General features: G+C 42.8%; 1 protein-coding gene across 1 annotated transcript; it reads right to left on the bottom strand.

Annotated features, from left to right (window-relative positions):
* Positions 1-54,150: 54,150 nt before the first annotated feature.
* LOC132395957 (cytosolic arginine sensor for mTORC1 subunit 2) lies at positions 54,151-241,411 on the bottom strand. Its single transcript, XM_059973194.1, has 10 exons — positions 241,141-241,411; positions 167,233-167,303; positions 91,712-91,905; positions 87,020-87,152; positions 84,270-84,393; positions 83,508-83,618; positions 82,419-82,501; positions 77,926-78,020; positions 74,565-74,667; positions 54,151-71,661 (listed from the first exon to the last, which is right to left on the bottom strand). The coding sequence occupies exons 1-9, from the start codon at positions 241,251-241,253 to the stop codon at positions 74,602-74,604; spliced, it is 990 nt and encodes a 329-aa protein (XP_059829177.1). The 5' UTR covers positions 241,254-241,411; the 3' UTR covers positions 54,151-71,661; positions 74,565-74,601.
* Positions 241,412-288,358: the final 46,947 nt, after the last annotated feature.

The following is a 288,358-nucleotide window of genomic DNA, read 5'->3' as shown; positions in this document are numbered from 1 at the left end:
TGGATCAGCCAATGATTGAATGGTGAGGCAGACTCGATCGGCCAAATGGCCTACTTCTACTCATATGTCTTATGGTAATTCACTTTCAGTTGACACTGTTACAGGAGATGTGGTATGCAAATGGTGGATGGATCTCCAATCAAGTTGTAGTTGTCTCACCAGACAATGCTCCCCTTCCTATTTCTAATAAATACAAGCAAAATGTGGCCTGTAGGCAGTTGTATTTCACTGTTATGAATGTCATTCCCATGGGAGTTACCTTTTCACCAGTATAATTTCTTAGTTGGTAATCTGCAGGCTTCAGCTCAGTATCTTTGAAATCCCACTCAAACTCATCTTGTGGAATGACTGAAACAGTTGAGCTAGTGTCCGATTCCATTTGCCATTCTCTTCTGGTGTAAGTCATATTGCTTGTCTCTTGTTAGTTTTCACAATATAAATCAAAAGGCTGCTCAGTCCTGTGTCACTCTGTTGATCCTTCATCAACAGAACTAGGTTAGGAAATTCACTACGCAACTCGTAATTAATCAATGCTAACACTTTATTGTCTCTGCACAAACAACAATGCAACTTATGTTGACCCTGGGCCAACAATTTAAACATGAATTTTACTGTTCCCTCTGTACCAGTACTCACTCAGACAACTTATCTAATTTATAACACTGAAATAGGGGATCTCCGTTGGCCAGACAACTGATCCTTCCTTCTGCCAGCCCCTGGCATGGGGGTTCTTCCTCGTGATGCTGATTCCCCAGTGTTATCACTGATAATGCAATCGAAGTGACCACTTTTATATTCATTTCTTATCAATTGAAATGTCATGTGCTGGCTGTAAGTCATGCATCTGACCTTTATCACCTTTTTATTGGCTCTGCTCCAGGCCAGCATCCATGAATGCCCCCTTCCCAGCAAGAGACAATCGGTAATTCATGGCTCTTTGTTCTTAATGAGCAACACGCTTGGTTCATGCAAAACAGAAACTGACTCCAACAGTCAAAAACCTGCACGTTATATTCAACAAAGAAAACCTCACAAATAACTTCTTAACTAGAAATTATCTCCAGTCCAGCAGATTATCTGAAGCATCATTGTGTCTTCTTTAAAAAAAACTGCAAAGCAACTTTATCTCACAAAATGGAGGACATAAACCAGTTCCACAAAATAGCAGCCTTCATCTCCAAGCACATGGCAGGAACAAAGACAGTTGCTTCCACTGTCGTTGACTCATTCAAGTTTGATGTTTTTTCCCATATTTTAAATCTGCCATGGCCAACAGCTCTCATCATTATCCGATTTTTCATCATCATGAAGACTAGTGTCTTTTTGAAACTGCAACTTGAGTTTTTTTTATCTTTACTTCTTTGTGGATTCCATTTATTTTTCTCTGCCCAACATGCTCTTTGTAAATGTCCTACTTTGGTGCATTTTCTGCAAGTTTCACCTTTAAAACTGCATTAGTCTGGTTTATGTGAGCCTCTGCCATTAAGTTAACACAATTAGTATGGCCTGGCAGGATTTTGTTTAGACATTGTAATTTTGTTCACGCTCTCTTTTATTCCTGACTGCAATGCAATTGCATCTCTGGCTGATGTTTCTATTGATACAGCTACTTCAACTGCTTTTTAAATGTGAGTTGTACTTCAGGTAGGAGCTGTTTTTTTTGAATGCTTGCTTGCAAGCTTCCACAAACTAAATGATCTGTCGGTGCATCACTGAACTGACAACGTTCAGACAATTTCTCCAGTTGAGTCATGTATGCTGAAATGGACTGCCCTTCCTTTTAATTATGCTTATGGAACCTAAAGCATTCTGCAAACAACAATGTTTTTGGTTTTAAATGTTCCTGCATTAGTTTCACAATATCAACAAAGCTCTTTTCAGTTGGTTTGGTTAGAACAGTTAAACTTCGAAGCAAACAGTACGCCTGGTACATCAGACAGTACATCAGACTCAGTAACACTGGCACTTGCTTTGCATTGGCTATATTATTTGCTTCAATATTCTGCTCAATTTGTAATGTATACAATATCCAGTCATCCGTGGTGCAATCAAAATCATCTTTCTTTCTGATGCAGCCAGCCATTTTCCCCTTCGTAAAAATTATTTTTATCTCCCAGTACTCACCGTTTATGAATCCATGAATTTTGTCAGTTTTCTACTTTTTTAACTCAACCATCTCTCCACTTCTGAAGAACATATGCTGCGCCTTTTTTTTTTAGCTTGAAAACTTGCTGCACTTTTTAAAAACTTGAATGTCTCTCTTCCCTTTTGAAGAAAACTTGCTGCACCTCAACAGGTAGGTAGTTGTCTTGGGTTCATTTTAAAGCTACCTCATTGCCACTGCTGTGTTTTGTAACTCCCCAAAACATAAACCTGTTTGAAGGAAAAACATGGTGCTGGGGATAAGTCATGTACCTTTAGTTTTACTTTGGTGCGGCACGCACTTTGACGTGGTAGCAAAATGACGTATGCCATTCCTGTACTTCTTAACCCATAATGAATTATGTGAACAAAGAATACTGAATCAAACAGCATATTTACAATATTTCTCAAATAATACTGAAATATTAAATACACAACAGAGAGGTTACTTGTATCCTCTACAGTGAAGACTCATCTAAAACATCAGTTAAATTTATCTATTGTTTCTTATTTTCCATATTATTTCTACCAGTTCACTTTCTAAGTGTTTAAAACTGACTTAGAACATAGAAATCTACAGCACTTTACAGGCCCTTTGGCCCACAATGTTGTGCCGACCATGTAACTTAGAAACTGCCTAGAATTACCCTACCACATGGCCCTCTATTTTTCTAAGCTCCATGTACCTATCTAAGAGTCTCTTAAAAGACCCTATTGTATCTGCCTCCACCACCATCACCAGCAGTGCATTCCACACATCCACCACTCTGTGAAAAACTTAGTCCTAATATCCCTTCTGTATCTACTTTCAAGCACCTTAAAACATAGACCCCTCATGTTAGCATTTTCTAGATACTTTTTTTGATGACTTTTATTTTCTGTTCAATCTTCTGACCTGTCACATGTCTACAAAATTTTATGCCTTTTCTTAAGTTTCCCAGTCTGATGTGTCAGTCCATAGTCTCCTCTACTGCCACAATGAGGCCACTCTCAGGGTGGAGGAGCAACACCTCAGATTCCACCTGGGTAGTCTCCAACCTGACGGCATGAACATTGATTTCTCTAACTTCTGGTAACTTTTGCTCTCTCCTCCTTCTCCCTTTCTTTGTTCCCCTGTATGGCTCTCCTCTACTCCTTCTGTTCTCCTCATCTGCCTATCCCCCCCCCCCCCCGGTGCACTTCCTTCTTCCATTTCTCCCACGGTCCACTCTCCTGTCAGATTCCTTCTTCTACAGCCCTTAAACTTTCCACGTATCACCTCTCAGCTTCTCACATCATCCCCACCCATCTACTTTCCCCTGCGCCTGGCTTCACCTATCACCTTCCAGCTTTTTCTCCTTCCCCTCCCCTACCTTCTTATTCTAGGCTTCCCCCCACCCTTCATTTTCAGTACAGCACTCGGCCTGAAAAACCAACCATTTATTCCTCTCCATAGATGCTGCCTGACCTGCTGAGATCCAATCATAATTTTGTATGTGTTTAAGTTTGATAACAATTTACATTTCTTTTAGTCAACCGCCAGTAACAGGTCTTTCACTTGATGGAAGAAGGGATGCTATGGTACTTCAAGAGGGTTCAGTGGGCTCTGGACCAGCTGCTGAAAAATAATGCCTGTTGGAAGCATAGTCATTATGTGAAATGGAGTGGGTACTAGAGGTCCCAGAAACGCACCTGTGTTGCCTTTATGGCATTTATTTAGTTTATAATATTTTCGCTGTAGTAAGTCGTTTGTTAGCATATTTTAGTTAAAGTTTAAAGTAAATTCGTTGTCTGTGATATATCACGGCATGCGATGATGTCACATCCGGTTTCGCCGCGTCTTGTGGGAAAATACTGGTTTGGAGAAATGGGAAAGGGGGCTCACATGTGCAGGATCAGCGCGAGAAAAGTTTTCTTTCTACTCACTAGAAACATAGTGAAGCAACGCCGTAAGTTCATGAGATAAACGATATGTTGAATTAAAATGTTAACGCTGATTCTGTTAAAAGTAATGACGGTTGATAAGGTTTTTGTTTTCGTTAGTTAAAGAGTTGTGGATAGTTTGCGTTGAAGTGTATTTAAAGCAGTCAATGGCGTAGGTAGATTCTGACTGTATGCTGCACTTTAATGTAATGTGGTTGTTGTAGTTTTACTTTGCAAGTATTTACGATGTGAATGTGATATCAAGAAGGAAACAAATGCTGTACAAATTTTGTATTGTTTTATCAACAGTTTTCACCATACGTTCATGAAGAAGAGTGAACAGTAAACGGTTAATCTTACTGCGATCCTGTTTTCACTGACTACAGTTTTCCTCGGTGTTTAGTTTAGCGTGCTCTTACACCTGAGCGAGAACACTACAGTGAAAAGGCGGCATTATCAGGTGTTTCAAGTGCTGCAATGACAACTCAATCCAGCATCAGGTTGTTGCCATCCAGCAACAGGGGCAGTAGGGCATCATCAAGTAAAGCTGCCCATGCCCTAAGGCAGAAGCCGTGAAGGTGCGAGCATTCTACGCCAAACAAGAAGCAAAACTGAAGAAGGAAGCGGCTGCCAGAGAAGCAGAAAACCAGAAGGAAGCGGCTGCCAGAGAAGCCAAAAACCAGAAGGAAGCGGCTGCCAGAGAAGCTGAAAACCAGAAGGAAGCGGCTACCAGAGAAATGGAAAAGGCTGCCAGAGAAGCCCAAAACCAGTTGGAAAGGGCAAGGATAGCAGCAGAGTTAGAAGTGCTGATGCTGGAACGAGAAGCAGAAGCTGCCAGGGTGGAAGCAGAGTTCATAGAAGATGCTGAAGAAATGCATGATCTGGTTGACGTAAAATCTACTTCAGAAAAGATCAGATTGGAACGCACAAGCGACTATGTCCGATCTCAAACAGACTGGAAGATTCGTTCTTCCTCTCCATACTTATTTGATAATGCTCCACTTCATGAGGAGTCTCAGAGAGGCCCAATTGCATAACATCCATCTGAGGAAGACAATTTACCCTTGCAACTCCGTGATGAATTCAAGAACGAAAGGGCTGATGACAAATACTTCTCGACACCAAACTTACCAGATTTGGCGAGAAGAGAGGCAAAGGCCGAATTCAGAACAGCAAATTCCAGAAAAGATGTACGCCCTCAGTCATATACCCACCGACATATTCCCACAGCCCGCATGCCACTTGCAGTTGAACCCATGACATAGTATTTAGCAGGACGACATCTTGTCACTTCAGGACTATACCAGTTCGATGATAAACCTGAAAATTACCATGCATGGTACTCCACATTCACCAACGCTATTGATGGAATCCAGCTCAGAGAAACCCAAGAGTTGGATCTTATGGCGAAATGGCTGGGAAAAGAATCATGCGAACAGGTGAGACGCATACGTTCAGTATACATCAACAACCCCAAGCTAGCCTTAAGCAAAGCATGGGAGAGACTTCGGGAGGGCTATGCAGCCCCCAAAATTATTGAAGTGGAGCTATACCGACGTCTGGGAAATTTTCCTAAGGTGTCAGCCAAGGACCACACTAAGTTAAGAGAGCTCGGAGATTTACTCATGGAGATTCAAGGCGCCAAAGAAGATGGCTACTCAACTGGTCTAGTATACCTAGATACTCCATACGGGATTAGACAAATTGTGGACAAACTTCCATTTGGGCTGCAGGAAAGGTGGGTGTCTGTTGCCTCAGAGTACAAGGAAGAGAACAATGGTCGATTTCCTCCCTTCGAGTATTTCACTAGGTTTGTGTGCAAGGAGGCGAAGAAGCGAAACGACATCATGGGTCCAGGAAGCAGTACAATTTACACCAAGCCAGATAAATCCTCTTCGAATAATTTCAACATTAATAAACCTGTCTGAGTGCTTAAGACTGAAGCCTTTACAACTAACAACGACCCTAGCAAGAATTGTCCATTGCATAACAAACCCCACCCCCTCAAAAATGCAGAACATTTAGGGAAAAACCCCTTGAAGAGAGGTTGGCCCTTCTCAAGGAGAAAAGAATATGTTTTAAATGCTGTTCCTCTACCTCTCACTTTGCTAGAGAGTGTACGATCACTGTGAAGTGTCAGGAATGTGATAGCACTAATCACGATGGGGCCATGCATCCCGGCCCGTTACCGCAAACTGACGAAGCTCCTTCACCCCCACAACAGGGCGGCGGGGAGGGAGAGGTTCACTCCAGGACAACCGTTGTCAGCTCGAGCTGTACAGAAGTTTGCAGTCAAGCTCAGTCAAGCCGTTCTTGTTCAAGGATCTGCCTCACTAAGGTGTACCCTAAGGGAGCCAAAGACAAGGCTATCAAAGCCAATGTAATTCTGGACGATCGGAGCAATCGCTCACTAGTCAGTCCAGAGTTCTTTGATTTGTTCAACATTGAGAGTAATCAGTTCCCATACTACCTTAGAACTTGCTCAGGCAACGTGGAAACTTATGGAAGCAAGGCAGAAGGCTTACAGCTCGAGTCCCTGGATGGTAAAGTCGTCATCTGTCTCCCTCCACTCTTAGAGTGCAATGAAATTTTGAAGAACCGCACTGAGATCCCGACGCCAAGTGCAGTGCTACACCATCCACATCTCCACCACATTGCCAAGCACATCCCAGAACTGGATCCAAACTGGATCCAACTGTGCAGAAATACTCCTGCTATTAGGAAGAGATGTTCTCCAGGTGCACAAGGTTAGGCAGCAGGTCAATGGACCACACGACGCCCCCTTTGCGCAACGCCTGGATCTGGGCTGAGTGGTGATAGGAGAGGTGTGCCCTGGCAATGTACACAAACCGACGGTTAACGCATTCAAGACCAATGTGCTAGAGAGTGGCCGCCATTCGATTTTTCAACCCCACACAAGTGTCATGTGTATTAAGGAAGCACGACAAGGCTTTAACAAGTGTAAATTAACTGATGAGAAGCTGGGTCAGTCAGTCTTCGCTCAAACTGAGCATGATAATAAACTTGCTCCATCAGCTCAAGACGCCATTTTCTTAAAGACAAAGGACACCAAGGTCTTCAAAGATGAAGCAAATAATTGGGTCACTCCACTGCCTTTCAGAGAACCACGCCAGTGCTTGCCAAACAACAAAGAGCAGGCAGTCAAGCGGTTCACGTCCCTGCAAAAACCTGAGATGCAGCAACGCACCCGATTGACCCATGAGGTACTGTGCACACTAATGGCAGAGGTCACAGCCATTATAAATGCACAACCACTCCTACCCGTATCTTCTGACCCGGAAAACCCCTTTATACTCTCGCCATCAATGCTCCTTACGCAGAAGGCAGGAGCACCCCCCCCCCCTCCACCAGGGGACTTCTCTGATAAGGATTTGTACACAAAGCAATGGAGACAGGTTCAGGCCCTGGCAAATCGGTTCTGGTCTTGTTGGAGACAGGAATGTCTACTTTTGTTGCAACACAGACAAAAGTGGACAGAACCCTGCAGGAATCTTCAAGTTGGAGATTTAGTCCTGCTCAGGGACAAGCAAATCGCCCGCAACAGCTGGCCAATGGCCAGAATCACTGCCACATTCCCTAGTAGGGATGGACATGTCAGGAAGGTTGAGTTGAAAACTACCAACCAAGGTGATGTGAAAATTTACCAAAGGCCAGTTACAAAAGTCATTCTACTTCTACCTAACGACTGATTTAGAGACTGAAGTTTGTATTATGTTCATGACCTTACGAAGGTCAAGTGGGGAGTGTGTTGCCTTTATGGCATTTATTTAGTTTATAATATTTTCACTTTAGTAAGTCGTTTGTTAGCATTTTCTAGTTAAAGTTAAGATTGTTTAAAGTAAATTCGTTGTCTGTGATATATTGCGGCATGCGATGATGTCACATCCGGTTTCGCCGCGTCTTGTGGGAAAATACCGGTTTGGAGAAATGGGAAAGAGGGGGCTCACATGTGCAGGATCAGCGCGAGAAAAGTTTTCTTTCTACGCACTAGAAACATAGTGAAGCAACGCCGTAAGTTCATGAGATAATCGATATGTTGAATTAAAATGTTAACGCTGATTCTGTTAAAAGTAATGACGGTTGATAAGGTTTATGTTTTCGTTAGTTAAAGAGTTGCGGATAGTTTGTGTTGAAGTGTATTTAAAGCAGTCAATGGCGTAGGTAGATTCTGACTGTATGCTGCACTTTAATGTAATGTAGTTGTTGTAGTTTTACTTTGCAAGTATTTACGACGTGAATGTGATATCAAGAAGGAAACAAATACTGTACAAATTTTGTATTGTTTTATCAACAGTTTTCACCATACGTTAATGAGGAAGAGTGAACAGTAAACGGTTAATCTTACTGCGATCCTGTTTTCATTGACTGCGGTTTACCTTGGTGTTTAGTTCAGCGTTCTCTTACACCTGAGCGAGAACACTACAGCACCCCTGGTAGAAATCAAAGAGCCACAAACAGCAAATCCAAAATATAACAGATTAATTTAAATATTTAACAAACTAAGCCGCAGATTTGAGAAAAAAGCAATCTTCCATCAGATCTGATGGTCATTGGCTCAAAACATTAACTTTGTTTTTCTCTCTATAGACATTGTCTGATCGGCTGAGTATGCACAACATTCTGTACTTCTGGCAGAATATGGCCAGGTCAGTCTCTGATAGGATAAGAACAGTCCTCAACTGTGCACACTTTCGAGGATGCATGCAGTGAAATCAAATGCCCAAGACTGCACTATTTGCTCCTAAGGGCTGAAGATAAAAATGTTTATGTCTTCTCATCTTTGACGAAAGGGTTTGGGTGATCTCCCCCATGCAAAATTGAGCAGCAAACTGAAATACTACAGAAATCAGAATGAGGAAAAAAAACATCAAGACTAGGAAACTGAGAGGAATCCAGGTAGGTTATATTTCAAGTTACGGGTGAGGACAAATAATACAGTTTGAGGGTTAGTCCATTAAATAGATCGGCTTCATTGTTCATAAAAGCTGTGGCTCACTAAGAACAGGCCACTGAAGATGAACGTCTCACAGCAGGTCTATTTTCCATCTGGTGGCATGAATCTGCCAACTGCTATAGTGATGCAGGCATCCTCTTGTCAGGTAGGGCACTTCCCTGTGTCTTCTTCCCCCCACCCCCACACAACTGACCAAGTCAAAGCCACTGGGGATAGGTGTGGGGTTGTGGAACAAGGCGTTGATAAGATTCACTCGTTCACTCACTGAGTCAGTGAGGCACCTGGCTGCTGCCCTTTCCGTGTTGGTTCAATCTCCCATCATAACTTTTTCTGTAGTCCTCTCCCACACACAGTTTGAGTTTATTTCCAACTTGCAAACAATTCTCTGAAACAAAAACCTGTCGGAACTTGGGGACTGCCTGTGCACTAAATTACTGAAAAAGCAGAACTAAAGTATTATTGCAACATTTATCCCCTCCTCCTCTATTCTTTCAATGCAATGCAAAATTTGGTGTGAAGTAGCTGAACAAATGACATACTCTTAACTAATGTCTGTCATCTAATCAGCCTCCTCCATGTGGCACATGCCATTAACCCAGGAATGAGTCAGCCACTGGGCTGTTTCTTTTTCAGAAAAGCACTTCAGTTTAGCATCTCCCCCGAAAGCAATACCGCAGGAATGTACGGAACTAAGCAGAAGAACGGTTTAATCGTGAGTCTGAAGTAAGTTTGTATTTCTGCCAGAAAATTTGTCAGGACACAGGAACTACCCTTGGCCAAACTCCCACACATCAGCCTCCCATATTCAAATGGATACATTTCAGAAACTCAGCATTACTGGAAGCACAGGATTCAAAGTTCAAAGTAAATTTCTTATCAAAGTACATGTATGTCACCATATACAACATAAGATTAATTTTCTTAAAGACCACACACAAGACGGACAAACGATCAGTGTGCAAGAGACAACAAACTGAGCAAATACCGAAAGAAAATAATAATAATAATAAAAATAATTAATAAATATCAGGAACATGAGATACAGAGTCTTTGAAAGTGAGTCCACGGTGGGTGGAACAGTCCAGTATTAAAGTGTGAAGTTGAGTGAAGTTATCCCTGCTGGTTCCAGAGCCTGATGAGTGAGGGGTAATAACTATTTTTCTAAACCTGATGGTGTGTGTCCTGAGGCTCCTGTATCTTCTTCCTCATGTCAGCACCGAAAAGAGAGCATGATCTGCATGGACTGGGTCCTTGATGATGGATGCTAACTTCCTATGACAACACTATGTATATGTGCTCAGTGGTGGGATGGGTTTTACCTGTGATGGACCGGGCTGTATCCACTACTGTTCGAAGGCTTTTTCATTCAAGGTTATTGGTGTTTCTGTACCAGGCTGTGATGCAACCAGTCAATATACTGTCCACCACACAACTATAGAGATTTGTCAAAGTTGACATGCTGAATCTAGACAAACTTCTAAGAAAGTGAAGGCACTGCTGTACTTTCTTTGTAATGGCACTTACGTTCTGGACCCAGGCCAGATCCTCTGAAATGATAAAACCAAGGAATTTAAAGGGCTGACCCTCTCCACCTCTGATCCTCTGATGAGCACTGACTCACGGACCTCTGGTTTCCCTCCTGAAATCAATAATCAGCTCCTTGGTCTTGCTGACATTGAGTGAGAGATTGATGTTGTGGCACCACTCAGCCAGATTTTCAAACCCCCTCCTCTATGCTGATTCATCACCACCTTTGATTTGGCCAATGTCAATGGTGTTGTAAGCAAGCTTCGATATGCCATTGGAGCTGTGCTTGGCCTCACAGTTCTACGTATAATACAAGTGGAATGGGGACTAAGCCCACAGCCATGTGGTGCACCTGTGCTGATGCTAATCAGAACCAACTGGGGTCTGCAAGTGAGGAAACCAAAGATCCAGTTGCACAAGGAGGTATTGAGGCCTAGGTCTTGGAGCTTATTGATGAGTTTTGAAGCGATGACAGTATTGAATGCTGAGCTGTAGTCAATGACGAGTATCCCGATGTATGTATCTTTGCTGTCCAGTTGTTTCATAGTTGAGTGAAGAGCCAGTTGATCAGCACAAGTCTTTAGTACCCCATCTGAACCTGAAGGATGCTCTCACTTTGTCCTCAGAGACTGAAATCAGGGGATCGTTTGGGGCTGTAGCAGTTCATGAAGGTGCCTCCTAGTTTTGATGGTCAAAGTGAGCATAAAAGTCTCACTTTTAACTGAGAGCAAAACCTTGTCATCACCTATGTCGTTTGGTTTCACTTTGTCGGGGGTGATAGCATTCTGGCCTTGCCATAGATATCAAGCATCCTTCAGCAATTCAAGTTTGGTCCAGAATTGCCACTTGGCATGTGAATTAATTTAATCATCTACTGTGAAGGCAAGCAATCCTGCCTTCAGTATTTACTTAGGTTCTTTTTAAAGAAATTAATCAAAATAAATTAATTTTTGAGAGGAGCCTATTGTATATATCTGTTACTCAGTGAAAAGTAATTTGTTGAGCTTGTAGTCAGAGATGATGTTTTGCCAAGTATTTCTGAATTCAGAATAACCTAAATAAATTGCTTAGATACAAGTTATTAATTTCCTTCAATACCTATAAAAATGTCTCGTGAGCCAACTAAGGCTTCTTTCTAACGAAGAACTTCTTTCCAGTTTAGTGTTTGTGAATTTAAAACAAAAAAAATGTGGAAACATGCAGCATGTCAGAGCATCTGTAAGAAGAGGAAGTCTGTGAACGTTGGTTGTTACTAACTGCACTTCCTCAAGTGCTTTTCGATGGAACATGGCTATGCTTTTGCATTTCTTGCCTAGGAGAAGTACCTGCAATGCCTTGGACATTTCAGTTGTCCATTTGTTTATGCTGTGAAGACATTTGATAGTGCAGAAGTGGGTAATGACAATTTGGGTAGCTGAGGAGCTCCACCGCAGGGACCAGGGCTTAGGCAACTGCTCTTTGAAGCACAGGTATCAGATTCCATTTTTGCCTTATGATTTAGCAAACTATTATAAAAATTCAAGTGAGAATATTGGACTTCAATAAAACAATTCACAGCTGTCCTGGCAGAGTTACATTAAGGGTGACTGGGGAGGAACTAAAAAACTTATTGGGCCTATGACAATGTTTGTGTTTTTATACACATTTTACCTATTGTTTATTATTTATCCTTAAAAACAAAAAAAAAGCCTGATTAATTAATTTGATTCAATTAATTCCATCAATGAATAGATTCAGTAAATCATTAGCGATCGTATTACAATGTTTATTTCGTTTAATATTAAGTTATGATAAACTTCACCAAATTACACCAGCATTCTCGCACAGGTTCAAGCCTACAATATTATGGGGTTTGCTTGTCCCATTTAGGCACACAACTGACTTTCCTTATTCCCCTGATTTTATCTTGGTGCCTTGAGTTTTGTCAACTGAAACATGATCCGTTAAGAAAGTTTCCTTTACCAAGTGAAACACACCTTTCATACACAGGAGTGGCATACAGCCCCAGCAGCTGGGCAGCCACACCCACACCTTCCCTGTGATTACCCAACTTTTGTCCCCACCTGGTATTTAAACTAATCTTTACTCCGCTCTATGAGTCAAGCGCTCCAGCACCAGCACCTTCCAAGTCCGGCCTGTTCTGAAAACGCCCGGAATGTGTTCAGGGACTTTGTTTCATCAAAGAAAATACAAATCTCAGCTTTCAAATTAATTATTTGGCTCTAGCAGCTTGTTATTTTTTGTAACAGCTGTCTCGGTTACAGTGCTTAGGGTATTTGTCAGGCTTAATGGATTATGTGCACTAGAAATCATTTGTGGTTGCACGGGTTTCAATTATACATAGGATTAGAATTAGGCCACTTGATCAATTGAGTCTGCGCCATCATTTCATGATGGCCGGTCCATTTCCCTCTCAACCCCATTCTCCTGCCTTCTCCTTGTGACCCTTCACTCCCTGTTTAGTCAAGAACTTGTCAGCCTCCGCCTTAAATAGACCCAATGACTCAGCCTCCATGCCTGCCTGTGGCAATGAATTCCACATATTCACCACCCTCGGGCTAAAGAAATTCCTCCTCATCTCTTTTCTAGATGGATGTCCCTCTATTCTAAGGCTGCCACCTCTGGTCCTAGACTCCTTCATTATAGGAGTCAACTTCTCCACATCCACTCTATCCAGGCCTTTCTATATTTGATAAATTTCAATGAGATACCCCCCCCCCCCATTCTTCTGAATTCCAGTGAGTAAAGCCCAGAGCTAACAATTGTGCATTATATGATAAGCACATTCTGAGAAACATTCTCGCGAACCTCCTCTGAACCTTCTCCAATGTCAGCACAGCCTTTCTTAAACAAGGGGCCCAAAACTGCTCACAATACTCCAAGTGAGGCCTCAGAAGAGCCTTATAAAACCTCAGCATTGCATCCTTGTTTTTATATTCTAACATTGCATTTGCTTTCCTCACTACCAACTCAATCTGCAAATTAACCTTTAGAGAATCCTGCATGAGGACTCGCAAGTCCCTTTGCACCTCTGATTTTTGAATTTTCTCCCTGCTTAGAAAATACACTATGCTTTTATTCCTTCTACCAAAATGCATGACCAAACATTTCTTGACACTGTATTCCATCTGCCAGTTACTTGCCTATTCTCCTGATCTAAGTCCCTCTGAATCCTCCGTGCTTCCTCAACACAACGTGCCTCTCCACCTATCTTCGTATCATCAGTAAACTTGGCCACAAAGCCATCAATTCCATCATCCAAATCATTGACATGCAATGTCAAAATAAACAGTCCCAACACTGACATCTGCAGATCATCGCTGACAGCCAATCAGAAAAAGCTCCCTTTATTTTCACTCTTTGTCTCCTGCCAATCAGCCAATGTTCTACCCATGTTAATATATTTCCTGTAATACCTTCTTGCCTTTCACTTTCCTCAGCACCTCCTTCCTAGTCATAGCAACTGCGCTCACTTCTGCCCCCTTACACTCTCAAATGTCCGGCTTCACAGTCTTCCACTGTGAAGACTGATGCAAAATACTTACTCAGTTCATCTGCCATTTCCTTGACCCCCATTACTACCTCCCCAGCATCATTTTCCAGCAGTCCAAAATCTACTTTCATCTTGCTTTTATTTTCCATATATCTGAAAAAAATGTTGGTATCCTCTTTGATATTATGGATTAGCTAACCTTCATATTTCTTCTTTTCCTCCTTTATAGCTGTTTAGTTGTCTTCTATTCATTTTTAAAAGTTTCCCAATCCTCTAGCATCCCACTAATTTTTGCTCTGTTCTATGCACTTCCTTTCGCTTTTATGTTCGCTTTGACTTCCTTTGTCAGTCACGGTTGTGTCATCCTGCCTTTACAATGCTTATTCTCCTTTGGGATGTATCTACCCTGTGCCTTTTGAATTGCTCCCAGAAACTCCAGCTATCGCTACTCTGTCGTCATCCATGATAGTGTCCCCTTTCAGACAACATTGGCCAGCTCTTCGCTCATGCCTCTGTAACTCCCTTTACTCCACTGTATTACTGATACATCTGACTTTAGCTTCTCCCTCTCAAACTGAAGAGTGAATTCTATTATATTATGATCAACCTTTACCTTAAGCTCCCTAATCAAAACTGATTCATTACACAACACCCAGCACTCAGGATAGAGGAGCATCATTCAAAACAGAGAAGGGTTGAGGAATTTGTTGCCACGTGCAGCTCAGGAGGCCAGGTTGTTGGGTGTACTTAAGGCAGAGATTGAAAGGTTCTTGATTGGCATCAAAGGTTACAGGGAGAAGGCTGGGAAATGGGGTTGTGGAGGAGAAAAAAATGGATCAGCCATGATTGAATGGCTGAGCAGACTTGATGGGCCAAATGGCCTAATTCTGCTCCTATGTCTTACGCTTTTGGGGCTGAGAGGGAAATGGATCAGCCATGATAAAATGCTGGACTGGACTCGATAGGTCAAATGGCCTAAATTTGCTCCTATATCTTATGGTTTTATCCTGTTGGGTCCTGGGGACTTAACTGTTTAAATGTTTTTCAAAAGTTCCAGGACATCCTCTTTCTTAACATTGACATTTTCCGGTATATTAGCCTATTCTAAGCTGTCCTCACATTCATCCAGGCCCCTCACTTTGGTGAATACTGAAGCCAAGTATTTATTAAGGAACTCCCCTACCTCCTCTGATTCGAGGCACATATGTTTCCTATTTTATTCCTGATCGGTCCCACCTTCACTCCAGTCACCTTCCTGTTCCTCACAATATGAGAACTTCTGCCAGGCTCTGATTAAAATCACACAAGGAATCAAAGGCTTGTATCAATAAGGTGACCTTCTGAGTCTCTTGATGACCCAAAACCTTTTAAAGCCAATGAAGGCAGCCCAGGATCTTATTTCTTCCTGTAATAATTTTATTTGAATTTCTACAATTTAAGGTGAAGAATAGTCTTTTCATAAAATGGTGATGATTGTATTTTATCTGTAATCTGTACTAATTATTCAGAGATAACTCTAATCTTAAATTTATATCTAGGATTATCATACAGCAGCTCCCTCTAGAGGAACTGAAAAGCTTTCAGTACTACCAAGGCAGGATTTTCAACTAACATGAGTTCACAAATGATTATGAGAGGGAGATACTCTAAATGCAGATCAATGGAAGGTTCTTGTTATATTGGATGTTCCCACCACCACTGCTACCACTCCACCCCACCCCCACCTAAATAAGTAATAAAAATATCTGACAATTTTCCATCTCGCTTCAAACCCTGGTGTGCTCACCCATCAGTGAGTGTGCCTGTTCAAACAAGGTGATAATAAAGTGCGATAGTTTCTATCAGCATCACTGCCCGGTCTGTGCATGACAGTTGCCCAGTAGTGTAACCTGCGATATAATGCAAGACGATCAATCAACACTTCAACGGTGGCAGATTTTCATCTTGATTAGAGACACCAAGATCTATTTCATACTTGGACGAAGCTCAACCCCTCAATCTGCAGCAACGTTCCCGGCAACCTGCAGAGAATGCAATTCTGACCTTAGATCATGCGCCAGAGCTCTTCCGAATGATTATTCGGGCCAACTAAGCACATTATGTCTTTATTAAATGTGGAGGCAGTCTCAGTAAATGTCTAGAGTGCAAGTTCACTCTATCCTTAAAACCATCGCACAAGTGAGGAATGTAACACCAAGCAAAATTTTAAATTGATCTCATGGCACCAAAGTAATTGTTCTGTGTAGTGTAGTTTGGAAGAAATAAAGGATGTTTGGAACATACATTTCATTTTTAGTATGTGTTAATTTAAAAAGGATAATCAAAATATAGTTATCAGAGGAAAGCACTGGCTTTCAACAAAAAGCAGTAATGTGGTCTGATTATTAGATTAAAAAGTATTTCCACAGCCTACTAGGGTTGAGGCAATATAAAAGAAATGGACTTTTTATTGCCTATAACTGTGGTGGTGGTGTTTGGTTCATGTCTTGAACTGTTGCAGACTGTGTGACAAACAGTTCAAATCATTACAAGTCTTCCATTGTTATTCTGGACTGGAATCAGATATAGATTAGCCTGGTGAAGAACAGAATGCTGCTTTCCTCAAGGGTATTGGTGAATCGGTTCTTTTGTCCGATGAAAAGACATTTGTATCGAAAACTGAACATTTTACTCGTGTTTCCACCTTTTGTAGACTTGAACTGAAAACATTGTGCAATGACTGTATCCACTCAAAAAACACACATTTGAGATTGCTAGGATGCCCAAAGCAATTTACAATCAATGAGGTAATTTTGGAATGAAGCTGCTGTTGCATTAGAGTCAGGTTTATTATTACTGACCTAGACTCAGTGGCCACTTTATTAAGTATAGGAGGTACCTAATAAAGTGGCAGCTGTGTGTATTACTGTATGCTCATCGTCTTCAGCTGCTGTAGTCCATCCACCTTTTGGTTCTAAATTCCACTCTCTGAATGCTTTTTGATTTTTGCACCATTCTCTGTAAAACTCTTGAGACTTTGGTGGGCAAATCCAGAAGATCAGCGGTCTTTGAGACACTCAAACCAACCTGTCCGTAATCAATAATCATTCCAGAGTCATTATCACTTAGATGACATTTCTCCCCCAATCTGATGGTTGGTCTGAACAACAACTGAATCTCTCGACCATGTCTGCATGCTTTTATGCATTGAGTTGTTGCCACGTGATTGGCTGATTAGATATCATCAGCTGTTAGGCCTGGGGATTCAGCTGGGCCATTGGGCTGCAGCAGAAGCCAGACTGGACTCAGAAGAGTAGATCTGCATGCAGACTACACTGCTGCATGATACTTAGAGGCACCAGAGTTGGTGCCCTCAAGTTGGCACAAAGGCTGCGTGCAGTGAAACTGAGTGACTGTCTTGGATGTTTATTTTACAATCACAAGACACTGTTGGACATTGATTGCTGCAGGCCTGCTTCCCCTGTTTGGTGGGAAGACGAGCATTGAGGCAGCAGTGTCACCTCAGTTGTAGCTTCAGTCCTTGGGCTTGTGATGTAGCATGCTCGGTTGTGGGTAGCTGCTCCTGTTTGGCGCTGCCCTCCAATGTTGGATTGGCACAATTACAGGCTGGACTGCTGCAAACCATCAATTAGCAGGACATTCAGGGTCTTGGACTAAAAATTTGTTTTCTTACGTGACTATGTTCTTTGTTTTCTTTCTTGAATGCACGTGTATATTTTTGCACCTTGGCCCCAGAGGAATGCTGTCTCGTTCAGCCGTATCCTTGTATGATTTGAATGACAACCAGACTTGACTTGATTTGATTTTGATTTGACCTGCATTAATGAACAGGTGAATTAATACAGTGGCTATTGAGTACATGTCATGAAATTTGTTGTGTAGTGGCACCAGGAGAGTGTAATGCATTAACAAACTGCAGTATTAGGAAATGTTTAAAACAAGTAAATACGTCAAAGAGAGTACAAAATAGTGAGGTGGTGTTTAGAAATCTAATAGCGGAGGAAAAAAAGGTATTCCTTAAACGATGTGTGGGAGTCTTCAGACTCCTTATCTCCTCCCTGATGGTAGTCATGAGAAGACGGCACGTCCTGGATGGTGAGAGTCTTTAATAATGGATGCCCCCTTCTTGAGACACCACCTTTTCAAGATGTCCTCAATGGTGGGGAGGCTAGTGCCCCCGATGAACCAGAAAGTCTACAACTTTCTGCAGTTTTCTTGATCCTGTGAAATTGAGCAGCTATGCAACCAGTCAGAATGTTCTCCATCTGTAGAAATTTGCTGGAGTCTTTGGTGACATACAAAATATCCCCAGCCGCCTAATGAAATACAGCCACCAGCATGCCTTCCTCAATAATGTATCAGTATGTTTGGCCCAGTATAGATCCTCTGAGATGTTGATGCCCAGGTACTTGAAGCTGCTCACTCTTTCCACAGCTGACCCCCCCAGTGAGGACTAATATGTGTTCTCCCAACTTAGCTTTCCTGAAGTCCACACTCAATTCTTTGGTCTTATGACATTAAGTGCAAGGTTGCTGTTGCAACACCTCTCAGTTAGCTAATTTATCTAACTCCTGTATGCCTCTTTGTCACCATCTGAAATTCTGCCAATGATAGTTGTGCCATCGACAGATTTAAAGATGGCATTTGGCCTGTGCCTAGTCACACAGACATGAGTGTAGAGAGAGTAGAGGAATTGGCTAAGCAAACAGCCTTGAGGTGCGTCTATGTTGATTGTCAGCAAGAAGGAGATGTTACTTCCAATCCCCACTGACTATATTTTCCCAATGAGTAAGTCAGGTGGCAGAAGGAGGTACAGAGGCCCAGGTTTTGAAGCTTGTTGCTTAGTGATGAGGGGATGATGGCATTGAACACTGCGCTGTAATCAATAAACAACAGCATGACATAGATATTGCTGTTATCAAGGTGGTTCAAGGTCGAGTGAGATTGCATCAGCTGTAGATGTTGTGGCCGTAGGCAATTTGCAGCGGGTCCAGGTCCTTGCTCAAGCAGGAACTAAATCTAACCATGACCAACCTCTCAAAGCACTTCACCACAGTAGATGTAAGTACTACTGGCCAATAGTTGTTGAAGCAGCTCACAATAATTGACAATAATCAGCAGGCCCTTTGGCCCAATGTATCCACATTATAACATGATGTTAGCACATGGTCCATATTGCTATTGTATCTCCCTTTATCACTCCCCCCAGATATACATTCCAGGCACATACTATCTGCGTATCAAAAGCCTGCCTCACACATTTTGAAAACTCACGCCCTCTCACATTAAAGCTATGCTCTCTAGTATTTGCCATTTCTCTCCTGGGATAAAGACGATTTCTTTTTGGGCCCTTAGCTCCCAGTGGAGCATTGTCCACCGATGACTTCCCGTCTCCAACATCCTCTGCCCTAAGCCAGTTTCTTGAGGGTGGACCCATCATCTAATGTCGGCCTCGACGTCTCTTCTCCATGTGTTCTCTTTCCTCTTTCCTTGGGGATTCCATTTTAATGCCTGCCTGGTGATGTTGTTGGCTGGCTTCCTCAAGGTGTGGCCAGTCTACCGCTATTTCCACTTGTGTATTTGTGTCTCTGCGGATTCCTGGTTGGTGTTTTCCCACGGCGTCTGGGTTGGTTACTGTGTCAGTCCACCTGATGTTTAGGATCCTGCTCAGGCGTTGTTTGATGAAAGCCTGCAGTTTTTGTAGTGACTGACTTATGAAAAAAAGTGCCCAGAAAAACACTATCTGTGCTCAAGAAGACAATCTTGGCTTTGTTATTAGAAGTCTGCCTACGAGAGAGTTAGTAATCTGATTCCATGTCCAATAATGATGTCACAGATCACTTCACCTCCTTCCCACTTGCTTTATTGATTTATGATAATCATTCTCTGATGGCTGCATGGTACTGTTATAGTTAGAATAGAACAGAAACATGTAAATATGAGTGCAGTAATGTGTGAAATCTATTCACATATATCCTTTTCATTTACGATTGCTTCTTTGAACATTATCTGCCCTGTTCCCCCACAAAAACAAGGATTTCTTTTTGCTTTTATTTCATATTCTCTGCTTTTTGCTTGTGGTATGTTAATGATTTCCTTAACGAAATGCAAATGATGTTTCAAAAAGACAGATCAATGTTACATTTATCTCATAAAACAGCTTGGAATTGGTTTGTTACTGTCACACGTACCGAGGTACAGTGTAACACTTGTTTTGTGTACTGTCCGCACAAATCACAGTACATCGAGGTAGAACAAGGTAAAAAAAAATAACGGAATGCAGAATAAAGTATAACAGCTACAGAGATAGTGCAGGGCAGGTAAACAATATGTCACAAGATCAAAATGAGGTAGATTGTGAGGTCAAGAGTCCATTTTATTGTACTAGGAAACCATTACACAGCTGTCCCTGAGCCTGGTATGTGCCTTTAGGCTAATCTAGACCATTTGGTTTTGTTTTAACAAGTTCCAAGGATTGTGCAAAATATAAAGTCTGTAAATTAAGTTTAGTTGAGTGCATAGCATGACACTGACCTGGGAGTACGTTCAAGAAAATAAACAATTTTAGTAAAAAATAGATCTCTGCACAAAGACCTTCTATTTTACTTAGAACTGTAGAATAATAGAGCACTACAGCACAGAAACCAACCCTTTAGTCTGCTGAATTCTGTACCAACCAGTTAATTATACACTTTAGTGTCTTACATGAGCAAAGCATAGCACTATATACCATTGATATAACTTACTCTGCACACCCTTAGCAATGAATCAGAGTGTCACATTAGATTTCTTCACAAGTCCCTGGAGTAAGACCAGAGCCAACAATTTCTGACAAGCATGATGAGATGTCATAAAACACGAGGGACAGAAGTGGGTTTTGTTTTACGTGAGTACGAGGTGTTACAAAATTCCACCCAACATAAGTTCAATGTGTGCAATCCAGCAGTCGCATCAACATACCCAGACACTTTCCCGGCAGACAGGCCTTCTCTCTAACCACAAGGGGGACCCTGCACACTATGTACCTCATGGTGACTTCAAAAAGTAAAGCAAAGAAACACTGGAGATGCTCAGTAGGTCAAACAGCATCAGTGGAGAGAGAAACGGGAGTAAACATCTCAGTTCGATGTGCTTTCCTCAGAGCTGGGAAAATGAGAGCAGAAGTATATTGTAAATTAAACCTAGAGATACAACGCTGTAACACGCCCTTCTGGCCCAACAAGCCCGTGGCGCCCAATTGCATACTTGTGGCTAATTAACATATTAACCTGGGTCCCGATGAAAGGTCTTGGCACGAAGTATCGACTGTTTGCTCATTTCCCGGCCTGCAGAGTTCCTTCAGCATACTATATACAAACTTGAGATTTGTCTCCACTGAAGTCACCTGAACAAGTTCAGAAGCTGAGTGCAACCAGTACGCTCACATACAATTTGCGCCGGCAGCTGAAGGCTTAAGTAGTTACCAGAGTTTGACAAGGATGAAATCGTTCAGGAAATGCCCTGGTTTAAGCTTATATCTCACCTGTGTGCTGATCTCCAAAGCAGGCACGATTTCTTTACTGTCGTCATCCTGAGCCACGTATCTTCTCTCCATTAACTTGAGGGAAACTGTCACATGAAGCCAAAAGGTTTGTCCAGTCAAGTTCTCCGAAGCTTAAGTCTTCATCCAAAATTAGGCTAAATTCGCTGGCTGGACTAGATGTTGGTATTCGAGGCAGAACCTGACAACCTGACTCCCAGACCCAACTGTATAGGTCCTGGTGTTGGATCTTAATAAAGAAACACGTCAAGACCAAGTCGGATGATACATGATAAGGCTGAGTGCACACAAATAGCTAGCAAGTGCTTGTAGTACAAGATGCTGGATGGATACAGTCATGGAATTTAAAAATAAATGCCAATGGATTCTCATAAAGATCTCTCTGGTTCACTGCTATCCTTCCTGAAGCTTGCTATCCTTAATCTACATCTGACGCCAGACCCACCAATGTGGTCAACTCCTAAACATCCTGACAAGATGTCCATCTGAAGACATTTAGGGATGGACAATAAATTCAGGCAAGTGGATCCTGAGAATTGAATTTAGCATAGTGGTTCTTTTTCTCACTGTAGGCTTCACTGCAGAGCCTATCCATACCCAATAGGGTTGGGGTCATCCTAATGATGTGACCTACTGAGCAAAACCTAATTGCCCATTCAAATCCAGAACCTGTTTCTCTTCACACAACAATATTAACCCCAGGACCATGCACACCAGCTGCTTTTTCTTTTCTCAACAATACCTAGGTGGAATGCAAGGTGCCTCTAGTTTGCATTTAGCTTCATCCTGACAGTGGAGGAAACCGAGGACTGATAGGTCAGGCAACACACACAAAATGCTGGTGGAACGCAGCAGGCCAGGCAGCATCTAAAGGGAGAAGCAATGTCAACATTTCGGACTGAGACCCTTCGTCAGGACTTTATTGCTATTTGCCAAAATTGGCAAGGACTCTCCTACCCCCACCGATGACCCCTTCTCCCCTCTTCAACCCTCCTCCTCTTCATGGATACCCCGCTCTGGTCTTCTGCCTGCTCTGGATCTCTTTATTGCCAATTGCCGAAATTCCTATAGATGCTGCCTGGCCTGCTGCGTTCCACCAGCATTTCGTGTGTGTTGCTTGAATTCCCAGCATCTGCAGATTTCCTCGTGTTTGACTTATAGGTCAGTGTGGGAATGAGGAGGGGAATTAAAATGGCTGACCATCGGACCCTCCCATTGGCCAGAGCGGACAGAGCACTAGTACTCCACAAAGCAGTCCCATTGTCCTCTGGTCTCATTGATGAAGAGACCACATGGGGAGCACTGAATGAGAGAAACAACTTGAAAACTTTAATTACCTCATACCCAATAAAATTAAGCTTAGTAGTTAAAACAATTACAGTCACAATCAGGTTCAAGCAGAGTATGCCCAAAGGCAAAGAGTTGAATGAGAAGTTATATATAATAAACAATGTCTATATTATTGTGCCCTCGAATTCCACCTCAAAGAATCTATTAGACACTGCATGATATCTATTTGTCCTCAACCACTGGATTATGAAGTAATGGAAATGAATAAAGCTTCTGATGGAATGGCTCTGTATGATGATAATAACCTACTGTGTGTAATTTGCTGTGTGTACAATATTTCCTTGATTTCAGGAGTTTAAATCTCATTTCATTAGCAGAGTTCTCAATGGCTGCTTTTTTTTTAAACAGCATAGTTATTTTAAATTGGTACTTGGCTGAACTCTGGAAAATGTGCGAGGCTAAGGTCAGCTGTGATATAATTTTATCCTGACAGTGATTATCTTTGTTAGTTAATGTAAGCCTGCAAGTAATGAACTGGTATTATGCTATTGCAGTTCATGAGTTTGTTAAATAGGTAGAGGGCAAAAAGGACAGAATTACTTTTAATGTTCATCTGCTTGAAAATGCAAACATTGAGGGTTTTTATATGAAGGATTAAAAACTAAATGGTTCGACTGTGTTTACTGACATCGGTGTTTACTGATGGCGGCTGAGTTCAAAACAATTGCACTGGCCGTTTCACTATTCCATTACTTCACAGATTATATTACGTTTTACTAAAATAAAGACTCAGATCCAGGCTATAAAATGTGGAGTGTGCCCTTCAGAGCAGCTTGAAGGGACTATTAAGGTGTCACCAGCAGACAAAAGGCTTTACACCTCAGTAGCTGGAACATGCGATATGCCGCCTCCAACAGACATTCAAGTCATGCACAGTCAGAATTTATTTTATAACACTATGCTAAGCTGAAACTCTGCTAGGTTAGAAAAAATATTTGCAATACTTAATCCCTTTTGCATCCTCTCTAATTAACTGCTTTGTTCCTCCCACATTCTGGGCTTCCGCCCTTGCTCGTTGAAAGCCGTTCTTCATTGTATTCACCATATGCACAATGTAGTAGCAAAGAAGTCCACTTCTGAAATTCACCCACTAATATTAAATGAAATACAATTTCAGCAGCGCTTAAGTTCATACAGGATTAGTCTCAAATATCGCAAGTATTTTCTCCAGATATGAGAGCAAGCCATCACAAAACTCTATTTGTTGCACGTGTGATTCCAGTTCTTTCTGTTCCAGGCTTGCCTGCGTTCTCACGGGGACCAACCTTACACCCACAGTTGGGAAGACAGTGCATGCTGTCAGGAAATAAAACCTTATGTCTTTGGAGCAAAATGGTGCATAATTCCTTCAGTTTTCCATTGCTTTACCGTTCCTCATGTAAATTACCCAGTCCGTTATTCCACTTCATCAGACAGGGCAGCTGAATTCTCACCGGGCTTTCAGACGTATGCACTCACTCGGACAGAAAGTCCAGGCTGACCTTCATCTTTTCCGAGCTCAAGATGACAACAAAGCTGGCAAGTGTTGAATCTAAACCCAGCCTGGTCCGCGGCCTCTCCCGGGCGGAGTGTCAGCTGCGGCTCAGCTGGTAGCGCTCCCTCCTCGCGTCAGATGTTGCACGTCTGACTCCCATCCCGGGGTCTCGAGTACAGAAAACTCGGCTGATCTTCCAGTCAAGTGCCGAGGTTGTGTAGCACTGTCAGAGGTGCTGTTTTTCAGATGAGGCATCCAACCGAGGCTCCATCTGTTATCTCACATGGATGTAAAAGATCCCAAGTAACTACTTCAAGGAACAGCAGGGGGGTGATTCCTACAGTCCCGGCCCTCCAAGGCATATTCCTCAACCTGCGTCACTCACTTTGGCGGTGCTTTTATCTAAGTTATAATAGTGACTACATTTTCTTTTCTGTGAGGCATTTTGGAATACCCTGAAAGGGATATTAAAAATGTGGCATTGAACACTAATTCTTCCCTCCCTCCCACAGCACTGTTTTAAGGTAGAGGATGGCTATTGGAATTTTTTTTTTGCCAAATCTGTTTATCTTCACTAACTCAAATATCTTTTGCCTATCACTGATGCAAGTGACGCAATAACCTGCTGCAACTTTCTGCAAGTTACTTGCTGATGTTTCGTTTGGTTTCCTCGAGCCCAGCTGTTGGGCTGGGCGATATCCTGGAAATGACTGCCCAGCGCATAGAAACCCTGAAACATCAGATGAGTTCTTTCAAACCAAGTAAAAGGGATGTGACTACTGGAGGCATATTAAATGGGAATTAGGGACAGTATACTGGAGGAAAAAATAGCAGGCAAAAAAAAAATAGATGGATATCAAAAGAGAGTGCAGATATAAAACGCCAATTATGTGGCTGGTTTTTGTTATCACGTACAAGGTCCAGATTCAATGCCATAGAGATCTTCCAGAATTTAGGAACATTTTATTATCCTAAGCAACGTTAGATCTTCCCATCACGTCCAGAAATGGGTATATTTGCTGATTATTGCAGAAGATAAAACTCTATTTGCAACTGCACAGAAAATGAAGCAATCTACACACGCATGCAACTCGGGTTATTTTTCCTGGAGCATGGTTGGCAGAGGAAAGGCCTAGCAGAAGGAAATGCAACTATGAGAAGCATAGATTGGGTAGGCAGTCAGATTCCTCTGTCCAGGGTGGTAATGTCAAATAATAGCGGAAATGCATTTAAGGCGAGAGAGATAAAGCTTATAGGAGGAGATGTGTGGGGGGCAAGTTGTTTTACACAGGAAGTGGTGGGAGCCTGGAATGGGCATCGTGGTCTGTGGTGCGTACTTCATATTCCAATAATATTTGAGTAATCTTGTAAATATGTTGTTTGATGTAAGCATTCTTGTTCATGTCAATAATTCATTGGGGGTTATATGTCTAAGTACATGAAATGCACATGGCAACAAGCTACCATGTCATACATGCTCACCTCACTTCAAGTAAACACAAAGTTTGACTCACATTTTGGGCTCCTATGTCTTTCTTTGAATTAGTTTAAAGTTTGGAAGTTACAAAACATAGCAGGGCCTGTTCCTGTGCTGTACGTTTCTATGTTGCATGCATCAAGCACCCCCCCCACCACCACCTCGGCACATTTGGGCATGAGCTGATAAGTGGGGAGTAACAATTTTGCTGCAGAAGTGCCAGACAATGGCTGGCGCCAACGAGGCAATCCTTCCCGCTGTGTCATCCAGGTCAGTCGTGCAGCCAGCAGGCTTCACTTCCTGCATTCATGCTCCCACTCCCATTGAGGCGGAGCCAGGAGGGAGGTGGGTAAGGGAGCCTGCAATCTATTTGGTATTAGTTACCCAGTGACAGTCAACTGAGGCTCAAAATTGACAGCTGCCAAGAAGGTCAGGCTGACATAAATCATTGGTTGTTTGTCATTCTTTGTCTATGAATAGATTTTTCATAAAATTCTATTGTATTTCTTTTTACCCCCTGCAAATACTTGCATGAAAATGAATCTCAGGGTAGTACTTTGATAATAAATTTACTTTGAACTTTGAAAACCATTGTTAACCATCTTCGGTGCAGGAAATTTCATTGGCCTTGACGTTATTACCGCACCATTTACAAAATAATTTCCCATTGGTCTTGTGGAACAGATACAGACTCAATCATTACTAAGTCTTAAAGGCCTGAGGCTGATTTAATATATGAACATATAGATAGAGGGAGTCTTCCTCCCACGGCGGAAACGCCAAATAGATGAGAGGGAGAAAGTTTAAAAGACAGGGCAAGTTTGTTTTTGATATACAGAGAGTGGCAGGTGCCTGCTAGGGTGATGGAAGCAGAGATGACAGTGATGCTTAAGGAGATTTAGACAGACACATGAACAAGCAGGGAATGGAGGGAGATGGAACTTCTTCAGGCAGACAGTTTAATTTGGCGTTGTGATGGGCACAAACATAATGGGCCTATTCCTGTGCTGTACTATTCTACAGACAACATAAAAGGGCTAGGCCTTCTTATCAACTGTACCTAGTCAGGTACACAATTATAAACTGGCTATTATATATCTCTGTCTTCATCTAACTAGTATTGTTTCACATCTCTATATAGACAAAACTACTGTTCAGGTTGTGGAAATCCACTCTGAAAGAACTCACAAATCATTGCCCAAAAATTGACATTTGGGATAAAATTCACTCTTATGAATCTTAAGTGAGAAAAAATATAAGCCATAGACCATAGGAGCAGAATTAGGCCAATCAGCCCATTGGGTCTGCTCCACCATTTCATCATGGCTGATCCATTTCCTTCTCATCCCCATTCTCCTGTCTTCTCCCCACAACTTTTCATGCCCTGACTGATCAAGAACCTATCAAACCCTGCCTTAATTACCCCCAATGACTCGGCCTTCACAGCCGCCTGTGGCAACGAATTCCACAGATTCACCACTCTCTGGCTGAAGAAATTTCACCTCATCCCTGTCCTAAAGCGACACCCCTCTATTCTGAGGCTGCGCCCTCTTGTCCTAGTCTCCCCCACCGAAGGAAACATCTCTCTACACCCACTCTATTGAGGCCGAGTGCTTGGTTTCCCTTCTGATACCTTTCAATGAGATCCCTCCTTATTCTTCTAAATTCCAGTGAGTAAAGACCCAGAGCCATCTCCTCTTGCAATAAGCTTCTCATGCTGTATTTTTCTACAGCTCAAGCAATAACAAATGTTGTCAGTTTTTATTTTTATTCACTCAGTACTGTGGGCAATATGATGTCACTGCATTGACTGGGTTTGCAATCACAGATGAACCCTTTCTTTGCCATGTCACTTTCAACTCAGAGGCATGTGAGCTATGTCTCAGAGCAGTAGGGACAGAAAATTGCATATGAACAGTTTTGTAGAAATGTGGTCTTCCTTAACACATGTTTTGTGCATGCTAGCTTTTCTCTATAATTTTCATTGAAAGCAACAGGCAATTAGAGTACTCATTTTCTCAAAGAAGCTAAAAAAAACTATAGTGAAATGTTCAAGAAGAATTTTATCTCAAATATAGTCATGAGTGTTACCAGCAATAATAAACTCATTAGCATAATTACCGCTGATTCACACTGTCAAGGTGTGACTTGGCTTGGTTTAAATAGTCATCTAAAATGCCACTCAATGCAATTATTGCATAAATGACTTCTTCTTTATAAAATAATTTCAACATTATATTGGAATATTTTGTCAAGATTACGTCAGAATAACACTTCCATCAAATTCAATTCCCTTAATATTTAATATCAGTTCAAAGTTGATTTAATATCGATTTACTAGGATGTTACCTGGGTTTCAGCACTTAAGCGATTTACTAGGATGCTACCTGGGTTTCAGCACTTAAGTTACAGAGAAAGGTTGAACAAGTTAGGTCTCTATTCATTGGAGCGTAGAAGGTTGAGGGGGGATTTGATCGAGGTATTTAAAATTTTGAGAGGGATAGATAGAGTTGACGTGAATAGGCTGTTTCCATTGAGAGTAGGGGAGATTCAAACGAGAGAACATGATTTGAGAGTTGGGGGCAGAAGTTTAAGGGAAACACGAGGGGGTATTTCTTTACTCAGAGAGTGAAAGCTGTGTGGAATGAGCTTCCTGTAGAAGTAGTAGAGGCCAGTTCAGTTGTGTCATTTAAGGTAAAATTGGATAGGTATATGGATAGGAAAGGAGTGGAGGGTTATGGGCTGAGTGCGGGTAGGTGGGACTAGGTGAGATTAAGAGTTCGGCACGGACTAGGAGGGCCGAGATGGCCTGTTTCCGTGCTGTGATTGTTATATGGTTATAAAGTGTTTACATTGGTTGGTAATGCAATGCAACAGATTGGAAAGAAAAGAAATGCTATTGTAAAAATACTTTGGCTTCTTTTAAGGATGCAGAAGAGGGAGAGTATTTATAATCGATTGCTAACATTTAGCTTGAATGACTATCAGCTACTAACTGTTTTTAATCTTCCAACATACGATTCCATTGATTTCAGTTGACATATTGCAAAAAAATAAAAGAATAGTCTATCAGACCTTCTCCACCATTCCATAAGGTCATGGCTGATCCTGTGCCAATCCTATTTTCTGGCTAATCCTCATGACTTCTCATTCTCTTGTCCAAATAATAATCTCAACCTGAGATGTAAGGGTTAATGTATGAGGAGCATTTGAAAGCTCTGGGTCTATATTCACTAGAGTTTAGAAGAAGGAAGGGAGAGATCTCATTGAAATGAGTTGAATATTGAAAGGCTTAGACAGAGTGGACATGGAGAGGATGATTCCTATAGTCTAGGTCCAAAAGGCATAGCCTCAGAATAGAAGCACTCCCCTTTAGTACAGAGATGAGAAATTTCTTTAGTTGTGAATCTGTGGAATTCTCTGCTGCAGATGGCTTGGCTATATTTAAAGTGGAAGTCGATAGGTCTTTGGTTAATAAATTGTCAAAGGTTGTGGGAAGAAGAGATTGAGGTTGAGGGAGATAATAAATCAGCCATAATGAAATGATGGAGCAGACTCGATGAGCTGAATAGCCTAATTCTGCTCCTATATCTTATATGCCCATTGGCTAGTTGTACAGAATATTCCAAAGGCTTACAATAACACATAAAGAAATTCATCTTCAAACACTGTTAAGTGTTGACTTCTTTTCTAAGACAATGTTCCCTAGTTCCCCACCCAGTTTGAGGAGACTAGCACTTCTTCTGAATTATGTATGCTCCAACGATACTAAAATCCATTCCCATAAACTTGAGCAAGTACAGGTCAGTCTTTGACAATTTTCTTTCAAAGGACAATTCCCTTGTCTCAGAAGGTCAATTTTGCAAATCTTCCTATCTGATTTGCAGGTAAGTATATCCTCTATTGAATGCGAAGGACAAAGCTGCCTGCAATACAAGGGAGGTTCCGTACAATCCCCGGATGACAGATTTACTTATGTTTTCCGATCAGCTTTCAATGAAGGCCAACACACTATTATTATTCTAACTTTGTTCTGCAACTAGGTGTTTATCTGCTGGCAACAGATCAGGATCTCCTTATCTCTGATGCACCATCAATAACTCTGAGACGTGGGTTAAGGTAGGCTTTCATTGGCTGGAAGAAAGCACAAGCAGCAAGTGACCATCACAAAACATCCTGGAGACTGAGGAAGGGTCTGTGCCTCCAATTGCCTTTATACTGGGGTCTGTGGGAGGAGCCACAGGAGCAGTCAGCAGTGGGTGGGGGGGGGGGGGGGGGTTCCAGACAGGTATATGTAGTTCACCACAATCTCCCTGTTTAAAAAGTTTTTTGCTTTCCTATTCTTGGTACTGAAGTCACATTTTCTCCACATTATGTTCCATTTGCCACCTCTCTGACCCCATAAACTTAACTTGTTTATATCCTTGGCAAACTGGGATACATTTCACACAGGATCTCTATAAAGTTGGACATATAATCCTCAACCCTAACAACCTTCAACTATGACCAAAGAATTGATGAGCAAAGATTCTGAAATGTCACCCTTAAAGAAGCTTGGATTCAAATCAAGCCTTTCTATTTTTACACCATTAAGTAAAAGCCCATGTTCTCTGTAAAACAAAATTATTTAACTCTCATAAATCAATGCATATCCTTAAAGAATTAGGCTGCTTGGAAGATTGGAGAGAGAAAAAACAGACTTTTATTTTAATGATTTTTTATTCATCTTTTAGGTAGCAGACCCAAGTTATGATATAATAACAGCTTTAGAAATATACTACAAAACTCCAAAATTATCTTGTAAAGCTATACATCAGAGATCTACGCCCAACTGCGATAAGCTTCTTTCAAGGAGATGAGGTGAAATTACCCCACTACCAGGAAACTCTGCTTACTGTTAGTATATGGAGAAGAAATAATTTTTCCACATTGATTAAAAATCTGAGACCACTCCAGTTTTTTAGTGTATTTTTAGAAAGCCAGCTCCATATAATAGGTGTTTGATCAGCCATTTTGTGAAGTCTTTTGTAATGTCTGCTGCGGTAGTAACGGTAATGATAGTAACTGTAGGCAATTTTTGATGTAATCCAATGCACAATCATCATACTTAGAGAACTGGCAGAGCATTCCTGGCTGTTTACTTAGATATGTACTCTGCAGTCTCAGTGCTCCTGAACTGCTGGTTATTTCAGACATCTCTGCTGGCAATCAGAATTGAGGCACTGGTGTCAGCTGGAGCGGAAAACTACTGAAGGTTGAGCTTCTGCATTCATTTCTAATGGGCTGTGGGTGACAGGTGCGAATGCTGTGCCCTAGGAACTAGTTACAGGCCCTTGTAGTACATAGCCTTCCATTTAGCTGCCTTAAATGGTAAATATTTAAATAACCTGTGCAATACTCACCAATCATGTACAATAATGTGGACAATCAATAGAAAAATAAATTAGATTGGAAAAAAAAGTGTACACAGTTCTGTCTGTTCCATTCTGCAGATAACAGATCTGATGTGGTCTTTGTGTTGAGAAGGTTTACCATTAAAAATAGGTGATATGTTCTTACAGAAGTGTTCTTTTATTCAATTAGGATTATTTACCGGTTTCCTAATGCTATCAGGCATGATTCATGTTGCTTATTTAACAATGATAACTTTCAAAAGGGGATTGCAGCAAATACTTGAAGAGGAGAACATGGCAGCTTTGCTGATGGTGACGGAGAATGCAGCCAACTGGATATCACCTTCAAAGAGTTGGCACAGACATGACGGTTTGAAAACCTTTTTGCTATGATGGATGGCTTTACGAAAAATACCCCCCTGATTTTCTTCTGAAGTTGCCTTTAATAGCCCAGCCTCTGTTTATTGACTTCATGATAGGATGTTTGTATACAAGAAACGTTAGTTACTCGGGCTTTAAAGATAGAACAGTAACTATATTTTTTAAAAAAACAACAATTCAGCATACTGTCAGGTGGGAAGTAGGTACGGGGAAATAGGACAGATTTAGTGTTTTTTGGCTATGGTGAAATATTCCACTTGATGCAAGTTCAGATTGTTCTTGTTGATTAAACATTTCACTATATTTCTTTGTTAGAACATATGACAGAACAAAGAACATAGAAAATCTACAGCACATTACAAGCCCTTTTGGCCCACAATGTTGTGCCAACTATGTAATTTATTCTAGAAGCTGCCTAGAGTTTCCCTACTGTATAGCCCCCTATTTTTCTAAGCTCCACATACCTATCTAAGAGTCTTTTAAAAGATCCTATTGTATCCACCTCTACCAACTTAGTTGGCTGTGGATTCCACGCACCCACCACTCTCTGTGTGAAAAAACTTACCTCTGAAATCCCCCTTGTACCTACTTCCAAGCACCTTAAGATTATCCCCGACCCCCCCATGTTAGCCATTTCAGCTCTGGGAAAAAGCCTCTGGCTATCCACACAATCAATGGCTCTCATCATCTTATACACCTCTATCAAGTCACCTCTCATCCTCTGTCTCTCCAAGGAGAAAAGGCCAAGTTCACTCTACCTATTCTCATAAGGCATTCTCTTCAATCCAGACAACATCCTTGTAAATCTCCTCTGCACTCCCTCTATGGAATCCATATCCTTCTTGTAGCGAGGTGACCAGAAATGAACATAGTACTCCAAGTGGGGGCCTAATTAACATTACCTCACGGCTCTTGAACTCAATCCCATAGTGATGAAGGCCAACACAACATGTGCCTTCTTAACAACATTGTCAACGTGTGCAGGAGCTTTGAATGTCCTATGGACATGGACCCTAAGACCTCGCTGATCCTCCACACTTCCAAGAGTTTTACTATTAATATCTTTAAATTTGACCCAACAAAATGAAGCACTTCACTTTTATCTGGGTTGAACTCCATTTGCCACTTCTCAGCCCAGTTCTGCATTCTATTGATGTCCCACTGTAACCTCTGACAACCCTCCAGACTATCAACTTATCAATCCTCCCAATTCTTGTATCATCATCAAACTTACTAACCCACCCTTCTACTTCCTCATCCAGGTCATTTATAAAAATCACAAAGAGGAGGAGTCCCAGAACAGTTTCCTGCGGAACACCACCGGTCACCATCCTCCATGTAGAATACGAACCACCCACCACCACAAAGCACGGTCTCCTTGGATCCCATGCCTCATCACTTTCTGGATGAGTCTCACATGGGGAACCTTATTCTTCTGCAATTTTATTTTACTGACTAAACACAGTAAGAGCGAGGAAAGCAATGAAGGGAGATGAGAAGTTATTGTGGGTTGTCGAGATTACAGAGTCGACTTTGCGATCCGATAAGCACAATTTTATTAAATAGTGGAACAGTCTTGAGGGCGAAGTTGCCTCTTCCTTTTTCGGATTCGTAGGTTGATAAGGTGCCGAAGTTGAGAAATTCTTGATTTTATAACTAATTTCTATCATGAACAAACTAGAACATGCTTCTATTTTCTTTTGGCTTTGTTCTCTTTCGATTCATTGAAACCTATTGAATATTGAAAGGCCTAGATAGAGCGGACGTGAAAATGGTGTTTCCTATAATGGGGGAGTCTAGGACCAGAGGGCACAGCCCCAGAATAGAAGGATGTCCCTTTAGAACAGAGATGAGGAGGAATTTCTTTAGTCAAGGGTTGTGAATCTGTGGAATTTCAGACGGCTGTGCAGGCAAGTCATTGAGTATGGTTAAAGTGAAGGTTGATACGCTCTTGATTAGTCAGAGCCTCAAAGGTTGTGGGGAGTCCATGATGGAATGGTGGAGCAGATTCAATGGGCTCCTATGTCTTATGATCTTAATATAAATCTGTACACAAATATGTTTACCTTAAATGACTTTTGACTCAATCAGAATGGGATCCTTAGGCTCCTCTGCCCCAGAATCACAGTAAACAGAACACTTGGTGTGAAGTATTGTCAGAACTGACTCACAACTGAATCACTTCCTCTTTAAAAAGCAGGCAGGTCAGTCAAGCACTGTCCTTCAGCCTGAAACTGGCTCAAAGCAAAAGAAATGCTTGCTTTGCTCCATAAATGTTGCCCAGTAATCACTTATTACTGAACTTTGCAAGTCGCATGTCATTGTTCAGAAGCAAGGAGGCTGATTTCAGAATCCTGGACTTTCTCTGAAAGCCCACATCCGAACGTCGTTCTTAATTCAGTTGATTTTGCAGTGGAAGAACACTTCACCCAGAAAGGACCTTTCAGAGTGGTGGAACAGGGTGTGAACCGAGCGGCCACTGCTGCCAAGTCCTTGCACCAGCACGGTGGTGCTTCAGCACCCTGTGACACAACAGTGAAACACATTTTCTTTCGATCCTGATGCAAGCGATTCCACTGCGATCTCCTACAAAATTGGTCACATCTAAGAGACTGGCGAGCCACCCAAGGTAGTGGGGGAGTTCTGACAAGACTCACCAGTACTATCACAGTGCGTGGCAGGAAGATGTCCAAGCTTGCAGGATGCTTTGTTACAGTGTGTTACTGGAAAACTGTACAAGTTGTATGGTGCAACAGTTTAATGGGTACGTAGTTCCATTATTATCAAGGTTTCCAGGCACACTTTGTTCTACTACAAATATGTGCTGACAAGTACTTTAATTGATTAGATTTGCAGTTATTCTTGAGTGGTACATCATAAAAAATAGTTAACTTACTCAAGAATCTGTTCCACAAAACCTCTTATACTTGCTAAATGTTTTAAAGAAAGTTACAAGACTAAGCAGGATTAAATGCAGTACATCTGGCAGTCAAGAGGCATTATTACTGGAATTTATCATACCTATTTGAACAGACTTCTTCAATTATTTCCAATTTTTGGGCTTGCTCGGGTATTTTAGCGTAGATATTGTGGGTTTTATGATGGGTATAGATCTTGGGACTCAAGTGTTCATGGACGGAAGCTGGCTGCAAAGTGGAAGCTGGCCAGCATGCAGGCAAAAACAGAAAATTCAAAACTTTGTTTAAAGGTTCACTTAATATCAGAGAATGTATATAGCATACAACCTGAAATTCGTAATCTTCACAGGCATCCACGAAACATGAAACTCTGCAGAATGAATGGCAGAAGCATCGAAGCCCCAAAGCCCTCTCTCCCCCTCCCTTTGCACAAGTAGCAGCAAAGGCATTGAACCCCCCCTCCTCCGCAGCAGCAGAGGCTCCGACCTCCCTCTCCCCCCAAAACGCAAGCAGCAACAGCAGCTATATAACCATTATAACAATTACAGCTAGGAAACAGGCCATCTCAGCCCTTCTAGTCTGTGCCGACGCTTACTCTCACCTAGCCCCACTGACCCGCACTCAGCCCATAACCCTCCATTCCTTTCCTATCCATATAACTATCCAATTTTACATTAAATGACAATACCGAACCTGCCTCTACCACTTCTACTGGAAGCTCGTTCCACACAGCCACCAATCTCTGAGTGAAGAAACTCCCCCTCATGTTACCCTTAAACTTTTGCCCCCTAACTCTCAACTCATGTCCTCTTGTTTGAATCTCCCCTACTCTCAATGGAAAAGGCCTATCCACGTCAATTCGATCTATCCCCCTCATTATTTTAAATACCTCTATCAAGTCCCCCCTCAACCTTCTCCAAAGAATAAAGACCTAACTTGTTCAGCTTTTACCTGTAACTTAGGTGCTGAAACCCAGGTAACATTCTAGTAAATCTTCTCTGTACTCTCTCTATTTTGTTGACATCTTTCCTATAATTCGGTGACCAGAACTGTACACAATAAGAAAACTTAATCTCCTGATTGAGTGTTATGCTTTTGTGAAATTTAGAAACAGAACGTGGAACAGGCCCCATAGGCCCAAGTGAGCTGCCCCATCCAGCAACCCTAGTCGAATCACAGAACAGTTTTCAATGACCTACCAACCGGTACATCTTTGGAATTCGGGAGGAAACTGGAGCACTCGGAGAAAATCCACACATTCATTCATAGGGAGGAGGTACAAACTCCTTACAGACAGCATCGGAATTGAACCCTGGACTCCGACGCCCTGCACTGTAATAGCGCCCCTCTAACCACCGTGTTAGATTATTGATAGGTGTTAACTTACAAGGTGAAGTGGTAGGTTTGCTTGATCCCTGATGTGGTGAGAAAACTAATCTCAGCATGGCCTTCATAACTGGTAGCCCAGCTTAGGGGTCAAAGTCAATGCCAATTAATTATCAGTGTAAGTACATGTCATCATGTACGACTTGAAATTCATTTTCTTTCAGGCATTCACGGGAAACTAAAGAAATGCAATAAGAGCTATACATAAGCAAAGATGACAAACAACCAATGCTTAGAAATCATTAATTGTGCAAATAAAAAGAATAATACTGAGAACATGAGTCATCGAGTCCTTGAAAGTGAGTCTGTAGGTTGTGGTGACTGAAGTTATCCACATCAGTTCAGGAGTCTCGTAGTTAAAATGTAAGAACTGTTCCAGAACCTGGTGGTGTGGGGCCTTAGGCTCCTGTACCTCCTGCCCGATGGTAGTAGTGAGAAGAGAGTGTGGCTGGATGGTGTGGGTTCTTGATGATGGACGCTGCTTTCTTGTGATCGCACTCCGTGTCAATGTGCGCAATGGGTAGGGAGAAATCATCCATCGATCCTCCTCTGGTCGTTAACCAAGGAGCATGGATTCACTTCTGGTGCTGGGGCTAAATGGTGCGAGTTTTCAGAATTCTCTTTGGGAGTAAATCTTCATGGACTGAAACGAACCAGAATTATCAGCGGCGGGGTACAGACTGGGGAGTGAAGCACAACAAGCACTGAAGCCCAGCACCAAATCCAAAGGGTTATGTACACGCCGTGTGTGGAGGCCGGCTGGAAACAGGCTCCACCATCACATGACACCTAATACATTCCGTAGTGTGGATTACCGTGACAAAAAGACTAAAGCAAAGATATCTGATAGAAAATTAGATTATTTAACTTGCAAAATAAAGGCAGTCAATGCTGAAACAAGCAGACAAACAACCACAACCATCTTGATATTGCACCTAATCTATAGGAACCTAGTGGAAGGATTTTCAAATGGTTCCCATTTGCAAACAGTGGTCTTGTTTTATTGCCGCTGATGAGTTTGGGATATTTGATTGGAGTAAGTGTTGGGGAAAAGGTAGCTAGAATGGAGATAGGTCTCCCTATAGTAATCACTATAAATCTTAATGCTTATTGCCAGTGTTTAGCATCATCCTCGAAATGTTGTCAAATTTAAATCCCACTGAATTGCTTAATCTCCAGGCAGACTGCACTCCAAAATAGTGACATTCTGATTTCTCCAAGAACCTTGCGCTGACTGTGTGATCTTCAGTCGATCTCATTCATGCAGGGGTGTTCAGTAAGATGGTAAATTCAGAAGTAAAGGTCTTATGTTTTTTAAAAATCCATGATCTTAAAAAAATCATTCATTTTACCTTTGGTAGATGATCACTTTCTACACCAATTAAATATTAGTATTGCATGCAAACTACCAGGAGGCAACACACATTTCTTTGTCCTCCCCACTGAGGTTCAAAAGCTGTACAGTGAATGGACCACACCAAGTACCAACGACTCCCAATCACTCACTACTGCTTCACCTTGTGCTCATTTCCAGGTGGGCTTGGATCCAGGTGGCCATGAGACAAGAGGGAGGAACATAAAGAATAGGGGTAAAGAAAGATTAGTGACTCAAGGAAGCAAAGAGCATACATTCAGAAAGTTATAAGAGTTTGTTTAATGACCAGGCGAGTGGGAAGATTTAGCTTCCTGGGGGATGAGGTTGGTAAGAATTCTCAGGAATATTTATACTAGACTCATTTGAAAAATTAAAGATTAAGGTGCTACCATCATAATTAACATAAAAAAACAAAATGACATTGATTTTCCCATTAAGATGTGATAACTGGACAGTGGGAGGAAGACAATGAACTCATTAGAAAAAGAAAACTCTCAACCTTAACCCTATTTCTCTCTCCACAGATGCAGCCTGACCTACTGAGTATTTCCAGCACCTTTTGTTTTTATTTCACTTGAAAAGTATTCTGATGAAGGTTAATCAAGATTCCGTGGACAATCACGAGAGAAGTCATTTAATCCTGTGTCACACAAAGCCTGTGCATTTCCTTAAGGCCATGATGTATAGTACCTTTAAACTACTGATATAAACATATAGGCATAATCATGACTGGTTGAAGTAGAATAAGTGAGGGAAGTTTTTGCCAATAGTCAATTCTTCAAAGACTAAGCAATGCTGATTTTAAAATTTGGGCATAAGATACAAGAATGGGAGAAACAAAATATCTTTGATTTGGAACCCACTTTCTGCAGGATGTTGGAAACATAGTCAGTCAGAACCTCCAAAAGTAAAGTGGGGAGCCCATAAGATTATGAGAGATAGGATCATAATTGGGCCATTTATCCCATTGAGTCTGCTCTGCATTCCAGCATGGCTGATTTATTATCCCTCTCAACTCCATTCTCCTGCCTTCTCCACATAACTTTTGACACCCTCACTAATCAATCCATGATTAAATACATCCATGACTTGGCCTCAACAGTGGCAAGGGATTTCACAGATTCACCAGCCTTGACTAAAGAAATTCTTTCTCATCGGTTCTAAAAGACCCTCGAGAGAGAATCATCTACAGAGCAGGGAGAATGGGAGTAATGGGATTGCCCTAAATGGTACTAACCTGGACTCAGTCTCTCAAATGGCTTCCTTCTGTGCTGTACCAGTTCTAATGACATTTGCAAATCTTGGAATGAGGAAGACCGCTGTGCTTCATAAAGTAGAAATTAAAAGAGTAAGACAACAGGTAGAATGTGTGGATGGGATCAAAGAGCCACTAGCATTCTCGAAGGTGGCTTGTGGTTATCGATGGATTGCCATAGAGGAAGCTGGTCCATTGGATCACCAAGGTTCTGACAAATGAATGAGAGACCAGTGTCATTTAGATCCTGATGCAATTTTTGCCCTCTTTGGCCTGCCAGATTCCACTCGCAGTTGCTGCCCATGTTTCAAAGTCAAGAGGCTGCTCTTTCTCTGTTAATTTAAATGATGCCTCAGCTAATGATGCATTTGCAAGTAGTTCCTTGCAGTATTTCTGGGACTTTCCCATTCATTATCTAGAATCTGAGTTTCCAGTTGCATAACTGTAAAATGCTCATGGATATTGCAGTTTTGCGATCTCTACTTGTGACCAGAAAGAGCATAATAACATAAGAAATAGGTGCAGGATTCGGCCTTTTGGCCCGCCAAGCCTGCTCCACCATTCAGTAAAATCTTGGCTGATCTGACCATGAATTTAGCTCCACCCACCTTCCTTTTCCCTGAAACCCCTTATTCCCCTACTTTACACGAATCTAATTGCTTAAATATATTTAATGAGATAGGCTCTACTACTTCCCTAGGCAAAGAATTCCACAGATTCACTGCTGTCTGAGGAAAATAAGGGTTCCTCCTCATTTCAGACCTACATCTACTTCCTTGAACTTTGAGGCCATATCTCATCGTTCAAGTCTCATCTAGAATGGAAACAACTTTCCTGCCTCTATTTATGCATTCCTTTCATAATTTTATATTTTTCCATAAGATCCTCTCTTATTCTTCTGAATTCCAGTGAGTATAGTCAAGAGAACTTGACCTCTCCTCATTGGCCAACACCTTCATCACCAGAATCAACCATATGTACCTCCTTTTGAACTGTTCCCAAGCTCAGTATAACTGTCCTCAAGAAAGAAGACCAGATGTATATGCAGTACTCCAGGTGTGACCTCACCTGTATTCATCTGCTAAACCAAACACTCTTGCAAATTTCTACAGAGGTACTGTAGAGAGTATCCTGACTGGTTGCATCCAGCCTGGCATGGAGCCTTAAATGCACAAGATCACAAGAGCTGCAGAAGTTTGTAGACTTAGCCATTTCAATCACTGGCACAACTCTCCCTACCATTAAGGATATCTTCAGGTGGTGGTGCCTCAGGAATGCGATATCCATCAGTAAGGAACCTCGCTATCCAGGGCATGTCCTATTTGCGTTACTATCATCAGGGAGGAGGTATAAGAACCCGAAGACCCACACTCAATCTCTGAATAACAGCTTCTTCTCCGCCATCAGATTCCTGAGTGGTCCATGAACCCATAAACACCACCTTGTTTCATGTGTTTTGTATCATTCCTTTATTTTTGCATCTCATAGTAATGTCTGTGTTTTGCACTGCTACAAAACAGCCATGACGTCAGTGATAATAAACCTGTTGCTAATTCTGTACAATTGCAGCATAATCTCCCTGCTGTTAAATTCAATCTTTCAAGCAATGAAGGCCAATGTTCAATTTGCTTTATTAGTAACATGTTGGAGACCAACTTTATGTGGGTCATGCAGAAGCACTCCCAGGTTCCTCTGGACAACAGCATGATGCAACCTTTCACCATTTAAATAATAATCTGATCTTCTGTTGCTGCTTCCAAAGTGGATGACCTTGCATTTACCAACATCATACTCCATCTGGCAGTCCCTTGCACTCACTTAACCTATCTATAACTCTCTGTAGATCATCGCATCTCTCCAATTTGCCTTTCCACCCAATTTAGTGTCATCAGCAAACTTAGATATGCTCCACTTGGTTTCCTCTTGCAAACTGTTAATGTATATTGTGAACAGATGCAGGCCCAGCAGTGACCACTATGGCACTCTGTTCAGCACTCTCTGCCAACCTGAAAAACATCCCTTTATCTCAATCCTCTGTCTTCTATTGGTGGACGAATCTTCTAGCTTAGAGAAGGGCTCAACTCCATGCATCCTTAGCTAATGGAAATGTCTTTTATCCAGTACCTTTTTAAACACTTCCTGGAAATCCAAGAATACAACATCAAACTCTATCCATTGTGCTCATTATATCCTTAAAGAGCGCCAGTAAATTTGTCAAACAGGATCTGCCTTTCCTGAATCCATGCCATGGCTGCCTGTGCTAGTTTACTTTTATTATCCATCTTCCCTTATTGCTTTCTTAATGGTTCATTGTTGCTCTTAAAGTTTCCCCCAATCTTCCCATTTCCCATTACTCTTCATTGCATTAGCTTTTAATTCCTTTTTTTCAATAGTTATCCAGGGTTGGCCCTCCCCATCCTCACTGCCCTTTGATTTTAACTGGAATATGTTTGGGAGGGTTTGAACTAATTTGACAGGGGGATGGGAATTGAAGTGACGGTGCTGAGGGTGGGGTGAAGAAGAAGAAGAAGAAAGCCCTTAACTCCAAGTGGACTCATCGGGATGCTGTCGTGACGGCGTTTTTAAAGCAGGCTTTCCTATTTTTACAAGGCCGAGTTGCTAGCTCGACGCTCAACCCAGCACGGCTGGATTTGAACTCGGGAGCCTTCGCTCCGAAGTCCGGCGCTGATGCCACTACGCCACCAGCCGGCATGAGGATGTGGTAGTTGGCTTACAAACAGAGGCAATGTGTAGTGAGACTGCGAGCAAGGAGAGGCTGATGACTGAGCAAAATTGCAGTCAAAGGGATGAGCTGCAAAGTAAAAGGGGGCCAAAATCGAGAAGCGTGATGAACACATGACTGAGGGTGTTATATTTGAATGCACACAGTATACAGAATAAGGTCGATCAACTTGTAGCACAGTTACAGATTGGCATGTGTGATGTCATGGGCATCTCTGAATCATGGCTGAAAGAAGATTATAGTTGGGAGCTTCATGTTCAAGGATACACATTGTATTGAAAGGACAGGCAGGTAGGCAGAAGGGTAGCTCTGTTCGTAAAAAAATGAAATCAAATCCTTAGAAAGAGGTGACATTTGATCAGAAGGTGCAGAATCCTTGTGGATAGAGTTAAGAAACTGCAAGGGTAAAGAGACCCTCGTGGGAGTTATATACAGCCTCCAAAAAGTATCCAGGATGTAGGCTATAAATTGCAACGTGAGATAGAAAAGACCTGACAAAATTGTAATGTTACAGTAGTCATGGGGGATTTCAATATGCAGGTAGATTGGGGAAATCAGGTTGGTGCTGGATCCCAAGAGAGAGAACTTGTAGAATGCCTATGAGATGGCTTTTTAGAGCAGCTTGAGGTTGTGTAATGAATCAGTTTTGATTAGGGAGCTTAAGGTAAAGGAACCCTTAGGAGACGGTGATCATAATATGATCAATTTGAGAGGGAGAAGCTATCAGTATTACAGTGGAGTAAAAACTAGGGAGAAGGTGCTAGGTAAACTGAAAGGTCTAAAGTAGTTAGGTCACCTGTTCTACACCTCAGGTTTCTGAAAGAGGTGGCTGATAAGAGGCATGAAAGAGTTGGCCAATGTTGTTTAAAAGGGGATACAATCAGGGATGACGGCAGAACAGCAATGGTTGGAGTTCCTGAGAGCAATTCAGATGGCCCAGGATTATACATCCCAAAGAAGAAGTATCCTAAAAGAAGGATGATACAGCTGTAGCTGACAAGAGAAGTCAAAGCCACATAAAAGCCAAAGAGAGGGTATATAATGGAGCAAAAATTAGTGGGAAGTTAGAGGATTGGGAATCTTATAAAAACTAACAGAAGACAATCAAAAAAGTCATTAAGAAGGAAAAGGTGCAATACAAAGGTAAGCTAGCCATTATTATTAAAGATACCAAAAGTTTCTTCAGATATATTAAAAGTAAAAGAGAGGCGACAGTAGGTATCAGACTGCTGGAAAATGATGCTGGAGAGGTAGTAATGGGGGACAAGGAAATTGCAGATGAACTGAATGAGTATTTTGCATAAATCTTCACTGTGGAAGAGACTAACAGTACATTGGGTTTGAGAGTGTCAGGGGTCATGAAGTGCGTGAAGTTGCCATTACTAGGGAGAAGGTGCTTGTCAAACTGAAAGGTTTAAAGGTATTTAGGTCACCTGGACCAGATGTTCTACACCCCAGGTTTCTGAAAGTGATGGCTGAAGAGATTGTAGAGACATTAACAATGATCTTTCAAGAATCAACAGATTCTGGAAAACTAGAAAATTGGAATTGTCACTCACTCCACTCTTCGAGAAGGGACAAAGGCAGAAAAAAATAAATTATAGGCCAGGCAGAGTGGTTGGGAAGATGTTGGAGTTGATAGTTAAGTTTGTGGTTTTGTGGTACTTGGAGGCATATGATAAAAATAGGCCAAAGTCAGCATGGTTTCCTTAAGGGAAAACGGTGAATGACAAATCTGTTGGAATACTTCGAAGAAATAACAGAGGATAGACTAAGGAGAATAGTTTTAGATCAAACTATTGCTCCCTCCTTTTGTATGAGAGTATGAAGAATGAATGAATAGAAATGAAACAGAGGAGGACAAGTAGGAGAAAATGTGTTTGAAGGGATGAATTCCCTAACAACAGTGCATAATAGGTTCACAATCTACCTATGGATTCCGGTAGAAAAGTTTACAAGGCGTCACCATTGTAAACGATGAGAATGATCCACTTACCATAAATCTTGTGACCAACTAATAATACAGTAATTGATGGCACAGAAGGAGGCGAAATAACCCATTTGTGTCCAGTCTGAGCAAGAAATGAATATTTAGGTCAGGGGTTCCCAACCTGTAGTCCATGGACCCCTTGGTTAATGGTACGAGTCTATTGCATAAAAAAGGTTGAAAACCTCTCACTTGGACCACAGCACTGCAGGATGTGGCCCCAAGGGTACATCCATTTGCTAATCGGTGGCAATAGTTTCTTCCTCCACCGGCTTCTTTTTGTCTCCTTCCCAGTTCTGACAGACTTCACCTTGAAGCACAAGCTCGCTTCTCTACCCACAGCTACAAACCAATTTACATTCTAGATTTCCGGCATCTACAATTTAAAAAAATTTACCTAATGGTTTTTCCCATTTCTTCTGAAATGAAATCATCAGATGAAATGTGCTTCCTGACTAGGGTAGTAAACAAACAGAAATCAAGTCATGAAAGATTTATGTATGTTTGTTTATTTGTTTACTAATTGAGATACAGTGCAGAACAGGTCCTTCCAGCCCTTTGACCCACACCACCCAGCAATCACCCAATTTAACCCCAGCCTAATCATGGGGCAACTTACAATGACCAATTAACCTACCAACTGGTAAATCTTTGGACTGTGGGAGGAAACTGGAGCACCTGGAGGAAACCCCCCAGTCACAGGGGGAATGTAGAATCCCCTTACAAGTAGCATCAGGAATTGAAGCTGCGTTGCCTGAAACTGTAAATCATTGTGCTGACCACTATGTTACTGTGCCACCAAAAAAAAAACCCTTTTGCAGATGTTGTAAGCCATTCCTTCCTGGATCCTGAGATTTTCTTCCCTCCACCTTACTGGTCCAAATCCTGACCCACTCTTCTTGTTTGCTGTCTGGCAGGTAAAGTTTCAGCGTCATTCAAAAGCTGTCTGAGAATTTATCTGACTCCCCAGAGACATAAAGCCTCCCCTCCTACATCATCTGCCAAGCTACCTATTGAGATGAGTAATCTTATTCTTGCCAACCAGCCTGGTGTGTGATATTGGGAAAAATCTTCAGATTGCTTCTTTCCTTGACTCTGTTACGTACCCCGTAACTAGGTCACTTACCAGCAAAGATAGAGAGGTCCGTTGAAGTCTGATGGTACTATTTTTTAAAGTCTTTATTTATAAAGGGGCACAAAAATAAGATTAATACAAACATTCAGATAATATACGTCGTCACTACTCAATCTAAAAGCACGGGTCTAATAATAACCATCAATAAGAAACGGCTCGATTGTTTGTCTAGGGGATAATATATTGTCCGATGGAAATATAAAAGTCACTCAGTTCCTGCAGGCTTCAGCCTTTGGGGACCGCTGGGTTTTCACTTGTTGGAGAGAGAGAGATTTGTGAGAAAAGAAACTTGCCCGGGTCTTTTATGAAGCAAATCCGTTGAATCGGGAAAGTTGGTTCCCCGTTGTTAGTTCAAGAACATCGGTTCTGTGGTACCTGCCACCAGCTCCCAAGCAAAAGGGGAACCGAACGCACGTGGCTTCCTTCAAATGGCTTCCCGCTACTACGGGATCGTTAACGTTTCTTCTGGTGCGTCTGAAGGGGTTGTTCCCCCAGACCCTCTTTTATACTTCCTCACGGGGTCTCAGATGTCAATCAGGTTGGGATGATGCAATCTCTCTCTCAATCAGCCCACTTTGCCCAAGGGCTCGCACATAGCATAGTCCCCAATTCACAAATGTGGTCTTCAGGAGACAAAGGTCAATGTCGCGTTATTTTGCATCACCGGGGAACGAGGCATCTGGCACGTCTCTCTCCCATTTCCTGGGTCTACTGACCCCCCTTCCCAACTAGTGCTCTTGCGATTCTCACAAAGGAGGGGGCTGCGGACATAACACCTCCCCTCTTAACAGCGTTTTTTACCAGCGGTTAAAAACGGAGTCATACAGAGTCTTACAGGATTTTAGAATCTAACACAATACACAAGCTTTTCTTTTCACTACAGAGCAATACAGGTATACATTTAATTCAGCATCCAAACGGTTAACAATTACAGTGACATTTCCTTTAATATTGTAACATCTTGTACCTTACTAAAGTCTTGTAGCATCAGACTTCAACTTAATAACCACCTTTTTTTTTTCAGCAACAAAAGTAAGGAGTTGTGATCTTCGCTTATGTGCATCTACAAAAGTTTATGCGAATACTAATCGTTTCGGTTGATTCACTTAACAGGCAGGTTTCCAAGGGGGCTGTCTTTATTATTCACAGGCTTTGGCGCAAACCCGTACAACCTGCTTTGCTGTTTAAAATAGCATCCCCATTAACCGTCGCCTCTTTTCCGGTGAGTTCCCCCGTGGGGGACTTGAGTAATTTAGCGAGGTAAACTCCCACCCGCCTCTTTCATAGGGGTTACTTTATCAACACCGTGTCCCAAACTTAGACCATTTCCACCCAATTCTTTAATTTTACACAGGTGGCTAGCCCTCTCGTCAGGACCCTTCAGGCTATTGGTTTTTAATTCGAACTCTTTGTTCAAGTAGCATTTCAAATTCGGCCTCTTCGCACCACATCCTGGCATAACAATAGAGTGGGGGGCCCCCGCTATCTCCCGGCTTACTCTGTAAGTGATCTGCCGGGTTTAAAACTTCTTCATTCGACTTGGGAACTACAGACTTTCCGTTTCCTTCAATAATAATTCTCATCTCCCCATTCTTAAATTCTGCCTTAACTTTGAACACACCTTCAAGCACAAACACCTGGGAACTCTCACTTCCCACGGTTACCAAGGTTAACCCTTTTTCCACTGAACCAAGTCTATCTGACCCACAAGGACGGCCGCCCCGTTTCACTGAATCAAATACCTCAGACTTCTTCTGAGCTCTGTTACTAGGTTCAGTAACATATGCATCCCCATCTTGGACACACTCAAACGGGACATTGGCCTCTTCCAGGCTTTCAATACCCGTACCCTTTTCAAATTCTATGTTCCCCCGTTTCTCCCAGCTACTCTCTGGGCAAATCCCTTCCGGAGTAAACTCAACCCCGCGGGCTGAAACAACCTCATCTGCCAACCCAGCAGACTTCTTCGAGGTAAGGGCACCCTTTTCATCTAGGGCTGCCCTCATTTCATTATCGGGAACACCTTTAGAATTTTCAACTTCCTCAAACAGTTCTGCCAAACCAGACAGATCATCCATGTCCAACTCTGGACCTCTTAACCGCTCTATCGGTTCCTCATCTTTATTTTCTGCCTCTAGGACTTTTCTCCTGGCTAAGGGCAGGTTTACCTCCGCTCCCTTACCCTCTTTCACTTTACTACTCTTCGTTTTACCACCCTCTAAACCCTCCTGGTACAGGGTTGGTAGAAACGACTCGGCCAAATCAAAACTGGCCAGATTTAAACTGCTCTTGTTCTCAGCTGCCTTTCTTGACAGTCTGCAAGTGACCATGCATGCGAGATAGATCTGGGACTCTAGGGGTGGGGCCACCACACTCACCGGTCAGCTGGTCGGCATCATGGCTGCCCAAACCTTACCACCTGCTAAATCGTTACCGAAAAGGACGTCAGCGTCAGTTCTCGGGAACTCTGATGGCACCCCTATTTCAACGGGTCCAGAAACCAGCTCACAATCCATCATGACCTCATGTAAAGGCACCATTTCTATTCTTTTGCTGATCCCCTCTACCGCTACCATGCCCGTTTTTTGACCAAATTCTAGTACCTTACTGCTGATCAACGACAGCTCAGCCCCCGTGTCTCTGCAGATTCGTATGGGAATTGCTGGTTCCCCCTTCCTCAAAGACACGGTTTCGTGTGTCAGACAAGTCTCAGACCCTTCTCGTACTCTGTCTACCCGGGGCTCTCTGGTCGACCTACTGATTACCACAGCACACCCGATAGGGACCGCTGCTTTCCCTTTTCCTACCTCTTTCCTCGGAGCAAAGCATCAAGATACAATATGCCCTCCCTTTCCACAATTAAAACAGGTCAAGCCCGGAAACCTCTGGCCGTCTTGCCTTTGCCCCTCAACCTTACCGCTAGCTCCCGGTGGGACCTCTGCCTCACTTGTCGGACTTTCTCGATCGTTCCCACGGTCTCTCTGGGAACTTTTATTCGAGGAAAACTTTGTCTTGTGGGTTAGGGCATATTCATCTGCGAACCTAGCAAATTCTGAAATGGACTTATTTGGCTTCTCATTCAAATACATCCGGATGTCCTCTGAAACTCAACCTTTAAATTCCTCAATCAAAAGTAACTCCCTGAGATGCCCATAATCCTCGTCCACTTTTTCCGTGGTGCACCAATGGTCCAAGAGCACACCCTTCTCATAGGCAAACTCGGTATATGTCTTATTCCACCCTTTTCGTAAATTTCTGAACTTTTGTCTATATGCTTCAGCTACTAGCTCGTAACCCCGGAGAATGGCCGCCTTGACTTGGTCATATTTCTCTTCCCCTTCCCCCTCCGTGGACAACGCCATATATGCCGGCTGGGCCTCCCCTCTTAACACACTTTGTAACAATGCCACCCACTGCTCTCTAGGCCACTTCTGATTCCCTGCCACCTTTTCAAAAAGCAAGAAATAACTATCAACATCCTTCTCCTCGAACGGGGGTACTAACCTCAACGCCTGACTGACATCAAACCACTCCTCTCGGTCCGACCCCTGACTTCGTTGCTCTTGCTTTAACTTCTCCATCTCCAAGTCATGTTTCCTCTGTCTCTCTGCCTCCTTCTCCTTCTCGGCCCTTTCCTTCTCCTTCTCAGCTGCTTCCAGCTCTTTTAGCTGAAGTTCATGCTCTCTTTCTTTCTCGGCTCTCTCTCTCTCTCTCTCTCAGCCCTTTCCTTCTCTATTTCCAGCTGTTTTAACTTAATTTCATGTTCCCACCTTAATTTCTCCAACTCTAACTGAGCCGCCCCACTAGCTGGTACCTTTTCAGGGATATTTTCCAATACCTCAGCTGCAGACACCTACTTCTCGATGTAATACTGAGTTATTGCCCTTCGCACCTCCCGCTTTTTCATTGATGACCTCACCTCTGCGAGGTTTAACCCCTTCGCCAAATGTACCAAGTCCGATTTGGTGGCTGCCTCTAGCACCCCCAGAGTTGAGTTCCCTATAAAGTTATCCACATCCATCTTTGCTGGTTTCCCGTCTGGCTACCCGCGTACCAGATCCAAGTTTGGACTTACAATCCCGATTCACTGGCCCTCTAATTTGGTATCAAATCACGAGACGAGATCCCCAAGTTGTTACGTACCCCATAACTAGGTTACTTACCAGCAAAGATAGAGAGGTCCGTTGAAGTCTGATGGTACTATTTTTTAGTCTTTATTTATAAAGGGGCACAAAAATAAGATTAATACAAACATTCAGATAATATACGTCGTCACTATTCAATCTAAAAGCGCGGGTCTAATAATAACCATCAATAAGAAACGGCTCGATTGTTTGTCTAGGGGATAATATATTGTCCGATGGAAATATAAAAGTCACTCAGTTCCTGCAGGCTTCAGCCTTTGGGGACCGCTGGGTTTTCACTTGTTGGAGAGAGAGAGATTTGTGAGAAAAGAAACTTGCCCGGGTCTTTTATGAAGCAAATCCATTGAATCGGGAAAGTTGGTTCCCCGTTGTTAGTTCAAGAACATTGGTTCTGTGGTACCTGCCACCGGCTCCCAAGCAAAAGGGGAACCGAACGCACGTGGCTTCCTTCAAATGGCTTCCCGCTACTATGGGATCGTTAGCGTTTCTTCTGGTGCGTCTGAAGGGGTTGTTCCCCCAGACCCTCTTTTATATTTCCTCATGGGGTCTCAGATGTCAATCAGGTTGGGATGATGCAATTTCTCTCAACCAGCCCACTTTGCTCGATGGCTCGCACGTGGCATAGTCCCCAATCCACAAACGTGGTCTCCAGGAGACAATGGTCAATATCGTGTTATTTTGCATCCGGCGGGGAACGAGGCATCCGGCACGTCTCTCTCCCATTTCCTGGGTCTACTGACCCCCCTTCCCAACTAGTGCTCTTGCGATTCTCACAAAGGAGGGGGCTGCGGGCATAACAATGCCAAATTTCAATCTGAGCCACTTTCTGGAATGGTTTTTTTCCCTCCACAGTGAAGGAAGCAAGAAAGCAGGAACAGAGTCGGCCACCTGACCCTTGAGACTGACCAGCCATGATTTGTTCCAGGCTTCAAAGGTAGAGATCCAGAGGCTAGCAGAACTAGAGGACTGAGGTGTTTGGTAAGAGGGAAGAAATACAGAGTTCGTTCTATACCCAGTGAGAAGCAACTACCTGAAGTGCATTGCCTGATGGGGTGGTTGAAGCTGGGTCGCTGACAGCATTCAAGAACACTTAAATATTCAACTGGACACTTATTGACTAGTGTCAGTGACTATTGTCACGGCTATTGACCAGCTACTAGGAGGTGGGGTTAATACAGAAGGTGTCCACTGCCAGACAAGGCAAATTGGACTGAATGTCCTGTTTCCAAACTGTATGAGTATTTAGTTATTTAGAAATACAATGCGGAGTGGGCTCTTCGAGCTGCACCACACCGTCCCAGCAACCGTGATTTAACCATAGCCAATAACCAGACAATTTACAATGGCCAGTCAACCTACCCGGTACATATTTGGATTGTGGGAGGTAACCGGAGCACCCGATGAAAACCCACAGAGTCAGGAAAGAAAGACACTCCTCACAGAGGACGCCGAAACTTAACTCCAAACTCTGATGCCCCAAGCTGCAATAGCATCACCCCAACTGCTACAATACTCTGGCACCCGGTTCCCCATGGTCTTTCCTCAAAAAATTATTCACTTCCTCTTTAAGCATCTCCAGTAAGCTAGCCTTCAAAGACCTCCAGGATTGAGAATTCCAGAGATTCTCCACCCTCTGCATTCACCTCTATTCTAAAAAACTGTCCCCTTATCTTGTAACTTTGACTATTGTGCTGCTGCGATGAATACCTGATCACCTTTGAAGTGTGGCACTAAGCATGTACCAGGATTTCCTTCCGAAAAGTGTACTGAAGCGATGGGACAATAAAGGAGTGGCAATATGCTTCCAAAGTCAGAGCAGTGTGTGAGAGAGAGGAAGTTGGGCAGCACGATACCGCGGCGGTCAGTGCAGCTCTGTCCACTGCTGCTGATTACCAATCACCATTTATTGCCTACTGCGGTCTTCGAGCATTCTCCCCGATATCGCGAGGGTTTCCTCCCACATTGCAAAGATGCATGGGTCAAGGTTGGGGTTGGTGAGTTGTGCTCGCTAAGTTACCGCTGGAAGCCTGGCAGTGCTTGCGGCCTGCCCCCGATGCAATCAAGGGTACATTTAATGTCAGAGAAATGTATACCATATACCTCCTGGAATGTTTTTTCTTCGGATTTCCATTGGACTGTGTTGGTCATTGACGCAAATGACCCATTTCACTGTGTGTTTCGATGTACTGTACGTGTGACGCATAAACATACCCCTAAGACTCCAAGATTTAGGAGCAGAATATGTTCCACTTAAACATCTGACCTTTCACCCTTAACCCTTAACGAGGGATTTCTTTGGCCAGAGAGTGGTGAATCTGTGGAATTCTTGGCCACAGGCAGCTGTGGAGGCCAAGTCTTTATGTACATTTAAGTCAAAGTTGATAAATTCTTGATTGGTCAGGCCATGAAGGGATATGGATGGAAGGCAGGAGCTTGAAGCTGAGAAGAAAATTGGATCAGCCATGAGGAAATTACAGCCAAATAACCTTAATTTTAACTGTAAATGCCTGCTCTCTGTGCTCCTGGTCACACCTTTGGAAGTGGGTGTCAAACACAGTAACAGCATTGCGTTTTATAAACAGTACATTCTGGTGTTGGGGCGCGATGAGTATAAAACAGGTCAGGTGAGGGTCACTGGGGCTCCACTCCTCACTGAGTGGACAGTAACGCTGCTGGCTCGTGCCTTGTAAGAAAGGCGAAAAGGGTTTGGCTGTCCATGAGGTTAATCAATTCCATTGGCCACTCGGTTGCATTTATGGGGCTGGTTCAGTTTACTTTAGCACCAATGGTGGTGGTTGGTTGGTGGTAGTGAACCATTGAACCAAGGGTATGTGCCTTGATCCTCTCTTATTGCAGATGGTCACTGCTTGGCACATGCATGGTTTGACTGCCGTTTGCCATTTGCCGGCCAGTGCTCGAATGTTGTCTGGGCCTCAGTGCAGTGCAGACATGGGCTGCGTGTTACAAATAAAACTGAATTACTGTGCCATACACCTCTGTCTGGGTGAACTAAGTCACTGGGCATTAGATATGACCTGTGAGGATACACTGGGGCTCGTTTACACTGCGGCTGAAAATAGTTGAACTAACTTTGATACTGCTGAAGATGCATCTCGTGATAATTGACCATCTTCTTTTGTACAAGGCATGACTACAACCATTGTCAGCTAACCAGAGCTCCCTTATGTTACAATCAGTTAATTGCTGCTTGGAAGAGTAGTGGCATTCATTTCAGCCAACTTGCTACTTCCATTTATAAGTTATGAATTACTAAAGTCATTGTGTACTACAGCACAGAAACAGGCCCTTCAGCCCATCTAGTCCATGCTGAACTATTCTTCTGCCTAGCCCACCAAACTGAGACTATTCTATTAACCGTGCAACCCCCAGTATTTGAGAAACCAGACCTCACACATTCTGCTCAAAGTACAATTCCTTCCCTTTTCTGTGCTCCTTACTCATTATGTCTTTTGCTTTTCATTCTCACTGCACCTTCCCAGATTATCGTTGCACCCAACTGCTGCCACAGGGCTTCCTACCCGGCTGTTAACAAGTCTTAGTCTCTATGCCATGGAGTAGAGTGCAAGACATTAACACTTCAGAGCAGCCGGTCAGAAAATCACAAGCTTTTCCTGATGCCTTTCTTTTAAAAGGCTCCCTGCAAGGCAGGAGGTTTCATTGGCAACATTCCATCTGGAAAGTTGGGAAATGGCTGGTTATGATATTAGCTGTGAAGGGATAAATATTATTGCAACAAGCAAGTCATCAGACATGACTTGGTGAGGATATGCTGGGGCTTTGTTTACACTGCAGCAAACTTGGAGCATGGGTTACCTCAGAGAAGATGACAATTGCTGCAGCCACTTCTACCAACAGGAAATTGGGCTTCTTCAGCCTTTAGACTTTCAGGATGAGTTAAATGGCTGAAACTGCCTGACTGAAACCTCCTCATATTCTCTTCCAAAAGAAAATTTCTTGTACATTGATCTGACTAGGCTTCTTAAAAAAGGCAGAATATATTTCCAAGTGCCAAGACAATCTGAGATTAGTTGTGACTGACATCCTGTGATTATGGATGGGTCTGGCCAAGTCCAGAAGCATTTACAGCAACGGCAGCCGCCACTTAAAACATGGGCCGATGTTAGTACACACAGGAAGGATATATCTCTGGAAAACAGAAGATTATTTATAAAAGCCTTTTCCTGTTGCGCAGTCCCATAGTTTGCAAACCTATCTTCAAACAATCTCACATAACAGAGATGTACCTTGCAGTACACTTCAGATTGTGTGACATTCCATTTTGTACACTGCTCTCACCATACATCCTTTCTTGTACATATCATGATCATAACAAAAGGATAGGCATCACACTATGCACAACGTGCACACAAGAATAAACTACATGACTATAGAAACTCACTGCATCCATGACACAGCATCTCCTAGATAATTTTCCTATTATATCACTCTTGCTTGAATAAACACTTCCTTACTTTTGATTCAAACATTTTTTGTCACTTTTATCGATATCCTTTGGAAAGGGAATCCGTGCAATCCTGTTGGGCTACTATGATGAGGCAACATGGCCATGGTTCTCCTCATAACCAGTCTGCTCAGTTCATCCGAACTTGGAAGATGGTGCGAGTCCCAGAGTAAGGGCCCTCTTCTAGGCTGCAGACCTTCTCAATCTCAGAGGCTCATTGAAGTGTGTTTGAACAGACTCTCAGCTAAATCTAACTCATCAGCAGTCAGTTCTATGGAAGAGGCTGTGAACAGCTAATCTACGAGCTCCCACAAACAAAATGCTGGAGGAACCCAGCAGGCCTGGCAGCATCTAAGGAAAAGAGTACAGTTGATGTTTCGGGCAGAGACCCTTCAGCAGGACGGCATCCCTGGAAGTCAGTTTTACCAGCTCAGTTCACTGGAGTAGGCGTCTAGAGGATGGAGGTAAAACAACCTTTAGGGATTGACAAGGTGGAAGAATGTGGATCATAGGAGGCAAAAAGGCTTTGGTTTAAAGCTTGCAGAGGAAGTATGGGGCAGAGGGTATGGTGAAGGATTCTTACTGCTCTTAGCCAGCAAGGGGTGTTCTTATTGGGATCACTTTCAACTTCTCGTTATCTTTTGCGAAGGTTCGATTACAGACTTCAGATGGTGCACACCTTCTTGTTGGCAAGTTTATGTCGTCTTTGGGCTGAAAATTTAAACCAAGCCCCCAGAAGTAGATAAGGTCATCTGTCCTGTCACCCGAGATTCTTCAATAAGAATCATGGCTGATTAGGCCATGGACTCAGCTCTACCTATTTGCCATTACCCCATAACTCAGCTGCCTATAGTAGGGCCTTTTTGCGTCTTGGAGTATGCAAACAACCTCAGGTCATGTAGAGGACTTGGCCTACTCTTAACTCCTCCCATCACCACTTTGGCTGGTTAGGGTTAAATTTTAGAATGATATGTGATGTTGGAGGAGGAGAGATAGTAAAGCATTTCATTGTCTGGTGTGATTTTGTTGATAAAAGAATAAAAGAAACAATTAATACATAGAACATTGCTTGAAGGACCTTAGCAAATTATTTATTTTAGCCTATAGTCACAAAAGCAGCAAAATAACACACTGTTCCAAGTACAAAAGCACACTTATTGGCCTTTTGAAATTTTTTTTCTATTTTTAATTAACACGTTACAAAGTACAAAATATACTGTCTTTTGTTTGAAACATGAATTAATTTTACTTACAGTACATAAATCTTCAGTTTCAGCTTAAGACTAGCGAACAAAAGCATGTGCACTTTCTGACATTCACAGACAGACAGCACTGGTTTCAACCGAGCTCTTCTGTTCCTTAGAAAGCTTTTGCTTGTCATTTTTAATGTTCATTATAATTAAGGAAACAGAAGTCTAGCTTTAAAGTATACTCTTGGACTAGATCAGTGACTGAATCAAAGCAAACCCTCATTAAAGAAATAACTAATTGCCACATTTGTTTTGAGGCAAAAAAATATTGTAGTCATTTACTTGTGAGCAATATTCAACTTCTGGTACAGGCTTCCATTTCACAATGACTTGCCACTGTTCTGTTTAAGATTTTTTGGGAAGAAAAAGTTCACTCTAACCTTGTAGTTCCAAACTTTTATCAACATGTGGCATTCATGTCTCCCAGCAGCGTATGACAAGTTTAAAATTTAGTGAGTACCTTACCATTGTCAGGCAGAATCTGAGCCTCCTGTCCAGGCATTAAGTGCCGCTATCAAATTAGTAACACAATAAATAAACTCTTGTGTGTTACTTTTTCCACATCCTCCCCATTCACAAAGCAAAACACTTAATGGTACTTCTTAGAAGATAGTGAGAATCTGCAGGAATCAGCAGGACTATTTGAACTAATATTTTGGGATGCCTGATATGCTGCCGTGTTTATTGTGTAGGTGATCATCCGGAAATTTAGAAATTATATTAAAAGGTCATTGAAGAATAAATCGCTGCAATTCTTTTTATATTAAGCAGATATAATCTCGGGTGTCCAGTGCTTACGTACATCACAAGTAATCCAATATTAAAGTTCTCCAGATGGAGGACAATTCTAACTATAAAGTACCTGCTCTTTTATCAGCAATCAAGCACTGCTCTAACCACACACCACTTAAAACAGAGTGCTATTTAAGAAGATGCTGACAAGAAGTGTTAGATCTCATTAGAAGCATACATATTTTTCACAGTGTGGTTCCTCATACAATTTTCGGCGCAAAGTGTGCACTTGGAATTGACCTCCCCATTCCAAAAAGCGCACGTAGTGAAATTTGAAGCTTTGTCTCCTGTCACTTGCCCTCCGTGAGCTCTGAAAGAGTGGCCTTTGTGCTACCACAGACGCACCCTGGGACGCTGCCCATGCCACAGCAGCTATAAGGCTGGCTGGCTTCACGAGGTGCTCCCCAGCTGGACTGCCAGTTCACAGAACTCCCCACAGTTCAAAAGGTAAACACCTTTGATCTTTTTAAACAGATGTGTCAATGATAAGTGATACAAAGGCACTTAAAATGAATTATAAGCAGTAAACAAAAAGCACTAAATTAAAAATCAGTGTTTTACACTATTAAGCTATCACATTTCTGTTCTGAGGGGCATGTTTTAAAACATTTCCTTAGAAATGTTTTTGGCATCATAACAATTTCTTTTAGAAATAATTGTTAAAGCCTCGGTATCAGTGAAAATCTAGTGATGGAGTACAGGTAAAGAAAAGCACCAATTAAAATCCCATTGCAATTATAATTATATTCATTCAGATACAAGTGTTTCTTCTGGATAATCATCCATTATAATTCTTGCAGCCTTTGATAGTTAAACATTCAATGAACAACACCAATGCACAACTTTTTTTGCTCAAAGATGTCATGTACCTGCTTAGTTTTAGGTCAAAGGTCACCAGTATTCTGATTTCCTTCTTCATTTCTAGCCCAAGAGTATATTGTATCATCACAAGTAGTGACTGCTTTCTTTAACTGACACCAATTATAAGCTTCTCCAGCAAAAGAATGAAACATTTTGATGTAAAGGATTCTGTATGATAGCTTGCTGTGTCACAATACTATAGATAACACCAGGAATGTAATAACACCTGCATTTTAATAGTTCAATCACAGAATAAAAATACTTTTGCTTTTCTTCAATGCTGTGTTTCTCACCACCATCAGTCTGTAATAACAAACGTTAGCTGCTCTCCTTATGACTGGAATAGTGTTCAGAAAACTATTATATAACATTACTCAAAGTTAGCAGTTCTTCTGAATGGAATAGTTCTCGGAAAAGTAACATATTATAAATCTTCACCTTACAATGCAACACCTATAATTTGTATTTAAAATATTCCACTTCCGTGGACTATTAACAACTGCATAGTGCAGTTGAGCCAAGTGGCCCAGTTGAATTGCATCCAATCAACTGTCCAGTTTCATACTGATTTGGTTATCAATTTAACTTGGCATCATTTACGTTTGTGGTCTTAAAGATGGCTCTAGCTCACTCCAGCACCGTAGGGCCTACATCCTGTTCATTTTGGCTAAGGATAAACAGATCACAATTAAAAGAGCCCACGGGGAGGCCACTTGCAAAAGAATTAGCAAGTAAGAAATACAAATTCACCCCAGTTCCATTCAATTGGAACCTTCTCAAGATGTAACACAAATAATCTGCATACCAATTGATCGGTTATTTCTGAAAGAGTGAAATCTTGTTAGAAATAACAATGTGTATAATTTAGAGTTAACAGGAATATTCTATTTTCCATACCAAAACTTGCTAATTCCTTTGCAAGTAGTTTCCCATGTGGTCTCTCTTTGTTACAATCAGTTTATCCCTCACCAACATGGACGTCTGGATGAGATTTGTACAGAGCACCTTTTCTTGATTTGAACCGCACCAAATTAAACTGGGGACTGAAGGCGGATGGAATATTAATAGCGACACCATAGGCTCGCATTTCTTTGGTTGTTAATTGGGAACCAACTGAGATTCAACTCAGCTTATGTTTAATAATAACTGCCAGACAGGCATCCTTATCTCAGTCTTAATAGAATGGGTGCTGACCACCTGCAAGGTGTTAACTATTGAAAGGCATTATTCGGACATTATTTCCCCTGGGAGAACAGATTATTTGAGTTAGTTTGCAAGATTTATAAATATGAGACTCATCCTCCATGAATGAACAAAACTGCAAACTATACCAAGCTCCTGAGTCTTGACATCATCAACAGAACAAGTAAAATCTCCAGTCAGCTAGTTTCTAAATGCACTTTAACTGGATTTCGGCTTCACGTCCACTCTATGGTTATTTATATTGGTCATGTGCAAATATCTGCGGTTCCACTTTGCTGAAGCGGATGAGCATCGTGGTGATGAAGGAGCTCTTTGCCCATTCCTTGTCAACAACCGTCAGTTGGCTTAGGTTTTAGTCAATTAGCTGAGAGTTGGTAGCTGTTAGCCAGAGGATGTCCAATCAATAGAACTGAGTGGTGAGCAAAACAGTGACTGGCTGTCAAATTTTAGCAGGGTTACCAACCTTCCTGTCTGCTCCTGTATCCCATTGATCCATCTGTGGTCAAAGCAGTCACTATTTGTGCAATACTGTGCAAACAACATACAACCTAATCATGACACAGAACAATTTCTGTAAACACACGCACGCAAGAACATCTGTCATTAAGATGTTTTATGAATACTGATCAAGTGGATTCTCCACTGCTTACATTACAGCACCACAGTAAGATTAAAGCATTTTACTGTCAAAACATTCAAAATCTTATTAAATTTTATTCCAAGAGACTACTTTTTTACCTATATATTGCTGCAAGTTAACATATAACTGCAAAGAGTTGTTCTGCACACTTGTGGCTTCTAACGCATCATATAAGTTTTGAATAATCACAGAACAACCTCACTAAAATGAACAGAAATTAACTACGTTAACTTGCAAGTTTAAAAAATCTAAATTGGATACAATCTGAACACTACCTAATTCCAGTTTATGCTGGTGTGCTTTGCTCCTTTCAAATAATTCACAACTATTAATTCCAAATTCTTTCAGGAAAAAAAAATTAAAAATCACTAAGTTCATTAAAAACACTTAATTGCAGCAGAAGGCAATTCGAACACGATCGGCAAATGGGAATTTGTGAGCCAGAGGGCGACAGTGATGTGACCCTGTCACGGAAATTGCCCACAACCACTCTTCCCCCCACCCCACAGGTTTGTTCAGCAAGAAGCACTCGAGCACTGTGGGTGGCACTCAAATCAAAATACAGTATTCCAAAATCTACTGAGAAATCCATATTTAAAAATTACTCTCCTTCCTCACTTGCCCTTTAGTGTCGCTGAAATGCTGCATTGCCTTTTTGAAAAATACTTGCTACTGTATCTAGTTATGATGACGTGCAGGACAATGGGAATGGATTAATGGATGGAAGTCAATTGATAGCTTCAATTAGGATTCCAGCAAGCTGGAAATCCTCTTTTCAATACTGAGTGAAAATGAAAAACTAGCTGTAGTGTAGGACCATATTTGCTAAACGAACCAATGTTTTAAATGGCATGCACCTATCAGTGAGCCCTGGTGTCGGAGGAACGCACTGAAACATCGGGGTAGGTGTGCAAGCCAGCTTCGGGTCATTTGAACAAGTGGGTGAACATTCATTCCGATTAGCCCCTACTGAGAGGTACTTCTACCAGCTGGAGCTTCCTACCAAGGACACAGCATCAAACGATAAAGCTAGTTTTAGTATGGCAATTTATAGTCAAGATCATGTAACCTAATATACAAGAGCAAAATATGGAAGGACTGTAAACCTGAAAGGGGAACAGAAAATGCTGCAACTGTTCTGAAGGGAGGTGAATGACCTGGAATTAACCTTCTTCCCTTCTAGGCTGTGTTCCCTGCTTTATTCAGTATTTTCTGCACAGTTTGTGTGTGTGTGTATGGGTACAAATCGACGGAGGCCAACTCCTTCCAAGATGCGAATGCAGGTTTTCATCATGGCAACAGCAGCCTATCATCAGCATTAAATCCAGCTGCAATCTGGTGGGTTATTAGAACATCACAAATAACCGGTCAGGCACAAACACCAGAGTGAAGCTGCCCGTGTGAAACTGGACATATCAATAGCTAGCTTTACACTACATCCAATTTCCTATTGCTTTTAAAGTCAAGAGGAATACTCCGGCCCAGTTTAAAACTGTCGGTTAATGATCTACTACCCATTCCCAATTGATGGGGAAGTTCCAAGTTCACTCTTACACTTTAAAAGGAAGAAAATAATTATAAGGTTGGACCGAGGAATGAGATCTTTTAAAAAGGGTCAAGTATTCTTAATATTGACTGAGGAAACATCAAGGAGTAAGGACAGTACAGAGAGTCCGACTATAATAACAATAAACACAAGAACGTCTGCAGATGCTGGAAATCCAAACAACAATACTGGGGGAGTTCAGCAGCTCAGGCCATACCTATGGAAATGAATAAGCAGTCGACGTTTTGGGCTGAGACCCTGCGTCAGGACTGGAAAGGAAGGGGGGAAGATAGCAGAACAAAAAGATGGGAGTGGGGGACGGAGGCTAGCTAGGGGATAGGTGAAGCCAGGTGGGTGGGAAAGGCTGGAGAGGAAGGAATCTGATAGGAGAGGTGGTGAGTGGACCGTAGGAGAAAGGGAGGTGGGGGGGGGGGGGGAGATGGGCAGGTGTGAAGAGGTAAGGTGCCAGATTGGGAAATAGAAGAGGGGAGGGGGAAGGGAAAAATACTGGAAGGAGAAATAGATTTGCATGCCATCAGGTTGGAGGCTACCCAGACGGAATATACAGTTACTCTGCTGCAAATTCTCCCCATTCTCAGGCAGAATGTCAGATGATTCATATACCACAGTATCACTCAGCCCAAGTTAGAAATTTAGACATAAAAATTCAATGAAGTAGCTAAAAAACAGACAAGCATAGATATGACCAAGTCACACCACCATCCCAATATCAATCGTTCACACCTTTCCATTGCCAACTAGTGATACTCTTCCAAATCAAGCAGTACTAAAAGCAGCTCGTCAGTAACAACTGGACAGCCCTGGGCCTAAATGTTCCTTTGCATTTAGTGGGCTCACTTTGAATTTCACTCAGCACTTTCCTAGAGCCTCAGTTCCCTCCTCCAACACATTCACTCATATTTTCTGAAAATGACAGCACACCCATACAACTTGAAAATAACGTCACGGTCGTGGTTACATCAGCAAGCACCAAATGCTTTCTAAATAAGCAACATTTAGTACTCCACAGAACTTCTCCACAAAACAACTAGCCTTCCCTAAGCTACATTGACTTTCTTCCAATACTTATTTACCTTGTGTGACTCAGAGGGTTAGGATTAGAACGTTTCCATGTGTTTTTGTTATAACTGAAATTGAGAATAACAGCGAAGTTCTGACTGTGCCCGCCTTGATAAACTGGGGAGAAGGTTTCAAAGTATCAGACGGTTCAAACTTTACTTTCAAACTTCTCATTTGTGGAAACAACCATATCACATTTTCCCTGATGCAATAGTCAATGGAATCAACTGGAAATCGTTTCAATTCTGGAGATTGGCTGGGGAAAAAAATCAAATCATAAGTGATCTGAACCGGTTTTTAATTCAAAACATATGCTACGGTTGGTCTGCAAGTGAGGCTATTAACAAGCTAGAAATCAGGACTTAGGAAGAACTGCAGAGTAAAAGCACCACATCCAGAAATCAGACATATTTTGAAAGTTAATTTTCATGTTAGGATTCTTAAATTACATACGATTTTCTATTTGTAATGCTAATACCACACAGTTCCTTGTTTCTAGGTTAGATTGCATGCGTAACATTCCTACACACTGCAAAGTTGGTATTCAAGTTACATCTTTGTGTAGTAATTTCCAAATATTTATCCTCTTTTTGACTTGGTTCCTTCAAAAGCAGTGTAACCTATTTGAGATCTGCACTGTGTTATCAGTGAACACCAACTGTGAAGGATTTCACAACGCCCATCGTGATTAGGACAAGCCCTGAGCTGTGTACTATTCTTTGAAGGCTGTGTGTTAGTGTGAAATTTCTCATCATGTTTTTTTATACTGTTTAATAAAAAGGCTGAAGAACAGAGTGAGAGCCTTCAAACTTATCAGGGATGATTTAGCTATTAATGTAAAGGATCTAGGTTTATCTCTTGGCCTGAGAAACTTTGGAAGTCCTGCCCATAATTTCCTATTCATTAAAATGAACAAGTTCTCTGCCATAATGCCTGTAAGTTTACTTGTAAAATCAGTCAGCTCCATCATGGGTACTAGCCTCTGTAGTATCAAAGACATCTTCAAGGAGCGGTGCCTTAAGAAGGTGGCTTTCATCATTAAGGACCCCCACCACCCAAGTTATGCCCTCTTCTCATTGTTACTGTTGGGAAGGAGGTGCAGAAGCCTGAGGGCATACACCAAACAATTCAGGAGCAGCTTCTTCCACTCTGCCATCCAATTTGTAAACAGACATTGAACCCATGAACACCAGCTCACTACCTTTTTATTTTGTTTTTTTTGGCACTGCTGATTTTAACTTAACTATTTAAGGTTGTTATAGCTGGGGGTGGCAATGGGGACAAGCCCCCACTACCTATTAAATGCTCCCAATGGCTTGCGCCTCAAATAGGCTCTGACAACCAAGTCCAGCTCTGGCCGTCACGTGCGTCTTAGCTGGTAAGCCTGGCAGACCTGTTTCTACTGACAGGAGAAGAGGCAAAGGCTGGTTACTGGTGCCTTAAAACCAGTCGCTTCGGGCAAAAGGGGCTTGTCAGCCGTGGTTGGCAGCTCATCGAGAAGGAAAACTCTGATCTCAAACCTCCACTGCCTTGCAGCTATACCCACTCATGGGGAAGGCTTTGGGAGTAAACCCCGAGGGAAAAATCTGCAGCTGGAGTCCCTAAGGCAGTTCTACATTGAGTTCAACACTGACTGGCAACTCTTGTGACGCTGCTGGTTCCAAACTGTATTGGTCTCTGCTGTTCCTTTGGGTTCATCAGTTGCATGGAGAGAGGCAGCTTGCTACATGGGTAACAGCTTGCTCTCCACATTGTACTGCCCAAGCTTGTGTATCTAGACAGCCAGGATGCAACATCCATGGTCAACTCTGACCAAAGGAGCCCATATATTTAGAAAACGTATATGCACTTGCTGTAATTCAGTATCTTTTCTCTATATTTATCTATCATGTATTTTGTTGTGCTGCTGCCGTAAAGTTAACAAATTTCAGGACATATGCTGGTGACATTAAACCTGATTGGGATGTGAGAGGCTGGTGAGTCACACACATCAACCATTTTGATACCTGTGTCCTAGAGTGTAATTTCACACCTACAGCGTTCTTCATTTGTATTCACCTTGTTTGCTTGATGAAGTAAAATGCATAAATAGAAACTAGCAATTAAATAGTTCTATACATCATGAGCTTTAATGTGAAGACACAGCCGACACATATTATTCTGTATGGGAATAAAAGATTTCACAAGCTTTCCATTTTAGGGCTAAAACAAAACCCTGTTATAATCAAATTAAAATTCATTTGATTACTATTTAATGTCCAGCATCTTCTCAATATGGATTTAGAAGTGCTTTAATGAACCCTGTTCTAACATTATGTGGGATAATCCTCAAAGTTTCTGACTGTTCTGGGGTTTGTGCAGGGAGTATGAGAACAATGTTCCATTCCCAAGTGTTTTCAGGACACAAAACAGCTCCTTTGGAGTCAACAACGTTGATTGTTTGCTGCCTTTGACGATTTAGGACGGCCTCCCCTGTTTCACTAGCATACCGAAGTTAATAGTCTGATCAGGTTTGGAGCCAACCTAACTACAATTTCCATAGCTAACGAAAATTACTGCGATCGGCCCCAACATGGGTGCGGCTGTTGGCATAGAGAGCCACCAACATAATGTTTATGAAGCTTGAGGATTTCATCTCAGACCTATATTTTATAAGGAAAAGCCAATGTTTTATTGTTCTCCCCCAATGGCGCCCACAGAACAAATACCATCTTTAGAAGAGCCTATTGTGTAAGTGGTATTACCTCCAATCTAAGCAAATCTTAACTATTTAGAAGAAAAGGGGTTACTCAACAGAACCTTCTTTGTTTTGCATACATGCTGGGGGAAAAGTTTGAGTCTTCTCAAAGAAGCACAAACTTTCACAGCTGGAGAGGAAGCGGAGGAGATTCATGAGAATGATTCCGGGAATGAAGGGGGTTTCGTATGAGGCGTGATCGATGGCTCTGGGCCTGTACTCGCTTGAATTCTGAAGAATGGAAGGGGGGGGGGAATCGCATTGAAACCTATCAAATGTTGTAAGGCCAGGATAGAGTGGATGTAGAGAGGATGTTTCCTATGGTGGGTGAGTCTAGGACCAGAAGATACAGTCTTAGAATAGAGGGATGCCCATTCAGAACAGAGCTGAGAAAGTATCTCTTTAGCCAGAGAGTGGTGAATCTGTGGAATTCGTTGCCACAGGCGGCTGTGGAGGCCAGGCCACTGGGCGTATATAAGATGGAGGTTGATAGGTTCTCCATTTGCCAGGGCATGAAAAGTTATGGGAAGAAGGCAGCAGAATGGGGTTGAGAGCAAAATGGATCAGCCTTGATGAAACAGCAGAGCAGGCTCGATGGACCAAATGCCCTAATTCTGCTCCTATGTCTTATGGTCTTGTGTCTACATCTTCACCAGACTCATTTCACAGAATTGATAATTTTGGTGGTGGTGTAGATCAGCTGCTTTTTGCATGGATTATTCAACACACTGCATCCCAGCTGAAGTAGAAATCTACACCCATGGTCTCCTAGTCTTTCTACCACAGTTTGCACAATATGTGGATTGAGACTATATGTAGTGTACATGAGGTGATTGCCTATTTCTAAATTATTGCAATAATAGTAAACACCTGCTATTTCCCTAGGAGTAATTATCCACTATTTCCAGTATTAACCCCGCTATGTTATTCTCCTTCAAGAGGGTTACATACAAACAATTTCATGCAAGAATGAGCTTGTTAAAAACATGTAATGTTCTTCGACTTACAGCAAAGCAATCAGATGTATAATCAAAACTAAATGAGATCACATTGTTAGCATCATAAATTAAAAGCACCACATTATTCTGATCTAGTTGGTGCAAAGGGGGAAAATTAATGAGATGTCACTAAAATCACCCTGCCTGAACAATACAATCTGATTAGATGTTCAGTATTGAGCATGGTTGAAGCTCCACTTAAAAGTCTCACCAGTCTTTATTATAAGGTATTGCTCATTTAAACCACAGACAGTTTGAAGTAATTTTTCAATGAAAATTACTACTGCAATGAATAACTAGAAAGATCATAGTTGATGATACACCAAGAAAAAATTTACATTGAGAAGCTCAATTTTATTCCGACCAGTAATCCTTGACTATAACGTACAGTGGGTTCCAATCCAGTTGTAGAAGGTTTATTGGAATGTGGTTCCATCGCCTCAAGATGCAGCTGAACCCTGATTGTCAGCCTGCCTGGAACTTATGGCAGGATCTACTTTCCAGATGGGTAACATAATTATACATTTTGTAAATATTTCCTTCCCAGGCTAATAAGTTAGTTGTAGTGTGACTGGTCATAAATTAGGATAACTGATTCAACAAGAACACAGATCTCTTTGACCTTGCTGCTTATTATTATCAATCATTCAATAAAACAATGCTAACTTCACATTATCGGGAGGCTAGCCAAACAGAGAGAAATTCATACTGTATGGTATCCGTTCAAAAATTCTGGTTACTAACATTACTGCAAGGGCAAAAATGAACTGATAGGAAATAAGCCACAGGAGTTAAAAATCCCACAAAATAAATAAGGAACAGAAGTTTCTCCTTTCACAAATATGGGCTTTTTCTGAAGTTTATATAAGCCTAAAATGCAAATGTAGAGAGCACCAGTAACATTAATTAATGTGACAAAACTCCGGGAATATCATAGGAGATTACATTATTGAAGCACCGTTTCCTTTGAAACAGTTACATTCAACCAGCATGGCTTTTGGCAGAGTTTACAAATGAAAAGGTTTTGCTGCCTTTGAAACTGAAACAAGCCGAGGGGATTTAAAAAAGATTTAAACAATGCTATTGGACCCAGTCTTCGGTGTTTAATCAAGATGATGTTCCAAACTGCGTTGGGACAAAAATTTGGCAATAAGCAATGATCAACCTATTCTGAGGTCATGAAGCATCAAGACTTTACCAGTTAAATACCTGGCACTTTGATTCTTTTTGTAAGAAATCAGTACAGATAAAAAGCTGGTCTTCTACAAAAATATCAAAGCAAAGCCAACCATGGGATTATGGAAGGCAACACAAGTGTTTGAAGCACTGAGTTCAAATCCTATGGAAGGATTAAAGGATTAACATTGTTTGATTCTCCAAGACTCTTTCACAGATCAATGGATGACTACAAATAATTCCCAGCAACAGATGGATGAAAGTTAGACAGGTCTATATACCTTGTGACCAAATTGGGGTTAAATCTGTTTTCTACACTTTTGATGAAGGTCTGCAGTCGCAGATGACATTTTTCTCAAGGATGATTTGGAATCCTAGTTCACCTCACATCACAATTCCGTGCTTTGCAGGTGAAAAGGCTGTTAAAAGCAAACTCTGAATACCCTTTTCCTTCATCTTTGATATTAGTCTAGAGAAGGTGAAAGTCCTGTCAACGAACACAAACTGGAATTTAGTTATGCCAAGAGGAACTACACGACTTTTCTATGGGATGTTGGCAGAGCAATAGCTCTCATGCTAAGGTGAAGCCCCTTAGTAATGAAGAGACCTCCAGACAAAAGAAACCACTTCCTTTGTCACATAAGAGGAGCGTGAGTGTTCCCGGGAGTTCTCCAGTGTAGAAAATCACAAAATCTGCTGCCTTGAAGTCTCCAAGAATTCGGCTCTCTCCCTCAGCATCTGCCACGCCTTAACTGGAATCGAGTGACCTATTCAAGATTGTGTGCTTCTTCTTTGCCAAACACTTGATTGGTTAAGTCAATGTTGCCTTTACATAAGCCCAGGAAATAAGCCCCTGAAGGGAATCCATTGCGACACTGGAATAGGAAACTGATCAGTGATGTAAGCAGCTTTGGTGATGAATGCCTTCCCCACAGTGAAAGGGCTCACAATGAAACGGGGAAGTGTACTGGGTCATCTTATTGTGTTCCACAATCAAATAGTGACTGCTCACGTGAAGTGCTGAGAACTTTAGATGCTAATATCTGAGGACTCATTCCCAGCTATGCTCATAGCAGAGTGGGAAAGCAGATTGTAGGAATTAAAGGCTTACTCAATCAAGGAAGGACTCCTGAGTTCTGAGGTAGAAACTAATCTAACTTTCAAATGAAAAGTGCTTTATTTCAATTTTTTTTGCTCTGTTTCTGAATGATTTCTATGCTTCTCTAAATGTGAATTTATCAGAGACGGTGTGCAAATACAGCTCCTGGCACTTTACAGGAAATGCTGACAACTCAAGACTGTCAACAGGAAGGTACAGACAAGTTCAATAATATTTGCAATGTGAAGCCCATTGTGCAGCGGACTCCAATATTGGAAATACAGTTGCATGATGAATTGGGTCAGAAGACTGGCTACAGTGTAAACAGCAGTTGAATTAGACAATAGAGAACTGTTGTACTCTGGGGTGAATTATCAACCTTTAGAAATAACTTCGTTAAAAGAATAATCATTTCAGTGATCTACTAACCACAACTATGCGAATGCAATAAATGGAAAAATTACAAGCCTGTGAATGACAACTGACCCAACTGTTAAGTAACGTTACTGAGACACAATCAAAGGAAAAGTGAACAATACAGGAGCAGGAGTAGCCCACTCAGGCCGTCAAGACTACCCCACCATTCAATCTGATCATGGCTGATCAGTCCCAGGCCTCAACCCCCATCATAGAAGATGAAGGGTTAACCCTGGAGTGAGCATAAATTCACAAGTAAAGTGCATTAGATAATATTTCACATTCGTTACTCTTAGTCTTGGGTGATACCTATCATTGAATCAGACCTCTGTTTACCTGAAAATCAAAGACAGCTCATTAAAATACAACCGCAAAGCTACTGACCAAAGAAGTATAATTACGTAGGTTTAAATAAACAAGTCGCAAGAGTGATAAAATGGTGGAGGCAACGCCACTTGCGGCTGAGCGTGAGTCAACAACTGTTCATCACTGTGGAGAAGGGTTAACACCTACGATGTATCAGGGCACAGAGCCACGCCTAAGAAACCGCGAGACGGGTCCTCTGCAGAATTATGCGACTGCGCAAAGCATCTCAAGAAAATGCGTGTGTTTTAAGGGGAAATGAGACAGCGGGTGAGGTAGAAAGAATGCAATCGATCAAGAGGGGTCAGATCAAAAGGCAGGTCCGTAGGCTCAGCCTGGGTCCTCTTGCCGTGTGTAATGTCCAATACGCCTTTCCTGACTGGAAGTTGCAGTTAAAAGGTAATGTGATGTGGGAAAAATGAAAACTGTGGATAGAAATTATGATTCTTATCATTCTTAGATGCTATTTTCTGGCATAATAATTAGTAATGTGCCCAATCATGCTGGAATCATTCCAGGCACAGATTTGAGTTTGACTTCATGCAGTAAATACCTCCCGCATCAGCTGGAACAAGTGCTAAACCAGGACATCATCCTGGAGCTATCAAGCTTACCCAGCAATATGCCCTGCTAATCTTAGGAAGAGGAGATCAAAGTTTATTACAGCCTCACAGCAGGGCTGCAGCTACCTGCATAGTTGGTGTTCTCACCCTGGTAACATAGCCAGTGAGATAATATGGGCCATTCCCTCTGTCCTCTGGAGAGGTTTTACAAGGCCTGCTTTAGGTCAGACCAAATCTGTCATACACTGTACAGTGGACACAGAACTAATAACCCGGCTGTTCAGGCTGTGACACACACGGAAGCTTTGGAGCAGCACTTGTTGAAATTATTTTCTGATCATGTTTTCTCCCAATAGCACGCCTTGTGCAACACAGGAATGCCACTGAATTGGAGCAAGAGGGCTTGGGGTTATAAGGAGAGGCTGGATAGGTGAGGGCTCCTCCCTGGAGTGTCGCAGGCTGAGGGGTGACCTTAAGAAGCTTTATCAAATCATGAGGGGCAGAGATGAGGTGAATACGTGAAGTCTTTCCCCCAGGGTAGGGGAATCCAGACCTTGAGGGCATAAGTGGAAAATGAGAGTGGAGGATTTAAAAGAGACCCCAGGGGCAATTTTTTTTTCACATGGTGGGGGGTGCTTACATGGAACCAGTTACCCGAAGAAGTGGTAGAGTGGTACAATTATGACATTTTAAAAGGCATTTGGACTGTCATGCGGATAAGAAAGGTTTAAAGGGCAAACACGAGGAAATCTGCAGATGCTGGAAATTCAAGCAACACACACAAAATGCTGGTGGAACGCAGCAGGCCAGGCAGCATCTATAGGAAGAAGCACTGTTGACGTTTCAGGCTGAGACCCTTCGTCAGGACTGCTTAAAGGTTTAAACAAGGTTAAGGTTTAAAGGGATTGGGTCAAATACAGGCAAATAGGGACAAACTCAGTCAGGCAACTTGGTCACCAGTACAAATTAGGCTGCAAGCTAATTTTCCATGCAGTACCGCTCCATCTGTACCACCTTCAACAAATTAAAGCAACCTAAAACTGCAACCGTTTTTGTTGGTTTAATTCCACAGAACCAAAGGCTTGAGTAATTCAGTGCTTACAGTTCAACAGCTGCAGACATTAGGTATCTGCAATAAAACCGGAAAATGATGGAAACCGTCTTCAGGTCAGACAGCAACTGTGAAAACAGAAACCGCGTTAACGCTTCAACTTGAAGTCCCTTCATCAGATCTGGGCAAGAGAAAAAAACAAGCTGGTTTAAGTTACTGACAAAGTGGAGGAGGGATAGATAATTCACAGGCAATTTCCCTGATGAAATGATGCTGAGGTTGCCATGGGGATAAGCTATAAAGGTGGTTGATGGGGGCTGTTACAGAGAGACAAAACGTGAACCAAGGAACATAAAATTTGAGAAGTGTGGTTCTGTGGGATGCATGCAGCAGGTCGCACTGTAAGAGAAGAACAATCTTTGTCAGTGATAGGCCAGCCAGTTTTGGTACAGAGAAAGCAAGTTAACTGATGTTGTGGAACGCGGCCTGGAAGACTAGCGCACCTTCAGGGTGCCGGATTTTCATGGCTCTGGAGGCTGGCAGATTCAAGGCTGGTGCCGCCGCCTGGTGCATCGTGGGAGATGGAAGATCAAAAGCAGCGAGCTGGCTGTGTGCCCAGAGACCCGAGATCTTTGGGCACAGAGCTCGGAAGTAGCAACACAACAGACTTATAACATCGCAAGTCAGCGAGTTGTTTCCTATTTGTCCTCTCTCGCTGTGAAACCAGGACACCTCTTTTTCCCTTATTAGGGAGAGAGAGAGAGAGAGAGAACCTGTGATGTGTCAAATTACCGGGTAAATGAGTAGTCTGGGGCACTACAAGTCTGCGTTTTTTTTTGATGTTTTGCTGCACGCTTGAGTGCTCGGTGGGCGCTGATGCTTTTTTGTTGGGGGGGACCTTGCTTTGCTGCTGCTTTTGAACGGGGAAGAGGGGAGTTTGGGGTTCTAACATTTAACTGTCATTCATTCTTTAGGGCACACCTCTGTTTTTGTGGATTTTGCGAAGAAAAAGAACTTCAGCGTGTATATTGTATACATTTCTTTACATTAAGTGTACCATTGAATTCGATATTGAATCTGGAAGGCTACAACAAGCACAGTGGGAAGGCAAAGCACCGATTCTCAGGTTACAAGACACATGAGCAGAATTAGGCCATTTGGCCATTCCATCATGGCTGATTATGTTGGGCTTTGTTGTAACAGCACAGAAGGCCAACGGCACATAGGTCATCGCTGGAGTGGCCAATTAATGTGGCTCAGGATCACTCACAAAGAATCGCCCACTTATGTTTGGTTTCTCCAGTGTAGAGGAGACCATGTGGGGAATGCCGAAGGCAGTTCACTGGAGTGGAGGAAGTGCAAGTGAATCACCTGATCTTTTGGTGGGAGGGGAAGCGATTACAGGTATTGCATTTCTCTGGTTCCTATACAACAGAATGGGATTGGTTGGTGGACAGTGGAAGAGCAGACCAGGGAGTTATGAAGGGAACACTTCATTCAAAACACTGCAAAGAAAGGAAAACCCTGCTCACGGCTTTTCTGTCCCTTTGTTCATGTTCTCCCTCTCTGTTGGCCCCATTAACCCATTAACTAGATGATTTTGATTATGGCGTGTCCCCATGACAACGCTGGCCTCAGATATTTAAAGGTAGTTTCTATCCTAACCTTACACCACTTCATCTTTAACTTAAAATCAACATACCTTCTCTCTCCCAGTTCTGATAACGGGTATTTGAACTGAAACATTAACTGCTTCTTCTTCCACAGATGCTGCCTGACCTGTAGTCGTTTCCAACACTTTCTGTTTATCTATCTCTATTGCTGACTCACTTTTCTCCAAAATGATAGTTTTAAGATGAACTGTTCAGACGTTTTTGCCATGTTATTCAGAAAGTCATTCCAAATTCCTTCAGATTTAAACGACAGGAAACATGCAATGAAATTTGGTGCCTGCTGGAGCACTGAAAACTATATTGTTTTGTCTCATGGACCAGTAAGAGATTGCGAGAACGATTGCGAATTTGATTCCAACTAAGAGCATCACAGTTTCCCTCGGTTGCTTAAATTTATTTGCCTCAGCTGGATGAGTTCTATCAGTGGTCCATGTGGTAAAGCACCACCACTTTCATTTCTGCAGGAGGCTGGTTAGAATACATTTCCCATTGGGGTACAGTCAAACACCATTATTTGGCCTATTCTCTTGGTTAGCAGAAATTGGTGAGTATTGGAAGTCCCAAACAGCTACAGTAATTTTACAGAAATGAACAGAGATGAAAACCAAGAAGGAAACTGATGCAGGTTTGATGAGATATTGTGAGTCAGACTTCTGGAAAACAGTTAAGACTATTGAAAAACCAAAGGCATGGCTTTGCTTGAAGAGCAAACTGGGAATTCGCAATCCCACACCAATCTGTTGTTTCTGTTTTAATCGTCCGCAGACTGTGGCAAAGTTCATGCAGTCAAGTCCATGTTTAGGTAACAATTCCAACAAAATAAGTTATTTGGAGATTTGACACGGAAGTTGCAAAATTGTTATATCTGCCACGACTTCAGCCAACCAGGTTCGTGTACCAGCACCATTAGATTGGTGGCTATTTTAAACTGCCAGTTGGCACCTCAGTGGGGTTCATTTTGTCCAGTGGGGTCATTTTGAGATCAGTAAATGAGTAGGCAATTATTTGTGATGGAGCACTTTTCATGTTAAAGATACAGGAGCCAATGGAAAATATAATGCTGCACGTCACATCAGGAGAGTAGAGTGTTTTTGCTGGTGCTGAGCTGAGTAAATCTGTCATTAATGCGATCTGCAATGGAGAATTTTTTTTAATGTCTTGGGCGCAGAAATCAGTTGAGCATCATTGGGATGAACAACCTCTGCTTTCTGTGGTCCTGCAGCATCAATAATAATCAGTCATCACTTTCATACTGATCTTTTTGCTCATCTACTCTTATTCCAATTGGCCATCCTTCCCTGCCTTGCTTATTCAAGTGTCCATCATCTAAATTTTAAGAGGGAGACTACACCATTGGTAAGGTTTTCATTGGAATGAGCAGGAGGAAGGGCGCATGGATCTCAACTCAAAACATGAGGAAGCAAGGGTCCATTTCAAGGGGCTTAGAAAGAGAATATCAATTAGATCCAGATGCCAGATGGGCAACATTGTTGGTATTAATGTTTTGGAATACATTTAGGAATTGGCACCAGTGAAGAGAGGTTGATCAGAACAAAGAGATCCTTACAGCCATTCAGATCTGGTTGGCAACTTACGCATTTCTAAATGAACGCACTACACTCACCATATACCACACAGTGCTTCACCAACAACAAGTACAATAACCACTAGACAGAGTAAGAAAAGGAACTAACTAAATATTTGATTGCAAAATTGAGATCGTAATCGGTTCACCAATGTGGCACAGCAGATATGTTAATGCCAAGCAAGATTATTACTGTTCAAAAGTCACAAGCTTGTAAACTTTGTCGCTACCATTGATTTCAACAAGCAGCTGGCGTTAAAAACACTTCTAAAAGTTTCTGTGTTTCAGCACGTTTTCTTCAATAATAAAATACAGTATCTATAAGGATAAAATGTCTCATCTGTAACTCGGGCTTGAATCAATTAAAAAATTTAGTTTAACAAAATAAAATCAATTCAAAGCAGGCAAGGGCTGATGAGTTCTTAGTTTCACAACATAACTTGGAATTTATCTTTTACTACGATCTTTCCTTTGTTAGTACTCCCCCCTCCAAAAAAAGCGGACAGATAGCAAAGGAGGCACTTTAGCACTCTGAGAGGCCACTCTGCCTCTCGTGACTGTGAGTTCACCAGATAATTCTGTGGAGTCTACAACAGCAAAACTCTTCCTCTACCCACCTCTAAAGGAGTGGATATTCCAGTGGATGTAGGGGTACAAAATACTTCAGTCCTATTTGATTCACAAACTGTGTACATAGAGGATAAGGAAATGATAGATAAGGAGGTCACCTGCACCAGGAAAGGAGAGTCAAGTTATCATTCAAGGGCATTCAGGCAACTGTGTGCAAATTACTGTATAAAATATAAATAGCACTACATTCTTTGCTCTGCATGGGCAGGTGGCACCTGTTAGAAATCAGGAAATGTAACCATTGTCACTGAGATAGAAGTGCCAAATTTGCAGCTACCTACTAAAAGAGAAACAATAAACCCCCAATTACAGAATCAAAAGGGTGAAGATAGCAATCACAATGTTCACTGCTTTCAACACTTCATATATGGTAAAGGAAATTGAGATCAGCCTTAAATAGATAAATGAAGGGCTGAGATACTAAAACCGTACGTACGGTGAACTGTAAGTTAATAAAGCCCCAAGCCAACGTAACTTCAATTACAATCTTACTTCTTGCCATTTCTGAAGATGTGATCTGCAACAGTATTGGAATGCCGCTTCTTTTAATTTTCCTTCTGAGGTTTGCCTATTCCCCTTTTTCAGAACTCTCCAATGGATGGCACATTGTTTACTTTGTTGCCTCTTTGGAAGTATAACTCCAGTCAAAAAAGATTAAAGGTTTATCTTAATGCTATATGATTATTGGCTTGAACTATGTTAATCCAGAGGTGGGCCAATCCTAACAGAGTGCAGTTACATTTAAAATAGCAAGGTAGACCACCAGTCGGGAGTTCCTCTTTGGAAACCTAAATGACTGGGTTGGAATCTCTCGCCCTGCACTTTAAAAGCCAGGATAAATTTCCCTCTTTACATCCCAGCAGCCTATCTCCAAATTTAGAGGTTCCAGGCTTGATCCTCCGTGTTGGTGAAATTCAAAAGGATTCTATAATGGACATAACTTGTTCAGGTAGTGGATATTATTTGAAAGGGAATTGACCGCCCCTCATCGCTTTTGATTTGTCACTCATCAGAATGTCTGTGGAAAGCCAGCCCTCCTCTAACAGCGTGCTGCTCAGATATTTGCCTCAATTATACCAATGTCAATCCTTAACAGCAAGCATTTTCAGTGGTTACCCTGATAATGGGAGAACAAAAGGATTAAAACGCAGGCTTAGTTAACGCTTCTGTGATGCGCGGCTAGCACTTCCCCCAGTCAGATTGGTACTTGAGGAATCAGTAATGACGATGCCACAACAGCTAGAGCAGCATGACCATTAACCTATGTTGCAATGGCTGGTGGGATCATGTGGATGGCGTTGAGAGCCTACTGAATGGAACTTCCAGATGAAATGACGAAAAGATACTACCAAAGAATTAACAGCTGTCAGATAGTGACCTGAGATCTGAAAAGGATTCCAATGTCACCCTTGCTGTTAATGGCACCATGTGAACTTGCTCCAGGACTGGGTTACTGCCTCGTAGCAACACCTGGTATCTACAGATCAAAACTCTCCTGGACTTAATTAGCCACCTTACCACGCTCAGAGATCAACCTTACTACATTATGTGTCTTCAACCTAACCCAACCAACTCACGCAACATCAGCTAATGGCCACAGCTGTTTCGCAGTGGCAGTCGGATGGGGTTGGGACAGGTGGCAAATATGGTAGAAAGTGGTTTCAACTTTACCAGTAAACTGTGACAAGGTTCACACAAAGAACACAATGGAAACATTCACTTTGGGCACAACTTCAGTAAACCAACAGCTCGCCAAGAAAACAAGCTCTCTCTCTCTATTTCACTCTTCGTCTTCAAATCTAGGCTCAGCTTCAAATACCGTGCGAGGAAGAAACGGCAGAATCTTTGTTCCCCAGCTAATGCTTCTTGTTCTGGCTTACTTGAAGAGCATTGATCACACTGTTGATATTTTCTTCAGGTACCTGGAAACAAGCAGATGACATAATTAACAAAAAAAAATCAACAGAATGAAAACTTACCCAATCAAGTGTTCGTTTTAAAATCTAACCTATTAACAGTAGTTTAATTTATGAGAGCTACCTTGTTAACCCAGGCTCCACTAGATCAAGAATGCATTAAGTATTGGAAGCAGCACCCAAGTTATTTGAAGTGCACCAGTAACACTAGATTACAGAAAGCAAAAAAAAACAAGTAACAAAATAGGTTGATGTTCACTGGACTGTAATAGATTCAGAGAAATTTGATCATAATTCATAAGATACTGAAGAGAACTAGAAAGGTGAATAGAAGAGGATTACCTTTGTTGGTTGCAAGGGCATAATCTAAGATTTGGACATTTCAGGGATCATGTTTGGGAAACACTTCTGTATCTAGAATTTTGCAATTCCTTGCTGAGAGAGGCAATTGATATAAGGTTAACTAATTTAAAATGTGAGATTAATTGTTTGTCAACCAGAATATTACAGTTTGAGGTATTTGGATGCCAGTCATAGGTCAGCCAATTTCTAAAGAGGGGAGCAGATTCATAAGGCTGAATTGTTTATTCTGTAGGACTTGGGTGTAGAATTATTACTTTTCTTGTGGTTTAACTTTCATGTGCTTGTTTGTATTTTCATATAATCAGCTATATGCATGTAATAGTTCAGAGAATTTTCCAGTGATTATGATACAGTTGCTTCTCTATCTTTTGAAGAACTTTTTAGTGTTCAGTAGCAGGTGTCACCCCACATGAATAGGTTAATTGTTATCGATGGAATTCTGTTATCTCTAGTTTGAATATGAGAAGACCACAACTACTTTTCAATCTGCTTTTTTTCTCCTTTGTTCTCCTGATGTTTCTTCTTCTTTGCTCTTCAATCAGTCAATAAATAGATCGTACGCAAAAGGTGGCACGACTCATCCTTGACTTCCGAAGAACTTTGCATTGCGAAAGTATCGGCACCCAACAATTCCTATGTGCAGATACTGTGCAGGAATGGATGCTTTGCTCAAGATTGACCGGGTCAGCCGCGAACTGGGTCTTGCTGATGTCACCGCCGCATGAGCTCGGAGCGGGTTGAAGTGGGAGAGGTTTCCACAGACCACCGGAACACCAAGCTCATCCTGAGGCTCCAGACAAGCAACCACCAATCTTGAGCAAGAGGCCACGTGACTATCAACTGGAAGCCCCCCGTCCCTCGCACTTGAATAAGAGAAACATGTTCCGAACTCCACCTGGTTCTCCATTTTGGCTCAGTGAATGCTAAACAGCTGCACTAATTCTGATCAACCTTTCTTCTTTTTGACTGTGCGGCCAATTAATTGTTGCGCCAACTGGTTGAGTGAATTTGCCATCGACTGGGAACCAAACTGAGGCTTTTCTGGATAGTTCAGGCCTTAGCTTTAGCATTATGCCAATGAGGGAATCAACTACTACCCAAATTTGACCTGAGGACAATCCACTCTGATATCAAATACCTTTAGGTTTACTAATTTATCTAAGCAGAAATTCACCATCAGCATTTGTCCATAATTTTTGGTGGAGCCCAAGGATGAGTGAGAAGGGCTTAAGAGAAAGTCACCATCCACTGTTTCTGCCATTGGCTTGCTGCCAGAAATTTCCGCCTTAACCGAGGCGAGTGGACCTTGCGTATTTTCAGCGTCAGGAACCCTGGCGCTCATTTCAGATGCTGGGATCAGGGTTGAGACTGAGCCAGTTAAAATGATACAAGTCCTCCTACAATGAGTGGGCACTGTACAGGGAATGACATCATCCCGTGCTTCCTGACCCCGGAAGCACATCAGGCTTTCCAGGGTTTTCACTCAGGAATACACCCTTTTAAAAGGGACAACAAAAAAGAATCCAGTTTAAAGTGCTGAAAGAAACAGTTCTGTGTAACTCAAATTTCAAGGCAGCAGTCCTTATTTTGTGAGGCGAAGTGATCAGTGAGACCATTCACTTGGGGCACTGCTTCCAGCAAGAGCTGTGACAACACTGTCTATATATGTCCTCACTGCCTCAGGTTAAGGTGGGAACAACTGAATTGAATTGAACTTCAGCTTATTGTTATTCAGAAACCACAACTGCAATGCAGTTAAAAAATGAAACAACGTTCTGCCAGAATGATATCACAAAAGCACACGACAAAACAGACTACACCAGAAAATGCATGCTTATTCAGTTTAATCACTGCCTGCAGGTGTGAGTGCTGACAGTGACCTAACTGTGGTACCACCACACATTATCCAAAAGTCCTCTTGAGGCAGTGGTGCTTGGTGGGGTATCCAGCCAGCTTCATGAGTTCGGTCTCTGTATGACTCAGTGCCTTCCAAAGGAGAAAACATGACAGGGAAGAAATATAATAATGACAATATATATTGTTTATACAGGAACGATCAATTCTTCCTTATGGAGATGATGCGTTAGATTATTCACATATTTCACTCAAAAATAATAAGCCTGTTAAGATTGATGGTACTGAAGCTTTATTAAGGGAGTGTTTTTCTATATTTAATTATTCAGTTTTCTTTTAACACTGATTACTTACGTTGGGAAAAGGTTGCTGGATAAATAAAGCCAAAAATAAGACCAAGACCCGTGGCCAGGAATGACGACTCAGCTCTCTTTAAAAAAAGAATCGAGCTTACACAACTGGAAAACTTTGGTAACTAGAGTCAGCAGAGCAAATGGGCTTTTAATGGAGAAACTCTACAGGGACACCACACGCAGGGGTGCAGAGTGGAACAGAGCAGGATGTGGATGGCGGACGATTTCTTGCACTGTTTGCAGTGGTCACAGTTCAACAGGTCTGCACTCAAAAAAGGGGGAAGGGCAAAAAAAGCGAACACAGCAAGAATGATAACAAAAAATGTACAAAGTCTGTTCCTTCATCGTTACACTTTCTCAGGCTAAAACAATTAGCAATAATCAATCTGCTGATAAATCATTCTCGGCACCCAGGGCAGTGAAGCAGACAGTGTGCGTGCAAATAGAAAGAAAAACATTTTATGCTAATGAAATGGCCATGGTTTTAGGAGATTGACCTCGATCAGTAACTTCAGCTTCACACGGATCACATTTTAACAAGCAAGTTCGTGAGAGTCTCACTGGGCCCACGCTATGACACAGAGAAATAAATAGTTTTAATAAGCAACAGTAATGCAAGGTGACAGGCTTATTTCTCTTTCAGAAAATAACACTGTGATCTGTGCTTTTATAGCCAGCCTGCTTCAAAACTTACCAGGGCATGATCGAACTTAAAGGTACTGATGTAGTATGCAGGGATATCAGCTGCAGCCAGGGGCTCTGCAATCTGAGCCACGATTCCACATTCATCTGATGGGAGAAGTTTAAATCTGTTTAACATCCTGCTGTAAACATAACCCTTCACTGTCATCCCTTCAAATAACAACTGGCCCTTTTCGATTAGTACACAGTGACAGCGTCATGAAAGGAGATTCGCTTTGGGTGGACTGGACATTATAAAAGCTCTGGGATTGGCTAGAGCTTTCATGTCTTGCCCATTCTCACTGTTGCTCACCATCCCCACACCTCCCACCTGATCAGCTTTCCTTTTCCAGTGAAGCAAAAACAGAGAATGCTGTGGACACTCAGCAGGTCTGTGGAGAGAGAAACATAGTTAACGTTTCAGGCCAAAGACTCCATTAGGCCTTCAGATATAGGCGCAGAGTTAGGCCATTTGGTCCAACAAGACTGCTCTGCCATTTCATCATGACTGATCCACTTCCCTCTCAGCCTCAATCTCCCACTTTCTTCATGTTTCCTTTCATGCCCTGAATAATCATGAATCTGCCAACCTCTGCCTTAAACATATCCAATGACATGGCCTCCACATGGCAGTGAATTCCACAGATTCACCACTCTCTGGCTAAAGAAATTCCTCCTCACCTTCATTCTAAATGGACATCCCTCTATTCTGTGGCTGTGTCTTCTGGTCTTAGACTCCCCCACCACAGGAAACATCCTCCTCACACCTTCTCGATCAAGGCTTTTCAACATTCAGTAGGTTACAATGAGATCCCCCAACTCTACCTTCTCAAAGTTAATGTTAAGATAGTTTCTATTTCCACAGATGCTGCCCGACCTGTGAGTGCTTTCAGCATTTCCTGTTTTTGTCTTAGATTTCCATCATCTGCAGTTTTAGAATTTGCATGTACTGAGTCAGCATTATGGGTAAAGCATTACCCTCTCTATTCTCCACTCCCCATGTGTAAACCTGGATCGCTACAGTCAGCAGGTTCATCTGTACAGGATGTATGAACCCAGGTAGCTCATGAAGAAAATTGAAACAGCATAGATGAGAAAAACAGAGAACAATGCTTTAAGCTGTAAAACACATGCACACATATGTGCTAAATAAATAACCAGAAATTGAACAGGATAGTTCAATTCAAGAAGGAATAGAATATGGCAGAAGACTGCTTTTCATGGATTAATCACTATATGAACATACAATCAATCTTTGTATATAAGCCAATTTTACAGCCACACTCAAAACAGTTACTTGTACATTGTGTTTTATAGGATTGCTTTTATATCAGTGTTTTTTTTTTGTTTTTTCTCATGTTCTTTTTGCTGTTTCTATTTTTTATTCTGCATCAGATCCGGCGTAACATTTCATTTCTCCTTTACTCTCGTGCACTGAAGTTTGACAATAAACGAAGTAAAATCTTGAAGATATGATCCCTGAGAAGCTTAAGATCTAGAGTGCAACAGAACACAGAAGGTCTTATTTAAAGATAAGTGCTTCGAATTATGAGAGAAAAACGGGAACAAAGAGACAGATGGAACTCCTTGTCTCAAAGAACATTTGATGGAATATGCCAGCCAAGAAGGCAGAAATGGGAGAGCTACTCATGTTTAAACTGTGCCCGAATGTTTATATATGACAGGATTGCTCCTATCTGCAGTGTCTAAGATACAAGATGTGTATTCTGAGAAATTTTCTGCATCAACTTCTCTGAATGAAATGCAGTGATAGCCATTTCTGATTTTTTTCTCTTCTCTCTTCAATTCTCTTACAATCTCAGTCACCCACTGGCCCAATCTCCGCGTCAGAGTGCACTGGATAAAGTAGTGATAAGCACGGAGATTCTGCAGACACTTCAAATCCAGAGTGACAAACGCTAAATGCTGGAGGAATGCGGCAGGTCAGGCGGCAGCTACCGAAGCGACATTTGGGGCGTGAGTCCTGATGAAGACCACCGGATGAAGTAATTCCCTTTTGAAGGACTTCAAGGCAACTTGGAGTATACTAGCCAAGCAGCACTCACTCTGGGCCCTTCTGGGATAACACAGACTTACCAGGGCGGTGCCAGACCAGGTCACCTGCTAGATAAATAAACTGCCCACCTTTGCTCATTCCAGGCCCTTCAAGGGCACCATCCCCATCAATACCTCATCTATCCCTCATCCAATCCCCATCCCAATCCACTACCTCTACCTCTCCTACTCCTACGGTCCTCTGATGTGCTGTCATTCTGATCTCCACACTCTCTTTCCCACACTTCATGTCAACAACTGGAAATGAAGTTCACCAAGCCACCCCGTTTCTAACATACCAAACAAGGCATGTAGGCATGTCTTAGCCCAGATAACAGAATAGCAAGAAGCAAATGAGACATATAAGTGTTATGGAATTGACTTTATTACAATGAACTTAATTCAATTTCGTTAGACCTGCAAACTTCTGTTCTTTCACCATTTATTTCAGAATGGCACTGTCTTATTTAACAACTCGTCCCTCTTTCACAATCATACCTTTCTATCCCAAGCTAGAATTTAGAATTAAGAACGGGGGAGCCTGCTTTAAACAACTTTGTTCTTGAGCTGAGATTAGGAAAAAAAACTAAAATCCGACGAAGGGTAGCCCCCTCTTCGAAGTGGTAGTTTCTCTTTCCACCGTTGCTTCTAAGTCGGTGAGTACCTCCAACACTTCCACTTGTGTTTCAGATTTCCAGCATCTGAATTATTCATGATTTTCATCTAAAATTGTGAATATCATATTCTGATTCAGAGCCAGGTTGCAGTCTCTTCAGAAAGATATATCTTCCTTAAACTTTGTATTTAGTAACCTCTCTCCTTGGTTTATGGTATGTTTACAAGATGTTAAACAAAGCCAAAATTGACTGATTCATGTAGCTTTTCCATTCATAATACAAACTTGCTCAACTTGACGCCCTGGGAGCAACAACATTTAAGATTTACAGAGAAACATTTTTGTCATTGCCCCAAGATTCCAGAAAACTAAAATCAACTCCTTGGAAAACTTTGTTCAGCATGGCAGAAGAATGAAATCAAAAAGTGATATGAAAAAAAATAAACTATAAAAAACCCCACACATAACAAGATTTGTACCATGACCCTTCCAACTCTGCATTAACGGAATCATGACAAACTTGACACATTCTTCAGGATGAATTGTACTTTCAAATAATTCTGCAGATCTGTGTCATGAGTTTATATCTTCTTTTTATCAATTAAAAATATTTGGATTGAAAAGTGCTGAAAGACTTTAAAACAATTATGTGAATAGTTCAGTACAGAGATGGAACAGAAGGCAGGTTCTGATCTAAACCAGAAGACATATGACTCACAAAATAACAAAGATCGATTAAGCAAAGAACCTTGGACCCAAGTTTAAAATTGCTTCTAGTAAAATAGCCTCATATCCTCAAATAACAAGTAATTTAAGGATCTTGGTATATGACCTTCTCTAAAAACAAAATCTGTAAGAAAAGAGATTCTATCAATCCTGGGAAAAGAACACTGGCCATTGTCCTGTTTTTTAGGGCAGCAAAATGCTCGTCCTTATCACAGAATGAAAATATCCCATATTAAGGATTTCTGTTTAATTTTCGGGAAGATGTCTGAAGTGAACATAGAACATAGAATAGTACAGCACATTACAGGCCCCTCAGCCCACAATGTTGTGCCGACCCTCAAACCCTGCCTCCCATATAACTCCCCACCTTAAATTCCTCCATATACCTGTCTAGTGAACAGAACATCTTGGTCACAAGCTGACCAAGTAACTTGGGATGGGTATTTGTAGCTCAAAGTCAGCTGTTTATTAAAACGGTAAGTTTGAATGTGTTTGAGTTCACCCCTTCCAACTCTCTGGGTTCTCCCTTTTATGCATTCTTCTTTCTCCCGCTCAAGAATTTAGGTGACAGGGTGAGATAGTTCTACAGACCACTACTTTCCAAATCTTTCTGCAGCCAACCACAGGATGCCAGTTAACACATCGCTCTAAGAGGGCATGGGACATAATTCATGGCATTCAGTGTCCAAGAGATGGGTTCCTCACCATGCAGATGAAGGAAGACTCCTCATCAATTAGTAACTCTAATTAATCAAATATAGACTACCAGTATCATTAGGGGGGGACAGGCTTCCCTGGAATTGGACTGGGTCATTCGCTTCTTATTGGGTATGATGCAGAACCTGGTGAAAGGCCCTCTGTGAAATGCTAAATCTCTTTTCCTTTTTCTCCTTGCAGATGCTGGCTGACCTGCCAAGTACTTTGCAGAACTTTCTGTCATCATCGCTTGACAGGCAGTTTCCATCTCATGTTAAGACGATGGGAGTGAGGTGTATCACAAGTTGTTCAAGATTTTAAAAACCTGCTCTGTTTTACCAATCACCGTGCCTGCAATAAATTCAGATGAGCAAGAAGAAATCTCTGAAGGAACTTTTAGATCAGTTACGTACCGAATCCTAGAGGCTGGCCACCTATTCGAACCATCTTCCAAAGTTCACCAGACGCACTTGTGAACAGTAGATTGTTTGGAAACCTTAAACATTGGTGAGATTGGGAAATAAATCAGCTTTAGTTGAAATTATTGTAAGTTAATTTTCAATAGTGAATTCTAAATAAAAATATTTTCAGGTTTCTAAGTAATAGTATCTTTAATAATAGTATAGTTTTTTTTTATCTTGGTACATACAACAAAAATAAACCAATAGCAGTACCAATATTAAAAAGGCAGAGATTATATACAAAATCTTTGGAAATAATTAATATAACAGGATGCTTTAGTGGTTGCCCTGGTTCCCTGATGTGCTGGGTGTGTGCTTCATTCTGCTGGAGGTGTAGGATGTGCCATTTGGAAGGTGAATGTTCCTGGTGTCAGGAGCAGAGAGACAACAGCATGATTCACATTCACGTGGACGTCAGCAACACAGGGAGTGTCTTCTAGTTGGCTGGGTTTGTGTGTCTGAGTATATCAGTATCAACTGCATAGTGGTCGGGAAATTGGAACTATGAGTGGGATCTCAGGTTGGTCAGAGAGTGACCATTTGATTCAGCCCTTGGGAGCTTGGAGTAGATCTTTTCTCCACCCATCCCACGTTACAAAGATATATTTTGGACTCCATAAAATATTCCTCACTCTACAGCCCAGAGAAACTCATGCTAGCCAACACCCTGCAGTCAGCTGAATCTTAAACCTTCACTTATTAAGTGAGGCAATCAATACCAGGAAGGATCAAGTGCTCAGGTAAGTGGGCTGAGCAGACAGTGACTCATTATTCTCCTAGCTGCTGATAGTTCTTCCCTCTCTAGTTCTTGGAACAGCTGCTCAGTGGTAGGCCAACTTTAGAGGAAGTTGTCTTCTCTTGCAACTACACTGGAGGGGAATGGTTCTTGGGAACTTCCAGGGCAATATTTAATACCTAAGGCCATTCCCCAATGAGAAAAGATGGTATCATTTTTAATTCCTTACAGAAATGCTTCCGAAAACTGCCCTGGTTGCACACTGATCGTATGCGGCACAGTAAGTTTTTTTGGAGTTCGCTTACCTCTGTTGTGTCTGTACGTCCATTACTAGCGAGATATAGCGTTCGATGAGGGAAAAGGAGAAGAACCGAATGTGACCACTCTCCTCACTGCCTATCGCAGAATCTTTTACACTATGACCACAGGGAACACAGATTGAGATGTAACGGATCTGCTCTTGTTACTGTATTCTAACACACTTATATTCATCCACAAATGTTTTCACTGAATCACAATTTACATGGAGGTAGCAGAGAATATTTCATTTGTAGTGATTTATTTTTCCAGGAAATAGGTTCAACAGTTATGAATCAAAACTGATTTTAAGTTCCAAGTTCAAAGTCCATTTATTATCTAAGTATGTATAGATTATACAACCTTGAGTTTCATCTCCTTACAGGCAGCCACGAAACAAAGAAAACCAAATTAACCCATAAAAACCATCGAACACCCATTGTGCAGAGAGAGAGAGAGAGAGAGAGAGAGAGAGAGAGAAAAGCAAATCGTGCAAAGCAAAAACCGCAAGCAAATAGCATTCGGAGCTGAAGTCCGCAAAGAGAATCCCGAAGTTTAGCGTGTTTCAGTGCAGAGCCATGTCGCGGAGCACTAATCTGAATCGGCCCGTCTGTTGCCTCGGGCCCCGACACCGTGACCTTTCCAATCTCAGTATTTCACGGTCAAAAAGGAATCGTGATTTGGTTGTCCTTTAAACTAATTCCATTTGCTCTTTTTAAAAAAAATAGACTCTGTGACGAAGATAAATTGTTGTGATCTTTTTAACTTACCCATTAGAATAAAACATGACATCCATGAGAAGCGTGGCTACAGTTGGTAACGTATCGGGGTCCAAGCTGGTGACACAGAACTTGTTACTGGGACTGGACAGTGGATGAATAACTGGCCTCTGAACTGTGTGACAGATTACAAAAACAGTGTGTCTGAAAGCCCTTCAGTAATGGTGATTACTGCCTGCTCAGTGTGGTCCTGCTGGTACACGGGAACATATTACAGCCACTCCTAACGACATTTCATTTCGTGATCCCCATATTTAACAAGCAACACTCAAAGAATGTCACAGTCACTTTCACATTTAGTGACTGCCGGAGAGGTTCAGAAGAGGTTCTCTCTCCCTAACCACATCATACGTCCACTATCACTGCAGAAATTTAACCAGCCACTAGTCAGCGGTGGGAAGATTTGGGGAGTGGCAGTGAGCAAGATGTCTTAATTGACAAGTCTTCCTTCCGGGAAGATTTTATTACTGAGATAGAATTTGCAGAACCTGAAATGAGTTATGGCTGGGATCATCACACGCTGTGCTGATAGTTGTAAACATAATCCCAGGACTGTTAAGGCACAGCAGGAGAACGTTCAGCCCAATGAATTCTTGCTAGCCTGTAACTTCCATTGCCATGTGCTTTTCCTATTACCTTGCAAATTACTCTCTGCAATCACGTCTGTCTAGTTTCCTTAAGAAAGCCCTGACTGAAATTTTTTACTACCCTTACCATTAACCACTTCCAAATCATCGCAGTTGCATAAGGAAATTTCTTCCTGCATTCACCCCATCTCTTTGCCCATTGTTTTGAATCTGAGTACTACTGATTATTCTGTGAATGGGGAAAAAAAGCTCCATTCAGTCATCCTATTAAACATGTCTTGATTTTGCAGCCCTCTGTTAAATCTATTTTCCCAGTTGTTTGCTCCAAGGGAAACAACCCCAGCTTCTCCAGTCTAACCTTGCCCCGCAATCCCCCATCTCCGCAGCGATTCTAGCAAATCATTTCTGGACATCCTCCCTGAGATGAGACGACCATGCACGATCTTACCAGTAACTTATTCAGATTCAACATTAATGTCCTTGCTTTTGTCTCCATTGTTTAATGAAGCCCCAATGCACTGGCATTACTGCACACATTATCAAAGTGTCTCACCACATTCAAAGGCTCATGTACATTAGGGAGGATTCCTCATTCTTTCACACATTTGGGACAAGCCTGTTGTAAAGCTCAACTTTTTCGGGTGAGCACACCACAGTGGTACACGACGTAATGAGTGTCATCACTCGTCAGCTGACCCCATCACACTGCCAGTTTGTTACTGTTATTGCAAACGACACGTTTCACTAACACAAGAGATTTTGCAGAGTAAAACATGCAAAATGCTGGAGGAACTCAGCAGGTCAGGCAGCATCTATGGAGAGATAGAAAGAGTCAATGCTTCCGGCAGAGACCCTTCATCAGGATCGGTAAGGAAGGTGGAAGAAGCCAAACAAGAAGGTGGAAGAAGGGGAAGGTGATAGGTGAAGCCAGATGAAGACGATGATAGGTGGAGGGGGGAGGGGATGAAGCGAGAAGCTGGGAGGTGATAGGCTAAAGGGCTGAAGAGAATGGAATCTGATAGAAGAGTAGACCACAGGAGAGACGGAAGGAGGAGGGACACCAGAGGGAGGTGATAGGCAGGTGAGGAGAAGAAAAGGGGCAAGAGGGAAACCAGAATAGGGAATGGAAAAGTAGAAAGAGAAATTACTAGTAGTTCATTCTGTCAGGTTGAAGGCTACCTAGATGAGATATGATCACTGGGAAAGGCTCTCTGATGCCTCCTCCATATTGGTAAGAACCGACAAAGATTGGGGGACCGCTTTGTTGAGCATATTCTCTCCGTCTGATTGGGGAAGATTTTCTGGTGGCCAACCATTTTAATTCCACGCCCCCATTCCCACTCCAACACGTCGGTCCGTGTCGCAATGAGGCCACTCCTAGGTTGGAGGAGCAACGCCTTGTATTTTGTGCCAGCTTCTCCCTTCATTTCCCCTCCCCCCACCCACCTACCTTACGCATCACCTATCACTTACACTTCTTCCCCTCCCCCACCTTCTTACCCCCCTTCCCTTCCAGTCCTGGTGAAGGGTCTCGGCTCAAAACATCGACTCTATGGATGCTGCCTGACCCACCGACCAGCATTTTGTGTGTTAGGACACATTTCACTGTATGTTTTAATATAATATAATTTAATTTTAATTAAATTAATAGTTTAAATTTAATTTAATATAATCTGGACCTGACTGTGATCAACCCAATGTCTTGCAGAGCTCCATCTGATCCAGCACACACGTTGCCTACAGAGACACTTATTTCTGCACCTCCGTGGGAGCTTCAAACTGTACGTCTAGACTCCACCGTTCTCCTCTGCGGCAGAATGCCTCCCAACCTAGGATATCAGTCCTCTTTTGCTGGACCCCGTGACAAATCTGGCGATAGAATGAGAGGTCGTCTACACCTGGAGCTGAGCTCCAGCCTGCCAGTGGGAGGTTGACCACAAAGAGAACTTCACTCACAAAACTGCAACCTCACAACTACAGTTCAGTGTTGAACTAATAAAACATCTCCACTCTTGATTTGCATTTTTTTTTTCACTGAGGATAATGTCTCCCTGTTTCATCACTGACACAGTAATTGATTCCTTCACAGTCCTTGGTCAGGATAATTGTGGCCAGTATGTGCAAGTCCCAATAGTACAGTGTGCGTTAACTCACCTAGTTTTGGCTTCACAAATCCATTGGTGATTCCTAAGTGGTCAGCAGCAACTGTCTCCCCATTTACGACCCTGAGGATGGTAAATTCTGCTGAGAGAGTGTGCATAACTAGGGGCAGATCTCTTTCCCGTACCTAAGAGTGAAAGAAATAAAAAATATCAAACCTCTTCTGATGCCTTGAATGGGAATGGGGTCAAACACAGACACAGCTCTAGGAATTCTCAGTGACACTGGAGATATTGAAAGGCCACAGGGTTAGAGCGTATTCTGGAGTTATGGTACATAGCAAATACTAATTCCAACAGTAGCCAGTCTTCAGACCTGAACAAGGATTGTAGATTGAATTTAAAACGCAGCTCTGAACAATGGTCTTCCTGGGGCTGCAGATTGGGGTTGATTGCAAACCAGGAAACTCATTCACCTGAGATATCTGCATAGGTATGAAGGCAGCTAAAGAGAGACAATGCTGATTAACATTCAATCTAGGGTGTGGGTGCAAAGAATTAGATGTTTGAAAATGATGTGCGACTTAAATGAAGCACTGTCGACCCAAAGTATTGAAGTAAACGATGTTGTTGTAACCATTAAAACTGTTCCGAGTTACCACTGATCTTCCAATTCATTTGTCTTGTTGGGCTTGTGCTTCTTTGATAATGTGTAAGAACTGCAAAACGCATTGTATTAGGACACTCTAAATGTTTCAACAAACACATACCAATCCTCACAGAGGGATCAGAAGTGGAGAGAGTGAGCAGTTTTAAGTGCCGTCTTATCAAGATCTTTGAGGATCTAACCTGTTCCCAACATATTGGTACAGCTTAAAAGAAGGCAAGACGGTGGCTATACTTCATTAGGAGTTTGAAGAGGTTTGGTATATCAACAAATATTTGGTATATCACTCAAAAACTTCTATAGATGTACTGTGGGGGGGGGGCATTCTGACAGGTTGCATCACTGTCTGGCATTGGGGGACCACTGCACAGGACTGGAAGAAGCTGGAGAGGGTCGAAAATTTAGCCGGCTCTATCTTGGGCACTGGCCTACAAAGTAGTCAGGCCATCTTCAAGGAGCGGTGTCTCAGAAAGGCCACGTCCATTATTAAGGACCCCCAGCACCCAGGGCATGCCCTTTTCTCACTGTTACTAAGAGGTACAGAAGCCTGAAGTCACACACTCAGCGATTCAGGAAAAGCTTCTTCCCCTCTGCCATCCGATTCCTAAATGGACATTGAACTCTTGAACTCACTTTTTAACATATATTATTTGTTTTTGCACTATTTCTAATCTATTCAACATACGTATAATGTAATAGATTTATTGATTGATTGTTTTAATATTATTCCTCTTCTATATTATGTATTGCAATGAACTGCTGCTGCTACGTTAACACATTTCACAACATATGCTGGAGATAATAAACCTGATTCTGATTCTGAAGTCAAGTAAAGGTGGATATTTTTAGTGAATCAGAATTAGCTTTAATACACTGTCATGTGCTGTGAAATCTGGTGTTTTGTGGCAGCAGTACACACACACACACACAAATTAAATAAGTATTGGAAACAGAGAAGAAAAAATACTGAGGTGGTGATCATAGTCCATTCAGATATCTGATAGTGGTGAGGAAGGAGCTGATCTTGAAACTTTGAGTGTGTGTCTTCAGGCTCCTGTACCTTCTCCTTGATGGTAGCAATGACAAGGCAGCGTGTCCTGGGTGATGGGGTTCCTTGATAATGGATGCCACCTTTTTGAGGCACCATCTTTTGAAGATGTCCTGGATGCTGGGGAGGCTAATACCCATGATGGAGCTGGCTGCTTTTACAACTTTCTGCAGCTTCTTATGCAGTGGCCCCTTCATACCAGACGGTGATGCAACCAGTTAGAGTGCTCTCCACGGTGTAGCTGTAGAAACTTGCGAGTGTTTTTGGTGACATAACAATTTCCCTCAAACTCCTAATGAAATATATACACTGTCGTGCCTTCTCTGTAATTGCTGCAATATGTTGGGCCCGGGATAGATCTTCAGAGATGTTGACACCAAATAACTTGAAACTGCTCACCCTTTCCACTTCTGATCCCTCGATGAGGACCAGTGTGTGCTCCCTCTAGTTCTCCTTCCTGAAGTCCACAATCAATTCCTTGGTCTTGCTGGATGTTGAGTCAAGGTTGTTGCTGCAACACCACTGAACCAGCAGATCTGTTTTGCTCTTGTACACCTGCTCATCACAACCTGAAGATCTACCAACAATCGTTGTGTTGTCGGCAAAGTTTTAGATGGGATTTGAGCTGTTCCTAGCCACGCAGTCGTAGGTGTAGAGAGAGTAGAGCAGTGGGCTGGCTAACCATGCATCATTGAGGTGTGCCAGTGTTGACTTGACTGTCAGCGAGGAGAAGATACTATCTCAGATCTGCACAGACTGTGATCTCCCAGCGAGGAAGTCAAGGATCCGGTTGCAGAGGCAGGTACATAAACCCAGGTTTTGGAGCTTGTTGATTTGAACTGAGGGTATGATTGTGTTGAACATTGAGCTGTCGTCAATAAAGAGCAGCCTGACGTAGGTGTTACTATGATTCAAGGCTGTGTGGAGAGCCAATGACGCTGCAGATCTGTGGTGGAGATAGGCCAATTGCAGCGGGTCCATGCCCTTGCTTAGGCAGGAGTTGATTCTAACCATGACCAACCTCTCAAAGTCCTTCATCACAGTAGATGTGAGTGCCACTGGGTGATAGTTGTTGAGGCATCTCACCCTGCTCTTCATGACTGTCACCCTTTCGAAGCAGGTGGGAAACTCCAAATGCAGCAGTGAGAGATTGAAGATGCCATTGAACACACCCGCCAGTTGGTTGCACAGGTTTTCAGAGCCCTACCATGTACATCATTAAGGCCTGACTCCGTGCGAGGGTTCAACCTCTTGAAAGAAGTTCTGTCATCGGCCTCTGAGACAGAGATCGCACGATCACCGGACGCTGCAGGGATCTATCCAGGCACTGTTTTATTCTCCTTTTCAAAGTCCGCATAAAAGGCATTGAATTCATCTGGGAGTGAAGCATCCCAGCTATTCATAATGCCATGGTTTGCTTTGTAGGAATTAATGGCCTGCACGCCCTGCCAGAGCAGGCATGCATCCAATTCCATCTCTAACCTCAATCTGAGTTGCTTTTTACCCTTAAACTATCCTTCTGTAGGTTGTGCCTCTACAGTTCTGGATCACTGGTCTCGAACGCCAGAGATCTAGCCTTCAGCAGACTACAAACCTCCTGATTCAGCCATGGCTTTTGGTTTGGGGATGTACAGTACGGTCTCGAAAGGCACACACTCATCCACACAGGTATCGATGAAGGTGGTGAGAACCGTGGCGCATGATGCAGGTCCACGCAGAAATCTGGCATTGAAATGGCTGTTGGGATTGTGGTCCTGAAAATACACATCAAGGTGCAGCCTCCTTCCACAGATCTGTAATCTTTATTTACATAACCTACCTCTGTACAGCCCACTCCCTGGTCTCTCAAAATAATCCATCCCATGCTGGAGAGTTCTGTGCACCTGGGTACAGAGTTATACGCACGCTCCCAATACAACACTTACAAACGCAGAAAAGAATTGGACAACGTCTGTTTGTGCAATTTTGTGACGTTACCACAAAATCTTCCCCCAGGCTACCTGGTTGAGCACAGATTTTTATAAGAGGCAGCGTTTAAAACAGCATTCATTTACAGTGAGCTCTGATAAAGCCGACACGGAAAGGATATTTCCTCCAGTGGGCAAAGCTTCCGAAAAGAAAGGGCATCCCATTAGAACAGAGATTAGGAGGAATTTCTTTAACTAAGTGGTGGTGAATCTGTGGAACTCACTGCCACAGATGACTGTAGAGGCCAAGTCATTGGGTGTATTGAAGCTAAGTTCTTGATTAGGAAGGGCGTCAAAGGATTTGAGAGAAGGAAGGAGACTGGAATTAAGAAGGATAATGAATCAGTCATGACGGAATGGTAGACCATATGTGGTGAATTGAATGGCCTAATTCTGTTCCTGTGTTTTATGGTCTCATGAGTTTATAATCCATTAACAATAATTTAGAAAACTGTCTGACTAAATGATATATGACTTGATCACTTTCCGCTCCCCAAGGTCCAAGTTTTAGACTTTTAATTTAGGGTAAGAACATAAAAAACGTAATTTAAAGTGTAGAAGTTCTACTAGTCCAGCAATAACAAAGTCTCAAGCGTCTCAGAACTTTTTGCTCTCTATTCAGGCATGGCATGAGGTGGTTTGATAGAGGTGGACAAGATGATAAAGGGCATAGATCGAGTGGAGAGCCAGAGCCTTTCTTCCCCAGGGCAGAAATAGGTAATACGAGGAGGCATAATTTTGAGATGACTGGAGAGAAGTATTTTGGGGGGGGGGGGGGTGAATGTTAGAAGTAAGTTATTTACACAGAGAGTGGTGGGTGCATGGACCGCACTGCCAGGGATGGTGGTAAATGCAGATACATTAGGGACATTTAAGAAACTCTTAAATGGACACATGGATGATAGAAAAATTGGGGGCTGTGTGGGAGGGAAGGGTTAGTTTGAACTTATAGTAGGTTAGAAGATCAGCCAACAATGTGGGCCGAAGGGCCAGTAGTGTGCTGTAATTTTCTATGTTAAAACTGGCGCAGTGCACATCCAAGGAAAAGGCGCAAAAGGATCTTACCAGGATGAAGTCTGTTTGGTAGGTGGAGAGCATGAACACGGAGATATTGTGGTCTGCAAGTGGCGCAATAACTGACTTGGCAATCTTGGTGACTCCAATTGGCTGAGAGCTGGAGAAACTTCCACCACCAGACACAACATTCAACGCCAGCCACATCTCATCAGCCACACTCAGGAGGTCCGACCTCGGCAGTTCTAGAAAGACAAATAAATACCACACAGGCTATTACTTTCAATCAAAGCACAATGTGTGCCACAGTTTGTGAAACAATCAGACAACGGTATTTTCAAATGTTAAAAACCTGGAAAACAAACCCAAGAATTTCTTAAAATAAGGATTAGCTTTACTTTTCACATTTACATCGAAACAGGCAGTGAAATCGGTCATTTTGAGTCAAATCGAATCAGCAAAGATTATGCTGGGCAGCCCACAAGTGTCACCGCACCTCTGGTGCCAACAAAGCACGCTCACAAATCACCAACCCCAACTGTGCTGTACGTCTTTGGACTGTGGGAGGAAACTGGTGCACCTGGAGGAAACCCATGCGGTCACGAGCAGAACGTACAAACTCCTTACAGGCAGTGGCGGGAATCGAACCCAGTGCGCTTGCCACTCTGCCACCCTTTAAATTACAATGCCACAGGCAACACAGTGAAGAGGCAAGAAGGGCCGGTTGGTTACGGCAGTCGTGTTGGTGTAGTCTATCAGGGAAGCATGGCTGGGTCTTCCAGAGTAAGAGGATCATACAGCTTGACCCAAGTAAAGCGATTGAGAACATTTTTGGGAGCAAAGTCGTCTAAACTCTTCTTTGGATCTTACAGCCATTCCCTTCTGTTGCAGTCGACTTTGTCCCGCATTGTTCCTCCCTGTTGAGCCTGCGGCAGCAAGCCCAAGCTCTCCCCTCGCCCCACTCCGAGCGGTGCGCAGTGGGAAGTGCAAGTGCGCGGATCGGGAGGCTGCTCTCGGCTTCGCTGGTCCAAGAGAGCGAAGTGGATGGTTTTTACTGCCTTTAGCCCATAAAAATGGAGAAGATTGTTTCTGACTGTAATTACAATGTTTTGCACCTCTCCACCACCTCTGAGCAATCCGCAGTATAACAGCTTGAAACAACATTGGACAACCTGTCAAAATCAGCCCCAAAGGTGCTTGTTTTGATTTATGTTTCTGTGCAGGAAGTTTAAACAGCAACCTGCCTTGGAGTTTCTGGAATGTATCCAATGTGTAGATTAACGTGACAGTGCAGATTAATTAATTACAGTTATACTGAAATATCAGAAACCTACATAATGTGTTTGCTTGCTGCTGATTACTACAGGATAGATTGTAAAACTGTCAACTCTAGAATCAAATGTACATTTTTTCAGTGCTAAGCTACTGTACTGCCTGTCTATAATCTATTGGGCTTCCAACTTCCAGGAGCTTCATGAGGATGTGTAGTTTAATGACCCTTCAACAAAGCGTTAGTGGTTTTTCAGGCATAAACTGATCCTTTAATGTGTTTATTGCATGTGCAGTCATTATGAAGCTCTTGATGAGAGTGGAATCAAGACCTCTCAGGATAGATTTTATGTTCATCTGCCACCCACACACATTACTGTCTGGTACGGTGCTACTGGAGATGCTCAAGTTGAAAACATGCTTGTAGCTGCCAGAGATATGACCATTTGTATACATAATGGGAGAATTGATGGTCACAGGTTAATGTGACTCGAGAGTCCTGTTCTTAAATAGTTAAAAAAAAAGAACTATTAGGTATCATTAAAACTTATTTAATATTGAAAGGTCCGGATAGAGTGGAAGTGAAGAGGATGTTTCCCATGATGGGGGAGCCTAGGAGAAAAGGGCACAACCTTTTGAGGGACGTCCATCTAGAACAGAGATGAGGAGGAATTTCTTTAGCCAGAGGGTGGTGAATCTGTGGAATTCATTGCCACAGGTGGCTGTGGAGGCCAAGTCAATGGGAATATTTAAGGGGGACATTGATAGGTTTTTGATAAGTGAGGGTGTGAAAAGTTCCAGGGAGAAGGCAGGAGAATGGGGTTAAAAGGGAAATGTATCGGCCATGATGGAATGGTGGAGTAGACTCGATGCGCTGAATGGCTTAATTCTGCTCCTTTATCTTACGGTCTAACCGCCCGATAAGAAATTTACCTTTGACATGTCTGAAATCCCACTTAAAAACCAAGTTTTTCTACAGGCGATTCCTACTCCATGTGCACGTAGAAATTCAAGTTCACTGTCATATGTATGGACAGATGCAATGAAAACTCTACTTAGAGCAACATCCCAGGCACAAAGCATCAAAAACAAAGCAGCTGGGTCATTTTAGGCAAGGACGTAGAAGGTTTAAAGAAAATAAATGTGAGAAGTGTTGCTATACTTCCTAGCAGGTGTGAACTTCTGTGTAACATTAATTAAAACGTACCTGCAAAGAGGTAACACTCACAAAATGCTGGAGGAACTCAGCAGGCCAGGCAGCATCTATGGATAAAAAGCACAGTCGATGTTTTGAGCTGAAGGGCCCTGGCCTGAGCTGTGCTCATTTCCTTAGATGCTGCCTGGCCTGCTGAGTTCCTCCAGCATTTTGTGTGTGTTGCTCAGATTTCCAGCATCCACAGATTCTCCCTTGTTTGTAACTCTTATAGAGGATTGACTTGAAGCTCTCTCAAGAACAATCAGACACTTTTTGCTTCAGGAAGGTCCTAAAGAGTGATGATGTTGAACCAATGTTGCTTTAGTAGCCAAAATTATGTGCCAGTTCTATATCTTCTCTAAAAGCAGTGTATAGTTTGCTCACCTCTATCTGAAATACTTAAGTATATCTGTTCATAATGTAAGAAATCTAAATCATGCAGAAAATGTTTAGTGTATAATCATGACATTCAGTATTAAATAAACGTTCATTTTCTTTTATCCTTTGTACCTGACAGAGACAGAGTCAAAGCAGGCGTGAACAGGCCCATCTGCAGCCTGGAATTAATAATGGTTTATACTCTCTCTGTAAACATTGTTCAAAATAAAATTAACAAGGTGCCAGTAGTGAACTGAGTGGTCACCAGTTCCGCACGGTTGACATAATGTGTGCATCAGTCACTGGTCCGAGTCAGTGCACGTCCATTAGCTTAAAAGTGCTAACTGCACCATAAGCAAAAAAGGCAAGCAAAGTCAAATATGTCACACTTCGTGGACAGACGTTCAGGAGAAATGGGTTTTGAAAAACTCCAGAGCAGCATTGTTTTTATTTATCTTTTTTATTCCTCTTATTAAGATGAAAGCAAATACTTGGGGATGATAAAGGTTTGAAGATTTAGATGCAGTAGTTCTGGGACTGTTCAGTCTCCTGGATTCCCCGCTGTTCTCTGACAAAAATCACCTTTTCCCACATTAACTCACTTTGTCAGCAGGTAAATATCATGGCCACAAAAGCACACCAGCTCCTCTACATCCTCGGCAGGCTAAGAAATTTGGGGTGTCCCCTTTGGCTCTCACCGCATTTTAATATTGCACCACAGACCACATCTTATCCAGGTACATCACAGTCTGGTACACCAGTTGCTTAGCTGAGACTGCAAGAGACTGCACAGAGTTGAGGACACAGTTCAGCATGTCACAAAGAAACAACCCTCCCTCCAAGGACTTCGTCTACACTTCTTGATGCCTTGGCCAAGCGTCCAGTGTATTTCTATCAACCCGAGGCATTCTCTCTTCTCCTTCTTCCCATTGGGTAGAAGATACAAACATGAGAAAGTACATACCACCAGGCTCCAATTTGCTGTTATAAAACAATGAAATGATAAGATGAATTCGACCTCACAATCTAGCTCATCATGGTCTTGCCCCTTATTGTCTGCCTGCAATGCACCTTCTCTGTAGCTCCAATGCTTTATTCTGCACTTCTGTTATTGCATTTCCCTTGCACTCCCTCAATGTACTGATTTGAAAAAAAATTTAAGTAATGATGGCATGCAAAACAAAATTTTTCACTGTCCTTAGTACATAGAATGTACTTTATGTTTTATGCCTGAGGTTTTGGCCTTCACACATGCTTTTCTTCAAAGAACATGCTGTCACACTGAAACCAAGGGCGATTTTCATCACTGATGTCTGACTTTGCCAGGACGTGTCTCCAGATGTATTGGGAGTAGCTCATAATGTCTTGATCCTAAATGGCAAGGGAGTTTGTGGTGCCAGGGCCTTGTGTGAGCATACCTGCCTGCAAAGTGTTTAGTGTTTTTAGCGAAACACAGCGGAGTAGGCTCTTCTGGGCCTCTGAGCTGTGCCGACAATCCCGATTTAACCCTAACCTAATCACGGAACAATTTACAACAACCATTTAGCCTACCCGGTACGCCTTTGGACTGTGGGGGCAAATGGCAGCACCCGCGGGGGGGGGGAGGAATCCCACTCATTCCATGGGGAGGAGGTGCAGAGTCTCCTTACAGAAGACGCTGCAATTGAGTTCTGAAGTCCAACGCACCGGGCTGCAACAGCGGCACGCTAACCGCAGTGTTACCACGGCGACTCATGGTAAGAAACTGGGGCAAATTTAACAACTGGCTAAGCCCTGCCCTCTGCTCGACTGAATGTCAAATCTGTCAAGGACACTGAATAATTGTTCGTGTCCCTACAGTCAGAGGTATTCCAAAATAATTAAGTCAATGAGAATTGAAGTGATTCACTTTTACAATACTTAATATATCTACAAACCCAGTTAAGCAATTAAAAAAAGGTAAGGTAATGAGCTGAGGCAAAACCTTCTTACAAAGCCTCACCAGTTAATTTGTTCTATACCCCACAATATTTAATTTATACTCTTTATTTATGCGGAAATCATTTGTAGATTTAAATCTTACTTTCCTACGTAATTGTGAGTTACTGTGCTTTACACCCTGGTCTAGAGAAACGTCATGTTTGACAGTATATGTGTGTAAACTTAAATTATAATAAACAGGACTTGTTTATTCAATTTCCCTTTCAATAAATGATAAGATACTTGTAGTTTTCCTAATTACTTACCGTACTACATATTTGCCTTCTGAAAATCAGATCCTTCTGTACCTTGGAACTCCCCAATCTCTCACACTTCAGATAACATACTTCATTTTAAATACAGGTGTCTCCTATGAATGTTTGCTTTATGCCACTTCGCTTTTACAAAAGATTTACGAGTAACCTGTTTTCGCATTACAAAGAGGATTTTCGCTTTTACGAAAATTTTTCCCGTATAAATGAATGGTGCTTCGCTTTACACCATTTTGGCTTAAGAAAGGTTTCATAGGAACACTCTACCTTTGCAAAGTGGGGGGGGGGGGGAAACACCTGTATTCCTGGAATTGGAATTGGTTTAGTATCCTTACACGTACCGAGGTACTGTGAATAGCTTGCCTTACATACGGTTCAAACAAATCAAATCATTACACTGTGCATTGAGATAGTACAAGCTAAAATAGTAACAAAATCCAGAATGAACTGTAACAGCTATAGCGAGAGTGCAGTGCAGAGAGGTAACATGGTACAAGTGCATAGCAATGTTTCGAAGTTAACTGTCCGTCTTATTATACTAGTGAACCATCCTATAGTCTTATAACAGCAGGATAGGTGCTACTCAGCCGGGTGATCTGTGCTCTCAAACCTTTGTATCCTGTGCCTGGTGGGAGAGGGGAGAAGAGAATGTCTGGGGTGGGTGGGGTTTTTGATTATGTTGCCTGCTTTACCGAGGCTGCAAGAAGCTCAGGCAGAGTCGGTAGAGGGGAGGCTGGTCTTTGCGATGTGCCGAGCCGCGTCCGCAACTCTACAGCTGCTGGTGGTCAGGGGCAGAGTGGTGATGCTTCCAGATAGGACGCTTTCCACGGTGCATCAAAAACAAACTGGGAAGGGATGACGGGAGCATGTCAAAACTCTTTGGCTTCCTGAGGAATTAAGATGTCTGGGCATCCTTGGCCGCGGCATCTCTATGGTTGAACCAAAGCAAGCTATTGATACATTCCTAGAAACTTGAAGCTCTGAACTTCAGCACTGTTGATGTAGACAGGAGCATGTGTACCACCCCCTTTCTGAAGCCAATGACCAATTCTTTTGTTTTGATGACATGAGGGAAAGGTTGTTGTCATGACACCATGTCTATCACTTTCCTGTACTCCAACTCATTGTTATTTGAGCTAAGAGCCACTACGGTGGTAACAATGGCAAACTTGATACCACCATTGAGTTAGAGCAGAAATTGGCCACGCAGTGTACAAGGAGTAGAGTAGGGAACTGAGGACCCAATCTTGTGGAGCATTAATGTTGAGAAGATGAGTGTTGAGATTTCTGCTAAAATAGTCAATCTCTCTTTTCCCACACTATTCTCCATTTGCCAGACCTTTGCACAATTGTTTAATCTTTCCTCAACTCTTTGGAGCCTCCTGAAGTTCCCTTCACACTCACTTTTCATTCTATCTTTGTGCCGCCAACAAGTTTAGCAAGCGTACTGTCAGTGCCATCGTCCAAGTCATTGATATGAAAAAGAGGCCTGAACACCAGTCCCTGTGGAGCTCATTACAGCTTGCCAACCAGAGGGAGATTTCTTCATGCTTATTCTCTACTTTCTGTTTGCCAGCCGGTCCTGCACTCTCACCAATGCTTCACCTCCTACATTCATTTTTAATCACAACAGCCTTTGATATTGTATCTTCCAAGCGCCGGTTGGAAATCAAAGTACACTGGTTCTCCTTTATCCAAAGGACGTTACTTCTTCAAAGAAACTCGGGGTGGTACCGAGGCACAGCTGGTACAGCTTCTGTCTCAGAGCTCCAGCAATCCTGACACGGGTGTTGTCTGCATGAAACTGGCGTGTAATTCCTTTGATTGAGCTCTGGTTTCTTCCCACTTTCCAAAACCATTTGGGATTTGATAGGTATGGAGGCCACGCTAAATTGTGGAAGAATCTGGGAAGGAACTAGTTTAAAAATGGATGTCTGATCTCGGGGTGGACTTGGTGAGCAGAAGGGCCTTCAGTGCTGAATCTCTATATAATTCTCAAATTGTGTCAACCTTGCCTGATTACTTTGCATTTTTCTTAATAACCTGCTACATAGAAACATATAGATCTACAGCACCTTACAGGCCCTTCAGCCCACAATGTTGTACCGACCATGTAACCTACTCTAGAGGCTGCCTAGAATTTCCCTAGTGCATAGCCCTCTATCTTTCTAAGCTCTATGTACCTATCTAAGAGGCTTTTAAAAGATCCTATTATATCCACCGGCAGCCCATTCCACGTACCCACCACTCTCTGTGTGAAAAACTTACCCCTGACATCCACTCAGTTCCTATTTCCAAGCATCGTAAAACTAGGCCATTTCAAGCCCTGGGAAAAAGCCTCTGGCTATCCACAAGATTAATGCCCCTCATTATCTTATACACCTCTGTCAGATCACCTCTCATCCTCTGTCTCTCCAAAGAGAAAGGGCCAAGTTCACTCAACCTATTTTCATAAGGTTCACCCTCCAATCCAGGCAACATTCTTGTACATCTCTGCACTCCCTCTACAGTATCCACATCCTTCCTGTAGTGAGGTGACCAGAACTGAACACAGTACTCCAAGCAGGGTCTGACCAAGGTCTTATATAGCTGTAACATTACGTCATGGTTCTTGAACTCTATCCCATGGTTGATGAAGGCCAACACACCATACACCTTCTTAACAACACTGTCAACCTGCGCAGAAGCTTTGAGTGTCTTTATCGTCACGGACCCCAAGATCTCTCAGATCCTCCACACTGCCAGGAGTCTGACCATTACTATTATATTTTGTCTTCAAATTCAATCTAACAAAATGAACCACTTCACACTTATCTGGGTCGAAGTGCATCCGCCACTTCTCAGCCCAGTTCTGCATCCTATCAATGCTCTGCTACAACCTCTGACAACCCTCCTTTGCTAACGGTTTCTAACATCTCCATTTAATAAATATAAAGCTGGGGTTGCCAGCCTTTTTTATGCCATGGACCAATACCATAAAGCAAGGGGTCCATGGACCCAGGTATTGAACCAACCAGCCTGCTCTTTGTCTCCTTCCGTTCCCTCAGCACCAAGCACAGCGGCCAGGCCTACCCTTGGGACCTACCAGCGTACAATCAACACCTCAGGTTGCCCTCTCATGCTCGTCTCCATTACTTGAGGCCAGGGATGTGTATTGACCTTAGAAAGGGGTAGCAGAATTTTGGAGTATGTCTCAAAACTCTTTACGCAAAGAAAGAATCAACAGTTATTGGGCAAGTACAGACAGAGCATGAAAGAGGCAGCTGGTCGCTAGATAGATGAGCTTGATTGGAACAAATAGCCACCCTCACCTATTTTTATCTTATCAGGACAACAGAACAAATACACTTCCACTTGGTGTTTTGAAGACGAAGGATAAATCAATAAACAGATGGATCCTTCACTGCAAACTGAATCCGCTTTTCCAAAGCAAATGCTTTCAAGTTCATTACATCCAGGTGTCAGAGCAAATCAAGAAAGCCATGACACAAATGGACTTCATGTTAATTTCAGCATCAGTCAATACTCATAGCAAATGGTGCCTTAAATAACGGCCAAGCAAATGGCAATAATGGCTTTGAAGAGGATGGCAATCTGTGCATTCTGCTATATTTAATGAATGGAACACAGTCAACTATAAATAATCAGTATCAGTTTTGAACTACGGTCAAAGCTGACTAAAACTGCCTTCCTAATATGGCTGCAGTCACGGTTTGCCTTCTCTGTTTTGTTCAGTATCTTGCATCTTGCTTTTAGTCTTCCTCAACCTTTTGCTATTCACTGACCAATTAGGAAACTATCTTAAGCCTAAACTGCTATTCTTCCAATTACCCCAAATGTAACCAGGTGTGGCACCTTAATTATAACTCCACGCTTCGCAGCTTCGTCTAGCTGGCACGATCTTACGATGTGACAAGTCGGGCCCTGAAGACAAGTAGCTGTGCAATTCTTATGAATGTGCTACCGACTTGAGGACTACTTCTACTTTGACCCATGTTTTGTTTGGACGCCGGGAAGCACTGCTCGGGTGTCAGTTCGTGTGCCTGTAATGACAATAGCTGAATTGAAGCAGAACCCGTGACTCCCCAGTCAGCCCAGGAGCAAAAAGATTCAGGCACCCAGTGGGTGAAGCACCCACCCTGGCCACTTCCTCATAATTAGAACTCAACATTCAAAAGTTCCATTATCGAAGTATGTATACATTATACAACCTTGAGATTTGTCTCTTGACAGGCCGCCACGGAACGAAGAAACCCAAAAGAACCCATGTAGAAAAAGATTGTAGAATACTCAATGTGCCAAAAAGCATGTCATGCCCTCAAAACACTCTTAAAAAAATAAAACCCTTTAAAAAAAGACCGCCGAACATTCAATATGCAGAGAAAAAAAGAAAACACATCATGCAGAGGATAACTGCAAGCAAATAGCATTCTGAACCAGTGTTTGCAGAGAGAGGACTACTGTTCACTCCAGAGCCCAGTCGTGGAGCAGCGATCTCCTTCGCCCTGTGTCACGACACCCTGACTTTTTCAGTCTGGCTCGCAGCCTATATAAACGTCCAAACATCAGGTTTAATCACCTCGACGTGCTCTGAGGCCAAGACCCCGCCACCTCGATTTGGCCTGCAACTGACCTTTCCGATAAGGCCCTGTGCTTAAATCTCCATCCAAACATTGAGTTCTGTCCATTCAGTGTGCTTGGCTGCCCAGGCCTGGCTGCCTCGATTCGGCCTATGGCACAGTGCTTAAAACAACTGAACCTCGGGTACTCCTCGGTCTCGGCGACGAGCCCAAATACAAAAGGAAGAACTGCCTTTGGGTGAGAACTCTCTCTTCAGATTGGTGTGCTCCAACGACTCCGTTCTGCGCTGAACTATGGGACTCCTTTTGCGGTCTTTAATTCTTATTTTGCTGCCTGAATTTGAACGGTGGCCCTAGATGACGGCAGGAATTCTGGAAAGTTCTTGTGGACTGCGAGGGGATTGGAATTAACATATATTCTGCAGGTAGTTTTCACAACCTGATCTTGTGCGGTAAAAGGTATGTGTTTAAAATTGTTCCACTCACTGGCCATTTAGCTTTCCTTCTGAAAGATTTAACAAAATGAACTCCAGTGATATTAAAATAGTTACCCAGAGAGCCTAAGTTGAGAGCAATTGATAGTTTTCTTGAATGCTCCGCCATAGTTTAGTGATCCTTGAAGACATCATTGAGGCTGCTCCTTATAAGCTGGCTGTTCTATTTGTGAAACGTAACACTGTGGCAGAAGGAGCAGAAATCAACTGGACCTTCTATTGTCCTGACTTTTCCCCAAACCCAAAACTTTATCCTGTCTTTTTCTTGGCCCCAGTACTTCCACCCAAGGTGTCAGAACTCCATCCCGACCGCTCTCCAATTTCAGCACTTCATTCTGACTCCTCCCCAATCCCAGCACTCCATCCTGCCTTTTCCCTGCTCCCAGCTCTCCCCCCACTTAAGTCAGCACTTGCAAGTAAATACTTCGGAAGGAGCTGTTGAGTTTTCCACTCGACCGATCAGTGAGCCTTGTGAAGTGGTTGCAGCCATGCGAGAGCCACTGTATGGGTGATAAACTATTGATAAAAAAATGTCCCTATTCTGTGCTTGCCGTCTCCAAGTTAGTACTCCTGGAGCCGAGCTTTCAGTGGAAGGACTGGAGAACAAAAGATGAGGAGTCAGAGTTAGAAGGTGGTGGGAGAGGAGAGAGAAAGACAAAGTGATTGGTGAAACTGGGATGAAGTAAAGAGCTGCGAAGTTGATTGGTGTAAGAGATAATGGCTGGAGAAGGGAGAATCTGATAGGAGAGGACAGAAGGCCATGGAAGAAAGACAAAGGGGGAGGAGCACCAGAGGGAGGCGATGGGCAGACAAGGAGATGAGGTGAGTGACAGGAAAGGGGATGAAGAATTGAGAAGGGGGGACGGGGGCCATTACCAGAAGTTTGGGAAATCGACGTTCATGCCAACAGGCCACCCAGACGGAATATAAGGTGTTGCTTCTCCAACCTGAGTGTGGCCCTATCATGACAGTAGAGGAGGCCGTGGATGGGCATGTCGTGTGGGAATGGACAGTGGAATTAAAATGCATGGCCACTGGGAGATCCCGCTCCCAGTGTACTCTTTGCCATAGATGCTTCCCGGCCTGCCGAGTTCCTCCAGCATTTTGTGTGAGTTGCTTGGATTTCCAGCATCTGCAGATTTTCTTTTGTTGTTTTCAACTGGAAGCAGAGCTTTTGCCCTTAAACTTAATTTATTGCCTTCATGTCCAATCTTCACTTGATATAAAAGATTATTTTTAAAATTCACAGCTTGGTTGCAAATTCCTGATCAGATTTTGATTGTTGGTGCAAGCAACCATCCTAACTATCATGGCAATGCATCTTATTGTACAGATCTGCAGTAGAGCAAATCCATCCACCAGTTTTATGTTCTGCTTGCCACAAAATCTGACAGCTGTGGGAATACGCTACGCTCCAGGAGCTGACCATTTGATATAAGGTGCCATTTCAATTAGAGAAAATAACTGTGAATGCAGTCCGGTTGTGAAAATTCATCATTGGTTGCATAAGCTGGATGCACCACAGGATTACCGAGTTAGGAGGGTTAATGGTGCCTAACGGCGACTCCTTTGCTTTCACCTTCGGAAACAACTCTATTTCCATCTTTAATATCTCTATCTTTCCCTTTCAGAGTTCTTTTGAAGACCCTGACCTGGAGTTATACGCTGACTTTGGTTCTTGCAGGAATGGGACCCGCTCTCAGGGTTTCACAACTGGCCATTGTTCGACACATCAAAGGCTCGGCCTAAAAGCTCCGCTCACCTTCGGAGGACCAAGCTTTCGTGGCTCTGGAGACAGAGGGATCGCAGGTCAGTGTCCGAGCAGAAGACCTGTGCTTCGTGGGAGACGGGAGATCTACAGCTGTGTGCCCAGAGACCCCAGATCTTTGAGCACAGAGCTCGGAAAAAGCAACGCAATGGACTTTTAACTTTGTAAACCAGCGAGTTGTTTGTTATGTCTCCCCTCTCACCATGAAACGTAGACACCACTTTCTCCCTTATTAGGGAGAGATAGAGCCCGTGATAGGCCGAATACCGGGTGAACGTGTAGTCTGGAGTACTGCACGTCTGCGTCTTTGCTGTTGCCTTGCTCACGCCTGAGTGCTCGGTGGCCAGTGCCAATGTGTTTTTGAGGTATGCCTTACACCTGCTCATTAATGCATGCATCAAATCAGTCAATTACGTGGTAGCAACTCAATGCATAAAATCATGCAGACATGCTCAAGAGGTTCAGTTGTTCAAACATCATGATGGGGAAGGAATATGATCTAAGCAACCTTGACCGTGGAAAGATTGTTGGTGCCAGACGGGGTAACTTGAGTACCTCAGAACTGCTCATTTCCTGGGGTTTTCACGCACACCCATCTCCTGAGTAGGGGTTCCTATCCTTTTTTATGCCATGCCTTGCTTTTTTAAGCAAGGGAGTCTGTGGACCCCAGGCTGGGAACAGAGAATGGTGTGAAGAATAAAATTAAACATGGTGAAAACGCCTTGTTAATGAACGAGGTCAGAGGAGAATGGCCAGATTGGTTCAAGCTGACAGGAAGGTGACGGTAACTCAAATATCCATGAGTTATAAGAATGGTGTGCAGAGGAGCATCTCCAAATGCACAACACGTTGAACCTTCAACTGGATGGGCAACAGCAGCAGAAGACCATGATCATATACTCAGTGACCACTTCATTAGGTGTAGAAGGCAGCTAATAAAGTGGCCAAGATGTATTTGGTTTGCGTCACCATGGCTGAACGTTTGCCGCAGCCTCCCTTTAAAATGAAGTGTTCTCCGGGCATGTTGGGCGCAAGAGGTCCCACGTTGGGTCTAAAGGGAGCTTTTCCAATGACCTACCTAATATTAGTCATCTCTCTCTCTCTTGATCCTGTTGAGATCCGGCTGTGTGCAATCTGCTGCTCTGTGTGCTCTCATAAGAGAATTACACTTAAAAACACATGGCTGGTGAACTGCTTTAAGGTGCCCTCAGGTCATGGACCCGACAGCCTAAACACATCACTCTTGTGGCTGACAATGACACACTCACTTTCTTTAGCGGTAAGTTCTCTGGATAATTAATGCAGTACTTGTGGGTGAATAATTTACCGTTCCAGCGAGGATGGGAAATATGATCACATATTCTGGAAGATGGCTCCATGAATTAATAATGCAGCCTGATTATTTTAAAAGATGGCTCCTTGTGTTCAGTCATGGAAACTTGTCAGTAAACTGACAAACGTCAACCCTGGCAGACATTCATTACTGCGTTTCCCAGCACGGGAGGGAAATTATCTGATGCTGCAAGATTTCTTGACATTGGCAACATGTGTGGCAGAGGGAATTGTTCAAGGGCCAGGGAACCTTAGAACCTTGCCTCCTCAAGAACTATACGGTGTGTGTGTGTGTGTGTGTGTGTAAGCAATGTGCCCTTTCTGCATGCATCCATGGTGCTATTCAATTGTTCAGCAGTTCCATTCCATATCGGAGAAATGTATGCAACGTACATCCTGAAATTCTTGTTCTTCACAGACGTCCACGAAAACAGAAGAGTGCCCCAAAGAATGAGAACTCCAAAGCCCCCTCCATGCACAGGCAGCAGCAATGCAATGACCCTTCCCACCCCTCCCTTACTCGAGCAAAAAAAGGCATCAGCACCCTCCACCCACCAGGCAAGCAGCAGCAAAGCCCCTGAGAGACCACGGCCTGCAGTACAACGAAAACAAATCATTCACCCGACAATTCGACATACCACAAGCTCTCTCTTTCCATAATAAAGGGAAAACGAGCTATCCCCCTCTCGCAACGAGAGGGGAAACAGGACAAAACAACTTGCTGATTTCTTCCAACTGAAGGTTCTGCTCGCAATGTTTACTTGGCTCCGCGCTGAACTGAGGCCGTGGCCTGCTCCTGCTTCGCATCTTTCATAAAACTTCACTTCTGAACACAATTTGCTTACTTTCATTGGTCGCATAATTCTTTTTCTCTCAGGTATTTGACGGTCTTTTTTTAATATTGAGTGCTCTTGAGGTTTCTTTGTTTTGTCGCTGTCTGTAAGGAGGCGACTCTCAAGGTTTTATAATGTATATACACTTTGATAATAAATATACTTTGTGATTTGAAGTTTAAACTAATAAAGATCATGTAAAAGGGCCAAAGTCTACACTCCACAAACATTACGATTTTGCAGTTTGTCAAGTTACTCAACCACTCAGGTACGTGACATTAACTAGTAACCATTAACTGGTGACCTGAATTGTTTGAAGGAAAAACAGGAATTTAAATCGACTCGGTGACTGCCTGGATCACTTACGACACAATTCACATTTTGAGCTGTAGTAACCTTTAATTGTTACTGGATTTCAATCATTGTGGTTTTACACAGATGTTGCTGGCATTTATTGGAATCAAAACTGACTAAAGTACAGATGTAGTGACAAATCATTTTTCAAAGGCAAGAAAAATAATCTCATCCCTGGATTATGGAAGCAGTTCTGATTGGTGGGTTTGTATCCCAAGTGGTCAGGACACTTGGTTCTGCTGTCCACAGCAGTGAGGCTGACTTCCGAAACCTCAGATGCACAGTCAGCTTTGAAACTACTGATAGAAACCATCAAAACTAACTGACAGCATTGTTTGATATTTTTAATCAAGTGTCTAGAGCAAAGAGCAGCAAGCATGATTAATAAAACATAAAATCACTTTAGCACATGAAGATCAACAAAGAGGTGATTTTATGTTTTATTAGTCAGTTTCTTGAGTCTTTGCACCAGGAAAGGTTTTCTGAATTTCAGTAAATTATGGGGGAAGGGGGAAACAACTAATGTACCAATCTGACTTGGAAGTTAAAGTGCAGAATAATTCATAATGATAAACACAGGTGCCAGAAAAGTATAATGTGAAATACTGCCACTAATAAATTGGAAATTAGACTACAGGTGTAGATCATTATTACTTCATATTTGGAAGGACTAAGTGTAATTGGGTTTAAAGGTCCAAGATCAACTTTGCCTCCAAAGGAATTAATCCACTGGACACTATGTGCAACAATCATTAGAATACCAACAGTTGTGCAGAAGCTCCGCCATAGATGGTCCCAAGCCCAGCTGTGAAAGGAGGAGGGTTGGGTGTGGGGCTAACAACACCATCCCAGAACTACAAAAGCTCCAAAGCCCTTGTACCTGGGAGATGAAGGATTTTCACCAAGAAGACGTATGAAATCGTGAGGTGAAAGCGCAAGCCACAGGGGTCGGTCAACCTTTTACTGGCTCACAACAGCAGAGTCTGGCCAGACACTCTCAGTGGGGATTATGGGTTTAAGATGAAGTTCTGCAGAGGCTTCTGAAGCCCCCTCAGCTTTTGTTTAAAATCTGAATTATTAACACAAACTAAATTATAGAATCATAGAACTTAGAGCATAGAATGAAGACATTTATGACACTGTATTTATGCTAGCTGAGAAACAGTTACACGAATTAACTCACTTTCCACCTAGTTCTGTCATCAGCATTCTTTAATGACATTCGGGGTTTCTGCCTCCCTCACTCCTTTGGGCTGAGCTCCAGATCTCCAACGCTTTATAAAAAGGAACAGTTCTCCTTCAGTGGACTCGCTACTCCGAATGAGAAGAGTGTGGAAAGAACGATGAGGCAAACTTGGAAGAGGTTCAGTTGCAGCTTTATAGAACTCTGGTTAGGCCACGCCTGGAGGATTGTGTACAGTTCTGGTCACCCCACTACAGGAAGGATGAGGCTTTGGAGAGTGTGCAGAAGAGGTTTACCAGGATGCTGCCTGGTTTAGAGGGCATGTGCTGTCATGACAAGCTGGACAAACTTGGGTTGTTTTCTCTGGAGCGGCAGAGGCTGATAGAGATTATGAGAGGCATGGACACAGTGGACAGGGAGTATCTTTCTCCAGGGTTTAAATACCTAATACCAGTGGGCATACATTATGAGGGGGCAGGTTCAAAGGGGATGTGAGGGTTAAGTTTTTTACTCAGAGAGTGGTGGACGCTAGGATTGTGCTGACTAGTACGGTGGTAGAGCTAAATACATTCAATGCTTTTAAGAGACATTTAGATGGGCATGTGAATGTGAGAAAGACGGAGGGATATGGACATTGTGCGGGTAGGACGGATCAGCTTTCGGGCATTTTTGATTTGCTTTCTAGCTGGTCCGGCTCTACATTGTGGCCAAAGGCCGGTTCCCGTGCTGTCCTGTCCTATGTCTTATAATCTAAGTCATACCAAGATGCAGCTTAATACCTTAAGAGTCTGGATGGAGTGAAAGAGGCTGCAAGACTGGCAGGTTAAAATGTTGGTGATCCAAGAAGAGGTTCAATACAACCCGAGGTTCCTTGAAGACACTGGGTGAAATAAATGAATGTTCAATGCTTTAAATAAGCAATCTTAAATCATATGGAGCTTGAATTGATTAATATGGAATGGAGGCACTGCTGTACTTCATGTTAATTATTCACTTTAGGTGTGAATTTCTGCTGGTGGTGAAATCTCCATATACCTACCAATGTAAATTAACCTCATATGTGGGCTGTTTATTTTATGATTGGTAATGCTTATGTTGGGATCAAATGAAAGAATTAAATAACTTGGGAGTCAAAATCCATGACTCAAATAAGTTACTGGTAGAGAATACAGTTAAATTAAAAATAATAGATTTAAGTCTTGGAATTACTGGGGAAGGTGATGCTGGCAGTAAAATCAGACTCTTCTTCCTCCAGGGCCACCTATCCAGTTCCCATAATCTCCCTGTTATTTTTCTTTTACTGTAGGATGAAGAATTAATTATATATTTCTTTTCCCAAGTACAGGGCATCCCAAACAGTTGTTTTGAAATATAGTAGTGTAATACTCTCTGACATTACACCACTTTTCATTTCTTTATATATAATCCTCGTGCTTTAGACTTTGCTGTCTATTTGGCTGTGAACACAGACAAACTGCTAAGCAGATTACTCCTCTGACAAGCCTTGATCTGGCATCTTACACCATATGGGTCTCATCTCCTAACAGGCATCTGTCTCCTGAAGTGCCAGAGCCAAAGACAAACGGTTCTCACAATAGATGCTTCTCTTACTAGTATCAGGTACTGGTGCCTAGTTCAGGTTAATAGGGTAGATTTAGCTTGCAGTCATTATGTTTCAGCTGTTGGAACGAAGTTTCCAAAACATGCACAAAATCAGTGTGGCTCTCTTACTCCTGAATATAAAAATTGTCAGCTTAAGCCACTGAGTGACCTTGACGACTTGAGGCTCTTCACGAATTTGTTAACAGTGCTACTTTCAAGGCTGTATTTTGGATAATGCATGAGGGAATTAGGAGAGCACAATGCAGTAATAAGAGCACTGGGCTCTCCTGGTGTCATGTCAGACACCCTATCTTCAACCCACATTTCCAAAACAGATAACTCAGTCATTCGTTCATTTATTGTCTGAAGGACCTTGGAAACTGTTCATGCGACAACAAAAGAGAGCAGTTTAAAAATAACCCAATTGGTAGTAATAGCCCTCAAAGGACACAAAATAAGCTGCTCCATAAATGTATTTATTTCTCTGCTTGAGAATAAAATAACCCTTTTGTCTCATCAGCTCTGTACTTTTATCCAACATCAATATTCACCTGTAATTGGTTCTGATTTAAGCAATGTACAATATGAACACTATATCCAGAAATCTATAAAGCACTGCCCTTGGAGTTTTATTCAATTTGTGGAAGATATTAGGTGCACTTAAGTAATAAAATAAAATGATTTCTAAGCCAAAGCTTTTTGGAAACCATTGAGGCTTTTACATTGCTTGGCCCAATACTCACTGGACACAGGGAGTCTTAAGAAAATATTTTTCAGTTACTGGAACAAAAAAAATTGAAGAGCAGACTCTTCTATTTGAATGGTACTAGAAAAGAATGACTATAGTAAAATTGAGAGGGTCTCTCTTTTGTGACAGAAGGTTGCAATAAACTTAAGGGCCAGATCTGTGAGGTAAAATTGAGAGGGTCTCTCTTTTGTGACAGCAGGCCGCAATAAACTTATGGGCTAGACCTGTGAGGTCCTGCTTGAGACGTGGAAACTCAAGAGTTAACCTACAGGATTGATTGCTAGTTATCCTATTTTCTCTGCCAGTTGAAAATCATGGCTTACATTTTAGCTAATATGGTAGAAGTGAGCCTAGTTGCTAAATGGGTCAAGGCACCAGAATGCCCACGACTGAGATGTGTATCACACAAACAAAACAGTCGGCACACACATAAAAAGGAGGTTCTTGCAATATCAATGGGTTAAAATGGGGGTTCCCAACCTTTTTTTATGCCTTGGACCCCTACCATTAACCGAGAGGTTCGTGGACCGTAGGTTAGGAACCCCTGGGTTAAAAGCTGGCAGGTCTGGTTCTGAATTGATCTTAAAGAGAGCAGAGGTGAAGGATCAGCCCAGGACTGACATCCCTGAGACAGCAGTAGCTGCTGTGCTGTGCCCAAGCCTACATGTCAGAGGAGAACCAGACTGGTTTAGGCTGCAATATTAATATCTCCTGTCAACACAGCCTTTCCTTGGCTCACACCAGGGAGACACAAGGGAGGCTAACAACTGCCCTGTGAAACTGTACTCATTCCCTCCAGCTGTTGGCCAATCTTTACCATGCTCTTCAACAAAAAACACAGGGCAAAGCAAAACGAGGAAATTGTTGGAGAGAGGAATTCAAAGAAGACAGCAAGACCTTCTCTGAAATAATTAAACGACACATGTTAAGTTCTGTTGCAAGGATTCTACACAATGTGATTCTTCACCTTTGCTAACAAAGAAGGAATTAAGGGAATGATACTCTGAAATAATTAAATGACCGGTACGGCATGCTCAGACCCCTACACTTAGCACGCGGTAAATTCTGTCCGCTCGTGGCAGCCAACATGAGCAGCCTTTCAAAAAAAAGTTGCCAAAAGCAGATCACACAGACTACGTGAGTGAATTCATTTTTAAAAGGAAGATCCATTTTCATCATTGTGTTCCTCCTGTTCACAGGTGTATAGATTAACATATTGACAGTTCCTCCCAACCTCCAGTAAAACTTTTAGAACATACTAGCAACGAGGTGGATATATATCTGGCATTTACAGCAAGTTGTTGCATTCTAATCATTTTAAGCATTCAGAATATCCCTGCCTGGCTTTACCTTACTGGATTTTGGTTTGTTTTTCCGAGTGTTTTTCAAATCCTTTTAAAAGTGCAGACTATTCGGAAACAGCTCAGGTCCCTTGATCCAATTCTTGGGGCTGAAGCCAGCTTAATAAACTAGCAACAGAAACACTGCTCATTCTGTCAAGGCTCACAGCGGCTCATTAAATGTGTCTGCGGACAAACTCCATGTGCACACCCTAGCTTGAAAATTCCTCTAAATTAATAGATTATTTTTGTATTTGAATTTAAGCGATGCTCCATTTCCAACAAAGCACACAAAAAAAACAAATTGCCATGGAATCCGTGACAGTTGGAGGGATTAAATACACAATGTGTTTTCCCTGCCTCTGAAATGCATCCCCTTTAAGCTGCTATCGAAGTAATACACAACATCACCTCTGTAACAGCTGATGATCTCTAGTCATTCTTGAGAAATGCTGGAAATAATAGGTCAGATGATGTAACTTGTCATGAAGTTATTGGAAAGTCTGATCAAAAGCTTGGAGCACCTTTTGGAAATGCAGTACCACCTCACATACTAGGCTTAAGTTTCCTCAAAGCTTTGCAGCGCTGGTGAGCAACAGCAGTCCAGTAGATAAGCCGCTGCTTAATTTCCAAACGGACCACCTGACAGATGACGGTTTGAGATTTTGTTGCGCGAGACCGATGAACAAGAGCAGGAGGTAAAATGACTCACGTTGATTTCTGTCACGAGGATTCTAGACATGGGCATTCTTCACCTTTGCTATTAAAGAAGGAATTAAGGGAATGATTCTCGACTTTGTTAATGATGCGGTGATGCCTTTGAGAGACAGGGTATGGATATATTGTGAGAGGTGGGGAAGATAAGAGGGGGAATAGGGAAATGGAAGTATATTCAAGTGTCAGAGTGCTGGAGCAGGGATTCAATGGCAGACATAGTACTGTGCGCACAGTGATATTAACTGAATAACAAATCCTGAGGTGCAAACAATGTTGGCACCAAAGTTCAGGCAGAGATCAAAACATCAGAGAAATCCAAAAACCAGAATCAGGAAGGAGGCAGAGCCGACAGACAGACTGGAAAGGCTCGGGAAAACTCACTGGCACAGTCTAGCCACAAACAGGTGAAAACACAGGACTGAAATACACTGAGCAGTAAACAGAGAGGCAGATGATAGGTGATTCACAATGAGACACAGGTGGCAGCAATACAGGTAATAATGAGAAACAGATGAGAGACGGAGTACTCAGTGATACAGGGGCCGGAGTAGAGCAGGAGTGGGGACAGGAGTACATGGCAATACAAAACCACAGACTGACGGCTAGGGGGAAACGTACAAAAAGACAGAGTTCAACCGGAGACACTGACATCAAGTGAATCAGTGCAGTGCACTGACATCTCCATAATCCCACGAAGACAGACAACCAGGTTGGGACACTGGGGCTCCGTTTTAGTTGAGAAGTAACTAAAGACCCACAATCAATGTACTGATAAATTAAGTAAGGGTCATTGACAAGGACAATATAGAATAAAACTACAAAGACTTTAATCATCAAAGCAACGTGGCAGCATCTAGGTTTGATCTCCTCTCAATATTGAAGCCCTGCAGAAGGGTAACAGAATGACATCTAACTGCATCTCTCTTGGCTATGAGGGTAATTTCAGGCAATCATATATAAAACCTGCTGTTCAAACAGTACCGGGGCAGAAGCAGTGGAGCCAAAATGAACCAATTAGCTGCTTCTGCTTGGGCAGATGAGCATCAGGTTTGTAACCCTGCTGACGGTACTACCAAGTACTGATCCTTGCCCACAGCACACTTCACAAGGAAGAAGTGCTAATACTTCCAGCTCATCTGCTTTCTATTGGACACCTACAACCTGGAAGAGCTTGGCGAGATGGGCACAGTAGGTAGTATCTAGATGCCAATGATGTCCTCTGATAAAAGCGACGACAAATGTCTCTGCCAGTCAAGACGACAAGGTCTGTATTCTGCCGACACGCCTCTTCTAAAGTAAGTGAGAAGGGCAGGTGTCCCTGCTCCAAATTCCAGCGTCCACTCAATGTCATCCATCAACTGGAGTTTAACATTCTACCATCTGCCCAATTTCTACAGTTATTTTCCAGCTGTTTTGGGGTCCACTAAAGATCTGAAACTGGTGGTCTATTTTTGCCAGAATACAAGAAAGCTGTACACAGCAAACCCCTGCAATAAACTCAACAACATGGGATAAGTTTCTAACGCATACAGCTAATACCTTGATATGCAATTCTGTCCCTCTGGGTCCCATTCCTCTGCAGGATCCTACAATCCCATGGGTTTCAGAATCTGTAGATTTACAGAGGATTGATATAAACCACTTCAACCTCGAACTCTGTGAGGGGATTTGTGAGCAACTGTAATTAAACAACTCCCCCATCATGGTCTGACCATGGCATGGATACTGGCATTTTGTGTCTGGTCAGATGCAAGCTGATAGTAACCATGTGGCTCTGGGTTTACACACAGGTTAAAGCAAAATCAATAGGAAGTTGTAATTATTCTTCACTGACAAGACTTCTCACCGCACTTCAAATAAATTATGCAGCACACTGGAAAGTGGTTCGTGTGCGCTTTATATGTCGACAAGAATGATAAACCCAGACGCAACCACCTCCCGTGGATCCCTCTGGGTGAATTTGCAGAGTTGGAAGGCAGTACTGACATATCAGTCTTCTCAAAGAAGGCAGAAGTTCAAAAGTCACACAGCACAGAAACAGGGACCTTTAGGCACCATGTCCAAACTGACTATCATGTACCTATCTAACCTAATCAAGGTAGAATATAGAATAGTATAGCACAGTACAGGCCCTTCGGCCCACAATGTTGTGCCGACCCTTAAACCCTGCCTCGCATATAACCCCCCCACCTTAAATTCCTCTATATATCTGTCTAGTAGTCTCTTAAATTTCACTAGTGTATCTGCCTCTACCACTGACTCAAGCAGTGTATTCCACGCACCAACCACTGAGTAAAAAACCTTTCTCTAATATCCCCCTTGAACTTCCCACCCCTTACCTTAAAGCCATGTCCTCTTGTACTGAGCAGTGGTGCCCTGGGGAAGAGGCACTGGCTGTCCATTCTATCTGTTCCTCTTAATAGCTTGTATACCTCTATCATGTCTCCTCTCATCCTCCTTCTCACCAAAGAGTAAAGTCTTAGCTCCCATATTCTCTGATCATAATGCATACTCTCGAAACCAGGCAGCATCCTGGTAAATCTCCTCTGTACCCTTTCCAATGCTTCCACATCCTTCCTATAGTGAGGCAACCAGAACTGGACACAGTACTCCAAGTGTGACCTAACCAGAGTTTTATAGAGCTGCATCATTACCTCGTGACTCTTAAACTCTATCCCTCGACTTATGAAAGCTAACACCTCATAAGCTTTCTTAACTACCCTATCTACCTGTGAGGCAACTTTCAGGGATCTGTAGACATGTACCCCCAGATCCCTCTGCTCCTCCACACTACCAAGTATCCTGCCATTTACTTTGAACTCTGCCTTGGAGTTTGTCCTTCCAAAGTGTACCACCTCACACCTCCCCGCGTTGAACTCCACCTGCCACTTCTGCGTCCTATCAATGTCTCTGCAATCTTCGACAATCCTCTAGACTATCCACAACACCGCCAACCTAGATAGATAAAGATTAGCTTTATTTGTCATATGTACATCAAAACAGAAGTGAAGTGTGGCATTTGCTTCAACGACCAGGACAGTCCGAGGATTGTCCTGGAGGCAGCCTGCAAAGGTCGCCGTACTTCCAGCTCCAACAAACGATGCCCATAACTTACTAACCCTAACCTGCAATTGTTTGGAATGTGTGCGGGAACGGGAGCACACGGAGGAAACCCACGCAGTCACAGGGAAAACACAGACTGAAATCGGCAGGAGTTGATTCCTGATCTTACATCCCAAGCACTTGATCTGTAGCCTTCTAGGTGTAGACGACTGAAGTGCCTGTGTAGATATACAAACAGGTTCTGACAGAAGGAGGAGAAAGGAAAAGAGGTTCCACTGCTTTGCCTGTGTGCTACGGGATTTCAAGATTAATATGTACAGTATATGTATCCATTTATTAATGAATTCCATGCAACATTTTCATTAGCATTATCATCACTTGTGATCTTTCTACCTGCATTGTAACCTGATCGAAAACATTCATTTTTACATTGGAGTAGAATTAGGCTGTTCAGCCCATCAAGTATTCTCTACCATTCCATCAGCGCTAATTTATTATCCCTCTCAACCCCATTCTCCTGCCTTCTCCCTGAAATCTTTGACACCCTGACTAATCAAGAACCTACTAACCTCCACTTTAAAAATACACAATGACTGAGGCTGTGGTCTGCTCCAGCCGCAGTGATGTCTTTTGCAAAACTTCATGTCTGAATGCTGTTTGCTGACTTTGACTGTTCGCACGTGTGCACCGGGTGTTTGATGGCCTGTTTCTGAATGGGCTCTTTCGGGGTTTCTCTGCTTGGTGGCTGCCTGTAAGGAGAACGGATCTCGAGGTTGTATAATGTATATATACTTAGGGAATAAATGTACTTTCAACTTTGACCTGTGGCAATGGATTCCACAAATTCACCACCCCCTGGCGAATGGGAACGGGCTTGATCACCTTACTCTGAAGGATGGCCTGAGAGATGTAACTGGACAGAATATATTTAATACTCAGTATCAACAGTAGCTCTGTAATAAAAACCATTAATCATCCGAGTGAAAAACTGAAGGCCAATGCTGCAGATCAGGGTTCCTGCCTCTTGAAGGGCCGGAGGGCTTTATCTCTCTATTACTCTATTTGTTTTCCTTGGGCAGAAGGACTCTTAATCATTACTTCTGTAAAGAAATCTGAACGATCAACACAGCCCTGGAATATCTGTCATCTAAACAAAGTAACTCATCGAACACTGTGACCCATTGCACCTTCTAGTAATTTAGTGCCACCTATTAAATTCTGAATGGTCCACTGGTATTACAGGTTTCCCCCGCAATCTGAAGGTAGAGCGTTCAGATGAAACCGTTTGTAAACCGAAATGTCGTAAAGCGAAGAAACAATTACCATTAATTTATATGGGAAAATTTTTTGAGCGTTCCCAGACCCAAAAAATAATCTACCGAATTAGAGCAAATAACACATAAAACCTAAAATAACACTAACATATAGTAAAAGCAGGAATGATATGATAAATATACACCCTATATAAAGTAGAAATATTGCAGGTATGGTGTAGTTTCACTTATCAAACTCGGGAAGATAGCGAGCAAAAATCGATTTGGAGTTAAAAAATTGGCACATACATGCATGTGCACATACACGCCTACGCACGTCCTCGCATATGTACGCACATGCGTACGCATGTACGTGCATGTGCAAACAACTGCCCGCACAAGGCTTCACGGTCATTGTAGTCTTTCTCGGGGTAAACACACGTATAAAGCGGGTGTTTTTTTTTCATAAAAGTGAAAATCTTCTTTGGTTAGTGAAAACAGGTACTAATGTAGGTCTTTCCTAACAGCGAGCTGTCATAATGCAAACGTTCAAAAAACGGGGGCCACCTGTATCCAGCACCAGCGCCCCCTATCTGCAGAAAAAACAATTCTCCTGGCATCTGGCAGACTACTTCAGAGGCCCAAGATCATAACAAATCTCAACTAGTATAACCGACAGAAATGTCAAGCTAATTTATAAGTCGATTGCAACATTGAGTTGTGTGGATTGCCACAGAAACATCTATTGTTTGGCATGACCCCTTGAGTACTTTTACATAGATAGAAGTTTAGGATTCAATTTTAATCAACTAAATAGTTTTTGTTCCTTTCTGACTGTTGCTTAAATCTACTCCTGAAGATGCGGCAAATTAAATCAGCTTGTTTTAAGTTGCAGAGGTGAGACGGGAATGGGCTGGACACGGCAAACTGGCGTTTAGGTGAGTGAGGTACGCATGCCTGAGATAACACAAGTATGTGGATGTACTGGGATATACAGCACGTGGCATCTCAAATGTCTGATTAGAATCAGATGGCAGGTGGAAAATCAACTTCTTTAATAAGCACTACAATGGACCAAACAGAGTCAAGCAGTGCTGCTCTTCGACTTGTATTTCCATTTTCCCCAGTCTCCACAGGGGCCAACCGACCAAGTGAAGAGGCTATCTGAGCAGCTGGATGAGCTCTTCGACTTATCTCCTTGGCAATCCTGACCTCACCCTATCACAGGTATTCCCTGTGCCCTATCCATTCTTTTCTCATCTTCCCTACCGTTTAAAACAAACTAGCTCATTCTCTAAGTAGCTCGGACCTGAATCATCAACCCCATGTTTGTCTCTCTACAGATGCTGACTGACCAGCTGAGAGCTACCAGCATTTTGCGTTTTTATTTTAGATTCCCATCGTCTGCAGTTCCTCGATGTTCATTCGAGAGAACAGTCCGGTATTCTTCATGTTCAGTAAGGCTACGCATGAGAGGAAATGGTTAACCAAAGATCGAACCTAGAGCAGCACAATTTCTTGACGTGGGGTTAGGGCCAGGCTTATTGGAGCAGTGATGTGTGCACAAAGAATAACTTTAACCAGTGACCAGTTAACAAATGAGCCTTTGACCCAGGTTAAGTTTCCTTTCGTACTGCCCAGACTGGCACCAGGAAGCAAAAACTGATCTCCACCTTCTTCCATTCAAAGTATTCCACAGCACTTCCCATCACGAAAGCTACCAGGTTGTAAAGAGCAGATGGGATAAATAAATGGTTAATCTGTGTTTGACTGCACTGGAAGATGCTTAAGCCTTTGCCTTAGCCAAGAGAAGAAATGTCTTCAGCGACAACAATTTTAATTTCATTAACATCTTTAACTCCCTTCAGAAATTCCACTCCACCTTTGTTTTCCCTTTGAAGACACAGCTTACTATATAGCTGCCAGTCTCTCCCAATTTTAACAAAAACATCTCAAAGCTCTTAAGAAGAGCATTTTAAAGCATGTCTGACACCTCGCTAAGCAGGGGGAAATTAGGAGAGGTGACTAACAGCTATATTGTAAGCTGTGTCTTCAAAGGGAAAATGGAAATGGAGAGGAATTTCCAAAGGCGGGTGAAGGCTTAGTCACCAAGGACAGAGTGATTAAAATCAGGGAAGCATCTGATAGGAGAGAACTGAAGGAGCACAAAGACGCGAGGATGTTGAATGAAATTGCAGAGAAGGAAGTGGTTATTAAGAGACTCAAACAGAAGGGAGACAAGTTATCACTCAATAGTTGCTTAACTGGGAGACAAGGAGGACAACCAGCACAGGGGTGATGTGTGAACAATGTTCGAATCGCCAGGCAGCAGAGCTCTGGACGGTCTGAGCTTTACAGAGGTTGCCAGTTGTGAGCTGGGAAGACTTGAGTTAACAAAGGTAGGACCAAGGATTTCAAAGGCAAACGAGCTGAAGCAGGACGGTGTTAGGTGATGTTACAGAGCACAAAGCCAAGTCTGTGAGCAGTCTGGTTCCACTCTCTTCAAAATATCATTATCCCCTCCGACAATGAAACACTTTCTCAGCTTGGCCTCAGAGAGTACATTGCAATCATCCACTCAAATTACGGAACCGAGCTTGGCAACTTCAATTCGGGCACCAGACTGCAATCTTTAACCACGAAGTGGTGAATCTGTGGAATCTGTTGCCACAGATGACTGTGGAGGCCAGGTCACTGGGTATAGTTAAAGCAGGGTTTGATAGATGCTTGATTACTGAAGACGTTAAAGGTTATGGGAAGAAGGCTGGAGAATGGGGTTGAGAGGGGAAAAATGCCAGCCATGGTTGAATGGTGCGATTCTCCTCCTATGCCTCATGGTCTTAAACGAACTAGATGGAGACTTCAGACCCACAGGCAATGGCGTACAGTGTACATTCACGCCAGACTCCTCATTGTAGCTGCTCCCAGTAACCTAGGATTCTTTCCGCTACTGACATTGGTGGCATGTCCAAATCTAAGGACAATATCGAAGTTGTGCTTCAAAGTCAATAAAATATTTCTTAAAAAGTCATTAGTTTATTTGTTTAATTTTGAATATGAGGAAAGAAATACGATGCTTCTCCTTTAAGAAGTCAGTTCCAGACTTAACAATTATCTTACACAGGGGTAAAAATAATCCTTTGGCAAAGAATTATGGATAAAATATAAATCCTGCTCAAATCAGTAAGTAAATAATTCCTGACTACACCACTGAGTCATCTGATTTAAGGGGTGCTTTTATTCTGAAATAAAAGTCCTGCTCGCTCACTTGATTAGTCATCACTTATTTTGAACAGTAGAAGTCAGTTATTAAAAGGTTTTCACCATGGCGACTGAGCTGTGAGCATTGAGGAATGCCAATCAAACGATGATTCACTGGATGCAACATCTTCATCTTCAGAAAACAGAAATGCGGCAAAGGTTAATGCAGCTTCATTTTAAATTGGCAAGTGCCTCGATGCAGTAATTACTTGACATCCACCAAGCAGAGCTCTGCTTACACTGAGAGCAAACCACATCCAGGCCAGAATAACATCACTTCCACGGGCTGTTTCTTTTTTAAATTTTGAGAATCAAAAACAGTAAAGCACAGTTGGAAAACAACAAGTCAAGGGAACATTTTGTTGGGTAGTGCTGTTGCCAAGATTTGAACACATCATGACATTTATAAGTTCGATCTAAAATAAAAATCACCTTTGCCTTCTGGGGTGGGCACACAGCACTCGATTTCCTTGACCATTTTCACCTTCCTTAGGGAACATAACCTTCTTAAATAACTCTTTTTCATTCACTTGAAAAATAAACTTTATTCATAAAAATATATACAAGAAATACCAATGGTGGATAGTTTTCTCCACATTCAGAGTTGTCCATTCATATACTCAGTGAGTACTTTATTTGATACCTCCTGTACCTAATAAAGTGACCATGGAGTACATGTTTGTGCATGTCTACTGTAGCCCATCCACTTCAAGGTCCAACATCTTGAACGTTCAGAGACGCTCTTCTGCACACTACTGTTGTAGAACACGGTTATTTGCCTTCCTGTCAGCTTGAACCGTTCTGCCCCGTCTCCCCGACCTCTCTCATTAACTACATCCTTTGTTTTGCACCATTCTCCCTAAACTCTAGAGACTGTTAGGTGTTAAAATCCCAGATCATCAGCAGTTTCTGAGATACTCAAACCACTCCATTTGGAACCAACAACCATTCGCTGGTCAAGATCACCAAGTTCACACCCCTTACTCCATTCTGATGTTTGGTCTGACATGTCTGCATGTCTTTGTGCATTTCGTTACTGCATCTGGATCTAAGGTGGAATGTATCTGATGGATCACAATGTTGAAATACCCAGAGAAAGGACTGGGTGATTAGATATTTGCATTAGTGAGCAAGTGTACAGATGTACCTAATAAAGTGGCCACTGAGAGTACATTCTTGGTGTTACTGGTTGAATATATTTGCGTTGTTGGAGCATTTTATGCACAAAACACCACTGCCATTTATGTGACCTTCTTGGATAGGGCTTAGTCCTTCAGTGTCTTCTGGCAGAAGGACCTTAGACTGCAGTCCTTCCTCACCACGACTTGTTGTGTCCTTTTCCCCCAGCACCTGCCTACCACTACCTGATGGGATTGGTGGCGAAAGGAGTTTTTCTAAAAGAGTATTTCCACCAAAGGCAGGTAATGAATTGTGCAGCAGTGAGGCCAGGCCCATCTTTTGCGACACCGGGGGACAGACAGAAGCTCATAACGTAGTGACACATGGTACCTGCATACTCCAGTTCTAAGCCCAGCTTGATGTGGGTCACACACAAAGGTGGCCACCAGAACAAGGACAATGTTGGGCACTTTGTCCGGGCATTTGTCCACTGTGACCCATCAGAAACATTCTGTCTTAGACACCCAGATGAAATCCTCCAAGAGGACCACAACCTTGCCGTAGGGTTTGGAGGCTTGTGTGCCTCAATGACCCGGAGAACGATGTTGGCTGGAGTCAGGGCCTAGTGCTTTGGCTCACCCATCCCAACAGGTCAAAGGGTAGAGGTCAGACTAAGAGTGATCCAATAATCCTTCAGCTTTGGGGTTCAGCTCAGGACTAGCAACCCTGACTGGTCAAAAAGACATTTGTTATGGAAACAGCAATGAAGAATCCTTCCACATAGATAGAGATGGAGGAACTCAGTTTCTTCCCTAAACCCCAGCGGCGTAATGGGCAGTTAAATAAGTACCTGGATGAAATAGAGACTGTCACAGCAGAGGAGCAGGGCATGGGCTACAGCTGTGCCAAGTACAGCAGTCCTGAGAGCACATGCAACTGATGACCAAGTGAATGAGGGCCAGAGTTGGGAGCACTGAAGCAACTTGCTCTCCACTTCACAGCCATAGATTTCTTGTTTATTTTTTGATTTCCAATATAAATTGATATGCCCAGGTTATAATACACAAAGAAAACCCTTTTTAAAATGACAAGGCCTGGACCTGTGGTACAATGCCATTACAAGAAGACACCTTTACATAGGCAGCTTGAGATATAACTGAGTGAACCAGAACTTGGTGTGGAGAACTTTGGGCATTGAGGAATATTTTTAGTATGTGACTAGCTGGTGACCATGCACACAGTATACTAGCTTGCAGGTTGCAAAATTGATATGAAGGGTCTTGGTCCAAAACATCGATTGTTTACTCCCCTCCGTAGATGCTGCCTGACCTGCTGAGTTCCTCCAGCATTTTGCACCTGCTACTCAAGACACTGGTTCCTTCACGTCCACCTCTGCGACTCTGGTGCTGCTGCTTTACATAATTTCTCTGTCTCTTTTTCCTGCTCATTCACCCTTGCCGCTCTCTACTAGTTCTCATTTTTCTGAGGTAGAACATTGCTCAAACTGCTCACCCACTTGCTTCTGAGTCAGAGAGTTGTGGGTTCAAGCTGCGATCTGAGACATGAACTCACACAGCAGGCCAACGTTACTCATTCCAGGTGGCTTCTGGTTGTTAAAGAATGAGACATTAAACCCTCCAATGTATGTTAAATGTCCTTTAGTAAATTACTAGACAATGGGTTGATCCACTGGGGCACCCTTTGAGAGAATCGAAATAGAGCTGCCCTGCCCTTTTGCTCCGCTTGGTGTCACTGCTGAGGCAGGCCATGTGCTTGCATCATGGGGTCGCATCCCAATTTCCATGATGGTGGGTCGGCTCTTGGGTGAAAGTGGGGCTATTGATTTTGGTGAACGAGCAATTTTATACAAATATATAGCCCTGAACTTTGCCTGCATTCTGTAAGTTAGTGCATTTAAGTCAATTTAGTCAAAAAAAGTGCTGCTGTAAAGCACCATTTGTGCTAATTGGAGGTCACAAACAGACAGAGCATGAGAGTTTTAGTAGAATATATATATATATATATATACTGATTATTAATCATCAAGTTTGCTTTATATTTGTGAATTACTTCAAAGTGTTTGTAAGTGTTTTGGAGTTACTTAGTATTTAAGTTATGTTCACACTTCTAATTAGTTATGTGATTTTTGATGGTTTTTGACATTCTGAGTATCCTGAAAATTCATAAACATAATTTTGCCAGAGGGGAAAGCTTTACACTGCAAGGAAGAGCTAAGGATACAACTTTAGCAACTGAAGAAAGGCTCCTTCTGCAGTTCTTAATCTGCTCTGTAAACCCGGTAGTTCCCAGTGCCCTGCAGATTCTGAACATTTTTACAGAGCCAGTTCAGCCTCCCAAGTACGAATCAGAGAAGTGTGGTCCGCAATGTCAAATAAAGGCAACAAGTGTCTCTGACAAGTTTCAGACTGTAGATCCTGTTTCCCTTTCTGCAGATGCTGCCTGACCTGGCGGGTGTTTCCAGTACTGTTTGCTTTCCTTTTGCTAAAAACAGATTACCCACTAATAAACACATCACTGCTGTGAAACCCTGCTATCAACAATCTGCCTGCACGCTACTAGCTGAACAACACTTAGTGATGTTCTGAATTCATTAAAAGGTGCTATGCAATTACAATTATTTTCCTTTCACCTCCTCCTGAACATACTTGTGCTCATAATATACTGTCTGTTATTTTCACCCAGGCTTTTTAATTTTTTTTTAACTTATTGCTGAAATCCCAGCAACCCCGGATTTAACCCTAGTCTAATCACGGGACAATTTACAATGGTGTCTCTGGACAGTGGAAGGAAACCGGAGCAGCTAAAGGAACCCCACGCAGCCACAGGGGGCATGTACAAACTCCTTACAGGCAGCGGCAGGAATTTAACTTGGGAGTGACTAGTACCGTAACATGTTGTGCTAACCACTACACTACCATGCCCCCCACCCCCAAGCTTTACCACACTGGAAGTAAACAGATTTGTTCAGTTCAGCATAATGTGTATTCCAAAAGAACTAAGAATTTGAATATGAATTCTTATGGCCTCAAATTCAATTTTCTCAAGACCTGGATGAAAGGGTTCACAGGAAGATGGCGGCGTAGGGGCTGAATGCATATAATGGGTGGCCCAGTGCCAAGGCTAGTGCAGCCACTGCCTTCTAGCTCCCGTGGTTGCACAGATTTCCTCCCCAGGCTCTGGTTTTCTCTCACATCCCAAAGACATGTTGGTTAGTAGGTCAATTGGTCACTGTAAAATGCCCCTAATATGTCAGGGAGCAGTTCAATCTGGCGATGGGGGGGGGGGGGGGGAGGGGGGTAAACAGGATGTTAGCAAATTTAAAAAGTGGAATTAATGCAGTGTAAAAATAAGACTGAGGCTCCGGGCCTACTCGGGCTGCTTCGGGCCTATGGACTCATTTACTCACTTTAGTTCTGCTTGCTTTTATCGTTTGCACAGTTTGTGTTTTTTTCTCTCCCTCTCTTTACGCATTGGGTATTGGTCTGGTTTTCAAATCGGGGTCTTTTGGGTTTCTTGTTTTATGGCTGCCTGTAAGCAGACAAAGCTGAAGGCTGTATAATTTATACATACTTTGAAAATAAATGTACTTTGAACTGTGAAAATAGGTTATCAAATGTATAGATTATACGGGCTAACGGATCAGTTTCTGCCTCTTCTCTCTCTGTGACTCTGTATTGGATGATATGTATTCCTGTAAAACTGGAAAACAGTTCTAGTACAGATTGGGTTGGACTTGAAGGAAGAAATTTCCTTAGCAACACTCTGAGGACAACCAGTTAATCTTTTTTAAACAACTTTGCCCTTTTCACATAAGCCTTCTTGAATAGTAATCCCTTGTTCTATAATGAACATTTCAAAAAAGCCATGAAACAGCAGCTTATTCATTACCTCAGGAAGGACCAGCTACCACAACATGTTGGGACACCAGCTTCGCAATGCAATCTCTTCATCCAATCAGTGAACCGGTTTGCATTACCAGTTCGATAGCAGCTCCCACTTTAATAAAAAGGTGACTGCAGCTTTATAACTGTTGTGTCCACTCTACCAGAATCATAAAATTCCTGCTCCGATAAAGATAAGATACAAGTCAAATTGATTGACAGGTTCAAAAATTTAAGGTAATGAAGGGAAAAACCATTTGTGTGAGAAGGGGGTGCTTAGGTAAAATATCAACCATGGTTTTAGGGAATACCAGGGCTAGCACAATGGGCTGAATGGCCTAGTTCCTTTCCTATTTCATTCTTAGTAGGCAGTGCGGGTAATGAATTGGACTCACTGACTGAAGGTTTGAAGGTGAGCTGGGTTCACGTGACAACTCTTAACTAGGAAAACTGTTCTTGGTTTAATATAACAAAGCCTCATGCTCTCCATAAAACATTCTAAAATATTTTTAATGAAGAGGAACAAGATACAGAGGGTGCTAAAGGAGGAAAGGGGAGACAAGGTGAAGATTGAAAGTGGAGCAATGTTTTTGGAAAGAGGTTCCAATATGTTGGGGATTGATAAGGTCCAGACACCAATGCTAGTTGCTGCCACGTGCCAAGGATACTCTTCATAACCTCCATCACTAAGACTTTTTCAACAGGTACATGGACAAAGCAGGTTTAGAGCGAAATGGGCTAAGTGCATGCAAAAAGGACTAGCTGAGATGAGTGTTTTAGTTGGCGTGGAGATCCTGTTTCCTTATCGTCGTTTGCTAAGACTTTATGACTTTAAGACAGGTGAGGGCAGCATATGCTTGGGAACACTAACATGTGAAAGGTGACCTCCCCCACGTCTCACCCATCCTGGCTCGAAAATGTAACTTTAGTCTTCCTTCATCACTGGCTCTTAGTCCTGGAGCTCCTTCCTGTGGAAGGAACTTCACTGGAAGGACTGAGGATGGCCCAGCACCACATTCTCTAGGGATGGATGTGGAGGTGGGACACCCACTGTCCTTCCAGTGAAATGGACAACCACTGCCTGCTCTCCAACTTGTCCATGTCTCACTTGAGAAGAAAAGGGGAGAATAAAAGCAGGGTGGGTGGAAACGAAGAACTTGCATTGGTGCAACAGGGTACAGGCCCTTCAGCCCACAATGCTGTGCCGATCTTTTAACCTACTCTAAGATCAACCTAACCCTTCCCTCCTACATAGCCTTTCTTTTTTCTGTTATTCATGTGCTTATCTAAGAGTCACTAAAATGTCCGTGATGTACCTCCCTCTAACACCAGCACTAGCTCCAGGCACTCACCACTCTCTGTTAAGAATTTACCTTTGACATTCCCCCTATACTTTCCTCCAATCACCTTAAAACAATGCCCCGTTGTATTAGCTGTTTCCATCCTGGGGAAAATCTGACTGTCCACTCGAACTATGCCTCGTTTCATCTTATACAACCTCTATCAAACAACACACACAAAATGCTGGTGGAACACAGCAGGCCAGGCAGCATCTATAGAGAGAAGCACTGTCGACGTTTCAGTCCTCACAAAGGGCCTCAGCCCGAAACGTCGACAGCGCTTCTCCCTATAGATGCTTCCTGGCCTGCTGTGTTCCAACAGCATTTTGTGTGTGTTACCTCTATCAAGTTGCCTCTCATCTTCCTTTGTTCCAAAGAGAAAACTGGCTCACTCAGTGACTCAGTCACTCAGTCATAATCGAGGCAGCATCCTGGTACATCTCCTCTGAACCTTCTCTAATCTTCTGCATCCTTCCTATAATGGGGCGACCAGAACTGAACACAAGTGGTCTAACCAGGGTTTTGTAGAGCTGTAACATAACCTTGCAACATTCCTATGGCACCGTCTGGGGATATTTTGTTTGAACAGTGAACTGATTCAAGAAGCAAGACGCAGAATAATTTTTAAAGTCCAGGTGTCCTAAGAACAGCATTCAGCGAAATACCAAGCACAGAAGGAGTGCTCGAGGTAGGGAGAGGGTCATCCATGCAGATTAGTAAAGGTGGTTAAACAAGCTGACAAGAGACTTCCTCTGGAAATTCATCAGAACATTCAGGAGTAACATCAAGCAGCCTCTTTTGTAGATGACTGGTGAATCTGCTATGGTTTGATCTAAAGGCTGACATATACTTGTGCGTTGCATTGACGCTGTAGGCAATGTGTACCCTACGCCGTAGGGTGATGTGCACCTCTCCAGAAAAGTTGCTCACGCGTCGCAGTGACGCAGACTGCAACAACTGTGATTGGCCCGTTTGGTAGCATTGCATTTCTTCCTACGCATTTCTGGTTGCTTCTACTCCGCCATGTCTGTACACTTATGCGAAATAGATGAACCAAATCGTCAAATCTACCTGCCAACATGCGAAAATGTTTGAAATGCATTTCCTCGTCCATGTCTCTCACGAAGAAACTCAACACAGTGGCATAGAAACCACACTGCCAACTAGCGTTTGGCGCACACCCATGCATGCTCACTATGGTGTAGAGCGATGCAGAAGTGAAAATCAGCGTTACGGCGTAGCCCATATGCACAAGTATAAATCAGCCTTGGGGGGTGGGGGGGGGGTGTCAGACCCATGCAAATTAGTTGTACTTGAACATTTCAAAAACAATTCTCTTTCATAGTGCCTGTAAATTCAAAGCCAAGCACCTGGACAAGACTTACCTATTTCAGCAACAGACACAAAACGCTGGAGGAACTCAGCTGGCCAGGCAGCATCTATGGAGAAGAGTCCAGTTGGTGTCTTGGGCCGAGACCCTTCAGTATGATAACTTTCTGTCGGTGTATATCCAAGTGATGTACTCTTTTCCACAGATGCTGCCTGGCTGGCTGAGTTCCTCCAGCATTTTGTGTGTGCTGCTCAGAAAATCCATCATCTGCAGATCTTCTCTTGTTTGTGATTATCTATTTGTCCAGGATAAGATGGTTCACTTCAAATAAAGGCAAGGACTTCATACACCAGTCAGATTTCTCAGCAATGCTAATTTAAAAATAAGTCCCTGTGTTTTAAGTGGCACAGATCCCAATCTTAAGAGATTTGACAGAGGTGAATTAATATCCCAAATGAGCAGATGAAAGGAGGAGACCGGAAAGAAATACCAAACTATTTAGAAGGGCAGCAGGGCATAATAGTGTGTTGTTGGTGTCCACTCAAGTGATGATGGGGATCTTGTGCTCCCCCTTCCTCTCACCCTTTCACTCTGCCCTCTCCCTTTCCAATCCTGATGAAGTGTCTTGGGCCAAAACACTAACTGTTCACTCCCCTCCCTCGAAGCTGCCTGACACACTGAGTTCCTCCAGCGTTTTGTGTGTGTTACCGATGATGGGATGATACCGGTTATGGATTGGTCACCTCAACACCAGGAATCTCACACTTTGTAAAGTCCCCTAGTATAATATGTCAGGCAAGCCTGTGGCTTCTGTGGGCCAGTGACAGGCTCTCTGAAGCTTTTCCAGCTACAGGTGTGTGCCACTTAACGTCCATTCGGACAGCGTCCGATATCGCATATACGTCCATAGTGCCGATCGAAGAACGTGATGTAGCAGACGTAACTGATCTCGTGTATCGCACGTCTCTTGAGTGTAGTAGCATTATCTCTCTGTTTAATTTTCTTTTAAAAATCTTACCATAAAGTGCATCATGGCTTCCAAACGCAGCAAAACCCCTCCTAGTGATAGCAGCAGCAAGAGGCAAAGTATATGACATGGTGTTTGCACAATGTCCAAATCACATAATGCCTGATTTCACAGAATGCATCGTGGACCTTAAGAGACACATACCTGTATAAATGCTTTTTAAACATTGTATTTGTACCCCAAGTCTCCTTTGGCAGCTTGTTCTGTAACCCCACCACCCTCTATGTGAGAAAAACATCCTCAGATCCTGTTTTAACTCCTTCCTTCTCACCTTAAATCTATGCCATCTGCACTTGTTAAGGTAAATCTACGTCCTCTAGACTCCATTCATTCATTATGCCATATGACTTGATCCTGGCCATGATTACTCTTGGCAATGTATCATCATCATTACGCGCCGTATTGTATCATGGTCATGATCATGGTCCTCCCACGACCATGATTGTTCTTGGCAGATTTTTCTACAGAAGTGATCTGCCGTTGCCTTCTTCTGGGCAGTGTCTTCACAGGACCGATGACCCCGGCCATTACTGACACTCACTCTTAAGTGGTCGTATAACCAGTACTTGTAATGTGCTCCAGTTGCTCATACAAACCACTACCTGCTTCCATGGCTTCACCTGACCCTGATGGGGAGGGAGGAGGGTTAAGCAGGTGCTGCACCTTGCCCAAGGCTGACCTGCAGGCTATCGGAGGGAAGGCCCACCCATCCTTAGTAGAGATGTATCTCCACCCTGCCCCTCAAAAAAGATAGTGTTCATCAACCTCTTCTACGCCCCTCAGAGGATTCTTGAAAATTTCAAGCACAAATGATTTTATATACCTGTGTAAGGTTAACCCTTGGTCTCCTGTACTCCAGGGTGTAAAGTACCAGCCTATCCAGCTTCTCCATATACTTGAAACCCTCCAGTATTGGTAACATCGCCATGAATGTTTTCTGCACCCTTTCCAGCTTAGTGACATCCTTCCTCTAGATGAGTGACCTGAACACACAGTTGTCCTAGTGTGGTCTCACCATCGTCTTGTACAGTTTCAACGCGATGGCCTGACCAAGGAAGGCGATTCTGGCAAATACCTTTCTCACCACCCACTCTACCTGTGCTGTCACTGTGACAAGGCTTGAATACACGAGGATATCAGCTGACTGATGACAGAATATAAAAACAGGAACATTCTAGAAATACTCAGCAAGCCAAGCTGCACCTGTGGGAAGAAAAGCAGAGATCATGCTCATCAAAACTTCATTGGTTCTGATCACCAACATGAGTGGCATTGATGGTGTGGATAGTCAGAGGCCTTTTCCCAGGGCTGAAATGGTTGCCACAAGAGGACACAGGTTTAAGGTGCTAGTGAATAGGTACAGAGGAGATGTCAGGGGTAAGTTTTTACTCAGAGAGTGGTGAGTGTGTGGAATGGGCTGCCGGCAACGGTGGTGGAGGGTCTTTTAGGAGACTTTTGAATAGGTACATGGAGCTTAGAAAAATAGAGGACTATAGGTAAGCCTAGTAACTTCTAAGGTAGAGACATCTTCGGCACAACTTTGTGGGCTGAAGGGCCTGTATTGTGCTGTAGGCTTTCTACGTTTCTATGAAAAGTTTGTAGTTTCTTGTCCCACTGTTGCACCCTGCTCTGCCAGCATTTCCTGCATTTCTTGTTTTAATTTAAGCTTTCTCCGACAGTAGTTTTCTTTTAATACTGTCTGCTAACAGGCCATGGGTGACAAATGGAAAATGGCTGCATGCCAGAGATGACGGTAGAGGTTTGTGAGCAGAGCTTTGCAACAGGTGAGCCAGGTAGGAGAGGAGCTAGAAAACTGGTACTGTTGGCCAACAGGACGAACAACAAAGAATGCACACCCAAGTTTGGCTGAAAACACAGAGGTGATTTCAGTGGAAATGTACGTATAAATGGTTATCAATGATATTGACCTGAGAGGTACTAAATGCCAATGGGGTAACAGGCAGTAACCAGCTAATTCACTGTATATATAGATAGGTCTAGATAGAGTGGATGCAGTGAGGTTGCTTTCTATCGTGAGGGAGTCTAGGACCAGAAGGCACAGCTTCAGAATATAAGGACGTCCCTTTAGAACAGAGATGAGGAGCAATTTCTTCAGTCAGTAGGTGGCGAGTCTGTGGAATTCATTGCTGCAGATGGCTATGGAGGCCGAGTAACTGCATATATTTAAAGTGGAGATTGATAGCTTCTTAATTAGTCATGGCGTCAAAGGTTACAGAGAGAAAGAAGGAGAATGGGGCTGAGAGAGATAATAAATCAGCCATGATGGAATGGTGAAACAGATTCAATGGGCCAAATGGCCTAAATCTACTCTATGTTTAATGATCTTATAATTTCACTGAAGCTATCTGACTCTATAAGAGCATCATCTAGCAAAGTTTTTATCTCAGCGAGAATCAGTATTGAATCAATTTTGCCTCGTAGAATAAATCTTTCAACTTTCAAAGGGGTAAACAATAAAGTCATGTGTTTGCAGCAATGAACATACTGGAAGGACGAGAGTTAATGGGAGAAGGTGCGGTCAACCATACTAAAAGACAGACAACTGAGAACGAAACAAGCATTAACGGTTCCAGAGCTGGTGTTTGGTTTTCTGTGTAACACAAGGATTGTCAAGAGGGTAAATAAAGCAAAAATGAGGACGAAGTATAATTTTGCAAGATTTTACATGAATACTGGCAAGATCCGAGAAGTACTTGAACTGTGACAGAACAAATCTTACATTACCCAGACAGGAAACTGTTAATATTAGTCCCTAACATTAGTTTGAGTCAGCTTATGGTTGCTCTTGGAATAAACCATGGGAGTTGGACAAAGCAAACAAATCAGCTCTCTTCAAACCCTGAATGATGGAAATAGCATGGATTCTGCAGCAATGACAATATCATACGCTGTGTGCTGGAGTGTAGATGGAAAATCAATTTACAGCAGGGTGCTTGTTGACAGCATGTGCCATTTGCTGCTACAAAATCCAACTTGTTAAGAGGCTGATGAATAAGTTTGTGCCAGACAATAAAGTTCTGTCAAATAGAGCAATACAGCTCAGGGTGCGGAGACAGAAACTAAACCAACTGTCCACCTTTGATTCTTGGGTCTGCTGCTGATTATTGCAGAAACCCCTGATTATTGCTGGCAGGCTACACATGACAACGTGTGGCGGGTGCAGATATACATTCAGTGGCCACTTTATTTAAAGTACAGGAGTGGAACCCGGAATGCTCTTCTGCTTCTGCAGCCCATCCGCTTCAAGGTTCGACATGATGCTTGAATTGCTGCTCACTCAATGTCTTTTTTTTGTTTTTTGCACTGTTTATAAACTCTAGAGATGAGAAAATCCCAGGAGATCAGTAGTTTCTGAGATACTCAAACAAACCATTCTGTCTGGCACCAGCACAGTCAAACACGAGGAAATCTGCAGATGCTGGAAATTCAAACAACAACACACACAAAATGCTGGTGGAACCCAGCAGGCCAGGCAGCATCTATGGGAAGAAGCACAGTTGACATTTTGGGCCGAGACCCTTCGTCCTGACCCTGCATCTCGGCCCGAAACGTCGACTGTACTTCTTCCCATAGATGCTGCCTGGCCTGCTGCGTTCCACCAGCATTTTGTGTGTGATTCGACAGTCAAAACCACTTTGATCACACTTTCTCCCCATGCTCACGTTTGGTCTAAACAACAACTGAACCTCTTGACCATGTCTGCCTGCTTTTATGATTTGAGTTGCTGTCACATGATTGGCTGATTAGATACTTGCATTAACAAGCAAATGTACAGGTGAACACAAAGTGCACTGCAGATGCTGTGGTCAAAGCAACACATACAACACGCTGGAGGAACTCAGCAGATCAGGCAGCATCTGTGGAAACGAACAGTCAAATAGAAATGAAGGGTCTCGGTCCGAAATGTTGACTGTTCACTTCCACGGATGCTGCCTGACCTGCTGAGTTCCTCCAGTGTGTTGTACGTGTTGAAATGTACAGGTGTGTGGCCACTGAGTTTATATTACTTACCAGGCCATTTGGTCCATCTTGATCATGCTGGCTCCAAGCAGAGCAATCCCATCAATCCCCTTCAGTCTAGTTCCATGTAGTCCAAAAAGGTATCCTCTTTCAGATCCCCTATCAAAACTGTTCTGATTTATCTGCCATTTGCCTACACAAGTGGCTCGTTTACAGTCACTAATTAACTTCCCAGCACATCCCTGGGATGTGGCTGGAAAGCAGAGAGCAGTTCCCGTGGGAACTTCTCCGTTGCGGTGAGAAAGTACAGACTCAGCACACACACAGCAACTGAAGCCCGGATCAAAACTGGTCCATCTAACTGTGAGGCAGCGGTACTCACTGCTTCAAACACCACGCCGCCCCCTTACACATATAAGTAACGTGAATTGAGAGAGGCAAGCTAGCCAGATCCACAATGGCACAAGAGGGTGCAGGGAAATCTGATCAAGCAGCTCTGGAGTTCTAGAAAGCCGATGGGAATATATTTACGAGTGGCGGATAAATGGACAAATACGCTTCAGTACCTGCAAGTCCAGCAGCTTACAACCTGTTCTCCCTTACAAGCACCTGGATCACCAGTTACACCTGCAGATGGCGTTATCAGCACTGTCAACGTTATTAACATGTGCAGGCCTCTGTTAGTCTTGATAGACCATGGATTTGCACCTTGGAAAGTTTCCAGGGCACAAGCCTGGGCAGGGTTGTATGGAAGACCGGCAGTTGCCCAAGCTGCAAGTCTCCCCTCTCCACGCCACCGATGTTGTCCAAGGGAAGGGCATACAGCTTGGCACCGGTGTTGTTGCAGCGCAATGCGTGGTTAAGTGTCTTGCTCAAGGACACAACACACTTCCTCAGCTGAGGCTCGAACCAGTGACCTTCAGATCACTAGACGAATGCCTTAACCACACACCAATACAATTAACACGCATGCACACGTGCATGCACACACATACACACACGCACATGCACACGCGCACACACACACACGCGCACGCACATGCGCGCGCACACACACACACACACACACACACACTCTCACACACACACACACACACACACACACACACACACACACACACACACACACACACTCACACACACACACCCAGTGGAGTGTGGTGCTTTGCTTCCTGCCTAACTCAACTACTGGAAATAACTAGGCGGCACACAGCACAATGCTTTGCAGTACCAACAACTTGAGTTCAATTCCCGCCGCTGTCTGTAAGGGATTCGTATGTCCTCTTCTTGACCACTTGGGTTTCCTCCAGGTGCTTCAGTTTCCTCCCACAATCCAATGACGTACCGGTTGGTAGGTTAATTGGACATTATAAATTGCCCTGTGATTAGGCTGGGGTCAAATTGGGAGTTCCTGGGCAACATGGCTCGGTCTGGAAGGGCCTATTCCATGCTGTATCTCAATAAATAAATATTTTAAAAGTTAAAAACCAAGTATACACAGTGAGCTTTGAATCAAAGAATGGTAAAGTTCGTAGAAATGCCCGCTCACAGTGGCAGTAACCCGGGTGACCAAGGTCAGTCCTGCTGTCAGTAATCTGCACTTTCTCCTTGCAACTGTGTGTATTTCCCCCAGAAGATCACGCTTCCTCCCACATCCCAAAACACGATGGGCAGTGGGTTGGTTGGCCATGAGAAATTTTTATAATATCAGTCTGCCCTCTACAACGCAACCCCTCTCAAACTTCTACAACTCAACCCAGGTTCCGCCACTAACCCCCACGGGAGGTGGTGGGGATGGGAGAAGTTCAATTGAGATTAGTTTAGATGGTGAGATCTAGGTGGGTCAAAGGCTTTGCTTCCGTACTCTGTGGTTCTAACGCTGTAAACATACAGTTACAGGAAAGAAATAATGAATTTGCCTTCCACAACTCTGTGAAATCTATTTTGCAGCCAGTATGTGGCATGCTGTTTATTCTTTTTGGCCTGGAAGAATATTCCAGAAGCATTTCTTGTGATACTGAACAAGCTCTACTGTAAGAATTATGGTCTTACAGATTAGGTCTGAGGGAAAAAACGGATCAGCCATGATGAAATGGCGGAGCAGACTCGATGGGCCAAATGGCTTAATTCTGTTCCTATATCTTATGGTCTTCACTCACCAGCCTTTGGGAACAGAGGAACTGTTGAAGGTGATGTGGGATTGAGGTGACAGGGTATGAGGGTATGAGAAGAGGGGCTGAGGATGGAAAGACAAGTTACTGAGGATGAAGAACGAGTGAAGAGGAAGACTGATTGGTGCCTGTAGAAGGCACTTGCTTTTATCTAAAATGGACTTAAGATCCAAAGAGAGTAAACTCTTGGCCTTAATTTTCGAATAATGCCAGAGATGAGGAACTGTGGTTATAAGGAGGAGCTATGATTAATTTCCTTTCAGGTGGAGAAGGCTAAAGTAGCAGCGTTTGAAACTACTAAAGAGTGCTTTTCCATTAGCATGAGGATTGGTAATGGCGAAGCGATGAAGAGAATGACATCAATACAGTGAGCTGTTGTGCACTGGAACATAAGATTGGTGAGGGTAGGGTAGCAGATTCGGTAATGATTTCCAAAAAGAATTTAGGATGCTGAGGTTGCAAAATGTAAGCATCACTGGAGAAAGAGCATTGGAGCAGGATATTGTTTGTCCTTAATGCGAGCCAGAGTCAACAGCATGAGCCATGAGACCATAATACACAGGAGCAGAATTAGGCCATTGAGTCCCTTCCTCCATCCCATCATGGCTTATTTAGTTGTCCTGACAACCCCCTTCTCCCCTTAATCTTTGACACCTTTACCAATCAAGAACCTATCGACCGCCACTTTAAATACACCCAATGACTTGGCCTCCACAGATGTCTGTAGTGCAGATTCACCACCCTCTGCGGGCTGCCGTCCTTCACTGCCCCGGGTGATCACACAGAGAGCATCCTGTGCCTCCATACTGCCCTCAGGTGATAAGCAGAACGTCTGTGTTGCACAATCACTCCAGCAATTCCACAACCAGCGAATCTAATTAAAGGCAATTATAGAGGGCAGGCCGCACACCCATTCAGGCACGAGTTACAGGTGATTTGGTTGTTGGGCGTCTTTAGCACCCGGCACAAGGAGGAGATCCACAATCTGGTGGAACGCCTAGTGACCAGCTGGTGCTACAAACAGTATGAAGGTTCTGCAGGAAGTCCCAGTGTGGAATATCAGCTCTCACTATGCGCTGGCGCCAAAGGTATACACTGATGGGGAGAAATATTACTCAAAACACACAGTTAATGGATTTGGGACTTGGGTGCATTCTAGCCAAATATTCTAGGTTCCTGAGGAAGCATCTAGGACATTGGTAGAGAGGCATTGACAAGATCTCATTGAGTACCTGATTCACGTAGAAATCTACCCTCTCATTCAACCATACCCAGAACTCGCTTCTGAAGAATACACAACTGTAATTCCTGGGGTGAGAGGATTGCCCTATCTCAAGCAGCTAAATAAGTTGAATCTACATTCTTCGAAGGTTAGGAACATACCAGATCCTGAAGGGGTACAAAAGGATAAGGGGAGAACCTTGGACATAGTTACAAGATTAGGGAATGAGGTGTGTCCGAATTTCATGGAAAAGTGGAATTCTCTCTCTCTCAGAAGACCATCGAGGTAGATCACTGGGATAATTGGGATATTTAAAGAGAAAGTAGATGTTTTTTTTTTGAAGGAATTAAGGGCTATGGGGACCTGGCATAGAAAAGGAGATGAGGGCTAGGGTAGATCATGGAGAAGGGTGAGCAGGCTTGATGCGACAAGTTGCCCACTTCTGCTCCACCAAAGTTCTTGTAGAATCAGAAATGCAGAGCTCAGAAACAGGCACTTCGGCCCATTTCGCCCATGCTGACCACAGTTCCTAACAATGCTGTGTTCTTATTATTCTGAATTCTCTGCCTCACAGGACTGTGGATGCTCAATTGTTAACTACGGTCAAACTGAAATGGCCAGATTTTTGGACAAGGAATCGGGAGGATGTTGATCCTGGTAGAAAAATAGACTAGAGGCACAAGATTAGCCCATCAGGAGATGCCTAACATTCTAGGATTTATTATTGAGCCAGCACCAGTGGTACCCTGAAAAATTCTGGGTCTGTCTGACTTTCTTCCGAACTTCCAACACTGGCCATGTAATGTGAAGCCACCCATGCCAGAAATAAGTCATTCCTCATAGAAGAATAATAACCAGCTGATTGGAAAACAACAGAAGCTCAAATTTAAAGATGCACCACAAACATTTACGCATGAGGAAAACAAACTATTCCCACGAAGGGAGTGTGTACTGTCAACAGAGATACACTCAAGCTCACTGAAGAGCGATTCCAAATCAATGAGCTACACAGAAGCTTAAACAAGGGCTCTCTGTCTCCCTACAACCTAATTTCAGTCGATGCTAAGCGCATGCCTTGCTTCGAGCTTTGACACCGATTCTGACTTGGCCTCCAGGAGTCAGCCGTCCTCTGACAGGGCGGCTCCTTTCTGATCATGTGCCCTGCCTCGGAACTCAATGGCACACCTGAGACCCTTCTCTGAGCGGGGCGGGGGAGCTAGTGTCGTCAATGGAATCCATCTGTCCAGCTGGCCCTGCAGCGTGACAGGAGTTTGAGCAACCGGTGGACTAAAACGTCTGTGCGTGCTCAGTGTGGAGCAGTAACTTGTCTTAAACCATGACCTTTGATTTGTAACTTTTAGAAGCAAATAAGTTTGCTATGTCTATGACTGCTCAGATAAATTGCTTTATTTCATCCTCATCTCTAACATTACCTTATCCTTTCAGGAACTGGACCAGATGTGAAATTCCACTATGAAAGAAAACATTGAAAATGTCTGTGTCATTCCATGTCGAATGATCCTAATCGAAAGATTGTTAATTTTCGCTGGAGTTAATCCTGACTGATCTACTCCTTACCTCAGAGATTTGATACACCCTGATGTCCCTTTCCTACTTTGTCACTTCCTTCCATTGTACATTTTGATCCTATAACGAGAGTCTCAATACAACTTTGTTGACTTGTCATTTGGTTTGTGGACTGTTTATTCATTTAGCTGCACAGAGTGGAGTAGGCCCACCTACGTGCCACTCTGCCCTGCAATTTCTGCCAAACCCGATTAACCCTAACCTAATCACGGGACAGCTTACAATGACCAATTAAACTACCCTGTACATCTTTGGGGGGGGGGGGGGAAGCTGGAGCACCCGGAGAAAACCCTCACCTTCCACAGGGAGGACGTACAGAGTCTCCTTACAGAATGGTGCCGGAATTGAACTCTGAACTCCAAAAGGCCCTGAGGCGTAACAGCATCGGACTAGCCACAACGCTACCGTGGTGCTGTTCACGAAAGGGTACAAATAATGATCTCTGACTGTAGTGCAGTTCAGACGTAGCAACTTGATGGGCTCCAGTTTAAAATGCTCGCATTGCAGGATGAGGACATCATTGTTCGGAGGTGAAGAAGAAGGAGTCTTGATTTCAGCATCAAGAATCTTAGAAAGAAGTACATGCAAGGCATCGAACTTAAAGGTCAGGAACAAACAAAGGAAAGATTTGGGCAAAGTATCCTATCAATGTAACGAACAAAATCATCAAATGACTGCAGAGAGAAGAATCAGAGGCGGAAGTTAATAAAAGAGTTCCTAAAAGTTTCTACGTCACATGCAAAACTTCTTGTCATGACCTTCGTCAGCACAGTTGGGGAATGTCAGGGGTCAGGCTGAATAGGCCAACTACCTCAAATGAGCACAGAAGGCATCAACGAGGGAGGAATTTTTGGAAGAACCACACATAGGTTCAGATGTGTAGGATAGATGCAGGAGCTCAGATGACAGTCGAGCAATGATGATAGCTTGAAGAGTTACTGCCTTCTGGTCCAGCAACCCATGTTCAATAGGGGAGTTGGGTATTGTCTGTGTCGTGTTTGCATGCTGTGCCTGTGACTGTGTGGATTTCCTCCGGGTTCCCCGGTTTCCACCCATACCCCTAAGATGCGCAGACCGGCAGGGTAATTGGCCTCTGTAAATCATGCCTTGAGGAATCCTGGGAAATTGATGGGAATGTGGACAGAATAAGTTCCAGAAAAAACTGGGACTGCTCTTAGAACTGAATGGCTGAAATTTCCTTCTATGCCATAAGAAATTATGCAGATTATTACTAGTCCAAGAGTGAAATGAGAACATTCTCGGAACGGTGGCTCTAATGAATTGATGGTCAGGTGATAGCGCCTTCTGCATTTTGCCTGGTCAAGTAACACGATCTGGGCTTGTTCCACCGTACTTAATGTCAGGGCAACTTTCTTCAATGATAAAAGTGCTCACATTTCCAGATCATTCAAATCTATTTAACTAAGTCAGTCAGGCAAAAAAAAAACACAAAGGCCACATTGATACTAAATCTGGCTTCATAATGCCTTCAAATAACAGCACCATGAAAAGAGGGTTGATCAGTTTCTGAGTCCATTTATATACAAACTTCGATACAGAACATCTTATTGCATCAAAAGCACACTATAAGGGCAAGACATGTGGTTGCTATTCTAATCTTTATGGTGGTTTGGTCTGATATCAATAGAAACCATTTCATATAGTGGCTCAAAGCTTTAGGGTTAACACCACATTTGATATTACAGTCTTTAGTTAACTGGGAACTGGAAGTGACTTTAAAATCATCTACAAATGCAACTTCAGCACAATTTACTACTTTACAGAGTGTACAAATGAGGCAGACTCTCCGGAGCATTACCATGCAGCCCTCTCCAAAATTAAGAGTCGTCACTGATGTTAATGGCATTTTGGAAGAGGTGGTGAATGTTACGGTGTGAGACATAAAAACCTTACAGCTGAGTGTTCAAAACATCAGCAGCAACTCCTATTCTGCATTTTGCATTGCTCGTCATGTCAGGCTTAAGCGGAGAACTCAGCCAACTCCAAAGCCCCATCAACTGATCCTTGCAGTGCTGACTCAGGTATGACACGGTGTCATGGTAAGCTAAGAACTTGCAGCCTGAGCACCTTTGAGCTCAATCTTTATTTCACAAAAATACAAATGAAAACCATCACGCTAATGTGATTTGGGATTTTGCCCCTTTGGGGAAATGGCAGAAAAGTAACTCCTTTCGAATAATAACTTGCATGTAAATAACACACAGTCATTTAATGTGACAACTACAAACTCTGCTAACTGGTATAGCTTAAATCCCCACCAGCTCACACTTCAGTTAAGTGTGAGCAAGGGGACAGATATTAATTTGGAAACATATCAATATCTGCATCCAAGCAGTTAGCACAGGATATAATAAGCATCCATTATTTCAGACCTCCACTTAAAATTTCACATAGTATGTGCAAGTGTGCATTGTGCTGGGAACATTGATATGTAGAACAACCTTCATTCATTTCATCACCAGTCAAGGTGACATCCTCAGTGTGCAGTTGCTGGGTGTATCTCTCTGGGGGAGCTCGCATTTATATGGGCTTGCCTCAGTCCTGATTGGCTACCCCTCCAGCTGACCTTTGAATTCTATTGGTTTACGTTTCTTTGACTCTTAGGGGCTCGTAGATAGTGTCTATGTTTGTTTACAGAGTTATCAGAAGGTTACCACACTTCTAAAAATTCTTTTGCATGCTTCGTGTTTGCCAAGCCCTAAAGAAACGCTAGCCAATAGAAATGTCCACTAGCTAATTGCTAAACTCAGAGAACAGTGCAACATCAAATGCCTCAACCCAAGCTACCAATATTCACCAGCATCCTCAACCTTCCTTCATAAATCAACTTGGGCAATAATTTACAATCCCAAGAGCTCAGCCAGGACAGTAGTGTTGGTTTACGAAATCCTCCTCCATACTGCCTGGCGGTTTGTGCTGATGTAATGTATTACGTGCTTAGTACCCCAAACGAAGTCTGGTGACCAGATCTGTACAAATGAGATGTTCCAGACAGAAACTGCAAACAGAAAGTTTGGATTGGTACACGAATCATAGGGGTACGGAGGGCTATGGTCCCGGTGCAGGTCAATGGGAGTAGGCAGTTTAAATGGTTTGGCACAGACTAGATGGGCCAAAGGGCCTGTTTCTGTGCTGTGACTCTGACTGACTGGCTTACACTATGAATGCACAGTAATACCATCGTGATGAAAGCTGATCCATATCATAAGTACTTTTATTCAATATCATTCAACTATGAAGAGATTATCTTGCTTCTGTGTAAGGTGAAAGCTGGTGCGACATCACACTCAGATAAACAAGGTACAAACATAAGACTCACATTGTGAACTGTGCGTCTCACCCTTGCACACCAGGAAAAAGGAGCAACAAGAGCTCCAGCACCATTAATTCAGCCTTCAGTGGCTCAAAGTTCAAAGTAAATTTATTAGCAAAGTACATGTCACCAAATACTGCCCTGAGATTCATTTCTTTGTGGGCATACTCAATAGATCAATGAAAGATTTCACCAACAGGGCGGACAAGAAGTGTGCAGAAGAAATTAAACTGGGCAAGCACAAAGAAAAAAATTAAATAATAATAAACAAATAAGCAATAAATACCGAGAACATAAGATGAAGAATCCTTGAAAGTGATTCTATTGATTGTGGGAACAGTTCAGTGACGGGGCAAGTGAAGTTATCACCTTTAGTTCAGGAGCCTGATGGTGGAGGGGTAATAACTGTTCCTGAACCTGGTGGTGTGAGTCCTGAGGCTCCTGTGCCTTCTTCCTGATGGCAGCAGTGAGAAGAGAGCATGACCTGGGTGGTGGGGGTCCCTGATAATGGATGCTACTTTTTTGCAAAATTGCTCCGCGTAGATGTGCTCAGTGGTGGGGTGGGCTTTACCCATGATGGACTGGGCTGCATCAATACTTTTTGTAGGATCTTCCACTCAAGGGCATTGGTGTTTCCACAGCAGGCAGTAGTGTGGCCAGTCGATATACTCTCCACCACATCTCGACAGACGTTTGTCAAAGTTTTAAACGTCATGATGAATCTTCACAAATTCCTGAGTAAGTAGAGGCGCTGCTGTGCTTTCTTTGTAATGGCACTTACTGTATTTGCTGGGCCCAGGACAGGTCCTCTGAAATGATAACACCAAGGAATTTAAAGTTGCTAACCTTCTTCACCTCTGATGAGGACTGGCTCATGGACCTCCTGAAGGTAATAATTGGTCTTGCTGGCATTGAGTTAGAGGTTGTTGTTGTGGCACCACTCAGCCAGATTTTCAATCTCCTTCCAAGATGCTGATTCACCACCACCTTTGACTTGACCAACGACAGAGGTGTCATCAACAAACTTGAATATGCCATTGGAGCTGTGCTTAGTCACGCAGACCTAAGTGTAAAGTGAGAAGAGCAGGGGGCTAAGCTCACATCCTTGTGGTGTACCTGAGGGAGATGCTGTAGCCAATCTGAACTGACTGGGATCTGAAAGAGAGGAAATCAAGGATTCAATTGTACAAGGAGGTATTGAGGCCAAGGTCTAGAAGCTCATTGATTAGTTTTGAGGGTACGTCAGTCCTGATTGCTCAGGTGTAGTGAATAAAGAGCATCCTGATGTACGCATCCTTGCTGTCCAGATGTTCCAGGGTTGAATGAAGAGCCAATAAAATGGCATCTGCTATGACTTTTGCTTTGTGGACAAAGGGAACCGTCCAGTTGACAAATTAGGGACAAGTGATTTTGACCCTCAATCTCATCTGAACCATCATCATCTTGGTTCACACACAATGCACCCTTGTCTTTAATGAATTTCTAGATTCTACGGCATCACAGAATCAGCACAGATGATGGTTTGGTTCATCAAGACTTCAACAAATAACCATGCAGTTGACTCTTTCTCCACATCCCTGAATTTTTTCCCTCCAGGTATCCAAAATCAGAGGGCCACGACTGAATCAGTATGGGGGAGTGCACTCCAAATCCATTGACTAAGAAATATTTCTGGATGATGCCTGCTTTTTTTCACTCTCAGTCTCTGCACTTTGAGTGTCGCCCTTTAGCCACTCTTCCCTTAATCCAGCTAACTGGTGATCACATTAAACCTCGAATCCTGCTCACATCTCCATATTGTCTACATTACCGTCAGAATGCAATGCACTTGGCAGAAAGTAAAACTTTCAAAATTAGAACAAGAGGTGCAACTGATTTACAATAAAACGCCTGCTGAGAGTTGTAAGGTAATAAATTAAATTCATTTGACCTCTTATTAATCACTCAATATAAAGTTCAAAGTCTGAACAGTGGGAATCTCTAATGTACAAATGGCATTTATGAATGCTAATACAGTAAACTATGATACATTATGTGTTGCAGTTTGTGCTTTAATTTATGACATGGTTAAATTATTTTATGTTTCTACTTGTTATATACAAAAACATAAAGTGACTGATAATATAACCATATAACAATCACAGCACGGAAACAGGCCATCTTGGCCCTCCTAGTCCGTGCCAAACTCTTAATCTCACCTAGTCCCACCTACCCGCACTCAGCCCATAACCCTCCACTCCTTTCCTGTCCATATACCTATCCAATTTTACCTTAAATGACACAACTGAACTGGCCTCTACTACTTCTACAGGAAGCTCATTCCACACAGCTATCACTCTCTGAGTAAAGAAATACCCCCTCATGTTTCCCTTAAACTTCTGCCCCCAACTCTCAAATCATGTTCTCTCGTTTGAATCTCCCCTACTCTCAATGGAAACAGCCTATTCACGTCAACTCTATCTATCCCTCTCAAAATTTTAAATACCTCGATCAAATCCCCCCTCAACCTTCTACGCTCCAATGAATAGAGACCTAACTTGTTCAACCTTTCTCTGTAACTTAAGTGCTGAAACCCAGGTAACATCCTAGTAAATCGTCTCTGCACTCTCTCTAATTTATTGATATCTTTCCTATAATTCGGTGACCAGAACTGCACACAATATTCTAAATTTGGCCTTACCAATGCCTTGTACAATTTTAACATTACATTCCAACTTCTGTACTCAATGCTTTGATTTATAAAGGCCAGTGTTCCAAAAGCCTTCACCACCCTATCTACATGAGACTCCACCTTCAGGGAACTATGCACTGTTATTCCTAGATCCCTCTGTTCCACTGCATTCCTCAATGCCCTACCATTTACCCTGTATGTTCTATTTGGATTATTCCTGCCAAAATGTAGAACCTCACACTTCTCAGCATTAAACTCCATCTGCCAACATTCAGTCCATTCTTCTAACCGGCATAAATCTCCCTGCAAGCTTTGAAAACCCACCTCATTATCCACAACACCTCCTACCTTAGTATCATCGGCATACTTACTAATCCAATTTACCACCCCATCATCCAGATCATTTATGTATATTACAAACAACATTGGGCCCAAAACAGATCCCTGAGGCACCCCGCTAGTCACCGGCCTCCATCCCGATAAACAACTATCCACCACTACTCTCTGGCATCTCCCATCTAGCCACTGTTGAATCCATTTTATTACTCCAGCATTAATACCTAACGACTGAACCTTCTTAACTAACCTTCCATGTGGAACTTTGTCAAAGGCTTTGCTGAAGTCCATATAGACTACATCCACTGCCTTACCCTCGTCAACATTCCTCGTAACTTCTTCAAAAAATTCAATAAGGTTTGTCAAACGTGACCTTCCACGCACAAATCCATGCTGGGTACTCCTAATCAGATCCTGTCTATCCAGATAATTATAAATACTATCTCTAAGAATACTTTCCATTAATTTACCCACCACTGATGTCAAACTGACAGGTCTATAATTGCTAGGCTTACTTCTAAAACCCTTTTTAAACAATGGAACCACATGAGCAATACGCCAATCCTCTGGCACAATCCCCGTTTCTAATGACATCTTAAAGATCTTTGTCAGAGCTCCTGCTATTTCTACACAAACTTCCCTCAAGGTCCTGGGGAATATCCTGTCAGGACCCGGAAATTTATCCACTTTTAAACTTCTTAAAAGCGCCAGTACTTCCACCTCTTTAATTGTCATAGGTTCCATAACTTCCTTACTTGTTTCCCACACCTTACACAATTCAATATCCTTCTCCTTAGTGAATACCGAAGAGAAGAAATCGTTCAAAATCTCTCCCATCTCCCTCGGCTCCACACATAGCTGACCACACTGATTCTCTAAGGGGCCAATTTTATCCCTCACTATCCTCTTGCTTTTAACATAACTGTAGAAACCTTTCGGATTTACTTTCACCTTATGTGCCAAACCAACCTCGTATCTTCTTTTAGCTTTTCTAATCTCTTTCTTAAGATTCCTTTTACATTCTTTATATTCCTCGAGCAATTCCTTTACTCCATGCTGCCTATATCTATTGTAGACATCCCTCTTTTTCCGAACCAAATTTCTAATATCCCTTGAAAACCATGGTGCTTTCAAACCTTTAACCTTTCCTTTCAACCTAACAGGAACATAAAGATTCTGTACCCTCATAATTTCACCCTTAAATGACCTCCATTTCTCTATTACATCCTTCCCATAAAACGACTTGACCCAATCCACTCTCTCTAAATCCCTTCGCATCTCCTCAAAGTTAGCCTTTCTCCAATCAAAAATCTCAACTCTAGGTCCTGTCCTGTCCTTCTCCATAATTATATTGAAGCTAATGCTATTGTGATCACTGGACCCGAAGTGCTCCCCAACACATACATCTGTCAGCTGACCTATTGCATTCCCTAACAGGAGATCCAACACTGCCCCATCTCTAGTCGGTATTTCTATGTATTGTTGCAAAAAACTATCCTGCACACATTTCACAAACTCTAAACCATCCAGCCCTTTTACAGAATGAGCTTCCCAGTCTACGTGTGGAAAATTAAAATCTCCCACAATCACCACCTTGTGTTTACTACAAATATCTGCTATCTCCTTACACATTTGCTCTTCCAACTCACGCTCCCCATTAGGTGACCTATAATACACTCCTATCAGTGTTACTACACCCTTCCCATTCCTCAATTCCACCCAAATAGCCTCCCTAGAGGAGCTCTCTAATCTATCCTTCCAAAGCACCGCCATAAGATTTTCTCTGACAAGCAATGCAACACCTCCTCCTCTGGCCACTCTTACTCTATCACACCTGAAGCAACTAAATCCAGGAATATTTAGTTGCCAATCACACCTTTCCTGCAACCATGTTTCACTAATAGCTACAACATCATAATTCCAGGTATCAATCCACACTTTAAGCTCATCCACCTTTCTTACAATGCTCCCAGCATTAAAATAGATACATTTAAGATACTCTCCACCTCCTCCTCTCTTTTCATCCCTAACAATGCATTCAAATTTATTATCCTTTTCTTTCTTCTCCCCTACATCTTCGGGCTAAGCGCATCCCTTCTCCATCACCTGCCTTTCCTTCCTCACACACTGTCTATTTACTTGCTCTACTGGTGAACTAACCTCCTCTCCCATAGTTTCCTCAAATTGATTCCCGCCCCCCCATCTTACTAGTTTAAAGTCTGCCCTGTAGCCCTAGCAAACCTCTCCGCTAGGATATTGGTCCCCCCAGGATTCAAGTGTAACCCGTCCTTCTTGAACAGGTCACGCCTGCCCCAGAAGAGGTCCCAATGATCCAGAAACTTGAATCCCTGCCCCCTGCTCCAATCCCACAGCCACGCATTCATCCTCCACCTAATTCTATTTCTACTCTCACTGTCGCGTGGCACAGGCAGTAATCCCGAGATTACTAACTTTGCGGTCCTTCTTCTTAACCGCCTTCCTAACTCCCTATACTCTCGTTTCATGTTTAATGTTTGAAATTAAAACATGTGAATCGAATTTAGAATTAAGTTTGCTCTTGACAGTATGATCACTGTAAAGGACCTGATCAAGGCAAAGAATAACCAGAGCAGTGTCAGCTTCACGGCCAATGAACAGAGCATTTGATCAAAGCTGAACACCTACTCGGGCTCTGGGCAATATTCCACTTCATTATTGAAGAGATGCAAACGGATTGAAACCATTTCCTTCCTGGGGATATGCCGTAGCCCATGCATTGTACAAAGCCGATTCAGCAAGGACTTGCCTTGCTTAAATGGCCCATAAACTATCAGGTGAGTCTCCAGGTAGAGCAAATACTTCCAGTGTTTTGCTAATCTCTGCAACAGAGGACGCAGCCTGTGTGAAAGAGGCACTCTGAGATGTTGATGCCATATGGAAAGGATGATTTTCTTTCTTCTTAATTACACCTTCATTGTGAGAGATAATTTTTAAGGACATTTATCTTTTTACAATAAGCTAAAACTCCAAGGGTTTATTGCCCTCACACTGCCTCCATATGTTTGCAACTATATCTCTGCTCAAGTCAGTTACCACATGCCAATTTCAATCCCACCATACCACCCATTCCATAGGGCAAAATGTCATCAGTTTAAGGTCCTTCTAACCCCCATCTTCAAACAACTTGGCTTCAAGGAACCCCCTGGCGCCTTGGCAGTGAGATATAAACTTCTTCTAGAGATCAGGGGTTCCCAACCTGGGGTCCGTGGTTAACGGCAAAAAAAAAGGTTGGGAACCCCTGTTCTAGATGTACAGGGCTTTGCACTCAAACATTTCTCTCGCTGGTAGGTCAAATAGGATTCAGCAGAAAGAATAAAGGCACTGGAGACTTACGTGCCAGGCCGAATTAGAGAAGTCGGGTACAGGCCAAATTGAGGCGGTGAGGCCTGGGCCCCAGACCATGTCAAGGCAATTGAACCCGATGCTTGGACGTCGACTTAGGTGTCAGGCCAGACTGAACCGGTCAAGGAGGCGAAGGGGTGGGCTGGTTCTGATCACGGCTCCACAAGATTTACTCGTCTCTACGCTGGACTATGGGACTCTCTTCCAGACTTCAGTTCAGATCGCTATCTGCTTGCGGGTTTTTTCCCTCTGCACTTTGGGTGTTAGATGGGTTTTTTTTTAAAAAAATATGGTTTCTTTTATCACTGATGGTTTTTTTATGGGCGTGTTGTGTTTTCCCTCTGCACGTTGGACGTTCGACAATCTTTTTAAAAAATATACCAGTTCTTTGCATTTCTTTGTTTCATGGCTGCTTGTAAGAAGACAAATCTCAAGATTGTATAACATATACATACTTTCATAATAAGTGAATTTTGAACTACACAAAAGGAACAAGATCTCGCATTGCCTTCAGATGAGCAAAGCCCCAAAGCAACACAGCCTGCAAGTGTCATGGCATGACATGCTGATTATATACTCAAGTTCCTTATCCCTCTTGGCAAAAGCTTCAGTAATCACATCAACAATTGTACCAGGTACTAAATTGTATTAAAATATTTGGTTTAATTACTTTTACATCAGCTCTATTGATGTGGCCTTTGTTTTGATCAGCAACGTTTCCTCCAACGAGGAAGTTATTACATTGTCCACTGGATGAAGGACCAAGGAAACACAGTTTTTCTCATTTACTTTTCCACTGCATTTTCAAATCCACTTGGCAGAAAACAGCAAAAAAGAAATGTTTTGTAGAAATCTATCAAGTACCTGCATATTAATCTTAGTGTTAACAAGACAACAAAAGACATTCATCTCGCCAGTTGAGATGTATGGTCTGTCTGCAGAAAACCTCCCAGCTCCTCACTTCGTTTCCCCTTAATCCATGCACCTGCCTCCCCTCACTGGGTTTCACTGTTCACCTGCCAGTTGGTACTCCTTTGCCCTCTTTCTGGCTTCTTCCCCCTTCCTTTCCAAGCCAGTCGAAGAGTCTCTGCCCGTAATGTTGACAAATTGTTTGTGTCACTTTTCTGAGGCATATTAAGCAATATTTTCTGCGAGTTTACCTGGAGGAAGGGTCAGATTGATCTTAAAGCAGGTTAAAAGGTCAGCACAATATCATCTGCCAAAGGGCCTATACTGTGCTGTAAAGTCCTTTGTTCTTTTAACAGTTTAATGGACAGAGGCTCTGCATAGAAAGTCAGTCACTGAGAGTTTGCACTTATGGTTCTTCCTTCTCACCTTTTTTTTTGCTTTTCCTATTCTTTACACATTTCATAATGAAAATTTGCAAACTCCATCCACCCTCAGTGCTATCGTCTCTGACCTGAGGTACGTTCAATTTGGCCTAAGTGTTAGCTACTTTGTCAATGCTTCTAGGATTCCATTGGAGTCAGCCTAACTGACAAGTTTTACCTCAGGATGTTCCATGTCCTACATCATAGCCATTCAAAACTGAGACTGCTATTGCCCAAGTGATGAGCCAATAATAATAGTTCATTTAGTTCTGGAGAAAGAGATGGGGCCTTCACTTTTACTGAGCTGTGACAGTTTCAATCTTCCTGTTGTAAGACCCTTAAATGGACCCCTTTTACATTTAAAGATGAAATCTTGATCTCCCAGTCTACATCATCACGGCGCCTGCACCTTAATGATCGAACTGCACTGCACTTTCTCTGTAATTGTTACACAGTTTTTTGCATTCTGTTATTGTTTATTTTGGTACTACTTTGATGTCCTTATGCATGGAACCATCTGTCTAGCTGGCTTGCAAAACAAAGCTTTTCACTGCATCTTGCTTCAGCTGACAATATTAAACCAATCATCAATGAACTGATCAAAAAGGTTCTCTTGAACACACTTCAAAAGTTGCTCCCTGTTTTGCCCCTCACCTTGACTGGGGTAACTGAAATCATTGTAATCACAACTGCATGGTGTTTGGACAAATGTACTTCCCTTTCACCCTTTCCAAAAGTTGAAAGCCTATCGAATACTCCCTGGGTAACGGCATCCATATTCTTCCTGAACTCTAACCACACCGATTCTGTCTATGTCTAAGGAGGACACCCTCGCTCTCTAGCTCTGCAATGTTCTCCTTAATCAGAATTCCGACTATTCCGACATTTTAAATATATATTACTTTTGTTCTATTCAATATACATACACTGTAATGGCTCGATTTATTTGTTTGTTTATTTATTTTTTCCTTCCTTCTAGATTATGTATTGCATTGAACTGCTGCTGCTAAGTTAACAAATTTCATGATACATGCTGGTGATAATAAACCTGATTCTGATTCTTTTCCTTCATTTCCTTCCCTATCTATCCTAACATCTCAGCTGAAAGAAATTGGAAAACCATTCTATGAGCATATCACACATTACGATATGCATAAAATGGCTTTTAAGAATTTCCAGTGGGAGCGCAATTCATCTGGCATGACCCCAGTGTCACCACTGCACATGATGATGTCATCAACAAGCGCACCACTTGCCTCACCCTTACGGACAGAAAGCAGGATCTACAACTTCTGTTTCTATCTTCCAGTAGACTAAGGAGAAATCCCCATGTCGCTGTGATTAGGATACCAATGTGTTGCTCTCGTGCTTGAGTTTCATTACTCCACAGATCGTTGCTGGGTCCACAATGCTTCTTGGAACACACACAGCAGAGATATACGCCGTAACCTTAGCCCAATGACTCTGTGTCTCATCGACTTGGCACCATTACCATTGATCTGTATCAAAAATGCACCAAATTTGACAGGTGAAGAGGTGACTATTTAAGGCATGTGTCCTCCTCCTCTTTCCTTCCTTCATCTCCATGGCAGTGCTTTTACCACTGCTCTAGCTGTCAGGGTGACAGCTGCTTTAAGGCCTTGACCCACTTCCCACGATTCCCAGTAGCACCTCTCAATGCAATACTGGGATAAAAACAAACCTCATGTTATTTTCTAAATGTCCCTAATTTCACAAGTTTTCAGCCAGTAGAACCAAATGCAGCATCATTTAGCGCTTGAAAGAATGAAATCCAATTTCTAGGCCTTGTATTCATGAATACGTACGTTTGAATGCTGTTCATAGATTTCAGTTCAGCATTAAACACAATCGTCCCTCAGAAACTGATTGGGAAGCTGAACCTGCTGGGCCTGAACACCTCCCTCTGCAACTGGATCCTAGACTTCCTGACTGGGAGACCTCAGTCAGTCCGGATCGGGAGCAGCATCTCCAACACCATCACACTGAGCACGGGGGCTCCCCAGGGTTGCCTGCTCAGTCCACTGCTGTTCACTGTGCTGACCCACGACTGTGCTGCAACACACAGCTCAAACCATATCATCAAGTTTGTCAATGACACGACCGTGGTGGGTCTCATCAGCAAGAACGATGAGTCAGCTTACAGAGAGGAGGTGCAGCAGCTAATGTACTGGTGCAGAGCTAACAACCTGTCTCTGAATGTGAACAAAACAAAAGAGATGGTTGTTGACTTCAGGAGGGCACAGAGCGACCTCTCCCCACTAAACATTGACAGCTCCTCGGTAGAGATTGTTAAGAGCACCAAATTTCTTGGTGTTCACGTGGTGGAGAATCTCACTTGGTCTCTCAACACCCACTCCATAGCAAAGAAAGCCCAGCAGCGTCTCTACTTTCTGCGAAGGCTGAGGAAAGTCCATTTCCCACCCCCCCATCCTCATCACATTCTACAGGGGTTGTATTGAGAGCATCCTGAGCAGCTGCATCACCGCCTGGTTTGGAAATTGCACCATCTCGGATCACAAGACCTTGCAGCAGATAGTAAGGTCAGCTGAGAAGATCATCGAGGTCTCTCTTCCCGCCATTACGGACATTTACATTACACGCTGCATCTGCAAGGCAAACAGCATTATGAAGGACCCCATGCACCCCTCATACAAACTCTTCTCCCTCCTGCCATCTGGGAAAAGGCACCGAAGCATTCAGGCTCTCACGACCAGACTATGTAACAGTTTCTTCCCCCAAGCTATCAGACTCCTCAATACCCACAGCCTGGACTGACACCAACTTACTGTCCTCTACTGTACCTATTGTCTAGTTTACTATTTATTGTAATGCCTGCACTGTTTTGTGCACGTTATGTAGTCCTGGGTAGGTCTGTAGTCTAGTGTAGTTTTTTTTCTGTGTTGTTTTACGTAGTTCAGTGTAGTTTTTGTACTGTTTCATGTAGCACCATGGTCCTGAAAAATGGTACTGTGTACTGTACCAGCAGTTATGGTCAAAATGACAATAAAAAGTGACTTGATTTGCTATTTAGTAGTCAATCTTTATATTTGGTTGGCTTCCATTGTGGAGTGTCATGGAATTTGCAGGAGTGAGCCCAAGCCCATGTTGTCAGAGCTCTACTAATAGTTTTTCCATATGTTTAATCAGTACCACGTCATTTGCCATTTGTTGTCATTTTCCTGAATTAAACCTAATCAGCTCATGTTTTATAGCATCATTTTCATTGGGGTTGGGGGAATGGACTCAAAATCTGCATGGGAAAATGTCTAGGCCTTTAACATGGCGTAGATTTTTTTTGTCCACTGTCTCCATCTCTCACAATGCTGTCAACAGAAAGGCTGAGGTTTGAAGGGCCCAGCCTTCCTCAATAAACAAAAGTGTGCTCTGATCCAATAGTGCTGAGGCCGGTTATCTGATTTCCTTTTTAACTTATCTGCCCACAGGGTAAGGGATTTGCTAATTTTCCCCGAACTAAGAACATATTTAGAAGTCAGCCATATTAGCGGTATTTGAGCTAAATGTAACACACACACACACACAGTCGGCCCTCCTTATCTGCAAATTCTGCATGGGCGAATTCAACCAACCATGAATCACGAAAACCCGGACGTGCTCTTCCAGCACTCGTCGTTCGAGCATGTACAGACTTTTTTCTTGTCATTATTCCCTAAACAATGCAGTATAACAACTATTTTACATAGCATTTACATTGTATTAGGTATTATAAGTAATCTAGAGACGATTTAAAGTATACCGGAGGGTGTGCGTGGGTTATCGTAGATCGGGATCGAAAAAAGCGGAAGTTCTCTTACTAAGTAAGTCAGAACAGGTACATCCAGTATTATTCAGCGTCAGTTAGTCAAATGTTTGTTTTAGTATATAGTATATATTTTACCTTTCTATGCACATAAAACACTTAAGAACGTATGTTTCAGTGCCGGGCTCGGGAACTTTTTCCCGAATTCAATCCAGTGACAGACCGCTATCGAATGCACTCTCCACTGTGCCAGGTTGATGTGGAGGATCAAAAACCCAAAACCCCAAAACCCAATAATTAAACCACTGCATTGCTTAGTAATAATTGCAGCTTTCATCGGGGCACAGCCTTTCTCACTTTATCCTTTAAAATTGTTCCGATCGCTGACTGACTGTAGCCTAATGCTTTTACAATGACTGATGGCATTTCACTTCTTTCCGATCACTTTATTATTTTCCACTTTATTTTCAATTGCGATCGTGATTATTTTCGTGAACAGAAACACTGCGCATTCAGAGCTCTGCCACTGGCTCCTAAAGTCCACCGCACTGAGACAGGTTGAATAAGGGACTTGAGCATCCGCAAATTTTGGTATCCACGAGGGTCCCGGAACCAATCCCTCGCAGATAAGGAGGGCCAACTGTGTGTGTGTATATATATATATATATATATATATATATATATATAAACACACACACACACACACACACACGCACGCACGCCCCAATATAGATCAGTAGATGATTGTTACTGAAGGACATTAGTGAACTAGATGAGTTTTTAATGACAATTTGACGGTTTCTTGGTTAGCGTTGCTAGATTAATGGTCCAGATCTCCAGCATTTCATTCATTCCCTTATCACAGTCTAGACTGCCAGGTACCAAAAGCGCAGTGGAGAATTTTAAGAACAAAATCTAATGAAAACAAAGTAATGGTTTTTCCTGATCCTTTAACCACCCACCTCCAGACAGTAAACCAGCTTTTGAGTTAGCCAACATCAGCCAATAGATTGTAATTCAATTTCTCCCACTTAAAACTGTTGTTAGTGAAGGCAAAGTTGGTCTGGGCAACTGCAAACTATCAGCTCCTAGTAGCTGCGGTTGTACAACACTTTGGTTAGACCACGTTCAGAGTGCACAGTTCTGGTTGCCACAATACAGAAAGATACGGCAGCCATAGAGAGGTGTGATGTCAGTAGTGAGGACGTGGCATGGAATGGAGGACTGTAGTTATAGGGAGACAATGAAATGCTGGGTTTATTGTTGCTTGAATGCTGAGGGGGTGACTGTCTAGAAGTTTAGATAGTAGAGACTGATTTTTCCCGGGGCAGGAGAGTTTAAAATTAAAGGGCACAGGTTTCAGGCGAAATATAAAGGAGATCAGAGGTCTGATTTTATCAGTCAGCTATAGAGGGTGATGGTTATCTGGAATGGGGTGCCACAGGAGATGGTAGAGGAAGATACAGATACAATGTTTAAATGGCATTTGGTTAGATCATGGAAATAACTCGGAAAATGTGTAGTGTGGATGGTTGATGGTTGGGGTTGAGTTGTCCTCCAATCTTGGAAATGCACTTGCAAATGTTTTGCCATGCAAACGAGGAGAAATCATCGGTGCGCTGTTCATCTGTGATCTGTCCTCTGAATGCCTGGCCTTATATACTTATCAATCAGCTGATTGGTCATCGCTGAGGAAATTCATTTGGGATGTAGGGAGGGCGTCTCATCGCTATTGGTTGTGCGGTGAACTCTGTGTGTTGTGCTCTGGAATTTAGCCCACATTGCCTCATAAATAGGACTGAGGTCTGTTTACAGGAATGGTTGTGGAAAACCATGTTTCTAGGGATTCTCATGGTTAGATATGAAAGGCATGGAGGGATAAGGGCCTTATGCAGACAAATAGGATTCACGTGGACAGGCACTACTGTGGGCATGTACGAGATCGAGGGAAAGGGCCTGCTTCTGTGCTGTACAATTCTATGATTCTGGGGAATGTGGGTGGCTGCGGATCCCCACCATCAAAGACGTTTAAACACCAGCTGTCATCCTTCACCAGGACACACAAGGCGATGGTGGCCATCTAGTTAACAAGCAGCAGTAGAGGTGTCAATGGGTTAAGAAGAAAGGATGGTGTGCAATATATTGAAGGCCAGGGGTATGTAGGTCCTGGAAACAGATTACCATACAAGCAGAGGAAAAGATCCAAAGGTGTTCTCAAAATCTGCTTAAAGAGGAACACTGCTTCGTTTAGCCATATACAGGTGTCTGGTTGCATGATAATTAAACTTGAAGAAAATAAAACAGCCCCACCAATACTTGAGGATCTCCAGCCTACAACAACGCAAGGTGGAGAGGAAGATTCAGGCAGGCAATGAGAACCTCAAGTCCATGTCTTGAAAACACAGAGAAGCCTACTGTAGACTATGGAAGCCTTACAAACCACATACCTTGGCAGCACCTACTGACTCGCCTATGCCAGGAGTAACATACCCCACACTAGCTTTGCCAGTCCTTCAGTATGAAGAGGCATGCCAACAGTATTTGGTACATAGCTTTGCCAGTTATCCTTGATGGTTGCGGCAATCATACTAGATGGACACAGGAAACTGCAGAATCAGGGATCTGAAGCAAGAAACAATCTTCTACAGGAAGATTCTTCTGAGAAGAACTCACCAGATCAAACAGCATCTGGGTGGAGGGATTTGTGGCTCTCACAGATATTGCATTACTCACCAAGTTCCTATAGCAGATATTTTGTTACAGGTGGCCCGTTTTTCGAACGTTCACTAAATGACAGCTTGCTGTTACGAAAGACCTACATTAGTACCTGTTTTCACTAACCAAAGAGGATTTCTGCTTTTACGAAAAAAGACGCCTGCTTTATACGTGTGCTTACCCCAAGAAAGACTACCATGACCGTGAAGCCTTGTGTGGGCAGTTGTGTGCGCATGCTTGTACGTGTGTAGGCATGTAAATGCGTAGGTGTGTATGTGCACATGTGTGTATGTGCCAATTTTTTTTCTCCAAGTCGATTTTGGCTCGCTGCCTTCCCAATTTTGATAAGTAAAACTACACCGTACATACAATATTTCTACTTTATATAGGCTGTATATTTATCATATCATTCCTGCTTTTACTATATGTTAGTGTTATTTTAGGTTTTATGTGTTATTTGGTTTGATTTGGTAGGTTATTTTTTTGGGTCTGGGAACCTTCAAAAATTTTCCTATAAAAAATTAATAGTAATTGCTTCTTTGCTTTACGCCATTTCGGTTTACAAACGGTTTCATAGGAACGCTCTACCTTTGGATAGCGGGGGGAACCTGTACTCACAATACAGTTTGCAGGGATGTGAGTACCACTGTTCAAATCAGATTTTTAACTCCAACACTAGTTGCTCTTTAGATAATAATAATCATAACTTATTTATAAAGCTCTTTTCATTCAAATGATGGTATTCAAAATGTTTTAGAATGGGATAAAGTGCAACCATGAAAATGAAAGACACAAAGATGTTAGTTAAAAGCGAGGTTAAAGAAGAGAAAATCTGCAGATACTAGAAATCCGAGCAACACACATAAAATGCTGGAGGAACTCAGCAGGCCAGGCAGCATCTATGGAGAAGAGTACAAATCTGACAAAGGGTCTCAGCCCGAAACGTCGACTGTGCTCTTTTCCATAGATGCTGCCTGGTCTGCTGAGTTCCTCCAGCATTTTGTGTGTGTTGCAAGGTTAAATATATAGGTTTTGAGCTGGTGTTTAGATGTGTCAACGAAGTCTGCATCCCTTGTAGTTTCAGGCATTGAGTTCTACAGTTTAGGAGTGTTGTTTAAGAAAACTGACCTGCCAAATATCTTTTGTGGGAGTCTGTTTAAATTTAAGAGACTGGCAGAAGAAGATCTGAGAGCTTGAGCAGGGTTACAAAATGATAGAGATTCTCTGATGTGCTCTGCTCCCAGATCATTGAGCCTTAAAAACAAATAAGAGAACTTTAAAATTAATTCTAAAAACCAGTGTAGAATAGTTAGGATGGGAATGATATGCTTCCTCATTCGGGTTTTAGATTAATGTCTAGCAGTGGCATTTTGATTGTGTTTTTGTTTGTCAAAAGATTTCTTTGGAAGACCAGTATAAAGTGTATTCGAGTAATTTTTAGACTATTCGGCGTAAAGGCATGAGTTAGCTTTTCGCTATCATTCCATGACAGAAATGGACGTACCTTTGCAATATTTCTTTAAGTGTAAAAATGCTGTTCTGGTCACTTCCTTTATGTGGGATTTAAAATTCAATTAAATTGGGATTTAAAGATGACTCACTTTCCTGGGTCACTGCAGTTCCACAATGCTTTCAGATATATCAGTAGTGTCACCATAACTGAAACAGTTCCTCAACAACTAGCAATGTTCCAACAGGATCACAATGACCAGCAACAGAAACTCAAGCAAACTCCCTCTGAGAATCCTTAGCGCAAACACATCTTCACTAACGTTACGTGGAATTGTGAACCTAACAGCATTCTCACTTGTATGGATCAATCTTTCATTGCTTTTCATAGGTTTTTATAGGAAAGTTATGAACCTGTGGTGGCACTGAAAACCTGTGCCAACCAACTGGCAGCAGAGTTCCAGGACATCTTTAATCTCCCTGTGCAGTTGAAGGTTCCCACCTGCTTCAAGAAAGCAATAATCATACCAGTGCCCTAGAAGAGCGGGGTGATCTCCCTCACCGACTATTGCCCAGGAGCACTCACATCTACCGTGATGAGGTGCTTTGAGAGGTTGGTCATCACCAGAATCAGTTCCTGCCAAAGTAAGGACTTGGACCCACTGCAATTTGCCCGTAACCACAATAGGAGTACAGTGGATGCAATGTCAGTGACTCTCCAACTGGCCCTGGAACACCCGGATAATAGCAAAGGCTATGGCAGGCTGCTGTTTATTGATTACAGCTCAGCGATCAATGCCATCAGTACTGGTCAGCAAGCTTCACAACCTGGGCCTCTGTACCTCCCTCTGCAACTAGATCCTTGACTCCCTCATTGAAAGGCCACAGTCGTTGACAATCAACACTGGCACGCTTCAACGGAGCATGCTTAGCCCAATGCTCTGCTCTCTCTATACGCACGACAGTGTGGCTAAGCACAGCTCAAAAGCCTCTATAAACTGGACACAGCTATCGTTGGCAGAATTTCAGGTGATGACAAGGAGGATTACAGGACTAAGACAGAGCAGCTGGTTGTGGTGTTGCAGCAACATTGCCCTCAACATCAGTAAGACCAAGGAATTAATTGTGGACTTCAGGAAGGAGAAGTCGAGGGAACACACACCAGTCCTCATCGAGGGATCCGCAGTGGAAAGGGTGAGCAGGTTCTAGTTCCTGGGTCTCAACATCTCTGAAGATCAATCCTGGGCCCAACATTTTGAGGCAATTACACAGAAGGCACAACAAAGGCTATCTTTCATTAGGACTATGAGGAGATCAAGGACACTCAGAAATGTCTACAGATGTACCATGGAGAGCATTCTAACTGGTTGCATCGTCATCTGGTGGGGGGGTGGGCGCTGTGCAGGATCGGAAAAAGCTGCAGAACGCTGTAAACTCAGCCAGCTCCATTGTGGGCACTCGCCTCACCAGCATCCAGGGGACCTTCAAAAGGCGATGCCTCAAAAGGCGTCACCCATCGTTGAAGACCCCGATCACGCAGGATGTGCCTGCTTCTCGTTGCTACCATCAAGGAGGAGGTACAAGAACGTGAAGACACACACTCAACATCTCAGGAACAGCTTCTTCCCCTCTGCCATCAGATAAACACTGACCTTCTGCTTAAACAGAGGTCACTATATATCTGGAGGCATTGTGGAGGGGGTGTACCAGTCGTGATAGAGGGCGGTATTAATATGTTCAGCCAGCCCTGTGCTGAATGGTCATGTGGAGGTAACAAAATCAATGTGCAGAGACTCACTTCACCCTCAAAAGATGAGACTGAATTTGTTAACTCAGAGACCGATGCTTCTAAAATGATGTGAGAATTCAGGGTCATTAAACTAAATTTCATAATTCTCCTTCTCATGTATTCATCAACAATGCATCTCAGCCATTTTCAGAGAGAAAAAAAAACACTGGCTCGCTATCAAAACCATTTCCATCGTCTGACAAGTTTTAACTACAGTTCTTAATGTTTTTTTTAACCACTGTCCGTGCAGAACAGCGACACGATTTCAGGGGGCACAATGCTGCGCAATAGTAAGAGCAATTCCCTAAGTTTTAAGGTGTTTGGTAAATCTCGGGGGAGTACAGCAACTGAAAATTATTCTATTTGTTCAGCTGCTTTGTGCCTCTGGTACTGCACAGTCAGCACAAATGAACAGGCAGTTTTGGCATGCAGCTTTGGTGTGTTGTATTAGATGAAATTTTTTTAAATATCTAATGTGGGGGAAGAGTATCGGGGACAGTGAAAGGGAATGCTTCTTTCCTCTCTTTCATACAGTGCCGTTGAATGCAGTCATTTAAGTAACTAGCCTTAAGAGGGAGGCTGAAGCTGAATAACACAGCCTCAGTGTTCAAGCGGTGGGGGGGGGGGGGGGGGAGCATTGCAGCCACTTTTGCAGAGCAGGGCTGTCAAAGCCATTTCCACATTCTGAAATGTTGGGCCCCTCCACCATTCCCCTCACCGGACCACTTACTGTTAAACAGCCTTTGTTTGAAAAATGCCCGTTTAAAAGTCCAGTGTTTTCCGAGAGGATGTAAAGCGATACAGTAATTTAGAACGAGCAAACTTTCTAAAACTTTCAGCATCTCCTTAACTTCTATGCCTCCGTTCTAATACAGAAGAAATAATCAAATGCAGATTTATGGGATGACAGGTTTTTGATAAAATAAAATGCTGTTAAGAAAATAATTCGTGAAGTGTGACAGAAAACAGGCACTGAAGAAGCTAAAACATTCTGACAATCCTGAACTCATTTCTGAACGGACAATGAACCAACCTATCTCACTATTTTGCTCACTTTTAGCAATACTTATTAATTCATTTTTAATTACATAGATCTTTTAAATTGTAGTTTTATAATACTTTTAAGTTATTGCAATGTACTGCTGCCGCAAAACAACAAATTTCATATGTCAGTAATATTAAACCTGATTCTGATTCTGGAGAAGTTTAACATACTCCCAGTTATTTTCCCTGGTACCTGAAACCACACTCCCTGCACCATGTCGGAACCTACTCACTACCACTTCCCTACTCCAGCTAAGGCCTACATTCATACCGACAGACCTTCTGCACACCAGACACATCAGCGCTCTGTTTAACAGCTGTTTGTATTAGGAGCAAAAAAAAACAGGACCAGAAACAAATCCCATTACACGCACAGCTGCACGTTCATTGCATTTCTTCAGCACTTTCAGATCACTGCGCAAACCACAAGTTCTTCATTTTTCTTTAAGAGGAAGCTCCATTATTTTGAAAATGTATTTTTGTACTAGGCTTCACTGGATCATGTCCATTTCACTCATTCTCCTGTGCACATCCTGGCAACAGGAGGCACCGAGGAACTGATTCGAAATAAACAATAATTTCCTTGTCCAACTTGTGCAGTTGGAATTCAAAACAAGGTCAACTCTGATTTGCCAGAGCTTGCCTTGTTGCCTCAGCTCTCTTTCTGTCTCCCTCAGGTGCTTTGCCTTTTCATCCCTGTCCACCATACCACCATTACCCCAACTTCAATTCTTAGACCATAAAACATAGGGGCAGAATTAGGCCATTCAGCCCAGTGAGTCTGCTCCACCATTCATCGTGGCTGATCTTGTTTTAATCCCACTCTCCAACCTTCTCTCTGTAACCCTCAACTCCTTTACAAGCCAAGAACCCAACAATCTCTGCTTTAAGTCCACCTAACAACTTAGCCTCCACAATCCTCTGTCCAACTAATTCCACAGAATCACTCAAAGTCAGAGCCATCTTCCCATCTCTATACTTGGCTACATAGTCTAGCACATCCTTTGCCCAAACTGTTGCTGCACCATTTCTCTAATAGAATCTTCTCTGCTCTTCCTATTTGCCAGAGCATCTTTGTCCCAACATCTTTCACCTTCTCTTTACCATCCTTGTTGTTTCATATGCCCCTTGTACACTAGAACCCAACTCTATTCTCACCATTTGGTTTCCTTTCTTTCCTTAGAGCCTGTGTAGGTAGAGTGGCGGCTCTTCCTCAATAAGTCAGTCTTCAGCACACCTCCACCTCAGCCCATTCACTGCCCTCGCCAGGTATCTCCCTCTCCTGTCCCAACTCTGACCACCCCTTCAATACATTCTCGTTCTGACAATAAACAGATTCTGACCACATGCTTGTGCCCTTACCACCCACAATCCCCCACTTGCTCTTATCAGCACTGCTTTACCTTCTGAGCAGTCGTGTGTAGCCGCACAGTCTCCCAACATTTCTTTTTTATTCCCTTCTGTGGTTTTTATTTGTCCTGGCAAGGAAAAGCAAGGCCAGAGTGTCACACGTCACCTTCACGGACAAGGCCCGGTTACTCGGGAAGTAAGTCACAAAAATGGTCTGCGATGATGGGATGGTATCGGGATCATCGCTGGTGAGATGTAAATTAGTGCAGTGTCAGAAGGCTCTAATCCCGTTCACTGTAGCTGATGAATATGAGAACTTGATTGTTCACTGATCTGAGTTGGATGTTAAACTCTGTTTTTTTCTCAATATATGCAATTCAAAGGTGGGGGAGGGGGCAGGAGGACATTTCCCTAAAATCTAGATCACCTAAGTGATTTAACATCTATAAACACTCAAAAGAAGTCTGAGCCTTGCTGTGTAATTCATGACACTGGCAGTCCTTTCACACACGGAGAGGACCCCTGACATGCACGATGCTGTTCAACAGGTATACAGAGAGCAAAAGGAGGTGGTACCACTGGTTCTGCTTCCGTGTTATTTAAAAGGGGACCTTTGGATCCAAAGGGGGAACGTGCTGAAAGCGGCTGCAGTGGAAATCTTTTCAGGCAGTTTCCACAGCACACATCCGTGCTGCTCTTCCTCCAGCACCTAAACATACCTCCACTACAGGTCAGTACCAATGAGACCCTCCCCTCCAATTACCCAGCCAGACCTCCCCATTTCCGATTCCTGGGCAGTGAGTACCATGCCGACTTAGGACGTCTCTCAAAGCCTCCCATCCTTCTGCAGAAGGTGTCGCCTACAAATTGTGTGTGTGCAGGAAAGAAAATGGCTTCATGGTGCCCCAGTGGGCATCACAGAAGAAGGTCCTCAGCAAAATGCTCAAATGGTGCACGCCAACGTGGGGAAGTTGATTCAACTACCTCTGCGTGTATATCTGTACAGATAGACATAACTGTCAGCTAAACACTGTCTGTGTACTAATAAGATGGAAGCGTTGGAAAAGGGATCAAAGGAAGATTGAAGAGAAGGTTTACTAGAGGCAGCTGAATGGTCAGGCAGTAGGAATGCATTAAGGGCAGGTGAGGCAGTGACGAATCTAATGAGAATTTGGAGAAGTCGGACAAGATAACGATCCCATTTAGGATAAGGAGAATGATTGCAAATAGTAAAATGATACTTTGAAGTCTTAGCAGATCTGGTGCATCAGATGGAGCTGTGAGACACCAAACCAGAGAGCAGGGAAATGCATAGTAGACAGACTGACTCTCTCGTTCTGCACAACTTTTCACATTAGAGCAACATCTGTGTTCACTATCAGCGGTATCTCCCTTCGCAAAGGTTGGGTAATCTACATAAAACAAATGATGGGTTATGATTTGAGGTCTGCTGATAACAAGATCAAAGATTAAAGCTAAGGATGTGGGCAGAGCTGACTGTCTGTGAGCTCCAGTCTGCATTCCAGAAAACTACTGTACAGTTTCTGCTTGTTTTAGCCAAATTATTTGAAAGCAGATTCTTTCCTCATGGGGAACTACACTAATTATGCTGTCGTTAACATCTGGTCTCATTATCATGTTGGCAACTTAAGAGGAGACAGAGGGGAAAGAGATACAGACAGAGTCCTGGAAGAACCCACAAAGTCCTTCAGGAGTTAAGTCAGAATAGAAACAAAATCAGGAAATTAGAGTTTACCAAGACACACAAATCAAGACAAGAAGCATGAAATAAAACAGAAAATGGTTAGCAGGTCGGGCAGCATCTACAGAAAGAGAAACAGATAGAGCTTCAGGGTGGAGATCCTCACCAAAACTGGGCTTTGACCTGAAGTATTAGCTCTTTTTAATTTCACAGATCCTGCCTGATTGTTTTCAGCATCTTCCGCTTTTATTTCCGACTTCCAGCATCTGCTCGGAATGAATGAAAGTCAGTCAGAGTTCCCCTGGGACTGCGTTGGAAGGTACAAGCATTCCCAGTGAATAGAGCAAAGCTCCAATATCTATCACATAGTAGCAAACAGTGGCTATCTGGCAACGATGGTTCTGTCTTGCCAACAGGCTAACGGAACTGCAGTACTGTGCAAAAGTCTTAGGCACACACATATATAAAGCTAGGGTGCCTAAGATGCTATATATCAACATGGAAAGGAGAGCGAGATTATACATCCGGCAGGAGCAAAGGATGTTGGAAATGGTGAGGGTGGCACACTCCAGCAGATAAGGAGTGCCATGGTGGAGAGTGGGTGCAGACTCACCCAACTCCGAGACACCAGGCAAGATCATTAGATTTCAATTGGTTTATTGATCATTACAGAATGCCTCTCTGGCACTTCCTGCTCCGTCCCGTCCCCTTTCCCTTCTTTCGAACCACGATTCACCTCTCCCTGCCGCCTTCCCAATCTCAGTGCCCAATATAGACCCGTATCAGAATCAGGTTTATCACCTCTCACGTACAGCATGTCATAATATTTTTTTGCGGCAGCAGTGACGAGTCAGCATTTAAAATTACTACACTACAATGCAACCAATCCCTTCCAATAGTTGTGAATGTGTTCTTACAGAGCTTGTCTCAAGCTGGATGCTGAGCCCAAAGCATCCTCCTTGATCCCAATAGAACACTGCCATCAGGTACCCTCCTTACCATGGGACTCAGGAAACGCTCGCCGAAGCACAGACCCCCAGGTTTACACATCACCGTTATCTTGGCAGATTGACAACACCAGCTGCCTGAACACCCCACCGCCCAACCTCCAAGTTTAGGCTGCCTGGTCATCAAAGCAAATGATGCATTTCACTGTGTGTGCGCCCTGATGTCTTTAAAGGGAAGCATGCTGTGAGCAGCTCCAAGCTCACAAGATTACGGCGGCACGATAGGTTGCACAAGCAAAGGGTCTGGGGCAGAGTGGTCATCAGATGAGTTGGCTGAGGACTCCGTGCAGTGATATTCAGTGGAGATGTGGACAGGATTCCCGCAGGCGGCGGTGGTGATCCGAAGGATGTGAATGAGTTGTTCAGATAACAATGGGCTGTGCCCTTTTCCTTTCTCTGCTGCTCCTGAACCTTTGGTGGCATCTGCCACAGCCTCCATCCGAATATACATCGGTCCTGTGTGCCTCTGTCAGAGTTGTTAGAGTCCAAGGGCAAAGATATCAGTCCATCACTGGAGAGGACAGAACTATTCATCAAGGAATTACCCAGAGATCAGACTCAAAGGAAACTGAGGACATTAAGGCAAGTGCTAGGACATCATATCCTTGCAAAGGGAGCCCATGAGGCCAGTGACTTCTTGAACCTAGCTGGAGTTGCAGTCCATGGTTGGAAACAAGAGAGATGGGGCAGGGGTGAAAATCCTAGGGATGTGTGTTCTCCACCCTTACAACAACATTCTCAACAACTGCACACCTTCTTGGACAATTACAAACAAAAAACAGAGCTTCCCCACGTAGGTTCCAAACCCTCTCAATCACGCCACTTATCTCCTTTATTTTGTCTGCTATACAACTGCTTATTACCTACAAAGTCACCACTATTACAAGGAAGTTTCCTAAGAATTCTTCTCCTACTGCCCAAAACCTGTCCACTACCTACGTGGTTCAGGTCAGGAGTGTAATGGAATACTCGCCACTCGCCTGGATGAGTGCAGCCCCATCAACACTCAAGAAGTTTGACACCATCACAAGGCAGCCCTCTTGACTGGTACCCCTTCCACAAGCATCCAATCCCTCCAGCATCGACAAACAGTTTCAGCAGCGTGCACTATCTACAAGATGCACTGCAACAACACACCAAAGTTCCTAAGGCAGCACCTTCCAGACCCACGACCACTACCATCTAGAAGACGAGGACAGCAGATATCAGGGAAGACCACCACTTGGAAATCCCCCTCCGAGACTCTCACCATCTTGACTTGGAAACCTATTGCCATTCCTTCATTGTCGCTGGGTCAACGTCATGGACTTCCCACCCTACAGCACTGTGGCTGCACCTACACCTCAGGGACTGCAACGGTTCAAGAAGGCAGCTCATCACCACCTTCTCAAGGGCAACTAGGGATGGGCAATAAATGCTGACTTACCCGGCAACACCTACATCCCATAAATGAATAAATAAAAAAAGCAGCGGGCCTCTCCCGTAGGATTAGGCCGCACTTCCTCTGAATCTTGTGTGCACAGTCACCCAGGATAGTAAGGCCCAGACAAACAATAAACCCACCCACTTTGGCAAGATTTTCACCACTTGGCAAAAGGCAATTGGGATTAACCAAGGGTTCCCAGCCTGGGCTCCATGGACCCTGTGGTAGGGGCCCATGGCATCAAAAAGGCTGGGAACCCCTGGTCTCAGACAGTGTTGCAACAGAGGAAACCACTAAACTGATTTATTCACAAATTATTTACCAAAACAATCAACAGTAGTTAAATGCTCATGGCGATTTGAAAATAAAAACCTGCTTGAGGATTCTGAGGTCTTTCAAAAAAAGCAAAATGTCTCTTCATGGAATTGTATCTTGAATTAATAGCTCTTTAAAAAATATAATCCATTGAAACACAGATGTACTGTATTTTTGAGGGAGGTACTTCCATCAAATAATTTAAAACTTCTGCAGGAGATTCACAAAACAATATGTTGTCTTACAAATATAGCTTAGGCTCAACTAGATTCTGCAGTTGCTTAAAACCTTGTGAAGGGATTTCAAGCAGGTGAAGTACTGACTTAACTTCATATAAACACATCAAAAGAAAATTTTTTAGAAGCCCCTTTCCTAGTATGCAGCTGGAGTTGCCATTTTAAGGATGCAGCACTTCTTAAAATAACCCCAAATCTGAGAGACATAATGCAGGACAGGAAGCCAATAAGCGACAGAGAAATGTTCCATTTTTGACTTGGAGACAAGTAATAGCGCTAGCAACAACTGTGCTCAGGAGCATTTGCAAGAGCAGCGTACTACCCAGTCGGCCACATCCAATATTTTGTGGAAGGCTGAAGGAAAGTTGTTTGAGCACAAATATATTGGTAGACGGTCCTTTCCCCCGTGGGATCTTGGTTGATAGATTACAGCAGTCAGCAATTCACTGATGTATAATGTGGTAGTGACCTTCCCTCACTCTTGTCAAATTCTAACTAATTCTTTTTAAAGAGACTGGATTCCAAACCAAGTTCTATATTTTAACTGTAAGAATATGTAAGGCACATTCTGGTACTCTTAAGGACTCTTGGTAAGAGCCCATTTATTATTTGTTAAGGCTGACCTACGTGTAGATCATGGGATTTAAGCACAGCTTCCCCGCAACAAGGTTATAATGACCACACAGACTTGTCTGTCAAAATACCTATCAGGTTAAAAATGCTCATTATTACTTACGCACTCGAGAGACTTTTGTTCAAGGTGAGACGCTCTCCTGATAGCAGCACTGACTTATACTGAAGGTTGAAAAGGTGACGGCCAAAGAAAACCGCTAGAAAAAGTGCTAATTATTCACGTTACAAATATAGATACAAAATGAAGTAATTTGTGAAGGATTCCTGATCAAAATCTCTGATGTTGAAAAGGGATTATTAAATGTGGGCAGACTTATTGCTTCAGATATTAATTGTTGCTGAAGGTTTTAAAAATAACAAATTTGTGGTCAGTGGTCTTTCCCTTTTTCTTCCCTCAATTCACTCTTTATTCCTCTCAGATCTACATTTGTTTCTCCAACATCCGCGGCATATTTCTCAGTCCTTTAATCTGACTGACTACTGTTGGCTCAGCTCACTCAAGCCCCAGCATCTCTCTTTTCCCACCGTACACTCGCAGGTCTGCACTTCCACTAACTTGTCACACACAGAGTACTAAAACGAAACGCCAAGGTGTAAAAGCAGCAGCTATGGCTTGGCAACAGCAGAACTGGGGCCTTTGTCACCCTTATTTCCGCTTTTGGACTGACGCCCAGCCAGGAGCCCACTTTCAGAAACAGAAGAGCCTGACACTTTTAAATGTTTGAGTACTTAATTCCAAGGAGTTGAAATGGGTGGGGTGTACAACCAAGGGAAAGCAAAGAATGGGGTTTTGGGGATGCTCCCTCAAGGGTGCGATGATCCCAGTTTTGGTGTATGTGGTGCAGTTGTGGCTGTCTCTTATTTCTGTAATCCATCTGGAAATCAAAAATGGATCCTGTCTACAAAGATGCCAGGTATAAATCTGCAGAGAAAGGTTGAGAAATGTACCCAACACAGTCGTTTTGACAAGTACTTTTGTGTGTGGCTCTGTTAGTCTGTGCCCAAATCATGTGCATGTCACTATGTACTAAGGTTTGAAGTCCCCAGTGTCGCAAAAGACACTGTCCACAACTGATTGCTGGAGAACGACACTTTCCAAGGTCCAGGGCCTTGAGCTGAAGGATGCACCAAAGCTCAATGTGGGCTCCGTGGCAAAAGGACAGTTTAAGACCTTCCCACCATTTGCCGAGAGAGGAGCTGGAACCTGCAGTTACTGCTCACGGAATGCATATGAAAGGAAAATTGATATTACACTAACATAATGTAAATATTGGGAGCAAACAAGGTGAAACATTACTCTGTGTATTTTTATTTATTTGCAAATGTTACAAATAAGTTGCATTTTTTTAGAAAAATATCAGTGCTCAACTTATTTCAAAAAAAATGTCTCCAATCACCCTGATTTAAAATGAGATTCAATCCTACTTTAAAAGTGGTCTTGCAGCATGTGTAAAGATGCAACAGGCAGGGACAGATCAATTATATTAAGAATACACTGGCGAACAGCAGCAGTAACAGAGCATTTGAAATCCAATGAAAATAACAAGTTGTCGAGCAGATTATAAGAGCTTCTTAATTTCTACCTACTAACTCCCGTTGGCACTGACAGCATCTTGGTTCATTAGGCCACTGTTGTGTAGGCACTTACATATGAACTTCCCATCGAGAGTCAGCTGCTAATTCACTCACAACAGCTGTCATCACTGGCTTTATCAACATTTTGCAAAGTTCATATAGCAGTAACAAACTCCCTCATTGATAAATACAACCAATGCACGAGTAAATCACATTCTCTCACCTTTGAAGCCCTCTTCATCGACGATTATGGTGTAGTCTTCAGGAGTTTCAGTTAAGCTGAAGAACTTGCACCTTGATGAAGAGAAATTGGAAAAAAAAGGTCATTAACTTGCAATATTTCAGCTACAGTTCTTTCTGAATTGAAACTCTGAACATAAGAGGACTCATGATTAAATTATAGGAAGAAAATGCTGGAGAACACTGATCAACATCAGAGATTTTAAACAGTGAATGTTTCAGATCAATAACCTTCAGTTATATTTTGTACCCAAGTATTAAGTTACTGTATAAAAACTTATTGAAAAGCCATGAAGGTATTACTGGTAAAAAAAATACGAACTATCCAAACTGGAAATGATTGAGGTAGCCCGTCTTAGAAGGCATCATATACAGTCACTGGCCAGACTGCCTCAGAAAGGCAGCGTCCATTCTTAAGGACCTCCGGCACCCAGGGCATGCCCTTTTCTCACTGTTACCATCAAGTAGGAGGTACAGAAGCCTGAAGGCACACACTCAGTGATTCAGGAACAGCTTATTTCCTTCTGCCATCAGATTCCTAAATGGACTTTGAAGCTTTGGACACTACCTCACCTTTTTTTTAATATACAGTGTTTCTGTTTTTGCACATTTTTGAAAATAATCTACTCAATATATGTAATTGATCCCTTCTATTTCAATGCACGTTGCTTAACAGGCAAGGAAGATGAACTGGGGCTGTGAGTTGCCGCTAGGGGACTGGGATATTGTGGTCATAACAGAAACACGCCGAGTGAAGAGCAAGGCTGGCAGTTCAATGTTCTGTGATACCGATTCTTTAGGTGTGAAAAAGGAACAGGTAATTGTGGAGGGCCATTCCCTTTTTCATAAGGGACATAACAGCAGTCTATTCTTCAGAATCGTCAAAGGAGGCCATTTGGGTATGGGTAGAACATGAAAATAAGGGGAAGACCACCATTGTTGGGACCCCCAACCCCACAGTCTGTGGGGACTGAGGAGCAGATGTGTCAAGAGGTTGCATCTAGTTGCGATAATAGTAAGTTAAGGCTTCAATTTTCCTGGTATCAACTGGGCCCCCAGAGTGCAGAGGGCCTGGATGGGATGAAATTTGCACGGTGCATCCAAGGTGACTTCCTCACACAAGATATAGTTCAAAGTAAATTTATTATCTAAGTACACATATGTCACCATATACAACCCTGAGATTCATTTTCTTGTGGGCATGCTCAATAAATCTATAGAATAATAACCACAACGGAGTCAATGAATGACCAAAAATTGAGCATTCAACCAATGTATAAAAGGCAACAACTAGTGCAAATACAAAATATAAATAAATAACAATAAAAAAATAAATAAGCAATAAGTATCGAGAACATAAGATGAAGTGTCCTTGGGAGTAAGTCCACAAGTTACGGGACCACTTCAATGATGGGCCAAGTGGTTGAGTGAAGTTATCCCTTTGGTCCAACATCCTGACTGTCGAGGGGTAATAACTGTTCCTGAACCTAGTGGTGTGAGCCCTGAGGCTCCAGTACCTTTTTCCTGATGGCAGCAATGAGAAGAGACCATGACTTAGGTACAGGGGATCTTGATGTTGCTTTCCGGCGGCAACACTTCGTGTACGTTTGCTTAATGGTGGAATAGAGGAATGTATCTGAAGGAGCAAAGCAGCACCTCCTCTTGATGAATGAGGCAGGCCAAGTAATTGAAGTGGTAGTTGGGGAGCACCTAACATTGCCTTGTGTTTCAAATATAGAGGATTCCAGTTAACTGGGCCATTGGGAGAGCCATTTATTTGTGATAACTCTTGAAGAACAGAAACATCGAGAAAATTGCCGGCATTCCTTTGCTTATTTAGGACACTATGCTGGGGAAAGGAGACTGTTGCCGAATGTGTTCTAACTAGTGGCAGTCATGCACACTTTTGTGGCTGTTGAACTCTGCACTGTGCTCAGAGCAAAGAGTTTTTAAATAGTGTTTTAAATAGCCTGTGTTTGTGTTCAAAAAGCAGTGATGTTTGTCACAGGCAATTAGCAGGAAGTAAGCAGTAAGACAATTCTGAATTGTTTAGCTCAGTTCAGTTTCAAGCATTCAGGCTTGCAGATGCCAGAAAGGCTGGGAGTGAAAATGAAATGATTTCACAACTTCAACAAGCTAGGGGTTACGAAGAATTAGAAAGTATCGACAATTATACTGACTGGTACAATGAAAATGAAGATTCAATAACCATTGCATTGTATGAAGGTAATCCATTATCTGTACCAGGTATCTGGGCTGATATGTCCATTGCATACACTTGATGAATTCCTCCACCGATAATTATTAGGAACTAAAACAGTTTTATATGTCTGTAGTACTACTGGTATGTTCTAATTTGTTCTGTACTTCATTTCAATTTTTAATTTGTTACGTAATTTGTCTTTTTTTATACCTTTCTAACTATTTCCACGAAACTTCAGCTACTTGGGACAGTTATTTAATTGGGTCAAAATGTACTGGTCCCTATGTGTCCCAAATAACTGGAATTCACTATAAACCCAATGACTTGGCCTCCACAGCCATCTGTGGCAATAAAGTCCACAGATTCACCAACCTCTGGCTAAGATAATCCCTCCTCATCTCTTTTCTACTTCGATTCTGAGGTCCTAGCCACCCTCTCTATTGGAGGCATCTTTTCTATGACCACTATATCTACGCCTTTCAATATTTGTTAGGTTTCAATGAAATCCCCCCCCCACCCCCCCCCCCCCACCATCATTCTTATAAACTCCAGGAAGTACAGGCCCAAAGCCATCACACACTCCTCAAATATTGTCCTTTCATTCCTGGGATCACTCTTACCAGCCTCCGCTGGTCCCTCTCCAACGCCAGCACATCCTTTCTTAGATATGTGGCCCAAACTGCTCATATAACTCTAAATGTGTTCAGACCAACATTGTGTAAAAACCTCAGTATTACATCTTTGCTTTTATATTCTAGCCCTTTTCACACAAATGCCAACAATGCACTTGCCTTCCTCACTAATGACTCAAACTGAAAATTACCCTTTAGAGCATCTTGTATTAAGTACCCTAAGTCCTTTCGGACTTCCAATTTCTGAATTTACTACCAGTTTCAAAAATAGCCTCCACCTTTAATTCTTCTAGGTAAATGCATGACATGCACTTTCCTACACTGTATTCCATCTGCCTCTTTGCCCATTCTCCTAATCTAAGTCCTTCTGCTGCCTCTGTTTCCTCTACACCTCCTGCCCCTCCACCTATATTTGTATCGCCCGCAAATCCAGCCACAATGCCATCATCCAAATCGTTGACATATAACGTGAAAAGTAGCAGACCCAACATCAACCCCTGGAGAACAGCACCAGTCACTGACAGCCAACCAGAAAAGCCTTTATTCCCACTCTTTGCCTTCTGCAAGTCAACCAATCTTCTGTATGTGCTAGTATCTTCAGGTAATACCATGGACCAGATTAGTGAATGTGCCGAATTACAGAAGGATCACATTAAGCAATAGCTAACCGCCTCATCATACCTTTAAAATATCGTGTAAATCAGAGCAAGTTAAATAATAATGAAACAAATATTAAATGAGTAGCAAGTGAAATTTTAATAAACAGGCTCAGGTAAATGTACAGGAATAAAGTTATACAGAACAGTTGAGCACTTCCACTTCTAAAGTGAGACATTTAATATACCTTCAGGCAAAGTTATGTGTCTGCAAGTGTGGGGTTGTCAGGATCATCCACATCTTCATCTTGAAAAATGAGTGAAGCAGCAGGAACTGGTATTGAAACTGGCACAACAGTTTCTTCAAAAACTGTTGATGTTGGTGGCAGCACATCTGGGTGAGCAGAAGCAGAAGTCGGAGAAAGGAGGTCTTCTATACGCCACATTTCATGTGACCGCCAGGCGGCCGGGGATTCAGCACTGGGCTCGCAGTAACTGAGGGAATCCTCGTTAGTTTCTTTTCCTCCACTTAGTAATATGCTTAAATTCAGCAGGTCACCGTGTCTGATCTGAGGTCGTAGGCAGAAGAGAACAGAGTGCCGGCAGGCGATGTTGAAGGGCAGCGGGTGCCGGTTGGCCGCGCCTCACGCAAATAATATTAATAAATGCAGGAAAGCAAGCAGTAATCGCCTGTCTGGGCTTACAAGAGCGTGCCAACATGTGAACAGATCTAGTGCAACCAAAATAATGCACAGCAGATTGGTATAGTGGCCTGGGAAATTTTAAATTACAGTTGCGCAGAAAATTTGATATCAGTGCCAGATTATCGAAGGAACCGGATTACAGGTAGTCAGATTAGTGTAGGTCGACTGTAGTTCCAGGAATCTAGCCAATGCTGCTCTACCATCATTCCTGCTAAAGTTTCCTTCCAATCAACTATGGCCAGCTCCCCATGCCTCTGTAGTCACCTTTATTCAACCATAATATAGTGTATCCTATCAGATTCCTTCTTCTTTCCCCTTTACCTTTCCTGCCCATCTGGCTTTACCTATGGTCTTCTAGTCCTTCTTCCCCTCTCCCACCTTTTTCTCCATCATCTTCCCCCTTTCTTCCCAGTCCTAAAGAAGGGTTTCGGCCCAAAACGTTGACTGTATTCATTTCCATAGATGCTGCCTGGCCTGCTGAGTTCCTCCAGCATTTTGTGTGCATTGCTTGGATTTCCCGCATCTGCAGAATCTCTTGTGTATACTGATACACCAGACTTTAGCTTCTCCCTCTCAAACCGCAAGGTGAATTCTATTATATTATTATCACTACCTCCCAAATACTCCTTTACTTTAATTTCACTAATCAAATCTGGTTTATTACACAGCACCTTATCCAGAATTGCCTTTTCCCTAGTAGGAAAAGCCACCTTGTAGGCATTGAATAAATTCCTTCTCTTAGGACACAGCATCAACCCAATTTTCCCAATCTACCTGAATACCGAAAACCCCAAATGACCATCATATTATTGCCCTTTTTACATGCCTTTTCCATCTCCTGTTGTAATTTGTACTCCCACATCCTGACTAATGTTCAGAGGCCTCTATAAATTTCCCATTAAGGCCTTTTTACCCTTGCACTTTCTTGACTCTAATGACACGGATACTTTATCTTGTGATCCACTGTCATTTCTTTTTAAGGATTTGATTTCATTTTTCCAAACAGAACCACCTTCTGTCCACCTGCTTGTCCTTTCTCTATGATGGGTATCCTTTGCTGTTAAGCTCCCAGCGGTGCTCTTCTTTCAGCCACAGCTCTGTGATGCCCACGGTGTCATACCTGCCAATTTCTAACTGTGCTACAAGATCATCTTATTTTGTGTACTGAGTGCATTTAAATATAACACCTTCAGTCCATATTCAATGTCCTTCTTTTCAATTTTGTCTCAATATTGCCTGAAGTTAAATTCCTACTACGTTCTCGATTTTTTTTGTCTTATTCTTTATTCTGGAGACTTCAATAATCTCTCCTATACTCTCCTTCCTTTTTTACCATATCCATACTATGCCATGCTGTAGAACCTACCCCCTACTATTTAGTTTAAACAGTGGTACATTTACTGTAAGTAATACATTTAATTGTAAATGAAGTGTAAACCTTCTGGGAGGCCAGGGAAGAAATTGCAGATCCTTGTAGAGATATTTGTTTTTTGTTAGCAACTGGGCGAAGTTCCAGAAGGTTGGAAGGTAGCTAATGTTCTTCCATTGCACATGAAAGGCCAGTGAGCAAAGTTAATGGCAGGAATTCTGATGGAGAAGATCTACTATCATTTAGATAGTCAATGCCTGATCAGGAATAGTCAGAATGGTTTTGTGCGTGGGAGATCATTCTGACAAATCTTTTGAAGTAACTAAGGGGATGGATAAGAGAAGAGTAGTAGATGTTGTCTACATGGACTTTAGTAAGGCCTATGACAAAGTTCCGCATGGCAGACTGTTCTGGAAGATTTGGTCACGTGGGATTTGGGGGAGCTAGCGAGATGGATTCAGAATTGCCTCGAAGATAGGAAGCAGGGTGCTTCTTGAAGGTTGACTTTCTGACTGGAGGCCTGTGACTAGTGGGGTGGATTGCTATCATCGATTTGGATGTGAATGTACATGACTCGACGACCAATTCTGCTGATGATACTAAATTAGGGATTCTTATTGATAGTGAAGCAGGTTACAATGAATTGCAAAGAGATCTTGATCTGTCAGGGAGATGGGCTGAGGAACGGCAAATGAATCTCAATGTAGGTAAGTCCAGGGTGATGCATTTTGGACAGTCAAACCAGGGTAGGACCTGCACAGTTCATGACAGGGCACTGTGTCTGTGGAACAGACAGAATTTGGAGTACAAGTGCACAGCTCATTGAAAGTGGCTGGGCAAGTAGGCAGGGCAGTGAAGAAGGCATTTAGCACGCTGGCCTTCAGTCGAGTCATCGGGTTTTGGAGCAGACATATTAAGTTGCAGGGTACATTATATTGCAGAGGGTGCGGAAGAGGTCTACAAGGATGCTGCTAGGACTAAAAGGACCTGCGTTATAGGGGGAGTCCGGCTATTCTAGACAATGAGAGAGGACCTCCAGAGGGGTATGGATAAGGTGAGCAGACAGTCTTAACCCCAAGGCTGAAGAGTCAAAACCTAGAGGGCACAGTTACAAGAGGGGAGAGATTTAAAATAGATCTGAGGTAACTTCTTTACAAAGAGGGTACTGAGTACCTGAAGTGAGCTCCCATGCACTCACTGCCCTCTCTGTAAAGAAGTTACAAGGAAGTGGTCAAGGCAGGTACAACTGCAACATTTAAGAAACATTTGGATAGGTACACAAAGAGGACAGGGGAGGGTTGTAGGTTTATGGGGCCAAACTTGGACACACAGGACTAGCGGGGAAGATGCTGTGGTTAGTTTGGACAAGTTGGGCCAAAGGGCCAGTTTCTGTGTATTACTCTTAAGTAAATAAAAATGGGGCCGTGTGCACCTTTAGTGACTCAAAATGATAGGAGCCAGAAAAACTGATTAATTACCAGAGACTAGGATGCCCCACTCTGCTTTGTCTCATTCTTTGGAAGCCCCAAAAAAATCTCATGGCACTGAGCAGCACACAGGACAGAAGTCTCAAATACCTGGATTGGATGGAGCAAATTCCAAACCCGACATGCAAAATATAGCCAACATATTTGCACCCTGAGTCATCTTACCCAGCCAAGGCTTAATGCCCTGGAACAAAGGGGGCATAGACTGTGCTATCAGCCAGCTGAAAAAGACAACCCCAGTTAATAGTTAATAGACAACCCAATGAATAGTGTGAGTGGGCTTTAAGTGAGAAGAACCCACTTTTTCTTTCCATGCTGATTCAACTAATTCCAAGCGGTTATTCACTTGGTTATTAGTCCGAACTATTACAAATTAGAATTTATGGCACAGAAGGAGACCAGCTGACTCACAATATCCATGCCAACCAAAAGTGAATTCTAGGCCAATGGCAGTTCCTAGAGCCATGACCTGCAGGACTATGGGTCAACTGCTCAACCGGACGACTATTTAAGTGTGGTGAGGCTCTCTGCCTCCACCACCTTCCAGGCATCAAGTTCCAGTCTCTGACACTTGCTGAATGAGCTTTTTCTCCCACAAATCATTCTACCAATCAGCAAAGCAATGCAACCTAGTTATAACCCTCCCGACCAAGGAAAGCAGGACATTCTTTCTCACTGTGTCCAGGCCTTGTTTTGTGCAAGGTCATTAACAATCGGTGCACCTTGCAATGAAATATAAATGCATTCAAAAGTGTGCAAGGCTTAAAGGAAACCATCAAGTAAAATTAATCTAAAGTGGAGAACTCCATACAGAAACAGATAAAATGCTGGAGGAACTCAACAAAGAAGGAATTAAAGAGCCATTGTTTTGGGACAAGACCCTCAGGATCCTGATTAAGAACCCCAGCCTGAAACCCCAGTTCTTTATTCCTCTCCATAGATGCTGCCTGACCTGCTGAGTTCCCCCATCATTTTGTGTACGTTACTCTGGATTTACAGCATCTGAAGAATCGCTTGTGTTAACTCTGCAGAAAAATTTGGCTCTTTGTGTCTTCCCACCTAACTTCACTGTGAGAACCAAACAATTCCTCAGCTGGTTGGGGCCTCTTGTGGACAAGAAAAAGCTTCACTCGTGAGACGTTCGTTCTAATTTAACCATTACTGACTAGAGAACTGCTGTAAAGCACATCCATCACCAAAGAGCATGATTCATTTATCAGCCTTCAACCCACTGGTGGTTGGCTTCACTGGACACAGGGGAACACTGAGCCCCTATCTGTGGGACTTTCAGAGAACGTGCAGAATTACTTGTCAGGAAACTAGTCAGGTGTGGAGGCAGGCAGAGCAGATGCTGATGTAATGGCTGCAGAACAAGCAGAGCAAATGGATTTTTCCAGCTTTTGGAATGTTTCACAATGAATAGCACTTCTGGAATTTGCTGAAGAAACAAACATCTGACGCCAGCTATTCAATTCAAAGCGGCAGAATCTCTAAATAGAGCAACAGCTGACAGAATCAATACAGTCAGAAAAGTTCATAATACAGTAACTGGACAAGTATTTACTTAAACCCCATGTAGAAGGACAAGCATTGGATATAGTTTGATAATGATCTGTATGAGAAGGTTTTGTAATGTGCATTACAAAAGCTATTTTGGAAAGAATTGATCTCAATAGTTGTACCTTTATTGGAACAGAATTTGCCAATAACTAGTGGCTCAGTATAATTTTGAGAATTTTAGATACAAACATAGGCAGAAAATAATTGCTTCAATGACCAAAGGAAATCTTGGTCATTTCTGTAATACCTAACGGAAAACTTTAGGTATTACAGAAACTTTCATTTTTTGTTACAGCATGAGGGCATACAGCCCATTAAGTCCAAGACTGCTCTCAGAGCATTCACTCATTTATTATCCTGTAACCCGTTCTTTCTCGCGTGTCTAGCAACCTCACACTGATTTGTCCACACCGCCCCCCCCCATCATCTGTACACCAAGGCTAACAAACCCACTACCCCACACACTTTTGGGATGTGGGATGTGAATCCTGGTTACTGCAGCTGAGAGGCAGCGGCACTACCTGCTGCACCTTGCTCTCTCTTGCTAATCTCTCTATTTGCTCTTGATCAATACTTTGGAGGGAAAGGTTAGAGATTCTTTCTCAGCAACACGCACAAAATGCTGGAGGAAGAAGTCAGCAGATCAGGCAGAATCCGTAGAATGAAATAAATAATCAACGTTTTGGACCGAGACTATCCCAGCCTCTGAGGATCTATTCTGGACCCAACTTATTGATGCAGCCTCAAAGAAGGCATGGCAGCAGCTATATTTCATTAGGAGTTTGAGGAGATTTGGTATGTCTCCAAACACACTTGAAAATGTCTACAGATGTACCGTGGAGAACGTTCTAACTGGCTACATCGCTGTCTGGGGATGGCGGGGGCTACTGCACAGGATTGAAATAAGCTGCAGAGAGTTGTAAACTTAAGACTGATTTATACTTGTGCATTGCATCTACGCCGTAGGTACCACATACCCTACACCGTAAGATGACGTGCACCTCCCCAAAAAATTAACTCATGCGTCGCAGCAACGCAGACCGCAACAACTGTGATTTGTCCGCTTGGTAGATTTCCTCCTACACATTTCCGGTTGCTTCTTCTCCGCCACGTCTGTACACCAATGTGAAATAGATGAACCAAATCATCAAATCTACCTGCCAACATGCGAAAACGTTTGAAATGCATTTCCTAGTCCATGTCTCTCACGAAGAAACTCAACACAGTGGCACAGAAACCCCACCGCCAACTAGCGTTTTGGCGCACACCAACGTATGCTCGCTACGGTGCACAGCAATGCAGAAGTGAAAATCAGGGTTACGGCGTAGCCCGTACGCACAAGTTTAAATCAACCTTTAGTCAGCACCATCTTGAGCATTTACCTCTGTAGTATCCAGGACATCCTCAAGCAATCATGCCTCAAGAAGGCAGTGTCCTTATTTAAGGACTCCCATCACCTAAGGCATGCCCTCTTCTAATTCCTACCATCAGGGAGGAGGTACAGGAGCCTGAAGGCACACACTCAATGATTCAGGAACAGCTTCTTCCCTTCTGCCACGCGAGTTCTGAATGGACATTGAACCCATGAACACTACCTAACCAGTTTTTATTTTTTTTTATTTTTGCACTACTTATTTAGCTATTTACTGCAATTCACATTTTTGTCTGTATTATTATGTATTGCATTGTACTGTTGCTGCAAATACAACAAATTCCATGACAGTTGCCGGTGATATTAAATCTGATTCTGATGCCTGAAATATCAACTGTGTATTTCTAATGTTGCCAGACCTGCAGTTTGCTGGTTTTGCTCAAGATTTCCCGCATTTGCAGAACCTCTTGTAACTTTCACAGTGCTTCTCTTTTGTCCTGTAAGCTTCCAAAGCTGTAACAAATCTCAATTTATAATAGGCGGTGGGATCGGAAAATGTAGGATGCAGGTGGCTTAGAATGGGAGTGGCACGTTGGAATGACTAACTTGTTTATTTTGCTGATACATGAGACAACCTAGTCTGGCTAGGTAAAAGAAAGACCGCATTCATCTGAAAGTGGAAAACAAGATCAGGATCAACTCTTCAAGCCTGCTCTGCCATTCAAAAAGATCACAGTTGAAAACCAAAAGGTAAACTACAGATGCTGAATAAACTGAAACAAGAACAGAAAGTATCAGAATTGTCTGAATTTTGTTAGTTCTAACATCAGTTCAACCTGCTGAATGCTTCCTCTATTTTCTGTTCTTTTTTTTTCCAGTTTTTAAGCAGCTGCAGGATTTTATTTTTATTTTTACCTCCTGATGAATTCACTGCCATTTCTAACATTAGAAAGGCAGATCAGGCTTATGAGATGGAATGGCCTGATTCTAATCATCTCTTACGTTTATATGAATGTAGTCTTTTTTTTACTTAGCCGGACTTCGTTGACTCATGTCACGTACTGGGTCTCCTCTTGCACTCCGAAGGGATCTCTGTCCATCCCTCATGCTTTGTTAACTTTCTGGACTGACTGATTTGATTAAAGCTTCAGCCCCATTTTCCTGCCTGTTTACCATAATCCTAGAGTCAAACTTTTTAAATGAATCCTTCAGGACAATTCTTTCTCAGTTACTTCAAGGTGAGTGGCTTCCTCACATCATCAGCTGCAGATAAGACCATAAGACATGGGAGCAAAATTAAGCCACTAGGCCCATCAAGCCTGTTTTGCCATTCGATCATGGCTGATTATCCCTCTCAACCCCATACTCCTGCCTTTTGCCACCCTTACTAATCAAGAACTTACCAACCTCCTCTTTAAATATACCCAATGACTCGGCCTTTACAGCTGTCAGTGGTAATGAATTCCATATTTGCATTATCGTTTGGCTAAAGAAATTCTTCCTCATCTTGTTATAAAGGGACATTTTTCTACTGTAAGGCTTCTAGACTCTCGTACAATCTCTCAACATCCACTCGGATGTTTCAATCTTCAGTAGCTTTCCGTGAGATCCCCCCCACCTTTAATCGTCTAAACTCCAGTGAGTACAGGCCCAGAGCCATCAAACCCTCCTCATACGTTAACACTTTCGTTCCTGGGACCATTCTCGTGAACCACCTTAGAGGCTTTTGGAAATCATTAAAGAATGCCACATTATCAGCTAATTGGGAAATAATCCACTTAGAAACTTGTGCTGGCAAAATCAATTTGAGGCAAATGCTAAACATGACTTGTTTAAGTAATCTGAGCTACAAATTAACAAAACAACATTTAGGCATCTTCATTGAGTAAATTTAAAACACAAAATGGGCATGCAGACTCAGCTAGTAATTAGAAAGGTTAATGGAACGTTGGCTGTCATTGAATGAGTGACAGAATATAAAAGTTGAGTAGCTGTGCTCCTCCCGTACAACTGTACATGGCAGTATTCATCTTATTGAGGTACAGTGTGGAATAGGCCCTTCTGGGACTTTGAGCCACGCTGCCCAACAATCCCCCAATTTAATCCTAATCAAATCATGGGACAACTTACAATGATCAATTAACCACCACTGGGAGGAAACCATACAAACTCCACACAGGCAGCGGCGGGAATTGAACCCAGGTCGCCCGCACTGTAAAGCGCTGTGCTAACCACTACACCATCGTGCCGCCCACAAAAAGTCAAGAATCCAATGGGAGTACTGTGAACTTGCTTTCGTATACTTCTGGAGCCAAAAGCAGACTTACAGTTGGTTCACAATAAGTTCACCATGTTGGCTCCTGGAATACTAGAGTGATCCTAACAACTGAACAGGCTGGGCCTATGTTCAATGCAATTTAGAAGAGAGAGAAGTGATTTTATTGACACAATTAAGATTCTAAGGAGGTATATCCAGAGAGGATGCTTCCACCTGTTGGACTTCGAAGTGATTATTTCAGATAAAGGGATCAATCACCCTTTTAAAATGGAATCATTTCTTCCATCAGGGGCTTGGGAAGCTCTGGAATTCCATACCCCTGGGAGTTATCGACACTAAGCTACTTCCATCTTACTTCTGGTAAGACAGCAGCGTGCATGTTCAAAGTCGCAACTGTTTGACCTTTACATTTTTTCCCCCCGATTCGCTGGTTATCAAGAAAATCAGGTACTGAAGGTCTGCCCCATGGAAGAGTTGCCTGGTAGTGATGAAGCTGAACTTCATGCAGAATGCGTTGCTGCCTGCTACAGGAAGGTGTAGTAGTCGGTGTGTGAAGGCTGTATGCAGTCTAACAAATGGAGCGAGTGATGGTCTTGGACATTGTTCTTGTGATCACAAGACCCAGTTGGACATTGGTAATGTGGAGTACTGCAAGTCTGGCTCACTGATCAATGGTGAGACCGGCGATGGGGAGCTGAAGGACCCCAGTTGCAGAGCGGACCAGGCCTCAGGCTGTTGGGTCGCCTGTTGTAGTTGCCCAGGGAAGAGATGCTGAAGGCAGTGTGGAAGAGAGCAGAGGTATGGCAAGCTCTGGGGGCTGGTCCTTCCCATTGATACTGCTCTCCAGTGTTCGCACAGTGGAAAACAACTGCAATGTGTTAATCTGCGGATTGCTGCAGGCTTGCTCTCACTGACAACATCCAGGCACCATTAATCTACAGGAAATTACACTCAGGGTCTATTTTTTTTGTGTGTTTACTGCTCTCTTATATGTGCTATATGTGCCTTCTGCTGTGTACGGCTGCTGGTACTGTGTTTTTCACCTTGGCCCCGGAGAAATGCTGTTTCATTTCACAGTATTTATGCATGTTGACAATTAAACTTGAACTGGAACCGAATAACCTGAGTTCAGCACAGATCTGAGGAGACCTTGTCGAGCAGCAAGCTTAACCGGCCCATCGCTCACCTCAGTCTTCGACACCGTGACCTTTCCAACCTGCTCGTCCAAATATTGGGTTGTCGTTCTGGAGACTTGACCCCTCCACCTTGTTTTGGTCCACACCTGAGCTTCCTGATTCGGCCTGGCGCTTAAATTGTCCAAACATACAGGTGAGCGACTTAACGTAGCAACGCTGAGGATGGATGAGAGGCTAGGCTGGGTAGAAGGGTCCTGATGAAGGATCTCAGCCCGAAATGTGGACTGTACTCATTTCCATAGATCTGCCTGGCCTGCTGAGCTTCTCCAGCACTGTCTGGATAAAACAGCTGATGATCAAGTAGCTGAGCAACAGCGCTGGAAATGTCAATGATGGGGAAAAGCAATGACTCCTCTCTGGCACCATGCAGTAGGCACTGTCTAGTCTGGCACTTGACCAGGTCCTGTGGGAATGAGCACAGAGAGAGTCATAAATAAAGACAAAGAGTGCCCATTCATTTGCAGTCACAGAATCCCCTGAGGGGCACTTGTCTGCACTTGGGTCCTGTGTGAGACAAGAAAAGAAAAGCTGTCTCTGTGTAGATTTTGTTTCTGCAATACAGCACAGTCAGCTTCAAAACCAAACTGACCGACATAGCACGTAGCCCATTGTCCTTACAGCCTGGCATGGATTAAACAGGAGCTTTACAGATCGTGGCTCAGCTTCCACTTGATATTAATTTACTCCTGTCTTTTAGCGTTCCAGGTTCCCGATGGACGAAATGTCGACATCGGTTGCAATGCTCCATCTCGTAAGGTGAAAGTAAACATCCGCAGCAGGTGCTCACTCTGCCGGCTGTGGTCCGGCTCTGCGTTCCCCAAAACCGTCTTCAGGCCACTTGTACTCTTGTCACGGAAAACAAGTTTGCAAAAGCAGATCCCAGGTGCAGGATCATTGGAAGTTAGTAATCCGACTTACTCATTGATCAGAACACTCTGGGGCAATACTACCAACACTGTTCTAGTCATCTCGTGGTTACATGGTAGCAAAACCTTCCAACAGCCTGTAATTACCACATTTGTGCATGGGACAGCAGTAGGTTTCCAACAAAGTGTCTTCTATCACCTCCTCCAATGCAAGCCTCCAGTGCTATTTGTTCCTTCACAGCAGCTCCCTACACCCTTCACCTCCTCCCTACCTCCCACCTTTCATAAAATTGCCAAGCATTTTGACTGTAACGTTTAAGAGATGCTTGATAAAGTACATGGATTGGAGGGGCACAGAGGGCTATGGGGGCTCTATGGTTCAGGTTGCAAGTTGATACGACTAAGCAAAGTAACGGTTTAGCATAGAATAGATGGGCCGAAGAGCCTGCTTCTGCGCTGTGGAGCTCCATGGCTATAACTTCACATCTCTTTTAAAGTGCCTTGGTGTTTCTCTTCACCCAGGAAGTGACCTGGAATTTTAAAAGGCATGTAAGAAATGCAAGTGTTGTGTTACCGTGCTTTGGACTGGGACGCACGGCAATGAATTATTACAACAGAGTACCTCACTAGATTCATAGAATCACAGAAAATTTAACACGCTGAAGTAGACCATTCTGCCCATTATATCTGTGCTGGTCAAGAAGGGATGTTGAGCTTAATCTTACTTCTAACACGGGTTATGTAGCTCTGCATATATGTACCCCAGGCACTTCCTAATGTGAAGGGTTTCTCCATCTACTGGCCATGCAGTTTACAAGTTCAAATGTCCACCTCCCTCTGGGTAGGTAAGGTCTTTCTCCTCTTCTCCCTTCTAATCCTTCTCCCAGTGATATATTTAACTGCCCTCTCCAAATCTGTTGTTAAACCATTGTACAGAGGATAATAGTTTCTTCCTATTTATTGCATAAGAAGATCCTCATAATCTTGCACATTTGGCTGGTGGTATGGTGGCATCAGCTTTGGGCTTTGAGGTGTATGGTCCTGGGTTCAAATCCGGCCAGCCACTTGCATGCTTTGCGTCCGTGCTGCGTTTTGCATCGAGCTAGCAGCTTGACCTCGTAAGACACACAGACAAATGCTAAGGAAACGGCAAAACCGCCACCCGATGCGCCACAAGGCACGAAAAGAACAACTACAATCTTAACAAGATCAATTCAGTATCCTTCCTGTCTTGTGAATGTGCTAAGACGGTAACACGATATTAATACGCAGCAGCCTCTCCAGACTCTGGATTGGGGATTGCCAAACGTTATGTGGATTTTCTGGTGCAGTCTGTTTTGTCGTGTGCTTTTGTGTTATCATTCTGGAGGAACGTTGTCTCATTTTTTAACTGCACTGCAGTTGTGGTTTCTAAATAACAATAAACCGAAATTCAATTCAATTCAATTGTCTGTTCCAAGGAGACAACTCAGGCCCACTCGATCTTTCTGCTCAGCTCGATGTTCCAATGCTGGCTAAATCCTCAGTTCTCCTTTGCCCCTCTGCAGTACAATCATATCCTTTGTATAACATGGTGACAACAGCTGTACACCAAACTCAAGCTGCGATACAAATCGTACCAACATAATCCTGCTTCTTTTATATTCTGTGCTCATGTTCTTGATATTTGTTGCTTATTTATTTATTATTATTTCTTCATTTTGTATTTGTATAGTTTGTTGTCTTCTGCACTGCGGTTGAATGCCCGAGTTGGGCAGTCTTTAATTCTGCTCTAATTATTCCATAGATTTGTTGAGTATGCCCACAAGAAAATAACTCTCATAGTTGTAAATGGCATCATGATAGTAAATTTTACTCTGATCTTTGAATAAAGGAAATCACCCCATCTGCCCTCCTAAGTCCCTCAGTGAGAAATCCTGATGTTTTCAAGGATCTGTGGATATAGACACCAAAGTCCATTTATCAATTCACAGTTTTCAAATCCTCCCATTTATGATGTACTCCATCACCTCGCTGCATCTCCTAAAATGTACCACCTCACAACTCTTCAGATTAGCTTCCACTTCACAAACAAGAGAGAATCTGCAGGTACTGGAAATCCAAGTGACACACACAAAATGCAGGAGGAACTCAGCAGGCCAGGCAGCGTATTTGGAAAAATAATACACTCACTGTTTCAGGCCTAGACCCTTCGGCAGGGAGGGTACCTTCCATGTGCCATTTTTCTGCCCAGAGATCCAAGGATTGATAGAATTATATAGGATGGAAAGAGAACCTTCAGTCCAATTCAGCTATGCAAACCAAGATGCCTATCTACACAAATCCCATTTGCCCACACTGGTCCATCTCCCTCTCAACTTTTCCTGTCCATGTAATCATCTATCCACGATTTTCAAGCTCCTGGGTGCCAGTATCTCGGAAGACCTAACCTAGACCCAACATTATTCGTGCAGCTATAAAGGCATAACCGGGGCTATATTTCATTGGGATTTTGAGAAGATCTGGTACGTCACCAAAAACACCCTACAGAGCATTCTAACTGGCTGCATTGTCTGGTATGGGGGTGGGGGGGTGGGTGAGGATTGAAGTAAACTGCAGAGCATTATTCTACATGTGTACTATCTTACGTACCGTAATTCACAACTTTTTCCTCTCTCTATATCACCTATTTCATTGTACTGCTGCAGCAAAGTTAACTAACTTCACAACATGTGCTGATGATATTAAACCTAGTTCTGATCTGTTCAAACGCCTCTTGAACACCATAATTGTGCCTGCCGTGGCCACTTCTATTTAACGGAGTCCAGTGGTATAGCTTTACTTTGCTGAGATTGTAAAATGAATAACTCCACTCTGGATTAAACCTGGCTTGCAAGAGAGAACAAGTCAGGGAGATTGTTGGCAAGGGAAAGCATAGAGGGTGGGAGAGAGCTGAAGGTAGGGAGGAGCGTGAGACGGGGAGGGCGAGAGTAAAGCTGGAAGGAAGAGAGCAAAGGTGAAGTGGAAAGCAACAGAGAGTGGGGCACAGTAGGTGAGAACAGAATTTAAAACCTGGATGAAAACAAGTTCCTTTTTTTTAATTATTTCACTATAATCGAACATTTTTAACTCTGCACTTTTACATAATTGTGACTTTTTTAAAAAAAAATAAAAAATGTCAACTTTTAAATTACTAATATTATCACTGCTAATAATCCTTAAATGTCTGCAGTGACAAAGAAATTGAAAAACAAAACAGAGGTGGGGTTTAGCTGGCAGCCAAAGCTTCCAAGGGAGTTTTGTGGGTAGAACTTCCTCACTGTCACAACTTAGACCAGGATTGGCAAGGTCGGGTCCTCGCATGTGGATTGTGTAGGTGAGGGCAGATGATGAGTGACAATTTCAGAGGGACAGACTTGCTCCAGAAACTTAAACCAATAAAAGGGAGAAGCAAAATGTAATTAATTGCAATCTGTGCAATAATCCATCAGAGATTTGGCTTGATGTGTCATCAGTGAACAGGTCTCATGACAACAGCTGGCCGCACATTTCACTGTCAAATTTTGGACTGATTCTTTGGGAAGCTGCTTTTTTTTTAATGTCAACATTTCATAATGGAATCACGTTCCAGTGGAGAGAACTCTCTGCTCAGATGCCCATGAAGAATTCCTATCAGATATGATTTAACCTGGAAAGTTATGAACTTAATCTATACCACTTCTGCACTGTCATTCAGGCCCTAGAAAACAGTCTGAAATTGTAGGGCATTATTTGGAAGGCTTACCCATTATTTTTAATAGTTTCTTCTCCATGGTAGTGTGCTGTTAGCATTTTCACTGAGTTAAGAGCATGGAAACCGAGTGTCAGAAGTGCAAGAGCTGTATAATTCACCAGCAAACTGGGCCTGCACGAATTTGAAAGAGATGGTACACAATTCTGAAGCTTATGAACTGTTATGCTTTAAAATCCAGGGAATAGACAAGATGTTGTTGATAACTGAGGAAATTGAATTAAAGATTAGATTTATTTGTCACGTATATGTTGCATCATACAGTGAAATGCATCTTTTGAGTCAACGACAAACACGTCCCAAGGATGGGGGCAGCCCGTAAGTGTTGTGCCAACACCGGCTCTCCACACCATTCTTAACCTAACTTGTATGCTTTGGACTGTGGGAGGAAACTGGAGCGCCCAGAGAAAACCCACACAGTCACGGGGCAAATGTACAAACTCCTTACAGACACTGAACCCCAACCTTCTGATTGCCGGCGGTGTAATGCGTTACCCTACCGTGTCGTCCCAATTTCTCAGTCGCCCCTTTCTCGGTATTTTCACTGCAGTGCTGTAGATTATTTATTTAAAGCTAGCTGGATTTTTAAAATCATGCTCAAGCTCCAGTTATAAATGTTTGGAATGGGGGCAGAATATATGTACATGCAAGTACAAGAGATTCTGCAGATGCTGGCAATCCAGGCACAAAATGCTGCGGGAATTCAGCAGGCCAGGCAGCATCTATGAAAGTGAATGAACAGGACTGGCCTGATGAAGGGCCTCGGCCAAAAATGGCAACTGTTCGTGCTTTTTCATAGACGCTACCTGACCTGCTGAGTTCCTCCAGCATTTTGTGTCTGATCCATGTAAGTAACTGATTCTCCCTCACTCTTCATACTGTTGTCATCTCAAAGTGGGAAGATTTTCAGGCAAGTTTAAAAGGCGCTGAGAAGCCAACATTTGCGCACAGTTTTGCCTCCATATTTAAGGAAAAATATACCTGTGTAAGAGGCAATGCAGAGAATATTTATCCGGCTGGTTCTGCTGAAGGGTTTGACATTTGATGTATGAAGAAAAGTTGGCACTCTTAACAGGATTCTGAAGGGGATCAGTATGATGGAATTTGATAGGATAATTCCCCTACAGGCAGTTTTTGTTAAGAAATGGGAGGTACAATTTCATAATAAGAAGCCCTGCTTAAGACGGAGTCAAGGAGAAATTCCTTCTCTTGGAAGGTCATAAACCTTTGAACTCTTTACATCAGATAGTTATGCAAGCATGTTCATTTAAAATTTTTATGGCATAGACTGACAGACATTTGAACCACATGGGAGTCAAGCATGGGAGAGAACAGGAAAGTGCAATTGAAGCCAAGACGGAATCAATCATGATCTTACTGAATAACACAACAGGCTTGAGGGGCCATTTGGGATACTCCTGCTCCTACTTCTTACGTTCTCCAGGAATGTAGCTGTCCCTACACTGCCTGAAAGATTCCGAGCCCCGCTCCAGGTTGCTGCGCGCCAAATCTTGGCGTTCCTGTGAGAGAGTGCTGCACTGTCGAAGTAGCCCCATCTGCTATCCCAGGTGTTTGAATTAAATCCCACAGCGCGATCATGAAGAAGAGCTGGAGATTATCCAGTGACCTGGCCAATATTAATCTCTCGCTCAGCAAAACTGGGGGGAAATTAAAGCAAGTAGTCAATATTCCACTTCTCTATGTGGTGAAATGTGTTAAATGAAAATTAGCAAACTTGTTTCCAAGCTATCAGTTCAAAAGTACTTCAGTGATTGCGACGAGTCTAGTGGCAACCTGAGAACCTTAGGGGAGTTGCGTTATAAGCTCAAGTCAAAATCTTACTTGCTGCAGACAGCTTCTTTGGTCTTTAGTAGTGGATGGACTAAAAGTAGCTTCTTCCATCAGGTAGTAAGATAGGAATGCTCTGTTTCCTTGATATTCGGTTAGGGGGTAAAACAATAAACTGGGGGGGGGGGGTAAATTCTTACTTTGAAGGTAAAAGATTTTGTGCACAACAATATTAAGTGAGACTAGAAACCTCAATAAAAGGGTTCGTGCTGACTCATTAAGCAAAGCTGGGTCCAAAAAATCCAGAAAGACAGGGCCACGTAAGTCAGAAGTAAAATTGGTGTCCTTTTAAGAACAGACTACTGATTTCGATCCTAACTACTAATAGTTCTTTGGCACTGTGACAACTTTGCAAAATATGCTGATGCTCACAGTTATACTTATTCCTTGATTGCATGGGGAATTGCCAGCATTTGTTATCCATCCTTAACTAACTCTGACCTGAAGAAAGAGTTGAGAGACAGCCACCTTGGTGGGTCTGGTGTTACACACAAGTCAGAATATTTAAGGAAGATGATTTTCCTTCCCCTGAAGAACATCATTGAATCGGATGGATTTTCATCACAGTGCAGCAATATCATAGTCTCTAATACCAGCTTTTATTTTGGAAAACAATACAGACTTCTTTAATTATTTGAATTTACGTTCAGTGGCCACTTTATTAGGTATACCTGTTCGTTAGTGCAAATAAATATCCAATCAACCAATCACGTGGCAGGAGTCCAATTCCTAAAAGCATGCAGAGATGTTCAAGAAGTTCAGATGTTGTTCAGAGCAAACATCAGAATGGGGAAGAAAAGCGATTTAAGGGATTTTGACAGTGGGATAATAGTTGGTGCCAGACGGAGTGATTTCAGTATTTCAAAAACTGCTGGGTTTTTCATGCACAACAGTCTCTAGAGTTTACAGAGAATGGTGTGAAAAACAAAACGCAAAATCCATTGAGCTGCTTGGTGAAAACGCTGTGTTAATGAGAGAGGTCGGAGGAGAAAGACCAGACTGCTTGAAGCTGACAGGAAGGCAACAGTAACTCAAATAACCACGTGTTACAACAGTGGTGTGCAGAAGAGAGTCTCTGAATGCACAACACATCGGACCTTGAAGCGGGTGGGCCACAGCAGCAGAAGACCAAAGGGGGTTCCATTCTTGTAAGGTGGACACCACATGTAAATTCCCCATCTGCCATGGTGCAATTCAAACTCATTGTCTCTGGTTGCTAGCCCACTGACCCAAGCACTCTGTCACACAGCCTGCATTGTACTGAATTAGAAATGCTAACAAATTGGCTAAATAACTTGATTAGTACTCCAGAGGTCCCTGCTAATGATCTGGAGGTTTAATTTTAAGTCTGTGGAACTTAATATAATTAATTAAACAGTGTATGATTCAAAAAGTTATCCTCAATTAAGTTAAAACATCTGCAATGGCATCAAAAATTAATTTTGGAAAGGCCGTGCTGGCTTCGGAGAGGGTCCAGAAGAGGTTTGCAGAATGATCCTGGGGAAGAAACAGTTAATATATCAGCTTCCTTTGCCTGTACTCGCTGTAGTTTAGAATAATGAAGAGGCTGTCATTGAAACCTACCAAATATTCAAAGGCCTAGATAGAGTGGATGTGGGAAGGATGTTTCAGTAATGGGGGAATCTAGAATATAGAATCTAGGGCACAGGCTCAGAGCAGAGGGGCGCCTCTTTAGAACTGAAATGAGGAGGAATTTCTTCCTTTGTCTTTACTTAGCAATAGGCCCTTCTGGCTCTTTGAGCAAGGCCACGCCGGACAGCCCCGACTTACTCCTAACCCTATCATGGGACAATTTACAATGACCAATTAACCTACTCAGTATGTCTTTTGAGTTGTAAGCGGACACTGGAGAACCCAGGGGAAACCCATGCGCTCCTCAGGGACAAGATACAGACTCCTCAAAGGGGATTGAACTCTGAACTCTGCCTCTCTGAGCTCTAACAGCGTCGCACTAACCACCACAGTCGGCTTGTGGAGGCCAAGCCATTGAGTTTACTTGAAGCAGAGGCTGATCAATTCTTCATTAAAAAAGGTATTTGAATGTGACGGGGAGAAAGCAGGAGAATGGGGTTGATATGGAAAATAAATCAGCCATGACTGAACAGCAGAGCAGACTTGATGGGCTAAATGGCCTAATCTGCTCCTATGTCTTGTGGTCTTACAACAATGGGCTCGACTTGAGGATCCACTTGGCCGTACTGGACTGCTTCCCTCACTGGAGTGCAATGAGTTGCTTCATCCTTCAAAACCAACAGGACCCTTACTGACAGGGATTATCTACCACCCTGCCAGCCACACCCACATCCCACGGGAGGATTAAAGAGGATCAGCCAGGAATATATTAAGAGTATGATAATCAAGGAAGTTAAGGATGCCTAAAATTGCCTAAATTAAAATTAACATTTTAAATATGTAACATTTGCTTCACCTAGCGGTTTATATAGTGGGGGTGATAACCCCCTGCCCGGCCAAATTTAAGAAATCTCATTTGGGTGAATGCTGCGCGATGTGCCCTGTTACAAATCAGTACCCGAAATAACAAACAGTACACACTATGTGATCAAACGATGAAACTTTATAACTCTTACTTTGACTGTATGGTTAGTAGGGAAACAAAATATGAAAGAAAAAGGGCCCAAATCATAAGATTTAATAATAAGCAGCCTGTGCTCACACAGTTCAGTAGTCCTTCTCCCACCATCGGTCCTCTCCGAGCCTCACCGAACTTCGGAACCCCACTCCGAGTCCACCCTGCCCGGCGGTCTACCAGATCTCTCTATTCTCTCTTCTCCTCTCTCTCCCTCTCCTCAAAGCCCGCGAATCAACCGCTTCCAGAATCACAAGACGGCAACAATCTCCTGATTGGGTAACCCCTGCATTCCAAAGCCCCTTTATCTCTAGCCATAACCCAAGCATTGCTGCTACAGAGAAACCATTACCTTAACAGTGGAACATTACAGAGAAGCCATTACATTAGCAGTGAAACCTTACAGCGAGTTACAAAGAGAAACATTTCACTTTGAGAGGTTTGATTAACTGGGTCTATATTTTGAGCATCACAAACACAGATAACCCTGGCTAGTCTTGACTGAGTCACAGTGTGGTGGCCCTCCACTTCACTCAAGATGTCATCTAGCCTGACAAGTCTGGTGCCCAAATGAGGCAGCGTCAGAAACCAGAGGCACCCTCACGCAGATAGAAAATCTGTCCTTTAGGCATAAAATACCCAAAGAATTCCATATCGTTATTTAAAGGCAAGCATGCGACTTGACTTGGCTGTTGGCATGCTGCAGAGTATTTACTCTTCCACCAATGTTATAAAAAGAAATCATCTGAAGTTTGCGAGGATTTGCTACAGAGAATGTGCAGGTTGGAGAAAGGCTGCCCCATTCCACTACGCCACAGTTTTGTGTGATGACCACAGACCTTTGCCCATCCATCTCCAAACGTACACACTCAGTGGACACCTTACCAGTCACCTCCTGCACCTACTAACCTCCTACTGCTGTAGCCCATCCACTTCACTGTGCGCTCAGGGATGTTCCTCTGCACACCATTGCCAAAAAGCATGGTTGTTTGAAATATGGCTGCCTTCCCGTTGGCCCGGACCAGTCCGGCCATTCTCCTCACACCTCTCTCAATAGCAACCCTCAGAACTGCTACTCACTGGGTGTTCTTTGCACCGTTCACTGCAAACTCTAGAGAGTGTTGCGTGTGAAATCAGCAGTTTCTGAGATACTCAAACCACCTCCATCTGGCACCAACAGTCATTCTACGGTCCGAGTCACTTAGATCGCGCTCCTTCCCCCAGTCTGATGTTTGGTCTGAACAACAACTGAACCTCTTAACCATGCCTGTGTGGATTTATGCATTGAGTTGCTTCCACGTAATTGGCTGATTAGGTATTTGCATTAAAGAGCAGGTGCACAGTTGTACCTAATAAAGTGGTCACTGAGAGTACACTCCTGTCTCTTTCTCTTTTCTGCTTGCCTGCCCACCCACTGCACATCCTTGGGGTACTGAGAGCCACATTCTATCCATTCTATGAGTAACCCTGACTGTATTCCATCTTACCATCATAAGAACTTTCTACTGTCTTCCGATACAGTGGCGACGACTTAAATTGTAACTGCCTAAATTTCAACATACTGTATACTGGCTGCCAAAGACTTTTGCACCCTAAGGCATAGACTCAAGATTAAGAAACGCCTCCTTAAATGGAGATGAAGGTAAATTACTTCCCTTGGAAGCTGTATCATTGAATGTCTGTAAGACTGAGATAAAAAGGGCTTTAGACTACTGGAAAATGGAGCCCGGATGAAGATGGGATCGACTATAATAGTAGGGGATGGTTGTGCAAGATCTAGTGGCTGTAATGCCTGCTCCTTGTGTTCTTTTAGAAACCCACCTTAAACTGATCAATGTTTTGAGTTTAGACCCATCTACTCTCTTTAACTAAAGACTATTATAGACCTTTCTAAATTCCTGATTGTGTGAATGAACCTACCCCTACACGGAATCAAGTGGTTAAAAATTACACTGTTTAGCATTAACCAGAAATGAATTTGACAAGCTAGAGGCCACCATATACAGTACCGTGCAAAAGTTTTAGGCACACGCATATTCTGTAGCAAGGGTGCCTAGGAATTTTGCATGGTACTGTAGCATTGCAGTGAATGGCTGCTACACAAAAAATTCATGACATATATGAGTGATGATAAACCTGGTTCTGACATGGGTCTCCACTGTAAACAGACAGTGGAAAGAGGGCAGGGAGAGGGGAATCATGGTTGTGAAAAGGGGAGGGGAGAGGGGAAGAAGTGGGAAGCACCAGAGAGATATTCTGTAATGATCAGTAAACCAGTTGTTTGGAATCAAATGACTTTGACTGGTGTCTCAGGGCTGGGTGTGTCTGCACCCTCGCCAGCAACAACTCCTTCTCTGCTACCTGTCCCACCACGGCACTCCACTCTCACCATTCCCAAACATCCTTTGCTCCCGCCAGATTTACAAACTCACTTTCCGCTCCACGTTGACAAGTCCAATACTCTGCAAAATTGTTAGGCAAACTAGCTATATATATGTGCCTCAGACTACAGTATTGTAGTTCTTGTTTTTAATATGAAGTTACTGATGGCATCGAAATGGCCTTTAAAACGACATGCTGTGCCAGTGTATGTAAACCTGAAGTGAAGAAAAGTCTACTGCTGCTGAAGAAATTTTGTGCACAGAAAAATGATTCATCGGCTTGACGCATGCGACTATAACAGTTCATTAAAATGAAATCATTTTTAAACTCGTGCTGCATTTGCTCAAGATTTTAAACTGACTGCATTTTGTTCAATTCGGCATTTAAGGACTCAGCTGACAATCAGATTTATTGATATAGTCTGTGGTCCTCAAAGTTAAGAAAGGAAAGAACTGAGATTTCATGATGATTTAAATAGAAGCTGAAATTTAAACAGCTTAGCATACTCAATTTCTTCCTCAAAGTGTTTACCAAGGAAAACATTAATATTATGACACTTGTCACTTGCATGGACATCCCAGGCAGTCTCATGGGATCTAAAACCAATTATACTTCTAAGAATTAATTACCTGCTTTGGGGTGCTAAATGAGATTAAGGACAAACTGTACCAAGCGTTGGTAAGCATCAAGATTCAATGAACACAAGGGAGTTTCCATCCAAGTGGAAAAACACCACACAGTTTTTAGTTTCAGAAAAAAGGCAATCAGAAGTGAACCTTGAGTCTTCTTTGCTAGGGTTAGAAATTACATTGCCGTGTTAAACTGATGCTGCATGGACAGTTTAAGTGCAACGCGACACCCGAGAATTAACCTCTCATGCACGTAGCCTGGCGTGCAAAGAGCGACAGAGTACATTGGGTACATCAAATCTTGGACAAAGTCTCATGGTAATGCATTTTACAAAACAAAATTTTAGGACTGCCCTATTAACACAGTTAATGATTACAGTACTGTACAAACATGTTAAGTGCATTTTTATAGCTAGGGTGCCTATAACTTTTGCAAAGTACAGTATATTGGTTAAAATAGGAAGGTGGTTGAGAACAGGAATAAGAGTACTTCAGTTCCGATTCCCATTCCGACATGTTGGTCCATGGCCTTCTCTTGGGCCAACATGAGGCCAGCCTAAGGGTGGAGGAATAACATCTGGGTACCCTCCAATCTCATGGCATGAATATTGATTTCTCCTTCCAGTGAACAAATTTCCCCCTACCATCCTCTATTCCCCACTTTTCTTCTCACCTGCCAATTACTTCCCACTAGAGCCCCTCCTCCTTTCCATTCGCCCATGGTCCACTCTCCTCTACGATCAGATTATTTCTTCTGCAGCCCTTGACCTTTCCCACCCATCTGGCTTCACCAGCTGGCCTTCTTTCCCTCCCCCCCCCCCTTATTATTCTGGCGTCTTCTTCCTTCCTTCTCAGTCCTGAAGGATGGTCTTGGCCTGAAACATCAACTATCTATTCATTTCCGTAGATGCTACCTGACCTGCTGAGTTCCTCCACCATTTTGTGTGTGTTGCTTAAAAGTATTAAGCTTTTTACTAGCTCAGTAGTATTCAGTGTTATCTGGCAACTAGAAAAGACATAATATACAGCAGTGTGCAAAAGTCTTGGGCACGCTAGCTACACATGTGTGTGCGCCTAAGATTTTTGCACAGTACTGTAAGCTTTTATGAAATTTCTTTATGTGGAGCCCAAATATTTATTTATTTATTAAAGATACAGCGCAGAATAGGCCCTTATATTCTTTGACACGCGCTGCTCAGCGACCTCAGATATAACACTAGCATCATTATGGGACAACTTATGACTAATGGACTGTGGGACGAAACCCGACCACCCAGCAGAAACCCACGTGGTCACCATGAGAATGAACAAACTCCTTACAGGCAGTGGTGGGAATTGAACCCGGACCGCTGGTACCATATAGCGTTGTCTCACCACTACACTACCGTGCCGCTCCACGATAAAATTCTAAGTCCACTACATGTACTAAATAAATTGTTAATTTTACGGATTATCAGAAAGAATCAGAGATTTACATCAATGAAGTTAGTGTTCGTCCCCATTAGAGGAGGTGACACTGCCTGACTGACCTTGTACACTTCCTGGGGGAAAATCACTTCCCACACAGGTACTAAAAAAGACCAACAGTTTAGAGGCTCCCCTTAACGACCACACTTCAAAGGCACTTAACTGTCCATAATACACCTCATGACAACCCAAGATAATGAAAAGTACAACATAACTGTATGCCTTTACGGCAGAACATGGGGAGCATTGGACACCCGAAGAGATTTACGAGGCAGAAAATATGAACGTGCAGTTCCATCTTAAAATTACTTCAACGATTCAGACGCCAGTGTGGCTCAAGCAACAAAGCTAGCAGAATGGGCGGTGGGGGTGGGGGGGGGGTTGCTGGTGGCAAGAAAGAACACAAGTATGCCAACATAAAAGTAATTAGTGGTTTAATTTCGACATGTTTTTTGGTAAGCAGCCAGCCCTTTTCTCTCAGGCAGCCTGGAAAGATAGAATTACCAAATACCATTGTTTATCTTAGTTGTAAACAACATTTCATTTATCTTCTCTTTTACAAATGAAACTGTTTTCATTCTGCACATAAAGCTGATGTCATTACTTTGGTTATTGTTAACTTTCTGTCCTAACAGTTCTAAATCTGACTGTTTTAATAAAGCTAAGCTAATTCAGCTGATACGTTACTGTGCCATGGACTTCACTGGAGAAATATATTATCTGTTTACAGCCAGTCAGCATTGGAAATTTCCACCAGCACAAAGCCTTCCTCTGTTTGCAGCAAGATTGCAGCCTCACACATTCAAATCTCTTAGGAATCGGGGTATGAATTAACGCAGGGAGTGCAATGCAAACACTTTGCATGAAAGCAAGAAAAGTCATGAAAACCTACAAGAAATTAAGTGCGAATTGTTTTGCTTTGAAGATGAACGTGCAATTTCGAACTTTTCATTTGGAAAACATTTATTGCCAGGCTGGAAGCAGCGGCATGCAGGCTGGGTTTAGGAAAACAGCTGTTGAGGTTATTAGTGACAACCTCTGTACTGATTAAAATGGCATCAAACAATGGACCAGGAAACAACATTTTGCAGATGCTATTTCTGCTGGAGGGAGAGAGAGAGAGAGAGAGAGAGAGAGAACATTACTTGTGCTCTGGACTGACTGATTGCCTGCTAGAGCGAATACAAATTTTAATGTGAGAAGCAGAAACAGCTTGTAATTTCTATTACAATCATTAGCACTACAGCAATATGCATGATGTAAAGTTCCAGAGTCAGTAATATCTGTTGAAGAAAATCCCTCAAGCAAAAGCCTATCAACCACATTTGGAGATTCTATCACCAACCTGGTAAAAATACAGAACACTGACTAACTAATATCTTTTAATGTTACGTTTAATTACCATCTGCCACATTTTGAAGATGGGCTAAATGTAAAAAAATAAGACAGTTGAAATAAAGTGCTGGAAGTATTCATAGGCATCGTCTATGGAAAGAAAAACAGGTCTAAAACTAAAAACTGCAGATGCTGTTTTGAAGGCGAATCCAGAAGCTCTCCACACGAGTTTCCAACACAACGGGCAGCCTAGTTACAGATGAAAGATTTCTGCTTCCATCCCCAGTCTGTGGAGCTCAACACATTATGTCAGCTACCTCCAAAACGCAGTGTAGAACATCTCAACTGAGAACGTTAGACCTGGCGCCAGCTCCAAGTCAGTCTTTTGTCTGGTGTTCTAACACACACTGAATCATTTTTATTGGGCATTAAAGAAATATTTTTAAAATATTGAATTAAAATAAACCTGTACAAAAAATGTAAAAATTAAGAAAAAACACATTCTTTGTGACTCACGATTTTCCTAGGTACTTTGCAGCCAATGAAGTATTTTTGAATTGCTGCCACTGTTATAATGTGGGAGACATTTTGTATCCAGCATGCTTCACAAGCTGCAAAGTGATAATGACAAGACCATTTATATTTAAGTGATGACAGAAGGGAAAACAATGGCCAGCCACTACAGATAACATTTCTTCGTGCTTTTCACCATGTCAGGTCTGAGATTCGCTTGGGGGCGGTGGGGGGGGGGGGAACAGGCTCAGTTTAATCTCAACTGACGGGCAGTGTAGCACTCCCTCAGTTCTGCACTGGTTCGACAGCCTGGGCATGTGCCCATCTCTCCGGAGGGCCCCAGCACAGAAGAGCCAACTGCTTCTAATCAAGTCGTGACTAAAACCCCTTATGAGTCTTTAAAAGCTCTCTGACATTTTACTGCAACTTGACATTAATTTCTTATTTTACATTTGTATCTAGAGATGCAGAACAAAGTAGGCTCTTCAGGCCCTTTGAGCCACACTGCCTAGCAACCCACCTAGCAACCCCTGTGACCAAATCAGAGGAGAATTTTACAACGACCAGTTGACCTACCTGGTACGTCTTTGGGCTGTACCTGGAGCTCCACGGGATGGACGTGCAGAGATTCCTTACAGAGGTTGCCAAGACTGAACTCCAAAACTACTAAATAATTTTGCCAAAAAAATATATAAAGGAACTTAGATTTGAGAGGTTTGTTCCCACACCCCTCTAGCTTGATCCTTAGGTCTGTTTTGTTCCAGTGGCACCCCCAAGCGAGGTGGAGCACTGTGCTACAAGGGAAGGGGAGACCCTGCTTGGCTACAGAATTGACTCTGCACCCCATGAAACCTTATGTCATCAGCTCAAGGCAGAACCCTGCTGATGACCAACTTGTTCACTGACAAATTAACACTCCGCGATAACAGCAATGAACAGGAAGGAGCAGAGGACGCAGTCCAGATGCAGATAGATAGGAGCAGCTGGGACTGGCATCATGGTTGGCACAGCACTGTCAAATAAAAAGCCCACTCCTGTGTTAACTGCGTGGATTTCAAATGTCGGTAATATTTGAGTAATATTGTGAATACATTGATTAAATATTCTTTGTTCATTTAAATAATCCATTACAGGTTATATGTAAAGTACGTGATTGGCATACATCATTACGCCATCATGCCATAACGCCTCGCATAAAGTAAAAACGAAACTAAGACATGTTATTTCTCAACTCCCTGTTGTTCTTCCAGTTAGTGTTATGTCTCGGAGGTACAAAACTAACACTAAATGGAAAGGAACACTTGAAAAGTAGAAAAGGCACCGTGTCCCCGCTTTACAAATGTTCGCTTTACACCGCTTTGCTTTTACAGAAGACCTACACTAGTAACCTGTTTTCGGATTACAAAGAAGATTTTCACTTTTACAAAAATCTTTCCCATATAAATTAATGGTTCTTCGCTTTATGCCATTTCGGCTTAAGAAAGGTTTCATAGGAACACTCTACCTTTGTGGGGGTTGGGGGAGACCTGTAAACTCTAGCTGGGGGCTTCAACATCAATAGACGGCAGTGTCCCAATCCTTAACCACTGACTGAGCTGGGGAAGGCCTGAAGTTCATAGCTCTCAGTAAAAAAACTAACGGCTATGTAACATGATTCATTTTTTTTTCAAAAAAGAGGGCCTGGAACAACCCTGTTCCTTCACATATGGGAAACATTAGATTTTTGTTAAATGTGGGACAAAACAAAGTTAAGGATACAGTTACTACAAAGATGGTGTAATTGTAGACCGAGTAATAATTTAAGCACAACGTAACAGAAGCAGTACACAACTTAGCACAGATGTCAGATCAGAGTGACTCCTCTGCATTGGTTGGTACAGTCACAAAGAAAGATTCTGGCACGTTGACCTTCGTAAATCAAAGCACAGGAGATGGGATGTTATGTTGGAGTTGTACAAGACATTGGTGAGGCTAATTTGGAGTACTGGGTGCAGTTTTGGTCACCTACCTCCGGGAAAGATGTAAATAAGATTGAAAGAGGACGGAGAAACTTTAAAAGGATGTTGCCGGGTCTGGAGGACCTGAGTTATAAGGAAAGATTGAACAGGTTGGGACTTTATTCCTTAAAACATAGAAAACTGAGAGGAGATTTGATTTAGGTATACAAAATTATGAGGAGTAGAGATAGGATAAATGCAAGCAGGATTTTTTTCCACAACTAGAAGTCAAGGGTTAAGGGTGAAATGTGAAAAGTTAAAGGGGAACAAGAGGGGTAACTTCTTTGCTCAGAGGGTCGTGAGAGTGTGGAACAAGCTGCCAGCACAAGCGGTGCATGGGAGCTCGATAAAACGAAGTTTGGATAGATATATAACGGTAGGAGAATGGAGGGCTATGGTCCAGTTCAGGTCGATGGGAGTAGGCAGGTTGAATGGTTTTAGCATGGACTAGATGGGCAGAGGGGCCTGTACTTCTCGACTCTATGCCTCTATTTTAGCATCACTTGCTGGGTTTGACAAGGTGGTAATAGAGGCTCTGGAGAGAGAATGAAAAGCAATCTCAACAAAGTACAGAGACGTATTTCCACAAACAATGTGAGCCCAGAGTGATGCCTTGCTTCTCTTAATAAGAGCAATCTATAGTGGAAGAGACAGGTCACGGCAGTTTGATCACAGGTTCACCTACTTGTCACTTGAAGTGTCTGTCCTCTAGCAAGGGCAGGTGAGGAACATGGTGCTGGGCCGTTGCTATTTTCTGGACGAGGCATGGGACAACAACACCCAAGGCAGTTAACAACATCCGTGACTGACCGGTGTCTCCAGAGTTGGATTCGCAATTCACAGCCCTCAACCACGACCCCACTGGGGCTGTTCCACATGCCGTCCTAGCTGGCTTAGTTCAACAGTCCTGTAGCTCTCGCCACAGCGCAGAACAAGAGTAGCAGTGTCACGGTGGGGGAACACCACCTCCTTGCCGCACGCCACTCGTTCCTGGATATTTATTATTATTATTCTGTTATTGTGTAAGCTTCATGCCCAAAGCCAAGACGTGCAGTAGGTGAAGGAACAGGCCTGTCCATACTTTGGCTTAACAAACAGGATGTGGGCAATAAATCCTGTCTCACCAATGCTGCCCGCATCCTCTGAACAAAATCAAACAGAACACTATAAACTTGAATGGGAAAAACAAAATCCACAAAGAAATTATATACTTTTAGAACACTCCAGTGGGGAAGGAAAGGAGCTGAAATGTTAGTGAAAGTTCAGGCCAGGTGGGATAGGTTAAACACAGTGAACTTTGACCCTTCCATTATCTCCATTCCATCCAAAGTTTTTGGTTAAATATATTTTAACCTGCCTAAAAGTAAGTTCACATCAAATCGAGATGCATAGAGAAAGGCATGCACAATGCCTGGGGAGAATCAGAATATCGGGTAATTTAATATGGAAGAAGGACAAAGATTTAGGAGTCAAGCTCAAGAACAAACATTAGAAAGGATTTTGTTAGTTACACGGAAGGTGGAAAATGTGAAACTCCCAATCAAGAGTCAAGAGCACCAAGAGCATTTATAATGAGGCTAAGTGCTAAACAGGAAGAGTCAGGACTATCAAGCAAGAACCTTCAGTGGAAAATGGTCCTGTCTTGCCACTCAGTTGGCAGATTCACGTGAAATTCTAGCTGACCTGGACTTATGAACAGATGACTTGGAAACGGTATTTAAAAATAGTGAACTAGAGAAAATCTGCAGATGCTGGAAATCTGAGCAACATACTCGAAGTGCTGGAGGAACTCAGCGGGCCAGGCAGCACCTATTGAAAAGAGTAAACAGTCGACATTTCGGGTCCTGTCGAAGGGTTTTGGCCTAAAACGTTGACTGTACTTTTTCCCACAGACGCCGCCTGGCCTGCTGAGTTCCTCCAGCACTTTGTGTGTTTAAAAATCATGATGCCGTCATCATGGGGGGGCAGCTCCACTGACCTAGGTTCAAACAGGATCTCTGGTGTACGTATGGGAAAAAGACATTGGATACCTACTCTATATATGCCTCCAGTAATTCCATAAACATTATCAGCCTTCTTCATGCCAGACAAAACAGGCCCAGCTTATCCCAACTGAAACCCCCTCGCTCCATCCAATTAACGTCTTTGTGCATCTTTTCTGCACCCTCTCTAGTTGAATCACACCCTTCCTTACCGCATACAATACTCCAAGCGCAGCCTAGGCAAAATTTTGTACAACTCTAACATCACGTCCCGGCAAAATAACATTGTGGCATCCTCCCCATATAAATCACACATTTTTTATATGTCTTGTCCAAACTATAAAGAATTTGAAAAGACAAAAACAATGTGGCTGTAAGTTTTCCTTAACTGATAAATGCACAATAGGCAGAATTCTGTTAAGGAAGCCGGATACCAGGGTCCCTTCTCACCCCATGTTATCGGCTCCCCTGACTGAAATCAATGGATACAGGTTGTGCAGTCAAGCTCTGGAACTAAAAACAAACTTGAACAAAGTTACTATCAAACTGTCATAAGGATGCACCAAGTGATATAGAGACCAGCGAGCCCAAAGCCTTGAGGCAGAATCAAAAGGATTCGAGACCCTTGACTGAGGAATTTATTACCCGGCAACTAATAAAATTATGTCACCACAAAGCAGCAGAAAGTGCAGATGAAATTGTGAAACAAGGTCCCAATTTAACACAAGCATGTGAGCTTCACCAAACCCCATCTCTCAAGGTTGGGGACTGGGTTACAGCTTCCATTGCACCCCCCCCCCCCCCACCGTCAATGTTTTTAGGTGCATTTGTGAGGTACTTTTGAAGTAATGGTGGGAAAATAGCAGCCCAGACTAACTAATGGCCGCCATAGGCCTCGTAAACAGCACACCGACCACAAACTGTTAGTCACTGTGTACAATGGGATCACAGACTGTTTGATGGTCATGGGTTTCTTTTTTGAACCTTTCCTGCCAGCGCCAATGAACTAACAGGAAAAATCAATATTCGACGATCTTTAAAAATGGGGGGGGGAGGGGGAGAGTGAATTTGGCAGGTGAGGCCGTATCTGTGGAGGGAAATGGACAGTTGACATTTCAGGTCTCCACCTTGTGTGTTGCTCCAGATTCCAGCACCTGTGCCAGAAGAAAGAGTGAATTGTTGGCTTTTATCACATACACTCAGCCCACGAGTTTGCTGAACACTCACAGAGGGATGGACTAAAACCATCAGGACAAATTCATCCTGGGGATAACAAGACAGGTTTTTCCTCGCAGCAAAATTGTTCCCAGATGGCACTGCATGTGCAACTATGTGCAACTTGGTGTTTGCAATTAATGAAGTTACAGTGCACATCACAGACTGTTCTGTTAGAAACTATGAGAGTGAAAAGGGCAAAAATACGATATAAAAGCTTCATGTGCACTCGGTGCAAAGGACAACTGTCACATCATACTGAGGTCAAAGGGTCATTGCCCAATGCTCGTGGGCAAAAGCAAGTCAAAAATACTGGTGAGACATAAACTCATTTAGAATTACACCCACAATCTCTACAACTGAGATCAGTATTACCAACCTTTCTCATCTATGGACAGTGCCTACCAACCCAAGAAAGCCTCAGTACAAAGAGAGAATTGAATTGACTTTATTACTTACATCCTTCGTATACATGAGTAAAAATCTTTACGTTATGCCTCCGTTCAAATGTGCAATTATAGTCATTTATAATAAATATTATGTACAACAGGATAGTCAATGTAACATAGAAATACAGTTGTGTCAGCATGAATTAATCAGTCTGATGGCCTGGTGGAAGAAGCTGTCCCGGAGCCTGTTGGTCCTGGCTTTTATGCTGTGGTACCGTTTCCCAGTTGGTAGCAGCTGGAACGGTTTGTGGTTGGGGTGACTCGGGTCCCCAATGATCCTTCGGGTCCTTTTCACATACCTGTCTTTGTAAATGTCTTGAATAGTGACAAGTTCACAACTGCAGACCAAACCTGAAGCTTTCCTGTGGACAAGATTATTCCCTCAACTCTTAAATAATGCGTCCACTCTCATCTGAGCGACAGTACTTCAATTCAGCACATAAGTTCACCAAACCAAACCCCTGTAAGATTATTCCGACTCTTGAGCTTTTGATAATAAAATAGGTCTTTAACTGGAGTAATGGATCATAGAATCACTGGTCTGTTATGGCACAGAAGGCCAGTGATCCCACTGAATCTGTGCAGTCTTCTAGCAGATCAATCCCATTGGCCTTATTTACATGCTCTTTCCTAAAAACACTCTTTCTGAAAGGCCTTCCACTTCCCTACTGAAGGCCCTGTTTCATTCAGTTTCCACTGCAGGCCATGAATTTCAGATCAGAGTTCCTCCCTGGACAAAGAAGGTTTCTCTTATGTGTCATTTGCCCAAAATGATTAATCTGTGCCCCCAGTCTTTGAAGCACCTGGCAATGGGAGCAACCTCCCTCCGTGCAGCCCATCTAACACTACAATCTTGCATGCCTCCCTCATGTTTCCTCAGAAACTTCTTGCAATCTAATCTAACAAATTATGAACCACCGCCCCCCCCCCCCAAGTCCCTGGGACCAGTTTGGACAAATGTTTCCTGCAACCACTCTGCATCTTAGGCCAAAAGACCATAAGATTATAGGAGCAGAAGCAGAGTTAGGCCATTTGGCCCATCAAGTATGCTCAGCCATTTCATCACGGCTGATCCAGTTCCCTCTCAGCCCCAGTCTCCTGTCTTCTCCCCATATCCCTTCATCCCCTGACTAGTCAATAATCTATTAACCTCTGTCTTAAATTAACCCAATGACTTGGCCTCCACAGCCACCTGTAGCAATGAGTTCCACAGATTCACCAGTCTCTGGCTGAAGAAAATCATCCTCATCTCCGTTCTAAATGGGCACCCCTCTACTCTGAGACTGTGTCCTCTTGTCTTAGACTCTCCTACCATAGGAAGCATCCTCTCCACACCCACTCTATCCAGGATAGGTTTCAATGAGGTCACCCCTCATTCTTCTGAATTCACTGAGTAGAGGCCCAGGGTCAATAAATGCTCTTCATATGACAAGCCTTTCAATCCCAGTATAATTTTCATGAACCTCCTTTGAACCTTTTCCAATGTCAGCCCATCCTTTCTTGGATAAGGGGACCAGAACTGCTCGCAATACTCCTAATGAGGCCTCACCGGTGCCTTACAAAGTCTTAACATTACATTCTTGCTTTCATACTCTATTCTCTCGAAATGAATGTTAATATTGCATTTGCCTTCCTCACCAGCGACTCAACCTGCATCTTAACTTCAGGGAATCCTGCACAAGGACCCGCAAGTCCCTTTACACCTCAGGTTCTTAACAATAGTTAAGAAAGCACAGCAATGCTTGTTTTTCCTCAGGACGCTGAAGAAAGCTGGTCTACTTGAACAGATGCTGGTGACCTTTTACCACTGCACCATAGAGAGCATCTTAACATACTGCATCTCTGGGTGCTATCTCAGTTGTACAGCAGCTGATAGGAAAGCACTTCAGTGGGTCATCTCTAGAGTACAGAAGATCATCGGGACACAGCTCCCAGCCCTGGAGGACACCTACAGCTCACGCTGCCTAAGGAAAGCTACAAGCATCTGTAAGGACAATACACATCCATGCAATCATCTGTTTGAACTTCTTCCATCTGCCAGACGTTATAAGATTTTCTATGCCCCCACTTCCAAACTGAAAAATAGCTTTATCCCCAGAGCTGTAATTGCTCTGAATCAATCGATCAAGCATCATCCATAAATTTGTTATATTGCTACTTTTAATACTGGTTTTATGGCTATCATGCATCTGAGTTGTGCTTTTGTACTGCTGGACATTGCTCGTACTGGCTCGTTACTTGATTTTATTTATTGTTTATTTATTTTATTTGTTGTTTTATAGCATTGAGTACAAGAGTTGCAAACTCATCTTCGCTGTATTGGTGCATGACAAATTGTACTATGCAATGACAATAAAGATATTTCATTTCATTTTTCATTTTATTTTCATTTTTTTTAATTTTCCCTCCATTTAGAAAATAGTCTACACTTTTATTTCTTCTACTAAAGTACATGACCATTCACTTCCCAACACTGTATTCCATCTGCCACTTCTTTGCCCATTCTCCTAATCTGTGCAAGTCCTTCTGCAGCCTCTCGTCTTCCACATTTTGATATCTTGCTTAAAGGCGAAAAGAACCGGAGACCCTTATCAATGTTTTAAACAAGTTATTATAATTTTTTTACAGTAGGGAAGTTACTTGGAATGTGTATTGTAAGACTGGCACCAACTTGATGACTCAAGTCCTTGGAAGTGGCAGCTCACTGCCCTGAGAAGGGCGCAGCAAAACTGACAGTGCACGAGAAATAGTTTCTCACAACTTCCAAGCCCCACCCTCGTCACACCGCAGACTCCAGGTTTAAGTACTTACAGAGCTCAAGTGTGACACTGCAACATGGTCCCGGGAATTGTACCTCACCTTCATGTTTTTGGATATTATAACAATCAGTCCAGTAGTGAAAGCTGTCAAAATGAAGAAATATGCACCCATAGAATAGTATTTATCCATTATTTTATGGGAGTATTTGAATTTTCTGCAGTAGAGAACAGAGTAAGTTCTCTTATGGAAGAACCTCAGTAAATAATTTAAAGTGCACCATCCTGAGTTAATATTGCTTGCTTCCTTTGATTAAGTTTTAAAACAAATGTGCTGAATGATATCCCACTGCAATGCCAACATTGAACAAAAAATACTGGCCTGCCCAGTACAAATGAATGTAAAACAAGACATGGTCTTTAAAAATAATCCAGCCCAAACACATTAAAATACGAGAAAGAATCACAAAGCAAAACACATTAGTAGTACTGTACATGTGTGATTTTTTACAATTTAAATGTGAGCATCTTTTAATTCTCTATAATGTGCTGAGGATAATTAGTTTTACTATCTGGGTAGGTCCTAAAACAGATGGACGAACCACTTTAGGTCCAAGCTGGTGAAGATAAAAAGTTATCTAATCATAAACAAGAGAAAATCTGCAGATGCTGGAAATCCAAGTAACACACACAAAATGCTGGAGGAACTCAGCAGGCCAGGCAGCATCTATGGAAAAGAATAAATGGTCAACATTTCAGGGCCAAAATGTCGAATGTGCTCTTTTCCTAGATGCTGCCTGATCGGCTGAATCCCTCCAGCATTTTGTGTGTGTTGCATAATAATCTATCTGGTTGTTTTTTGAATGCTGGCGTGGGCTAAGATGGGTTGAGGACAGGCTTAATGGAGGCTGGCTGCTTGCCAGCATTTGAGATGAGTACACCGTATTCCAGGTTAATCAGAGGATACCATTGCGAATGCCTGATACATACATCTTTATTGCTCTTTAGTAATCTTCCCAAGGTCTACCCAAGCAACAGGGCAAGCAGTGGCAGGTATACTATTCCTTCAAGACCAAAGTTCCAAATCCTGCACAGATGATTCAAAAGAAGGTCTTCAATCTCTGCAAGCTGTGATGATCTGGCAGGAAATATGGTTTCACAAGCACAAGAAAAATCTGCAGATGCTGGAACTCTCCAGTCCAGACAGCATCGATGGGAAAGGTGTAAACCGTTGTCATTTTGGACTGAAACGCTTCATCGGGACAAGAAGGAAAGAAGGTGGAGGGAGGGGAGGAAGAAATACAAGGAGGCAGTTGATGGGTGAAATCAGAAGGGGAGGGGGTGAAGTAAAGAGCCGGGAAGTCGATCGGCAAGAGATACGTGGTTTAAAGAAATATGGTTTGCAACCTCAACCAACAGCTGAGAATCAGTGGGGATAAAAACTGATAACATAGCAGGAAGCCTGCAATACCAGTCAGCAAGGCCGGGCCGATCGCTGCTACGTGAAACGAGAAGAAATTGTGCAGCTATCAGTAGATGGCATCAGCTTTTAAAAAGTGGGAACAGAAAAGCTATTTTATGAATACTTAGAGAACTGGATTTGAACTTGTAACAATCTCAATACACAGAAGCCACTGAATGCAAATTATGTGGTGCATCGTTAATAAGCTCTCACACAAAGAAGCTGCAGATGAAGCAAATTGCCTTTTTAATGTTGATCCGACAGCAAAACGTCCCTATTTAATATGAGTGTATCAAAGTGCAATATTATGTTCAAGTGTCAAAAATTACAATCTAGTAAATCGTTACATTTTTGAGCATCCAAGACACTGTACAAACTGCGACCTGCAGACATACCTTCAAAGGCCCTATAAGAATCTATTGATCTGACTTAACATTTATCAGAAGGCTTGAGACCACATCTTTTAATTTTATTTATTTTTTTATTTAGAGACACAGCATGGTAAAAGGCCCTTCCAGCCCCAGCAAGCCCACGCTTCCCAATTCAAAATAATTTTATTATCAAAGTACATATATATTATATACAACTCTGAGATTCATTTTCTGGTAGGCATTGATAGTAAATACAAGAAACACAATGGAATCAATGAAAAAACGCACCCAAATGGACAAAATAACCAGTGTGCAAAAGACAAGAAACTGTGCAAATACACAAAGAAATAATTATTATAATAATAAATAATCAGTAACATGACATGAAGAGTCCCTGAACGTGAGCCCATAGGTTGTGGGAAAAGTTCAGTGATGGAGTGAGTGCAGCTGAGTGAAGTTATCCCCTCTGGTTCAAGAGCCTGATAGTTGAGGGGTAATAACTGTTCCTGATCCTGGTGGTGTGAATCCTGAGGCTCCTGTGCCTTTTTCCTTATGGTAGCAGTGAGAAGAGAGCACGTGGTGGGAGTCCCTGATGATCGATGCAGCTTTCCTACAAAGCCCATGTGATCAATTAATCTACCAACCTGAACATTTTTGGAATGTGGGAGGACACCAGAGTACCTGGAAGAAACGCTCGTGGGCACAGGGAGAATGTCCCAAGTCCCTGCAGACAGTGGTGGGAATTGAACCCAGGCTGCCGGCCCTGTAAAGCGCTGTGCTAACCGCAAGGACACCGCGCTGCAATTAACGATGGCAAGGAAGAAAATCCACACACAAATGGGAGGCTGCAGTCTAAAGTTCCCACTGGCCACAAAACAGACTGCATAATTCCAGTCAAGCACACGGATGCTCTACGTGTCGGTTGACTACAAGCACAATGGAATCACAGACTATTGTATCCATGTTAAACAAATGGGACTTCAAATTAATCCCAATTAAAGTCAGCATCTCTGACACTGCAACACTCACTGGGTACTGCACCAGAGCATGAGACTATACTTTTACATTCTAGAGCACGCCTTGAATCTAGATTTATGTAAGAGGACCCTCACTGAGCCACTATGGATGCATGAATGTGCATCTTTCCAAAGGTCCATGCTGAAAAGGACTCACACTTCACTCGACTGAATGCTCTCACAATCACAACCCAAGACCCAAAAGAATCTATTCTACTCTGAAAGTATCTTGGGTTCTGGAGTTCACTCAAGAAACTTGATAGTGTCCAGAACAAAGCATCCAGATATTCATTCACTTCACCACAAGGTGTACAGCTTCCAGTCCATCTCCACCTGCACCATTATGCAACTCAACAAAGCTTCTTTGGAAATACTCTTCCAAAACGGACAATATGCACTCAGGAACCTCACAATTTCCGAGAACCGCCTCAAATCTCTCACTGCTCTTTCTGGGAAATGCACTGCATCTAAATAGCTTAGAGAAACCATCCTCAGAGCAATTGCAATGGTCCTATAAAGCAGCTCCTCACCACCTACTCAAGCACAATCAGACACGATCAATAAATGCAGACACTCTCATTCCGTGCACATCCACATCCCAGAAATGAGCTCAGGGTCTTGGTTTTTGTCAACAGGTGGACTTTGCCCTTACGACCAGATACTTCTTACGTCTCCTGGAACTGTTCCAGCTGCTCACTTCTGTTGTGGACGTTACTCTGAAACTACCCCAAATTTCCAAGGATGGATCTATGCTTGTGATTTGCAGTGATAGACTGGGAGCCAGAGAAATTCTTCTGTAGATAGACACAAAGCTGAAGGCCCAGCTCCAAATCCTCATGGCAACATGCCAAAATGTTGGTCAGTTTCATGCAAGTGACTGCGTGACTGAAGAGTACAGTGAAGAAAGAAAATGGACAAAACCAATGTTTGGGTCTTGTTCCTTATTCATGGCAGGATTTGAAAGGTGTGCTGCTCTCCTCTTCTTCCTCCTGTCCCTCAGAACACCTTTGGGTGGAAGCAGGAACTTGCAACAATTGCTGGTCCTGAAGGTATGGCATCTACAAAAATATAACAGTGGATGGCAGATGGATTACAATGCAATTCACCTGTTGAAGGCTAGGATGTGGAGAAGAAACACTTCACCATTTCTCTTCTTGATTCAAAGGAGCAGCTTCTTGTCCTGCCTGAAATTTTTTGCAAAAAAAAAATTTCAATGGGTAAACCCTGGACACTTGTCATCCTTGTGCAAGTGCTCCTCGTCCTCCAGCTTTCTGGGTCATTTCGGAGAGGTAAAGTTCACAGAGTTGTGACCTGATAATCAGACTTTCTTCCCAGATCAACGATGCAATCACAGCACCACAACAGTCCAGCAGGTCACCAGCTCTGCTGCACGAGCATTATCCTAGATGCATTTAACTGGTCAAGCTGAAATTCCCCCGACAACCTTGGTCAGATTCAAACTCATCTCCAGATCAACCTTCTAAAAACTAGTCCAGTAGTCGAACCACCACAGTACAGGCATTCAGAAAGCCAAAGAAATAATCCTCCCGCAATCTGTCAATTTCCTTGTCACCATCATCGGCCCCTCCTAATTCTCATCTGCGGTATCTTAGACTGAGTCACACCAGGGCCTCAATCTAACCTTCATACCTTGTCCACTGTTTAAGGCTTAATTACCATATCCCAGCATCTCAGTCACTCTTGCAATGAAATCCCTACATCCATCCCAGATGTACTTATTTGACGATCCTCCTGTACTGCTATATTCTTGAAATTGCAAGCTCTGCATTAACACACAACTTAACCTGTGTTAACCCACTGATTAATCACTGTCACCCTTGCTAACTTACGCAGCATTGCACCCTTCGTCCTGACGAAGGGTCTCAGCCCGAAATGTTGACAGTGCTTCTTCCTATAGATGCTGTCTGGCCTGCTGCGTTCCACCAGCATTGCATTGCTTTGTCCACCACAAAAACATGGTCTCCTGGTGGCCACCCGTTTACCATTCCTGTTCCGACATGTCAGTCCATGGCCTCCTCTACTGCCACACTCAGGTCCGAGGAGCAGTGCCTTATATTTCACCTGGATAGCCTTCAACCTGACGGCATGAACATCGATTTCTTGAACTTCCAGTAACTGCCCAACCTCCTTCAACATTCCCCATTCCCATTTCCCTCTCTCACCTTATCTCCTTACCCGCCCATCACCTCCCTCTGATGCTCCTCTCCCTTCCCTATCTTCCATGGTCTTCTGTTCTCTCCTATCAGGTTTCCCCTTCTCCAGCCCTTTTCCTTTTTCACCAATCAACTTCTCAGCTCTTTTACTTTACTACCACCTTCTCCCCGTTTCATCTGCACCTTGTACTTCTTCCCCCCTCCCACTTTTGTACTCTGACTTCTCTCCTTCCTGATGAAGGGTCTCCGCCTGAAACGTCGAACATCTACTCTTTTTTCACAGAGGATGCCTGGCCTGCTGACGAGTTTCTCCAGCATTTTGTGTGTGTTGCTTTGCATTTAAAACCCTCATCTTCTTTCTCAAATCTCTCCATCACTTTGCTCCATCTCTACAAAGTCCTCCACCTTTCCCTGTGGTTTTAGAAGGACTAGCTAACACCTTTTGTTAAAGCACACCATCCATTATCTGTCCAGTCAGTGCCGTATACAACGGGAACACTTAGCATTAGATCAGCAGGCTGTCAATGGTGGCGGTTGTCTAGTGAGTTTGACAGCCACCCTGGGACTACGCACGTACTTAATTACCTGTTACCTCCACAGAATTCCTAGTACTCTGGCTATAAACAAGTCTCAAGTGCCTCGATTACAAAATGCGAAATCCTAGAAGACAGTCAAAGTTGCCAACCGCATGTCGCAAGTTCATCCATGCTATGCAGCATCTTAAAACAGCTCATGTGGAAGGGCCAAAAGAGCAGATCACTTCCAGAATAGTTGGAAATCTAAACGATAGAGACAACCATAAGCAGTCAACGGTTTACTTTGTCCAATTAATCTTGCTGACGAATCAGAAATATGCCTCAGGTTTTGTCGTTGTGCAGACCTGTACCTAGTTCCATTTGAAATGTGCCTTAAAAAATCAATCCAGTTCTGACTTCTAGCTAATGTCTGGACAGCTTTAAAAAATTTTTTTTTTTGCTGTGATCTGTGGGAAATCTCTGGTGAAAATATTCTGCTGCAGTTAGCTGTTCTCAATGAGGTAATGCTGAAGGTGTTTCTCGATGGTCTCCACACCCGTAAGTAGAGAGTGGGGAACAAAGAACAGAGAACAGCACTGCACAAGGACCCACCGTTCAGCCCCTGCTGTTGTTCGAAGTTCAAAGTACAAACGAATAATTAAGGTTAATCCCTTCTGTCTGCAAATGGTTCCTATCCCTCCATTCTTGGCATATCCATGTGCCCTGGAGCCTCCTGAACATTTCTATCACATCTGCCTCCACCACCACCCCAAGCACCCACCACTTTCTCCTTTTACACCTCCTTTGAACTTGCCCTCCTCTCCCCTCAAACTGCCTCCACTATGAGGCATTACAACCCTGGGTGAAAAAAAGAATCAGTTATGTCTCTCACTTTTACTGAGCATCTGCCTTCAGCTTCCGCCACTCTAGAGAGAGCAATCAATCCTAGTTTGCCCAATTTCCCCTTAAGCCAAGAGCCCTCTGGGCCAGGCTGCACCCTGGTAAACGTGTCCAGGTGTTCACTACATTCTGGCTGATGCCTTACGATTGCCACATAGTGGTCTCTGATTGTCAGTCATCGAAAGGTCAGGGAGAGTACTATACACAGCTCAGACATTGGCCAAACATGAAACGCGATCGGACTGTCTGGAAATTGACCAGCGGCGGAGAGGCCATTCCTCAGAGTTAACAACTTCACATGACCTTTTAAGAGTGAAAGTAAATTTCCTTTAATATCCATTCACTCTGCACTTGGCAAACCATGGTTGCTACTTTTACTAGAACAGGGTACGCAAGGCCAGTCACTCAAGTATCTTTGACAGCTTTCATCAGCCCCAATAATACATATATACTTTTTTTAAGTTGTTCCTCTTCAAAATGCAAGCATTACAGCCAACCTTGGCATATCAACATACCTAGGAAAAAAGTAGTTCATTGCCTTCTTGAACCACGATAGCCCTCCTGGAGTTCCCAGATTAATGGATCACAGACCAGGGTATCTGGTGCATGGAATTTGGTAACGGGGAGCATGGAAACATGTACCATCAGGCTCTATGACAGTTTCTATCCTGTTTTCAATAAGGCTTTGCCTGGTCCTCTTGTACGATGAAGATGAACTGTTGATTACTCAATCTGCCTCACTATGGTTCTTGCACCTTACTTGTCTCTCTGTACACCTTCTCTGTGTAACAGTATATTTTGCATTCTGCTATATTTTTTCCTTTATACTGCCTCAGTGTACTTAATATTTGGAATGATCTGTATTAATGGCATACAAATGCCTCATAGTGGAGGCAGTTTGAGGGGAGAGGGGGGCAAGTTCAAAGGAGGGAACCGAACTGAAGAGATTGGGGGAAGAGGCAGTTGGCTCACAAATAGAGAAAGCTTGAGGACAGTGTGTGAGGGAGGATAGGCAGGTGATAGAGAAGAGACGAGCTCAGACGGATGAATTTAGAGGTGTCTATTTTAACATAAGGAGTACTGTGAACAAAGTGGATGAGCTTAGAGCATGGATCAGTACTTGGGAGATATGATGTGGTGGCCATTTCAGAGACTTGGATAGCTCAGGGACAGGAATGGTTACTTCAAGTGCCGGGTTTTAGATGTTTCAGAAAGGACAGGGAGGGAAGCAAAAGAGGTGGGGGCGTGGCACTGTTGATCAGAGATAGTGTCATGGCTGCAGAAAAGGTGAACGTCATGGAAGGATTGTCTACGGAGTCTCTGTGGGTGGAGGTTAGGAACAGGAAGGGGTCAATAACTTTACAGGGTGTTTTTATAGGCCGCCCAATAGTAACAAGGATATCGAGGAGCAGATAGGGAAACAGATCCTGGAACGGTGTAATAATAACAACAGAGTTGTCGTGACGGGAGATATTAATTTCCCAATTATCGACTGGCATCTCACTAGAGCGAGGGGTTTAGATGGGGTGGAGTTTGTTAGGTGTGTTCAGGAAGGTTTCTTGACACAATATGTAGATAAGCCTACAAGAGGAGAGGCTGTACTTGATCGGGTATTGGGAAATGAACCTGGTCAGGTGTCAGATCTCTCAGTGGGAAAGCATTTTGGAGATAGTGATCATAATTCTATCTCCTTTACAATAGCATTGGAGAGAGATAGGAACAGACAAGTTAGAAAAGTGTTTAATTGGAGTAAGGGGAATTATGAAGCTATTAGGCAGGAAATTGGAAGCTTAAATTGGGAACAGATGTTCTCAGGGAAACATATGGAAGAAATGCGACAAATGTTCAGGGGGTATTTGCATGGGGTTCTGCATAGGTACGTTCCAGTGAGACAGGAAAAGGATGGTAAAGGTAAAGGAACCGTGGTGTACAAAGGCTGTTGTAAATCTAGTCAAGAAGAAAGAAAGAGCTTATGAAAGGTCCGAAAAAAAATAGGTAATGATAGAGATCTAGAAGATTATAAGGCTAGCAGGAAGGATCTTAAGAATGAAATTAGGAGAGCCAGAAGGAGCCATGGAAGGCCTTGGCGATCAGGATTAAGAAAAACCCCACGGCATTCTACAAGTATGTGAAGAGCAAGAGGATAATACGTGAAAGAATAGGACTTATCAAGTGGGACAGTGGGAAGGTGTGTATGGAACCAGATGAAATAGCAGAGGCACTTAATGAATACTTTACTTCAATATTCACTATGGAAAAGGATCTTGGTGATTGTAGTAATGACTTTCAGCAGACTGAAAAGCTTGAGCACATAGATATTAAGAAAGAGGATGTGCTGGAGCTTTTGGAAAGCATCAAGTTGGATAAGTCGCCGGGACCAGATGAGATGTACCCTAGGCTACTGTGAGAGGCGAGGGAGGAGATTGTTGAGCCTCTGGCGATGATCTTCGCATCTTCAATGGGGACGGGAGAGGTTCTGGAGGATTGCGGATGTTGTTCCGTTATTCAAGAAAGGGAGTAGAGATAGTCCAGGAAATTACAGACCAGTGAGTCTTACTTCAGTTGTTGGTAATTTGATGGAGAAGATCCTGAGAGGCAGGATTTATGAACATTTGGAGAGGTATAATATGATTAGGAATAGTCAGCATGGCTTCGTCAAGGGCAGGTCATGCCTTAGAAGCCTGACTGAATTTTTTGAGGATGTGACTAAACACGTTGATGAAGGAAGAGCAGTAGATGTGGGGTATATCGATTTCAGCAAGATATTTGATAAGGTACCCAATGCAAGGCTTACTAAGAAAGTAAGGAGGCATGGGATCCAAGTGGACATTGCTTTGTGGATCCTGAACTGGCTTACCCACAGAAGGCAAAGGGTGGTTGTAGACAGGTCATATTCTGCATGGAGGTCAGTGACCAGTGGTGTGCCTCAGGGATCTGTTCTGGGAGCCCTACTCTTTGTGATTTTTATAAATGACCTGAAAGAGGAAGTGGAGGGATGGGTTAGTAAATTTGCTGATGACACAAAGGTTGGGGGTGTTGTGGATAGTGTGGAGGGCTGCAGAGGTTACAGCGGGATATTGATAGGATGCAAAACTGGGCTGAGAAGTGGCAGATGGAGTTCAACCCAGATAAGTGTGAAATGGCCCATTTTATTAGGTCAAATATGATGGCAGAATATAGAATTAATGGTAAGACTCTTGGCAGTGCAGAGGATCAGAGGGATCTTGGGGTCTAAGTCTATAGGACACTCAAAGCAGCTGCGCAGGTTGACTCTGTGGTTAAGAAGGCATACAGTGTATTGGCCTTCATTAATCATGGAATTGAATTTAGGAGCCGAGAGGTAATGTTGCAGCTATATAGGACTCTGATCAGGCCCCACTTTGAGTACTGTGTTCAGTTCCGGTCGCCTCACTACAGGAAGGATGTGGAAGCCATAGGAAGGGTGCAGAGGAGATTTACAAGGATGTTGCCTGGATTGGGGAACATGCCTTATGAAAACAGGTTGAGTGAACTCGGCCTTTTTTCCTTGGAGCTATGGAGGATAAGAAGTGACCTGATAGAGATGTATACGATGATGAGAGACATTGATCGTGTGGATAGTCGGAGGCTTTTTCCCCAGGGCTAAAATGGTTGCCACAAGAGGACACAGGTTTAAGGTGCTGGAGAGTGGGTACAGAGGCGATGTCAGGGGTATGTTTTTTATTCAGAGAGTGGTGAGTGCGTGGAATGGGCTGCCGGCAACGGTGGTGGAGGCAGATACAATAGGGTCTTTTAAGAAACTTTTGGATAGGTACATGGAGCTTAGAAAAATAGAGGGCTGTGGGTAAGCCTAGTAATTTCTAAGTTCGAGACATGTTCAGCAGAACTTTGAGGGCTGAAGGGTCTGTACTGTGCTGTAGGTTTTCTATGTTTCTGAAAGAAAGTTTTTCAATGCAAATCAGTACATTGGGCATTAATAAACTAATAAACCAACGTTATTTTCTCCAAAAACAAATATTGTCTTCATGCAGACATTTATCCCAATTACCTTCATTGGTATCCAATCAAGATCCTCAAATTCTCTGACAAACCCATCCCATGGGCATATCTTCACCACCCGAACTGCCACTGTACAAGCCTGGCCACTTTCTGCTTATAGGCAACCAGACTTGACATTAAATATATCAGTAAGATTGAAAGAGTGCAGAGAAAAATTACAAGGATGTTGCCAGGACTTGAGGACCTAAGTTATAGGGAAAGGTTGAATAGGTGAGGACCTTATTCTCTGGAAGGTGGGAGAATGAGGGGAGGTATGATAGAGGTATACAAATTTACATTGGAGAGTCCAAGGCCAGACAGCAAAAAGAGGAGGGTTGGGCATGGGGCTAGCACCCCTCCTTGTAAAACCCTAGAGCTGCAGGAACACCAACAGAAACTCCAAAGGCCTCATCCCTAGGACAGTAAGGATCTTCATCTAGAAGGTGCATGATAGACTACACCTGGGGACAATTGAAAGACCGGCCCTGGGCAGAGAACTCAGGAGAGCTCCTGTCAACGGCCTATGCCACCGTAGAGGTGATGGACTCAGTACATACAATATTATGAGAGGTATAGGTATGGTAAATGCAAGCAGGTCTCTTCCACTGAGGGCAAGACTAGATCTAGAGGTCATGGGTTACCGACGAAAGGTAAAATGTTTAAGGGGACATGACGGGGAGCTTCTTCACCCAGAGTGGTGAGAATCCGGAAGGAGTTGCCAGTAGAAGTGGTGAAGGAGGGTTTAATGTCAACATCTAAAATAAATTTCGATAGATACATGGATGGGAGGGTGATGGTCCGGGTGCAGGTCAATGGGACGAGGCAGAATAATGGTTCGGTAGAGACTAGATGGACTGAATGGCCTATTTCGGTGCTGTGGTGTTCTATGACTCAAAGTACCAGCCTTGCCAGAGAAGTCCACATCATAATGATTGAGGTACTGACCACTGCATGAACATGTTTATTGAAGTAACACAACCCATCGGAAATCTGCAAATACATCTGCTGCCACATCTAATTTAGCACTGCTTACAACTCCTTCCACTCTGTACCAACAACGTGTTAAATTTCAAACCCCAGAAGGACAAATATCACTTTATCCGTGTGAGTTTTTAATTTCCCAGATCAGCCACCTTTGTGGCCATCCAGATTGAGAATGCTAATTTGAGCGACAGAGCTGTGAAATTTGAATGAATTTCCTCAACTCACTTCACCAGAAGGAACAAAGGTTCTTCAGTCTCAGCTGCCTTTAAACCTGGGTAGTAGGAACAGGAAAATAACATCTTATTGACACAGAACTATATTCTTCTCAGACTGCTCCTTGCAGTAAGTGAATACCAGAAAGGCAAAGCAAAAATAATGTAAATTATATAAAAGTAATGGTCTTGTCTCTGGTTCTCCTGACTTGAAACATCTAATAATTAAGTGCTGAAAATTTTACTTAAAAGAGAGAGTTTCCTGCCATGATTCTGACTGCAGGCTTCAAAGGTAGGTGTCAAGCAAGCACTCGATGTATTGAGTACTACGTTTCACACAAGGAATGGCCTACCCTGACACCTTTCAAGTGTCTGCTGGGAACTGCAATCAGGCTAGCTTGAAGAAATCTCTACCCAGCTACCACCAGCAGAACCAACACACTTGACCACCATTAGACTTCAAAAGTAACTACCACACCATCCCTCGACCACGGGTCAGGAAATCTGACAAAACAGCAAGGCACTGGAGTTAATGACAACAAAGGGGAGGCAGTGGAGTGGCTGCAAGACTGTTTTGAGTCAGTCGAGCAGTGTTCAAGGACTGAATGAATACAGCACAGAGCCACAAACTTCAGAAATAAAGTGGATAAGCGTGCTTGCTCAAAATCAGTCAGAGTCTTCCCCAGCCAGAAGTCCTGGATGAACTAAGAGATTCACAATCTTGTGGGCTAGATCGATGATGTTTAGAACTAGCAGCCTGGGTAAGTACAAAAGGTCCAGGTTGACCTCCAGAGGGCAATCTCACATTCAAAGCGGCAATTACAGGTTAGACATGAATCACAGAGGGATGCTCAACAACAGTTGGCTGCTGCTGTCGCAACAACAACCTCACACTCAACGTCAGTAAGACGAGAGACCTGACTGTGGACTTCTGGAAGGGCAATTCAAGAGAACACACAGCAGTCCTCATAGAGGGATCAGAGGTGGAGAGAGTGAGAAATTTCAAGTTTCTGGGTGTCGAAATGTCTGAAATCCTAACCTGGTCCCAACATATCGATGCAGCTATAAAGGAGGCAAGAGAGTAGTTATACTTCATTAGGAGTTTGAAGAGATTTGGTTTGTCACCTAAAATTTTCAATGTACTGTGGAGAGCATTCTGACAGGCTGCATCACAGTTTGGAATGGGGGGGGGGTGCTACTGCACAGGGCTGAAAGAATCTACAGAAAGTTGTAAAATTAGTCAGCTCCAACTTGGATACTAACCTCCATAGGAACTGTGCGTCATAAAGGCAGTGTCCATTATTAAAGACCCACCAATCAGGACATGCCCTCTTCTCATTGTTAGAGTCAGAAAGGAGGTACAGGAGCCTGAAGGCACACAGTCAGTGAATCAGGAACAGCTTCATCTCCTCTGCCATATAATTCCCAAATGGACATTGAACCCATGAACACTACCTCACATTTTTCTTATACATTTTTTTCTGTTTTTACACTATTTTTGGCTATTTAATATACATACATACTGTAATTGATTTATTTATTTCTATATAATCATGTATTGCATTATTGTACCACTAAGTAAACCTGATTCTGCTACAATGCTTAAATACCATCACCTTCTGCAAAGAAAAACCAAGACATGTAAATGGCAATGAGGTTTCGCTCCCTGATGAACTCAGTGCCTTTCATGCTGGCTTTGACCGACAGAATATGGAAGCACCTTCACGAACTCCCATAACTTCTGACAACCTTGTGATCTCAAATCTCTGAAGGTAACGTAACGGATTCCTTCAGGAGGGTGAACCCACCGAAGGCATTTGGCCCAGATGGCGAATCTGGCCGAGTATTGAAGACCTGTGCTAATCGACTGCCTGCAGTGTTTACGGACATCTTCAACCCCTCGTCTTGCCAGTCTGTGGTACTCACCTCCTTCAAGCAGGCTTCAATCATAATCATGGTATCCTGCCTCAATGACTACTTATTAACTTATTTAATGATTTGTTGGGATGCAGTGTGGAATAGGCCCTCTGGCCCTTTCAGCCACACTGCCCAGCAAACCCTGATTTAACCCAAGTCCAATCACCGGACAATTTACAATGACCAATTAACCTACCAACCAGTAGGTCTTTGGAATGTGGCAGGAAACCTGAGTGCATTTACATGGAGTTCTGTCACAAAAAGCAGCATCAATCAATAAAAACCCCACCACCTAGGCCATGCCCTCTTCTCACTGGTACCAGGGGGAGTAGGTACAGAAGCCTTTTGGTCCCACACCACCAGGTTCAGGAACAGTCATTAATTTACAACCATCAGACTACTGAACTGGCACGGAAAGCTTACTATGAACTGACATCAAGACCTACAGGCTCACTTTCAACAACTCTATAGTTAATGTTCTCAGTGTTACCTTTGTTTGTACAGTTTGTCTTCCATTTGCACATTGGTGTTTGTCAGTTACATATAGTTATTCATAAAATTTCTTTTTCCTGTAAATGGCTACAAGAAAATTAATCTCAAGGTAGAATACGGTAACATTCACATACTTTGATCAACTTTGCAGACACAGAGGCAGAGTGGAGAAATACCTGCACAGTGCATTCTGTTGCCAACTCTCTGCCAGTGTTGCTAAGTAGTTGCAGCTCCCCCAATCAACTCAAAAATCATGTGCCACTCATCAGTACAAAGCTTAAAACCTCTTTTCTAATCCCCTCTCTGAATCACTATTAAGAGGATTTTCATCAGGAATGGATACTGTGCTTCTCAACCGCACAGCAAATTATTTCCCACGGCATTCCATAGGGATCTGGGACAAGTCGGACTCCAAGCTGAACTGCTCCTGCGAGCACCTCCGCTCAGCCCGCCAAGAGCGGAACCTCCCAGTGGCCAAACAGTTTCATTCCCATTCCAGCACGTCAGTCCACGGCCTCCTTGTGTGCCACGATGAGCCCACCCTCAGGGTGGAGAAGCAGCACCTTATATTCCGTCTGGGTAGCCTCCAACCTGACGACGTGAATATCCATTTCTCCTTCCTCTCCCCTCTACTTCTATTCCCCACTCTGGCCTTTTACCACTCCTTGCCTGCTTATCACCTCTCCCTCAGACCCATCCTCCTTCCCTTTCTCCTATGGTCCACTCTCCTCTTCAATCAGATTCCTTCTTCTCCAGCACTTCATCTTTCCCACGCACCAGGCTTCACCTATCCCCTTCTAGCTATCGTCCTTCCTCCCCCCCCCCCCCCCCCACCCACACCGACCTTTTAATTCTGGCTTCGTCCCTCTTCCTTCTCAGTCCTGATGAAGGGCCTCGGCCCGAAACATCGCCTATCCGTTCATTTCCATAGATACAGCCCAACCTGCTGAGTTCCTCCAGCATCTTATGTGTGTTACTTCAAAACTAATGGCATCCCCTTCCTTAAATACAATGTACTGATTCAAGAAGCTAACTAGTTAAGATCCCAGCTACCAGCAAACTGAATCTACAATGCTGCAATTAAAGGACCACAGAGTATTAAATGAGACGGTTCATTAAAAACACTGCGGACAAATGAAAACAAACAAGGTGAACCGGGCTGTGTGGCTCTTTCAAGCTGCTTGTCCTCCCTCTGCTGAATGGCTGCTTTACCAACTAATGAGCCTGCTGCACCCAACAAAAGAGTTCTCATGAGTACAAACAGCTTCTCCCCACAGTCAAGATTCCTTTTTTTCACATTCTAAACTTCCACTGTAAACACTTCAAAACGATTTTTTACAACATTATGCTCTGCTTTCACATCAACCAAAACTTTGTTTTACCAGTGAGCAGACACCAAGTAACTAATTTCCCATCAATGATGCTTTTTAAAGACATGCCTCAACAGTTTTAAATTTACATAAAAAAACAATGCAGTTTAAAAAAAACATTTTAAATGTACAGTCAGTTTTATCTCAATTACTTGTGTGCTGGTGAGAAACGATTCTTCAAAATCCACCTAAATTTCTAAACTGCTGGCAAATATACTGTAGACAGACCTCTGCAAGTAACAGCTTTTCCTACCAGGCAACTATAGCTATTTTAAACTAATTGCATTTTTGATGTGTGACAGGCAGTTCTGTAAGTTGGAAAAGGCCCCTAGAATTATTTGACCTAAATATTTGCTAAAGGCGTCACCACACACTCCCATCTCTCCAGGAGCACCCAAATCTTTTGTTCACACTCAAGTACCCCTAAGTCAAAACATTCTCCAGTTTGGAAGACACCACATTTAATTGTGAACATGAAAACGTCTGTGGATGCTGGAAATCCAAAGCAACACGCACAAAACGCTGGAGAAACTCAGCAGATCAGGCAGCGACTATGGAGTTGAATAAACAGTCAACGTTTCGTGCGGAGACCCTTCTTCAGGAGTAGAAAGGAAGGGGAAAAATCTTTTTCCTGTTCAGTGAAACAAAAATATGGCATGCCAGGTTGTGAGGTGTGACTTATCAATACAAAGATCCATGGAATAGTCTCAATTATGGTTTAGACCTCTGGCAAAGGGCAACGGATACTAATATTATTTTTGTTGTGTTTAAAACTGCATTTGACTGGTTTGCTGTGGTCCAGGGAAATCTTCCGGCAGCCGAAAGCAGTTACTACACACTTCAGCAATGTGAAAGTACCCCAGAAATTCCCGATCCTGAACCTACAAAGATTCATAACAGCGAGGCAAAGAAGCAGAGGTGCTGGTAATCAGAAATAATATCAGAAACTGTGGAAATTCCTGGCCGTGCCAGTGAATGAGACAGAGTTCATGTTTCATATCAACAAGTTGCCACTTGTAACCAGGATCAGTTCTCTATCCCCCTCTCTGGATGCTGCATAGAAACAGAAAAGCTACAGCACAATACAGGCCCTTCGACCCACAATGCTGTGCCAAACATGTACTTTCTTTAGGAATTACCTACGGTTACCCATAGCCGTAATTTTTCTGACCTCCAAGTACCTATCCAGGAGTCTCTTAAAAAACCCTATCGTATCCTCCTCCACCACCGTCACCGGCAGCCCATTCCACGCACTCACCACTCTCTGCATTAAAAAAATTTACCCCGGACGTCTCCTCTGTACCTACTTCCAAGCACCTTAAAACTGTGCCCTCTCATGCTAGCCATTTCAGCCCTGGGAAAAAGCCTCTAACTATCCACATGATCAATGCCTCAATGTCTTGCTAAGTATTTCCAACATTTTCAGTTTTTACATTGCTGTTCCTAAACAGCAGTGCAGTAGGGCAAAAAAGGCAAGTCACATCATTATTTCAACTACATTCCCAAAACACAACCCCTATTTAAAGAAATAGTCAAGAGCTACACCTGATTGGTATGAAATAGCAAATGATTCTCTAATGTTGTTCATAAACAGCAAGTTGTGACCCCATCTTGTACAGTCCATATCTGACCCCAAACCACCTCCTTCTCATTGGTTCTTAGTGTCTTCTGAGCAACTTTTCCCATTTGGAGATGGTCACCCTCTTTTCTTGGAGCACATTCGGACACCCAAGTATTGCTCACACCCCAAGTAGAAACAAAAGGAGTGAGAACACTGCTTCAACGGTGCAACTGAACAAATCATTGTGAAAACCCAGAAACAAGACATAAAGCTCAACAAGGATGCATTCTCCCAGTAATACGCATCGTCAAAACACCACACTATCTGTTCAAAAAGCTTTGCTGTATGATTTTCCCCACTTCTCTCCACAGGTAAGTGTCGAATCTGTGTGAGATATTACAGCAGAGCCCAATTCTACTGCCTGCCCATCACTGAAGACCCAGATAAGAACATTGGGATGGAAATTAGGAATGGAACCCGAGATTCCTCCAGGAAGGCTCCTCACAAAACCAATCCTATTTATCCTGGGCCTTTTGGCTGTGTTACCAGAAACAGCATTACTACAGCTGACATACGTTGTGAAATGTATTGTTTTGCAGCAGCATTGTGTAAAAGTGAGAGGATCCAGGAATTCTAGCTGATTTTCCTTTCCTGTTACCAGGCACCATTCCTGCCACTCACATCCTCAGTTAACTAGTACTATTAATTACCACTACTCCATTAACAAGGAAGATCAACCAACTCAGAACCCACTGGGGAGTTAATCGCTTCCAGTTTCTACCATGGCAGTTCCACAGGGACAATAACTGTGCCACTAGATTTTATAAAAAGGCCCATTTAATATGTAATTATTTACAGTGTTAAGGAACACACCATCTCACATTCTGGTGCTTACACAGGTTCACATCCAGAAATACTCTTGCCACAGATGGATGGTCTACAAATAGCTGAGTTATTTTTACCACTGTTACAGCATTGCAAGACGAAAATCACAAAGCTCCTGATACCATTAATGTGATGGATTATCAAGAAACTTTCTAAACCATAACTTACGTGATTTTCCATTGCCTGGGTCCTATCTTGCGTTAAACCCCGTTCCCCTACCAATCACTAGCTCATCCAAGCAAAACCTCAATTTTCCTCCTCATTTTCAAATTATTTCTAGCGACGTGCTCACTGCAATATCCGTACCCTTTGTCCTTTGAACATCCACTCGTCTTATGCCTGGATACACACAGCATTCTACACTCAACAAGCCTACTGAGCAAAAGAAAAATCACCTCCTCTATGCGGTAGGGAAATTCTAGGCAGTTTCTAGAGTTGGTTACATGGTCGGCACAACATTGTGGGCCGAAGGGCCTGTAATGTGCTGGAGATTTCTATGTTCATTAGTTTTTCTCCCCCCCCCCCCACCACCATCTTAAAAACTTCTTTTATATCTTTTCTCAGTCTGAAAAGAAGTCATCGATCTGAAATGTTGACCCTCTCTCTCCCTCTCTACAGATGCTGCACAACACTTAAGTATCTTGTGCATTTTACGGGTTTGTTTCGCTACTTTAATCTTGTAATTGAAACACTATACTCCTCAGAATGTAGGGTTTATATTGCAACTAGATTTTAAACATCCATCATCAAAAATCCCCACCATCTGGGCTACGGAGTTTTCCTCCAATCAGGCAAGAGGTGCAGAAGCCTGAAGTCCCACACCTGCAGGTTCGAGAACAACAACTTCCCTTGAACTAGTTGGTTCTTGTAACAAACAACAACACCCTAATATGACCACTTTGCAATAAAATGCAATTTTGCTGTGTTTTCCTGTAAAATCTGAATTTATATGCAATAAAAAAGTAAATAAATACAATTTGTTTCTCCAACTTGCATTTCTTGATGTTATGTACAGACAAGACAGAAAATTCTGATACAGAATATTTTCAAGGAATGGAGCAACCCCCCCCCCCCCACCCCAACTCAACCATCATAATCCAAGGGTCACCTGTATGCTCAAGATCTCCTCAATAGTCATGAGAAAAGTGCAATCGATCACTGACAACACAACGGCCAATTAGTTTTCAGTAGGCTCCTATGTACGACCTTGGGGTAATGGCAGATGTTTTTTTATGGCATTGGTTGGAATCACGGTTTGCCAGAATCACAATGATAATTCCTGTGCTCCTCTTCAAAATTTGACCCTTGGGATATTCTAATCTTCCATACTAACCTCAAGCCACATCGCAGGTGGACCTCACCTGCAACAGAGCACCTTCGACAGTGCGGCACTCCCCAAGTGCCACACGGCAGAGCCCGCACAACACAGCTGGGGGAAGGGGGTAGGGTGAAGATTGGGGGCCAAGGTGGGCAGTAACAAACCAACTCCCTTACCTCCCCCCACCCCCTTTCGAGCTGCTGGAGCACAGACATATTGAGATGCCAGAGGAAAACTCACACCCAATCCCCATCAGCAATAAGAAGCCACCTCCACTACTCAGGGAGGGAGGAATGAGGACTCAACACTCATAAGCAAAGTACTTTTAACTTACCTATTATATTCAATTTATTTTACTGTCAGCTAACCTAAAATGTACCAGTAACTTATGACCAGAACAAATAAGGTGCCTTTCATTCACTGATAACCTTTATACACTTCAATCTGAATTTATTTACAAATCAGAGGCCATTATTTGCCCATTCATTTAAACCTAAATTGCTTGAGAAACCATAGGTTCCCCGTACTCACACTTAAGATCTCCTTTCTAGATGGAGCTCATCACTAAGCCACCAAAATGGAGTCCATCATCAACAACGCCCACAATCCAAGTCATGTCCCCTTCTCACTACTACCACCAGACAGGAGGCAAGTACCACACCACCAGGTTCAGGGACAGTTTTTACCCTACACCCATCAGGCTGAGCCAACATGGATAACTATACTCACCATTATGCTGAACTACAACCTACAGACTCACTTCCAAGGACTCTTTTGAATTCATGTCTTCAATATTATTTTTAATTGCAGTTTGTCTTCTTCTTCACATTGGTTGTCAGTCTTTGTCAAGTCAAGTCACTTTTACTGTCATTTCGACCATAACTGCTGGTACAGTACATAGCAAAAATGAGACAACGTTTTTCAGGACCATGGTGTTACATGACACAGTACAAAAACTAGACTGAACTACATAAAAAAAGAGAAAGCTACACTAGACTACAGACCTACACTGGACTGCGTAAAGTGCACAAAAACAGTGTAGGCATTACAATAAATAATAAACAGGACAATAGAGCAAGGTGTCAGTCCAGGCTCCAGTTATTGAGTCTGATAGCTTGGGGGAAGAAACTGTTACATGGTCTGGTTGTGAGAGCCCGAATGCTTCAGAGCCTTTTCCCAGACGGCAGGAGGGAGAAGAGATTGTATGAGGGGTGCATGGGGTTCTTCATAATGCTGTTTCCTTTGCGGATGCAGCGTGTAGTGTAAATGCCCGTGATGGTGGGAAGAGAGACCCCAATGATCTTCTCAGCTGACCTCACTATGCGCTGCAGGGTCTTGTGATCCAAGACGGTGCAATTTCCAAACCAGGCAGTGATGCAGCTACTCAGGATGCTCTCAATACAACCCCTGTAGAATGTGATGAGGATGGGGGGTGGGAGATGGACTTTCCTCAGCCTTCGCAGAAAGTAGAGACTTACTTGGTCTATTTATGCATAGCTTTTCACAAATTCTATTGCATTTTCCCCCCTACACATCCCTGCGAGAAAGTGAATCTCACGGTAGTGTTGGTAACATATATGCACTTTGACAATAAAATTTACTTTGAATTCACTGTAATCCAGCATTTGAACAGCTCACACACAAAAAAAAACACCAGATAATCAATAAATTTCATTCCACCACAACAGTCATCTTCCAGCAGAACTCTCTGGGTTGGGGTCTCTAACCAACAGGAGCAGCCCGAAGTGGGTTGGCAGATGATGAAGAAGGTAAATATGCAAAGAACTGTTGAGAAACGGCGTGCCAGATCCCCCATTCTTTTTGTTAAAGCTGATTTACTTCCAAAGCAGCCAGTAAGCCAATGGTAACTAGTGACTATGAATTGCTGAGTTAAGCAAAGTGGCTATTGTGCGCACTGTCAACAAGGCATCAGGGTTATGAGGTGGACAAAGACAGATTGATGGGAGGACATCACTCTACGCCACAAGAGGAGGGCTGCCAAAAAGCAGAGTGGCCTCAGTTCTGATATACCACATTATTCTTAACTTACTTGGCGTGAGAACAAGTTAAATCAACAACCAGGCTCTTGATTAGTTAGGGCATCAAATGTTACAGGGGGAAGGCAGGAAAATGGGGCTGAGGGGGAAAATATCAGCCATGATTGAATGGTGGAGCAGACCCAATGGGCCAAATGGCATAATTCTGCTCCTATGCCTTATATAGAGCATTCAGTTTGTGGAGTTCAAGCAATGAAACAAAAGGACAATTTCCATCAGCGATGGATGGTCTTCTATCTAGACCTGCACTGGATCCCCCTCTTCCTCCACACCACCTCCTGTTTCAATCAGAGGGAACCAAGAATAACATAAGGTGGCATCACACAGCCCTTCTACTGCCATTCTACTGTCTTCCTGCCATAGCTACTCACTCTATCTCCAACACGTCACCCATTCTGACAGAATGCTGTCAAGCTACATCAGCTGTGTCCACTCCACAAATGCCCTCTGACCTGATCAGTCTACTTTGCTTTCAAACAAACATGGCACACGGATTTTTTCTGTAAATTCTACATATTTCAATGAGATTTTTTATGTTTCTGCCAATGCTGATGAGCGATCCCCAATTTCAGCATCAGTCACTTGCCTTTCGGAGACACTGAGCAAGGTCTGATATATTCGTAGAAGTTTTACTGGCGATATCACATCTATTTGAGTCTGCTTAGAACAGCCACATAGAAAAAGAAACAGGCAGAAAGAGAAGTAAACGAGCCTGTTCAGCAGCTGGTCAGTAATCTGTCCTCTCTCTGGACGCCCCCAAACCATAACATTACAGAACGATCGATACGTATCTATTGAAAGATTTCAGCAGCTCCAGCTTGGAACTCTAAGAGACGCAGTTAAGGACAATGCAGCCCACGAGATGATATTCTTACTGGGTGACAACAAAACTTGCTTTCAGTTTACCAGGAGATTTGGAAGCCCCCTCTGAAGAGGCTTCAGATTGAGATTTTTAAAAGAAAGATCTTCCTGCCGTTCAGGAGCGAGATACGCCAACTAGTGGAGTGGTGTCACAGCAACAACCTGGCACTCAATGTCAGTAAAACAAAAGAGTTGATTGTGGACTTCAGGAAGGGCAAGACAAAGGAACACATACCAATCCTCAGAGGGACCAGAAGTGGAGAGAGTGAGCAGCTTCAAGCTCCTGGGTGTTAAGATCTCTGAGAACCTAACCTGGTCCCAACATATCAATGCAACTATAAAGAAGGCAAGACAGCAACAAGTTCAGAGATTTGGTATTTCAACAAAAACACCCAAAATCTTCTACAGATGTATTGTGGAGAGCATTCTGACAGGCTGCATCAGTGTCTGGTATGGGGTGGGGGGGGAATGCTACTACCCAGAACTGAAAGATGCTGCAGAGGGTTGTAAATTTAGTCAGCTCCATCTTTGGCACTAGCCTACAAAGCACCCAGGACATCTTCAAGGACTGGTATCTCAGAAAGGCAGCATCCATTATTAAGGGCCCTTTTCTCACTGTTACCATCAGGTAGGAGGTACAGAAGCCTTAAGGCACACACTCAGCGATTCAGGAGCAGCTTCTTCCCCTCTGCCATCCGACAATGAACCCATCAACACTACCCTCACTTTCTTAAGATATATTATTTCTGTTTTTGCACGATTTTTAATCTATTCAATATACATATGGTATAATTGATTTACTTAATTTTTTTTCTTCCATATTATGTATTGCATTGAACTGCTGCTGCTAAGTTAACAAATTTCACGACACATGCCGGTGATAATAAACCTGATTCAGATCCTGGATGCACCTTCTGCATCCTAGTCATACTTTTAACTTGTTTTAAGGCCACCACTTGTGAAAATAACAGAAGTGGTGTCATGTATTGCACTTTAAGTGTGTGACAAGGAGCATTGACATACATGAAGGAGTGTAATCTGAACAAATCTCAATTCAGTTTAGCTGGAATTCAGAAAGTGTGATGTCAGAAATACCCCTGAACTTTCAACTTAAATCAACATTCTTTGTATATTTGAAATCTCTACACTTTTCAAAAATAAGCAATTTGACAAATTTGGTAAATTTCTATGGCATGAGGCACAACTGAACTAAACACACAGCACAGGACTTGAAAACTACAAGGGCAAACAGGGACTAGATCAAGACCACCCAAAGTGTTTCATTTCTCATGTTCTGTCAGGTCGCAAGCACTTCTCCCAAATATGCACCATTTACAGCTTTGTCAGCTCCTTTTTAACAAAACCTTTCATTCCTCTTATATTGCCTCTTAGTCTCATCTTCCTTCCACAGACGTTCATGACTGTCTCCCGCATACTTCCCTCTCCCCTTCAGACAGAAATAGCCCCTTTGAGAAACTCAACTCGCACCAACAGGTTCAAGAACAGTTACTACCCCACAACCATCAGCCTCTTGAATGAAGGGGATAACTTCACTCACTTACCCATCCATTGAGATGATCCCACAACCAATGATCTCACTCTTAGGACCCTTTATCTTGTTATCTCATGTTCTCATTATTTATTACTATTTATTTATATTTGCAATTGCACAGTTTGAAGTCTGGTTGATTTTTCATTGATCCCATTATAGTTCTATAGATTTGCTGAGAACACCCACAGGAAAATGAATCTCAGGGCTGTACATGTCTACTTTGATAATAAAATTTACTTTGAACTTTGAAACTTGCACTGGTTCCAGCTTTGAAGCAGATTAGGTAGCCACATTGTCACCAAAGCTACCCAAAAAAATTCAGAAATTAAATCATCCTGCTTTAGAATTCACTTCAGATTTGAGATCGTGGGGATCTGCTTTCAGAATCATAGTGAAGCTTGACAGCCACAGAGACAAAGGCAAGATGGAGCAAGCAAGAAATTCAAGCAAAGAATAGGGAAGGTAGGTTTTAGATACAATGGCTGAGAGGGACAAACCTGTCATCACTATGAGGTGGGAGAAGCTCCGTGAAATAGAGAAACACAGATTCATATACAAAAGGAGACAGAAGGAATTAAGCATACAGAAAGACAGTGACAGCTACTGCCCATTCAGACACAAACAGATCATTACATGCATGCATTCATGTAGACATCACCACCCAATGAAAGCTAAATTATTTTTCTGCAGACTTTCAGAACATTTCCCCCTCCACAGCAGGGTCACAGCAATGTGAACACGTTTTCTCAAATGCGCCTAATACCACTCTGTCCCTAATTATACGAGGAGATCAAGATGTAGACATTACTACAGGTGTGGTCTCACCAACACCCTGCACAGTTGCAGCAAGACGTCTACCTTTTATGCCCTTTGCCCTCTCAAAGAGGCAGCGAGTCAGCTTTCACGTCAGCATTTTGCAGAGACTCTTTTTCGTTTATTTAATACCAATGCTTCTTTTCACTTTCCTCTTGCAATGGGAGTTCAAAGCAGACAATGGGTGAATTCTGGCCTCACTGATCAAATAAACTTGTAATCCTAAACGCTCGTTCAAATCTGAAGGCTCCCTAACCCAAGCTAGTCAACTGTCACTCAGCGCACTGAAGAGTTCTCCACAGTGGGGTAAACATTCGTAGGTTTCACTAACGTTCTACAAAGTATTTCTCACTGGGAGTGCCATGTACTTTCATTGTTAAGTCAACAAGCCATAAACAAGACACCAGTGACTCTCATTAAACATTAGTTAGAAAAGTGACATTCAAATCTCAGGCTTCAATGTCACTTTATGTATGTTATGCAAATGTACAAAGCCTATTGGAATGAGTTTTCAGGATGCGATGATCTGTTGTGTCAATATTTTTGCTTCGCATTGTCCAGATCAACTCCATTAAAAAATTATTCAGGTAAACATCTAAAGTTAGAAAGACTGCATTCAATTAATAAATTAGGGTTCTATTACAAGAAACTGTCAGAAGGATAAGGTGTCAAGATTGAAGGCCAACCGAAAAGCAAGCAGATACCTGAAATTTAAAATAAAGCAGCCAACGTGCCAACAAAGTGTGTCCTGAGGAACGGCCCGAAACGTTGACTGTTCACTCGCTCCCACAGGCGCTGCCTGGCCTGCTGAGTTCCTCCAGCACTTTGTGTGTGTGCTGCTTGGATCTCCAGCATCGGCAGATATTCTCGTTTGCGAAACACTGAACGAGTCTGGCAGCATCTGCAGAAAGAGAGATCAAGCAACGCACACAAGAGAAATGGAGTAACCAGTCAGGTTGGAGACAAGAAAGGAACTGAGTTAACCAAGGTTAATCCCCGATCTTCGGTTCCAGCTGATAAATATTTACTTCGATATAGTCACTCTCAAATCCATGTTGGCACTTCCCAGGCACTTTACACACAGTGGCAACATTATTAGGCACACCTGCTTGTTAACACAAATATCTTATCAGCCAATCATGTGGCAGCAACTCAATGCATCAAAAACATGCAGGCGTGGCCAAAAGGTTCAGTTCAAACATCAGAATCGGGAAGGAATGTGATCTGAGTGACTTTGACTTTAGAATGTTTGTTGGTGTCAGACGGGGTCACTTGAATATCTCAAAGAACGGCTGAACTCCTGGGATTTTCATTCTTGAGTAGGAGTTCCCAACCTTTTTCTATGCCTTGGACTCCAACCATTAATCAAGGGGTCTATTGACCCCAGGCTGGGAACTCCTGCCCTAGTTACTCAAATAACCATGCGTTACAACGGTGGTGTGCAGAAGAGCATTTCTCAACACACCACTCCTTGAACCACGAAATGGGTGAGCTACAGTAGCAAAAAACCATGAATGCACTTAAATTCACTCAGTGGACACTATTAGGTACAGGAGCTACCGAATAAATTCGACACTGGGTATATGCATGTGTTAGTTATATAAGGAAGTATTTACAGCTAATAAACCCAGTAACACAAAACAATACCGTAAAGTCTCATTCCCAATGTTAATAAATGCTCTGATGTTCATTAAAATTCAAGCCAGACCACAGAATTTTAAATGGGTAATCTGGTTTATTATTGTCACTTATACTAAGGTTCAGTGAAAAAACTTTCACTGACCATTTCAGCACATTGCCAGTACACTGCAATGGTACAAGGATGGAACGCCTTCTATGATGCCCCATAAAAGTTGGTGAGGATCCACGGGGACATGATGATTTCTGTGAACCTCCTGAGGAAGTAGAGGCCATGGTGCACTTTCTTGGCCATGGTCTTCACACATTTGGATCTGGACAGGCTACTGATCTTCAATCCTATGAACTGATGAATTGCTGACCAAGTTTGCTTTACAATTAACTGTTTCCTTACAATTAACTTTGCACTAAGAGGAAGCCTAAAATAATGAGAAAGTAACTAACACACGCTGCAATTGTTAACAGAAAATACAAACTAATGCTTAAAGCTTAGTGTGACAGAAGATTGCCCCATGAAGTAATGTGCTTCATTTCTTTCTCTTGTTTAAAGAACATAAGAAATAGGAACACACGCCATTCAGCAAGAATTTTATTTTATACGAGATTCAGCCTTCCAGCCCTTTGAGCCACACCTAACCACGGGGCAATTTACAATGACCAATTAACCTACCAACTGGTAGGTCTTTGGACTGTGGCGGGAAACCCACGTGGTCACTGAGAAACTGTATAGTACAAACTCCTTACAGACAGTGGTTGGAATTGAACCCAGGTCACCTGTACTGTAAAGCACTGTGCTAATCACTATGCTATCGTGCCGCCCCCAGAGAATATGGCTAATATGGCTGTGGACTACCTGCTTTGTCCCCATAACCCTCTGCTATGCAAAAATCTATCTAAGTTTTAAATATTTTTAATAAGGCAACCTCTACTCCCTGGGAAAAGCAGTTTCATCTCCTCTCCAGCCTATCAACTGTTCTGAATACCTTTATGTCGCAAATCTGATCCAATCCCTCCCTACCCAAGATGAATGGCTTCCTCCATTGGGGCTCTCTGAATATCAGCCAGTTATTGTTATTCCGATAGATTCACTGCATTTTGACAACACAGCAAAAACAACAACAAGATAATGGATGGATAACCTGCTCAAAGAAACACTGGTGGCTCTGCATCTGGCTTCACCAGATAATGCCATGTTAGCATTCAAGAGGTCTTGAATAGAAGAGCAAAGGTGTAATGCTGAAGCTTCATAAGGCACCAGTGAGGCCCCACCTTGAGTTTTGTTAACAGTTTCGGGCCTTTCATCTTAAAAAAAGATGTGCTGGCATTGCAGGGGGTGCAGAGCAGGTTTACAAGGATGATTCCAGGAAAGAAAGGGTTATCATACGAGGAATATTTGATGGCTCTGGGTCTGTACTCACTGGAATTCAGGAGGATGAAGGGGAATCTCGTTGAAACCTTTCGAATGTTGAAACGCCTAGACAGAGTAGATGTGGAAAGGATGTTTCCCATGGTGGGAGAGGGCACAACCTCCAGGATAGAGAGGTGCCCTTTCAAAACAAAGAAATTTCTTTAGCCAAAGGGTGGTGAATTTGTGGAATTTGTTGCCACATGCAGCTGTGGGGGCCAGCTCGTTGGATGCACTTAAGGCAGAGATTGATAGGTTCTTGATTGGACATGGCATCAAAGGATATGGGGAGAAGGCCAGGAACTGGGGTCGAGGAGGAGGAGATAGAAAAAAAAGGACCAGCCATGATTGAATGGCAGAGCAGACTCGATGGGCCAAATGGACCAATTCTGCTCTTACGTCTTATGGTAGTGGTTGCCACACTCCCTCTGAGCCAGGTCCACCACTATCCACCTCTCACACTCACTCTCAAATGGTTCACAGGGAAATCATGGTATGTAACAGCTAAAGATGACTTAAATAGCGTTAAGGTATTAATAGAAATAAAATCCAATATCCCAGAAGAATTGCCAATCCAACGCAACCAAGGTCCCAAGCATGTAGGTTTTGAGATCTTTGCTGTACTTTGTTTGGGATAAGTATTGGTTGGGTCACTATGAAGAATTCACCACTCTCCTTCAGACAAAATCAAGTGTCTCTTCTATCCATTCAAGGCAGCATGTTTTCTCCTGTCTGACGGAACTTTCAAGCCCCCCGTCAACCCTCGGCACTGCACTAAACTATTGGTCTAGATTTCACATTCAGCTCCCTGGAGTGGGACTTTAACCCGCAACGTTCTTGCTCATAAGAGAGGTATCTTCTGAGCAGGCAAACAGGATGCAACTTGACACAGCAGTCACACGAGCTTAGCTCCAGTGGAGCGGGTTGGGGGGGTGGGGAGGGAAGTGTGTCTTTCACTCAGGACCTGCTCAGCTCCGTTCCAATTCATAAATGCGATCTGGACAGGTAGATCAGGGTTGCCGTGACAGAGCCTTTCCGCCAGGGAAGCCTTCTGCACTTGCTGTATTACTGTGCATTTACCAGGGGGGTTTAGCTCAGCATATTTTAACAACTAGAAAATTCAGCAAGCAAAGCTAGCGATGGAGACAATGGACCGGCAGCAATCTACACGCCAGCTGTCAGGGTTTCTGGAGGTGTGTGGTGGGGGGAGGGAGGGACCAGTCAGCATTTGCTGACACAGAATTAGCCCTCCTCAACCTGCTTGTCACTCTGGGTTCCGCAATCCACTTGCTACCCCCCTCCCCCAGGCAAAAAAAGAGAAATCTACTTCTCTCTGCTTCTGTAAGAGGATGGGAAGGCGAAATAGGGAGCAGTCACCTCTTAGAATTGTGTTCAGAAGAATAACTTTTGTCGGGTAGTAGATGTTTCAAGAAAAACATCTTGGCTGTGGCCGTATTAATAACATACCTCTCAGGCAGATGTCCTGGTTACAAATACTAGTCCAGAAGCCCATGCATAAACCTCAGGGAGGAGGTCCAGGAGCTTGAAGGCACACACTTAACATTTTAGGAAAAGAGAACAGAGGCTACCTCACTATTGTGTTCTCTTTTGCAACTACCTATTTATTTTTTTTTATTTCTTATTGTAACTTTAATTTTTTTTAATATATGTACTGCAGCATATCTCCCAACACGTTAGTGATAGTAAACCTGATTCTGAAATTCAGGGCTCACATTCCAACCCTACACTAAGGGAATGCTGCACTATTAGATTTGGTGTCAGCTTTCAGATGGGGCCTTCAGGTAAGGCCCTGTTTGCATTCTGCAAGGGATGGAAATGCTCAAATGGCACTATTTCAAAGAACACTGGAGTTAACTTGATGTTCCACCAAATAATAATCCCTCAATCAATATTTCTGAAGATATTAACTGGTCACTTTGGTTAACGAAGTTTGCTACATAAATTGGCTACCATAAATCCAACCTAATTCAGCATGAAAAAGTACCTCACTGGCAAGAAAGTGTAAACACAAATCTTCCTTCAGAACTAACCTCATGCATCAGATTAGTGTAAAATTCTAAATTTTCCAACCACGTTTGGATGTTCCCCTTCAGAGTTCCACAAGTTTGATTCCTCCAAAGGATCCACCAATCACTTAAGTAAAAAACTCAGGTTACTTCTGGTTCTGACTCTGGCCCATTCTAGAGTCGCCACGTTACTTCTTGTAGTATTTGACTGCACGAAGCCGTTTCTTTTCAGCTGCTTTGTTAGGGCTTATACTAAGAAAAGAGGCCTGCTGCTTTTTGGCATGATCACTGCAACACCAGGCAATTTCCCCAGGAACAGCATAGCTGAAGCATTAACCTCGTCAGCCATTTCTTAAGAGGTAGCACTTCTGTCCCCAGAAGGTTGCAACCTGAAACCCAGTGCCAAATACAAGGGCAACAGAGCACTAAGGGGGCACTGCAGCACTAGAGGTGCCATGTTCCAGACAAGCCACTACACCAAGGTACCACCTCTTCACCTAAATGAAAACATACATGGGCCACCAGTCATCCTGCAATCACTGAACACTGGCTGCCTGGCAGTGTATCTGATGGCTGCTTGTAGAATCTTGCTGAGTACATACCAGTACATACTCTGCCCCACTGAGCTCACTTCAAAATTTCGTCACCCTCTTGTCAAGTCTCTCAGATGTCCCATTAACTACTACAGAAAGGGACTTTTATCATTTCACAATCCTACATTCTGAGCAAAGAGCTTCAAACAATATCATGACTCACAGGCTGGGTTCCAATACTGAGAGCCTGATTCACTGATCAGCCTAGAGACCAGCCTGCCTGCCTAATTCCAGCCAGGATCAGGGAATTACCCTTGAGGTACATTGCCCAATGATGTAAGGAATAAGGAAAGAAGAATTTTTTTAAAACATGGGCAAGGTCAATTTTTAATCAACAACCCTCATTAACGAGGCCGCTCCAAAGCTCAATTGCCATTAACCTGTAGTCCCCAGGTTGGGGTGCACAATTCCCTTGGATGGGAAGAGAAGCAAACTACAGGAGGTCCTCAAGGCTTTAGTAACACTGAGATGATGGTTTAGAGTCAGAGTAGTACAGAATAGGCCCTTCGGCCCATCTAGTCCATGTCAAATCTGTTTCTCTGCCTAGTCACACCTAGTCATGCCTGAATCACATCTCTTGCATACCCCTCTCGTCCATGAACCGATCTAAACTTTTCTTAAGTGTTGCAAATGAAACCCACATCTACCACGTCCACTGACAGCTCTTTACGCACTTGCATCACCCTCTGAATGAAGTTCTCCCTCAGGTTCCCCTTGAATATTTCATCCTTCACCCTAAGCCTATGATCTCTGCTTCTAGTCTGACCCAACCTCAGTGGAGAAAGCCTGTATGCATTCATGTGATCTACACCCCTAATAAATTTTATACACCTCTCTCCTCATTCTCCTACACTCCAGGGAATAAAGTCCTAACCTAGTTAACCCTCCCCTATTACTCGGGTCCTCAAGCCCTCAGGTCCTGCTTGCAACACCCTTGTAAATTATCGCACTCTTTCAATCTTATTATCTTTCCCAAAGGTAGATGGCCAGAACTCCAAATTTGACCAATTATTTCATACAACTTCAACATAACATCTCAGCTTCAGTACTCCGCACTCTCATTTATGAAAACCAATGTGCCAAAAGCTTTCTTTATAGTCCTGGGTACCTGCGATGCTACTTTCAAGGAATTACAGATCTGTATTCCCTTTGTTCTACTGGGATGTTCTACCACATAGCTCAGTAGGAAAAAGAGATCAGGGAACAAACTTAAGTTCAGAACAAAAGTAACAAACACCCATTGACACAGTCCTCTGACTACCACAAATCTCTGGAGAGGTACAACTCCACAGGAGGAATAGCCTATCTGTTAGTATGAGCACAAACTTAAAGCTTTACAAATTATATTTCTTTTAACCTCACTAATATTGGCAGCAAAGTTTTCCAACAAAGACCAGTTGTTTGCAATCCCCAGAAACACAGAAAAAAATTAAGGCAATTGTTCAAGAAAGATAGTTTCCCAAAACTGAATCCCCAAAATAAGTGGGTGTGGGGGGGCGGGGTTGGCAATTTATACATGATTTATACTCCAGGGGTTACAGTAATTCTTCAAGCCCTAATCTTTGATGGCAAGAAAAAAAAGTAGACATAAAAGCTTTTTGTTTATAACAGCTTCTTAAATGAACTAGAAAGCTTCTATATAGTGTAATAAAATGTAAGAAATCTAGTTAATCATTTCATATTGATTCTCTCTGTGTCACTATTTCATCACACAATGCTCTGTAAAGTCTGCAGAGAAAGACAATTGGTTATGGCATTATTCAGATGTCACAAGTGCAAAGAAGACATCTCTGTGGAACAGAAATAGCTTTGATGTTCACATGAATGCCGTGACAATGTAACACGGCAATAACAATCCGCATTTTCAGTGTTTATTTCAATGCTTGGATGTGCATCTTAAACAAGTAAAAACTGCAGAGCCAGGTCGAGAAAGTCACTTCACTAGTATAAATGCTTAAAATCCTACTTTACATCTCCAACCCTCAGAGCAACACCCCTCTGCCATCTCCTGATGTCGTCTATCCACTTCTTATTTTCTGCTCCAGGTCAAGCTTTTAATTTGGCCTTTAGTATCTTCCCTGCACAAACTTACTGGAAGACCTTAACTCCTGCTTCACCATATAGCAACAGAAGACACTCTTACCCTGGGATTCAAAGGCTTTGGGTTATGCTTAACACTCCATTTGGCTTAAGATTTTCACTACTAGGATTGACAACTTTTATCAAGACCAACAACTTCTAAATCAAGGACTCACAAGGCCTTTAAGCTCCAGGTAATAGACTCCACTGAAATATTCACACAACACAGTCAAAGTTACACATTACAGAAAATAAAGCCCCTCAGCACATCTCATCCATGCTTTTATACAGGCTGTCCCTGGGGTGCAAACACCCGACTTGTGACACCCCTACATACAAATGACCACCCCCCCCCCCCGTAATATTGTAAAATACAAAAAACCTGATGCACATACGTATATTTACTCAAATACCAGAATTAGTTTAAATCTGTCTTATGTCATTCATTATAATACTGCGAAGATGAAGCTACTATATTAAGTAACAGACAAGATAAAATCTACGATACTGGAATATTAAAGTGACTTTTATTTTCCGACTCATGGACAAAATCAACTTCTGGTGAAAATAGAACCTGTTTTGATCCATGTATATGGCCTGTATGTCTCAAAGTAAAACGTTATCATCAAAGTACATATATGTCACCATATAGAACCCTGAGATTCATCTCCCTGCAGGCATATTCTGCAATTCTATACAGCACTTGATCATGGTGGTGTACAGCACAGATACAGGCCCTTCGGCCCACTATAACTATGCTGATATTACTGTCCACTTAATCTATCAGCCCCCATTAGATTACCTCCATTATCTATTCACTGTCCTCTTAAACAGAATCTTTCCACCACCTCTTCTGGCAGTGCGTTCCACATATCAACCATTCTCTAGGGCCCACAGGGCCAGAGGCACTGATGCCCTGTAAAGTTTTCCCACAGGTCAGGATCAGTGAAACAGTAAATGAAAATCAAAAAGCTGTCAGTATGACTTAGTTCTTCCCGTCCACCACGTTTCCCTAGTTATTTAGCTCTTTGGAGTCTGCTCTGATGACAGGACTTTCCACACTGATGATTCTGATGGGTCTTTGCTCATCCTGAACCAAGCCGCCCCTCCACTACTGCGGATAGAGCCCGTAACCCTTTCTCAGCGACTTCCTGCACCTTCGCTCTCACTCCCTCCGATCCAGGATAGTGCTCCTGCGTACTTACCTTCAACCAGACCAGTCTGCGTCTTCAATGGGACTGCCCTCAACTTGTTCCCAGCACCTTCACTGGCAAACAGGTTTCAAACTGGCCAGACATCTTAGTTAGGCTTCCGTGCTTTTTAATTCTGTGACTACGGGAGAGGAGGGTTGGATGGAATGAAGTAAATATCGATGATAGGCTGGAGACCTAGACTAGCAGCCCTGACACAAGTGGGAGGTTGTGTTAGCTGAGCAAGGGAGATGAAGGATTGTCAATCAGATGATTGCTAAGATATAGATACAAATAGGAAATTATTTTGAAGAGAATAAGGGAGGAAAAGAATGTGCTACCATGGTGATAGTTAAAGTTTGATCTGTAACGTTTACCCGTTTCTCTTTCCAGATTATGCTCGCCCTACTAAACCTTCACAAATTTTTCTGTCTTTTTTTAAAATTACTGTAGATCCTTTTACCAAAATTGTCCAATTGTGACACAGACTAATTTGTTGAGTTCAGTGTTAAGTCACGAGGCCTTAAATGTGTCAGCCTGGCCTTTGTTAGACCAGTGCAGAAGGAATCAGAGTAGGAGTGGAATGGAGAAGTGAAGTAACACAACAATTGAAGCTCGGAGTCACCCTCACAGATTGAATGGAGTTCCACCTAGTGCATCACGGACTCACCTTGTGAAGGAGACGACGTTATGAGCAGTGAAAGCAGAATTTTAAACTGGAACGGAAAATGAAAGGCTTCACCTTTTCACATTGTTTGCTCTCTCTTCTCAGCTACTTAAATCAGCTGTAATTGGCACCTTTTTATGGTCTGGGTGAAAGGTCTCTAGTTAAGGCTAGCAATCCCCCCCCTCCCCCCAATAAGTCTACATTTTCCATGTTTTCACTCGACAAATCACTTTGCCACTTAGAGCCAAGAGAGAAGAAAAAAACTGCTTCGTTGATTTCAACAAAATTATATACTCTTACCAGCTGGGCAGGTAAAGGAGCAACACACACACACAGTGCTGGAGGAACAGCAGGCCAGGCAGTATCTGTGCAAAAGAGCGCAGACGACATTTCAGGCCGACACCCTTCACAGGGTTAATGGATGCCAGCCTGGCCCCGCTGAGCTCCTCCAGCATTTTGTGTGCCTTGCTGGTTTTCTCCTGTTTGTGACGAGGCATAGGAGTCTTAGGTCCCACATCGTCAGGTTCAGGAGCAGTTATTGCCCCATAACCATCAGGCTCCTGACAGGGCATTGGGTAACATCAGTCACCTCAACTCTGACCCGATTCTACAACGCAAAGACCTGCTTTCAAGGATTCTTTACAACTTACGTTCCCGGGTTTGTTTCTGCAGTCTTCTTTTACACATTGGTTGTTGGTCAGTTTTATATTTTTCCTGTAAATGCCCGCAAGAAAATGAATCTCAAGGTAGTATATAATAACAGATAGGTACTTCGACACCCGCTCCATTTCCTACAATTATTCCGTCCCCAGTATTTTCTGCGCATCTGTAGTGCCTGCTCTGGCGATTGCAACTGGGTTTTGGAAAGTATTCCATTACAGTTCCGGCCCTGCTCCGGATCAACAACTCCCTCACCACTGCTCCCCGTGCACTTTGAAAGTTGTGCTTCACAGGTCGGGAGTCCGGGCCCTGTCGAAAGGCGGGACACGCCTTTGCTCTTATTCCAGTGCACTCGGTGACAGAAAGTGCTCCTCCGTCTCATCTGCACCTCAACCATACACTTCTGAACAGTTAAGGCCTCGCGGTTGCTTGCCACTCCCGCGGCCATTCACCCACCCCCAGATCAACTGTAAGCTTTTTGTACGCAAGGGGATGCTGAATGGGTAAATAACGTACGTTTCAACCACCGCAGCAGCAGGAATCTAACCAACACATACGTTATGCAGACGCCGCTCGCTCGCACCGTTCTGCGTTGCACTTTACAAACTGCATGCATTTGGAAACGCACTGACACCAACCAGGCAGCCCCTTAAAACGATTCGAAGGCCAGCAACGCCGGTTCGTCAGCCCGCCCGGCTTTTGCACACTATCACCCCGATTTCTTCGGAGCAAACTAAAAGTGCGTGCAACAACTTCTGAGAGGAAAAAAAATATTGTTGCACGCCATCGTTGCGGAATTGAGCTAATGTGTGCATCACGCCGATGTTAGAAAAAAATCTCATCAGATCTGCTTTCTTTGCTGAGAGAAAATTTAGCTGCAAGATCAACTAGCGCTGCGTTAGACGGCCTTCTTTCTGCAATCAGTTTGACTTTCCTGCTGGAACTTTGGGTTGTCATTAAGATGAATTAACTCTCGTTGCATTTCTGGTCTGACAATAAACTGTGGGCTGTTCCGCACATGGAGGCCAGGTAACAAATCATAAAACACTGTATGTTAAATACCTGGGAGGGATGTTTTTTCAAAACGAGCAGATCCACAAAGAAGTGCAGCTTGATCAAACAGAATTTTAAAAAATTAGATTAGCGCGGAAGGTTTAAATTGAAAGAAGAGCCCCGCTGTTAAATGTCAGCTAATATCTCGTAATGTTCTGAAAGTTATTGAGAAACCGAGATTCCTCCAGTATCTGCCGATGCCTGTGCACTTAAACAAAGGCGATCAAACTCTGTACTGGGATCGTTGTACGTTCAATAAACCAGGATACCAAGGCACAGAATGGGTTGTCTTTAAAATAGTTAACATGCAATCGTTGTGATTTTACAATTTTAAAAAAGGCCAAGAAGCAGATTTCTTATAGGGCTGGGGGGTGGAGGTCGCTCATTTAAAGCAGTTCCTGGGAGATCAGGTGTCATTGCAATTAAGCTGGTTTTCTGTGCTGATCCGGGTGCAGACTCCCCTCCGACCGGCGCTGCCTGGATACTGCCCTGTGCCCCCAGAAGCCGGGTTCCTACAACAGCCGCTACTCCAGGTCCCGAAATCAAGAGCCGAATGTCTGACCCGTTTTCATTCACAACTACCACCCCCCCGCCCCCCCGGCCTGCCGTTTATTTTAACTCCACTTTCCCGCTGTGTTTGAATCACATTATCCATCTGGAGATGACAATGACTGTTGCAGTAGGCCAGGATAAGTAGCTAGATCACTGCCTTTTTAACAGTTCCAGTCAATGCGATTACCTTTTATCTTGCCTCTCGGTGTCTCAGCAATGACATCAACTGTTGTTTTTCTCCTCCGGTGCAGTTTCAATTTAAAGACAGGGGTACAGGAGTCCCTATTTGATATTGTGCGTTTCTCGTTTTATTTTTTTAAAATTTTGCTCCACTTACCTTGTCTTTGAAGGCAGGAAAGCAAGTTTTATTAATCCATGAGTAAACAACTGGATGCCGTCCTTGGCTATACTTGCTACTTTCAGTCTGTGTTCTAAGATATGCAGCTCCATCTTTTCCTCCTTCTCATTTGTGGATCATCTAGTTGAAAAGCCTGCGAGACCCCGTCCTTATATGATTACCACTTGATCTGCAAATAATTTTTTTAAAGTTCCTTGAAAGGAGGAGGAGGAGGAGGAGGAGGAGGCAGGAAGATTAGAGAAAGAGAGGAGGTTGGGTGGAAGAGGCAGCGATCTATCAGCATGCAGAATAATGGTCCCAGCAGTAGTCGCTGTAGCCCGGGCAGCTGGTTACAGTGTAACAAACAACATGCCACTCAAGAGGCAGTCTGCCCACACTACGCATGCCCGGCTGCAAGGCCACTCTGGGAATTGTAGTCCTTCAGTACTGCGCATGTCAAGTGCCGGAATGGTTGCGGTGCTATGGGGGGGGGGGGGGCAGGGTTTAAAAAACATCTCTTCTGAAATGCAAGGTCGTTCTCGCTGACAGCCCAATTTTGCATTAAACAGACACCCAATACCTGGTGCAAAGCAGTGTTTCAAAATGCATCGCAAAATCGTTTTAAGTGCTTAGTAAACTGCAATGCTTCGATAATATTAGATCTGGTTTTGTTTATTTTACGTATGCCTTTAAAAAGATTACCAAACCATTTAATGCCGCGTTTCCGTGTAAGTTCTACATATTGCCTCAAAAACAACCTCTTCCAAGGTGTGAGTTGTTCAGCAGCCTGAAGAAAGAGCTCTTTATTTCTGTATTTTAAGCTGCAATTTCCTAATCACTTAGGAGCAGAAAATGTTTGTTTTTCTATTAAGCCTCGCTGACAATTGTTAATGGATATGACAGCTTGTCAGGCAAGATATATTAGACATTTTAATACATTGTAGCTATTAAAATGAACAAAGAAAATGGGCGTTGTTGTTGCGCTTTTGCAACTTCACATGAAACTTTGTACCTACTATGAACTGAAAGATAAATAAAAAGAGAAAAGAGAGGAAATGTTATACTTTTGTAAAAAAAAGTGCGTTCTCGTGTTTGTTTGCTGAACATGAATATGCTCCAGTGAAAAATTTGAGTTCAGTAGATTGTATGGTTACAGAGAAAATGCTAACACTGCACAGCGGGCAATACAGCACTTGTGGAAAGGAGAATGCAAAGCGCCGAGTGTGTGGGAGGAAGATCTTAATAAACCCACAAATGTATTTTAGTAAGCTCGGGGTCTCAGCGGAGAGAATTTGAAGGAGTTCAAAGAATCATATTGAGTTGGGAATGCAGACTGGAAATTGAACCAGTCATAGTTTAGGTAGAATCGGGAAAGTGGGTTAGCGCTGCCGGTGGAAAGTGCAGGTTAGATGTGTGTGTGTGTGTGTGTGTGTGTGTGTGTGTGTGTGTGTGTGTGTGTGTGTGTGTGTGTGTGTGTGTGTGTGTGTGTGTGTGTGTGTGTGTGTGTGTGTGTGTGTGTGTGTGTGTGTGTGTGTGTGTGTGTGTGTGTTAGTGTTATGGCCTTAAGTCATGGAATTTACCAGAATAGAGTCTCGGCCAATCTCAACACCGTGAAAACTCACTTGGGGTATTGCAAACAGTTTTGGGTCCCTTATCGAAGAAAGGACGTCAGCGTCAGGTTTATTATCACCGGCATGCGTCGTGAAATTTGTTAACTTAGCAGCAGTAGTTCAATGCAATACATAATATATAGAGCAAAAATAAGTAAATCAATTACAGTAAGTATACTGTATATATGTATATTAGTTAGATTTAAAATAGTGCAAAACAGAAATAATATTTTAATAAGTGAGGTAGTGTTCATGGGTTCAATGTCGAATGGCAGAGGGGAAGAAACTGTTCCTGAATTGCTGAGTGTGCACCTTCAGACTTCTGTACCCCCTTCCTGATGAAGTGAGAAGAGGGCATGAGAAGAGAAGATGTGTTTACATTGGAGAAGGTTCAAATGAGGTTCACAATAATGATTCCAGGATTGAAAGGAGCATTTGATGGCACTGCGCCTTCATTCGCTGAAGTTCAGAAATATGACGGGGGAGGGGGGTCTCATTAAAACCTACTGAACGTTGAAAGGCCTCAGTAGAGTGGATGTGGGGAGGATGTTTTCTATGGTGGGGGAGTCTAAAACCAGAGGATAGGGGGACTTCCATTTAGAACTGAGATAAGGAGGAATTTCTTTCACCAGAGAGTGGTGCATCTGTGGAGTTCGTTGCCACAGGCAGCTGTGGAGGCCAAGTCTGTATGTATATTTCAGGCAGAGCTTGGTAGATTCATGATTAGTCAGGGCATGCAGGGATACAGGGAGAAGGCAGGAGACTGAGAGGGAAAATGGATCAGCCATGATGAAATAGTGGAACAGACTCGATGGCCTAAATGCTCCTATATCTTATGGTATAAAACATGAATTTGAGACAGTAAATTGGTTTTATGTTTTGGAGTCACTAAACAACACCAGGAATGTCCAGTGTGGGTTAATAATTAAGACCATGAGACATAACAGCCAAATTAGGCCATTCCCCACATCGATTCTGCTCCGTCATTTGATCATGGCTGATTTATTTTCCCTCTCAAACCAAATCTCCTGCCTTCTACCCATTACCTTTGATGCCCTTACTAATCAAGAGTCTATCAAGCTCTGCTTTAAATGTACCCAACGACCTGGCCTCCACATCCAAATGTGGCAATGAGTTCCACAGATTCACCACCCTCTGGCTCAGGAAATTCCTCTGTATATGTGCTTTAAAGGGGCATCCTTCTATTCAGAGACTGAGCCCTCTGGTCCTAGGCTCTCCCGCTATTGGAAACACTCTCTGCACATCCACTCTACCTAGGCCTTTCACTATTTGGTTGGGTTCAATGAGATCTCCACAATCAATCGGTTATCTCCATCAGAACTTTGGGGTGTAGTCCTTCTTATCTACCTTCAGAGCTTTCAGCTTCCCAAGCACCTTCCTTAGTAATAGTGACCAGACTCACATTTGCCCCCACCACTTTCGATTTCCAGGCACTCTGCTGGTGTCTTCCTCAGTGAAGGCCAACACAAAATATTTATTCAGTTCATCGGCCATTTCCTCTTTCCCCATTACTACCTCTGCAGTGCAATTTCGTGGTCCAATGTAGACTCTTTCTTCTCTTTTACTCTTTACATACCTGAAAAAAAACTTCCTATTTATATTGGCTAGCTGATCGTATTTCATCTTTTCTCCTATTATTGCTTTTTAGTTGCCTTCTGTTTGTTTTTTTTTTAAACTGCCCATTTCTCAAGCTCCTCACTAATTTTTGCAGTAGCGTATGCCCTGTCTTTTGTTTTTGTGCAGTCTTTGGCTTCTCTTGTCAGCCGTGGCTCCCTCATCCTCCCTTTAGAATACTTCTGCTTCTTTGTGATGAAGCAATCTTTCATCTTCCAAAATAACTCCCGGAAACTCCAGCCATTGCTGCTCTACTGGCATTCCTGCTCAGGTCCCCTTCCCACTCCTCCCTCATGCCTCTGTAGTTCCCCATACTTCACTGTAATTCTGATAGATTCGATTTTAGTCTCTCGCTCTCAAATTGCTGGGCGAATTCTATCATATCGTGATCGGCACCTTCTAAGCGTGGAAAAACATAGAACACAGAAAGCCTACAGCACAACACAGACCCTTCGGCCCACAAAGTTGTGCCGAACATGTCCCTACCTCAGAAATTACTAGGCTTACCTATGGCCCTCTATTTTACTAAGCTCCATGAACCTGTTCAAAAGTCTCTTAAAAGACCCTATCATATCCGCCTCCACCACCATTGCCGGCAGCCCATTCCACCCACTCACCACTCTCTGAGTAAAAAACTTACCCCTGACATCTCCTCTGTACCTATTCACTAGCACCTTAAAGCTGTGTCCTCTTGTGGCAACCATTTCAGCCCTTGGAAAAGTCCTCTGACTATCCACACGATCAATGCCTCTCATCATCTTGTACACCTCTGTCAGGTCACCTCTCATCCTCCGTCACTCCAAGGAGAAAAGGCCGAGTTCACAACCTATTCTCATAAGGCATGCTCCCCAATCCAGGCAACATCCTTGTAAATCTCCTCTGCACCTTTTCTATGGCTTCCACATCCTTCCTGTAGTGAGGCAACCAGAACTGAGCTCAGTACTCCAAGTGGGGTCTGACCAGGGTCCTATATAGCTGCAACATTACCTCTCGGCTCCTAAATTCAATTCCAGAGTGTATCTTGCAGGATTAGGTATACCCTTAGGCTTGATCTACCCTTGGAATTTCACAGTTCCACATCACTGGAACCGTGAGGCAGTAGCCCGACTCACTGAACCACTTCTATGCAGCACAGAACAGATCCTTCAGCCTAACTGGTCTATGCCAACCACAGCAACCTCCCTGCTAGTCTCAATCGCCCACATTCAGCCAATAACCCTCCCTTCATATACCTACCCGAATGCCTGTTAAGCTGCACTGTCTTACCTGCTTCGACCACTTCCTCTGGCAGCTCATTCCGGATACTCACTAACCTCCATTTCAACAATGGGAGACAAGGTGGAGTGGAAGCGGGGCAGGAAGTTTTACAAGTTTATTTATTTTATTGAGATACAGCACAAAACAGGCCCCTCCAGCCCTTCGAGCCATGCTGCTCAGCAATCCACTAATTTTAATCCTAGACTAATCACAGGACAATTTACTATAACCAATTAACCTATCAACTAGTACATCTTAGGAATGTGGAGGAAACCGATGCTCCCGGAGGAAACCCACGCAGACACGGGGAGAACGTAAGGTGCCGGTGACAAAAGGCCAGAAGATCATAAGACATAGGAGTGGAATAAGGCATTTGGCCCATCAAGTCTGTTCAGCCACTCCATCATGGCTGATTTATTCTCCCTCTCAACCCCATTCTCCTGCCCTCACCCCATAACCTTTGACACCCTGACTAATCAAGAACCTATCAACCTCCGCTTCACGTATACCCAATGACCTGGCCTCCACAGCCATCTATGGGAATGAATTCTACAGATTCACCACTCTCTGGCTAAAGTACTTCCTCCTCATCCCTGTTCTAAAGAGACAACCTTGTATCCTGAGGCTGTGCCCTCTGGTCTTACAGTCCCCCACTACAGGAAACGTCTTCTTCACGTTCACTCTCTATAGGCCTTTCAATATTCGATAGGTTTTGAAAAAAGCTTGCCCTCGTAGGTTAAGGTATAGAATACAAAGTTTGGACACTATGCTGTAACATTTAACAATGACGATTAGGAGTATTGCGTGCATTTCTAGTCACAAACCTATAAAGAAGGGTATTGTTGCACTGGAGAGAGTGCAGTGGAGATTCAGCAGGAATTTGCCTGGACTGGAGGACTATAGTTATGGGGAGAGATTGGACAAGCTGGTAAACTAGGCTTGCTTTCCCTGGAACAAATTAGGCTGAGCAGAGGGCAGTTAAGAGGTATATAAAAATTGTAAGATACTTGGATATCTTTTTCTCATAATGAGAGCATGAAAAACAAGAGGGCATGGGTTTAATGTGAGATGAAGCAGTGTTAAAGGGGATTTAAGAGGATAGGTTATTTTTATACATGGAAAAGTTGATATCTAAATCACACTGCCGGATGACTGATGGAGTCAGATACAATCATTACATTCTGGAGATATTTTGACAGGCTCTTAAACAGGCAAAGCAGAGCAGAATATAGGCTTAATGTAGGCACATGGGATTGGTGTAGATGAACAAAAATGTCAATATAGATATTTATTTTTATTATTCATCTATTTAGTGATAAGCGTGGATTCAGCCCTCCTGGCCAGGCAAGCCCAGCCAATTCAACTAACCCTAATCTAAATACAGCACAATTTACAATGACTGATTAACCTGAAGAAGGGTCTCAGCCTGGAACATTGACTATTTATTCATTGCACTAGACGCTGTTGAGTTCTCCTGCATTTTATATGCGTTGGATTTACAGCATCTGCTGTTTATGTTTATGACCAATTTTATGGTGCCACTTTGGACTGTGGGAGGAAACCAGAGTGCCAGGGAAAGCCCAACGCATTCCATGGGGAGGATGTACAGGCGAACTCTGAACTCTGGAATGGCCCAAGCTGCAAGACCATTACGCTGTTTCACAAACCTTCCGCTTTGAGATAGTGCTGGTGAATCTCGGCGACTTCTGGCTGGAGGTACACGAAACAAGGAAAGCAAGTCAGCACTTTGTTAGTCACTCTTTATTCTGGTAAATGACCAACGCAAGCGATAGTCTGTGACTTCCCTTTGGACATGGAGGCAATTCGACATGGTAGGACGGAGGCGAAGCTGCGTGCCCATCACCGAGAGCAAGGAGGACCTGAGGTTCGATCGCTTTAAGTGCCAGCCGAATCGGAAAGGTCGGATAAAGGTTGAATCAAGGCAGCAGGGTCGGGGCCCCAGAGTGTACCAAAGCAAGTGAACCCCATGTTTGGATGATAATTTAAGCACTGAGTTAGATTGAAAAGGTCAGGGTGTCAGGGCCAGAGGCAAGGGTTGGGCTGGTTCAGCTCGTTCCTCCACTCTATGTTGAACTGAGTGTCTAAGGACCACCCCTCATTGTGGACTTCATTTCAGAATGCTATGTGCTTGCATTTATTGCTCGTGTAACACGCTGTAAGGTTTCACTGTTAATGTTTCACTGCCTCTCTGTGGTGTTTCACTGCTAAGGCAACGTTTGGGCTATGACTGGAGATAACGGGGGCTTTGGAATGTGGGGCTATTTCTTGTGGGTCTGGGAGCAGGGATTTCGCGGTCTTTTGCCGAGGAGAGATGAGGAGAGAAGAAGTGAATGGAGAGAGTTGGTAGACCGCCGGACGGAGTGGACTTGCAGTGAGGGAGGGTCCAAGGGTCGGCTACACTCGGAGGAGGTCAACAGGAAACGAGTGAACAGAACGGTGAACTCCAACGTTGAGCATTAGACTGTTTTGTGAGAATAGGCCCTTTTCTTTTTTTTTTGTTTCTTTACTAACCACATAGTCAAATTAAGAATTATAAAGCTCAATCGTTTAATCGCATGTTGTGTACTGTTTGTTATTTTGGGGTACTGATTTGTAACAGGGGGCACATTGTGCAGCATCCACCCAAACGAGATTTCTCAAGTTTGGCCGGGCCGGAGACTGTCTTCCCCTAGGTTAAGCCGCTAGCCGAACCGAGAGTTACATTTGCATGATTTGTTTTTTTTTCTCTGCACATTGGGTGTTTGACATTCTTCTTTTTTTTAATTGTTTTTTTTTTCAGGTTTCTTTGCTTCATAGCTGCCTGTCAGGAGACAAATCGTGCGGATAGTCAGAGGCTTTTTCCCAAGGTTGAAATGGCTGCCACAGGAGGACACAGGTTTAAGGTGCTGGGGAGTAGGTACAGAGGAGATGTCAGGGTTAAGTTTTTTACTCAGAAAGTGGTGAGTGCATGGAATGGGCTGCCGGCAATGGTGGTGGAGGTGGATACGATGAGTCTTTTAAGAGACTTTTGGATAGGTACATGGAGCTTAGAAAAATAGAGGGCTATGGGTAAGCCTAGTAATTTCTAAGGTAGGGACATGTTTGGCACAACTTTGTGGACTGAAGGACCTGTATTGAGCTGTAGATTTTCTATGTTTCAAGGTTGTATAATGTATACGTACTTTGATAATAAATGTACTTTGAACTTTGCTAGCTGCCACGATACCATGGTGCATCACAGAGTCTGTGCTGTATGACCCTCTGACTGTGACTACCTGGCTGTAGGAGTCAGGAATTAATTCATGGATATGATGGCGAAGCAAAGCAAAGCCATCACCCAGTTTGACCACGATGAGCAATAAATCCAAAATTACAACTAATTTGCTCTAAAATTGTAGAGCTGTTCTCGTCTCCTACTATCGGAACAGATACTTACATTCCTTCAGATATTCTGGGTCAATCCCAATATTACCGTGATCTGTACTTTTCAAAAATATTTTTATTGATTGCAAGTTGCTGTGGGGCTTCCCAGGACTGTGAGGGACTGTATAATTTGAATGCCTTTCTTTCTTTCTTTATCAGTGTGGCTAATGAGACTGCAAACACTTTGCTTCAAGGACTGAAGATTCAGTATGTTTTAATTGGCATTCAGAATGCAATCGTTTCTCTCTTTCACTCCTTTATATCCTAAAAAAAGGAAACACAGTTATTAAAAACTGAGTGCTCAGTGAAGAGTGAAAAGTTGTAGTTTTGATGGAAACCAACAATCCAGTGTTATTGCTCATATTTTGTTACCCCCCCCACTAAAGACTCTGACTCCCGCCTGGATAAAATTCCACAGTTAGCAACAGTAGTCTTCCAGCTGCTTCTCCACACAGTCATCCTTCATGCTAGGTTCTAGGAAATCAGGCCTGGAGGGGAGGGAGGGGAGGGGAGGGGAGGGGATGGAGAGGAGAGAGAGAGAGAGAGAGAGAGAGAGTGAGAGTGTGTGTGTGTGTGTGTGTGTGTGTGTGTGTGTGCGCATCAGGGTTATTGTTTTGTTGCTCATTGTGTTCTGTGTCATTCTGTTGAGCATTGTGGGCATGTTATGTTGGCGCTGGAATATGTGGTCACACTTGCGAGCTGCCCCCAGCACAACCTCAGTGCAAATGATTCATTTCACTGTCATCATTGTGGCTATCCCTCGAGGTTGAGGATGATGGTCTTCGTTCTGTCGCTCTATCGCAGAGCCAAGATGCCTGTGCGTGTATTTGTTTAACGTGTACTTGATGTTGCACTCCGAGAAGCACACAATACTTCACAAATCAACCAACTGATTCCAATGGCATGGAAAGCACGATTGGAGCTGATGGATTTGGTGCAGCCTTCATCCGCCTTCACAGCCATTGAGTTCGAAGTAACTTTGTCCGCCTGTTCCACCATTGAGGTCTTGGTTGGATTGTTCTTTGTCAGGGACCTCACCCTCGACCTTAATGCCATGGGTCACCCTACCAGCATAGTTCCAGATGGCATCGTTCTCAGGATCTCAGGACCACTCAAGCTTCTCCACCAAGACAACGTGACAATCCACAGAGAAGACATTTCACTGTATGCTTCCATATACATGTAATAAATAAGGCCTAGATAGAGTGGGCATGGAGAGGATGCTTCCTATAGTGCAGCAGTCTAGGACCAATGGACTCAGGATACAAGGATGTCCCTTGAGAACAGAGATGGGGGAATTTCTTTACCCAGATGGTGGTAAATCTGTGGAATTCATTGCCACAGACAACTGTGGAGGCCAAGTCATTGGATATATTTAAAGTGGACAGTGATTAGTTCTTGATTAGTCAGGGCGTCAAAGGTTACGGGGAGAAGACAGGAAAGTGGAGTAGAGAAAGATTATAAATCAACCACGATGAAATGGTAGAGCAGACTCGATGGGCCAAATGGCCTAATTCTGCTCCTGTATCTTATGGTCTTAGGATCTTATATCCGAACCTGAATGTGGCAGTAAATGTGATCATCTGGGCAAAGAAAATATTGAAAAAATGGAACCGAAAGCATTTTAGAGATATTGGGTTAACTACCATTTTATCCATTTAAGCTGTAAAGAGCTAGAGGAGGTTTTAGCTCTCAGGCCTGCTCCATTATAGAGTATAACTTGCACAGTATAAGAAGTATTTTCACAGTACGTTTGAATGCTCCTTATATTAGTTTTTGCTCCACAAGTATTGCCTCTTGAATAGACACTAAGGACATCACAGTCAAGCCCATTGCTTTCTTGGCAGTTTCCTTGCTGAAGGGATAACCAAACAGCAATTGGCATTACTTCTCTCTGATTTTCATAGCTGAAGCACTGCAAAACAAAAAAGAACTAATTCTAGATCTCCCACTTCCCTTCCCTCCGATGGAAATGGGCTAATTCAGCCCAGATGGGAAAATCAAATTTAGGTACTTTTGTGTTGTGAAGTTCAGTCGAGCTGAGATTTTAATAGCAAAGTCTCGACATAAAGAGCTCCAAAAGTAAACAAAGTAAATGGGTTAGAGGCTTACAAGAGACACAAAAAGAAAACATTTAAACCAAGGAGAGGATTAACAAAAGGGTATGTTTGGTAAAAGAGCACTTTTCTTCAGCAGTGTTCTGAGTGGTAGTGGGGGAGGGGGGAGGTTGGCAGTTTGCAAGCAGGCTCCAGGCCTTTAGGCAGACTCCAGGCTGATCCTATAACTTTAGGAAAACTGTGTCTGGGATGGGGAAAAAGTACTCCATCTGAAAGCAAATGTTAAGTACGCTCTAGCCCTCCATGTTTCTTTGTCTGGGAAAATAGTTACAATACTTTGCACATGAACATTGTACTCATGTAAGATGTAAAACTGGCTAAAAATAATTATTTCTCAAATGTAATTGTGTTCTGTGTGCTATTTAATTAAAGACTAAATAGCTAAGTATTGAGCAATTCCAATTTACAACCACATGCCCCAGAATTGTTCAGTGGAATCACTGAGATTTCAAGAGTAACTGAGTAAGATTCAAAGATTTCAAATTTGAAGTACGTATATTGTCAGAGTATGTAGTTGGAGCTCGTCAGCCTGGAAGGCAGTCCATCTAAGAGAGGGAAAACTCTGATTTCAAACCTCCGCCGCCTTGCGGCCATACCCACTCATGGGAGCTTAGGGAGTAAACCCTGAGGACAAATCCGGAGCTGGAGACCCTAGGGCAGTCCGACATTGTCTTCAACCTCGTTCTGGCAACTCCTGCAATGACACTGGTGCCAAGCTGTATCGGCCCTTGCCCTTCCCTTGGGCAACATCGATGGCGTGGAGAGGGGAGACTCGCTGCATGAGCAACTGCTGGTCTTCTATACAACCTTGCCCAGGCCTGCGATCTGGAAACTTTCCAAGGTGCAGATCCATGGTCTCGCAAGCTAATGGATGCCACCACCCACGTATACTGTATACAACCCTGAGATCTGTCTTCCTCACTGACAGCCACGAAGCAAATAGAGAAAACTAGGAGACCGTTCAAAGAAAAACTTCAAGCCCCCAACACGCAAAAGAAGAACGCATCACACAACTGACAACATTTTAAAAAAAATAAACAAAGAACACAGAATATAAAACATTAAACCACAAATCATTAAACCAGTCCAGGCATAAAGAATTGAATTTTAAGAATAAAAGTCCTAAACTAAACCAATGAACTATGTAAGCTTTGAAATATATGTTTCTTGACCTTACAATAGATATTAGGGGAATCTGGGGTTATTGCAGGGAAATGGTCCTGAGGTAAAAGTCAGCTTTGATCTGATTGAGTGATAGAGTGGACATGAGATGTTGATTGGCTCCTGCATTTGTTACTTATGATTCCTAGGTTCTTAAATGAGACGAGAGTTGCAATGATAAATATTGGAATTTTCACTTAATTTCTAATAAAGTTTATAGAATTCAGACAATTGATGTATTCAATGTTATCCTAAGAAGTAAAGCTACAAGGATCAAGGAAGTTTAATGCACAGGAGCGCTGCACCGAAGGGACATTATTTTGGAATGAGTGGATTAGTGGAAGCAACATTCATTTCCCTCAAAACACACCATCACCCTTTCCCTCCAGAAATCACTTAAGAAAAATAAGACGACTGATGTAATTTGGCTCAGGGTCACATTGTTTTTACGTTACAACTTCTGGGCCCTGAAGATATTCCTTCACCCTATGGGTCTAAAGCTATCACAAAGAACATGATAGTTTATTTTGAAAAAGGTTTTGCTATATTGTGCAAATGAGCTTCTAGTCATTGTTTCCCTTTTAGACAGATTTACCATTCAGCAGAATTGTTATCTGGGTATTTAACATTACATCATCTCCTGGATGGCCATATTGTGTGCAATTAAGCATCCAAGGCTGAATCGTATCAGACTATCAGTTTGTTAATAAGTTTCCAAAATAATGAGAATCTGTGAGGTACGTTGCTAAGCATTGTAGAAAAACACCTGAATGCATTTTAAAAAGAGGAAGAAGATGCCACAAGAACTTTCTTGGACAATCTATCAATAATGGACAATCTCCCAGTTTTAACCAGCTTCTGTCTCCCATTTTTCAGTGTGTTACCTCTGCGCAGCTCTGTGTCCACCTCTCTTGTCGCTGCCCTTTCGTAACAAAGCTGGAGCAATACAGTTCAAAGTTTTAAATGATCTGCTCTGTAATTAGGGTGGCGCATTAGGGCAACTCTCAACACTGCTAGCTTACACCCAGGTTCTACCCCGAACTCACGTGTTGCCTATGTGGAGTTTGCACGTCCTCCTGGGCCTCCCCCCACGTTCCGGGGGTGTGTGAGCCGGGAGATTAATGACCACTGTAAGTTGTCCCTAATGTGCAGGCGAGTGGTGGAACGCTGGGGAGGCGGAATGAATGTGGGGAGGCTGCCAGAAGTGGGATTAATGTAGTGCTAGTGGGAAAGTGAGTGGTTGATAGAAAGTGAGGACCTGATGGGCCAAAGGGCCTGTTTCCAACCTGCTAAATTCTCTGTAATTGTCTTCATCTGTCAGCCTGGATCATGGTTGGTGGTTACATTTTCCCAATATTGTTCTCTGTTGATCAACTCTTGCTTGGCTTTTTGTCCCTTTTTTAAAGACACATTGGAAATGGCTTCCCATCTCTTTCTTAAACTATTTGCTTTAGAATTCCTAAGGGATATCTATCTGGGCTTTCTCTTCATCTATATGCTTGCTTTTGCTAATTGTGTATTTGAGTGCAGAGTGTATTTCAGGATACCAACTCTGCCTCTCAACATTTTCTATCTTGTCCTCAGCCTAGATCAGGGGTGGGCAAACTTTTTGACTTGTGGGCCACAAAGGGTTCTAAAATTTGACAGGGGGGCCAGACCAGGAGCAGATGGACGGAGTGTTTTGGTAATACACCTCATAAGAGAAAATAAAATATCATGGGATATGTAGAAAACATGTGCTTTAATTTCAATTGAAAATGAACAAATGCATTACAACAAAATATCTGTCTTTGAAGTCCCATGGTATTTAGCTATTTATTGAAATGACTTTTAAAACACTGAAAATTAAATGAATAAAATACAGCTTTTTTAATAGTAACAGTTATTATTTTAAAGCACTGAAAATTCTGTTATCCTTCAAGATATTTTCATCATCACCCTCCTCCTGACTGTCTTTATTTCAAAAACGGTAGGAGATGCAGGTCTACTTGTCCTGCTCCTTCTTATTCAATTGTCCCCTGTGCCAAAACTCAACAACGACCAGCACAAAGACAGAACCGTGATAGCGCGCCAGTATGCGTTATTTATTTTGAGAACATACGTGCACCTGCGCACTACTCATGTCCAGCACTTAACAGAAATGACATGTAACATGTAAGGCTTATTGAAAAATATATTTTCAAATGCATTTTTTACATAACAACGAAAAAACTTATTTTTAATTTCAGTGGGAACAGTGTTGTTGGTCTCCCTTTTTAGCCAGCGCATCAAAGTCTGGATTTAGTTTTGTTGTGGCAATTCTCAGGATGGATCTGAGGTGTTGGTCAGTTAACTTGGATCTGTGGCTGGCTTTGCTGATGTTCATGACGCTGAACACCTGTTCACACAAATAGGTCGAGCCGAACAAAGAGTAAAGCGCAAAAGTGGAGTAATACGCTGCAACTCAACAAATGTCAATGTGTAGCGGTGTGCTGCATGCTATCTCCCTTCGCCGGAACGCTGGCTAATTGTGAGCCGGTTCGGATGTGCCAGGAAATGGGTCACCACAAATGTATATAGAGTGCGTCATCTATTGGGAAAACGCCAGAATTGTGGGGAAAAATCGTTAACAAGGTTTATTAATATAATTTCATCAAGTTCTGTGGGCCGGATTAAAAAGTTTAACGGGCCACATATGGCCCGCGGGCCGTAGTTTGCCCATGCCTGTACTAGATTCTCAATCTCCCTCGCTTCCCCATCCCGATTGTCCCCAGAGTCTCTGTTAATGTCCTCAGTCTCCTAGCCTTGCATCTAATGTCCTATCAATTCCTATCTCCATTAAAAACACTTTCTGATTTAGGGCTGCTATTCAAATTCATGGGCCTAAAAATCCCAGTCAGGGCTGTGGCTGTAACCTGCCGAATGTCACCACTTGAGAATCAGTCAAGAGAGCATGAATAGGCTTCCTGCTCCTGCCAAGGACTTCTCCTGGTTATCAGGAACTCTGTCCTTTATGAACTACAGTGAAATTCCTACCATAGTCTTGCAGAGGCCTATTAAATGAATCCAAGTTTCTACCAGGCTTAGGCAATTGAAACTTCACCAAGAATTCACTTTCTTCACTGGGAGTTGTATTGAGAGAACTTGCTTTACTCAGTTTCTACCTCAGCCACCTCACCACATTCCACCATTAGAGAGATATGCCAGCACTCCATTGCTTGGGATAAACGCTCCCAATGTGCTGCCGTGGGTGGCTGTATCTCTAAGCTTTGAGCTGGAACAGGAAGAGGAGAGGAAGATGCCAATATTACGCCTGTGTGATCGATCTGCATGGATAATCATCAAAAGGCAATGATAGTGTTTATGAAGGCAGGGATATCAGCAACAGAAGAGAAACATGAGGATTGGCAACCAGATAAATATAGCTTTAGTAATGAAGTATCTGTCTGCGAGGAAACTGAGTTTAGAACTGAGCAAGACTCAGCTGAACCTGGCAATAGGCAAGGTTATTTACCTCAGACAAACTGCGATAAATGTTGTATTTGCTATCATTCTTCTGGGGAAATATTGATTTCAAACAGTTTGCGATTAATAGCAATAAACCTTAGATTATTACAATATTACATGTGGCTCATAAGGAAGCTGATTCTTGTTTCTGAGGGAGAGGAAACAGGTTGCTCAACTGCAGATCTCTGGGTTACGTAGCCCATTACAGATCAAGCAGCAGACCTAGAGATGTTGGCAATAAGGTACTGCCTGTGGCAAGTCACGTAAGGGGCATTGCACAAGGTTGGAAAGGGTTGTACTGCTGCAAGATAGAGTGGACAATAATGCTGAAGGCAGCATTGACACCAAGGAGGATAGAGAGAACAGAGAGCTACAGACACACCTCCACTGAGAATTGAACTGTACGGCAGAGGAAAAGGCCATTCGGCCCACAACATTGTGCCAAACCAGCTAAAAGATAAACTGCAATTTAAAGGCTGACTGTACTCATTATCACATGAACTGCCAATTTTTCAGCCGATGTTGCTGTTAATCATTCTGCTGCTGCACTGCCCTTATATATAAATGGAAGTAAACTAAACACTGTCCTTTTGAGCTTATTTTGCATAGAACTTTTAACTAAAATATGCTGTGTGAGTCCCATTTCTTGAAGGCTGGATGTGGACTTCTATGCATGGTTAGTGTGGGCAGGGCTAAAATTTAAACTTAAAATCACTGAGAACATAGAACAATACAGCTCAGGAACAGACCCTTCGGCCCACAATGTTGTGCTGAACCAGCAAAAAAGTAAATCAAACCCCCCTAAAAATGAATCCCTCCTACAATGTCCATATCCCTCCATTTTCCTCATACTTCTGGCCTATATAAACATCTCTTAAAAGCCTCTAATGTATTTACCTCTACCTCCATACCAGGCATCCACCACTCTCTGAGTAAAAATCTTACCCCTCATATCCCCACTGAATCTGCCCCCTTTGAACTTCAATGCATGCCCTCTGGTATTAGACATTTCCACCATGGGAAACAGATACTCCCTGTCTACTTTATCAATACCTCTCACTATCTTATAAACCTCTATCAGATCTCCCCTCAGCCTCTTCTGCCGCTCCAAGGAAAACTACCCAAGTTTGTCCAGCCTCTCATGATAGCACAGGCCCTCTAAACCAGGCAGCATCCTGGTAAACCTCTTCTGCAGCCTCTCCAAAGCCTCATCCTTCCTGTAGTGAGGCAACCAGAACCGTAATCAATACTCCAGATGTGGCCTAACCGGAGTTCCATAAAGTTGCAAAAGAGCTTAGAGCTTGTCCTATTTCTGTTGTGCTGGTGGAAGGGGAATACCCTACTTCTGACTTGCAGTACTGTGCAAATTTCTTATGCACATATATAGAGCTGGGGTGCCTAAAACTTTTGCACAGTACTATGTTTGTCAACATGGAGCGGAGAGCGAGTTTGTAAATCTGATGGTAGCAAAGGATGTTGGGAATGGTGAGAGTGGAGCGCCGTGGGAAGGGTGTGAGACAGGTGGCAGAGAAGGAGAGGCGGGGTGGGAAAAGTGGCATGGGCGCAGACACACCCAGCCCTGAGACACCAGGAAAGGTTTTTTGATTTCAAACAATTGGTTTATCGATCATTACTGAATTCTCAGTGCACAGTAGAGACCCGTATCAGAATTAGGTTTATATAAGTTGTGAAATTTGTTTTTTTATTGTTGCAGCAATATAGTGCAATACATAAAATTACTAAACTACTACGCAAAAGTCTTAGGCACCCGAGCTAAAATGTTTGCGCAGTACTGTAATATTGTAGCCATAGCTGTGGCTTCTGGCTTGGCAATTATGTTTCTGGTCAGTGATAAACAGTGTGATTTTTTTACCACTTGATTCAGCGTAGGGCTAGGTTCATTCACACTATCAGCAATTTGAAAAGGTCTATGATAGGCTTTAGTTAAAGAGAGTAGGTGGGTGTAAATGCAAGGCATTGATCAGTTTAAAGTGGGTTTCTAATAAGAACATACGAGGTAGGAGAGGGAGCAGGCAATAGATTCACTAGATTCTACACCATCATTCCATAATATTATAGATGATCCCATCTTGGTCTTGGCTCCGTTTCCCAATAGTCTAAAAATCTTTTATCTGAGTCTTACATATATTCAATGAGTCAGGCTCTAATTTTCATTGAAGTTCATGCTTTTTAATCTTGACACCGTGCCCTCTTGGCCTAGATCAGAGGCTCCCAACTTGGGGTCCATTGACCCCTTGCTTAATGGTATTGGTCCATGGTATAAAAAAGGTTGGGAACCCCTGGGCTAGATAGTTTTCCTTAGAGAAATATCATCCCAGCACCCTTCCTGAATTCTCAACCCCCCCCCCCCGCCCCCAAGCCTTTCAATAGGATCACCACCCCCTCCTTCAAGATGCAAGTGATCACTGGCCCAATTGTTACTCACAGGACAGGTAAGCCAGACAGCGAAGTGATAGCAATAGCTTTAAAGGCGGTGGGTAAATGCTCAGTGTCGGCAAGGCCAAGGGAGGGAGTGGAGAGGGCAAGTGAGGAGGTGGGATTGTAGGGATTAAGGAGCAGGAATTGACTGCTTTTCGTATGTTGGCATTTTGCCTAAGTAGTACCTAAACAGGCTGGCAAGCACCTACTGGCAAGAGGCAGGGGAGGGCTCTGGAACTTTCATGTGTCATACTTGGGCTTTGGAAGCAACTCGCTGCTGAATCAAAACCGTAAAGTTGTACTCATAACCATGGGAATGCCTTCACTGCAAGCATTGCCCTAACTCCCACTTTATCTTAAGGAGAGTTCAGATTGTCTCAAATGCTGGCCTTACTAGTGACAAGCAACTCCCACGAATGAATAACAAAAAGCATTGAATGATGTTTTTATTTGACCAATATGATGGTCAATTAGCTCTCTTTCTTTTCTTAATCACTATATTTCTGCACTTTTCTTTCTGCTGTTTTGCTGTTTCAGGAGGCAGCTGCATACAAAGAGGATAAGGCAAAGAACAATCTCTCTAGGGTGGGTTGGACTCGTAACTATATTAACGGACAATTTTATTTATAAACACTGAATGGCTTAGAAACGCACTTGCCCAGGAATGGATGGACAGGGTGAAATACACACTGTCTGTGTCTCCTGACACAGACAAAAGCACCATGCTAAGTCAACGCCAATAGTTTAGCTCTTGTGCAAGCAGAGCACAGTCAGAACTGCATATTCTGTTTAATGACCTAACACGTCTCTGAGGGATGAAAAAACTCACTGTCCCTGACCCCAATTTAAAGACAATCAACACCTCAAGAATCAGGATGGGAGTGGAGTCTTCAAATCTGTGCAGCTGCATAACCTCAGTTTCGAATGCTACACTGCCAGCATTCATGCCTTCTATTGGTCTACCCTTAAGGTCTACATTTATATTTTCTAACAACCCCCACCTCCACCAATATGTATTGTATTCTTTAAGGCAATCTTTAAGTATCAAGGTTTTGTTTGATCATTTCATCACACTTCCCTCATGACATTTTATTATGGTGAAACTGTGAAATTAATACAAGTTTTTGAATAACTTGCACAATGTGATTTGGCTCTGCTGACTTTGTATTGTTAACTGGTAATTGTTTTATTATTGTTACATGTACTGAGATACTGTGAAAAGCTTTGTTTTGTGCGCCATTCAGAAAGATAATTCCAAACGTAAAATAAAGATCAGCTTTATTTGTCACATGTACATCGAAACATATAGTGAAGTACATACTTTTGTATCAAATCAAATTAGTGACGATTGTGTTCGGCAGCTCGCAAGTGCTGCCACGCTTCCAGTGCCAACGTACACTCAATAGTGACTTCAATTAGTGCAGGAATGTACCTAACAAAGTGGATACAAAAAGGTTGACAGGTTGTGTGTTTGGAGATGCTCTTCTGCACACCACAGTTGTATATGAGTCACTGTCACCTTCCTGTCAGCTTGAACCAGTCTACCCATTCTCCTCTGACCTCCCTCATTAATGAGACTTTTCCACCCACATAACGGCCAATCACTGGATGTCTTTTTTTTTTGCTTTTCACACTATTCTCTATAAACTCTACAACTGCAGTTCCCAAAGTGGGTGATATGACCTGCCAGGCGCAGTGAGAGTTTGTAAAGAGTTGTTAAGATAAAGGGGGCAGTATTGAGGGGTGGGGGAGAAGGTTCGGTAGCAAGGAAAGGAATTATAGACTTAATTTAAGAAATGAATTAGTTATATTAAGCATTTGATCCTCAGTGCCTCATAATTGATTATAATGATCACATAATCACCTCGTCTCTTGCTAACCCACTTTTGGCTTAGACTTTGCTTGAAGCCCGTTATAGTTGTCAGAAAGCAATGTGACACTTTTATATTTAGACATATCATGAGAAATCTGGACTGAAGAAATCATAATATTTCCAGGCCCGGCCTGCACATTATTACCATGCACTACTGTAGTACGGTATTAGCTAGTATGATTCCCGTACTCTAATCAGGCAGTGACGCAATTCCTGGGTATTGGGGTACGGCGTTCAATGTGCTTTTGAATGGTCTTACTTGGATTTCCCTAGCCCGCAGCCCAAATAAGATATTGTGGTGACCCACTTCCCAGCGCACTCAAACCGGCTCACAAAGCGGCAAGCGCCGGCATTCAGGCCGGTCCCAAAGAGGGCGCCAAGCCTGCTTCACTAGCAAGGGGAAAAGCCCGCGCACAGGATGGGACTATGAATACGCCCGGGGAGGGCGGGATCAGAAAGGCTTTAAAGCGAGGCCGCGAAGTTTGAATAAACCTCTTTTGTAACTGCAGCTCACCTACTCCGTGTCGTTATTGCAGCGCAGCGTGTAGCACACCGCTACAATATCACTGCCTCACTTTATGTACCTTCAGGCTGAGAATCAGGGTTTGCCTGAGCTACAGTGACTGCATAACTTTCCCCTTCATTGATCGCAGTGCTTAAGGTTGGACTTAAACAATTGACGGTGGCTGTTAATCCATAAGGAATTTGACAGAAGCAGACCAAATGAAAGAGAAAGTGTGGACAGTATAGTGTAGAGTATCTAAAATATGGATTTATACCAGTACTGACCAACCGACAGTAGCCAATGTGCTGGAGGAACTCAGCAGGCCAGGCAGCATCTATGGAAAAAAGTACAGTTGACGTTTTAGGCTGAGACCCTTCAGCAGGACACTACCTTCCAATATTTTGTGTGTGTTGCTCGGATTTCCAGCATCTGAAGACTTTCTCTTGTTTGTAGCCAATGTATGTTGTGTGAAAAAGATTTTTTTTCCAAACAAGGCAATGAAACTATCCTGGCTGCTTAAACATTTGAAGAGAAAGCTAATAAGAACTTGGCTTACTTTAAGTTACTTTGTGAAAATGTTCAGAAACGGAAAACATTTCAAAGCATGTTTGCCAGCACTTCACAAAAAAACAGTTATGGTTTGCGTGCTTCAGACTACATTTCACGGCTCATTGCCAAATCTGGCAGGCCCCACACAATTGGAGAAGAACTGATTCTGCCAGCAGTAAGGGAGGTTTTGAGTACAGTTTTGCAAAAGCTATCAGATCAATAATTAAAATGATTCTGCTCAGTGACAACTCTGTTCAAAGACGCAAAGGTGAAATGTCTGAGAGTGTGGTGGGCACGTTCAGCAACATACTTAGGGCAGCAGAATTTGCTCTGCAGTTGGATGAGTAACTTTGCCAGGTAACAAATCCTTGCTTCTTGGTTACGTTTGCTTCATAAGAGATGAAAGCATGGTTCAAGAGTTGTTATTGGCAAGGGGACAAGAAGCAAGTATGAAGGGGAAGTCAATATCTTAGGTTGCTGAGCAATTTTTCAAAGGGAAGGACATTCTGCTCACCAGCATCCTTGTGCAACAGATGGGATACCTTCAATGACAGGATGCCACCATAGGGTTATTACTTTCTTGAAAATAGCAGTACCTAACATATTTACCATTCACAGATGGCATTTTGTTGTACAAAACCTAAATGATTAGTTGTACAAGTTATCAAACGCTGGTAGTAAACAAATGGTAAATAAAATCAAGTCCTATGCTCTCAATTCACAACTACTTTGAAAGCTTCGTATTGAGAATGATGAACAGTTTGAATGCTTGCTGATGCACACAGAAGTAAGATGGCCCTCAAAACGAACCTGCTTGAGATGCTTCTATCAGCTTTTAGAAATTGTGATAAAATTCTTTGAAGACTTGAGTGCTTCATTCAGTAGTCAACTCAAGAATATTTGGCATGACATTGCTTATTTGTCAGAATTATTCTCAAAGATTAATTAAATCAACTTTGATCTGCAAAGAAATGCTGTGAGTCTTATCAAAGGCGAATCAGCCGTTTCCACAGTTTTGTCCAAGTTAACCCTTTATAAGTGTGACTTTTTCTGACTTCTGAGCCTCTCAGATTTGGAAGAGAAAGAAATCAGGTATAGGTGCACACCTGGGTGAGCTGCATTAGGACATTTCAGAGAGATTCCAGGATCTTCTTTCAATCCTGAACACTTAACAGGAAGACTGAAGGAAGAACTGATCTCACTACAAAATTAATTTGCGCTAAAGGTGAGGTTCAAAAAAATCGCATCAAGTCTTTTGGTTGCAGAAAGAAATTGCTGAATGGGCACTGTCGAAAAAGGTCAAGATGTTCTTTATTGTCTTTCCAACATTGTTAACGGAGTGCAGTGGCCCAACTTCTTTCAAAGTAATGAAACAAGACTGCAAATTACTGAGCTTGGGAATCTAAGACTCCAGAGTGACATTCAACCTGTTGCTGAGAAGCTGATAATCACTACACCAAACCCATCCACCCCATTGAAAGGTGAAAAAGCAATGAAGTAGTGAATAATTGAACTACTAACAAATGGTCTAAAAATTGTTGATGAAAATTATTTTAATATAATTATATATATAATTTATTTGTTTGCAGTTTTAAATAGATTTGAATAAATTTTGCAGTCCTTGTCATCTTTCATCATGCATCATATTTCAAGATTCTTTATAGTTTTTAAGTAACGGCCAGAAAGGGAGAGGGGGCACTGAGGATGTAGTCTGGGAGCCAAGGGGGCAGAAACCCAAAAAGGGTTTGAGAACCTCTGCTCCAGCTACTGTTTTGTGTGAAACTTGACCATTCTCTGTAAACTTCTCTGTTGTGTTAAAAATCTCAAGGGATCAGTAGTTTCTGAGATACTCAAGCAACCCCATCTGGCACCAACAGTCGTTCCATGGGTCAAGGTCACAGATGATATTTCTTCCTCATTCTCTGGTGTTTTGTCTGAAAGACAGCTGAACCTCTTGACCACGTCTGCATGCTTTCATGCTGCCACATGATTGGCTGATTAGAATTGGCATTAATGTACAGGTGTACCTAATAAATTGATCACTGATAATTAGCATGCCCATAACTACACTAACCCTAACCGCAAGTCTTTGGAATATGTGAGGAAATGGGAGCAGCTGGAGTAAACCATGCAGTTGTGGGGAGAATGTAGACCGAAATTGAACACTGATCTCACAGATGGCTGCTGTAAAGTGTTGTGCTATCTGTCGTGCTGCCCCTTGAAGTAGTACAAAAGGAAAAAACAATAACAGAATGCAGAATATGGTGTTAGTTACAGAGAAAGTATCATGCAGGTAGACAATAAGGTGCAAGGGCCATGGAAATGTAGATTGTGGATCAAGAGTTTGTCATAGATGAGTCTTGTAACTGTGGGATAAATGATGTTCTTGAGGGTGCGGGTTCAGATTTTCAAGCTTTTGTATCTTCTGCCCAATGAGAGGGGGCATATGGGAGAATGATTGGAGTTGGAGGGATTTTTATTATATTGGCTTTTGTCCTTAGGCAGCAGGAAGTGTAGAGAGGGTCAATGGAGGGGAGGGTGGTTTTTGTGAAGGTCTGGACTATGTTCACAACTCTCTGCAATTTCTTGCAATCTTATGCAGAGCAGTTGTCATACCAAGTATTTGGTGCATCTGTAAACTGGGCCTCTTGTTTCTCTGGAAAAGTGCAGAAAGCCCTCAGGGCTCTTTCACCGACACTATCAATAATACTTTGCTAAGGCGGCCAGTGCTCAGTTTATTAGCTTCCTTCAGTTCTGTCACTGCCCATTTAAACACCTGCAGGTTTTATAACCAGAGAGTGCTCTGGATTTTGGTATATCTGACACTTCCACACCATTCCTTCCATCAACCTACACATCTCACTCCGGATATATCACAGCTAATCCTAACAGTGATTTTGTAATATTCAACAAATTTCCTAATTTATTCTGAGCTATGATTCTAAATCAGCCAGAATTAAAAGATTTTTAAAAGATTTTTTCTGTTCAATGTGGATGTGGGTGTGATTTGTAGATCAGCACTTATTCCAATGAGTGTCCTCAAATTGCTGTATTCCTTTTTAACACAATCACTGGGCACAGATTTCTGTCCAGCAGTTACGCAGCAATTCTGATAACGCAATAGAGTGCACAGTTTGGAGGAAACAGATTTGCAGATCCAGTGGATTTTGGTTAAATGGGACACATTGGGACCTGAACATTTTGACCCAATAAAGTGGCTGCCCCCGTAGGCTGAAGCTTTATGGAAATAGCTAATAGGTATAAAAAAGACAAGCTATAATTTAAGTGAGTAACAACTTATGTATTCAAATTAAATACAGAACAAATTAGAACACTACCAATATCTCTACAGTATTATAAAACTGTGCATTAGTTCTTAATAGCTATCGATGGAGGAATTAAACTGCCTTTTTCTTTTGATTGACTGTAAATGCACAAAATCAGTGCAGACACCTAGTGCAGATAATGGACTGCATTCATACAATATATTAGACTGGGGTTCACAACCTGGGGTTCACGGGCCCCTCAGTTAGTGGTAAGGATTCACGGCATAAAAAGGGTTGGGAATCCCTGCTTTAGAAGACTGCATTCTCCAAATCTTCAATTTCATTGTAACATTCAAGATGACTGCCAATACCTTCAAATTCTTCGTAATTCCTAACTTGTTGAAGTAGTAAAGTTGCTTCCCAGCTGTTTCTGGCATCTCCAAAACTGAGTACTTGAAACTGCGATGAGTAAAATAATTCCTAATTGTATTGCTACTTATTTCTCGCCAGCTGTCAGTGACAAAAAAAATCATTGTTTTTTGAACACAAACTCATGCAGCTGAGGCTATTCAAAAACTGATCTCCCTCAGCACCGTGTAGTCTAATGGCCACGCAAAGACTGACATTAGTTAGAAACTGCTCGTCAACAGTCTCCTATCCCAATCAAGCAGCACAGTGTCCCAGATAAACAAAGGGAATCTGGTTATTTACTGAATTTAGTTCATGGGCTTTAAGAGGTGTCCCAAATAACTAGCAGCTCGGATTAACCGATGGTCTAATTAACCAGAGTCCACTGTATTGTTTTTACCTCTACCTACTACTGGAATATCCTGTATATCTTGGTCACAAGTTTGGGAGGCACCTCGGAGCAGTCTTGAATAGTAACTGGAGTGCATTTTATAGTTACAATATGTCAATATTGGAAGGAGTGAACTAGCGTGGTAATGGTAGTGGAACTAATTAAGAAGACTGCTTGACCAGGATGGTTAACGCAGGTCACACAGTGATAAATGTAAAAGGTAAGTAGTCAGACACTGCTTTTTTGGAAATTTTTATTGCCACTTGTCTGCCCATGCTTGAATATTAATAGATCTTACCCTGTGCAAGCAAGGGTTGCTTCATTATCTGTTAAGTTGCGAAAGGAGTTGAATGTTGTGCAAGCCTCAGTAAACATCTGAGCTTATCATGGTGGGAATATTGTTGATGAAACAACTGTTGGTGGGGGCAAGGAAGCTGCCCTGGGGAGTTCCTGCACAAGTGTTCAGGTCTGGTTTTTGGAGGTCCTAAACCAACTGTCACCTTCCTTTGTGTGAGGAACGACTCTGATCGGTGGAGATGTTTGCACTTAATAACCAGAATTTTAACACGAAACTCAGCCTTATGCCAAAGGCGTTCTCTCTGATTCCTCTGGGAATTCAGATCTTTTCCATATTAGACAAAAGTGCTGGATGCAAGTTATGACAGCATAATCCAAAATCAGTTCTGTTGAGCAGATTATCAGAGATGTTAGCACCATTATTAAGTGAATAGACTGCTTGGGCAGTAAACTACCCAGTTTGGATGTGCTCTGCATTTTGAGGACAAGACATATCGGGACAATTTTCCACATTGATGGGTAAAGTTCAAGTCTGTCCCGAGCCTTATAGGCTCATCAGACAGACAGACATACTTAATTGATCCCGAGGGAAATTGGGTTTCGTTACAGTTACACCAACCAACAATAGTGTAGAAATATAGCAATATAAAACCATAAATGATTAAATAATGATAAGTAAATTATTCCAAGTGGAAGTAAGTGGAAACAAGTTTGTTATTAGAAGACCAGCCTATTGGCTCAGGGTGTCTGACACTCCAAGGGAGGAGTTGTAAAGTTTGATGGCCACAGGCAGGAATGACTTCCTATGACGCTCAGTGTTGCATCTCAGTGGAATGTGTCTCTGGCTGAACTTATCAGGCCGGTGCTTATGCCGGTTTCCGTGGCGTGAAGCGACTGAGAGTACGAGACTCCCCCCCCCCCCCCCCCCAGATAGGACACCAGTCTATCGTGAGGTTAATCCCCAGCATTTTGCCGGTACCCATTTTCAGCTGGGTGGACTGGAAGACATAACATGGTGCCTCGGCTGAGGCTCGAACTCACGACCTTCAGATCGCTAGTCCAACGCCTTAACAACTTGGCCATGTGCCACACACATTGATGGGTAAATGACAGTGTTATTACTCTTCTGGAAGATCTGAAGGTTGCACAAGTTTAAGAGCAGAAGCTTGCAGCTTGACCACTGGCTGTTGTTTGGGCCATGATCCTTAGTTGCACCTAGAGTACTCAGTGTTCTTGTCAACACTAAACTACATTGGCTGAAAATCAGCTTTGCTGATTACGGGTACCTCAGTAGGAGATTACATGAAACAATTACTAGGACTTCAAGTTGAATTTTGCTCCAAATCCACTGGGAATGGGAATGCTACTCTTGGGCTCCACCATTTAGCTGATTGCTTGTCCCCTACCATTCATGATTGGGTGTGACTGGGTTCCTAATCTTTGATCTGATTCTTGCCTTTCAGATCACTTAGGTCTGTCTATTGGATGTTGCGTTTGTTATTAGAAAGCATATCATCCTATGAAGCGGCAGCTTCAACAGATTGGCACTTCTTTCTTACGTATGGTGCTCTGGGTGTTCCTATCTGTACTCCTCAGTGAACTAGGCTATTCCATCAGCTTCATCATAATGATGGAATGAGGGATATGCAGAACCAGGAAATTTCATAGAGAGCAAAGGAACATGCCACAATGTCTGTGCCGACCATGATGTCAATCCAAATTAATCCCACTTGCCTGCATGTGGTATATATTCCTCTATTTCTTGCCTTTCCCATGCGCCCATCTGAATATCCTTTAAGTATTGATACCAAATCTGCCTCCACTACTTCCCCTGGCTCCACGTTCCAGGCACCTACTGCTCTCTGTCTAAAAAGGTTACCTTATAACTCTCCTTTAAATGTTCTCCCTTTCATCTTAGAGCTATAAGGAACATCAGAAATAGGAGCAGGAGTCAGCCTTCTGGCCTGTTGGATCTGCTCTGTCATTCAATAAGATCATGGGTGATCTGGCCGTGGACTTAGCTCCATCTACCTGTATTTTCCCCACAACCTTTAATTCCCCTGCTACGTAAAAATATAACTACCTTTGTCTAAAATATATTTAATGTGCTAGCTTCTACTGCTTCCCTGGGCAGAGAATTCCTCAGATTCACAAGTCTCCAGGAAAAGCAGTTTCTCCTAAATCTCTGTTCTAAATGATTCCCCCAAATCTTGAGGCTATGTCCTCTAGTTCTAGTCTAACTTACCAGTGGAAACAACTTTCCTACCTCTTTCTAATCTATCTCTTTTATAATTTTATATGTTTCTATAAGATCCCCTGTCATTCTGAATTCCAATTGAGGATAGTCCCAGATGACTCAGCCTGTTCTCATTGGTTAACTTCCTCATCTCTGGAATCAAGCTGATAACCCTCCTCTTCACTGCCTCCATAGCCAGCATGTACTCTACTATTTGACATTTCCACCCTTGGAAAGAAGATTCTGACTATCTACCCAGACAATGCTTCTCCCAAATCTACATACCTCAATCGTCATCCCCTAGTCTCCAGTGCTTCAGAGAGAACAATCCAAATTTGTCCAACCTCTCCTGATAGTTAAAACTCTCTAATCCAGGCAACATCCCAGTGGATCTCTGTAACCCCTCTAAAACCTCTGTGGAAGCTCTTCCCAAAAAATATACACAGCACTCCAACTGTTGCCTCACCAAAGTTTTATGCAGCTGTAACATGACTTCTTGTTTTTGATACTTAATATCACAACCAATGAAGGCAAGCATGCTGTGTGTGCACTCTCTACCACCTTATCTATTTGTGTTGCCACTTATTGACGCACCCAAGGTCCTTCTTTTACATAAATATTCTTAAGAGTTCTACCACTTTCCTCTTACATTTGACTTCCCAAGGTGTCTGGATTAAACTCCATCTGCATTTCTCTTCCCACGTTTCTAACTGGTCTAAACCCTTCTGAATCATTTGACAGCCTTCCTCTCTATCTAAAACTCTGACATTTCTGTGTTGTTTAGAAACAACTGTTCATCCCATCTACATCTTCATCCGAGTCATGTACATAAAGCACCAACAGTAGAGGTCCCAGCACTGATTCTTGCAGACCACAACTGGTTCTCCAGTCAGAATGACACCTCTCCGTCACTACCCTTCTATGGCCAAAGCCAGTTTTGAACCCAGTCTATTAAGCCTCCATGCACTTTAATTTCTGGATCAGCCTTTAATTGTCAAAAGTTTTACTAAAGACATGTATACAACATCTGCCGCCCACCTTCAGCACTCCTCAGAAAGCTCAATAAAATTTGTAAGACATGTCCTCCTCCTAGGCAAGGCCATGCTGACTATGCCTAATAAGTCCAGATCCTATCTCTATGAACCTACTCCAACATTCCCTACAACTAACATGCTCACAAGCCTATCATTTTCTGACTTTTCTCCATTACCCTTTCTAATCAGAGGAACAACTCTGGCTATCTTCTGGTTGTCTAGAATGTCACCAATGCCTAATGAGAATGGAGAAAATCTCTATCAAGGCTCCTCATTAACCTGGGATCGATCCCATCTGGCCCCAGGGGCTTATACACCTTAACGTTCCACAAGAGCCCAAAACCTTCTCTCTCTCTTGATATTAGTATGCCTTTGTGTATCCCTCCCTGATCCTACTATCCTCCATGCCTTGGTGAATGCTGATGCAAAGTTCTTGTTTAGAATATCGTCTACTTTCTCTACCTCCAGCCATATATTCCCTCTCTTGTCCTTGAGTGGTCCTACCCTCTGCCTCTTGTATGGTATATACATATAAAATGCCTTGAGATTCTCTTTTATCCTACTACCAAAGGCATTTCAAGTCTCCTGATTCCCTGTTTAATTTATCTCCTGATTCCCTTAAATTCCTCAAAGGCCCTGTCTGATTTCAGCTTCTTCAGCCTTACCTGTGCTTCCTTTCACTTTTTGACTAAACTTGCAACATTTCTTATCATCTAAACTTCCCAACCCTTGCCTTCCTTGACTTTCCTCCTCATGCTGGTCCAAAATTCCGACCAGCATTACGGATTGTAGTGTATGCCTTTCAAGTGTGTCTTTGTGAATGATGCCATGGAATGCACGAAAAACCATTCATAACCCTTTCCACGTAACTATGCCTCTAAAAATTAAGTCTTATTCACAAGGATGCTACTTACAAGAACATAATGTACAGATATTCCCGAAGTCCGCCTACATGGTACGTCAATCTAAGATCTGTACATCAATATGTGTGTGAGCCAACATCAAACCCAGCAGTTGTTTCTCCTATCCAGTTCTGGAATGGGATTCCCCAGCTGATGCAATGTCCTGTATTTGCATCTGTCCCCGTGTGAATATCTACTTGGAGAAGCAATTAGAAACACCAGAACCTTAAGGAATTGAGCAATTAACCAGGGGAGACATTACTGATGCTCATGTGTAACTTCTGCCCTCTTCTCTGACCCTTATCTTTGGGGACAGCAGATCACCAATAGGGTCAGTTTTTACTTTCTAGAGGCCTCTGGGTAAGCGGAAACCTTGGGGCCTCTGTCACCATGAAAATGGTGCAGGCATAATCTGCAGTGCCTTAGCACAGAGCACACAGAGTGAACTGCTTCAAGTGAAGCTGGCAATGGGTAATTGAAATATGAAACAACTCACCACAGAAAGCACGATTGTGTTTCTCTTGCAAGAAAATCCTGAAAGATTTGAGTATATGAGCTGTCGGTTTGCATTACGATCAGCTGAAACATTTGTCAGTCCTTGATGATATTAGTGCACAGTTATGCAGAAGTGTTGTATGAAAGGTTGAGGGTGGGGGAGATAGTGTTCACAGAGTCCTAGATAACTGACTTCCTTAACAGGCATGATCACTTTACAGAGCGCGTTTTATTACATATGTTCCATCGTGCCTAAAACTCGCAAAGGGAGGTTAAAGTTTGAGTGCAGAAGAAGAAACTTAAAGAAACTGAAATTTTCATGACTGAAGGTATGATCAAAAGCTCCAGTTATGCCTGAAAATTAAGGTACCTTAAAAAACACCATCCATTTTGGGTCATTTTCTTCCACAATAACGCTAAAATTCTCTCCTGCCTCTTTATTCAGGACATTTTCAAAGTTCAAATACAAAGTAAAATTATTATCAATGTCACCATATATAACCCCGAGATTCATTTTCTTGTGGGCAAACTCAATAAATCCATAATAGAATAATAACTGTAATAGAATCAATGAAAGACCACACTGACTTGGGTGTTCAACCTATGTGAAAAGAAAACAAACTGAGCAAATATAAAAAATAAGTAAATAGGCAATAGATAGCGAGAAATATATTGAAGAGTCCTTGAAAGTGAGTCCCTAGGTGGTGGGAAAAGTTCAGTGATGGGCAAAATGAAGTTGAGTGAAGTTATCCCCTTTGGTTCAAAAGCCTGATGGTTGAGAGGTAATAACTGTCCCTGAACCTGGTGGTGTGAGTCCTAAGGTCCCCTATGCCTTCTTCTAGTGAGAGGCGAGCATGCCCTGGGTGGTGGGGGTCACTGATGATGGACGCTGCTTTCCTGCAACAATGCTTCATGTAGATGTGCTCAGAAGTGGGAAGGGTTTACCCGTATCCACTTACTTTTTGTAGGATTTTCCATTCAAGGGCATTGGTGTTTCCATGCCAGGCTGTGATTACAGCCAGGCGGCAGCCAGAACCGTGCCTATGATCTTGTTTACCAACTGACAGCGCCTTCAGTTCTAATCCATACTTAGTCCTGCTGAACCAGGATTAGAGTACTTTTACAGGGAAGACGGGATCTTAGTAAAAACATGACAATAAAATTTGTCTGGGTATAACTAAAACCTTTCATCAAGTCATTAGAGTTCACACCGTTTTTAAAACGCATAACCCTACCCTTTACTGAGGCATATCAACCCAATCAACAATTGGCTATTTGGTAATGGATTTTAAGGCTGGGAATAGTGGAACTGATGATTAGTTCACAAACAGTAATTCATTTTTACTTTCATAATATTCGAATGGGAGACCTGGTCTCAGAATAAGGGAGCGGCTAATCGGGATTGAGATAAGACAATTCTTCACTCAGAATGTGGCATTTCTTTAAAGTTCACTCTCCAAGAGTGTCCAGAAGAACATGTTTAAGATGGCGCTGGTGAAGCCCAGCCACTTCTTACTGGTGGCAAATAAAACAGAGAATACAACTAAATACTTTATTAGTAACGCTTTTTCTAGTCAAATTTATGGTGGGTGATCATAAGGTGAGTGAAGGTAAGGCTGCGTTGAGGGACGGAGTGTGTGGGTGCGAGGCGAAGTTGAGGTGAGGTCGAGGAAGGTTTGAGGCAAAGTCGGGGTGAGGTCAAGGCATGCTCGAGGCAGGTTAGGATGAGCAGAGCAAAGTTAGAATGGAGGGGAGGCAGATTCGAGGCCTGTCCACCCAAACAGAGCGAGGTTTGATTGATCTTAAGTGCCAGGTTGGGTATGGGCCAAAGCATATCCAACTAAGCACAGGCTCCAGACCCAAAGTGTATCGATGCAACTGGGCCGGGATCATAGTGCGTGGAACGTCCCGATGTTCCAATAATTTAAATGCCGGGCAGGTTGGATTGAAAAGGCAGGGTGTTGGGACAAGAGGTGAGGTTCGGGCCTCCTTGCCCTACATCAAGAATATCGCAGAAATGACAGCTCGACTGCTTGAACCTCATGGCATCACAATCCCTCATAAACCAGTGGCGACTTTAAGGAAGCTTGTCTCAAGAACCAAGCACCAGAGGAGATGTCAGGGGTGAGTTTTTTACACAGAGAATGGTGAGTGCGTGGAATGGGCTCCCGGCTCGGTAGTGGAGGCGGAAATTATAGAGTCTTTTTGGAGACTCCTGGACAGGTACATGGAGCTTAGAAAAATAGAGGGGTATGGGTAGTTCTAAGGTAAGGACGTGTTCGGCACAGCTTTGTGGGCCAAAGGGCCTGTATTGTGCTGTAGGTTTTCTATGTTTCTAAGGTACCTGTAAAGACAATTGACAAAAACAACATGGTGTACAGCATCACCAGTGGAGGCTGCAACAAGGACCATTGGCCAGACAGGACATAGACTCTCAAATCATTTACAGGGACACAGACTGGTGACACAGAGACACGATCTACTGTCGCTGATCTCAGTTCATGAAGAATGAGAAGGACACCACTTTAACTGCGACACCGCAGAAGTTCTGGGTGCAGGCAAACACAAGGCAGGCGCGCAAAGTTTTAGAAGCATGTTTCTCTTCTGGTAACTCCATAAACAAACGTATCGAAATAGATGCCGTCTACGAACCCCTAAGAGCCAAAAATACATGAGCCAATAGAATTCAAAGATCAACTGATAGGGTAGCCAATCAGGACTGAGGCAAGCCCATATAAATGCGAGCTACCCCAGAGAGATACACCCCACAATTGTGCACAGAGGGTTTCACCTCGACTGGCGATGAGACATCTGTAAGCTAATTGCCAAGCTCGGCAAATATCGCAACATCAAATATATGAGAAGGGTTTGAATGGGTATGATCCGAGTGTAGCTAGGTGGGACTAGGTGGAAGATTAAGCAGGATGGACTAGATGGGCCAAAAAGACTGTATCTATGCCAGTAGTACTCTATGACTCTTTAAATTACACCTAACACAACATGTGCTGGGAATGCATATTCTCTGTTACAGTAAGTAGGTAAATACTTATAGCATTTGCACGTTTTCAATCATGTACAAGTTTAAATTGTCCAAACTTATAAAAAATAATTGCATAAGCAAGACTATGTCTCTCGCTATCTGATGCAATCTCCAAAGATCAGACACTGAAATCCCTGTAAGTAGGAATATTTTCACAATTGTCTGGTAAAGCAGATAACAGCAAAATCCAAACAATGAATAAATAAATATATTTGCAGTTGTTACAGTTATCCTTCACATCACATTTTACCACTGCTTGGGGGTCTGGCCACTTTTGATGACTAATTTGGAAATTCAGAATGAAACTATCATTAATCGGCCAAGTTCTGAATTATATAGATTTTACAGCTGTATCTAATAATAATTTACATTTTACTGTTGGTCATTCTTTATCATAGCATTGCAATTTAAAAAGATAGATTTTTCCTTTTCTGGATTAGGTTCTATTACGTCCCTTGAGTCAATATAACACTTTCCTGAGCCTATTTTTCTTGGTGATATCTAAAGATTAAAGGCTTGTTTCAGGCATTGAATAGCTTATGAGTTCACCTGTGTGCGGCAATGAGTTCTCTAAACAGATTATTTGATGTGATTCAAAACCCTGAGCCGAGCTTCACAGGAAAAATAATTCTTACTGTTTTTCCCGTTATTAATAAGCAAGTTCAAAAGAAGAAGAAAGACCTAGAAAGAGTGGATGTGGAGAGGATGTTTCCTATAGTGGGGGGGAGTGTCGGAACAGATGGCACAGCCTCAGAATAGAGTGATGTCCATTTAGAACAGGGATGAGAAGGAATTTATTTCACCAGAGGGTGGTGAACCTGTGGAAATCATTGCCACAAATTACTGTGGAGTCCACGCCCTCGGGCATAATTAAAGTGGAGTTTGATAGGTTCTTGATTAATCAAAGGTTACAGGGTGAAGGCACGAGGCGTAATAAATCAGCCATGGTGGAATGGCGGAGCAGACTCCATGAGCTAAATGGCCTAATTCTGTTCCTGTGTCTTATGTCGTAGTTGTCTAAGAACAAAGTTATGAATCTTAATCATTTGAGGCTGTGTGCTCCAACTCTATCTACTCTGGAGGTTCTTGCCCCAACTGTGCGCCGTTTTAAAAAGTCTTGTTGAATTCATTCACTAAGTGCCCACTAAACTTGCTGCAGAAAGCTAAAGTTCATACTTATGTAGCCCTCTCACCAGGGCTTGTATACAAACTAGGCTTGTCAGCTATCACTACCAACAGCCACGTGACTTAGTGGTGAGAAGGCCCCCTTCCATAAGCGACACGCCTCTAGGGTTGGTATGATTTGGGTTGAACCAAACTGGAAAGTTGGAATGATCCGTGGAGAGGCATGCATTCCTGTAAATGCTGTGTAAGTACTGCCCCAAGCAAAGTTATCATGCACCAGAAAAGTAACAGATCATACATTGGCATAAAATTAAAAGAACATATATTGACCAAAATTTCAACTTTAACAAACAGTTAACAGAGAATAGAATTGGAAAATAAAAGGGCCCATTACAGTTCCAAATGTGCATATAAACTTCAGAGCTTGTTTCTGGAGTAGTCGGCTGTATCGCTTTACTCATTCGCTGAACCCATGTTCTGTGTGAAAGATGCCAGCCACAGTTTGAACTTCCCTCAAAGACCATCTCAAGTGAACTGGCTAACTCAGGAGTAGTGGCACTTCCTGCTTGGAACAAAGCTGCACAATGCTCTTCTGACAATGGTGTCTCTCCTTCAAATGCCATTCTGCAAGCGTCTTCCCCTGTGCCCTGCTCCACAGCTCCTGCCAAAAGACCCCAAACCAGACCACTGTCCTTCAGCTCTCTCGAATCTTCCATAGCATCCCACTGGGCAAAAGGTTACGACACGTTACCGAGACACACCTGATTGGCTGGACTCAACATTTCAAGGTTGGGCAAATGGTTCGTCATCTTTAGCCAAAGCCAAAACATCGGTCTTTGAAGCTAACAAGGCACACTATGTTGGCAGAAAACTGCTAAATAAAAATATCACCAGAAAGCATCAGAAATCTTAACCAGGGCATTACATTCACCTCCCAGCAAAAATAGTCATGTCCTCATGACTTTGTAAACCTTTGGAACTTATCAACCCACTATTAATACCACAGTATTCAAATAAATGTTGTGATTTTGGGACCCCCAATCCATTTGTAAATGGAAGTAACAAATCTCACTATTAGGATTGACACCACGCTCTTTTTCCCTGGTGCATCCTATGCCAGCCTATCTGGGGGTTTCATAACAATGTGATAATTGTCAAAGCAATGCCAATTGACCTCTGAACAGAGAAAATGGTAGAATCATTAATACTTATTTCTACATTTAACAATTTAAAAGATGTCAAATTTTGTGTATTTTTTTAATGTTTCAGTTTACTCTTTATTTATCTGTTTTGTCTAATTCGTCTATTTGAATTCACTTCTGTTCTCTTATGACCCTCTAGTTCTTTCTCTAGCCTTTGGTCTCATTGGTTAAGAAGAAAGTCTGCTGGTCTTCTTATTCATTTTGTCCTATCACCTTCACTGTCAGCTCACCTTTTGTGCAATAATATAAAATCTTAACACATTGCTGCAAGATGGCCCAATTCTGCAACACTCTGACATTGTTACTACAATGTTCAAAAGAGATTTAATACAGTTTGTGATTGAACACTGGAATTTCAACCTAGCAAGTGTGGGGAATGTATTGGAGGGCTGTTTCACAATCTCAAGACTGGATGAGATTAATAAAATGCTTGAAATTCTTCAGTGTCACTTAGAGCCCATGATAGTATTTCAGTCTGCTAACATCATGTTACTAATTCAAGTATGCTGTAGATACCTTCTTGGTTTCCATTGGGATCATTTGTTCCTATGAGTGTTCCAAATGTGTTAATTCTATAGCGTTCCCTCTGGCTAACTTGTACCTGTTTGATTGAACTCAGAATTATAACAATAGTTCTCCCTTATGGCTGAAATAAATAGCTGCTTTTCATACAGAGGCCTAGAAATATAAATGCGCCTAAAAACATGCACTAAGATGATGCCAATTGTTTGACTCACCGATTAGCACATATCAAGTATGTAACATTTCAACAGTATCACACACATCAGAGTTCAAAGTACTTTTTATCAAAGTATGCTACCCAGAGATTCATTTTTTTGCCGGCATTCACAGTAGAACATGTAAATACAATAGAATCAATGAAAATCTACACGCAAAGAAAGGCTGACAAATAACCAAAGTACAAAAGAAGACAAACTGTGTAAATATTAAAATAATAATAATAAATAAACAAGTAAATAAATAATATTGAGAACGAGTGGTAGAGAATTGAACCAAATCAATGAGACCTGTCTATACAAGCATAGTTTCATGCTGATGATCATTTATTACAAAGAATGATTCAAGGTAATCAACCTGAAATGTTAACTTTGTTTTATTCTCCACAGATGCTAAGTATTTCCAGCTATTTTTTTTGTTTCCACTACATACATCAGAGAATTGCATTATTTTACTTCTCAACGATTTCATGCTTGCATCTCTGAAAGAGAAAGGGACCTCTAAATGCAGTCCCTGCTGGAAATCTGCACAGCTGGAGGGGTGCAGAGAGGAACACAACAGCACGGCAGCAGTTAACTGTTTCACTGGCTGGGGACTTGGAGATCCTGGTTAAAACTATGGACAGCTGGAGGATGTGAGAGGGGGCCCAGGAAGGTACCAGAAAGCAATGACAATAGGAGGTGGGGAGTTGCCTGGTATCAGTCCCCATTTGCAAATTATTGACCTCAATCTTGTGGCCAATGCCAGTGGATGCAGGATGCTCAGATACTTACTGGTACGTTACTCAACACATATCTGTAAGTCACATACCTTACACACACTCAAAACCAGTCAACTATAGTAAATGTATGCACAACTGCACGCTCACAAGCAACTTCACAACACCACCGCTAACACTCTTCCCTGTCTCTTGCGGGAGAAGATGGCCGTAAACATGGACTTGACACAGATTAAACCTGAGCTCTAACATGCACATGGACTGCAGACTTAACTTTGTGGCTGCTTGGTTTAGGTCACTGAGAATTAAACCATTCGGCCAGTCAAGTCTGCTCGACCATTCCATCATGGCTGATTTAGTACCCCTCTCAAACCCATTCTCCTGCCTTCTCCCTGTAACCTTTGACACCCTAACTAATTAAGAACCTATCAACATCCACTTTAAATATATTCAATGAACTGGTCACCACCCTCAGACTAAAGAAATTCCTCTCATCTCTGTTCTCAATGGGCACCCCTCTATTCTGAGTCTGTGCCCTCCACTCCTAGACTCCTTCACTACAGGAAACATCCTCTCCTCATCTATTCTATCTAGGTCTTTCAATATTCTATAGGTTTTGATGCGATCCACCTCATTCTTGTAAACACCAGCAAGTACAGACCCAGAGCCATTAAACACTTCACATACATTAACCATTTCATTCCTGGAATCATTCTTGTGAATCTCGTCAGGACCCTCTCCAATGCTAGCACATCCTTTCTTAGATAAGAAGACCAAAACTGCTCTCACTACTCCAAGTGTGATCTGTCCTGTTCCTGTTTCTGTCCGGGCAAGTGTCCTGTTTATTATTTATAGTAATGCCTGCACACTTCTGTGCACTTTATGCAGTCCTGGGTAGGTCTGCAGTCTAGTGTAGTTGTTGTGTGATTTTTTTTTCTCTGTGTTTTTTTTTGTGTAGTTCAGTCTAGTTTTTGTACTGTGTCATGTAACACCATGGTCCTGAAAAACGTTGTCTCATTTTTACTATGCACTGTACCAACAGTTATGGTCGAATTGACAATAAAAGTGACTTGACTTGACCTGACCAATGCCTTATAAAGCCTCAACATTACATCCTTGATGTTATATTCTGGTCCTTCTGAAATGAATGCTAACATTGCATTGGCCTTCCTCACCATCAACCTAGCCCACAAGTTAACCTTTAGGGAATCCTGAACAAGGACTCTCAAGACTGCTTGTACCTCTGATTTTTGAATTTCCTCCCATTTAGTAAATAGTCTACACCTTTATTCCTTCTACCAATGTGCATGTCCATACGCTTCCCTTGTTATATTCTATCTGCCACTTCTTTGCCCATTCTCCCACTCTGTCTAGGCCCTTCTGCAGATTCCCTGGATCCCCAACACTATCTACCCCTCCTCATATCTTTGTATCATCTGCAGACTTAGCCATATCAATTCCATCATCCAAATCATTGACATACAGTATAACGTGAAAAGAAACTGTCCCAATACTGACCCCTGCAGAACACCACTAGTCACCAGCAGTCAGCCAGAACAGGACCCCTTTATTTCCATTCTTTGTCTCCTGCCAGTCAGCCAATCTTCTGTCCATCCTGGTATCTTTCCTGAAATACCATGGGCCCTTAACTTGTTAAGCAGCCTCATGTGCAGTACCTTGTCAAAGATCTTCTGAAATTCCAAGTGAACAATATCTACTGACTCGCCTTTTTCTATCCTGCCTGTTATTTCCTCAAAGAATTCTAATAGATTAGGCTGGCAGGATTTCACCTTAAGGAAACTACACTGATTTTGGCCTATTTTATCGTGTGCCTCCAAGTACCCCAAAACCATGTCCTTAATAATGGACTCCAATATGGTACTACTAAAGTCAGGCTAACTGACCTATAACGTCCTTTCTTCTGTACTCTGCAACTATTCCAAAATCTAGCAATTCTTGAAAGATCATTACTAACACCTACAAAATCTCTTCTGTTACCTCTTTTAGAAAATTGGAGTATATTCCATCTGGTCTGGGTGATTTATTTATCTTCAGACCTTTCATTTCCAAATCACCTGCTCCTTTGCAATGGCAACTACATTAACTTCTGCCTCCCGACACTCTCAAATTTTTGGCATACAGCTGGTGTCGTCCAGTGAAGGCAGATGCAAAATATTTACTAAGCTTGCTCATCATTTCTTTGTTCCCCCATTCCTACCTTTCCAGTGTAATTTTCCATTGGTCTGATATTCACTCTTGCCTCTTTTTTACTCTTTATACATTTGAAAAATAATGTATCCTCTTTTATATTGTTAGCTAGCTTTCTTTCATTGTTCATCTTTTCTCGCCTTTTTAGTTGCCTTCTGTTGGTTATTAAAAGCTTCTCAATCCTCTAACTTGCTACTAATTTTTGCTGTGTTATATGCCCTCTGGTTTCCTTTTATGCAGTCTTTGACTTTGCTTATTAGCCACGATTGCCTCATCTTCTCTTTAGAATGGTTCTTCATCTTTGGGATGTAACTTTCTTCACCTTCTGAACTGCCCCCAGAAACTCCAGCCATTGCTGTACTGCTGCCATCCCTGATAGTGCCCCCTTTCAATCAACGTTGGCCAGTTTCTCTTTTGTGCCTCTGTAATCCCCTTTACTCCACTGTAATATTGATACATCTGACTTTATCTTTTTCTCAAACTGCAGGATTAATTCTATCATCTTATGACCACTGTCTCCTAAAGGCTCCTTTACCTTAACTCCCTAATCAAATCTGGTTCATTATATAACACCCAATCCAGGATAGCTCATCTCCTTGTGGGCTCAACCACAAGCTGCTCTAAAAAGCCGTCTCATAGGCATTCTAGAAATTACTTCTCTTAGGATCCAGCACTATCTTGATTTTCTGAATCTACCTGCGTATTGAAATTCCCCATGACTATTGTAACATTGCCCTTTACCCATGCTTTTTCGATCTCCCATTGTAAGTAATATCCCAAATCTTGGTTACTATTTGGAGGCCTTTATATAACTCCCATCAGGGTCTTTTATCCTTGCAGTTTCTTAGCTCTACCCACAAAGATTCTACATTGTCTGATCCTATGTTACCTCTTCCTAAGGGTTTGATTTCATTTTTATCCATCCCTTCTGCCTACCTGCCAGTCCTTTCAGAACACTATATATCCTTGGATTTTAAACTCCCAACTATGACCTACTTTCAGCCATGACTTACTGATGCCCACAAAGTCATACCTGCCAAGCTCTAACTGTGCTATAGGATCATATTTCTTATTCCCTAGGTGACCGTGGGCTTGGCTGCCTTGAAGCCATTGATGGCATGGAGATGGCTGAGGATGGTGATGTAATCATATTTGATTTTACTTCTCATAATCCAGCTACCATCTTCCCTCTGGCATAGAAGTTATTCAGACATACCCTTCTTAACCACCGCCACCCCTCACTATCACCATACCCTTGAGGGTTTTGGATCTTGGATACCAGGATAGGCACTCCCACAGTCAGAAGAAGGTGATTACAATACTTCACAACATTATCCGCATCTGCTGGCTGAGATCCTGACACATGTAGGTATTTTAGTCATGCATCCTTTCCTCCTGGTTGTTCAGTTGCACATAGTGTTGGTGATGATGAAGTGTGAAATTCTTTCAGTGAGTAATCTAGGTCATAATTCTTGTTGGCCACGTTGGCACTCATTGTTGAAGAGGGTTGCAGTTAGAACAGCGCTCCTGAGCAAGACATAGAGCTTGGAATCGGGTGAAGAGTCAAAACTAGTTGAAATCGTCTTTATCTCCCCAAGCGGGATCTGTATGCCTAGCGTTGTCTGCCATGCAGTAGATCCAGGCGGTATAGTGCCTCACAGGGACACATCATGCCAAATTCCTGATGCATGGCATTGAACACAAGAATCATATGCTGTTGGTCACACACATGTTCAGCAAGTAATGACATTTGTGGTTGTTGAGTAGTTCCAGGTTTACAGGAAGCCGAATAGTTCAGCACTGCCCAAAATTTTGCAAAGCCCATCCTCTGGGAAAAACTGCCTGCAATACCTTTGGCACGCAGCAAACCAGAACGATATTGCTGTCCTCAGGCACGTGTCCCCTCATGGAACAAAGAGGAGAAACTTCCCCCATCTTGGGCAAGGAGCACCCGTGACAATAAATTGCAGCCTGCTATATCAGAGCTTACTGCTAAAATTGATCTGATGCAAAGGTGTTCAGGATGACGTTGAGCTTTATGTCCTTAATTACTACTTGATTTGGTGTGGACAGTGGTATGTTATTGGGCCACCCAGGCCCTGTTTGATAGCTGGAACTCTGCCTGCTGAAGTTAACAAATTTCTCCATCCTCTAGCTTAAAGTCTTTGCCTCAGGGTTTACTGCTACTTGGACTGCTGGAAGTAGGAACTCTCTTTGTGCAACCTCCTTTCTGAGTGAGATCCTGTGGTTGGCCCCTCAGCTCCAGGGTCACTAGTCATGCTGAAGCCCATTTATAAATGGACAAATTATGAAGCCCAACTGATAGTCCACCATTGAGCACATCTGCAAGAAAGCAGCTTCCGTCATCAAGGACCCCCACTATCCAGACCATGCTCTCTTCTCGGTGCTGCCATTGGGGCAGAAGTACAAGAGCCTTAGGTCCCACAACACCAAGTTCAGGAACTGTTATTACCTTACAACTATCAGGCTCCTGACCCAGTGAGGATAATTCCACTCATCTCAAGTCTGAACTGATTCCAGAATCTAAGGACCTGCTTTCAAGGACTCTACAACTCTTGTACCCAGATTAATTTATTTATTTATCCGCCTGCCTGCCTGCCTGTTTATTTATTTATTTGCACATAGGTTGCTTGTCATTCTTTGCTTGTGTGTAGTTTTCCATTGATCCTATTGAATTTCCTGTGAATGCCTGCCAGAAAATGAATCTTTGTGCTTGATTCTAATGAGGTCTGACCGAAATGATTCAATCCCTTTTAAGACTGATGACCAGACCTGTTTTCCTGAACTCGACTTGCCAAATTCTAACTGCATACAACCAAATTAACTTTACAAGGGAGTTTCTGTTTCACATGATCAGTGGAACCATTTTTTGCTTTATGGGATTGGAAAGGGTGCCATTGAAATTGACATTGCGCAGTGCATCAGGAAATCCCAAGCTCAATTAGCAATTAGATCTACATGATCATTTGACCAGCTATAGAAAACAAATGTCAAACTATTTTATTCTGGCTTGTGTTCTTTTCCTTTCCAGTTGTGATGAAGGTTTTCGGCCTCTGTTCATTTCCCACCATAGTATTTTGCCTGACCTGCTGAGTTCTTCCATCATTTTATGTGCATTGTAGTTGAATATTTGGACCAGTCTCGGGATGATGGCAAAGTGCAGAAACAAATATCACTGTGATGATTGTACGCTCTAGTATCAACTGTTTGGTGACAATAAAGTATTTGTATTGCATTTGTATTTGTAAAAAACACCTGCAGAAGCAAATCAATGAGCTATTTTTTCCAAGTTGAGGTGAACAACCAACAGAACCATTACAATTAGCTTCACTTAATTCAATCAATAAAACTTACATTTACAAATAATACAAAATATAAAAATATATGCCATGCTTTTCAACAGTAATGGTTCATATCACTCACCAATTTCCAGTCATGAACTATTACCAATCACCTAGATTTAGCCTTTGATAAGCCCAAGTGCTTCACAGATGTTTGTTTAAAAAGGGGAAAATTCATTTAAGTTCCGTTTCGTAGCAACACACACAAAATGTTGGAGGAACTCAGTAGGTCGGGCAGTATCTATGGAAATGAATGAACAGTTGATGTTTCAGGCCAAGACCCTTCTTCAGGACTGAAAAGGAAGGGGAGAGATGCCAGAATCAATCTTTACTTTGACTACAGCAGAAAATAGCCTTTAATATGGAAGAAAATAGAGCAGGTATTTATAATTGTCAGCCTAAACGCTACAATCAATTTTCCAACCCTATCAAATGAAAATTATGATTTTTGACATATCCATTCTTAATCGCCACTAGACCTTGATGAGGATCCCACACTTAGAAATTCCAATGAGTAATTCTAGTTTCATATGTTTGAAAATAGTATTATTTCCTGAGAAGAACATGCAAACAATGACTTCTGAGCTGAATCCTGTCACATTGGGAATTCAACTAGTCACATCCAATTGTGTAGTTCACTTACACTTTACGCACATTCACCTAATGATAGAGTTCCCCATTCAAACTTCCAGCAGACTAATTCATGGCAAATTCATTCCCTGAGAAACACTCACATCAATTAGTAATGCTGCTTTCCTGTAGCAAGGAACCACCCTGAAGAGGTAGCAATCCATCGTTGGCAACTAAGCAAGACGGACAAAACTCAGCAGGCCAGGCAGCATATGCGCAAAAGAGTGTTTCAGCCCGAAACCCTTCATCAGGACTTTTGTGTGTGTTGCTTGGACTTCCAACATCTGCAGAATTTCTCTTGCTTGGTCTCCTTTAATTAATTTAGAAGATGAAAGGTGACATTGAAACATACAGAATTTTTGGGGGGCTTCACAGGTCAAGTATGGAGTTGATGCTTCCTCTGGCTGGTGTGCCCAGAGCCCAGGAAGACAGGCTCACTACAAGAGGTCCACTAACTCAGAACAGTTGAGCAATTTCTGCGACAGAGGGTGGTGAATTTTTAAATTCTCTCCTCACAAGGGTTGTGCTCAGACTGAATATATTCAAGACCAGGAATAATGGTTTTAGATACTAAGGGGAATCAGGGGATGTTAAACTGAAGTGTGGAAGTGAAACCGAGGTAGAAGATTAACCATGATCTTATTGAATGGGGGAACGAGCACCGAGGGGAACAATAGCTGTCCTTTTCCCTTACAAGATCTTCAGAATCAGGTTTATAATCACCAGCATGTGACATAAAATTTGTTAGCTTAGCAGCAGCAGTTCAATACAATATATAATCTAGAAGAAAAGAAATAATAATAATAATAATAATAAATTACAGTATATGTATATTGAATAAATTAAAATAGTGCAAAAAACAGAAATAATATATATTTAAAAAGTGAGGTAGTGTCCAAGGTTCAATGTTCTTTTAGGAATCGGATGGCAGAGGAGAAGAAGCTGTTCTTGAATTGCTGAGTGTGTGCCTTCTGGCTTCTGTACCTCCTACCTGATGGTAACTGTGAGAAATGGGCATGCCCTGGGTGCTGGAGGTCCTTAATAACGGACGCTACCTTTCTGAGACACCGCTCCTTGAAGATGTCCTAGGTACTTTGTAGGCTAGTACCCAAGATGGAGCCGACTAGATTTATAATCCTCTGCAGCATTTTTCGGCCCTGTGCAGTAGCCTCTCCATACCAGACAGTGATGCAGCCTGTCAGAATGCTCTCCATGGTACAAGTAGATAGATAGATAGATACTTTATTCATCCCCAAGGGGAAATTCAACATTTTTCCAGTGTCCCATACACTTATTGTAGCAAAACTAATTACATACAGTATTTAACTCAGTATAAATATGATATGCATCTAAGATCACCCTCCCAAAAAGCATTAAAAATAGCTTTTAAAAAGTTCTTAAATAGTTTACTAAAGTGCATTGAGTGGTAACTTAAGCTCAATCCTAACCCCGGCACTTAACATGTCTTGCCCCTGGTGGTTGAATTGTAGAGCCAAATGGCGTTGGGGAGTAATGATCTCTTCATCCTGTCTGAGGAGCATTGCATTGACAGCAACCTGCCGCTGAAGCTGCTTCTCTGTCTCTGGATGGTGCTGTGCAGAGGATGTTCAGGGTTTTCCATGATTGACCGTAGCCTACTCAGCGCCCTCCGCTCTGCCACCGATGTCATACTCTCCAGTTCTGTGCCCACAACAGAGCCCACCTTCCTTACCAGCTTATTAAGACGTGAGGCGTCCCTCTTCTTAATGCTGCCTCCCCAGCACGCCACCACAAAGAAGAGGGCGCTCTCCACAACTGACCGATAGAACATCTTCAGCATCTCACTACAAACATTGAATGACGCCAGCCTTCTGAGGAAGTACAGTCGACTCTGTGCTTTCCTGCACAGGGCATCTGTGTTGACAATCCAGTCTAGCTTCTTGTCTAACTGTACTCCCAGATACTTGTAGGTCTTAACCTGCTCCACACATTCTCCATTAATGATCACTGGCTCCATGTGAGGCCTAGATCTCCTAAAGTCCACCACCATCTCCTTGGTCTTGGTGATATTGAGACGCAGGTAGTTTGAGTTGCACCATATCACAAAGTCCTGTATCAGTTTCCTATACTCTTCCTCCTGACCATTATACAAGCTTTACAAGCTTTTGAGTGTATTTGTTGACATACTAAATCTCTTGAAATTCCTAATGAAGTACAGCTGCTGTCGGGCCTTCTTTATAACTGCATCAATATGTTGGAACCAGGTTAGATCCTCAGAGATCTTGACATCCAGGAACTTGAAACTGCTCACTCTCTCCACTTCTGATCCCTCTATGAGGATTGGTATGTGTTGCTTCGTCTTACCCTTCCTGAAGTTCACAATTAGCTCTCTTGTCTTACTGACGCTGAGTGCCAGGCTGTTGCTGCGACACCACTCCACTAGTTGGCACATCTCGCCACCACCTTAGATTCTACCAAGAATGGTTGTATCGTCAGCAAATTTATAGATGGTATTTCATTTACATACCTGTTTTTTCCCTCAGTCTACACCTATTCCCAGTCTCCTACCTCATGACCCAGCTCTCTCATCCTGCCCCAGGCCCTGGTCTGGAAGCTATCTACTATGTTTTGTTGCTGCGTAGCTTTCCATGAAAACAAGTTTTGGGAGACAGTGTGTTGTTCTATTGTCCTTGAGGAGGGTATAAATTCCACTCAGAATTGATGTACTGGGGGTAATAAGGGTCTGAAGTGATGTTGTAAGCAGCCTCAGTCCTGTGTGCCACTTAGAACTGAACTGGGAGATTAAATTGCCAGTAGTCGTAACTTGCGTGGGAAATGCATCAAATTCACACAGACACAATAATGAATGTCTTTCAGAGGTTGAAGCAAACACTTTTATGTAGTGCTCTCCTTGCAAGCATGTGCTCGGTGGCAAACGTTGGTTCGAATTTTTTTTTTAGAAACTCTCCTTACGTCAAAGAATAAAATATATTGTTATTAGTTCTAAGTTGGATTATGAATCTTCTAAGCTGTCCCCCAGCGTGAAGGGATTGCTCAACTCAGGTCCTGAACAGTAAAGGAAGCTTATGTGTGATAATTCTTTCCAGTAAAAATTGTGTTATCAATTATGCTCGATTTATGATTTTCTTGTGAATGCCGCTTGTATGACGCCATGCGTCTGAGGGGCTGCTGCAAATAAGTTCTTCATTCCACCATTGCTTAGAGCAATAAACTTGACTTTGACTAATAATGGAATAATAATAATAGAGATAATTTTGATTTTAATAATTGAATTTGTTTTCTATTCTGTTGAATTGTTTTCCCTGGAGCAAAGGAGCTGTGAGGTGACCTTCCAGAGGTCTCCAGTATAGAAACATAAGGGGCATTGATAATATTGTTTTCCCAGGCTAGGGGAATCTAAAACTAGAGGACATAGACTGAATAGGGAAGGGAAGGATTTGAAGAGTATCTGAGGAGTCTGTTTTTCCACACACACACACACACAGGATGATAGGTGATTGGAACAAGTTGCCAGGGAAAAGTGTTGGAGGCAGGTACAATTAATACTTTCAAGATATTTGGATGAGTTCATAGGCAGGAAAAGTTTAGAGTATGGGTTCCCAATCTGGGGTCCATGGACCCCTTGCTTAATGGCATAGAAAAAGGTTGGGAACCACTGGTTTAGAGGGATATGGGGCAAATGCAGGTAAATGGGACCTTGTTTGGCCTGGACTGCTGGGCTGAAGGGCCTATTTAATTCTGTGACATTGACTAGGATTCATTCCACTGTATACATGATGATTTTTCTATTAGGTGCTTTAATTAGTTTTTTCATAATCCTACCAGGTAGGATTTATGAACAAGGAAATCGCTTAAAGGTGGTATTAGAAGGACACACAGTGACCTAGTCAGCTGGGCCACTGCTTTCTGGCTCCAATGACCCAGGTTCAAAGCTCATGTCTGGTACTGTTTCTATGCAGTTTACAAGTTCTTTCTGTGATTCTATTGGTTCCCACTGAGAGATCTGGTTTTCCACCACATCCCAAAGTCATTTGGGGTGTTTGGGTAAATGACTACGTAAATTGTTACAGTTGAACCCACGTCCGTCACTTCTGCTGGCAGCTCGTTCCCCACCACACCACTCTCTGAGAGAAGAGATTTCCCCTCAATGAATGTGAGAATGAATATGAGTTAACGCTGGGAGACCATTCAGTTAAACAATGCAAGGTTAGGCACAGGGCCTTATTTCCACACCTTTTCCTTCCCTATGGAGCTGACCCTGACCCACTGCCTTCTATTGGTCCTTACTGGATGCTGGGTGGCACAGCATCTCATGACCTAGCCTGAGCCACGGAAAGATCTTTGAAAGACTGTGCAAATTTATAATTTTAGGAGTTGCGATCAAATAGTGTTTTGTAGCCTGGAGCTGGGAGATGTACGGATATCACCACTGCCACGTTGAACTCAATGTTCAGCTTCCAGCTCTGTGCATGTGGCCTGCAGCTGAGCGAAACACAGAGCCTCACCCTCCATGTCGGAATTACCCAGTCACAGTCCTTGATGCAATACTTACCCCGAAGGACACAGCCAACATTCACCACGGGTGAATACTTCACCTTGCCTAGCTAACAACCATGGTCAAACCCAGCATTAGAAACCTTTCCATGTATAAGGCAGCATCTTTACCATGAAATAAGGTCTCCTTGGGACAAAATCCTAAAAAATTGATTTGACCATGTTATCCATTGGTGTAAAATATATTGCTGGCAAAATTTTGCAGGTCAGGCAGTATTGGCAGAGAGGGAAGAGGGGTAACATTTCAGGGCAATGACATTTGGCCTCAGTGGAAGTTTTGTTTAGATGTTTTCCCAACGTTTTGTGCTCTAATTCAGATGTTTGGCATGTGTAGTGTTTTATATTTGGATTGTTGTCCATTAGCATTTTGGCAAAACAGCAAAATGCGTTTCATGTGTAGTTTCCTCAGTCATCAAGCAGGCAATCTTTTCATTTAGTGGCCGCAGAAATGATTTTAAAACACTCATTCCCCTTTAAGTTAAGAGAATGGCATATTTTGAAGCATTAATGTTGCCTCTCGAAAGCTTAATATAACAAAAAGCCAACATTACTAAGTG

This window comes from Hypanus sabinus, chromosome 6 (genome assembly GCF_030144855.1).
Source record: "Hypanus sabinus isolate sHypSab1 chromosome 6, sHypSab1.hap1, whole genome shotgun sequence".
Lineage (NCBI taxonomy): Eukaryota > Metazoa > Chordata > Chondrichthyes > Myliobatiformes > Dasyatidae > Hypanus > Hypanus sabinus.
Note: the sequence above shows the minus strand (reverse complement) of the source record. Positions and strands in the feature narration are given on the sequence as shown.

Coding starts and splice junctions, on each gene's coding strand:
- LOC132395957 (XM_059973194.1), bottom strand. CDS start 241,253: ATGGAGCTGCATATCTTAGAACACAGACTGAAAGTAGCAAGTATAGCC. Junction 84,394..87,019: donor ATTTGTGAAGCCAAAACTAG/GTGAGTTAACGC, acceptor TCTGTCACACAG/TTCAGAGGCCAGTTATTCAT. Junction 82,502..83,507: donor GACGTACAGACACAACAGAG/GTAAGCGAACTC, acceptor CCAATGTTTAAG/GTTTCCAAACAATCTACTGT.